We start from the raw sequence: 288,358 nt of genomic DNA, 5'->3' as shown, positions 1-288,358 counted from the left end.
GGAAGATATGGGCATTCATATTTCCAATGGCCCTCCTTTTTGCAATAGTGACACGCACCAATTCGCTGTCCTTGGGGTGGTGGACGACAGGGACCTTGATTTGGCTCCCCCCCCACTTCCCTGTACCTTGCTTAGGGTGGCCACCTCGGAATCCCTGCATGTTTTGAATCTGGAGAGCTGTTAACTTACGGTAGTTTCAGTATCATCCTTTTTCTTTTCTAGCTGGCGATGGTAGTGCTGTGCAGCCCTAGGATTTCATGCAGACTCTTTCCTTCCCAATCTACAATCCCAACTTTTAATTGGTCACCCAATTTTGGGATTAGACCTTGTACAAAAGCAGCTACCACTGCTTGTTTGGCATCACTTTCTGCATTGTTTATGCCAGAATGTCTTTCAAAAACTTGTTTGAGATCCCGCCATATAATCAGCAGGGTTTTCCCCTTTACTTTGTTTGCAAGCATTGATTTTTGTCCAGTCCGTTCGTCTTGGGCATATGATGAGAACTGCCTTTAACAGATTGTCTCTATGTGTAATTAAGCTATCATGATTGAGATTTTGACCATCCTCGGGCCATTCAGCCTCTTTATAAAGGCATTCTAGTATCTCCCGGGGCAGCATTTCTCTTAAGAGTTGTTCTACGTCTGCCCAGGTGAGGTCGTAACAGCGAATAACCGTTCTCAATTTGTCCTGGAATTTAACCGGATCTTCCCTTATCTTTGGAAATTTATCAATCAGGTTATATAAATCCCTAGGAGACCAATGTGCATGTACGGTCACCATGGTTCCCTGACCATGATCATCCACCCCTGGGAGTTGCTGCAGGGGATGTATTGGGGTCATCTCAGGGGAGATTTGTCAGGTTCCTTGGTTCCCTTTAAGGACCATCTTCAATCTAGTGCGGGTTGCTGGGGGTGAATTTGTAACCTTGGGGGATTTCATGAGTTCTTTTAAAATTTCGAAGTGGGCAGACAAAGATCGGATTGGTTCTTCTTCTGGGACTGGATTCCCCATTAGGTCAGCTATTAGATGATCGGCTTTAGTCAAGTCGACAATTTGAGCGTCTTGGGAAGCCAAAGACGAAGGAGAAGAAGTCAAGGGCCCCAGTGAGGGTGAGGTTAATTGTGGTGAGTGGGATTCCTGGGAGGTGGAATCATCTCTATATACCGGGGGCTCTTTGAACAATGGGCCTCCTTCCAACCTTCCCTACTCCAGCCTGGTGGGGTTGCACCAGTGCCTGATTGGGCGGCGGAGGGGCAGGCCACTGTCTGCATTCTACAAATAAATCAATAAGATTGTCAGATGGAGCTGAGGGGATACTCCTAAGAGGTTGAACCTCTTATTGTGGCCTTGAAGGGTAGAGGGATGTGTGCTGGTCAGCAGAGTTTTGGGCAAGGATTAATTTTTCCTGTGTTTCCTTCAGTTTGATTTAAGTTTCTCTTGGGAGTCCCTAAGATTCCTCATACAAGATTCATGGCGCTGTTTTTCTGTTTCCTCACACCAATCAAAGGATGCATTGAATTGGTTTTGTGGCACAACGTTGGCAATAAGTGTGCCTCTGAGGTGCACAATCTTTTCAAGGTCAAAACTACCATCTAAAGCAGGGGTCAGCAACCTTTCAGAAGTGGTGTGCCGAGTCTTCATTTATTCACTCTAATTTAAGGTTTCGCGTGCCGGTAATACATTTTAACGTTTTTTAGAAGGTCTCTCTCTACAAGTCTATATATAACATAACAAACTAGTGTTGTATTGTAAAATAAACAAGGTTTTCAAAATGTTTAAGAAGCTTCATTTAAAATTAAATTAAAATGTTGATCTTACGCCACCGGCCCGCTCAGCCTACTGCTGGTCTGGGGTTCTGTTCACCTAGGCCGGCAATGGGCTGAGTGGGGCCTGCGGCTGGGACCCCAGCTGGGAAGGGTCTGGCAGCCAGAACCCCAGACCGGCAGTGGGCTGTGCGGGGCCGGCAGCAGGGACCCCAGACCGGCTGTGGGTTGAGCGGCTCAGCCCACTGCTGCTCAGGTGTTCCATCCTCTGCCTCCTGCCAGCCGGGATCCCGGGTGCCGGACTCGCTCAGCCCGCTGCTGGTCTGGGGTCCCGGCCCTGCCCACATACAGTGGGTACCTACCTTCTCCCTGGTTCTGGCCCATTCTCTTCCTCTCTCTGCACTGAGCTGAGGGTGGGAGTGCACTGAGCACAGGGCTGGGGGTGAAGGATCTGACCAGGAGCTAGAATGAAGGAGGGGGCTCAGGGTTGGGGCAGGAGGTTTGGGTGTGGGGGCACTTACCTGGGCAGCTCCCATTTGGTGTGAGGGGTGCAGGTGGGAATGTGACTCCCGTTTGGTGCTCAGGGTGAGGGTGGGGTGGGGATGTGCGGGGTGCATGGGATATGGGGGGACTGGGGATGTGGAGGGTGCAAGAGTCAGGGCAGAGGGCTGGGGACATGTGAGGGGGTGCAGGTGTCAGGGTAGGGGGGCTGAGTATGTGTGGGGGTGCCAGAGTCAGGGATGGGGTCCTGGGGGGGCTGAAGAAGTCAACAGAGGGCTGGGTGGTACAGGGCTCAGGGCACGGGCCGGGGGGTGGGTGCAGGGTTCAGGGCAGAGGACTGTGTGTGTGTGGGGGGGGGTCAGGGCTCAGGGCTGGGTGACTGCCCCCCCTAAAACCTCCAACCCCCCACTGCTCCTTGTCCCGACTACCCCCTCCTGGGACCCCACCCCCTATCTAAGCCTCCCTGCCCCATGTCCCCTGACTGCCCCCCTAAGACCCTACCCCCTACCTGTCCCCTGACTGCCCCAACTCTTATCCACACCCCTGCACCCAGACAGACCCCCTGGACTCCCATGCCTATCTAACTGCTCCCTGCCCCCTGACAGGACCCCCAGAACTCTGGACCCATACAACACCCCCGCTCCCTGCCTGCCCCAACCCCTCTCCACACCCCTGCCTCCTGACAGCCCCCCCAGAACTCCCGACTCATCCAACCCCCAGCTCCTTGTCCCCTGACCACTCCCTCCAGAGACCCCCCCACATCCTAAGTGCTCCCCCAGGACCCTCCTTGCTCCCTGTCCCCTGACTGCCCTGACCCCTATCCACCCCCTGCCCCCTCAGAAACCCCAGGACTCCCATGCCCCATCCAATCCCCCCTGCTCCCTGACTGCCCCCTCCAGAGACCCCCAGCCCTAGCCACCCCTGGAACCCCACTTCCCCATCCAACCCACCCTGCTCCTTGTCCCTTGACTGCTCCCACCCCTTACCATGAGGCTTCCTGCTCATCTGGAGCCCTGCCACCGCTGCCGCACGCGCAGCCCAGCCCTGCCCCTCAGAGCAATGTGCGCACAACAGCAGGGCTCTGGATGAGTGGGGAGCGGTTTTCCCTCCCCACGGAGCCAAATGCTGCCCGCGGGAGCACACAGCCGCAGCCCTGGCCCCCAGAGCCCTGCGTGCGCGGCGGGAGGGCTCCAGGGGAAAGGCGGGGGTGCGGCCGGCCGCTTGCTGCACTCAGCCGGCGTTCCGGCACGGGACCGCGGACCCCGCGGCTTGCCGCGTTGGCAGGATTTTTAATGGCACACGGAGTCCCAGCAGGCAGCTGCATGCCATTAAAAATTGGCTCGCATGCCATCTTTGGCACTCGTGCCATAGGTTGCCGACCCCTGGCCTAAAGCAAACTGTAATTTAGGATCATCTCTCGTATGCCAATTGCATTTTTTCAAAATTTACAAGTGAGAGGACCATACTTTGAACACATATAAGCTGCAGGTGTGCCTGTCGGCAGGACAGGGATTCCTTTTGTCTCCCCGGCCCCCATTTTTAACAGATCACTTTCGCTCGGGTCTTTCACACAGGGAAGATTTTGTTTAGGGCATCCATGACTATCTACACCCTTGTCCAGTAAAGAGCGTTGGCTAGTCTCAGCGAGAACAGCACCACTTACTCTGTTGCTTCCGGTAGCACGTTTGGACCTGTCAGTGGCTCGTCAGACCGCCTTTTACTGGTAGAGGAGGGGAAGGGAAAGAGGTTACGGAATTGGGAATCTCCCTCAATCTTGGTTCTGGAGCAGATAATGTGTCTTACTCCAGTCTGGAGGATCGACTAGAACTCAGGGACCATCTGAGGATGGGGAAAAGGATAGGGTCACACAATCCTAGACCCAGGCAGGCCCCTCGACCAGGCATGCCATTCAGAGGAAGCCTTATCCTGGTCAGGGCCTTTTACTGACCCAATAAGGTGAGGTCACAGGGCTTGCATTCAAGGCATCTCTGGTCATAAGCCACCAGGCTTCACAAAAGGCTCTGGATGTCTTCCTGTGATCCTTACTCACACTGATCTACCGACCTTCACTTTCACACTGGCACACAAATCAGTACAGAGGCCTATTTAGCCACACTTAGGGCTCTTCCTGGGGAACAGAACAGAACAGAACAGAAAGGCATCAGGCGTGTCTGGCAACAAAATGTTCAGATCCAGTGTACAACTCACCCAAACCCAGAGCCTATGGCAGTCCTCCACCAGAACCCAATATAGAGATTTTAAAAGGATCTTTTACCTTTCAGATGGGCCTAGGTACAGTGGGGAATGGTCCACGGTCCTCCGGTCTAGGGGTCTGCTGTGGATCCCGGACGAGCCCCCAAATTGTTGTGGAAAATTGACCACACAATTGATTTTGGATCAGATCAGCCTGAGGCTCCTTTGTTGATTACAAGTGCGCAGGGGGTGACAGCTATCGGAAACTGTGCCCCCGAGTTGAGAAACACACAAGCTTTTAAAGCTTAAAACCACAAACAAATTACACGTACATTTTGTGTCATTTACCTTATTTGGACTACATTGCAAAATTTGATACAGGTCAAAAGCAAAAATGAACAATCATTTCCCTTATTTGGCCTTTCCTGTTATGGTTATTCCCAATCTAGTTCTCTTGCGGTTTGACTTTTCTAATGCTTCCATTGCGGTTATATATTTCATAAGCTTGGCTATTGCAAATTATTGTGTTTGGGGATTTTCCATTTCACCTCCTCATGCCCCCAATGCACAGAAAGCCATTGTTCTCCTTTCTGGGGACTTTCCATTCCACTTCAACTTCTTATGCCCTTTATACACAGAAACAAGCTCAGCTAATACTCCAGGCCGACTAGCTTGACCAAAGTTCCAAAGCCCCTCTTTAGATTTTCCTCTACATGACACACTGTACCTTAAAATAGCACCCTGTAACCCCAATACTCATCATTTGTAGCTGGTTGTGGTATTTCATACACAGCATGCCTTGTAAGGTATCATATGAGAGGTCATGATCTGCTGACACCCATTGTTCTGTCAAAATATGTATATCGGTAGTGTATAGGAAGTTATAAGATTTTGCATGTTGTTATTGAAATATGTTGTGAGGCTGGGAGGCACCTACAGCTAGCTCTCCAGTGGCAACAAAAGAGAGGACCCACACCCAGGCGAGCGTTAAATGATCATCACCAGCCATTCACTAGCAGGGAAACTGTAAACAAGGGATTTACAATTCAATAATGGGGCGAGGCTTCTCTGCTTAGGGCTCCTATAAAGGTAGCCAGCCAGTCAGGCAGCAGCATAGACAGCTGCAGCGGCACAGGAGCCAGCAAACAGAGCTGTAAACAAGGGAGTTTCAGTGGGAGTTTACAGGGGAAACTTAGAGACCTAGGCAGAGGAACTGACAGGCTAGTGAAGGGAGTGGGTGGTGTTCTGCTGGTGTTCTGGTGCCTGTTGGGGGTTTGTTTTGGTTTGTGTTTCCTGGACTAACAGGTTTTAGGTGGGAAGGCTATGACCGATACAATGAGGATGACTGGCTGTGGAAGCTGCGCATGTACATGATCCTGGAGGGGGTACCTGAAAAGAGTTTCGTCTGCATGAAGTGCAGACTGATATTGCTGATGGAAGAAAAGATCCGAGGACTGGAGATGCAGGTGGAAACTCTGGTAGAGTTTAGAAGGGGGTCCGAGCAGATGATGGAGCAAAGACATGAGCAGGCTGAAGGGATAAGCTCAGACTTGCAGATGGAAGCAGGACCAAAGAATTCTGAGGAGAGACTGCTGGGTGAAGTAAGTGGACGGTGGAAGCATGTGACTAAGAGAACCAGGCAGAGGAAAAGACGAGCCAGTGAAGGAGAAATAGAGCTCAGGAACAGGTTTGCAGAGTTGGAAAATGAAGAAGGGGCACAGCAGGTGGTTGCTGAAGGTGAGAGGGCAAGGAAGAAGAGAAGAGCAGCTAGTCCTATAGGAAGAGGGGAAGAGTCAATGGAGACAACACCAAATATGAGCCCCAGGAGGATACAGGATGGGTTGCGGAGGATTGCAAGGGACAATAGAAATCAAGAGGACTTGCAGCCAGAGGGAACAGGGGATAGACCGGAGAATTGCACTGTCATCAGGAAAAGGCAGGTCTACATGACTGGGGACTCCTTACTGAGAAGAATAGACAGGCCTGTAACTAGAGCTGATCCGGAGAACAGAAGGGTGTGCTGTCTGCCGGGTGCTAAGATATAGGATGTGGACCTGAGGCTGAAATGGATCCTAACGGGAGCGGGAAAGAATCCGCTGATTGTCCTTTATGTGGGAACAAATGATATAGCTAGATTCTCACTGGAACGTATCAAGGGAGACTATGCCAGGCTGGGGAAGACGCTTAAGGAAATTGAGGCTCAGGTGATCTTCAGTGGGATTCTGTCTGTTCCTAGAGAAGAGCAACAAGGTGTAACAAGATTATGGCAATCAACAGATGGCTCAGGCAGTGGTGCTATAAGGAGGGCTTTGGGATGTATGGCCACTTGGAAGCATTCATGGACAGAGGACTGTTCTCTCGAGATGGACTTCACCTGAGTAAGGAGGGAAATAGACTTCTAGGAGGGAGGCTGGCACAACTGATTAGGAGAGCTTTAAACTAGGAATTTGTGGGAGATGTCCAGGTAATCTCAACGCCTGAATTTAACATTGAGAGGTAAGAAAATAAAGTAAGAAGATACAGCCGTGGCTTCTATGGGTCATCTCGATTATCACTTCAAAGGCTTTTTTTCCTCCTGCTGATGATACCTCATCTCAATTGATTGGCCTCTTAGAGTTGGTATGAGTACTTCCCCTTTTCATGTTTTCTGTAGGTATAAATATCTTCTGTCTATGTGTTCCATTCTATGCATCCGAAGAAGTGAGCTGTAGCCCACGAAAGCTTATGCTGAAATAAATTTGTTAGTCTCTAAGGTGCCACAAGTACTCCTGTTCTTTTTATAAGGAGGAAGGGTATTGTAGATACCAGTCTAATAGGTGATACTGGTGGTAGAATGTCTGTGTCTAATCGGGTAAAGAATGTCAGTGAAGCCAAATGGCAAAAATTAAGATGTTTGTACACTAATGTGAGAAGCCTAGGTAACAAAATGGAAGAACTAGAGCTACTGGTGCAGGAAGTGAAACTGGATATTATAGGGATAACAGAAACATGGTGGAATAGTAGTCATGGCTGGAGTACAGGTATTGAAGGCTATGTGCGGTTTAGGAAAGACAGAACTAAAGGCAAAGGTGGTGGAGTAGCATTGTATATCAATGATGAGGTTAACTGTAAAGAAATAAGAAGTGATGGAAAGGGGAAAACAGAGTCTGTCAGGGCAAAAATCACATTGGGAAAGAAAACTACTAGATCCTCCCCTGAGATAGTCTGTAGCACACCCCAAGCACTGCCAGGATCTGATTTGGACATGGATAGAGACCTCTTTAATGTTTTTAATGAAGTAAACACTAATGGGAATTGTGTGATCATGGGAGACTTTAACTTCCCAGGTACAGACTGGAGGACAAGTTCTAGTAATAATAATAGGGCTCAGATTTTTCTGGATGCGATAGCTGATGGATTTCTTCACCAAGTAGTTGAAGAACCAACAAGAGGGGATGCCATTTTAGATTTGGTTTTGGTGAGTAGTGAGGATCTCATAGAAGACAACCTTGGTTCGAGTGATCATGAGCTAATTCAGTTCAAACTAGATGGAAGGATAAACAAAAATGTACAGACTCCATCATCAGTATCTTCTAATACTCCTTTTTGACCCAAGTGGTTAACAGTATATAATATTTCTCTAATTCTGGGAGATGAATGAGGGGAAGTCACATGTAATTTGGTGTGGACTTTCCCCTTTAGACTAGCCACACACAACGCATCACCGCCTTGAACTTGGCTTCTTGGGCCACCAAAATACCCATCACCCCTGCCCAGAGAGGTGGTCCTGGCAGATTGGACTCCGTGTAGTTCTGGAAACAAGCAGCACCTCTAGGAGCAATGACTCCTGGTGTGGAGAGGAGAGTTCCCTTACAAAAAGAGCACAAGAGACAAAACTGATGCAGAGCCACTCAGAAGTGATAAGATAAAGGATTTAATGGAATGAATGGAGAGGTCCTCAAAGTCCATGTTGGAGAAGAGCCTCTGTGACCCTTTGACAGTCTCCACTCCAGGGCTGAGTCTCTCCTGTCCCACCCACTGGAGTGTTGGGGACTCTCAGCTGTTTGAATCAGCTCCTGTGTGTGCTCCCCAGGAGATGATTGAGGTGCATTGCTGACTCCACACTGTCCTTGGAGACCCTTCTATGGCAGCCCCTGCTGATCCCATCAAATCCTCCAGCGGAAGAGAGATCAGCTCACAAGTCCTGCTCCCCTCGGCAAGTGGAGAATCCTTGAGTCATCTGACAGCTGGAAGGAGTGTATCAAACAATCCAGGGGGCCACAGTGGCCCTAACAATGGGACTCTAGCTCTGTCAGCATCAGGAGGCTGGGTCTAGTGGAAGGAAGGGGCTGCCCTGCACCCAGACTGAAAGGTAAGTCCTCATCTGGGCAGACCAACTGGCGGAATCTCTGAAAGACAAAGTCGGATGTTGAACAAGGGTGTACGGGTGGATCCGGCTCAACCACAGCCTCATCCCCCAAACTGCACCCCCAGCAAACAGCCCCTTTCTAAGTAGCCTTCCAGCAAAGGCAGCATGGAGGGGAGAGGCAGGGAGGAATTTGGTAATCACGTCTGGATCTCAGGCTGAATGATTCCCAGCTCATGACATGTAGGCCCTCCCCGTACTGGGACGGCAGCCCCTTAAGTCCAGGGATGCCCTAGAATAGCCCCAGTTCCCACATCCAGATATGACAGTTTGAATAGCAGCTGGGAATCCCCAGGACTTGTGTGGGACCCAGGGAAAATTCCCTTCCATGTCCCTGACCAGCGCTGTGATGCTGCCAAAACAAAGTCAGCCTCCCATGTACTGACCCCAGCTTTTACACCTGAGCCATCCAGCACATGTTTCAAATGCAGACCAACCCCACAATGCTTGAGAACAGCAGCACCCAGTCATTGCTTCCTCATAGTCAAGGCTGTACACATCCAAAGGCCACTCCTAGGGTGGGCAAAACAGCACTAACCCAGCCCCTGTGGGCATCAACAGGTGCTCTGCCGATGGAAATGTCAGCAAAAAGCAGAGGCTTTTCTCCACAGACAGGAAGACAGAGGTTATGGACCATCCCCATGCACTGCTCTAGGGGGCAAAAGTTGGTGAAGAAAGCTCAGAGATCCCCAAGTGCAGAAGGTCTCTAAAGCCAGCTTAGAGGAGCCTCATGGTAAGCAGAGGACATTCTGGAGGGAGGTGCATGGTCACATCATGTTGTGTTCTGGCCCAGGAGGAAACAGTTCAAGAGTGGCCCTGAGGCTGCTCTAACTTACACCAAATGCTGTATAGGCACCTGGCTGCCTCACAACACAGGCAGTGTAAAGGTGGCTTCAAGCCTTCACTGATGCCCCACCACTCTCCATTCCAACAAAGAGATGGTGGGGACTCAGCAGGGGACCTAGAGGTCCCAGCATGCAGCCTAGCCTGCCTCATACACTGGCATCCATAGTCCCCACAGGCCAGACCTCCACACTTGAGACGAGGGCAGCCCACAGGCTATCCGTAGACCCCAGTGGACTGTGTTTGGCGTGGGGCCTGCACTTGGTCTCCTATCAGCACTTCCCACAAAGCTGTTTTCCTATGACGTTTGACAAGTGATGGAGAGCCAATAACTGCAAGGCACAGGAAGGCAGCTAGTTCTGTGTAGCCCTCCAGCCAGCTTGAATTCAATAAAGCCACTAATTCTTTACAGTAATAGACTGAGCTCCAGTAACTTAATTCTACGCTCCTGTTATTAACCCACAACACACCAATCACACCTCAAGAGGTGAAGAGTTCTGTGGCACCTTATAGACTAACAAACGTATTGGAGCATGAGGCTGTCATTTTAATATGCTCCCTCCCCCCATATCAGCCCCTTTGTGGCCCAGACCGCCTCCTGAAGCAGCAGCCTCACCTCTCTCAGGGAGCCCTTGATCATTGAGAGTTTGTAGACAATCCAGAGAGGGATGCAGACCATAGATGAGAGAGCCAGCAGCCAGCCCAGGGTGTCTCCCCACCACGGGTACACGTACTTCTTGTAGGTCAGAGGGGTATATTTAATCAGAGAAAACAGGAAGGTCACCTGGGGAGGTGGAAGAAGTCAAGAAGAGAGGAAGGGGGGAAGCAATGCCATTAGTCAACATAATCTCCCTTCTGACTTCACACCCACAGCAGGACTTCCTTGGGACAGACAGCCCAAGGGGCAACAATCAGAGCATCCATCAGACCCACTTGGGTGCTGCTGCCCCTTCAATTAGTGTTTGTTATCTCAGCCAAGAGCTCATCCTAGCAGCAGTCCCAGGCAATCTGTTCCCTCCCCCAGTTATTCCATCCCCACTCATGGATGTCCATGGTGATCAGATAGACCACACAGCAGCAGCTGGGTTAGAACCTGTGGCTTGCAAACCACAGGCCACTTGAGCTAAAGTGGGAGTCTGCTCGCTAGGTGTATGTCTGCACAGCCAGCAGAAACCTGCTGCAGAGGGTCTCACAGCCTGGGTCTACAGATTCAGGCTCATTCTATAGCACTCGAAATAGTTGTGCAGACATTCAGTATCGGACTGGAGCTCAGGTTCTGAAGCAGAGCCTGAGCTCCACCCCAAATGTCTACACAGCTTTTTTTAGTGGCTTAGCATGAGCCTGAGTCTGCAGACCCTGTCTCTGAAACTTGCTGCCGTGGATTTCTGCTGGCCGTGTAGATGTACCATAGCTGTCAGTAGCAGTAGGATTCTTGCCTTCTACGGATCAGGTGCTGGAGGACAACGTGATGGCCACACTGAGCCAGTGAGCCATTACAAGCTTGCCTGCTCCATGGGAAAGTGCTTACTACCTACTCAATATATCCCCAACACAGGGGTCCCAGAGCGATCCATTTCCCCCACTCCCACAACAATCCAACCAGCCCCACTCCTCTCTCAGGTCCCCAGACCAATGGCCTCCAAGCTCTCACCATGCAGACAGCTGGCATGATGAAGAGCCAGCAGTATTTGATAATAGGCCATGGCCTGTAACATTGAAGACATGATTGGTTACCACAGAAACGATCAGCACCTGAGAAAGACAAGGAACAAGACCCTGTTAACAAAAGGGAACAAGAGTAATGGTCTGCATGGCCCAGAGAGGATACTGACCGACAGGAAGACCCATGTGGAGAGGAGGGACCTCAGAAATGGGGTATTATGGGTAATACAGATAAGCGCAAACAGGGGAAATTTGTTAGGGTCATGGACTTCCTTGCTGGCATGAGGCAGCTTCTCCAGCCAGCTCCCCCAGGGCTCTGCTGTCAGGAAGCTCCCACCATCTAAGTCCCTGGGCATTGAAGTGAAGGCACGTTGTGCTACTGTCTGTAAAGGGTTCCAATGTACCAGGTTTACTAAGGGGATCTGTGGCCTGGTGCTCTTGGGAATAACAGAGACCAGCCCCAGTGAGGGGACAAGAGTCCACTCAGGGATTCGGAGTCAGTGAAAGCTGCTGGCCACCAGGCGCATACTCACCATACACCCAGCCGATACAAAGCGTCTCAAAGATGACAACGAAGAGCAGGCACATGCTGCTGGCAGCATAGTAATCGAAGAGCTGGAAGATGTACATCCCACCAGGGTGGGGCCAAGCAGGGAGAAGAGAGTGAGAAGAAATCTAACTAAGGGACAGGTCAAGCTGTTCAGCTGGAGAATGAACCAACTCAGGTCTTTGGCACCTTCCGGCCCCACCATCTCCTGACAGAGCCCAATGACAAGCATTCCCCTTATAAGCCCAACCTGGCCAAACCTGATCTGCACTGGGGACCTCTGTGGAAATCCTGTTTTCCCCAGATCCCATCCCTGCTCTCTCTGCAGCCTCTCGTTTGCAGGAGAGGATAAATCACTGTCCAGGAGTTCAGAGTTATTTTTAGGATAGTGTGGAAAAAAAAATAAGCCTGGTAGTGGGAAATGGGAAAAAGAGACCCACAGGTCAATATCTCTAATGTTCAAAACAATCAGCTCAGACTCCAAATTTGCACCCAGATATAACTGAGTGCAATTTTGCAGGCACAAATCATTAAGGGCCCAAATTTTAGCTGGCTTAGTTGCCTAATTCTACAGGTGCTGCTACAACACAGGCCCGCAATTAATTCCAGGCACAAAATTGCAAGTGCAAAATCAGAGGCAGCTTTTCAAAAATCAGGCCCAAAGGAACACCGAAGGAGCCAGAGAGAAAGAGAGAAACCCACACACAGGAGTCACCCCCTCCCACTGCCAAAAGGGAACCTGGGCCCAATTCTGATCTCACACCAGTTTTTACACCAGCAGAATTCTATTCACTTCCATGGGGCTAATCCCAGTTTACACAAATAGACGTGAGGTCAGAACCAGGCCCAGCAGCTTACTGTGCACATAGTGCTCATGAGGGTCCCATCAAGGAAGGAAGAAAGGGATAAAGATGCTCCAATAGCCTTCAAATGAGACAGCGGTAGGGCTTGGTTTGCATGAAACTCTGAAACGTCCTGACCTTCAAAACACTCTCTCACAGGCCAGCACAGAGCAATGATCCACGAGAGTTTAGGACAGGCAATGAAAGCTGCACTATCCAGTTGAAAGAATTTTTAGCAAGGCAGAATGTAAAACCCTGCACTGGAACTGGGCCACATCACTGCAGAGCAGCTCTTGTAAAAGACACCCCAGAATCCTTACTGACCACTCAGGTCAGGAGTCCCCTTTAAACCCCACCCCAAAGCTGCCAACTCCAGCAGCACCGTGCCCACTAGTCCCATGCTGAGATTCAGTACTGAAGTAAGAGGGCAGAGCACCACCTACTGAATCAGTAACACCACTGTTTGCAGCACCTGGGGTGCGCCTTAGAGGTCTCCCATATGAGCACTGACCCAACACTAGGATTACCATATCTGAAGTTTCAAAAAAGAGGACACCAGGAGTGGGGGGTGTAGCCCCGCCCCCTAGCCACTCCTTCCCACTTCCTGCCCTGACTGCCCCCCACAGAATCCCCAACCCATCCACCCTCCCCCGCTTCTTGTTCTCTGATCACCCCTCCTGGGATTCCTGCCCCCCAGAACTCTACCCCCTATCTAAGCCTCCTTCTCCTTGTCCCCGACTGCCCCCTTCTGAGACCCCCCCATCCTAACTGCCCCCATAGGATCCTGCTCCCTACCTGTCCCCTGACCTCAGTGACTTGAGTTACATGCCCAGCCACAGCACTTGTCCTCAAGAGTTTGGGAGTCACATTTTAAAATTACTGCTACACTCCCATAAACCAAAAATAGTCATTCTCCATCATTGTAATAAAAACCTTGATAAATGTTCATAGAAAAGGGGATCTTTCAGTAAATAAAAGCAGAATAGAAGTAACTTCTAAAAAGTTCTCTGAAATCTTTGTCAATAGAGAAAGCTCTAAGAAGATCTCCAAAAGCTAAGCACTTTAAGTGTTTTTATTTTCTTCTGGATTCATATTCACCTCCCTGCCAGATCAAAGAACTTCAATTGTCAAATATAAATATTGGTCATTTTCAGACTTGCACTTAATTCTTCTCCTAATGCATGACTTGCAGTGAGTTTTTATGAGGAAGTTTTAAAGGCCAGGTCTTATATTCACCACAGTTTGTATCACTGTTGAATAATAGCTGACTGTGTCTCCAAATATAATACATATGTAGGCAATGAGTCAGATTTAATAGTCTTTATTGGATTCTGATATTTATTGCAAAATTGAACTAAGTGCTTTGATGAAGCAGTTTTTACAAGCACTAGTATGAATTGAAGCTAGCAGTTACATTAATTTAATCTCTGTTCTCTGGATATGATGAAAAGCTTGGCAAGAATTTAGACAGTAGCCATTGCAAATGTTACAGAACACCATTGTGGGTGAGGGATTATATAGCTACTGCAAGTGGCTGTAAACAAAAGAAATGATGGTTTAACAGTTAGCCAGTGAGAAACCATAGTATTTCCATTATTATACAAACAGGTCTTAAAGTCATTGCCTTTCTTCCTGATGTGTTAAAAGCAATTACATTGGTTAATAAAATTCAAAGACAAGTTTTGTTTTTCCCATTCACAAAGTGTAACGGACAGATCCTCTTTAGAATGCTGGGTGATATAGTCTTACCATTATCTCTCCAGCTATTTTTCTAAGTAAAACAAGTTACATATTTAATGCTGTCTGAAACAGAGAGAAAGATTAACATGAATAAATAATATAGGCTTTAGAAACAGAACTATAAACTGGAAAAAATGAGGCAAAAATGGAAAGGAATTGTAGAGGAGAGGATTTTGCTAAGGGAACAACAGCTACTATTTAGAACATGCAGACAGGCAATTCACTGCCCCCCAGGATCCCATGCCCCTTCTCCAACTCTCCGACCCCCTTACCTGCAGCTAAGAGCAGCGTGTCAGGCTCTGCGCCTCACGGAGAACCCAGCCCCCCAGCGCTGCCGGCGATCTGAGGCTGGGGGAGGGGAGCGGGGAGGCTTTGGCTGCCACTGCCAGCGCCACTACCCCGGTGCTGCCGGTGATCTGAGGCTGCAGGGGAGGGGAGGAGTTGGGGAGGGGCTTTGGCTGCCGGAGAGGCCCCAATCAGCAGCTCAGTCTGGCTTGGCCCCGCTGTCAGCCGCTTTTCGGTCTTTAAATAGCGGTCCATGGGGAAATCCCGGACATTTACAAATTCCCCCCGATAAGCCAGACGTGTCTGGGTAAACCCGGACGATATATAACTAAGTTCACCCCCCAATAAACATCAAATTGTTTGCACACTTTCTTTTTGGGTTGCTTGTCTCTCTTCATGAGAAGGAGAAGGGAGGAAAGAAATAAGCCCGCTAACAACCCCCTTGATATCATGATGGCATTTTAGGGAGTAGATAGAGGATAAGGCACATACAGCATCATAGGACACCACGTAACACCATGCCAGGATGTGTTGGGATGGAGCATGTCCACATTATAAAGGATGTCTCCTCCACCAGTACAAGGGAATCTTATATCTATGGCTCTGTATAAATGACTGCTAATAATAATAACGCTGTGTTAGTGGCTGAAGGACGGCAGCTCCAATAGCACAGCACCCCTCATGCCTGTCCAGATTGCTGAGGGGTATCCAGTAGCCACTAATATTCTGTATTCCTGGTTGGTGCATCCATTGTACAGCACTTAGCACTATTTATTCATTAAAGGTGCTTTATGCTGTATTAATTGATAATCATCTGGAATTTGAATCCATAGCCAAAATACAGCTGGTTTTATGCTGTGACAGCCTTGCGGTTCATTAGAAGGTGCGTGGTGGACTTTAGTATAGAAAAGGGGCTGAAGAACACAACGAAAAAGGAGAAGTTATTGTACTATAGAAAATACCACCTCTGGTCAGCAGGAAACTAGGGCCTGGGACATTCCTTTCTGGCAGTATGGATTGGGATCATAAATTACAAAGACAGTCACTGCACCTTGTCCTTATGGAGTTTAAAACAGAGCCTCGATCAGCTGGGCTAGGGGGCAGTGCCATGAAAGGGCTCCTCTGTTAGATCCTTCCCACGATGACTGAAACCAACAGTGGAGTTGGGGACACACAAGCGGCATCAGAGGAGGTCAAAGGGCAGTGGCAGGAGCAGCTACAGAGCAGGATGAAGAGGTTCTGCCCTCTGCCTAGACAGCAGCATCGGAGACTCTCCCCTTCAGTGAGGTCTTTGCTTTTAATCTATTGTTCTGAACAGTCACCTCTTGTGTGGGCTGAGTCATCTGCTGAAAACGCTGTGCAGGAACAAAGAAAGATTACAGGAAGGACACAGGTAACCAGGGGAAAACGAGGAGACCCGTTCACCACCACCACCTCCACACGTGGCATGTGGCTGAAGCTGAAGGTCATAACCCTTCTTTCCAAATTGAAGAGACATCCCTAGTTACAGCAAGAGGGCTACCAAGGGGATAGTGAACACTGAAGGTGATTAGGACAATTGCTCCAGATACCACACACCTCCATCTGGCAATGTAATTACTTCCCCTTTGCTCCTCTAGTATACACAGTTCTCTCTTCTGAATGACAGAAATCACCATTACAAAGTAAGCCAGTAGTTACCGCACAGTTGTAGCAGCACCTAGATGCTAAAGCTAGTCAAAAAAATTTTTTCAATGACCAAAAATGTCAAGGTTCTTCCCATTTCACAGGATTCAAAATGGACCCACTTCTCATTTTCTATTCAATTTTTCATGAACTTCTCATTAAAAATGTTATCCAATGGTTACAGAATGCCAAGGAATTTACAGTTTATGGCTCTGATCCTGCATGGCCCTTTATGCCAGCATGTGTTCCCAATTATATTAACCTGACAGGATCAAAGTCTAAATAAAACTGAGGTCCATTGGTAGAGCCGTGACCGGAAGACAGCCAGGGAGATGGAATGTGGGAGGGTACAGTCCCTCAGGCAGGGGGGCACTCACTGTCTGAGCAGTATGGGTTGAAGCCTAGGGTTGAATGGACATGGAGGCTAAATTCCAGGAGGGAAAGTGGTGCTTTAAATTATGGAACATGAGGCAGAGGGGAAGGGGGCCTGAAGTGAATGGACATCACTGAGCTGGAGAAGAGGGAAGAGTCCCCGTACTCAGACATATCTGAAGTGTTTCTTGCTGGGTGAGGCCCCTGAACTGTTTAGTGAGGCTCTCCTGCCATTCATGTGCTTTTTTCTTACATTCATGCTCAGTAGGATTAAAATGGTTTATAATCTTTCCTGTCTGTCAAAACCCCTTTATTCTGTGCTGACATCTAATTTCCCTCCAGCCTCATCTCTGTTACAAGCTAATCCTCTCTCTCTCTCTCTCACACACACACACACACTATATCCCTACTGCCACATGCTAGTGCAATGGATCCTGGAGGCCGGGGGTCTGGGTGTGTGTGTTGGCTGCCTCCAAAAAAAGTGACATTCCACTGAACTGGCAGAACGGTCAGTGCACTCGGGGATATCGAGTCTGATAGAGTGAGCAAACGGAGGGGAAGGTAAATAGAAGCCAATCACGCTATTATTTCTAATTCCCATTGACTGACATTGTCAGTATGCACCAGATGCTCAGAGAGCTCCTGGAGCAACAGAATATAACCACACTCCATGGGCCTGCAAGACAGGGATTCAGTGGAAACATGGATAATCACGTGGGCACCAGGTGGGATCTCAGATTACAGATGGATTCAGAGGCACAACTACAAGGATTCAGCTCACTTAGGGGCAGATTGCGATATCCTTAATAATTGGTATAGTACAAGTTGCCCTGCTGAAGTCAGCGGAACTACTTGAGGATTTCGATGCTACTCTGTGAGTCAGGACATCACAATCTGGCCCTCCCAGCCTGCTCCTGCTCCCAGTGAAGTCAGGAGAATACTGTCCCCAGCTTCAATGGGAATAGAATTGGAACCAAACACAGGAAGGAACTGATGCCCCAATTAGGAGACAAGAAGGGATTTCCCCCCATGGCACATTACCAGTGAGTGGCGGGGAGGGGTGGTGAGTGTTCATACCATCCTATGGAGCTCTGAGCAAGGATCACCTGTAAGGATCAGAGATGGGTCTGAGTGGGGATTGTTCGCTTTAATTCTCAACATGATTTGCAGCCTATTGCTATCAGTAGAGAGAAGGGTAATGCCCTGTGACTGCCTTTGACTGAATCTCTTCTTCTGGCCCAAAAGAAAGTGACATTATGACATTATGGTCTATACTGGTGCAGCGCTGGGGCCTCTCTCTGTCCTTCTTTCATTTTTAAAGTGAATTGAATGCTGGTGAAAGATTGGAGACTGACAGGCCTTTTTATCCATGAGACAGCCAGTTCCAGTGCAAACCTCCCTCACCAGTAGACCCTGACTCTGAGCTAGTTCAGGCTTCATGCTCATTCAGAACATGGCATCTTTGCTGAGACTGCCTGATAGTGACATTCATAGCTAGAACTGGGCAGGAACTGGAATTTCCATCTTTTCAAACATTTGCTTTCATTCCAAATCGGAACAAAAAAGAATTTAGACATTTCCCATGAAACAAGATGTATGAAAAGATTTCGTTCCAGGACAGTCAAAAACCATTTCCTTTTGATTTTGACTTTAAAAAAAAAACAAAAAAAAAAGAAAAAAAAAAGAAAAAAAATTATAATATAAAATAAAATTCAAAATGAAAAGTCAAAATGAAAAAATCAAAATGTTCCATTTCTGAAATGGCCCAGACAAAATGTTCTGACCTTCGCAAAACGCATAATTTCAATTTCTTTTTTTCAAAACAAAGTTTTGTCAGAATCAACATGTCCCCTTGGAAAGTTGTGTTTCTGACAGAACAGCATTTTCCAATGGGAAAACATTCTGGTGGACAGGGGAGGCTCTAGGAATCTGGCCGCCCCAAGCAGGGCGGCACCTCGCAGGGGGCGTGCTGCCGGTCGCCGGTCCCGCTGCTCCGGGGGACCTCTTGCAGACGTGCCTGTGGAGCTTCCGCACTCATGCCTGCAGGAGGTCCACCCAAGCCGCGGGACCAACGGACCCTCCGCAGTCATGCCCGCGGGAGGTCCGCTGGTCCCTCGACTCCGCTGGACCTCCCGCAGGCATGACTGCAGAAGTCCGCCGGAGCCGCCTGCCACCCTGCCGGCAAAATGCCGCCCCAAGCGCGCGCTTGGGTCTGGAGCCGGCCCTGCTGGTGGAAGATTTTCAAACATCTCTCTGTGTAACAGTAATATGCTGATGTGGACAGCAGTCTGCTAGGAATGGGACCAAGAGTCCCTTGACTTGTTTCACATAAGACACCAAACAGGAATGAGATGGTAACAATTTTTGGTCATTACTGACCTGTGCAGGATGGTAGCCAAGAGGTAAAGGCACATATCTCCTTACCCCAGTCCCCTAAGGCATTCATTTGCCTCAGTGAGGAAGGGTTTTCTATTGGCTTACATGGAATGTGTCATGCAGGAGGTAGTAGAACGCATAAGAAGCAGATCAGAAGAGTGCAGAGGGTATTGGGGGATAAGGAGGGAGTATCTGGGAAGTCTTGGCTTACAAAGACCACAGGAATCAATGCCATGACACAGGGGCTGCATGAAGTTTATAGTGGGTTGCTGGTGGGAAATTCCCTCTGGACAGATAATTGAGCAGAGGCAGAAGTTGGAAAGTTGCTTTTACCTGCCTGATGGTCCCCTCGGAGGTGAAGAAGTAATACAGCATGTAGCCCGGAATCAGCACCATGGAAGACAGAGCCATGAGCCAGCCGATGCCCTGTCCCCATGGGGGATAGACATATTTCCCCAGAGTCAGAGGGGTCATTTCAACCACACTGAAGAAGAAAACACCCTGAAGAAACAGGATCAGCAGTCACAGCATAGTATAGCACAAGCAGAAATATTCACTGACTTTGTCCTTTTGAGAGTTCCCTAAATTCTCACTATGAGTTATAGTCTATAATCACGAACCATTCCCAAGCCCTCCCCTCCCCCCAGCCAGGTCTCATCATCATTCCCATCCCCAGCCCCCAAGCCAGGGCTCCGCCCAATTCCCCCCCAGCCCCCCCCCCCCCCCAGACCCAGACCACCCCCCACAGCCCCCCCAGCAGACAGCAGGCAGAGAGAGAAATGTTCTCCCCATGGTCAGTGCCCCTAAACTCCCTTGCCCCAGTCAGGGTACTTACACCCCTCCCTACTTCACCTCTGCTGCACACCACACTCCCAAACCATTTTCTAAACAGCGTCCCCTTAGCTGATTCTCAGGAGCTAGGAACGCCCCACACCCAGCATTCCTGCGGCAATCCCAATAGCACCTCCTGCTGGGAGAGGAAGGGTTGGAGGGTGGGTGGAGGAGCTGAAAGATCATCAGTGCCAATTCTATTATTTCTGAGAGTGCCTCCTGCTGGGAGAGGCTTGGGAGTGGCTGAGGCTGGAGCTACAGTGGCTGAAAGTTTTCTCCACAGCCAGAGGCGGCTCTAGCAATTTCGCCGCCCCAAACAGGGTGGCACGCTGCGGGAGGCGCTCTGGCGGTCGCCGGTCCCGCGGCTCTGGTGGACCTCCTGCAGACTTGCCTGCGGAGGGTCCGCTGGTCCCGCGGTTCCGGTGGACCTCCCGCAGGCATGCCTGCGGGAGGTCCACCGGAGCCATCTGCTGCCCTACCGGCGACAGGCAGAGCGCCTCCCGCGGCATGCCGCCCCAAGCACGCGCTTGGCACGCTGGGGTCTGGAGCCGGCCCTGTCCACAGCCAATAATGATTTTTAAAGTCATAAATCACCAGTTCAGCTTCTGAAATATCAAACACAGGAGCAACCTATTACTAACTGCATGTTCTAGGCCAAGCTCCCCGCTCTCTTCTGAGACTCAGTTGCAGGGATTCAGGTGGGAGAATAAAAGAGGCTCCACATATTTCTTTTCCTGCCAGTTGCTTTGACTTTTCTTAGGACCAATTTGAGTTTAATACCAGATCTGGATTTGGATCGGAGTTACCTAGATTAAAATTTTAGTGTTTCCCCCACCCACAGAATGTTCCCAGTGAGGTGACCCTTCTAGATGAACCTCCCCAAAGAGAGTTGCTTTGTTCTCACCACACAAACAAGGGGAGTGAAGAAAGCCCAGCAGAGCTTCCACCAGCTGCAAGGTTGGTAGCCAATCATCTCTTCAATGTTCCTGTAAAATCTGTTCACACCTACAGTGAGAAATGTGTATTAACAGCAGCAATGATATCTCAGCACCATTCTCATAACCTCTCTCCAGTGACCCAACACACACCAGGAGAAGGCGGACATGTGAGATCAGAGAGGAGAGCAGACATTTAAGGTGAGCGTGGAGAAGTGTAACGCTCACTCCCCAGATAAAACGTAGACGCCATTGATACAAACTCTGAACTGGGATCTTAACAGATACCTGGATCATTTTATGACCACTAAAACATCTACAGCTTCCCAAGCTAACACAGTGATAGTAATCAACTAGGAAAGGTCTAGATCATAAGCTAGACTAGGTCATAAATTGACCTTGGAGGGGTCAAGAAGGAATTCCCCGATACCCCAGCACTGCACAATTGGATGGGCAAGTTACTGAAGGGGGGGACTCTGGTCTCCCTTTGAAGCATCAGGCATCGGACACTGCCAGGATACCAGGGCAGATGGCTCAGCAGTCAGATTTGGCCTAACAAATTCTATATTCATATCATACCCTCGAGAAATCCAAATCTAGAGGCTTGTGCATATTTCCATTTGTATGGGAATCTCTGCAAACGTGTGCCCAGCTGAGTGGCTGTCCGAGGAAGCAAGATGAGTGTCTCCCCGGGGTTTTTCAAAAGCTTTCAGCTTTGGCCCAACACTATAGTCAATTGTCAATCTCCCACCGACTTCAATGGCTAGTGTTGAGGGCTTTTGAAAATGGCACCTTCTGTGCCTAGAGATAAGCAGCAAAGGAACAAGGTGAGTTGCATTTACCATAACACCAGGAAATTGAGATGGTCTCAAAGAAGACGAGGAAGAGAAGACACATGCCGCTGGCTGAATAATAATCAAACAGCTTGAAGACATAAATGCCACCCTGAGGAGACAAAGGCAAGGGGAGGTGGTCTGGTTATGGAGTACAGCCTGGGTGGGGAGCTGAGGATTAATATCATCAATACTTTCATCTAATCATTTTGCCTTTGTATGTTAATTTCCTTGGCCCATGGAAGCCAAGAAAGATGCATCATTTTGTTATAATCTAATTCCTGCCATTTTAACAGACGTACTCTGGAATGTGGTCAAGGAGTGAGTGTTGAGGCCTGGCTGAGGGTGGGGAGAGAAGCAGGACTCTCGAGTGGCTGCCTTCCCCCTCTAGTGTGAGGAGAAGCCGCTTTGTAAAATGAATCCATTCTGTCCCTCCTGCTGCACTTCAGATGTCTCTGCAGACGTTCCATCTTCTGTGACTCATCCAGCATGAAGTCACAAAGTGAGAAACCCAAACCCTGGCCTCCATGTCACTGAGCCAGATCCCAAAGTCTGCACACAGAGCCTGGGCCTCACTGCCATACACCCAGTATAAGGATCTCTGCATTAGGTCACTCACTAGGGCATGTAAACATGGAGCCTGGGCCTTAGTGTCACTGCCTCAGAGCCCCTCCAGACCTGCTCTCTTTTGGTTTATCTCAATCTTCTGCATAGAGAATGTGTCACCCTCCAGGGCATAGGCCCATCCTGGAAGCGACAGGAGTCCCAGCTAGACTGACCACAAGGATGATGGTAACTTACTGAGATTTAATGTGGAGACTGCAGCTTGCTGGACAGATGACTGTGCTGGGCAAAGCCAAGACCAGCAGTGGCCCTAGTGCCTTTCACGGACAATGGCCGTTCCCCCCAGGCGTCCTCTGCTTCTGTTATACAAGGAGGTGGATGGAAGAGCACCAGGAATAGGTGCTGGAGTGAGCACAGGGAGAGGTACCTGGGTGATGTTGGAGAATCCGACAATGTAGGAGATAAGACAGACCACAGCAATGAAGAGCTTCTTCCTGGCCCTGAGGAGATAGGGATACTCATCTGTCAGGGCTGTGACAAACCCCTCCACGATGCAGAACTGCAGGAGGAAAGACACACACATACATAAATTCATCACCACCTTCTGCACTCCCTTGAAACACTCCTCCTCCTCTTTCCCCCACTCCCCCAGCGCGGTGGAGAACGCACCACCTCTCAGCCTGGATTTGTGTCACTTCTTCTATCTCTGTGTCCAACTGACCACTGCTTCCCTGCTGCCTGGAGGCGGTGGATGACCTCACCTACACCTCATTTCCTGTAAGAGCTCCAGCATGTAGTCACGATGCTGAAGGGCCACCACGCTGAAGCCGTGTGTGTGTGTGTGTGTGTGTGTGTGTGTGTGTGTGTGTGTGAAAATCCATTCCTTCCACTTGACTGCAGGAGTTACCACAGGTAGCTGGATGATGATTGCTGTTGTGGAGAAGGAAAGGGGCTGGTGTGAAAGTGATGGGGTGGGTGGCTGAGAGGGAGGACTGAATATGCCAAGTCATGGGGAGAAGGTAGGGGAAATAGAGACGGGCCTGGGTATTGGAGACCATTAAGTGGGGGAAGATATGGGTGTGGAAAGCTGTGGGCAAGAGGGTAAACGGCAAGGGAACTGGAAGTCACTTCAGATTAAGAGTGGTGTATGGGAGGAGAGGGAAGTGGGCACAGGAAGTCACTGAAGCAGACGTGCCTGGGGAAGTCCTAGGGGAGTTGTGTGAGGAGTAGTGGAGGGGGAGAGGAAGGTTGAAGCAGTAAATACCGAAGGGATAGACACCTCTCCATGTCCTAACTAGACCACATGGAACACACAGGAAGAGGTGGCCAAATTGTGCGATGCTCCTAGTGCAATCCACGTAACATGGTATCTTGTTTCATGATGATTACTGACACATAGTGGATTTAAATTCCAGAGCAGAAGCATGGTCTAGCAGCTTGTGCACCTGGCTAGGGGCTTGGAGGCCCCAAGGTCTAATCCTGACACTCATGTGCTACGTGACCTTGGACAAGTCATTAAGGCGAAAGGTTTCAAACCTGGATGCGTAAAGTTAGACACCCAAATAGAACATTTAGGCACCTAAATAAAAGTGGCCTGATTTATAGCCGTGCTGAGCTCCTGCAGTTCCCACTGGCGTCAGCTGGAGTTGCGAGTGCTCCGTACCTCTGAAGAGCAGGCCATTGTGGTGTTTCCTCTTTGATATTGCTTAGGTTGCTGGAGTGCTGAGTCCACTGCCTATCGTGCTTGCCAATAGTGTCCTATTATTTCCTTGTCCTCACCCCTCCCCTCCCATCGGGCTGGCTGTCTCCATCTCTTATCTCTTGCTGTATGCCCAGAGTATAAGATCTTTGGGGCAGGGACAGTCTTTTGTTTTGTGTTTGTGCAGCACCTAGCACAATGGGAGTCTGAGGTCCGCAACTGGGGCTCCCAGGCGCTAGCATAATACAAATAATAAATAATAATTGTTATTACTCTGTGTACTCCCTTCCTTCTTTCTCTTTACAGTGGCTTTGGTGTGTTTTCTGAAATGTTTCCCTTTCCTCAGTATATTGTCATGTCTCTTCATTGTTCCTGTCACTTTTCTATTATAGGCATCTGCCCCGCCCCCACCCCAAACCTGAGTTGGTGATCCTGTTATTTCCTGTTTCTTATTCCCATTCCTGATTCTCCCCCCTCTTGCCGGGATCTGGTCATTCCATCAATGGTGGGGCAGGAGACTCAGTAGAATATTGAGTCACTGGCAGGCTGGCACCTCACATCGATTAGCAGACAAGAGAGTTTTCCGACAGCCCCAGGGGCATTCATCCCCCACCACAGGATACAAAAAACTCGCACTGGCTTCCGGGAGAGCTCCTTGTATCATGCAGGAGAAGACGACGGCCTAAAGGGAGTTTAACTGCAGAAAAACAGCTGTTCAGCAGACAGGCTTGTGGGTGGGTGTTTCTGCTCTGCAGGACTCTGATTCCATCAGCAAGAAATGCTCATGAATAAGCTGTAAGAGATGGCATCACATGGGACACACGCGGGCTTGGAATCACAAGGCGCAACTAACTCCCCTGGTGGAGCAAACGCCTGACCTGGAAACTGGTAGTTAAAAGGAATCATTAGTATATTATGCAAGAGGGTCTAGATGCATGAGAACTAAACCCACAAGTGAAAACGGGTGCATGTGTCTGGGTGTATCAATGTATGCCACTGCGGCTGTGAATAAGAATTTGTGATGTCCCTCATGGCGCAAAGAGACAGGATTTAGTGGTAGTAAATACACAAAGGATTCTTTACTGATGCTACTGGACAGACAGACCCTGTTATTCCCCTTAACTCTCCAGCAACCTGTGCTGCCTAGTGTCATGAAAATCAATTCTCCTTAAGCCCAGGTGTGACCAGGCTGAGTCCCGACTCTGTCCTCCCCAGAGCACACAGATCCGGAGTTAGGCCCAAATTCAGCAATGTGCTTAAACACATTCTTCACTTTAAGCACATTCTTAAGGGCTTTGTTGAACCAGGATGGACTTAAGCGCATGTTGAAAGTTAAACATGTGCCTAGTGCTTCACTGAAATGGGCCCTGAGGCACCATTTTTAAAGGTATTTAGGTGTTGCACCACTTAGCATTGCAATGCCTAGCTGATTTCGGAGTCTAAATCCCCCTTAAGAGTTGATAGGATTTAGGGTTCTAAGTGCCTAAACCCCTTTGGAAAATGAGATTTAGGCTCCTAAATCAGTTAGGTGTTCAACACTGAGCACAGCAATACCTTACTGACCAAAGACCCACACACACCTTCAGGGGGTTTGGTTTTATTGGTAGCTCATAAACAAACATAAACCTCAGTCTTAGCTTCCCTCCCAAGCTTGGGTGTCCCTCCAGGACCAACTCTGCCCACTCTCCAGGGAACCACTCCCACCTCCCTTCTAGCCCAGGTGCAATAACGAGCTGCACCTGCTACAATGAGCCAGCAGAACTTCAGCAGCCTTCTGAAGGGTTCTAGCACCAGTTAAGGGTGTGGTTTTACACCAGAGCCTTATAGGGTGACTAGACAGCAAATGTGAAAAATCGGGACAGAGGTTGGGGGGGGAATAGGAGCCTATATAAGAAAAAGACCCCAAAATTGGGATTGTCCCTATAAAATCAGGACATCTGGTCACCCTAGAGCCTTACCACCTTGCTACCCCTGGCCTGGACTAAGCAGTCATGGACTGGGCTGCTGACCATCCTGTGTAGAATATGTTCCTGTGCACAACCAAGGCTTTCTGAGAACATGTGGGGCTAACTGTCAAAAATGGCAGCCTGAAGTACTGGTGCAATTGCACACTTGCATTTGTGTGCTCAGTTATTGCAACACATGCAAATCAGGAGCCTGTGTGTACTAATGACTAGCCAGGCACCTACCTACCTATTTGCATGCACAGTTGTTACTGCATGAGCAAATGTAGGCATATTTTTTGCATGCAGAATCCGGCATCGTGGGTTCCACGCTCTATGTGTAAATCATACACTGAATGAGGAAATCTCCAGTACGCAGTGTGATGGGGCAAGGCCAGATGGCTACAGTAAAGTAGTGAGGAACAGGTATGTTAGCCCCAGGCTAAACAAATCCCTGGTACTGTGGTAACCAAATGGCAGTTGCTCCAGGTTAATCAAGGCACCTGGGTCAATTAAGATCTTTCTAGAAGGCAGTGGAGATAGCGACATTGACTGGGACACCTGAAGCCAATAAAGGGCTGGCTGGAACTAGTTAAAAGCCTCCCAGTTAGTCAGTGAGGGGCGTGTGTGAGGAGCTGAGAGGGTGTGGGTGTGCTGCTGGAGGACTAAGGAGTACAAGCATTATCAGACACCAGGAGGAAGGTCCTGTGGTGAGGATAAAGAAGGTGTTTGGAGGAGGCCATGGGGAAGTAGCCCAGGGAGTTGTAGCTGTCATGCAGCTGTTACAGGAGGCACTATAGACAGCTGCAATACACAGGGCCCTGGGCTGGAACCCGGAGTAGAGGGTGGGCCCGGGTTCCCCCCAAACCTCCCAGCTCCTGATCAGACACAGGAGGAGTTGACCCAGACTGTGGGTTCCACCAGAGGGGAAGATCACTGAGGTGAGCAAATCTGCCAATAAGCGCAGGACCCACCAAGGTAGAGGAGGAACTTTGTTACAGCAGATAGAAACCCTCAACATCTATTTATCTGTGTTTCTAAATGCTTGTTTTGCTTTTGATGCCTCGTGCACCCCCTCCCCCAGGAACTGACAGCTCCCTAAGAGCTCCATGCCCTGTGAGACTGACAGTCATATGGGACTCTAAGACTTTCAGGTGATATTTGAGAAGCAAAGGCATCAATAATTCCACACAGTGCTTAGGCGATTTATTGTCCTATATCGAACTATTTACGAGAGCCGAGTGAATGATCCACAGAGAATAGTTCTTCCAGTGAACTTAGCTACTTTGGGAACATTTACGCATTATTTGAGATTGTTTGCCAAATAATATCTGCAATAAGTCCCGGTCTGAGGTTTTCGGTGGGAGCATTCAGCATGTGAAAATCCAGCTGGGTTGATTAGATTTGATTGGACATTAGGTGTGACAGTTCGGGTTGTCAAGGCTCCTTCCCCACTCTGAACTTTAGGGTACAGATGTGGGGACCTGCATGAACACCTCTAAGATTAACTACCAGCTTAGATCTGGTCTCGCTGCCACCATCCCAGATTTCTGAGTTCTCTGGAAAACTCTGTCTTCCCCCCCAAAAACCTTCCCCTCCCTGGGTAGCCTTGAGAGACTCCTCCACCAATTCCCTGGTGAGTCCAGATCCAATTCCCTTGGATCTAAAAAAACAGGGAAAAAATCAATCAGGTTCTTAAAAAGAAGGCTTTGAAAGAAAGAAAGAAAAAGAAAGAAAGGTAAAAATCATCTTTGTAAAATCAGGATGGAAAATAACTTTACAGGGTAATCCGATTCATAGAGCCCAGAGGAACCCGCTCTAGCCTTAGGTTCACAGTTACAGCAAACAGAGGTAAAATACTCTCAGCAAAAAAAAGAACATTTACAAGTTGAGAAAACAAAGTTAAACCTAACATGCCTTGCCTGGCTGTTACTTACAAGTTTGAAATATGAGAGACTTGTTCAGAAAGATTTGGAGAGCATGGATTGATGTCCTGTCCCTCTTAGTCCCAAGAGTGAACCACCCCCAAAACAAAGAGTACAAACAAAAGCCTTCCCCCCACCAAGATTTGAAAGTATCTTGTCCCCTTATTGGTAGTTTGCGTCAGGTGTCAGCCAGGTTTCCTGAGCTTCTTAACCCTTTACAGGTAAAAGGATTTTGGTGTCTCTGGCCATGAGGGATTTTATAGTATTGTACACAGGAGGGCTGTTCCCTTCCCTTTATAGTTATCACAGAGGGATATGTCCACATCCATTTATGAATTTCATGTGGTTTTATGAATGCTATATGCAATTGCAACCAGTTTGTAATTGTAGATCAGATCATCCATTTTGAGGTGGAGAAGCTATGTAGGGGTGAGGGGAGGGAGGGAGGAAGGAAGATGTGACAGAGCAATCAAGGGCCATCAACAATGAGCAAATTTCCCCTGCTCAAACAATAGGGTTTCTGTCAGCAGGGCCTTTGGCTCTGAAAGGAAATCTGTCTGGGGAGAGACACCCCTCCCCCATCTAATCTAGTCTTTTTGACAGGGTAGCTGCTTTTGAAGCCAAGGAAGCCATTTCATCGCCAGGAACAGAAGACAAGCTGGAGTGAGTGGAGGAGGGAAGGACTTTACCTCCCCTAAGGTTTTGAACCAAACCCAGGACCAGGGGCAGCTCCAGGCACCAGCACGCCAAGCGCGTGACTGGGGCGGCAAGCCACTGGGGGTGATCTGCCGGTCACCGCGAGGGTGGCAGGCAGGTTGCCTTTGGCGGCATGCCTGCGGAGGGTCCGCTGGTCCCACGGCTTCGGTGGACCTCCTGCAGGCATGCCGCCGAATCCACAGGACCGGGGACTTCCCGCAGGCAAACTGCCGAAGGCAGCCTGCCTGCCGTGCTTGGGGCGGCAAAATACCTAGAACCGCCCCTGCCCAGGACTCACAAATAAAACTCTCTTGCGCTTTTTAAGAGTAAGGGGTGTGTGTTTATGTTTAAGAAATCCCTTTGCTAAGCCCGTGTTTTCCTTGTTTTACTGACGCATTGCCCTGAAGGGGTTAACTAGAAACCAGAGCTCCCACCACCAGGTGGGCTCTACAGGGAACTTCTCTAAGTCTTGGGCTACACTTAAAATTTTGATCAGCATAGCTACAGTGCTCAGGGGTGTGAAAAAGCCACACCTCTGAGCACCATAGCTAAGCCAACCTAACCCCCGATATAGACGCAACAAGGTTGACAGAAGAATTCTTTCATCAACCTAGCTACTGCTGCTCGGGGAGGTGGATTAACTACAGCAACAGAAACCCCTTCCATCACTGTAGGAAGCACCTGCTCTATGGCTATTATGTCACTACCTGGACCCAGGGGCTAGAAGCATGTAGGATTCAGCAGTCAGATCCCATCACAACAGGCTGGTGTCCCTCCAGAGAGTGGGACTAGACCAGGCCACGGCACAAGGTTTCCTATAAGGTGTGGGTTTTCTCCTGCACTGCCCCATATGCACAGAATGCTCTCCCGGAATTAACTGGGAAGGGCACTACCATCTTCCCCTTCCAAACCCACTGCTTCTGTAAGCCTTCCAGGAATCAGCCAGTGTCTGGTGATTTGGACGTGTCACTCGGGAATAGCTGATATTTCCTTTGATAAAGTAAGCTAACTTGCCTGTGTCTGTACTACACCCAGTACAACAGGCCAGGAGCTACTGCAGTACAAAGAAATCCTGGTGCCTGTGTTCTCTGTCTCTGAGTGGAATCTCTTGGAATCAGGTCTCCCAGGTGAATACTCACAATTACTATTGCCAAATTCGTCTTTTATAAATATTCTCTAGTATTTGCTTAAAATTTCCCTTGTACGTGAACATTCCTGCCAGCAAACTCGTTCAGCAGAAATGAACACTTGCAGACCACAGACAAATAAGGGGCACCAGAGAGGCAGCATGAGCCAGTGGACGGGGAACTGGCCCAGGGCTGAGGAGACCTGGCATTTTTTCCCAGCTCTGCCACTCACCTGCTGGGTGACCCTGGGCAACACTTCACCTCCCTGTGCCTCCATTTCCCCTCACACCTTTTTTCTGTTTTGTCTATTTGAATCGTAAGATCTTCAGAGCAGGGACTGTCTCCTATTATCTATTTGTACCTGCCTCGCACAAGGAGGGCCTGATCTTAGTTGAGTTCTCTAGATGCTACCTTAATGCCAATAACAATGAAAAACAAAGCAGGAGGGGATTCAAGTCTTTATCCAGGTGAACATTCATAAATTTGAGGTATCCACCGATCTCTGCTGTTTATCCAGAAATGTTTTTTTCAGGCACCTGAGCCTGCCTAATGCTGCATTCCCACCTCAGCTCAGTGTGCTCTCTATGGGCTGAGGAGTACACAACCCCTCCACAGACCCATTATCAAAAGTTATGCAAGTTATCATGTGCAAAATACATAAGTACCATCCAGTCCCTTCTGTTTTGTGTGTGTGTGGGTTGGGATCTTCTGGTACACCCTGATATTGCCCCCTCCAGTGTCCTCACAGGATATTCTTCTAGAGCCACAACTCGCGTTCCTCTGGCAGGAAAGAGGTCTGGCTGTAGCTCCTCTGGAGCCTCGCTGCCAGTACTAGCCAGAGCACCAGCCAGACACTGTGCCTGCTCCCTCCGTGACATTGCCAGCCGCTTTTACCCAGGGCGCTTGAGAAACTGAGAACACTTTCACTGCCACTAGAGTTGTCTCTTTTTACTAGCGATGGGGCTGAGGTGAAACACCCCCCAAATTCTGGAAGAGTTCAGAGCGAAAGCCTAGCTCTCTACGTTCAGCATGTGAAACTCCAGCTGGGTTGATTAGATTTGATTGGGCATTAGGTGTGACAGTTTGGGGAATATGTCTGTGTCCATTTATGAATTTCATGTAGTTTTATGAATGCTACAACCAGTTTGTAATTGTAGATCAGATCATCCATTTTGCAGGGGTGAGGGGAGGGAGGGAGGAAGGAAGATGTGACAGAGCAGTCAAGGGCCATCAAAACTGAGCAAATTTCCCCTGCTCAAACAATAGGGTTTCTGTCAGCAGGGCCTTTGGCTCTGAATGGAAATCTGTCTGGGGAGAGGGAGAGCTGGATTCCCACCCCTCCCCCATCTAATCTAGTCTTTTTGACAAGGTAGCTGCTTTCTAAGCCAAGGAAGCCATATCATGACCAGGAACACCTCTGAGCACCATAGCTAAGCCGACTTAACCTCCGATGTAGACAGGACAAGGTTGACAGAAGAATTCTTTCATCAGCCTAACTACTGCTGCTCGGGGAGGTGGATTAACTACAGCAACAGAAAACCCCCTTCCATCGCCATAGGAAGCATCTGCTCTATGGCTATTACGTCACATATAAAAGGCCGCTTGGACTGCCAAAGGAAAAAAAAAAAAAAAACAACCAAAAAAAAAAAAAAAACAAGCCGCCTGGACTGTGCCGCCCCAAGAATGGACTGAAATCCGCCCCTTAGCATGTGCTACCCCAAGCACGTGCTTCCTCTGCTGGTGCCTGGAGCCAGCCCTGCTGAATGGAGGCCCCAGGCAGTGCACATAACAAAATTCATTCTGCACGTGGATGGAAAAAATCAGATGGAACACTGTACAGGACTGACAGAGGGGGATAGACAACTGTCATCCGGGGTGGTTCTCATCTAACCACAACTTTGCTTCTTACCCCACTTTCCCCGGCGTGTTGTCTCACCTGGCTGTCAAGGCCTAACATCATTAACATGGAGAAGAAGAGAATCGACCAGAGAGGGGACATGGGCAGCTGCGTGACAACCTGTGGGTAGGCGAGGAAAGCCAGTCCTGGACCTACCAGAATGAAAATATATTGAAAAGTTCATGTTTCTAAAGCGCTTTAACAATGAGGCATGTCGGCGTTCAAAACGACTATTAAACCGAGAGATGGCAACAGCAAAAACTTGCCAATATTTTATTATGGGCTCCACGAAAATCTGCCCCCTTGCCCTGTGCTGCACAAAGGAGAGGTGAGGGACTTGAGAATCCATTCATCTTTTCCCTCATTTAAACAATAATACCATTTTGTTACCATAATCAGTGATGCAGGAACAGACTGGGAGATCAAACTTTTTCTGGTAATGCGTATACTGTGTTACCGAGAATTAGGGCTGGTCAAACATTTTCCAAGAGGATTTTTTTCAGTCCCAAAATGCCATTTAGTCAAAATTGAAACTTTTGGGGGGAACATGTTGATTGCAATAAAATTTTGTTTGGGGGAAAAAATTGAAAAAAAAAAGACCCTCTTTGATAAAGTTGAAATTGGAATTCAGAACAAAAATGTCAGAATTTCCCACAAAAAGGAAACCTTGAGTTTCAGCCAGCTCTTGTGAGAATACTGATCGGATCAGAGCTTAACTACTCCATGGGAAAATTCTAACAAAGGGCTACGCCCATAAAGAGCCTCCTTAAGTGCAGCAATCCTGAGCAATAGACAATCCAGGCGTAGAACAACAAGAAACCTCAGAATTTCCTGTGTTGGGAACCTGAGTGGAAAGAGCACCTGAGTCTGTCAGGAATAGGCTTCCCAAATTCCTCTGGGACCCAGGCCATTCCTCACATCTGTTCAGCTTGTCTCATTCCCAATCTCCTGAGCCATCCAGTCCTACAACTCTGTACCATCTCAGGAAATTGAATTACACACTTGTGCCCCAGTCAGGAAGGCTCCGTGAGAACACCACGCTGACTGACAAAATGCTATTCACTATGATCACATTCTGAACATTTGGAACCTGTTTTCTTTTTGGGGGTCATTTTCACTCACTTCATGGGCCAGATCTTCAGTTGTGAAAACTGGCATTGCTGCATTGAAGGCAGTGGGGGCTCTGGTCTCGTAAGTTTAATAGAATTAGTTGTGCACAATATATAAAAATTCTCCTCTAAAACTGGCCTTATTCTCCTCTCATTTACACCACTGTAACTCCATTGAGCTTCAATGGCATTACAAAGCGTATGAGTTTGCAGTGTTGTTAGGGCAGGGGGAGAAACAGAGGCTAGAGAGGTGAACTGACTTGTCCAAGGTGACATAATAGGACAGTAGCAGAGCTGGAAATAAAACCCAGCTTTCCTGACCCCCATGCCAGTGCCCCACCCACTGGATCACACTGCTAGTCTGAACACTACACATGCAATGTCTGCTTACCTGAAGATGCCAGCTCAGCAATTGACTTCTTGGTGATATGACCCATGAAGCCAACAATGGAGAAAATCACAAATCCTGCAAATATGCTGGTGGTGGAATTTATACAGCAGACGATGATTGAGTCTCTGGAAAAGCAAACACAGATGTGAGAGAATCTTCTGCATTTCTAGTCCAGTCAGCGAATCAGAACAGGTTCAGAGTTAGCAGATGAGGTGAGGGTGAAAATGAGGCCTGAGTGTAACACTGACAGACCCCAGTCGTCGGGGGCGGAATCGCACCTGGGACCTCTGGAGCCTCTACCGCATGAGCTAAAAGCCAACTGGCTGTTAGCTAAGGCTGTAGAGCAGAATCATTTTATCTCTTTCTCTAAGCGATCTCAGTGCCACTAGATGGGACTGAACACCACACCCAGAAGGTGTGTGGGTTACATGAGGAGGCATGTTACCATGCTGTGGACAGGTGACAGTGAGAGGTGAAGGTCAGAGGTGGGGTGGGTAACTTGGTGATATCCTGCGGCCAGAAGACATTCAGATATGAGGATGAGTGGTGAGGCCTGGGTTGCATGCTGGTGAATTAGAGACCGTACAGCATCAGGTACTATGGGCCAGATTGTGAACCCCTTACACTGGTGAGTAGTTACTCGCAGGAGTAGTCTCGGTGACTGCAATGGGAATATCCCTGTGACTAAACGCTTGCCAATGTCACACAGGGGTTCACAGTTTGCCTCTGTGTGTCTTTCTGATTGTAGAAGTATTTGAAGAATACTGACTTGTATACATTGTTATGGAAGGAGTTATAGCTTCCCAGGGCAATCAGAGATCCCAACCCCAGTCCATAGGAGAAAAAGATCTGTGTGGCTGCATCCATCCAGACCTGCAAGGGAAGAACAAGCCATGACTCAGTATTCCGTAGCACTGTCGGAACATTCTGCATAATCCAATCTGTCCATCTAGCTTTCTAGATCTTCTTTGAATGACAGCTTATCGTGTCTAAAGCATGTAGCAAGGGAAGTGTGACAAGTGGAACAGTCAAAATGTTGATTTTGATGAAGTTTTAGGTAAGAGACTACACCAGGGGTGGGCAAACTTTTCGGTCTGAGGGCTGAATCGGGGTTCCAAAACTGTATTGAGGGCTGGGTAGGGAAGGTTGTGCCTCCGCAAACAGGCTGGACCCTATCTCCTATCTGCCCCTCCCACTTCCCGCCCCTGACTGCTCCCCTCAGAACCTCTGACCCATCCAACATCCCACCCCACACTCCTTGTCTCCTGATCACCCCCTTCCAGGACCACCACCAACCGGGATCACCTCATCCAACCCCCCTGTTTCCTGTCCCCTGACTGCCCCCCCGGAACCCCTAGGCACTACTGACTAGAGAACCTCAAATGATTTCAAATTTGGGTTCCTTTCACATAAACACCTAAAAAGTTGGCTGCTTATCCAACCTAACCAGAGCTTCTGAGGCCAGCAAGGCAGGACTGGAATCGCACAAGAACAGGCTTTCCCACTTGATTTCCAGTACTTCCTGCTTCTAGAAATGCCGGGAGAATGGCTTTTCTCCCCATATTTCAGCACTTCCAGAGTCAGCCTGAACTCAGGAGCACAGAGACAGGTGGAGATGAACAGTAATGGAAGAAAGTTGTTAAGGGCGAGATTGTGCTTTAAGACACTAGCCTGTGTTGTGTGGGGGTGGGCGTCCCAAGTGGAGACATGTTACCTCATGGAAGTGTAACCCACCCACCTCCTGGCACTGAACACTTAGGCCTTGGCTACACTTGAGAGTTACAGTGCAATAAAGCCGCCCACAGCGCTGTAACTCACTCCCTGTCCACACTGGCAAGGCACATACAGTGCTGTATCTCCGTGGCTACAGCGCTGCTTGTACTCCACCTCCCTGAGAGGAATAAAGAGTATTGCACGCTGCAGCGCCAGTGTAAACGGGGAGTAAGCTTAGTATGCAGTGACTGACCTCCGGAAACTTCCTCTAATCCTTTTAAGTGAAGGTTTCACTCTTTGTTTTGTTGTGAACTCCGGGCTCCCGGAGATGCTTATCAAATAAACAAACACAGATCCTGTTTGCTGTGAATGAGTAGAGGCGGAGGGGCTCCCATTGGAACGCCCACAGCTAGTGTTTGCTTGAAGAGAGAAGCGGTGAGCGCGGGGGACGAAGGGGGGTCCGTTTCAGCGAGCGGCTGCTTATCTGGTTTGTGAGGAAAAAAACAAACAGCTGTTGTTTGCTTTCAGTGAGTGAGAGGGGGTGGGGGATGGGGTTGGAACTTGCAAGGCAGCTGCTGACAGTGTCGGCTCCAAAAATCCACTCTCTTTCCCCCACACTCCCTGTAACACTCCACCCTACCCCTTTTGAAAAGCATGTTGCAGCCACTTGAACGCTGGGATAGCTGCCCATAATGCATCGCTCCCAATGCCAATGCAGATGCTGCAAATGTGGCCACGACAGTGCGCTGGTAGCTGTCAGTGTGGACAGACTGCAGAGCTTTCCCTACTCAGCTGTACAAAGACAGGTTTAACTCCCAGTGCTGTATAGCTGCAAGTGTAGCCAAGCCCTTAGAGAGAGAGAGAGATTAATGAGGTTGCTTTACAGCCTTAGCTAAGAGGCAGTTGGCTTTTAGCTCATGCAGTAGAGGCTCATGCACTAAGCTCTAGAGGCCCCAGGTTAAATCCTGCCCACCGACAACCAGGGTCTGTCAGTGTTACAGAAACATAATTCCTCTTGCACTTGGGCAGGGGGCGGGGGGCGCACATGCTGCACCTCCATATGGAAGGATGAGACGAGCACACCCCTCCAAAGCAAGCCAGCGATACAGGTAAGGGGAGGAGGTGGGGGGGGGGGTACAGCCTTTGCTTCTCCTTGCTCTTTTTGGGGTTGCTAATGTCCCAGAGGGTTCTAGCCGAGAACAGTCCCTGTGCTTGGGAGATGCACAATAATAATACCTAGCTCTTGTACAGCGCTTTTCATCAGCCACAAGAAGGGGAGATCTCCTTGTGCCTTCCCCAGCTTCCAGACACACCAAGAGCCAGCTGCAACCTGGCTCGAAATGAACATCCCAGAATCTTTACAATACTTTGGTTCAGGGTTTGGTTCCAGAAATGGGCAGAGACTGGGGGTGGGGCTGAGATTGTATCTTAATTATTCTGAACCATTTTCTCCACCTCACAATGCAAGGGGAAGGAAGAAGTCTGCTGAAGATCTGTACTTAGAGCAGGAGTGCCTACACTCATGTTTTATCACAAGTCTCACCATAGCTGGTGTGTTTTCTTAAAGCCCCAGCCCCAGGAGTCAGCTGATCACATGAGAATCTCAGCTTTCATTGTTTAACAGTTGTAGTTTCTAGCCTGCAGAGTTGCAGAGAAAAACTGGAAAATGTGGCCCCTGTGTAACTTAAAGGCCCCAAACTCAGTGGGCTAATAAAAAGACCACAGAAGGTGTTTTTGTTAGATATATGACATGATGTTTAAACCAATCCTGTAATTTTTTGTGGGGAGTCTTACTCATGGGTTGGCAATACTGTTACAGTGCAGTGGTTCCTATAAAGAGGGACCATTGGGAGCTCTAGACAATCAGGACTATTCAGTTGTCATCACTTGTGCATGACGAGCGACCTCACAGACCTCTAAGAAATTGTTACACTATAACAGAGAGAAACTTGCCTTCTCAAGCATCTCTACTGCACTGGGCTTCCCATTGAGCCAGGCAAACAGTATATGGCTATCCTTGCCATTTAAACACTTCCCACCTAATATAACGGCTATGTCTAATGCTGAACTCGTACCTACATCTAGCACTGCAGGTATGGGCAATATAGGGTTCCATTGTCTCCTCTACGTAGGACTGCACTATCCAACCCAAATAGCTACCCCTAGACTAATCAGTGTAATGGAGCATCCTCATGTCAGAGGGGCATGTCTGCAGTTGGTGTAAATCAGCATCGCTCCATTGATAATACTACAGGATTTCCATGGAGCGCCACTGATCAACACCAGTTGTGGATCTGGCCCAGTTTTGTCTCTGACTGTGAAGACTGTGGCTACTGGGATTCTAAGACTCTAAGATTGGGAGGTTTTTTTGGTAATGAGAGAAACTTGAAATGTTCAAAGTGCCAAGGAACTTGAATACAGCTGTATAAATGCTTTAAACATTGCAGGACCCACCTCAGACTTAGAGAGTTTGCTGAAGTCTGGTGTGATATAAAAGAGAATTCCCTCCTTGGCTCCCGGTAGAGTGACACCACGGAAGAAAAGAATAATTAATATGAAGTAAGGGTAGGTGGCTGAGAAATATACAACCTGAGAGAGACAAAGGGAGATGTTAGTTGTGTAGTGAGGCACTTGCAGTCAGAGCTACAGCAGTGACTTGATTCTCCTAGCTTCAGTGGGTTTGCTCCTGATTTGCACTGGTGTAAGTGAGAAGTGAACTGGGCTCTAAGGGCAGGTCTACACTACAGGGTTAAGTCGACGTAAGTTACACAACTCCGGCTATGTGAATAATGTAGCTAGAGTTGACATAGCTTAGGTCGACTTATTGTGGTATCTGCACCATGCTGGGTTGACAGGAGAAACTCTCCAATCGACTTTCCTTATGCTTCTTGTTCTGGAGGAGTACCGGAGTCGATGGGAGAGCGATCTGTGGTCGATTTAGCGAGTCTTCACTAGACCCACTAACTCAACCCCCGGTGAATCGATCACCGCAGTGTCGCTCCACGGTAAGCATAGACATGCCCTAAGTGTGTTAGTTCTTCCCGCCAAGACTGATAATTTGGGAAGGACATGGCCTCCATGAAGTTTACACTGAGGGCTAATGGCTCTTTTGTAAGAAACTGGTTGAGACTTTTCTTGCATATTCTGTGTTATGTTTCTCTTCAAATAATATTTCTGAATATTGGGGGTTTCTTCTAATAACGACAAGAGGCTTTACTGATCACATAAATTTGAGCCTGCACCGAAAGCAGTGGAATTGCACAAGTGATGAGTTTGGGCCAAAGAAGTCAGAGATGTAACCAATTTAAGTAACTTAGCCCTTATTTTCTAGTGATTTGCCTTGTCTTTCTTTATTTAAATGATTCAAGTAATGTTAGTTTGCCTGAAGGTGCTTCCCCCACGTTTCTTGGGAGACTAATTCACAACCTAAGAAAGTTTACTGTGAAGAATTTTTTTCTAACATTCAGTCTAGATTACTCTTTTCTTAATGTCATCCCATTACTCCAAGTTACATCCTACATAATATATTCCAGTAGCACCATTTTACCAAACTAAGCAATTTCTCAGGTGTTTCTTTTTTCTGGTACTGCTCTGTAATGTTATACACTAGGAAATAGCAATATGTTTCTGTTTCGAGGGTCAGCCTCAAAACTCAAAGTCTGAGGTGAAAAGAGACCAGTGATTCTGGATGCTCAATTTCTGATCCCCTAAAATGACCTGAGTTTGAGAGCGGGTGCTCAAGGAGAGGTAAAGGCCCCTTTATGGTGTTTCAAGTTGGGCTTTGAATGTCATTTTTTAAAAGCTTGGCTTAAATCTTTCCAAAAGTCTGAAAGTTCAATACTCAGTCTGGAGATGTTATGGTTCTATGCTTAGAATACCGCAACTCCTGTGGCAATTTTTACCACTGTGAAAGATAAACAATTTAATGGCACACACTCCAATTCTTCCTTGCAACACAGTAAACCCTAATTACAGGCACTCAAAATTAAATCTGGAGGACATTTCACCATGAGAGATGAGTACAGTAATAAAAGCCAACACTGTATTGCTTGATTATTACAAAGTACCTTTCCAGTCCACTCTACTCCTTTCCAGATAGAGAAATAGACCAGAACCCACGCTAAAGCGAGAGTGCCTGCTAGGGGCCAGCGGATGTTACCTGGCTCCCCCAGGCCACCAGAGATCTGGTGCATGTTCCTCCTGCAGACAAAAGACATGGAATTAGAAAAAGGTACAATCTACAGAGACTGAATGGTTTGAGATTCCAGACACAGGCAGAAGGAACGAAGGATGGGGGTGAGCCCAGATGCGGGCAGAGGGCACAAAAGGTGGGTCTGAGTCCAAACATTGGCAAAAGACATGAAGGTCAGAAAGAAAATGAGATACAGTGTGAGGGACTGAAGGAAGAAGGATGGATGATGGGATGTGTTTTGACCCTCATTGCTCTGTCTGAATGTTTAACTGCACATGAACTGGACATTTAGCAGGAATGCCCCCTCTGGAGACAGAGAGCACCCATTCAGCACGGTCTGAGGAACGATTTCATGCCGCCAACAGAGACTTTCAAAGCTACTCTCAAATGGATGAGCAAGAAGCCCCCCAAAATTGATGAGATGGTCCCTGCAGTGGTGAAACCTGACTTAGGCTGCAGACATACTCCCAGAACTCGGTCACAGCGCTGGTCAGGTTGGTGGTATCATTGAGGGAGTAGTTGGAAAAGCATCTCTCTGTGTTCCAGGCATTGCCACAGCTTTGCCATGGCAGATCCTAATGGGAAGAGGAAGGAGAGGATACAATTAGGGAAGCATGGCTCAGTTCTGTTCTCGAAATGCTCTCTTCTGTCAGTCACTTATCCCTGATGCATTGCACTGTTATGATTTAGAACATACTTGTTTGTTAAGCTGCTCCTGGCTCCATTTGATTTAGAAAGTCATATTGTAACAACAGGATATTCTGTGGGTTGTGGTGAGGGAATGTGAGGACTTCCTCGAGGGTAGGGGATGTTCAGGGGGTGTGGAAACATGAGTCGGGTTGGGGGGCAGGGTGGGAATGTCAGAATGTTCTGGGGGGCTGTGTAAACAGAAGGGTGGGTGGAGAAACTAGAATGTGAGGCCAGGTGAGCAGCGGGACCGTTGGAACATGAAGATATCTGAGGTGTGGGCGGGGGACATGGAAACACAGGGATAGGTAGCTGAAGACCTGAGGGCATGGCAAAGGGGAGTTGCAGAAGTGCAAGGATGTACCAAGTAAGGGGTGGGACTGTGAAGCCACATTGGTGTGGGGAATGTGGGTGACTGTAGGAATGTGAAAATGGATTGGGTGGTAGAAGGGACCTATAGAATATGAGGACTTCAGGGACATCAGGACATGTTGGGGGGATTGTGGCGAACATGTAGACATAGCGGGTGGGAGAGCTCAAGGATGTGATGGGGAACTGTGGGGAACATGAAAAGTGGAGATCCCAAGGTCATGTTGTGGATCACAAGGACATTGGGAATATGAGGATGTACTGGGCAGACAACTGTAGGGAAAGGAGGACTGTGCCATAGCCCATGTGTAACATGAGGGCGTGCTGGGGACCTGGGAAGAACACTAGGATGTACCTGAGGAACTGTGAGGAATGTGAATAGGCTCTGTGATGTACTGTAGGGAAGACAAGGATGTTCTGGGGGTGAATAGCCAGAAGCACCCGAGTGGGACTGTGGGGAATGCCAGGATGCACGGATGTCTGTGCTTTGGGAACATGAGGGTGCACCAGTGGGGAATGTAGAGGGAATGACAGAGAATACCTGGGGAACTGTGAAGAATGTAAGGTTTTGCTTGGAAAGGCAAGGATGTGCTGGATGGACTGCAGAGAATGTGAAGATGTGATGGAGAGGGCTCTGTAGGCATCTCAAAGATATGATGGAAGGAGGGCTGTTGGGCATATGAGCCTGTGCCAATATAAGGTAAAGACCAGGTAAAATATTGATGCCCGACCACCACAAAAGATCAAAGTTTACGTGAAAGATTAAACCTTATTTATAAACTTAATACTATTAAAATAATATTACATCAATGGCTTCAGAGAAACATCCATACTTTGTCCAATGTTATTACCTTCATCTGAAGGCTTTTCTGGAATGATTTATCTAGCTTTCTATTGAAATTATCTACCCAAAATATAACAGCCTATGCCACTAAATGTACAATGGGCCTGATCCCAAGGCCATTGTAGTCAACAGCAGTCTTTCCAAGGTCTTCATAGGTTTTAGCTCAGGCCCTGTATAAGGAAAAGCAGAATTCTGAGCCCATACAAAGCATCCAGCATTCAGTCACAGGGACTGATTCTTTGATCCAAATGGTTGAGACAGGCCTACAGGATCCCAAAGTAATTTTGCACATAGTTCCTAGTGCAGCATATGGGCAGGTATATGGTCTGGAATGATTTTGATGCATCTGAATACTGGCACAAAACTTCTTGTAAAATTATCTTACTTTCAGAAGGATGTTTTGCTCTATTGAAAAGTGATTTATTCACATTTTGCTCTACATGACTCCTGGATAAGGAACAGTAGGTTCGCTGCAATTTAAAAAGAAGTATCTTTTTTGGAAAGTGGATAAATACATATATATTAAAATGAAGTATGTGCACGCACGCACACACGCACACGCACAGACACACACGCACTTTATCTTCTTGATAGAATTAGTCGATGGAAATGGTAATTAGTTAGTGATGTTTGGTGCCCAGATGTTTGGGAACCCATCTTGAGACACTTGAAAGGGTTCTGAATGTCAGAGGCCAGGAGCTCAGGAGCCAGACTTGCTAGTCACTTTCCAGAGTATTAATGAAAGTATTCCTTGAAATAATATCAGGCTATGATTAGGGCAATACCAAAACCTTAATACAATGACATTAATTGCTTAAATATTAAGTATTTAAAATTGCTTGTCACTAGTTAATAGCTATTAATTAAACCAGGCACTCTCGTGTTGCTTTTCATCATTAGATCTCAAAAGTTCATTGGTTGCGGGATAGCATATTTATAGTAACTGTAGCTTTTTGTTAGCCTCACTTGCAACTAATGATTTGATTTATTGAACAAAAAATAAACATATGGCTGGAGTTTGAAATATTATTTGTACCTAGATTTATACGATTAAAACACCAATCTGTATTGCACTTGAAAAGTCAGGATTAAGGCCCAATTCAGCAAAGCACTTCTGTGTGTGCTCACGTCCCTCCCTACTCAGCAACACACTTAAACACCCACTTAGGTCCCATTACAAATACTGGCTGATTTAGCATGTACTTTACTGACTTGATGTGTTAGCATGTCTACACTGCAATGAAAAACCCACAGCACTGAGTCTCAGAGCCTGGGTCAATTGAGTCAGGTCCCTGACGCTCAGTTGAGTCAGGTTCATGTGTGGCTAAAAATAGCAGTGTAGATATTTAGGCTCGGGCTGGAACCTGGACTCTGAGACCCCAGAAGGCAGGAGGGTCTCAGGGCCCAAGCTCCAGCCTGAGTCAGAACATCTACAGTGCAATTTTATAGCCCCACAGCCAGAGCCCTGGGAGCCTGAGGCAACTGACCATATTCATCCCTGGTCTATTCACTTCAGTGGGGTGATCCCAGGGAGGAATATCTCTGGGTAGGACTATGATTAAGGAGTTTCTGTTGTGGCAGGGGTGGGGGATTGCATGGTATTTATGTAGAACTGATTAATGAAATTGTTTTTAATTGTTCACTTTATTAATGTAACTTCATAAGTAAAGTTTTATGAATGAAACAACATTCATTCATAAAACCGGTTAGCCCATGAACTGGCTAATTGACAATGAAGATGCTTTTTAGGAGCCATAGCTGTTCAGTCATCTGCCTTTTAAGTTTCACTATCAATCCAATTCCTGCTTAAATCACTGAGACTTGCACTGTTTCAGTATTGTAACTTCTGTTCACCATTTGCCATATTGTAATCCAAACCCCATTTAAAAACTCTTACTCCATTTTGTAAAAGCTTGCTCCAACCTTCATTTTTGCAAACCCTGCTGTAATCTTATTCATTTAGTTTAGATGTGTGAATGAGGTATGGATGGATAATGGAATCAATCTCCAGCCCCAGCATGTCCTGATGAAATAGAATTCAAATACCAATGGCTGAAGATGCAGATAAGAGCCTTAGCAAAGTAAAAAGAGTCCACCCTAAAAAGAAAAGGTACAATAGAAGGAAGATCAAAGCCAGGTCCAAGGCTGAAAGTCACGCCTGCAATTGACGAGTGATCAGTCACCAAACCCAGAGGCAGCATGACACAGCAAGACCCATAGACTTTGAATTCAAACTAAAACCTACAAAAAGGATGAGTGAGGGTAACATTCTGCTGCCAACATGGAAGGGCATCAGTGCATGCCCAGCAGAGACCCAGCTAGTCCTTGTGCTCAGCTTTCCTGGCCAGTTAGCCGCCACAAGCTACGAACCCAAGCCACTACCTCAAGCTACATTCAGGACTGGTAACTATCAAGCAGCTGCAGAACATCTGATGGGTGTGTGTGTGTGTAAGGATTAAGATATTAGTTATTGGTAATAAATCAAATTGTTATCATAATAAATGTGGCATCTTTGTCTTGCCCCCTGAAAAGATCCTGTGTAGTTTTGTCTGTATAACATTTATTTATTTTTGTCCCACTTTATCTTACTCTAGACGTGGGCCTGAGCTGCAAAATTCAGACAGGGGTCTGATTTAACACCCCCTTGACCCAAATTTTGGGAATGCTCCAGTCTGAGATTTTGATTCAGACCCATCTCCACTTAATTTAAAGAAAACTGATGGCGTAGCTCTGATAACTGTGAGCTCCTTGAATCAAAATCACAGATCTTCTACATTGAGGCACATAATGATCAGCTTTATTGGTCATGTCTGTACTGCCTGGGTGCGTAGGCAGCACTGACTGAACTCCCAAAGTCCTGCTCCAAGGTGTAATGGGCTCAGGATGAAAGCTGGGATGCATCCTCTGGCTGAAGACTCTTCTTTTGTGGTTGTAAGGCAGGGGGCCATATCTGGATGGGCAAATTGTATGCAGGGCCATGAATATAGGGCTGGGGCAGGGGGCTGGTGTGCGGGAGGTAGTCCAGGGTGTGGGAGGGGGTGTGGTATGCAGGAAGGGGCTCAGGGCAAGGGGTTGGGGTTCAGGAGGAGTGCAGAAGGGGGCTCAGGGCAGAGGATTGGGGTGCAGGAGGGGTTCGGAGTGCAGGATCCAGCCCAACGCCGCTTACCTCAAGCGGCTCCAGGATGATATCGGCACAGAGCAGGGCTAAGGCAGGCTTCCAGCCTGCCCTGGCCCTGTGCCACTCCCGGAAGTGGCCAGCGTGTCCGGCAGTGGCTCCTGGGGGTGGGGCAGGTGGCTCCACCACATGCTGCCCTTGCCTGTGGGTACCACCCCCAAAGCTCCCATTGGCCGCGGTTCCCTGTTCCCAGCCAATGGGAGCTGCGAGAGGCGGTGCCTGCAGGCGAGGGCAGTGCTCAGAGCCCTCTACTCCTCCCCTCCCACAGGGGCTGCAGAGTCGTGTTTCCGGCCACTTCTGGTGTGGGGCCAGAGCAGGCAGGGAGCCTGCCTTAGCCCTGCTGGCAATCCCATGGGCCGGACTGAAACCCTGAGGGGCCGGATGCGGCCCGCAGGCCATAGTTTGCCCTCCCGTGTTATAAAGTCTTGTTCAGGAACATGTAGGGGATCTACCTGGACCACAACAACTGACACTTGTACACATTCCTAGTGTGGGGTTAAGAGAGAACAACAAATACTGCAGGTGTTCAGAAGGCACTGGAGACTACACACAAGAACATTTTGACAAACGGCTTCACAGATGCTGGAAAACTTAATCAAATAAAAACTGAAGCTGGACTGAACAATGGTTCATGTACAACATTTTAGCAGGCGGGTCTAAACGAAATAGAATCTCACAGGACCCATGGAATTATGTCTATGGATTGCTAAGGGAGCTCTTCTCAGCCTTTAGATTGATAAGAATGGTTCAGTTGTGAAGAAATGTACTTTGGACTCGAGGCTCCATTCGGATCTTGTATACACTGGCACAAGGCCCCGATTCAGGAAAGCATCCCGTTGCAGTCAATGGGACTTGAGCCTATGCTAGAAGTCATTTGCTTAAATGCAGTCCTGTTTAGGAGGTAGATGTAAGCACGTGCTTAAGTGCTTTTCCACTGGAATCAATGGAGTGGGAGCAGTGTAACTGGAGTCTAATTAAGTTCACTACCAAGCCCATGGTAATGAGACAATCTCATGAAGAAGCCATTTTAGAACACGTCGCTATTACCGTGATTGGCACTTTCTGACTATGATAGACAGAAAGAAGAATGTGAAAGGCTGTGGGGCAGAGGGACAGATTTCTAAGATTTATAAAGGGAACATATCCCCTAAAAGAACACAGCACACAGTAATGCAGATCAGTTGATGTCATCATAGGATGTCTCAGCAACAGATCCAGAAGCAAAGTTAAGTGAGCCCCTTTGCACAATCTGTAAACTGTATATTGTGTATTTCATGGCACAAACAGCAAGGAATGTTAAATTCCACATTTCACGAGAGAAACAGGAACTGCCAAAATTACACAGAGCCAATTAAGGTTTATAGAAATGGCTGAAACTCACCGCAGTGAAAGAGTTGAAGAGATAGTACAGTGCCCAGGCAATGATGACAATGTGATAGATATTCAGCCAGAACGAGAGAACCACAGCAGCCAGGCCCACTCCTAGGAGAGAAGAAACAGAGCGTGCTCAACACAAGCCATCCAAAGTCTGTGGAGTTGTATTGAGCAGATGGATACAAGCCTCCTGTGATGAAGTGGGGTTGGCAAGCCGAGAAGTGACTGCACAGAGGAGAGGCGAAGGTTTGTACACCTAGGAAATGTGAATCATCTCACAGAGATCAGTAAGTGACAGCGCACGGTGCTTCAAGTTCACTGATCAGCCAATGAAGGCTGGTGCGGATGTTATGCCTCTCTCCCATGTTTCAAAGATTGAATGGTGGTGTCCTTCAGTATCCTGCTAGCAGAGTTGTATGTGTGGAGCTCTATGAAAATCAAAGAGGGGGAACCAGCTGTGTCTCTGCCTGCTCCTGTACTTGAATTAGTCTCTCTTAATAAAAAAGACGGTTACTCACCTGTAGTAACTGTTGTTCTTCGAGATGTGTTGCTCCTATCCATTCCAGTTAGGTGTGTGCGCCGCGCGTGCACGGCATCTCGGAACTTTTTTACCCTAGCAACACCGGCGGGCCGGCTGGCGCCCCCTGGAGTGGCGCCGCCATGGCGCGTGTTATATACCCCAGCCGGCCCGTCCGCTCCTCAGTTCCTTCTTGCCGGCTACTCCGACAGTGGGGAAGGAGGGCGGGTCTGGAATGGATAGGAGCAACACATCTCGAAGAACAACAGTTACTACAGGTGAGTAACCATCTTTTCTTCTTCGAGTGATTGCTCCTATGCATTCCAGTTAGGTGATTCCCAAGCCTTACCTAGGCGGTGGGGTCGGAGTGAGACGTGGCAGAGTGTAATACCGCGGAGCCGAAGGCTGCGTCGTCTCGAGACTGTTGCACCAACGTGTAGTGGGAGGCGAAGGTGTGGACCGAAGACCAGGTGGCCGCTCGACAGATGTCCTGGATTGGAACGTGGGCCAGGAAGGCGGCCGACGAGGCGTGCGCCCTCGTCGAGTGTGCAGTGACGCGGCCTGGTGGTACGCGAGCCAGCTCATAGCAGGTCCGGATACACGCAGTGACCCAGGAGGAAATCCGCTGGGAGGATATCGGCTCTCCCTTCATGCGGTCAGCAACCACTACGAACAGCTGGGGCGAACGCCGGAAGGGCTTAGTCCGCTCGATGTAGAAAGCGAGCGCTCTGCGGATGTCGAGGGTATGCAGCTGCTGTTCCCGAGGCGAGGCATGTGGCTTCGGGAAGAACACCGGGAGGAAGATCTCCTGGTTGAGATGGAAAGCTGACACTACCTTCGGGAGGAATGCCGGATGAGGGCGAAGCTGCACCTTGTCCCCATGGAAGACAGTGTATGGCGGGTTAACCGTCAGAGCGCGAAGCTCAGAAACTCGTCTCGCTGATGTAATGGCGACGAGGAAGGCCGTCTTCCAAGAGAGGTAGAGCAGGGAGCACGTGGCTAAGGGCTCGAACGGGGGACCCATCAGCTTGGCCAACACGAGGTTCAAATCCCAGGTCGGGGCGGGGCGCCGCACCGGCGGATACAAGCGGTCCAGGCCCTTGAGGAAGCGGGAAACCATCTGGTTCGAGAAGATGGACCGACCTTCCACGGAAGGACGAAAGGTGGACACCGCTGCCAGGTGAACTCTCAAGGAGGAGACCGCAAGACCTTGCTCCTTAAGGTGCCAGAGGTAGTCCAGGATGGTAGGGACCGGGACCAGGAACGGATTAAGACCTCGATGATCACACCAGAGTGCAAATCTCTTCCACTTCGCTAGGTAAGTGGAGCGAGTGGAAGGCTTTCTGCTCTCAAGCAGGACTTGCTGAACTGCTGCAGAACAGCCTCTCTCCGCGTGGGTCAACCACTCAGGTACCAAGCTGTAAGATGGAGGGACTGCAGGTTCGGATGGTGGAGTCTGCCGAAGTCCTGGGTGATAAGGTCCGGCCACAACGGAAGGGGGATGGGCTCCCGAACGGAGAGCTCGAGCAGCAGGGTGTACCAGTGCTGCCTCGGCCAGGCCGGCGCTACGAGTATGATCTGGGCTCTGTCCCTCCGAAGCTTCAGGAGCACTCGGTGCAAGAGCGGGAACGGAGGGAAGGCGTAGAGGAGGCGATCCGTCCAGGGATGAAGGAAGGCATCCGACAGGGAGCCTGGCGAGCGACCCTGGTATGAGCAAAACAGGTGGCACTTCCTGTTCTCCCTGGAAGCGAATAGGTCTACTTGGGGAAACCCCCACCTCCGGAAGATTGTGTGGACGACATCTGGACGGAGGGACCACTCGTGGGAGAGGAACGACCTGCTGAGATGGTCGGCCAGCGTGTTCTGCACCCCTGGAAGAAAGGATGCTTCCAGGTGAATTGAGTGGGTCACGCAGTAGTCCCATAGGAGCATCGCTTCCTTGCAGAGGAGGGAGGATCGGGCTCCGCCCTGTTTGTTCACGTAGAACATTGCTGTTGTATTGTCCGTGAACACTGTTACACAGCGGCCTTGCAGTCGGGTGCAGAAGGTATGGCAGGCCAGGCGGATCACTCGCAGCTCGCGGACATTGATGTGCAGGGCGAGCTCCTGGGGTGACCACAGGCCCTGCGTGTGGAGGTCGCCCAGGTGAGCCCCCCAACCGAGTGCTGAGGCATCCGTGGTCAGAGTGGCGGACGGGCGAGGAGGGTGGAACGGGACTCCCGCACACACGACGTCCGGGTCGAGCCACCAGTTGAGGGACTCGAGGGTCGTCCTGGTGACCGTGACCACCATGTCGATGGGGTCTCGATGTGGTCGGTACACCGACGCGAGCCACGACTGGAACGGACGGAGGTGGAGCCGCGTGTACGCGGTGACATACGTCCACGAAGCCATGTGGCCCAGGAGGCGGAGGCAGGAGCGCACCATCGTGGTCGGGAAGGTGACGAGGTCCCGGATGATGGAGACCATCATTTGGTGACGAGCGCGAGGGAGACAGGCCCTGGCCACCGTGGAGTCAAGGACCGCTCCGATGAACTCCACTCGCTGCGCCGGAATCAAAGTGGACTTCTCGACGTTGATGAGAAGACCGAGCCGCTGAAAAAGAGACAGGATTTCTGTCATCTGGTCCATCACAAGTTGTCGGGACTGACCTCGAACCAGCCAGTCGTCGAGATACGGGTAGACGTGTATCTGACGACGTCTGAGGGCTGCGGCAAGTACCGCCATGCATTTGGTAAATACCCTCGGGGCGGTGGAGAGTCCGAACGGCAACACGGCGAACTGGTAGTGGGTGTTGTTGACCACAAACCGGAGGTAACGACGATGGGGAGGATAGATTGCGACATGGAAGTACACGTCCTTCATGTCGAGGGCGGCAAACCAGTCTCCCGGATCCAGAGAGGGAATGATGGTCCCCAAGGTGACCATGCGAAACTTGGGCTTGAGCAGGTACTTGTTCAGCTCGCGAAGGTCCAGGATAGGACGTAGCCCGCCTTTCGCTTTGGGGATGAGAAAATAACGGGAGTAAAATCCCCTGCCCCGCCTGTCTGGAGGCACTGCTTCTATGGCACCCACGCTCAACAGAGTCTGAACCTCTTGTAAGAGGACTTGCTCGTGAGAGGGGTCCCTGAAGAGGGACAGGGAAGGTGGGGGCGAAACAAATTGCAGGCGGTATCCCGACTGGACCGTTTGAAGCACCCAGTTGTCTGTTGTTAATTGGGACCACGCAGAAAAGAAATGGGAAAGGCGGTTGTAAAATAACTGGGAAGGATCCGGTAGGGAGAGTGATGGGCCGTCCTCGAGCGTCCCATCAAAAGGCCTGCTTGGCCCCCTGAGGGGCCTTGGAAGCGGCCTGGCCCTGGTTGCGGCGGTTGCCGGAGGGGCGACGGCGATCTTGGGCCGGTCGCCGGCTATTGTAAGGCCGATACCGAGACTGATAGGCCGGTCGGGAGGGCTGTGGACGGAAAGACCTGCGCTGCATCGCCGGCGTAGGCATGCCTAGAGTACGTATCGCAATACGGCCGTCCTTCAAAGTCTGAATGCGAGAATCCGTCTTTTCAGAGAAAAGACCCTTTGTGTCGAAGGGCAGGTCCTGTAGTGTGTATTGGACCTCCGGCGGCAGGGTGGAAGACTGCAGCCAGGCGATACGCCGCATCGTCACACCGGAGGCCAAGGTCCTAGCACCTGAATCCGCAGCGTCGAGGGCGGCCGTGATGGAGGATCTAGACGACCTCCTCCCCTCCTCCAACATCGCCGCGAACTCCTGGCGGGAGGCTGCTGGCAGGAGCTCCGTAAATTTCGCCAGGGACGTCAAGATATCGAAGACGTACCTGGCGAGGAGGACCATCTGATTGCCTATCCGCATTTGCAGGCCTCCAGCAGAATAGACCTTTCGGCCTAGCAGGTCCATACGCCGTGCGTCCTTTGATTTGGGTGCAGGGGCCGGTTGGCCGTGCCGCTCCCTATCATTAACCGACTGGACTACCAGGGAGTCCGGGGTCGGATGCGAGTACAGATATTCATAGCCCGTGGGCGGGACAGAGTACTTGCGTTCAACCCCACGGGCTGTAGGAGGTACGGACGCAGGCGTCTGCCAGATAGTGGTGGCATTTTTTTGCACTGTCCGCACAAAAGGCAGCGCAACTCGCACCGGCACGTCTGCCCCAACGACATTTGTGATGGGGTCCTCGTCCTCCTGCACTTCCTCTATCGGCAGGGCCATAGCCGTCGCCACGCGGCGAAGGAGGTCTTGGTGAGCCTTTAAGTCGATGGGTGGAGGCTCCTTCGTCGACGCTCCGGCCACCGCTTCATCAGGCGAGGACAAGGAGGACAAGCCCTGGATGACCGCCTCCGAAGAGGGGTCCGCTGTGCGCTCGTCGGGGGGGGGGGCGGGCTGCGCGTGCCTCTGGGTCTCCGACGGTATAGCATCCGCAGCCGGTGGCGAAGGGGCCGGCCGGGTGATTGTCGCCTCTGGAACCCTGCGCTCGGACGCGGGAGGCCTTGGTGGGAAGGGCAGCCCCTGAGCCTCATACTGGGCCCATGGAACCCAGAAGCCCCACGGCTGTCCCGCTTGAGGATGGCCCTGTGGGGTGGGAGGTAGGAGTCTGTAGCCCTCCGTCCCAGAAGCGACCGACGCGGGCCGGGATGGCCATGGAGGTGCCGAGGCGCTGACGGAGTGCGCTGTGGAGTGAGGCAGTCCGTCCCTGGATGGTAGCGAAGAGCGATGCTGGTCCGCTCGGTACCGGGAAGGCGACCGGGAGTGACATCCGTCACGGTGCCGGGAGCTCGACCGGGACTGAGACCTCCGGTGCCGGGAGCGGTGGCGGGACGGCGACCTCTGGCGGTGCCGACGCGATGGCGACCTGGACCTCATGCGGCGCCGGGAGTACGACCGGTACCGCGATGACGAGCGGTACCGGGACTGCGACCGACGTTTCGACGGCGATCGGTACCGCGATGGCGAGGGGTGCCGAGATCGCGAGCGATGGGACGGAGACCTGCCGTAGGACTGGGAACGAGACCGGGACTGGGTGCTTCGTCCATGTCGCCTGTCCAGGGACGGTGGCCAGGTCATTCTGGCCGGCTTTCCCGCCAACACGACAGCCCGCACCGGCGGTGCCGGGGGCCGGAGGCCTGGTGCCTCTATGAGCTGAATCAGCTCTCACGCGGAGGAGAATGTCTCCGGCGTTGACGGCAGCCGGGGCTCCACCATGGACGGTACCGGGGAGCGTGGCGGCGCCGGACTCGACGGGCCTTGTGGCGCCGGAGTCAAAGGTCCGGTGCACGGTTTGTGCACGGTCACCGCGGGGGCCGCAGGTTGCGCAACCGCTTTCGCCGAGTCCTCAGCGCGAACCTGTGCCAGTGCCTTCGCCAGCCTCTGCTTCTTCGAAGGCGAAAGCGAGCGGTGCCGAGACTTTGTAGCCGCTTTCTGAATCGGCGGCGCCACGGAGCTGGAGCGGCTCGGTGCCGCCGGTGCGCTCTGCACCGAGGCAGTTCGCGGTGCCGGCGTGGACGGTGCCGGCGGCTGAAGCGACGCCTCCATCAAGAGCTGCTTCAAGCGGATATCCCGCTCCTTTCGAGTCCGCGGTTTAAAAGTAGAACAGAGCGAACACTTATCTGTTCTATGCCCTTCGCCCAGGCAACGGAGGCAGGCGTCGTGCGGGTCTCCGACGGGCATAGGCCTCTGGCACGCTGCGCAGGGCTTAAAGCCCGGTGCCTTGGGCATGAGCCCGCACCGGGTGAGGCAAAAAGGGGAAAAACCCCCCTTTTTACCTTATCTATTTACACTAACTATCTAACTAAGTAACTGTTAAACTAATCACTAAACTAACTATATACAAACAAGAAGCGAAAGCTAGGGTCGTGGAGAACGAAGAGCACTCCACAGTTCCAACTGGCCGTCACGGGCGGTAAGAAGGAACTGAGGAGCGGACGGGCCGGCTGGGGTATATAACACGCGCCATGGCGGCGCCACTCCAGGGGGCGCCAGCCGGCCCGCCGGTGTTGCTAGGGTAAAAAAGTTCCGAGATGCCGTGCACGCGCGGCGCGCACACCTAACTGGAATGCATAGGAGCAATCACTCGAAGAAGAAACACTTATTCTAATTCATCTCTAGCCTCTTGTAGGTTGTTACTATGAACACAACAACAACAGGTTTACTCCCAACTGGGGGAGAGCCAACCTTCTAGTGTACAGTAAACAGGGTTCTGCTGGTACAGAGCAGCACTGTCCTCCCCACCAACTTACTGCATCTCATGTTAAGTACAATCCTGCTGGGCCAGGTGGCTCCATTCAGTCGTTTGCCTCCATCAAGGCAGTGTTGTCTACCTGAGTGTTTTGTCACTATCAAAGATCATTCAAACAGAGAGCTGGAGTGTTACTGATGCCTAGACACCATGGTGAAGGGGACCTTAAAAACACCATAGATCAGCTATAACAGTCTCCAGGGACTCACCACCATTTCCCCAAGGGCTTATGTCCCAGTCCCTGAGGTGTTGCTTCCCATTCCAGTAAATGGTTTCAGCTCTAAAGCTAGATATATGGCATCAGCATCATGGACTTACAGCACAGTACCTTTGAACATGGGCGCTAATTTCCAGACCCCCAATCCGCCAACAGAGGTATACTGGCCGAGAGCTGTCTCCAGCAGGAAGACAGGAATCCCAGCAAACAGCAGCGTCAGAAAATAGGGAATCAAGAAAGCCCCTGGAACAACAAACAGCTGTTAGCAGCACATTCTGCAAGGTCTCATCACCACAAGACTTTTCGGGGCCCTGGCCACCTTTTCTCCCCAAGAAATGTAAAGCTCAGCTCACAGTTACTGCACAAATCCCTGGGCTCACATTGCAGTCCCAATGCTCTGTTCCAGCTCCAGTTCTCAAGCAACAATGCCATCCCCAGCTTTGATCCCTCTGTTCGATAGTGAACAAGGTTTGTTCCATGGTGGCTGTTTAATTACTATTTGGACTGTATCTTTCTCTATCACTTCTTCCTTCTCACATCCCCATCACCCTTTGCCCCATCACCCATGTGCTGATCTGACTTATCAGTCTAGATATTTATACCACACTCATCAACGTGATATCTGAGACCAAGGCAAGAAAACAGAAACAGGAACTGGTAGTTCATGGGCAATTTGTTCTCTCTCTCCCCACCAGCCCAACAGCAGACAGGAGTCTTTGGCATTAGCCATTAGTTCACTTGTTAGCTATTGTGTTATTGTCACAGAAAAGCTAGGGCAAACCAGCTGGGTCTTGCAGCTGGACCTGCTGGCAGCGAGATTTGAGGTCAGTTGGATTTCTTGAGGAAGGCAGTTCTGCGGCTACAGGATGGTTGTTGAGAAAGCTCAGACTCCAGCTTTTGCATGTCTAACACAGGTTGTAGAGAGGTCCATTGCCCTTAGGATGGATGCTGTCACAGAGGGTCCTGATTGTGGAGAGAGTGGTGGTTGCTCAGCTACCTCAGACCCAACCCCCTGAGCTCTGAAGATTTGCACCATGACTTTGAATGGGAACTCTGTTTAATGAGGAGGGAGTGACATGACTGGAGCACTGCAGTGATACACTCCCGCCTCCCAGGGTCACTCAGCAGAGGGCTGCTGCATTCTCGATTAGCTGGGTCCCCCCCACTCCCTCAGAATTTGCATCTTCAGTCTCAGGTATAGGGGTTTGCAATAATCAAGCCTGGACAACCTGAAATAATGGATCACTGTGGCTGGGTCCATCTCTGACACTATTGGGCTCCATCAAACCACTAGGGATGGCTCTGCAGAGACACATGACATCAGTCAGGATTGCTGACTCAGTGGGTAAACAGCTGAGGCCCAATGGGAACTGGATAGACAGCTGAGCACCACAGGGGGAATTTGGCTTCAAGCCCCTTTACATGCGTCTAGGGCAGTGATTCAGGAACATAAGTTGGCAGCAACTGAGTTATGAAGAAACAGCCATGCTGAGGTGCCGTGACTTGTCTGAGATCATGCACCCACAGTGTGGCAGAGCCAGCAATAAAAGCCACCTCTCCCATCACTCAGCACTGCCCCATAAAACGATTATTCCTTATGAATTGACATAAGAAAACAGGAACAGAAGGGAGAGACACCTGGGCCACCTCACCTGGTCGCCAACAGTATTCGGTGCCTGATACTTCAGAGGAAGCTGGAAAAGCTCATAGCGCACCTAATTGTGTTAGGTGAGCTATTAGGAAGAACTTTCTAACAATAAGGGTAGTTAAGCACTGGAATAGACTTGCAGGGGAGGTTGTGGAATCCCCATCTTTGGAGTTTTTTTAGAAACAGGTTAGACAAAGACCTGTCAGGGATGGTCTAGATTTACTTGGTCCTGCCTTGGTGCAAGGGGTTGCACTAGACCATTGGTTCTCAACCAGAGGTCCAGGGCCACAGACACGTTTCAGGGGGTCTGCCAAGCATGGCCGGTGGTAGGCTTCTTAGGGCCCAGGGCAGAAAGCCAAAGCCCTGCTGTGCAGAACTGCAGCCAGGGGCCCTGAGCCCCATCACCCGGGGCTGAAGCCAAAGCCTGAGCAACTCAGCTTTGTAGTGTGGGGCCCTGGGCAACTGCCCCGCTTGCTATCCCTTGACGCCAGCCCTGGCTTTTATATGCAGAAAAAGAGTTGTGGCACAGCTGGGCCATGGAGTTTTGATAGCATGTTGGGAGAGGCCTCAAAAACAAAAAGGTTGAGAACTAGATGACCTCTTGAGGTCCCTTCCAGCCCTACATTTCTATGATTCGATAATGTGCTGTGGTGGAATTTCATGGGCAGAGTATTGTCTAGTGGTTAGTGTAGGGGACAGGAAGTCAGGACACCTGTGATCAGTTGGACGGGTCTCTTTTCCCAACATGCAAACTAGATGAAACACAAAGGCAATGTCAGACATGGGACAACAGTACAGTAAGGAAGGGGTGGGAGAGAGAGCTCATGAGAAGGACAAGCAGGTCAGAGAGGAAGTGAGTTTTTAGGAGGAATTTAAAGGAGAGGGAAAAGAAGACTGGTGGCCTAGGAGGGGAAGATTTTTCAAGCACAGGGGGCAGCATGACTGGAGGGGGGCGGGAACCAAGACTGGGAAAAGATGGCGTGGGGGAAGTGAAGAGGGTGGGGAAGGAAGTAGGAGGAAATGAGAGCCTAGTGACAGCAGGAGCTGAGATTATTGGCAGTGTTGGAGGTGAGGAGTAGTTTGAGCTGGACATGGTAAGGGATGGAAAGCCAGTGAGACAAATGGGGAAAGTGAGTGACATGGATGAAGCAGTGAGAGAGGAAGGTGACGTTAGCAGCAGAGCTTTGACAAAATGGTGGGGAGGGAGGAGAGGACTACAGAAAATCAAGGCCATCTGGGTACTTCTATGACCACCATCACTGGAGTATCTGAGTGCCTCAATCACTGGTGGATTTTATCCCCATGAGCCAGGCTAGTACAAACAGCCTCAGTTTCTAGAGACAGAATGGCGCACAGGATAGATTATGTGACTTGCCAAAGGCACAGGAGTCTGTGCCTGAGCGGGGAATTCAATCCAGTTCATAGAATCATAGAATTTGAGATCAGAAGGGACAATTATGATCATCTAGTCTGACCTCCTGCAAGATGCAGGCCACATAAGCCGATCCACCCACTCCTTAAGCAAGCGACCCCTGCCCCATGCTTCGGAGGAAGGCGAAAAACCTCCAGGGCCACTGCCAATCTACCCTGGAGGAAAATTCCTTCCCGACCCCAAATATGGCGGTCAGCTGAACCCCGAGCATGCGGGCAAGACTCTCCAGCCATACCCTCTGGAAAAAGGCTAACAATATCCTATCATTGACCCATTGTACTAATTACCAGTGTGGCACTTAATTGACCTATTGACGAAGCCCGTTATCCTATCATACCATCTCCTCCATAAACTTATCTAGCTTAATCTTAAAGTCATGGAGGTCCTTCGCCCACACTGTTTCCTTCGGTAGGCTGTTCCAGAATTGCACTCCTCTGATGGTTAGAAACCTTCGTCTAATTTCAAGCCTAAATTTCCTGACTGACAATTTATATCCGTTTGTCCTCGTGTCCACATTAGCACTGAGCTGAAATAATTCCTCTCCTTCCCTGGTGTTTATCCCTCTGATATATTTAAAGAGTGTAATCATATCTCCTCTTATCCTTCTTTTGGTTAAGGAAAACAAACCGAGCTCCTCAAGTCTCCTTTCATACGACAGGCTTTCCATTCCTCGGATCATTCTAGTAGCCCTTCTTTGTACCCGTTCCAGTTTGAATTCATCCTTCTTAAACATGGGAGACCAAAACTGCACACAATACTCCAAATGAGGTCTCACCAACGCCTTATATAACGGGACTAGCACCTCCTTATCCCTATTAGAAATACCTCGCCTAATGCATCCCAAGACCGCATTAGCTTTTTTAACGGCCACATCACATTGCCTACTCATAGTCATCCTACGATCAACCAGGACTCCTAGGTCCTTCTTCTCCTCCGTTACTTCCAACTGGTGCGTCCCCAGCTTATAACTAAAGTTCTTGTTAGTCATCCCTAAATGCATAACCTTACACTTCTCACTATTGAATTTCATCCTGTTACTAATACTCCAGTTTACAAGGTCATCCAAATCTCCCTGGAGGATATCCCTATCCTTTTCCGAATTTGCAATACCTCCCAACTTGGTGTCATCCGCAAACTTTATCAGCCCACTCCTACTCTTGGTTCCCAGGTCAGCGATAAATAGATTGAATAAAATCGGACCCAAAACCGAACCTTGAGGAACTCCACTGGTAACCCCCCTCCAACCCGACAGTTCCCCCTTCAATACGACCCTCTGCAGTCTCCCCTTTAACCAGCTCCTTATCCACCTCTGGATTTTCATTTCGATCCCCATCTTTTCCAATTTAACCAGTAATTCTTCATGCGGTACCGTATCAAACGCCTTACTGAAATCCAGATATATTAGATCCACTGCATTTCCCTTGTCTAAAAAATCTGTTACTTTCTCAAAGAAGGAGATCAGGTTGGTTTGGCACGATCTACCTTTTGTAAATCCATGCTGTAATTTGTCCCAGTTGCCATCGGCCTCATGCTCCGTAACCACTCTCTCCTTTAAAATTTTTTCCATGTTTTTGCATACTACAGATGTTAAACTAACAGGCCTGTAGTTACCCGGGTCACTTTTTTTCCCCTTCTTGAATATAGGAACTACATTAGCTAATCTCCAGTCAAACGGTACAATCCCTGAGTTTAGAGATTTATTAAAAATCATCGCTAACGGGCTTGCAATTTCACTCGCCAATTCCCTTAATATTCTAGGATGAAGATTATCCGGGCCCCCCGATTTACTTCCGTTTAGCTGTTCAAGTTTGGCTTCTACCTCAGATACCGTAATGTCTACCTCCATATCTTCATTCCCATCAGTCCCTCTACCACTATTCCTTAGCCCTTCATTAGCCTCATTAAAGACCGAGGCAAAATATTCGTTCAGATATTGTGCCATTCCAAGATTATCCCTAATCTCCACTCCGTTTAAAGTTTTAAGCAGTCCCACTTCTTCTTTCTTGGTTTTCTTCCTATTTATATGGCTAAAAAACCTTTTGCTATTGGTTTTAATCCCCTTCGCAAGGTCCATCTCCACCCGGCTCTTTGCCTTTCTCACTGCTTCCCTACACCCCCTGACCTCAATAAGGTAGGTTTCTTTGCTAATCCCTCCCATTTTCCACTCCTTGTACGCTTTCTGTTTTTTCTTAATGACCCCTCTAAGATGCTTGCTCATCCAGCTCGGTCTAAAACTGCTACCTACGAGCCGTTTTCCCTTTCTCGGGATACATGCCTCTGACAACTCCTGCAACTTACGCCTGAAGTAACCCCAGGCGTCATCTGCCTTTAGATCCCTAAATATGTTAGTCCAGTCCACTTCCCTAACTAGTCGCCTTAATTTAGTAAAGTTAGCCCTTTTGAAATCGTATACCTTAGTCTCAGATGCAATATTGATTATCCTCCCATTTATTTTGAAACGAATTAGCTCATGATCACTCGAGCCAAGGTTGTCCCCTACAACTATTTCCTCAACAAGGTCCTCGTTACTCACCAAAACCAGATCTAAAATGGCATCCCCCCTCGTCGGTTCAGCAACTACTTGATGAAGGAATTCATCAGCTATCACGTCTAGGAAAAGCTGAGCCCTATTATTATTACTAGCATTTGTTTCCCAATCTATATCCGGGAAGTTAAAGTCCCCCATGATCAAACAGTTCCTATTAGTATTTACCTCCTTAAAAACATTAAAGAGCTCTCTATCCATCTCCAGGCTAGATCCCGGCGGTCTATAGCACACCCCAATCACTATCCCAGGGGAGGCTCTAGTAGTTTTCTTCCCCAATGTGACCATTGCCCAAACAGACTCCGTATTATCCATTGCATTGCTAGTTATTTCGTTACATTTCACCTCATTATTGATATACAATGCTACTCCCCCACCTTTACCTTTGCATCGGTCTTTCCTAAACAGCACATACCCTTCCATACCTGTACTCCAGTCATGGCTACCGTTCCACCATGTTTCGGTTATTCCTACGATATCTGGTTTCAATTCTCGGACCAGGAGCTCCAGTTCCTCCATTTTGTTACCTAAGCTTCTCGCATTGGTGAACAAACATCCTAATTTTTGCTGTTTGGCTCCTCTCACCCAACTTGGTAGGGACACAGTACTACCAGTATGACCTGTCGATCTAGTATCCGTCCCCCCCTTCTTCCTTACACCTAACCGTCCTCCTCTGGCTATATCTGTTGTTATCCTGTTGTTCTCACTCCCAATGTATAAATTTGGCGTGGAGAGCATCAGGACCTCTCCCAACCGTCTCCCCCCAGTGACTAGTTTAAAGCTCTTTTAAATCAGATGAGCCAGTCTACTTCCTTCCCTACTTAGGTGGAGCCCATCCCGTGAGAACAGTTGTCTGTCCCCAAAAGCCTCCCAGTGCCCATACATCCCAAAGCCCTCCTTGTAACACCACTCCCTCAGCCAACTATTAATCATCATGATTCTGTCACCCCTTTGGCGCCCTTCCCTAGGGACAGGTAGGATCCCACTGAAGATCACCTGAGCCTCAATTTCCTTGAGCGTCTTACCCAACCTGGCATAGTCTCCCTTGATCCTCTCTAGCGAGAATCTAGCCGTGTCATTCGTTCCTACATGAAGGATGATCAAAGGGTTCTTACCTGCTCCTCTTAGGATCCTTTTCAACCTCAGGTCCACATCCCGTATTTTAGCGCCCGGTAGACCGCACACCCTTCTGTTCTCCGGATCGGCCCTGGTCACAGGCCTGTCCAACCTTCTCAGTATGGAATCCCCAATCACGTAGACCTGCCTTTGCCTGGGGACAGTGCAGTCCTCTAACCTATCCTCCGTCCCCCCTGGTTGCAAGCTCCTTCCATTCCTATCATCCCTTGTGGTTCCCCTTAAGCCATCCTGTATCCTCCCTGGGCCCAAACTTGGTGCTGCCTCCATAGACTCCTCTCCTCTTTCTATCGGGCTGGCCGCTCTTCTCTTTTTCCTTGGCCTCCCACCGTCAGGTACCATCTGCTTTACCTCTTCCTCATTCTCCAGGCCTTCGAACCTGTTCCTTAGCTCTATTTCCCCCTCACTGGCTCTCCTTTTTCTCGGTCTGCTTCTCACGGTCACATGCTTCCACCGTCCATCTTCCTCATCCGGCGGTCCCCCCTCGTTGGCCTTAGCCCCTGCTTCCCCCTGTGCCCTTGGGCATTCCCCTTTGGTCACTGCTTGCCATTGCTCCATCAGCTGCTCGAACCCCCTTCTATGCTCTACCAGGGTTTCTACCTGCAGCTCTAGGCCCTGGATCTTTTCCTCCAGCAGCTCTATTAGGCGGCACTTCATGCATACATAGTACTGTTCTGGGTCCCCCGCTAGGACAATGTACATACTGCAGCTGCTGCATGCTCTCATCCTTGGTGTATCATCCGCTGCTTGGCTCATGGCTGCGGCTGTCTCGGCCTCGCTCGGCGCTCTTACCTGGGGAACACGGGAGACACGGCGCCACCCCCTTCCGCCTCCCCCTGTAAACTCCCACGCAAACTCCCCTGTTTGCCACCCTGTTTGCTGGCTCCTGTGCTGCTGCCTGGCTGGGCGGCCGCTTTTATAGGCCCCTCCTCAGCCTAGCTCCGCCCCCTACTCAGGGCTCCACTGCCCGCTCAGCAGTCTGCCCCGACAGCCCTCTACAGATAGATACAAGCACTACAAAGACAGATGCAAATCCACAAAGACAGATGCAAATCCAAATACCTGCTCCTCCAATGGGAACTCTCCCACGCAAACTCCCCTGTTCGCCGCCCTGTTTGCTGGCTCCTGTGCAATCAAGTTCCCTTGATTCCTAGTCCAGTGCCCTGCTTCCAAGAGACCATCACTCTCACACACTTTAAGAGCTCACCAAGGTGAGGCCAAGGGATTTAGCCAAGGGGGCAGTAAGGAAAAGAGGGATTTTAGTGGAATTGAAGAGTAAGAAGTGATAGCACTTAGCAAGACACTGGATACATGAAGAGAAGGGCTCTATTTCCAGCTGTGCCACAGAATTCCTTGGTGACCATTGTTAAGTCACTTAACCTCTCTGTACCTCAGTTTCTTCACCTGTAAAGTGGGGATAGTAATACTAACTTCTCTCACAGCTGTGTTGTGCGGCTTAATTCATTCATGCCCCTACAATCCATCTGTGGGTGAAAGGCACTGCTGTATGGAAATGCAAAGCATTACTATGATTTCTTCCTGATCTCAACTGGCAATTGGCTTATGCTGCCTCAGTATATCTGATGCGGTGAATCGTGTGTACACTGAGGGCAGGACGGGAGGGAAAAGAATCAGTCAGTGTGCAGACAAATTTCAAAGCACTAACTACACCCTGGGGTGGAGGCTGATGTAAAGGAAAACATGGGTTTAGCATTCTATGCTCACCTCCTCCATTCTTGCCACAGAGATACGGAAACCGCCAGACATTGCCCAGCCCAATGGCGTAGCCCACGCAGGACAGCAGGAAGTCAAATTTGCCCTTCCAAGAACCTCTGTCTGGGAGCTCCTTCATCTTCTTGGTGCTCCCATCTCCTTGGGCGATTAGCGCAAATTCCTCAATGGCTGCCTGCTTCACCTCGGAGGGCGAATTTAGCTCCACAGACGTGTTGTCAATCTTCCCCATCGCTGCTCACAGTTACTGCATGGGTTGGAGGGGCGGGAATGACACTCTCAGTCCCAGCTGATCTCAGATTAAATGGGACCAGTGGGTTGGACAAAGCTCCTGCTGGTACTTCTGAGGAGAAAGTAGAGGGAGAAGTTGTTCTTTGCCTGAAACAGTGGGATAGAGACATAGGACTATGAGCCACATCCTCCTGAACGCTTGTGGACTGACTCGTTGTACAGCCTTCAGCAAGTCATGCAAACTTCTCCGCACCTGTTCCCCAGCTGCCCCATATCACAAACCCAACAGCAAAGAGCTCATCTGGAAAGGTGCAGGGCCGGGGGGCAGAAGGGAAGTGCAGAAGGTGCTGGGGGCCAGGCAGAGGGTGAGGGTTGGGGATGGGGTGTGCAGGGGGCAGGGCTGGGGGTGCAGGCTAGGATGGTGCAGAGGGCTGGGCGGGGGAAGACCAGATCCTGCTGTAGTTGAGCTGAGCAGCTCCAGGGGAAAAGTTGCAGGGGGCTGGAAGGTTCTGGCCCCAGGGGCTGGAGGAGGCCAGGGGAGAGTTGCAGGGGGCAGATGGGGAGTGAGTTCCTGCTGCAAACTTCTAAGAAGGTAGGAGGGGGACAGCAGAATGAAGTTTTGCTTAGGGCAGCAGATTGGCTTGAGTGGCCTCTGGGGATAAGGGGCTGTGTGTAAGAGAAGCAGGAGACACAGGACACAGAGAAAGAGACAGAGAGAAGCAGAAACAAAGCCAAGCAGACACTGCCTGCAAGCACAGGGTGTGGCCCCTGGGAGAAGCCAAGAGAGAGGTTTTGGGCCAGGGTGCTGACTGAACGAGGCTTGGCCCTGTAAGAAAGGACACTGTCTCCTCTTTGCCTCTTCCTGTGCTCATGGAAACAGGACTTTGTAAATAAACAGGACTGCATCAAAGAAATACCTGACTATCACCAATTTCTACTGCTAACTGGAACAACCTGCAACACGCTGCTTTTGGCTAACTGCTCAGATCAAAGGGGGTCACAACATGAAGATGGCTTCCTGTGCCATGGCATACCCTCCTGCATTTTGTTGTGACGTTTGAGTCTCTTTTGTTGCGCAATATTGGTGTGCTAATGTATCTAATCATTTTCTACTGGTAATCTCTCCAGATGAAATTCACCCCTGTGCTGAGGGCCAGCATGGGCCTCTGCACCACTTAAGTCCCTTTGAAGTCCTCAACATAAGGCAGAAGAGCCTGATTCAAAGCCCACTGAAGATTCCCATTGACCTGAGGCCCTAAGTAGAGGACATAAGCCATGCACTGGCCTTGTGTTGGCACCCTGCACAAGGTAAATTTAACCCTCCACTAAGGGGAGCTTGTATTATACTCAACAGAACCATCCTTACAATCCTCCAGAGAGATTTGTTGGGGCAACAAAATTTGCAAGGTAGGGAAGCAAAACCTTGGATGCCACCAAGTGGCCATCTGGGGAGCACCACAGGGTATCAGAGTGCAAAGAGCACTCGTCTCGTCTCCATTTCTCCTTTTCCTGCTCTGAAGTTGATTTCTGCATAAGGGCCAGATCGTGAGGAGAATCAGGCATGGAGGCAGATGGCACTGGTGCAAAAAGACATATAGCAGCCAATGGAGCCAGAGAGCTGGAAAGGGCCACCTGTCTGGCAGTAGCATCTGCCGAGGCATTTCCTCACGTAACATCATCATAAGGTTTCTGGTGAGCAACGCATTTAATAATGGCAATGGCAGAGGGAAGTTGAAGAGCAGAAAGAAGGGCATCAACAAAAGGCCTGTGACGGGTTCATTCATTCATTCATGCCCAACAGATCTCCATAGTCTTCCTATCAACCTGAAGGTTCCACTGCAGTGCCTGTCTGGTGATGTTGGTTGGCTGCCCCCACCTTCTCCTTCTAATTTCTTCCACTGCTGGGAGTTGATGGGTCCTCTCCAAGAGGTGGATGTTACTGATGGTGTCTGGCCAGCGGATCTGGAGAATCCTTCTGAGGCAGCTATTAATGAAGGTCTGGATCTTCCTGGTGGTTGTTTTGGTTGTCCTCCAGGTTTCAGCTCCATACAGTAAGACTGATTTCACGTTGGAGTTGAACAGTCCAGATGTTCTTGAGCTGTAAGAAGGCTGCTCTTGCCTTACCAATCCTTACTTTGATGTCTGCGTCTGTGCCACCCTGCTGGTCGATGATGCTACCTAGGTAGGTGAAGGACTGCACTTCTTCCAGGGGGCTTCCATTCAGTGTGACTGGGTCGTTGCTGATGGAATTGATCCTAAGGATCTTGGTCTTGTCCTTGTGGATGTTGAGGCCAACCTGTGATTGCATCTGCTGTTAGTGGATGTTTTCATAATCCAATCGATGAGTGGTGACAACAAGCATCCTTGTCTGACTCGGTTCGCACCTGGAAACTGTTTTGTGACTGCCCTCCATGGATCACTCTACAGTGTATGCCGTCGTATGAATTCTTGATCAGGTTGACCACCTTTGCTGGGATGCCATAGTGCCTCGATCCACGCAGTCAACAAAGTAAACCTGCCTGTTCATCTCGTAGCTGTGGATCGACGGCATCCTTCATTCTCTCTAAGAGGACTCGGTTGAAGACCTTCCTGGCACCGACAGGAGTGTGATTCCTCTATAGTTGGCACAGTTGCTGAGGTCTCCTTTCTTGGGGATTTTGATGAGATATCCCTCTTTCCAGTCAGCCGGAATCACTTCTTCTTCCCATATTTTCTCAAAGACAGCATTTCCACTGAGGCATCCAGGTCTGCTTTCAGGGCCTCTGCTGGGATATCGTCAGGTCCAGCCGCCTTCCTGTTCTTCATCATGGTGATGGCTTTCTGATCTCTCTGGTTGGTTTATCGCAATTGATTGGGAGGTCCTCGTTGGCTGGGTCGATGTCTGGTGGATTTGGTGGTGCTGGTCTGTTCAGGAGTTCCTCAAAGTGCTCCGCCCATCTGTTCATCTGTAGTTCTATTCCTGTTATAGACTTTCCCTGCTTGTCTTTCTGAACTTTCCAGACAGTCGCGTATCATACAGCTGTTTCATGTTACGCTGTATGCTGCCTGCTCTGCTTCTGCTGCCAGTCCATCCACATAATCTCTCTTGTCTTTCCTAATATTCCTCTTCACTGCTCTGTGCATACTCTTTTGAGCTTTGGCCTTTGCTGCTCTAGTCCTGCTGTTGTTGACTGCTGCCTTCTTCTTCTTTCTGTCTTCTATCTTTGTCAAGGACTCTGCTGTGATCCACTCTTTCTGCTGGTGTTTCTTAATTCCAAGCACTTCCTGGCATGCTGACCTAAGTGTGTCTCTCACTTTCTGCCATCTGTTGAGTACACTGTCTTCCTCTTCCTCAGACAGATCCTGTAGTACTGAAAACTTATTCTTCAGCGTCAATCCAAAATCTTCCTTGGTCTTATGGTCCTTCAGAAGGTTGACGTTGTCAGTTCTTCTTCAGCTTCAGCTTCAATCTGGCCACCACTAAGTGATGGTCTCTTCTAACTCTAACGTCCTGCAAGGATCTTCTGAACTTCTTGCTAATGCAGACATGGTCGATCTGGTTTTCTGTCATGCCTGCTTCCTGTGTTATCAGGTCCAATGTTGGCATTAAAGTCTCCCATAAGGATGGTAATGTCTTTGTCTGGGAGAGTCTCTAATATTTTCTGGAGTCTGTTGTAAAAGTAGTCTTTGTCCTCCTCTTCACTGTCATTGGTTGGAGCGTAGCACTGAACAACATTCATCTTAATCCTCTTCATTTTAGTTCTGAAGGATGCTGTGATGATCCTGGGACCATGTGCCTCCCAACCAATCAGTGCTCTCTGTGCCTGCTTGGACAACATGAAGCCTACTCCTGTGTGTGGTGTTCTTCATGTCCTGAATACAGCAACAGCTCTCCTGTCAACAGTCGTCTCTGTCCAGCTTGCGTCCATCTTGTCTCGCTAATGCCTAGTAGGGTCAGGTTGTTGCTCCTCATCTCTGCTGCAACCTCCATGTGCCGATGGTAATCCTCCTGGCTGCAAGAAGGGTGATCTTCACCACCCAGCGTCATGCATCTTCGAGTTGAAGACCCTTCTTTTCCAGGCTAAAAGTCTCTGTTAACTCTATTTTTGGCGTTTCTGTAGCAAGCTGATTTTTACAGGGTGGAGTTCCTGACTTGGGACAGGCAGATGGCCCCAAAGGACCTCTCTGGTGGAGTTCCTGTGACGGGTTGGATCACAGAAACCCCCTGGGAGCTGCCACCTGATGTGCCAAGACTACTTCTATCCCTGTTTTCCCTGCCAGCTCAGGACTCCAGCATCCTGTCTTGCTAAGCCAGACACTTCTGCCTGCTCCAACAAAGACCCAGAGTCTGAATTACTTGCCCCAAAGTTGTAGGTTTACCTGAAAGCAGCTCAAAGAAGTGTGTTTGTCTTTAGCACTCAGATGCCCAACTCCCAATGGGGTCTAAACCCAAATAAATCCATTTTACCCTGTATAAAGCTTATGCAAGGTAAACTCATAAATTGTTCGCCCTCTATAACACTGACAGAGAGATATGCACAGTGGTTTGCTCACCCAAGTATTAATACATACTCTGAGTTAATGAATAAGTAAAAAGTGATTTTATTAAATACAGAAAGTAGGTTTTAAATGGTTCCAAGTAGTAACAGACAGAACAAAATAAGTCACCAAGCAAAATAAAAATAAAATGCGCAAATCTATGTCTAATCAAACTGAATACAGATAATCTCACCCTCAGAGATGCTTCAGTAAGTTTTTTCCTCAGACTGGACACCTTCCAAGCCCGGGCACAATTCTTTCCCCTGGTACAGCTCTTGTTCCAGCTCAGGTGGTAGCTAGGGGATTCTTCACGATGGGTCTTCTCTCTCCCACTTTGTTCTGTTCCATCCCTTTATAGATCTTTCGCATAAGGCAGGAGCCCTTTGTTCCTCTGGGTTTCCACCCCCACCCCCACTGGAAAAACACCAGGTTAAAGATGGATTCCAGTTCAGGTGACATGATCACATGTCACTGCAAGACTTCATTACCCTCTTGCCAGCACACACAAATAGAGGAAGACTTACAGGTAAAAAACAGCCATTCACAGACAATGGTCCTAGTTAATGGGAGTCATCAAGATTCCAAACCACCATTAATGGCCCACACTTTACATAATTACAATAGGCCCTCAGAGTTATATTTCATATTTCTAGTTTCAGATACAAGAGTGGTACATTTATACAAATAGGATGATCACACTCAGTAGATTATAAGCTTTGTAATGATACCTTACAAGAGATCTTTTGCATGAAGCATATTTCTGTTATATTATATTCACTTATTATTACATTTTTATAAAACCATATAGACTGCACAATGTCACAGGGCCCATTACTGATTTTTGCCCCCCTGAGGTAAGAAATCCTTGGTATTTCCACAGCTGCCCATAATCATGAACCACTCAGAAGGCATATCGGGAATCGGTGTAGATGGTAACAGACTTATTCTCTGCTAAGGAACAGGCGCGAGTAAGGGCAACAAGCTCTTCAACTTGGGCCGAGTGTGCCTCCAGAAGGGAATGGGCCTCTACAGGGTCATGTTGGGAACAAACAGCATAGCCGGCTACAAGTTGGCCAGCAGGATTTCTAAGACAGGATCCATCTACATAAAATAACAAATCAGGGTTACTGAGCGGGATGTCCTGTAAATCAATTCTAGGAGTGGAGAGTTCGTCCATTACAGTTAGACAATTATGAGGTTCTCCATCAGCTGCAATGGGTAGCAGGGAAGCGGGGTTGAGGACAGGGCATTGAGTGAGAGTTATATCTGAGGCGTTTAAAAGAAATATTTCATACGTAGTGAGTCTAGAGTTAGAGAGATGTTGAGTATTACCCTTCAAGAGGAGAGCAGTCATGGCATTTTGAACCGCAACACAGAGGGGGTTTCCCAAAACTAGAGTAGCAGAAGTTTCAGTGGGGTGGTGGCAGCAGCCACTGACTGAAGGCAATGAGGGAGGCCAGCGGCTACAGGGTTGAAGGGTGAGCTATACTATGCAATAGGTCGCTGTGCATTTCTATGACTCTGAGTGAGGACCTCTAAGGCCACCCGCTTCTTTTCATGGCAGAAAAGGGTAAAAGGCTTTTTGTAGTCAGGTAGACCCAGGGCTGGTGATCTGGCAAGGGCTTGTTTAATCTGGACAAAAGCCTCGTCAGCTTTTGAGGTCCATGACAGGGGTTCTGGGACCTTGTCAAGGGTCATTGCTTGCAGTGGTCGAACGATTGCTGCATACCCAGGGATCCATTGCCGACAATAGCTGGCCATGCCCCAAAAGCCACACAGTTTTTTCATGGTTGGTTTGAGTACCTGGAGAATGTCTTCAACTTGTGAAGAGGACAAGTGAAGAGAGGGAAGAGCATCTTTCCAAGAAGACTGGCTAACCTAGTGAGGAGGGCTTTAAACTAGGTTCACCGGGGGAAGGAGTCCAAAGCCCCGAGGTAAGTGGGGAAGTGGGATATCGGGAGAAAGCACAAGTAGGTGAGTGCAAGAGGGGAGGGCTCCTGCCCCATACTGGGACACCAGGACGATCAGTAAGTTATCTTACATGCCTATACACAAATGCAAGAAGCCTGGGGAACAAGCAGGGAGAACTAGAAATCCTGGCACAGTCAAGGAATTATGATGTAATTGGAATAACAGAGACTCGATGGGATAACTCACATGACTGGAGTACTATCATGGATGGATATAAACTGTTCAGGAAGGATAGGCAGGGCAGAAAAGGTGGGGGAGTTGTGTTGTATGTAAGAGATTAGTATGACTGCTCAGAGCTCCAGTATGAAACTGCAGAAAAACCTGAGTGTCTCTGGATTAAATTTAGAAGTATGAACAAGAAGGGTAATGTCATGGTGGGAGTCTGGTACAGACCACCAGACCAGAGGGATGAGGTGGACGAGGCTTTCTTCCAGCAACTAACAGAAGTTGCTAGATCACAGGCCCTGGTTCTCATGGGTGACTTTAATCACCCTGATATCTGCTGGGAGAGCAATACAGCAGTGCACAGACAATCCAGGAAGTTTCTGGAAAGTGTAGGGGACAATTTCCTGGTGCAAGTGCTGGAGGAACCAACTAGGGGTAAAGCTCTTCTTGACCTGCTGCTCACAAACAGGGAAGAAATAGTAGAGGAAGCAATAGTGAATGGGAACCTGGGAGGCAGTGACCATGAGATGGTCAAGTTCAGGATCCTGACACAAGGAAGAAAGGAGAGCAGTAGAACAGAGACCCTGGACTTCAGAAAAGCAGACTGACTCCCTCAGGGAACTGATGGGCAAGGTCCCCTGGGAGAATAATATGACGGGGAAAGGAGTCGAGGAAAGCTGGCTGTATTTTAAAGAATCCTTATTGAGGTTGCAGGAACAAACCATCCCGATGTGTAGGAAGAAAAGTAAATATGGCAGGCGACCAGCTTGGCTTAACAGTGAAATCCTTGCTCGTCTTAAACACAAAAAAACAGCTTACAAGAAGTGGAAGATTGGACAAATAACCAGGGAGGAGTATAAAAGTATTGCTCAGGCATGCAGGAGTGAAATTAGGAAGGCTAAATCACACTTGGAGTTGCAGCTAGCCGGAGATGTTAGGAGTAACAAGAAGGGTTTCTTCAGGTATGTTAGCAACAAGAAGAAAGTCAAGGAAAGTGTGGGCCCCTTGCTGAATGAGGGAGGGAAGCTAGTGACAGAGGATGTGGAGAAAGCTAGTGTACTCAATGCTTTTTTTGCCTCTGTCTTCACAGACAAGGTCAGCTCCCAGACAGCTGCACTCTGCAGCACGGTATGGGGAGGAGGTGACCAGCTCTCTGTGGAGAAAGAAGTAGTTCGGGACTATTTAGAAAAGCTGGACGAGCACAGGTCCATGGAGCCGGATGCACTGCATCCGAGGGTGCTAAAGGAGTTGGCGGATGTGATTGCAGAGCCATTGGCCATTATCTTTGAAAAATCATGGCCATTGGGGGAGGTCCCGGATGACTGGAAAAAAGCTAATGTAGTGCCCATCTTTAAAAAAGGGAAGAAGGAAGATCCAGGGAACTACAGGCCAGTCAGTCTCACCTCAGTCCCTGGAAAAATCATGGAACAGGTGCTCAAGGAATCAATTCTGAACCACTTAAAGGAGATGGAAGTGATCAGGTACAGTCAGCATGGATTCACCAAGGGCAAGTCATGCCTGACTAACCTAATTGCCTTCTATGATGAGATAACCGGCTCTGTGGATGAGGGGAAAGCAGTGGATGTGCTATTTCTGGACTTTAGCAAAGCTTTTGATACAGTCTCCCACAGTATTCTTGCCAGCAAGTTAAAGAAGTATGGGCTGGATGAATGGACGGTAAGGTGGATAGAAAACTGGCTAGATGGTCGGGCTCAACGGGTAGTGATCAATGGTTCCATGTCTAGTAGGCAGCTGGTATCAAGTGGAGTGCCCCAAGGGTCGGTGCTGGGGCCGGTTTTGTTCAATATCTTCATTAACGATCTGGAGGATGGTGTGGACTGCACCCTTAGCAAGTTTGCAGATGACACTAAACTGGGAGGAGTGGTTGATACGCTGGAGGGTAGGGCTAGGATACAGAGGGACCTAGACAAATTTAGAGGATTGGGCCAAAAGAAATATGATGAGGTTCAACAAGGACAAGTGCAGAGTCCTGCACTTAGGACGGAAGAATCCCATGCACTGCTACAGACTAGGGACCGAATGGCTGGGCAGCAGTTCTGCAGAAAAGTACCTAGGGGTTACGGTGGACGAAAAGCTGAATATGAGTCAACAGTGTGCCCTTGTTGCCAAGAAGGCTAATGGCATTTTGGGTGGTATAAGTAGGGGCATTTCCAGCAGATCGAGGGACGTGATCATTCCCCTCTATTCAGCACTGGTGAGGCCTCATTTGGAGTACTGTGTCTAGTTTTGGGCCCCACACTACAAGAACGATGTGGATAAACTGGAGAGAGTCCAGCGGAGGGCAACAAAAATGATTAGGGGGCTGGAGCACATGACTTATGAGGAGAGGGTGAGGGAACTGAGATTGTTTAGCCTGCAGAAGAGAAGAATGAGGGGGGATTTGATAGCTGCTTTCAACTACCTGAAAGGGGGTTCCAAAGAGGATGGATCTAGACTGTTCTCAGTGGTAGAAGATGACAGAACAAGGAGTAATGGTCTCAAGTTGCAGAGGGGGAGGTTTAGGTTGGACATTAGGAAAAACTTTTTCACTAGTAGGGTGGTGAATAACTGGAATGGGTTACCTAGGGAGGTGGTGGAATCTCCTTCCTTAGAGGTTTTTAAGGTCAGGCTTGACAAAGCCCTGGCTGGGATGATTTAGTTGGGTTTGGTCCTGCTTTGAGCAGGGGGTTGGACTGGATGACCTCCTGAGGTCCCTTCCAACCCTGAGATTCTAGGATTCTATGACTCTTTCCAGCTGAAATATCATGTCCCAAATTATGGACTCTGGGTAGACAGCGCTTCAATTTAGATTTGGAGACTTTATATCCCTTTTGAGCTAAAGCCTACAGCAACACAAGGGAATCGGTTTTAGAGGCCTCCAAGGAATTAGATGCTAATAACAGATCATCTACATACTGGATCAGAGTAAACCCCATTGGGAATTTAACATCGTCAAAATCCTTTTTGAGAATTTGAAAAAACAAGGTGGGTGACTCAGTATAACCCTGGGGCAATCTGGTCCAAGTATATTGAAGCCCTTGGTAAGCAAACACAAACAAATACTGACTATCTTTATGAATAGGGATGGAAAAGAAAGCCGAACAAAGATCAATAACCATAAAATATTCAGCAGAAGGGGGAACACAGGAAAGAATAGCTGCGGGGGTAGGAACAACAGGGAAGGTAGGGAGGACAGCAGCATTCACAACGCGAAGATCCTGGACAAAATGCCAAGTTTGCTTGCCCGGCTCTTACTGGTAATATAGGAGACTTACATTCACCGACTATGGGTACAATAACTCCTTGCTCTATTAAGGAGATAATTACATGGCAAATTCCTTCTTCAGCTTCTTTTGACAGGGGGTATTGCAGTACTCGGGGAAGGGGTTTTGCTGGGTTTAGACGAATCTTAACCGGCCGGGCAGACCCAATGCACCAATCTGATTGGCATGATCGGCCCACAATGAAGGGGGAACCTGAGCCAGCAGTTCCTGTTGTATCAACTGAGCCATCAACTGAGCCAGCAGCTCCTGTTGCAACGAGGAAGGGCTGGGGTCGGTTCCCTCCTTTGGAGCGGGCTCCTGCAAAACTGCCAGGACCTCTTTGTGGGCAGGGTCAGGCACGTTCAGATACACACCCTCAGGGGTGCAGTATATTGAACATTTTAGTTTATACAGCAAATCCTTTCCTACAGGGCCACCCAGAGGATTCCGGGGTCTTTGGCGGCGGGGGGCCCCGCTTTGGCGGTAAGTCGGCGGCGGGGGGTCCTTCTGTTCCGGGACCTGCCGCCAAAGTGCCCCAAAGACCCATGGCGGGGACCCCCCGCCACCGAATTACCGCCGAAGCGGGACCCGCTGCCGAAGTGCAGCCCCCACCACGGGTCTTCGGGGCACTTCGGTGGCGGGTCCCAGAACGGAAGGACCCCCCCGCTGCTGAATTACCTCCGAAGAGCCAGCTGCACTCCGGCAGCGGGTCCCGCTTCAGTGGTAATTCAGAAGCGGGGGGTCCTTCTGCTCCGGAGAGGAAGGACCCCTGGCTAGCGAAGACCGGGAGCGAAGAAGCTCTGGGGGCCCGGGCCCAGCAAGAGTTTTCCGGGGCTCCCGGAGCGAGTGAAGGACCCCACTCCAGGGGCCCCAAAAAACTCTTGTGGGGGCCCCATGTGGGGCCTGGGGCAAATTGCCCCACTTGCTCCCCCCCGGGCAGCCCTGCTTTCCTAAGAGGTTAACTGGAGAACAAGGGCTCAGAAGGAATGCATGATAGTCAGAAAGAGGACCAATAGAAATGGTAGAGGTGAAGAGACGGGAAGGGGAATAGGGGTATTGCCCACCCCTACTGCATTTACAATTTCAGAGGTTACCAGGAGGGACGGGAACTCGCTAGTGCGGAGAGTGGACCATGAAGCACCGGTATCTATTAAACAGGAGGTGGGGTGCCATTGATTATACAAGGGCATTAGGACCCGTTTGATCTAAAGGAATAAGCGGGGCAATGATGTTACCAGTCTCCTGGATCTCCTAGTAGTCCTGTGACAGCAAGGGGGCTGTAACTTGGCAGTTAGGGGATTGTACTTGTGCTGAGGCTGGGTATGTAGATTGGCCAGGGCGATATGGGCATTCATATTTCCAATGGCCCTCCTTTTTGCAATAGTGACACGCACCAATTCGCTGTCCTTGGGGTGGTGGACGACAGGGACCTTGATTTGGCTCCCCCCCATTTCCCTGTACCTTGCTTAGGGTGGCCACCTCAGAATCCCTGCATGTTTTGAATCTGGAGAGCTGTTAACTTAGTTTCAGTATCATCCTTTTTCTTTTCTAGCTGGCGATGGTAGTGCTGTGCAGCCCTAGGATTTCATCCAGACTCTTTCCTTCCCAATCTACGATCCCAACTTTTAATTGGTCACCCAATTTTGGGATTAGACTTTGTACAAAAGCAGCTACCACTGCTTGTTTGGCATCACTTTCTGCATTGTTTATGCCAGAATGTCTTTCAAAAACTTGTTTGAGATCCCGCATATTTTCCCCTTTACTTTGTTTGCAAGCATTGATTTTTGTCCAGTCCATTCGTCTTGGGCATATGATGAGAACTGCCTTTAACAGATTGTCTCTATGTGTAATTAAGCTATCATGATTGAGATTTTGACCATCCTCGGGCCATTCAGCCTCTTTATAAAGGCGTTCTAGTGTCTCCCAGGGCAGCATTGCTCTTAAGAGTTGATCTACGTCTGCCCAGGTGGGGTCATAACAGCAAATAACCGTTCTCAATTGGTCCTGGAATTTAACCGGATCTTCCCTTATCTTTGGAAATTTATCAATCAGGTTATATAAATCCCTAGGAGACCATGGTGCATTTATGGTCACCATGGTTCCCTGACCATGATCATCCACCCCTGGGAATTGCTGCAGGGGATGTATTGGGGTCATCTCAGGGGAGATTTGTCAGGTTCCTTGGTTCCCTTTAAGGACCATCTTCAATCTAGTGCGGGTTGCTGGGGGTGAATTTGTAACCTTGGGGGATTTCATGAGTTCTTTTAAAATTTTGAATTGGGCAGACAAAGATCGGATTGGTTCTTCTTCTGGGACTGGATTCCCCATTAGGTCAGCTATTAGATGATCGGCTTGTTTAGTGAAGTCGACAATTTGAGCCTCTTGGGAAGCCAAAGATGATGGAGAAGAAGTCAAGGGCCCCAGTGAGGGTGAGGTTAATTCTGGTGACTGGGATTCCTGGGAGCTGGAATCATCTCTATATACCGGGGGCTCTTTGAACAATGGGCCTCCTTCCAACCTCCCCTACTCCAGCCTGGTGGGGTTGCACCAGTGCCTGATTGGGCAGCGGAGGGGCAGGCCACTGTCTGCATTCTACAAATAAATCAATAAGCTTGTCAGATGGAGCTGAGGGGGTACTCCTAAGAGGTTGAACCTCTTATTGCAGCCTTGAAGGGTAGAGGGATGTGCGCTGGTCAGCAGTGTTTTGGGCAAGGATTAATTTTTCCTGTGTTTCCTTCAGTTTGATTTAAGTTTCTCTTGGGAGCCCTCAAGATTCCTCATACAAGATTCATGGCGCTGTTTTTCTGTTTCCTCACACCAATCAAAGGATGCATTGAATTGGTTTTGTGGCACAACGTTGGCAATAAGTGTGCCTCTGAGGTGCACAATCTTTTCAAGGTCAAAACTACCGTCTAAAGCAGGGGTCGGCAACCTTTCAGAAGTGGTGTGCCAAGTCTTCATTTATTCACTCTAATTTAAGGTTTTGCGTGCCGCTAATACATTTTAACGTTTTTTAGAAGGTCTCTCTCTACAAGTCTATATATAATATAACAAACTAGTGTTGTATTGTAAAATAAACAAGGTTTTCAAAATGTTTAAGAAGCTTCATTTAAAATTAAATTAAAATGTTGATCTTACGCCACCGGCCCGCTCAGCCTACTGCTGGTCTGGGGTTCTGTTCACCTAGGCCGGGAATGGGCTGAGTGGGGCCTGCGGCTGGGACCCCAGCTGGGAAGGGTCTGGCAGCCAGAACCCCAGACCGGCAGTGGGCTGTACGGGGCCAGCAGCAGGGACCCCAGACCGGCTGTGGGTTGAGCGGCTCAACCCACTGCTGCTCAGGGGTTCCAACCTCTGGCTCCTGCCAGCTGGGATCCCAGGTGCCGGACCCGCTCAGCCCGCTGCTGGTCTGGGATCCTGGCCCTGCCCACATACAGTGGGTACCTACCTTCTTCCTGGTTCTGGCCCATTCTCTTCCTCTCTCTGCCCTGAGCTGAGGGTGGGAGTGCACTGAGCACAGGGCTGGGGGTGAAGGATCTGACCAGGAGCTAGAATGAAGGAGGGGGCTCAGAGTTGGGGCAGGAGGTTTGGGTGTGGGGGCACTTACCTGGGCAGCTCCCATTTGGTGTGAGGGGTGCAGGTGGGAATGTGACTCCCGTTTGGTGCTCAGGGTGGGGTGGGGTGCGGATGTGCGGGGTCCATGGGATATGGGGGGACTGGGGATGTGGAGGGTGCAAGAGTCAGGGCAGAGGGCTGGGGGCATGTGAGGGGGTGCAGGTATCAGGGTAGGGGGGCTGAGTATGTGTGGGGGTGCCAGAGTCAGGGCTGGTGTCATGGGGGGGCTGAAGAAGTCAGAGGGCTGGGTGGTACAGGGCTCAGGCTGGGGGGGTGGGGGTGGGGGTGGGGGTGGGTGCAGGGCTCAGGGCAGAGGACTGTGTGGGGGGAGGGTCAGGGCTCAGGGCAGAGGGCTGGGTGACTGCCCCCCCTAAAACTCCCAACCCCCCACTGCTCCTTGTCCCAACTACCCCCTCCTGGGACCTCACCCCCTATCTAAGCCTCCCTGCCCCATGTCCCCTGACTGCCCCCCTAAGACCCTACCCCCTACCTGTCCCCTGACTGCCCCAACCCTTATCCACACCCCTGCACCCAGACAGACCCCTTGGACTCCCATGCCTGTCTAACCGCTCCCTGCCCCCTGACAGGACCCCCAGAACTCTGGACCCATAAAACCCTGCCTGCCCCAACCCCTCTCCACGCCCCTGCCTCCTGACAGCTCCCCCCAGAACTCCCAACTCATCCAACCCCCCCAGCTCCTTGTCCCCTGATCACTCCCTCCAGAGACCCCCTCCCGACCCTAACTGCTCCCCCAGGACCCTCCTTGCTCCCTGTCCCCTGACTGCCCTGACCCCTATCCACCCCCTGCCCCCTCACAAACCCCGGGACTCCCATGCCCCATCCAATCCCCCCTGCTCCCTGACTGCCCCCTCCAGAGACTCCCAGCCCTAGCCACCCCTGGGACCCCACCTCCCCATCCAACCCACCCTGCTCTTTGTCCCTTGACTGCCCCCACCCCTTACCATGAGGCTTCCTGCTCATCTGGAGCCCTGCTGCCGCCGCGCACGCAGCCCAGCCCTGCCCCTCAGAGCAATGTGCGCGCAACAGCAGGGCTCTGGATGAGCGGGGAGCGGTTTTCCCTCCCCACGGAGCCAAATGCTGCCCCGCGGGAGCACACAGCCACAGCCCTGGCCCCCAGAGCCCTGTGCGCGCGGCGGGAGGGCTCCAGGGGAAAGGCGGGGGAGGGGCCGGCGACTTACTGCACTCAGCCGGCGTTCCGGCCCAGGACCGCGGACCCCGCGGCTTGCCGTGTCGGCAGGATTTTTAATGGCACGCGGAGTCCCAGCAGGCAGCCGCGTGCCATTAAAAATTGGCTCGCATGCCATCTTTGGCACCCGTGCCATAGCTTGCCGACCCCTGGTCTAAAGGAAACTGTAATTTAGGATCATCTCTCGTATGCCAATTGCATTTTTTCAAAATTTACAAGTGAGAGGACCATACTTTGAACACATAAGCTGCAGGTGTGCCTGTCGGCAGGACAGGGATTCCTTTTGTCTCCCCGGTCCCCATTTTTAACAGATCACTTTCGCTCGGGTCTTTCACACAGGGAAGATTGTTTAGGGCATCCATGACTATTTACACCCTTGTCCAGCAAAGAGCATCGGCTAGTCTCAGAGAGAACAGCGCCACTTTCTCTGTTGCTTCCGGTAGCACGTTTGGACCTGTCAGTGGCTCGTCAGACCGCCTTTTACTGGCAGAGGAGGGGAAGGGAAAGGGAAAGAGGTTACAGAATTAGGAATCTCCCTCAATCTTGGTTCTGGAGCAGATAATGTGTCTCCTCCAGACTGGAGGATCGAACAGAACTCAGGGACCATCTGAGGATGGGGAAAAGGATAGGGTCACACAATCTTAGACCCAGGCAGGCCCCTCGAACAGGCATGCCATTCAGAGGAAGCCTTATCCTGGTCAGGGCCTTTTACTGACCCAATAAGGTGAGGTCACAGGGCTTGCATTCAAGGCATCTCTAGTCATAAGCCACCAGGCTTCACAGAAGGCTTTGGATGTCTTCCTGTGATCCTTAATCACACTGATCTACCGACCTTCACTTTCACACTGGCACACAAATCAGTACAGAGGCCTATTTAGCCACACTTAGGGCTCTTCCTGGGGAACAGAACAGAAGGGCATCAGGCGTGTCTGGCAACAAAATGTTCAGATCCAGTGTACAACTCACCCAAACCCAGAGCCTATGGCAGTCCTCCACCAGAACCCAATATAGAGATTTTAAAAGGATCTTTTACCTTTCAGATGGGCCTGGGTACGGAGGGGAATGGTCCACGGTCCTCCGGTCTAGGGGTCTGCTGTGGATCCCAGACGAGCCCCCAAATTGTTGTGGAAAATTGACCACACAATTGATTTTGGATCAGATCAGCCTGAGGCTCCTTTATTGATTACAAGTGCGCAGGGGGTGACAGCTATCGGAAACTGTGCCCCCGAGTTGAGAAACACACAAGCTTTTAAAGCTTAAAACCACAAACAAATTACATGTACATTTTGTGTCAGTTACCTTATTTGGACTACATTGCAAAATTTGATATAGGTCAAAAGCAAAAATGAACAATCATTTCCCTTATTTGGCCTTTCCTGTTATCCCAATCTAGTTCTCTTGCGGTTTGACTTTTCTAATGCTTCCATTGCGGTTATATATTTCATAAGCTTGGCTATTGCAAATTATTGTGTTTGGGGATTTTCCATTTCACCTCCTCATGCCCCCGATGCACAGAAAGCCATTGTTCTCCTTTCTGGGGACTTTCCATTCCACTTCACCTTCTTATGCCCTTTATACACAGAAACAAGCTCAGCTAATACTCCAGGCCGACTAGCTTGACCAAAGTTCCAAAGCCCCTCTTTAGATTTTCCTCTACATGACACACTGTACCTTAAAATAGCACCCTGTAACCCCAATACTCATTTGTAGCTGGTTGTGATATTTCATACACAGCATGCCTTGTAAGGTATCATATGAGAGGTCATGATCTGCTGAAACTCATTGTTCTGTCAAAATATGTATAGCGGTAGTGTGTAGGAAGTTAAGATTTTGCATGTTGTTATTGAAATATGTTGTGAGGCTGGGAGGCACCTACAGCTAGCTCTCCAGTGGCAACAAAAGAGAGGACCCACACCCAGGTGAGCGTTAAATGATCATCACCAGCCATTCACCAGCAGGGAAACTGTAAACAAGGGATTTACAATTCAATAAGGGGGCGAGGCTTCTCCACTTAGGGGTCCTATAAAGGTAGCCAGCCAGCCAGCGGCATAGACAGCTGCAGCGGCACAGGAGCCAGCAAACAGAGCTGTAAATGAGGAGTTTCAGTGGGAGTTTACAGGGGAAACTTAGAGACCTAGACAGAGGAACTGACAGGCTAGTGAAGGGAGTGGGTGGTGTTCTGCTGGTGTTCTGGTGCCTGTTGGGGGTTTGTTTTGGTTTGTGTTTCCTGGACTAACAGGTTTTAGGTGGGAAGGCTATGACCGATACAATGAGGATGACTGGATGTGGAAGCTGCACATGTACATGATCCTGGAGGGGGTACCTGAAAAGAGTTTCGTCTGCATGAAGTGCAGACTGATATTGCTGATGGAAGAAAAGATCCGAGGACTGGAGATGCAGGTGGAAACTCTGGTAGAGTTTAGAAGGGGGTCCGAGCAGATGATGGAGCAAAGATATGAGCAGGCTGAAGGGATAAGCTCAGACTTGCAGATGGAAGCAGGACCAAAGAACTCTGAGGAGAGACTGCTGGGTGAGGAAAGTGGACAGTGGAAGCATGTGACTAAGAGAACCAGGCAGAGGAAAAGACGGGCCAGTGAAGGAGAAAGAGGTCTGGAACAGGTTTGCAGAGTTGGAAAATGAAGAAGGGGCACAGCAGGTGGTCGCTGAAGATAAGAGGGCAAAGAAGAAGAGAAGAGCAGCTAGTCCTATAGGAAGAGGGGAAGAGTCAATGGAGACAACACCAAATATGAGCCCCAGCAGGATATGGGATGGGTTGCGGAGGATTGCAAGGGACAATAGAAATCGAGAGGACTTGCGGCCAGAGGGAACAGGGGATAGACCGGAGAATTGCACTGTCATCAGGAAAAGGCAGGTCTACATGATTGGGGACTCCTTACTGAGAAGAATAGACAAGCCTGTAACTAGAGCTGATCCGGAGAACAGAAGGGTGTGCTGTCTGCCGGGTGCTAAGATATAGGATCCGTTTCAGCCTCAGGTCCACATCCTAACGGGAGCGGGAAAGAATCCGCTGATTGTCCTTTATGTGGGAACAAATGATATGGCTAGATTCTCACTGGAACATATCAAGGGAGACTATGCCAGGCTGGAGAAGATGCTTAAGGAAATTGAGGCTCAGGTGATCTTCAGTGGGATTCTGCCTTTTCCTAGAGAAGGGCAACAAAGGTGTAACAAGATTATGGCGATGAACAGAGGGCTCAGGCAGTGGTGCTATAAGGAGGGCTTTGGGATGTACGGCCACTTGGAAGCATTCATGGACAGAGGACTCTTCTCTCAAGATGGACTTCACCTGAGTAAGGAGGGAAATAGACTTCTAGGATGGAGGCTGGCACAACTGATTAGGAGAGCTTTAAACTAGGAATTTGTGGGAGATGGTTGGGAGATGTCCAGGTAATCTCGACACCAGAATTTAACATTGAGAGGTAAGAAAATAAAGTAAGAGAAGATACAGCTGTGGCTTCTATGGGTCATCTCGATCATCACTTCAAAAGGTTTTTTTTTCTCCTGCTGATGATACCTCATCTCAATTGATTGGCCTCTTAGAGTTGGTATGAGTACTTCCCCTTTTCATGTATAAATATCTTCTGTCTATGTGTTCCATTCTATGCATCCGAAGAAGTGAGCTGTAGCCCACAAAAGCTTATGCTGAAATAAATTTGTTAGTCTCCAAGGTGCCACAAGTACTCCTGTTCTTTTTATAAGGAGGAAGGGTATTGTAGATACCAGTCTAATAGGTGATACTGGTGGTAGAATGTCTGTGCCTAATCGGGTAAAGAATGTCAGTGAAGCCAAATGGCAAAAATTAAGATTTTGTACACTAATGTGAGGAGCCTAGGTAACAAAATGGAGGAACTAGAACTACTGGTGCAGGAAGTGAAACCAGATATTATAGGGATAACAGAAACATGGTGGAATAGTAGTCATGGCTGGAGTACAGGTATTGAAGGCTATGTGCGGTTTAGGAAAGACAGAACTAAAGGCAAAGGTGGTGGAGTAGCATTGTATATCAATGATGAGGTTAACTGTAAAGAAATAAGAAGTGATGGAATGGGTAAGACAGAGTCTGTCAGGGCAAAAATCACATTGGGAAAGAAAACTACTAGATCCTCCCCTGAGATAGTGCTTGGGGTGTGCTACAGACTGCCGGGATCTGATTTGGACATGGATAGAGACCTCTTTAATGTTTTTAATGAAGTAAACACTAATGGGAATTGTGTGATCATGGGAGACTAACTTCCCAGATACAGACTGGAGGACAAGTTCTAGTAACAATAATAGGACTCAGATTTTTCTGGATGCGATAGCTGATGGATTTCTTCACCAAGTAGTTGAAGAACCAACAAGAGGGGATGCCAATTTAGATTTGGTTTTGGTGAAAAGTGAGGACCTCAAAGAAATAGTTTAGGGGACAACCTTGGTTTGAGTGATCATGAGCTAATTCAGTTCAAACTAGATGGAAGGATAAACAAAACTGTACAAGCAGCAAAGAATCCTGTGGCACCTTATAGACTAACAGATGTTTTGCAGCATGAGCTTTGCAGCATGCTTGCATCCGAAGAAGTGGGTATTCACCCACGAAAGCTCATGCTGCAAAACATCTGTTAGTCTATAAGGTGCCACAGGATTCTTTGCTGCTTCTACAGAACCAGACTAACATGACTACCCCTCTGATACAAAACTGTACAGACGCCATCATCAGTATCTTCTAATACTCCTTTTTGACCCAAGTGGTTAACAGCATCTCTCTAATTCTGGGAGATGAATGAGGGGAAGTCGCATGTAATTTGGTGTGGACTTTCCCCTTTAGAATAGCCACACACAACGCATCACCGCCTTAAACTTGGCTTCTTGGGCCACCAAAATACCCATCACCCCTGCCCAGAGTGGTGGTCCTGGCAGATTGGACTCCGTGTAGTTCTGGAAACAAGCAGCACCTCTAGGAGCAATGACTCCTGGTGTGGAGGGGAGAGTTCCCTTTCAAAAAGAGCACAAGAGACAAAACTGATGCAGAGCCACTCAGAAGTGATAAGGTAAAGGATTTAATGGAATGAATGGAGAGGGCCTCAAAGTTCATGTTGGAGAAGAGCCTCTGGGACCCTTTGACAGTCTCCACTCCAGGGCTGAGTCTCTCCTGCCCCACCCACTGGAGCATTGGGGACTCTCAGCTGTTTGAATCAGCTCCTGTGTGTGCTCCCCAGGAGACGATTAAGGTGCATTGCTGACTCCACACTGTCCCTGGAGACCCTTCTATGGCAGCCCCTACTGATTCCATCAAATCCTCCAGCGGAAGAGAGATCAGCTCACAAGTCCTGCTCCCCTCGCCAAGTGGAGAATCCTTGAGTCATCTGACAGCTGGAAGGAGTGTATCAAACAATCCAGGGGGCCACAGTGGCCCTAACAATGGGACCCTAGCTTTGTCAGCATCAGGAGGTGCTCTGCCGATGGAAATGTCAGCAAAAAGCAGAGGCTTTTCTCCACAGACAGGGAGATAGAGGTTATGGACCATCCCCATGCACTGCTCTAGGGGGGAAAAGTTGGTGAAGAAAGCTCAGGGATCCCCAAATGCAGAAGGTCTCTAAAGCCAGCTTAGAGGAGCCTCATGGCAAGCAGAGGACATTCTGGAGGGAAGTGCATGGTCACATCATGTTGTGTTCTGGCCCAGGAGAAAACAGTTGAAGAGTGGCCCTGAGGCTGCTCTAACTTACACCAAATGCTGTGTAGGCACCAGGCTGGCTCACAAAACAGGCAGTGTAAAGGTGGCTTCAAGCCTCCACTGATGCCCCACCACTCTCCATTCCAACAATGAGATGGTGGGGACTCAGCAGGGGACCTAGAGGTCCCAGCATGCAGCCTAGCCTGCCTCATACACTGGGATCCATAGTCCCCACAGGCCAGACCTCCACACTTGAGACGAGGGCAGCCCACAGGCTATCCGTAGACCCCAGTGGACTGCGTTTGCCCTGGGGCCTGCACTTGGTCTCCTATCAGGACTTCCCACAATGCTGTTTTCCTATGACGTTTGACAAGTGATGGAGTCAATAACTGCGAGGCACAGGAAGGCAGCTAGTTCTGTGTAGCCCTCCAGCCAGCTTGAATTCAATAAAGTCACTAATTCTTTACAGTAATAGACTGAGCTCCAGTAACTTAATTCTACACTTCTGTTATTAACCCACAAGACACCAATCACACCTCAAGAGGTGAAGAGTTCTGTGGCACCTTATAGACTAACAAACATATTGGAGCATGAGGCTGTCATTTTAATATGCTCCCTCCCCCCATATCAGTCCCTTTGTGGCCCAGACCCCACTCCCGAAGCAGCAGCCTCACCTCTCTCAGGGAGCCCTTGATCATGGAGAGTTTGTAGACAATCCAGAGAGGGATGCAGGCCATAGATGAGAAAGCCAGCAGCCAGCCCAGGGTGTCTCCCCACCAGGGGTACACGTACTTCTTGTTGTAGGTCAGAGAGGTATATTTAATCAGAGAAAACAGGAAGGTCGCCTGGGGAGGTGGAAGAAGCCAAGAAGAGAGGAAGGGGGGAAGCAATGCCATTAGCCAACATGATCTCCCTTCTGACTTCACACCTGCAGCAGGACTTCCTTGGGACAGACAGCCCCTGAGGGGCAACAATCAGAGCATCCGTCAGACCCACTTGGGTGCTGCTGCCCCTTCAATTAGTGTTTGTTATCTCAGCCAAGAGCTCATCCTAGCAGCAGTCCCAGGCAATCTGTTCCCTCCCCCAGTTATTCCATCCCCACTCATGGATGTCCATGGTGATCAGATAGACCACACAGCAGCAGCTGGGTTAGAACCTGTGGCTTGCAAACCACAGGCCACTTGAGCTAAAGTGGGAGTCTGCTCGCTAGGTGTATGTCTACACAGCCAGCAGAAACCTGCTGCAGAGGGTCTCACAGCCTGGGTCTACAGATTCATGCTCATTCTATAGCACTAGAAATAGTTGTGCAGACATTCAGGGCTAGTCTACACTTACCGCATCGACCCAGCAGGTGAGTTCGACTTCTCAGAGTTTGAACTATCGCGTCTAATCTAGATGCGATAGTTCGAACTCCCCGCGCACTCCGGTCGACTCCGGTACTCCACCACTGCAAACGGCGGTGGCGGAGTCGACCTTGGAGCCGCGGACTTTGATTCCACGGCGTCTGGACAGGTGAGTAGTTTGAACTAGGGTACTTTGAATTCAGCTACGCTATTCACGTAGCTGAATTTGCGTACCCTAGTTCGACCCCCCTTCTTAGTGTGGACCTACCCTTAGTATTGGACTGGAGCTCAGGTTCTGAAGCAGAGCCTGAGCTCCACCCCAAATGTCTACACAGCTTTTTTTAGTGGCATAGCATGAGCCTGAGTCTGCAGACCCTGTCTCTGAGACTTGTTGCCGTGGATTTCTGCTGGCATGTAGATGTACCGTAGCTGTCAGTAGCAGTAGGATTCTTGCCTTCTACGGATCAGGTGCTGGAGGACAACGTCATGGCCACACTGAGCCAGTGAGCTATTACAAGCTTGCCCGCTCCATGGGAAAGTGCTTACTACCTACTCAATATGTCCCCAACACAGGGGTCTCAGAGTGATCCATTTCCCCCACAACAATCCAACCAGCCCCACTCCTCTCTCAGGCCCCCAGACCAATGGCCTCCAAGCTCTCACCATGCAGACAGCTGGCATGATGAAGAGCCAGCAGTATTTGATAATAGGCCATGCCCTGTAACATTGAAGACATGATTGGTTACCACAGAAACAATCAGCACCTGAGAAAGACAAGGAACGAGACCCTGTTAATAAAAAGGAACAAGAGTAATGGTCTGCATGGCCCAGAGAGGATACTGACCGACAGGAAGACCCATGTGGAGAGGAGGGAGCTCAGAAATAGGGTATTATGGGTAATACAGATAAGCGCAAACAGGGGAAATTTGTTAGGGTCATGGACTTCCTTGCTGGCATGAGGCAGCTTCTCCAGGGCTCTGCTGCCAGGAAGCTCCCACCATCTAAGTCCCTGGGCATTGAAGTGAAGGCATGTTGTGCTACTGTCTGTAAAGGGTTCCATTGTACCAGGTTTACTAAGGGGTTCTGTGGCCTGGTGCTCTTGGGGAGAGCAGAGACACCAGCCCCAGTGAGGGGACAAGAGTCCACTCAGGGATTCAGAGTCAGTGAAAGCTGCTGGCCACCAGGCCCATACTCACCATACATCCAGCTGATACAAAGCGTCTCAAAGATGGCAACGAAGAGCAGGCACATGCCACTGGCAGCGTAGTAATCGAAGAGCTGGAAGATGTACATCCCACCCTGGGAGGGGCCAAGCAGGGAGAAGAGAGTGAGAAGAAATCTAACTAAGGGACAGGTCAAGCTGTTTAGCTGAAGAAAGAACCAACTCAGGTCTTTGGCACCTTCCGGCCCCACCATCTCCTGACAGAGCCTGATGACAAGCATTTCCCTTATAAGCCCAACCTGGCCAAAACCCGATCTGCACTGGGGACCTCTGTGGAAATCCTGTTTTCCCCAGATCTCATCCCTGCTCTCTCTGCAGCCTCTTGTTTGCAGGAGAGGATAAGTCACTATCCAGGAGTTCAGAGTTATTTTTAGGATAGTGTGAAAAAAAAAATAAGCCTGGTAGTGGGAAATGGGAAAAGAGACCCACAGGTCAATATCTCTAATGTTCAAAAAAATCAACTCAGACTCCAAATTTGCACCCAGATATAACTGAGTGCAATTTTGCAGGCACAAATCATTGAGGGCCCAAATTTTAGCTGGCTTAGTTGCTAATTCTACAGGTGCTGCTACAACACAGGCCTGCAATTAATTCCAGGCACAAAATTGCAAGTGCCAAACCAGAGGCAGCTTTTCAAAAATCAGGCCCAAAGGAACACCAAAAGGAGCCAGAGAGATAGAAACCCACACACAGGAGTCACCCCCTCCCACTGCCAAAGGGGAACTTGGGCCCAATTCTGATCTCACACCAGTTTTTACACCAGCAGAATTCTATTCACTTCCATGGTGCTAATCCCAGTTTACACAAATAGACATGAGGTCAGAACCAGGCCCAGCAGCTTACTGTGCACATAGTGCTCATGAGGGTCCCATCAAGGAAGGAAGAAAGGGATAAAGATGCTCCAATAGCCTTCAAATGAGACAGGGGTAGGGCTTGGTTTGCATGAAACTCTGAAAAGGCCTGACCTTCAAAACACTCTCTCACAGAGCAATGATCCATGAGAGTTTAGGACAGGCAATGAAAGCTGCACTATCCAGTTGAAAGAGTTTTTAGCGAGGCAGAATGTAAAACCCTGCACTGGAACTGGGCCACATCACTGCAGAGCAGCTCTTATAAAAGACACCCCAGAATCCTTACTGACCACTCAGGTCAGGACTCCCCTTTAAACCCCACCCCAAAGCTGCCAACTCCAGCAGCACCATGCCCACTAGTCCCATGCTGAGATTCAATACTGAAGTAAGAGGTGTGGCAAAGTACCTGCTTCTCCTCAGCAGGCTCAGTCCTTTTTAGCCTTGGAGACACCAGCTTGGGCAAAGCAAATCCTTCCAGGTAACATAGGGTCTGGTTGATCCTTCCCTCAGTCAGTCCCTTGTGCTGGTTTTCTCCCCTTCTGGGGACGGAGTGCAGCCTTCCTTACTAGAAGGCTTCAGAGCCTTATACCTGCTCCTAACTTGCTGACTGCTCACCCCCCCACTTACATCCCAGGGAGGGTTTTAAAAGGTCTCCAGCAGTTGGGGCCAGCTGAACCTAATTAGTTCCCTGGTAACTCCTTTTCCAGCTGAACCATATTTCCCCCTGGTTCTCTCTCCTCAGTGGCTAGGGAGAGGCCTTTTAGCCCGCTGGGACTAATTACTAGCCCTCCCTTTGTAGCCATTTGTTCTGGGTTTGCCACAGAGGGCAGAGCACCACCTACTGAATCAGTAACACCACTGTTTGCAGCACCTAGGGTGCGGCTTAGAGGTCTCCCATCTGAGCACTGACCCAACACTAGGGTTACCATATCTGAAGTTTCAAAAAAGAGGACACGGGGCTAGCCCTGCCCACTAGCCACTCCCTCCCACTTCCTGCTCTGACTGCCCCCCACAGGACACCCAACCCACCCACTCCCCCCACTCCTTGTCCTCTGATCACCCCTCCTGGGACTCCTGCCCCTAACCTCCCTCTGGGACTCTACCCCCTATCTAAGCCATCCTTCTCCTTGTCCCTGACTGCCCCCTCCTGAGACCCCCCCAACTGGCCCCCTAGGATCCCGCTCCCTACCTGTCCCCTGACCTCAGTGACTTGAGTTACATGCCCAGCCACAGCACTTGTCCTCAAGAGTTTGGGAGTCACATTTTAAAATTACTGCTACACTCCCATAAACCAAAAATAGTCATTCTCCATCATTGTAATAAAAACCTTGATAAATGTTCATAGAAAAGGGGATCTTTCAGTAAATAAAAGCAGAATAAAAGTAACTTCAAAAAGTTCTCTGAAACCTTTGTCAATAGAGAAAGCTCTAAGAAGATCTCCAAAAGCTAAGCACTTTAAGTGTTTTTATTTTCTTCTGGACTCATATTCACCTCCCTGCCAGATCAAAGAACTTCAATTGTCAAATATAAATATTGGTCATTTTCAGACTTGCACTTAATTCTTCTCCTAATGCATGACTTGCAGTGAGCTTTTATGAGGAAGTTTTAAAGGCCAGGTCTTATTTTCACCACAGTTTGTATCACTGTTGAATAATAGCTGACTGTGTCTCCAAATATAATACGTATGTAGGCAATGAGTCAGATTTAATAGTCTTTATTGGATTCTGATATTTATTGCAAAATTGAACTAAGTGCTTTGATGAAGCAGTTTTTACAAGCACTAGTATGAATTGAAGCTAGCAGTTACATTAATTTAATCTCTGTTCTCTGGATATGATGAAAAGCTTGGCAAGAATTTAGACAGTAGCCATTGCAAATGTTACAGAACACCATTGTGGGTGAGGGATTATATAGCTACTGCAAGTGGCTGTAAACAAAAGAAATGATGGTTTAACAATTAGCCAGTGAGAAACCATAGTATTTCCATTATTATACAAACAGGTCTTAAAGTCATTGCCTTTCTTCCTGATGTGTTAAAAGCAATTACATTGGTTAATAAAATTCAAAGACAAGTTTTGTTTTTCCCATTCACAAAGTGTAACAGACAGATCCTCTTTAGAATGCTGGGTGATATAGTCTTACCATTATCTCTCCAGCTATTTTTCTAAGTAAAACAAGTTACATATTTAATGCTGTCTGAAACAGAGAGACAGATTAACATGAATAGATAATATAGGCTTTAAAAACAGAACTACAAACTGGAAAAAATGAGGCAAAAATGGAAAGGAATTGTAGAGGAGAGGTTTTTGCTAAGGGAACAACAGCTACTATTTAGAACATACAGACAGGCAATTCACTGCCCCCCGGGATCCCATGCCCCTTCTCCAACTCTCCGACCCCCTTACCTGCAGCTTAGAGCAGCGTGTCAGGCTCTGTGCCCCACGGAGAACCCAGCCCCCCAGCGCTGCCGGCGATCTGAGGCTGGGAGAGGGGACCGGGGGTGGGGGGGCCTTTGGCTGCCGCTGCCAGCCCCACTACCCCGGTGCTGCCGGTGATCTGAGGCTGCAGGGGAGGGGAGGAGTTGGGGAGGGGCTTTGGCTGCCGGAGAGGCCCCAATCAACAGCTCAGTCTGGCCTGGCCCCGCTGTCAGCCGCTTTTTGGTCTTTAAATAGCGGACCAGGGGGAAATCAAATTCCCCCCGAAAAGCCAGACGTGTCTGGGTAAACCTGGACGTATGGTAACCCTAAGTTCACCCCAATAAACATCAAATTGTTTGCACCTTCGGACTTTGGGTATTGTTGCTCTCTGTTCATGCGAGAAGGACCAGGGAAGTAAGAGGGTGAAGGAATAAGCCCGCTAACAACCCCCTTGATATCATGATGGCATTTTAGGGAGTAGATAGAGGATAAGGCACATACAGCATCATAGGACACCACGTAATACCATGCCAGGATGTGTTGGGATGGAACATGTCCACATTATAAAAGGATGTCTCCTCCACCAGTAAAAGGGAATCTTATATCTCTGGCTCTGTATAAATGACTGCTGCTAATAATAATAATAATAATAATTAATAACGCTGTGTTAGTGGCTGAAGGACAGCAGCTCCAACAGCTCAGCACCCCTCATGCCTGTCCAGATTGCTGAGGGCTATCCAGTAGCCACTAATATTCTGTATTCCTGGTTGGTGCATCCATGGTACAGCATTTAGGACTATTTATTCATTAAAGGTGCTTTATGCTGTATTAATTGATAATCATCTGGAATTTGAATCCATAGCCAAAATACTGCTGGTTTTATGCTGTGACAGCCTTGCGGTTCATTAGAAGGTGCGTGGTGGACTTTAGTATAGAAGAGGGGCTGAAGAACACAATGAAGAAGGAGACGTTATTATACTATAGAAAATACCACCTCTGGTCAGCAGGAAACTAGGGCCTGGGACATTCTTTTCTGGCAGTATGGATTGGGATCATAAATTACAGAGACAGTCACTGCACATTGTCCTTATGGAGTTTAAAACAGAGCCTCGATCAGCTGGGCTAGGGGGCAGTGCCATGAAAGGGCTCCTCTGTTAGATCCTTCCCACGATGACTGAAACCAACAGTGGAGTTGGGGACACACAAGCAGTGTCAGAGGAGGTCAAAGGGCAGTGGCAGGAGCAGCTACAGAGCAGGATGAAGAGGTTCTGCCCTCTGCCTAGACAGCAGCATCAGAGACTCTCCCCTTCAGTGAGGTCTTCGCTTTTAGTCCATTGTTCTGAACATTCACCTCTTGCGTGGGCTGAGTCATCTGCTGAAAACGCTGTCCAGGAACAAAGAATGATTACAGGAAGAACACAGGTAAAAAGGGAAAAATGAGGAGACCCGTTCACCACCACCACCTCCACATGTGGCTGAAGCTGAAGGTCATAACCCTTCTTTCCAAATTGAAGAGACATCACTAGTTACAGCAAGAGGGCTACCAAGGGGATAGTGAACACTGAAGGTGATTAGGACAATTGCTCCAGATACCACACACCTCCATCTGGCAATGTAATCACTTCCCCTTTGCTCCTCTAGTATACACAGTTCTCTCTTCTGAATGACAGAAATCACCATTACAAAGTAAGCCAGTAGTTACTGCACAGTTGTAGCAGCACCTAGATGCTAAAGCTAGTCAAAAAATGTTTTTGAATGACCAAAAATGTCAAGGTTCTTCCCATTTCACAGGATTCAAAATGGACCCACTTCTCATTTTCTATTCAATTTTTCATGAACTTCTCATTAAAAATGTTATCCAATGGTTACAGAATGCCAAGGAATTTACAGTTTATGGCTCTGATCCTGCATGGGCCTTTATGCCAGCATGTGTTCCCAATTATATTAACCTGACAGGATCAAAGTCTAAATAAAACTGAGGTCCATTGGTAGAGCCGTGTCCGGAAGACAGCCAGGGAGATGGAATGTGGGAGGGTACAGTCCCTCAGGCAGGGGGGCACTCACTGTCTGAGCAGTATGGGTTGAAGCCTAGGCTTGAATGGACATGGAGGCTAAATTCCAGGAGGGAAAGTGGTGCTTTAAATTATGGAACATGAGGCAGAGGGGAAGGGGGCCTGAAGTGAATGGACATCACTGAGCTGGAGAAGAGGGAAGAGTCCCCGTACTCAGACATATCTGAAGTGTTTCTTGCTGGGTGAAGCCCCTGAACTGTTTAGTGCGGCTCTCCTGCCAATCATGTGCTTTTTCCTTACATTCATGCTCAGTAGGATTAAAATGGTTTATAATCTTTCCTGTCTGTCAAAACCCCTTTATTCTGCGCTGACATCTAATTTCCCTCCAGCCTCACCTCTGTTACAAGCTAATCCTCTCTCTCTCTCTCTCTCTCTCTCTCTCTCTCACAAACACACACACTCTCTCTATATCCCTACTGCCACATGCTAGTCCAATGGATCCTGGAGGCCGGGGTCTGGGTGTGTGTGTTGGCTGCCTCCAAAAAAAGTGACATTCCACTGAACTGGCAGAACGGTCAGTGCACTCAGGGATATCGAGTCTGATAGAGTGAGCAAAGGGAGGGGAAGGTAAATAGAAGTCAGTCACACTGTTGTTATTTCTAATTCCCATTGACTGACATTGTCAGTATGCACCAGATGCTCAGAGAGCTCCTGGAGCAACAGAATACAACCACACTCCATGGGCCTGCAAGACAGGGATTCAGTGGAAACGTGGATAATCACGTGGGCACCAGGTGGGATCTCAGATTACAGATGGATTCAGAGGCACAACTACAAGGATTTAGCTCACTTGGGGCAGATTGCGATATCCTTAATAATTGGTATAGTGCAAGTTGCCCTGCTGAAGTCAGCGGAGGATTTCGATGCTACTCTGTGAGTCAGGACATCACAATCTGGCCCTCCCAGCCTGCTCCGGCTCCCAGTGAAGTCAGGAGAATACTGTCCCCAGCTTCAATGGGAATAGAATTGGAACGAAACACAGGGAGGAACTGATCCCCCAATTAGGAGACAAGAAGGGATTTCTCCCCATGGCACATTACCAGTGAGTGGCGGGGAGGGGTGGTGAGTGTTCATACCATCCTATGGCGCTCTGAGCAAGGATCACTGTAAGGATCAGAGATGGGTCTGAGTGGGGATTGTTCGCTTTAATTCTCAACACGATTTGCAGCCTACTGCTATCAGTAGAGAGAAGGGTAATGCCCTTTGACTGCCTTTGACTGAATCTCTTCTTCTGGCCCAAAAGAAAATGACATTATCGTAGGGTCTATATTGGTGCAGTGCTGGGGCCTCTCTCTGTCCTTCCTTCATTTTTAAACTGAATTGAATGCTGGTGAAAGATTGGAGACTGGCAGGCCTTTTTATCCATGAGACAGCCAGTTCCAGTGCAAACCTCCCTCACCAATAGACCCTGGCTCTGAGCTAGTTCAAGCTTCATGCTTATTCAGAACGCGGCATCTTTACTGAGATTGCCCGATAGTGACATTCATAGCTAGAACTGGGCAGGAACTGGAATTTCCACCATTTCAAACATTTGCTTTCATTCCAAGTCAGAACAAAAAAGAATTTAGACATTTCCCATGAAACAAGATGTATGAAAAGGTTTCGTTCCAGGACAGTCAAAAACCATTTCCTTTTGATTTTGACTTTAAAAAAAATATATAATATCAAATAAATTTCAAAATGAAAAGTCAAAATGAAAAAATCAAAATGTTCCATTTCTGAAATGGTCCAGATAGAATGTTCTGACCTTTGCAAAACACATTGTTTCAATTTCTTTTTTCAAAACAAAGTTTTGTCAGAATCAACATGTCCCCTTGGAAAGTTGTATTTCTGACAGAACAGCATTTTCCAATGGGAAAACATTCTGATGGACAGGGAGGGCTCGGAAATCTGCCCGCCAGCAAGCAGCACGCCGCGCGGCGTGCTGCTGCTGCTGCTGGTCCCGCGCTCCGGGGGACCTCTTGACTGCCTGCCTGTGGAGCTTCTTGCAGTCATGCCTGCGGGTCCACCGGAGCGCGAGACGAGACCCCCCTCCGGCCAGTCCCTGCGGGGAGTCCCGCTCGTCCCGACCGACCCCGCTGGCATGACTGCAGAGCATGACTGCAGCCGCCTGCCGCCCGCACTGCCTGCGCCGCCGCCGCCGCCCCAGCGCCTGGGCGCGGGCTGGGGGTCCCTGCTGATGGAAGATTTTCAGACATCTCTCTATGTAACAGTAATATGCTGATGTGGACAGCGGTCTGCTAGGAATGGGACCAAGAGTCTCTTGACTTGTTTCACATAAGACACCAAACAGGAATGAGAAGGTAACAATTTTTGGTCACTACTGACCTGTGCGGGATTGTAGCCAAGAGGTAAAGGCACATATCTCCTTACCCCAATCCCCTAAGGCATTCATTTGCCTCAGTGAGGAAGGGCTTTCTATTGGCTTACATGGAATGTGTCATGCAGGAGGTAGTAGAAAGCATAAGGAGCAGATCAGAAGAGCGCAGAGGGTATTGGAGGATGAGGAGGGAGTATTTGGGAAGTCTTGGCTTACAAAGACCACAGGAATCAATGCCATGACACAGGGGCTGCATGAAGTTTATAGTGGGTTGCTGGTGGGAAATTCCCTCTGGACAGATAATTGAGCAGAGGCAGAAGTTGGAAAGTTGCTTTTACCTGCCTGATGGTCCCCTCGGAGGTGAAGAAGTAGTACAGCATATAGCCCGGAATCAGCACCATGGAAGACAGAGCCATGAGCCAGCCGATGCCCTGCCCCCATGGGGGATAGACATATTTCCCCAGAGTCAGAGGGGTCATTTCAACCACACTGAAGAAGAAAACACCCTGAAGAAACAGGATCAGCAGTCACAGCATAGTATAGCACAAGCAGAAATATTCACTGACTTTGTCCTTTTGAGAGTTCCCTAAATTCTCACTATGAGTTATAGTCAATAATCACGCACCATTCCCAACAGCCCTCCCTCCCACACAGCCAGGTCTCTATCACCATTCCCAACAGCTCCCCCACCAAGCCAGGGCTCCCGCACCATTCCCAAGAGCTGCCCCCCAGAGCCAGGGATCCCAGACCAGTCCCAACAGCAGCCCCCCACCAGCAGGGCTCCCAGACCAGTCCCAACAGCTCCCCCCACAGCCGACAGGCTGAGCATGCATGGTAATGTTCTCCCCATGGTCAGTGCCCCTAAACTCCCCTGCCCCAGCCAGGGCACTTACACCCCTCCCTGCTTGGGCTTCTGCTGCACACCACACTCCCAAACCATTTCCTAAACAGCGTCCTCTTAGCTGATTCTCAGGAGCTAGGAACGCCCCACACCCAGCATTCCTGCGGCAATCCCAATAGCACCTCCTGCTGGGAGAGGAAGGGTTGGAGGATGGGCGGAGGAGCTGAGAGATCATCAATGCCAATTCTATTATATCTGAGAGCGCCTCCTGCTGAGAGAGGCTTGGGAGAGGCTGAGGCTGGAGCTGGAGTGGCTGAAAGTTTTCTCCACAGCCAGAGGCGGCTCTAGCAACTTCACCCCCCAAGCAGGGTGGCACGCTGCGGGGGGGGCTGGCGCGTCGCGGTCGTCGGCTCTGGTGGACCTCCTGCAGACATGCCTTCAGAGGTCGCCCTGGTCGCGGTTCCGTGGACCTCCCCATGCCATGCATGCATGCCCCACACCGAGGTCCACCCCCATCTACTCCCGCCAGCCCCCCGCGGCCGCCGCATGCCCCGCCACACGCGCAGCACGCTGGGGGCTGGGAGCAGGCCTGTCCACAGCCAATAATGATTTTTAAAGTTATAAATCACCAATTCAGCTTCTGGAATATCAAACACAGGAGCAACCTATTACTAACTGCATGTTCTAGGCCAAGCTCCCCCCTCTCTTCTGAGAGTCAGTTGCAGGGATTCAGGTGGGAGAATAAAAGAGGCTCCACATATTTCTTTTCCTGCCAGTTGCTTTGACTCTTCTTAGGACCAACTTGAGTTTAATGCCAGATCTGGATTTAGATCAGAGTTACCTAGATTAAAATTTTAGTGTTTCCCCGACCCACAGAATGATCCCAGTGAGGTGGCTCTTCTAGATGAAGCTCCCCAAAGAAAGTTGCTTTGTTCTCACCACGCAAACGAGGGGAGTGAAGAAGGCCCAGCAGAGCTTCCACCAGCTGCAAGGTTGGTAGCCAATCATCTCTTCAATGTTCCTGTAAAATCTGTTCACACCTACAGTGAGAAATGTGTGTTAACAGCAGCAATGATATCTCAGTACCATTCTCATCACATCTCTCCAGTGACCCAACACACAACAGGAGAAGGAGGAGATCAGATGTGAGATCAGAGAGGAGAGCAGACATTTAAGGTGAGTGTGGAGAAGTGTAACGCTCACTCCCCAGATAAAACGTAGAGGCCATTGATACAAACTCTGAACTGGGATCTTAACAGGTACCTGGATAATTTTATGACCACTAAAAACATCTACAGCTTCCCAAGCTAACACAGTGATATTAATCAACTAGCAAGCTCGTAAGCTAGACTAGGTGATAGATTGACCTTGGAGGGGTCAAGAAGGAATTCCCCGACACCCCAGCACTGCACAATTGGATGGGAAGTTACTGAATGGGGGGACTCTGGTCTCCCTCTGAGGCATCAGGCATCGGACTCTGCCAGGATACCAGGGCAGATGGCTCAACAGTCAGATTTGGCCTAACAAATCATACCCTCAAGAAATCCAAATCTAGAGGCCTGTGCATATTTCCATTTGTATGGGAATCTCTGCAAACGTGTGCTCAGCTGTGTGGCTGTCTGAGGAAGCACGATGAGTGTCTCCTTGGGGTTTTTCAAAAGCTTTCAGCTTTAGCCCAAAACTATAGTCAATTGCCAATCTCCCACTGACTTCAATGGCTAGTGTTGAGGGCTTTTGAAAATGGCACCTTCTGTGCCTAGAGATAAGCAGCAAAGGAACAAGGTGAGTTGCATTTACCATAACACCAGGAAATTGAGATGGTCTCAAAGAAGACGAGGAAGAGAAGACACATGCCGCTGGCTGAATAATAATCAAACAGCTTGAAGACATAAATGCCACCCTGAGGAGACAAAGGCAAGGGGAGGTGGTCTGGTTATGGAGTACAGCCTGGGTGGGGAGCTGAGGATTAATATCATCAATACTTTCATCTAATCATTTTGCCTTTGTATGTTAATTTCCTTGGCCCATGGAAGCCAAGAAAGATGCATCATTTTGTTATAATCTAATTCCTGCCATGTTAACAGACGTACTCTGGAATGTGGTCAAGGAGTGAGTGTTGAGGCCTGGCTGAAGGTGCGGAGAGAAGCAGGACTCTCGAGTGGCTGCCTTCCCTCTCTAGTGTGAGGAGAAGCCGCTTTGTAAAATGAATCCATTCGGTCCCTCCTGCTGCACTTCAGATGTCTCTGCAGACGTTCCATGTTCTGTGACTTATCCAGCATGAAGTCACAAAGTGAGAAACCCAAACCCTGGCCTCCATGTCACTGAGCTTGGTCCCAAAGTCTGCACACGGATCCTGGGCCTCACTGTCATACACCCAATATAAGGAACTCTGCATTGGGTCACTCACTAGGGCATGTAAACATGGAGCCTGGGACTTAGTGTCACTGCCTCAGAGCCCCTCCAGACCTGCTCTCTTTTGGTTTATCTAAATCTTCTGCATAGAGAATGTGTCACCCTCCAGGGCATAGGCCCATCCTGGAAGCGACAGGAGTCCCAGCTAGACTGACCACAAGGATGATGGTAACTTACTGAGATTTAATGTGGAGACTGCAGCTTGCTGGACAGATGACTGTGCTGGGCAAAGCCCAGACCAGCAGTGGCCCTAGTGCGTTTCATGGACAATGGCCCTTCCCCCAGGCTTCCTCTGCTGCTGTTATACAAGGAGGTGGATGGAAGAGCACCAGGAACAGGTGCTGGAGTGAGCACAGGGAGAGGTACCTGGGTGATGTTGGAGAATCCGACAATGTAGGAGATAAGACAGACCACAGCAATGAAGAGCTTCTTCCTGGCCCTGAGGAGATAGGGATACTCATCTGTCAGGGCTGTGACAAACCCCTCCACGATGCAGAACTGCAGGAGGAAAGACACACACACACATAAATTCATCACCACCTTCTGCATTCCCTTGAAACACTCCTCCTCCTCCTTCCTCCACTCCTCTGGCGTGGTGCCATCTCCCTCCCCTCTGGAGAACGCACCACCTCTCAGCCTGGATTTGTGTCACTTCTTCTATCTCTGTGTCCAACTGACCACTGCTTCCCTGCTGCCTGGAGGCGGTGGATGACCTCACCTACACCTCATTTCCTGTAAGGGCTCCAGCATGTAGTGACGGTGCTGAAAGGCCACCACGCTGAAGCCTGGGTGTGTGTGTGTGTGGGTGAACAAGGCCTTATAAGAAGGCCAGGAAGCCAGAAGGGCAAAACAGTCTCTCTCTGCCTGAAGGAAGCTGTGTGTGTGTGTGTGTGTGTGTGTGTGTGTGTGTGTGTGTGTGTGTGTGTGTGTGTGTGTGTGTGAGAGAATCCATTCCTTCCACTTGACTGCAGGAGTTACCACAGGTAGCTGGATGATGATTGCTGTTGTGGAGAAGGAAAGGGGCTGGTGTAGAAATGAAGGGGCGGGTGGCTGAGAGGGAGGACTGGATATGCCAAGTCATGGGGAGAAGGTAGGGGGAATAGAGAAGGGCATGGGTATGGGAGACCATCAAGTGGGGGAAGACATGGGTGTGAAAAGCTGTGGGCAAGAGGGTAAATGGAAGGGAACTGGAAGTCACTTCAGATTAAGAGTGGTGTATGGGAGGAGAGGGAAGTGGGCACAGGAAGTCACTGGAGCAGATCTGCCTGGAGAAGTCCTAGGGGAGTTGTGTGAGGAGTAGTGGAGGGGGAGAGGAAGGCTGAAGCAGTAAATACTGATGGGATACACACCTCTCCATGTCCTAACTAGACCACATGGAACACACAGGAAGAGGTGGCCAAATTGTGCGATGCTCCTAGTGCAATCCACGTAACATGGTATCTTGTTTCATGATGATTACTGACACATAGTGGATTTAAATTCCAGAGCAGAAGCATGGTCTAGCAGCTAATGCACCTGGCTAGGGGCTTAGAGGCCCCAAGGTCTAATCCTGACACTGATGTGCTACGTGACCTTGGACAAGCCATTAAGGCAAAAGGTTTCAAACCTGGATTCCTAAAGTTAGACACCCAAATAGAACATTTAGGCACCTAAATAAAAATGGCCTGATTTATAGCCGTGCTGAGCTCCTGCAGTTCCCACTGACCTCAGCTGGAGTTGCGAGTGCTCTGTACCTCTGAAGAGCAGGCCATTGTGGTGTTTCCTCTTTGATATTGCTTAGGTTGCTGGCATGCTGAGTCCATTGCCTATCGTGCTGCCCAATAGTGTCTCGTTGTTTCCTTGTCCTCACCCCTCCCCTCCCATCGGGCTGGCTGCCTCCATCTGCTATATCTTGCTGTATGCCCAGAGTATAAGATCTTTGAGGCAGGGAAAGTCTTTTATTTTGTGTTTGTGCAGCACCTAGCACAATGGGAGTCTGAGGTCCGTGACTGAGGCTCCCAGGCGCTAGCATAATACAAATAATAAATAATAATTATTACTCTGTACTCCCTTCCTTCTTTCTCTTTACAGTGGCTTTGGTGTGTTTTCTGAAATGTTTCCCTTTCCTCAGTATATTGTCACATCTCTTCATTGTTCCTGTCACTTTTCTATTATAGGCATCTGCCCCTCCCCTTCCAAACCTGAGTTGGTGATCCTGTTATTTCCTGTTTCTTATTTCCATTCCTGATTCTCCCCCCTCTTGCCGGGATCTGGTCATTCCATCAATGGTGGGGCAGGAGACTCAGTAGAATATTGAGTCACTGGCAGGCTGGCACCACATCAGTTAGCAGACAAGAGAGTTTTCCAACAGCCCCAGGGGCATTCATCCCCCACCACAGGATACAAAGAACTCGCACTGGCTTCCGGGAGAGCTCCTTGTATCGTGCAGGAGAAGACAACGGCCCAAAGGGAGTTTAACTACAGAAAAACAGCTGTGCGGCCTACAGGATTGTGGGTGGGTGTTTCTGCTCTGCAGGACTCTGATTCCATTAGCAAGAAATGCTCATGAATAAGCTGTAAGAGATGGCATCACATGGGACACACGCGTGCTTGGAATCACAAGGAGCAACTAACTCCCCTGGTGGAGCAAACACCTGACCTGGAAACTGATAGTTAAAAGGAATCATTAGCATATTATGCAAGAGGGTCTAGATGCATGAGAACTAAACCCACAAGTGAAAACAGGTGCATGTGTCTGGGCGTATCAATGTATGCCACTGCGGCTGCGAATAAGAATTTGTGATGTCCCTCATGGCGCAAAGAGACCGGACTTAGTGGTAGTAAATACACAAAGGATTCTTTACTGATGCTACTGGACAGACAGACCCTGTTATTCCCCTTGACACTAGGCAGCACAGGTTGCGGGAGAGTCATGAAAAGCTATTCTCCTTAAGCCCAGGTGTGACCAGGCTGAGTCCAGACTCTGTCCTCCCCAGAGCACACAGATCTGGAGTTAGGCCCCAATTCAGCAAAGTGCTTAAACACATTCTTCACTTTAGTCACATGCTTAAGGGCTTTGTTGAACCAGGATGGACTTAGGCACATGTTTAACTTTCAACATGTGCTTAAGTGCTTCACTGAAATGGGCCCTGAGGCACCATTTTTTAAAGGTATTTAGGTGTTGCACCGCTTAGCATTGCAATGCCTAGCTGATTTCGGAGTCTAAATCCCCCTTAAGAGTCGATAGGATTTAGGGTTCTAAGTGCCTAAACCATTTTGGAAAATGAGATTTAGGCTCCTAAATTAGTTAGGTGTTCAACACTGAGCGCAGTAACACCCTACTGACCAAAGACCCCCACACACACCCCTTCGGGGGGGTTGGTTTTATTGGTAGCTCATAAACAAACATAAACCTCAGTCTTAGCTTCCTTCCCAAGCTTGGGTGTCCCTCCAGGACCAACTCTGCCCTCTCTCCAGGGAACCACTCCCACCTCCCTTCTAGCCCAGGTGCAATAACGAGCTGCACCTGCTACAATGAGCCAGCAGAACTTCAGCAGCCTTCTGAAGGGTTCTAGCACCTGTTAAGGGTGTGGTTTGACACGAGAAACTTATAGGGTGACTAGACAGCAAATGTGAAAAATCGGGACAGGGATTGGGGGGGAATAGGAGCCTATATAAGAAAAAGACCCTAAAATTGGGATTGTCCCTATAAAATTAGGACATCTGTTCACCCTAGAGCCTTACCACCTTGCTACCCCTGGCCTGGACTAAGCAGTCATGGACTGGGCTGCTGACCATCCTGTGTAGAATATGTTCCTGTGCACAACCAAGGCTTTCTGAGAACATGTGGGGCTAACTGTCAAAAATGGCAGCCTCAAGTACTTGTGCAATTGCACACTTGCATTTGTGTGCTCCGTTATTGCAACACATGCAAATCAGGAGCCTATGTGTACTAATGACTAGCCAGGCACCTACCTAACTATTTGCATGTACAGTTGTTACTGCATGAGCAAATATAGGCATATTTTTTGCATGCAGAATCCGGCATCGTGGGTTCCACGCTCTATGTGTAAATCATACACTGAATGAGGAAATCTCCAGTACGCAGATAGAAACCCTCAACATCTATGTATCTGTTTTTCTAAATGCTTGTTTTGCTTTTGATTCTTCGTGCACCCCCTCTCCCAGGCACTGACAGCCCCCTAAGAGCTCCCCCTATGAGACTGACAGTCATACAGGACTCTAAGACTTTCAGGTGATATTTGAGAAGCAAAAGCATCAATAATTCCACACAGTGCTTAGGAGACTTATTGTCATGTATCAAACTATTTACGAGAGCCGAGTGAATGATCCACAGAGAATCATTCTTTCAGTGAACTTAGCTTCTTTGGGAACATTTACTCATTATTTGAAATTGTTTGCCAAATAATATCTGCAATAAGTCCTGGTCTGAGCTGTTCGGTGGGAGCATTCAGCATGTGAAACTCCAGCTGGGTTGATTAGATTTGATTGGACATTAGGTGTGACAGTTTGGGGAATATGTCCACACCCATTTATGAATTTCATGTGGTTTTATGAACGCTATCTGTAATTGCAACCAGTCTAATTGTAGCTCAGATCATCCATTTTGCAGCATTTTGTAATGGAGAAGCTATGTAGGGGTGAGGGGAGGGAGGAAGGAAGATGTGACAGAGCAATCAAGGGCCATCAACATTGAGCAAATTTCCCCTGCTCAAACAATAGGGTTTCTGTCAGCAGGGCCTTTGGTTCTGAATGGAAATCTGTCTGGGGAGAGGGAGAGCTGGATTCCCACCCCTCCCACATCTAATCTAATCTTTTTGACAAGGTAGCTGCTTTTGAAGCCAAGGAAGCCATTTCATCGCCAGGAACAGAAGACAAAGTGGAGTGAGTGGAGGAAGGAAGGACTTTACCTCTCCTAAGGTCTTGAACAAAACCCAGGACTCACAAATAAAACTCTCTTGTGCTTTTTAAGAGTAAGGGGTGTGTGTTTGTTTAAGAAATCCCTTGGCTAAGCCCGTGTTTTCCTTGTTTTACTGACACATTGCCCTGAAAGGGTTAACTAGAAACCAGAGCTCCCACCACCAGGTGGGCTCTGCAGGGAGCTTGTCTAAGTCTTGGTCTACACTTAAAAGTTTGATCAGCATAGCTACAGTGCTCAGGGGTGTGAAAAATCCACACCTCTGAGCACCATAGCTAAACCAACCTAACCTCCGATGTAGACAGGACAAGGTTGACAGAAGAATTCTTTCATCAACCTAACTACTGCTGCTCAGGGAGGTGGATTAACTACAGCAACAGAAAAACCCCTTCCATCGCCGTAGGAAGCACCTGCTCTATGGCTATTATGTCACATAGAAAAGGCCTCTTGGACTGCCAAAGCAAAAAAAAAAAAAAAAAAGCCGCACGGATTGTGCGGCCCCAAGAATGGACGGAATTCCGCCCCTTAGAATGTGCTGCCCCAGGCACGTGCTTCCTCTGCTGGTGCCTGGAGCAAGCCCTGCTGACTGGAGGCCCCAGGCAGTGCACATAACAAAATTCATTCTGCACATGGATGGAAAAAATTAGATGGAACACTGTACAGGACTGACAGAGGAGGACAGACAACTGTCATCCGGGGTGGTTCTCATCTAACCACAACTTTGCTTCTTACCCCACTTTCCCCGGCGTGTTGTCTCACCTGGGTGTCAACGCCTAACATCATTAACATGGAGAAGAAGAGAATTGACCAGAGAGGGGACATTGGCAGCTGCGTGACAACCTGTGGGTAGGTGAGGAAAGCCAGTCCTGGACCTACCAGAATGAAAATATATTGAAAAGTTCATGTTTCTAAAGTGCTTTAACAATGAGGCATGTCGGAGTTCAGTACGACTATTAAACCGAGAGATGGCAACAGCAAAATATTGCCAATATTTTAATATTGGTTCCACGAAAATCTGCTCCCTTGGCCTGTGCTGCACAAAGGAGGGGTGAGGGACTTGAGAATCCATTCATCTTTTCCCCCATTTAAACAATAATGCCATTTTGTTACCATAATCAGTGATGCAGGAACAGACTGGGAGATCAAACATTTTCCTGGAAATGCGTATACTGTGTTACTGAGAATTAGGGTTGGTCAAACATTTTCCAAGAGGATTTTTTTCAGTCCCAAAATGCCATTTAGTCAAAATTGAAACTTTCTGGGGGAACATGTTGATTGCAATGAAATTTAGTTTGTGGGAGGAAAATTGAAGAAAAAAAAAGGCCCTCTTTGATAAGGTTGAAAATGGAATTCAGAACAAAAATGTCAGAATTTCCCACAAAAAAGGAAACCTTGAGTTTCAGCCAGCTCTTGTGAGAATACTGATCGGATCAGAGCTTAGCTACTCCATGGGAAAAGTCTAACAAAGGGCTACGCCCATAAAGAGCCTCCTTAAGTGTAGCAATCCTGAGCAATAGACAATACAGGTGTAGAACAACAACAAACCTCAGAATTTCCTGTGTTGGGAACCCGAGTGGAAAGAGCACCTGAGTCTATCAAGAATAGGCTTCCCAAATTCTTCTGGGACCTCACATCTGTTCAGTTTGGCAAAGAATTTGCCAAATGGCTCATTCCCAGTCTCCTGAGCCATCCAGTCCTACAATTCTGTACCATCTCAGGAAATTGAATTACACACATGTGCCTGTCGGGAAGGCTCCGTGAGAACACCACGCTGATTGACAAAATGCTATTCACTATGATCACATCCTGAACATTTGGAACCTGTTTTCTTTTTTGGGGATCATTTTCACTCACTTCATGGAACAGATTTTCAGTTGTGAAAACTGGCATTGCTGCATTGAAGGCAGTGGGGGCTCTGGTCTCTTAAGTTTAATAGAATTAGTTGTGCACAATATATAAAAATTCTCCTCTAAAACTGGCCTTATTGTTCTCTCATTTATACCACTGTAACTCCATTGAGCTTCAATGGCATTACAAAGCGTATGAGTTTGCAGTGTTGTTAGGGCAGGGAGAGAAACAGAGGCTAGAGAGGTGAACTGACTTGTCCAAGGTGACATAACAGTAGCAGAGCTGGAAATAAAACCAAGTTTCCTGACTCCCATGCCAGTGCCCCACCCACTGGATCACACTGCTAGTCTGAACACTACACATGCAGTGTCTGCTTACCTGAAGATGCCAGCTCAGCGATTGACTTCTTGGTGATGTGACCCATGAAGCCAACAACGGAGAAAATGACAAATCCTGCAAATATGCTGGTGGTGGAATTTATACAGCAGACGATGATTGAGTCTCTGGAAAAGCAAACACAGATGTGAGAAAACCTTCTGCATTTCTGGCCCAGTCAGCAAATCAGAACAGGTTCGGAGTTAGCAGATGAGGTGAGGGTGAAAATGAGGCCTGAGTGTAACACCGACAGACCCCGGTCGTCGGTGGGCAGAACCGCACCTGGGATCTCTGGAGCCTCTACCGCATGAGCTAAAAGCCAACTGGCTGTTAGCTAAGGCTGTAGAGCAGAATCATTTTATCTCTTTCTCTAAGTGGTCTCAGTGCCACTAGATGGGACTGAACACCACACCCAGGAGGTGTGTGGGTTACATGAGGAGGCATGTTACCATGCTGTGGACAGGTGACAGTGAGAGGTGAAGGTCAGAGGTGGGGTGGGTAACTTGGTGATGTCCTGTGGCCAGAAGACATTCAGATATGAGGATGAGTGGTGAGGCCTGGGTTGCATGCTGGTGAATTACAGACCGTACAGCATCAGGTACTATGGGCCAGATTGTGAACCCCTTACACTGGTGAGTAGTTACTCGCAGGAGTAGTCTCGGTGACTGCAATGGGAATACCCCTGTGACTAAACGCTTGCCAATGTCACACAGGGGTTCACAGTTTGCCTCTGTGTGTCTTTCTGATTGTAGAGGTATTTGAAGAATACTGACTTGTATACATTGTTATGGAAGGAGTTATAGCTTCCCAGGGCAATCAGAGATCCCAACCCCAGTCCATAGGAGAAAAAGATCTGTGCGACTGCATCCATCCAGACCTGCAAAGGAAGAACAAGCCATGACTCAGTATTCCGTAGCACTGTCGGAACATTCTGCATAATCCAATCTGTCCATCTAGCTTTCTAGATCTTCTTTGAACGACAGCTTATCGTGTCTAAAGCATGTAGCAGGGGAAGTATGGCAAGTGGGACTCCCATATAAAATGTTGATTTTGATGAAGTCTTAGGTAAGAGACTACACCAGAGGTAGGCAAACTTTTTGGCCTGAGTTGGAATCGGGGTTCCAAAACTGTATGGAGGGCCGGGTAGGGAAGGTTGTGCCTCAGGGGGCAGGGGCCAGCCTGTTTCCGATCTGCCCCTCCCACTTCCCGCCCCTGACTGCTCCCCTCAGAACCTCTGACCCATCCAACCCCCCCCACACACTCCTTGTCTCCTGATCGCCCCCTCCCAGGACCACCACCAACCAGCCCCCCCTGGGTCACCCCAATCCAACCCACCCTGCTCCATGTACCCTGACTGCCCCAACCCCTAGCCACATCCCCACCCCCTGACAGCCCCCAGGACACCCAGCCCCTTATCCAACCCCCCCACTCCCCACCCCCTTACCAGGCTGCTCAGAGCACCAGGACTGGTGTAGTGTATTAAATTAAAGTTTCTTACAATCTACACATATCACTAACTCCTACAAATAGCACATTTCTACATGTAGCAATTTCACACACATCATATTGCAAGAAACTGCTACCTGTAGGCATTTACTACATCAGGTAGTAGTTTGATACACAAGATTGTAAGAAACTGCTATTGTATCAGTAACTACTATCAGTAGCACATTCCTATGGGGAGCAACTTAATACATTACACCTACAACCACACCCCACCCCTGGCCAGAGCCAGCCACACGGCCATGCAGTCTCACAGCTGTGCTGCCCAGCAGGAGCTCGCATCTCTGCCGCCTAGAGAGCTCAAGGGCCGGGCAGGAAGGTCCCACGGGCCGGATTTGGCCTGCGGGCCGTAGTTTGCCCACCTCTGGACTACACTGACATACTCCAGAGATGAATGTCAATGGCCTTATCAACAGTCCTACAATTCCCTTCAGGCTGTGCAGTATTGACTCCTATGCTGCAGCGAGACTCCCAGGTTGCTTGCACAGCAACTAACAGGAATAAAAATCAGTGCTGGAGATGGGCCCTGATTAGCATGTTCCCCCTACCTTTCGTCTCGCTCTCAGCACTAAACTCTGATCTAAACTCTGCAACTCAGGCTCTGCTCTTGTCTGGCACAACTGGTGAGAGAACCTCAAATGATTTCAAATGTGGGTTCCTTTCACATAAACACCTAAAAAGTTGGCTGCTTATCCAACCTAACCAGAGCTTCTGGGGCCAGCAAGGCAGGATTGGAAATCTCATGAGAACAGGCTTTCCCACTTGATTTCCAGTACTTCCTGCTTCCAGAAATGCCAGGAGAACAGCTTTTCTCCCCATACTTCAGCACTTCCAGAGTCAGCCTGAACTCAGAAGCACAGAGACAGGTGGAGATGAAGAGTAACGGAAGAAAATTGTTAAGGGCCAGATTGCACTTTAAGACACTAGCCTGTGTTGTGTGGGGGTGGGCGTCCCAAGTGGAGACATGTTACCTCATGGAAGTGTAACCCACCCACCTCCTGGCACTGAGAACACTTAGAGAGAGACAGATTAATGAGGTTGCTCTACAGTCTTAGGTAAGAGGCTTTTAGCTCATGCGGTAGAGGCTCATGCACTAAGCTCCAGAGGCCCCAGGTTCAATCCTGCCCACCAACAACCAGGGTCTGCCAGTGTTACAGAAACATAATTCCTCTTGCACTCGGGGGTGTGTATGCACATGCTGCACCTCCATATGGGAGGATGAGATGAACACACCTCTCCAAAGCAAGCCAGCAATACAGGTTAGGGGAGGAGGTGGGGGGTACAGCCTTTGCTTCTCCTTGCTCTTTTTGGGGTTGCTAATATCCCAGAGGGTTCTAGCAGAGAACAGTCCCTGTGCTTGGGAGATGCACAATAATACCTAGTTCTTATACAGCACTTTTCATCAGCCACAAGAAGGGGAGATCTCCTTGAGCCTTCCCCATCATCCAGACACACCAAGAGCCAGCTGCAACCTGGCTCTAAATGAACATCCCAGAATCTTTACAATACTTTGGTTCAGGTTTTGGTTCCAGAAATGGTCAGAGTCAGGGGTGGGGCTGAGATTGTGTCTTAATTATTCTGAACCATTTTCTCCACCTCACAATGCAAGGGGAAGGGAAGGGGTCTGCTGAAGATCTGTACTTAGAGCAGGAGTGCCAACACTCATGTTTTATCACAAGTCTCACCATAGCTGGTGTGTTTTCTTAAAGCCCCAGCCCCAGGCGTCAGCTGATTACATGAGAATCTCAGCTTTCATTGTTTAACAGTTGTAGTTTCTAGCCTGCAGAGTTGCAGAGAAAAGCTGGAAAATGTGGCCCCTGTGTAACTTAAAGGCCCCAAACTCAGTGGGCTAATAAAAAGACCACAGAAAGTGTTTTTGTGAGATATATGGCATGATGTTTAAACCAATCCTGTAATTTTTTGTGGGGAGCCTTACTCATGGGTTGGCAATACTGTTACAGTGCAGTGGTTCCTACAAAGAGGGACCATTGGGAGCTCTATTCAGTTGTCATCACTTGTGCATGACGAGCGACCTCACAGACCTCTAAGAAATTGTTACTCTATAACAGAGAGAAACTTGCCTTCTCAAGCATCTCTACTGCACTGGGCTTCCCATTGAGCCAGGCAAACAGTATATGGCTTTCACTTGCCATTTAAACACTTCCACCTAAAATAACAGCTATGTCTAATGCTGAACTCGTACCTACATCTAGCACTGCAGGTATGGGCAATATAGGGTTCCATTGCCTCCTCTACATAGGACTGCACTATCTAACCCAAATAGCTACCCCTAGACTAATCAGTGTAATGGAGCATCCGCATGTCAGAGGGGCACGTCGGCAGTTGGTGTAAATCAGCATCGCTCCATTGATAATACTACAGGATTTCCATGGAGCGCCACTGATCAACACCAGTTGTGGATCTGGCCCAGTTTTGTCTCTGACCGTGAAGACTGTGGCTACTAGGATTCTAAGACTCTAAGATTGGGAGGCTTTTTGGTTATGAGAGAAACCTGAAATGTTCAAAGTGCCAAGGAACTTGAATACAGCAGTGTAAAAGCTTTAAACATTGCAGGACCCACCTCAGACTTAGAGAGTTTGCTGAAGTCTGGTGTGATATAAAAGAGAATTCCCTCCTTGGCTCCCGGTAGAGTGACTCCACGGAAGAAAAAGATAATTAACATGAAGTAAGGGAAGGTGGCTGAGAAATACACAACCTGAGAGAGACAAAGGGAGATGTTAGTTGTGTAGTGAGGCACTCGCAGTCAGAGCTACAGCAGTGACTTGATTCTCCTAGCTTCAGTGGGTTTACACCTGATCTGCACTGGTGTAAGTGAGAAGTGAACTGGGCTCTAAGGGCAGGTCTACACTACAGAGTTAAGTCCACCTAAGTTATGCAACTCTGGCTACATGAAGAATGTAGCTGGAGTTGACATAGCTTAGGTCGACTTATTGTGGTATCTACACCGTGCTGGGTTGACAGGAGAAACTCTCCAATCAACTTTCCTTATGCTTCTTGTTCTGGTGCAGTACCGAAGTCGATGGGAGAGCGATCTGTGGTCGATGTAACGAGTCTTCACTAGACCCACTAACTCAACCCCCGGTGGATCGATCACCACAGTGTCGCTCCACGGTAAGGATAGACATGCCCTAAGTGTGTTAGTTCTTCCTGCCAAGACTGATAATTAAGGAAGGGCATGGCCTCCATGAAGTTTACACTGAGGGCTAATGGCTCTTTTGTAAGAAACTGGTTGAGACTTTTCTTGCCTATTCTGTGTTGTGTTTCTCTTCAAGTAATATTTCTGAATATTGGGGTTTTCTTCTACTAATAACAAGAGGCTTTACTGATCACATAAATTGGAGCCTGCACCGAAAGCAGTGGAATTGCACAAGTGATGAATTTGGGCCAAAGAAGTCAGAGATGTAACCAATTTAAGTAATCTAGCCCTTATTTTCTAGCGATTTGCCTTGCCTTTCTTTATTTAAATGATTCAAGTAATGTTAGTTTACCTGAAGATGCTTCACCCACTTTTCTTGGGAGACTAATTCACAACCTAAGAAAGTTTACTGTAAAGAATTTTTTTCTGACATTCAATCTAGATTACTCTTTTCTTAATGTCATCCCATTACTCCAAGTTACATCCTACATAATATATCCCAGTAGCACCATTTTACCAAACTAAGCAATTTCTCAGGTGTTTCTTTTTTCTGGTGCTGGTCTGTAATGTTATACACTAGGAAATAGCAATATGTTTCTGTTTCAAGGGTCATCCTCAAAACTCAAAGTCTGAGGTGAAAAGAGACCAGTGATTCTGGATGCTCAATTTCTGATCCCCAAAAATGACCTGAGTTTCAGAGAGCGGGTGCTCAGGGAGGGGCAAAGGCCCCTTTAGGGTGTTTCAAGTTGGGCTTTGAATGTCATTTTTTAAAAGCTTGGCTTAAATCTTTCCAAAAGTCTGAAAGTTCAATACTCAGTCCGGAGATGTTATGGTTCAGAAGTATTCTCTATGCTTAGAATACCGCAACTCCTGAGGCAATTTTTACCACTGTGAAAGGTAAAGAATTTAATGGCAAACACTCCAATTCTTCCTTGCAACACAGTAAACCCTAATTACAGGCACTCAAAATTAAATCTGGAGGACATTTCCCCATGAGAGATGAGTACAGTAATAAAAGCCAATACTGTATTGCTTGATTATTACAAAGTACCTTTCCAGTCCACTCTACTCCTTTCCAGATGGAGAAATAGATCAGAACCCACGCTAAAGCAAGAGTGCCTGCTAGGGGCCAGCGGATGTCACCTGGCTCCCCCAGGCCACCAGAGATCTGGTGCATGTTCCTCCTGCAGACAAAAGACATGGAATTAGAAAAAGGTACAATCTACAGAGACTGAATGATTTGAGATTCCAGACATAGGCAGAAGGAACGAAGGATGGGGTGAGCTCAGATGCGGGCAGAGGGCACAAAAGGCGGGTGTGAGCCCAAACATTGGCAAAAGACATGAAGGTCAGAAAGAAAATGAGATATAGTGTGAGGGACTGAAGGAAGAAGGATGGATGATGGGATGTGCTTTGACCCTCATTGCTCTGTCTGGATGTTTAACTGCACATGAACTGGACATTTAGCAGGAATGCCCCCTCTGGAGACAGACAGCACCCATTCAGCGTGGTCTGATAAACAATTTCATGCCACCAACAGAGACTTTCAAAGCTACTCTCAAATGGATGAGCAAGAAGCCCCCATGAATTGATGAGATGGTCCCTGCAGTGGTGAAACCTGACTTAGGCTGCAGACGTACTCCCAGAACTCGGTCACAGCGCTGGTCAGGTTGGTGGTATCATTGAGGGAGTAGTTGGAAAAGCATCTCTCTGTGTTCCAGGCATTGCCACAGCTTTGCCATGGCAGATCCTAATGGGAAGAGGAAGGGGAGGATACAATTAGGGAAGCATGGCTCAGTTCTGTTCTCGAAATGCTCTCTTCTGTCAGTCACGTATCCCCGATGCATTGCCCTGTTATGATTTAGAACATACTTGTTTGTTAAGCTGCTCCCGGCTCCATTTGAATTAAAAAGTCACATTCTAACAACAGGATATTCTGTGGGTTGTGATGAGGGAATGTGAGGACTTCCTCGAGGGTAGGGGGTGTTCAGGAGGTGTGGAAACATGAGGCGGGTTGGGGGGCAGGGTAGGAATGTCAGAATGTTTGGGGGGCTGTGTAAACAGAAGAATGGGTGGAGAAACTAAAATGTGAGGCCGGGTGAGCAGGGTGACTTTTGGAACATGAAGATATCTGAGGTGTGTGGGGGGAACATGGAAACACAGGGATAGGTAGCTGAAGCCATGAGGGCATGGCAAAGGGGAGTTGCAGAAGTGCAAGGATGTACCAAGTAGGGGGTGGGACTGTGAAGCCATATTGGTGTGGGGAATGTGGGTGACTGTAGGAAAGTGAAAATGCATTGGGTGGTAGAAGGGACCTATAGAATATGAGGACTGCAGGGAGCATCAGGACATGCTGGGGGGATTGTGGGGAACATGTAGACATAGGGGGTGGGAGAGCTCAAGGATGTGATGGGGAACTGTGGGGAACATGAGGAGTGGAGATCCCAAGGTCATGTTGTGTATCACAAGGACATTGGGAATATGAGGATGTACTGGGCAGACAACTGTAGGGAAAGGAGGACTGTGCCAGAGCCCATGTGTAACATGAGGGCGTGCTGGGGACCTGGGAAGAACACTAGGATGTACCTGAGGAACTGTGAGGAATGTGAATAGGATCTGTGATGTACTGTAGGGAAGACAAGGATGTCCTGGGGGTGAATAGCCAGAAGCACCCGAGTGGGACTGTGGGGAATGCCAGGATGCACAGATGTCTGTACATTGGGAACATGAGGGTGCACCAGTGGGAGTGTAGAGGGAATGCCAGGGCATAACTGGGGAACTGTGAAGAATGTGAGGTTGTGCTTGGAAAGGCAAGGATGTGCTGGATGGACTGCAGAGAATGTGAAGATGTGATGGAGAGGGCTCTGTAGGCATCTGAAAGATATGATGGAAGGAGGGCTGTTGGGCATATGAGCCTGTGCCAATATAAGGTACAATATTTATGCCCGACCACCACAAAAAATCAAAGTTTACATGAAAGATTAAACCTTATTTATAAACTTAATACTATTAAAATAATATTACATCAATGGCTTCAGAGAAACATCCATACTTTGTCCAATTTTATTAACTTCGTCTGAAGGTTTTTCTGGAATGATTTATCTAGCTTTTTATTGAAATTATCTACTCAAAATATAGCAGCCTATGCCACTAAATGTACAATGGGCCTGATCCCAAGGCCACTATAGTCAACAGCAGTCTTTCCAAGGTCTTCATAGGCTTTAGCTCAGGCCCTGTATAAAGAAAAGCAGAATTCTGAGCCCATACAAAGCATCCAGCATTCAGTCACAGGGACTGATTCTTTGATCCGAACGGTTGAGACAGGCCTACAGGATCCCAAAGTAATTTTGCACATAGTTTCTAGTGCAGCATATGGCAGGTATATGGTCTGGAATGTTTGTGATGCATCTGAATACTAGCACAAAACTTCTTGTAAAATTATCTTACTTTCAGAAGGAGGTTTTGCTCTATTGAAAACTGATTTATTCACATTTTGCTCTACATGACTCCTGGATAAGGAACAGTAGGTTCGCTGCAATTTAAAAAGAAGTATCCTTTTTGGAAAGTGGATAAATACATATATATTAAAATGAAGTATGTGTGCGCGCACACACACACATTCACGCACTTTATCTTCTTGATAGAATTAGTCGATGGAAATGGTAATTAGTTAGTGATGTTTGGTGCCCAGATGTTTGGGAACCCATCTTGAGACACTTGAAAGGGTTCTGAATGTCAGAGGCCAGGAGCTCAGGAGCCAGACTTGCTAGTCACTTTCCAGAGTATTAATGAAAGTATTCCTTGAAATAATATCAGGCTATGATTAGGGCAATATCAAAACCTTAATACAATGACATTAATTGCTTAAATATTAAGTTTTTAAAATTGCTTGTCACTAATTAATAGCTATTAATTAAACCAGGCACTCTCGTGTTGCTTTTCATCATTAGATCTCAAAAGTTCATTGGTTGAAGGATAGCATATTTATAGTAACTGTAGCTTTTTGTTAGCCTCACTTGCAACTAATGGTTTGATTTATTGAACAAAAAATAAACATATGGCTGGAGTTTGAAATATTATTTGTCCCTATATTTATACGATTAAAACACCAATCTGTATTGCACTTGAAAAGTCAGGATTAAGGCCCAATTCAGCAAAGCACTTCTGTGTGTGCTCACATCCCTCCCTACTCAGCAACACACTTAAACACCCACTTAGGTCCCATTACAAATACTGGCTGATTTAGCATGTACTTTACTGACTTGATGTGTTAGCATGTCTACACTGCAATGAAAAACCCACAGCACTGAGTCTCAGAGCCTGGGTCAATTGAGTCAGGTCCCTGACACTCAGTTGAGTCAGGTTCATGTGTGGCTAAAAATAGCAGTGTAGATATTTGGGCTCGGGCTGGAACTTGGACTTTGAGACCCCAGAAACAGGAGGGTCTCAGGGCCCAAGCTCCAGCCTGAGTCAGAACATCTACAGCTCAATTTTATAGCCACACAGCCAGAGCCCTGGGAGACTGAGGCAACTGACCATATTCATCCCCGGTCTATTCACTTCAGTGGGGAGATCCCAGGGAGGAATATCTCTGGGTAGGACTATGATAAGGAGTTTCTGTTGTGGCAGAGGTGGGGGATTGCATGGTATTTATGTAGAACTGATTAATGAAATTGTTTTTAATTGTTCACTTTATTAATGTAACTTCATAAGTAAAGTTTTATGAATGAAACAACATTCATTCATAAAACCGGTTAGCCCACGAACTGGCTAATTGACAATGAAGATGCTTGTTAGGAGCCATAGCTGTTCAGTCAGCTGCCTTTGTAAGTTTCACTATCAATCCAATTCGTGCTTAAATCACTGAGACTTGCACTGTTTCAGTATTGTAACTTCTGTTCACCGTTTGCCATAATGTAATGCAAACCCCATTTTAAAACTCTTACTCCATTTTGTAAAAGCTTGCTCCAACCTTCATTTTTGTAAACCCTGCTGTAATCTTATTTTTTGCAAACCCTGCTGTAATCTTATTAGTTTAGTTTAGATGTGTGAATGAGGTATGGATGGATAATGGAATCAGCCTCCAGCCCCAGCGTGTCCTGATGAAATAGAGTTCAAACACCAATGGCTGAAGATGCAGACAAGAGCCCTAACAAAGTAAAAGGAGTCCATCCTAAAAAGAAAAGGTACAATAGAAGGAAGATCAAAGCCAGGTCCAAGGCTGAAAGTCACATCTGCAATTGACGGGTGATCAATCACCAAACCCAGAGGCAGCATGACACAGCAAGACCCATAGACTTTGAATTCAAACTAAAGCCTACAAAAAGGATGGGTGAGGGTAACATTCTGCTACCAACATGGAAGGGCATCAGTGCATGCCCAACAGAGACCCAGCTAGTCCTTGTGCCCAGCTTTCCTGGCCAGTTAGCCGCCACAAGCTACGAACCCAAGCTACATTCAGGACTGGTAACTATCAAGCAGCTGCAGAACATCTGATGGATGGATGGATGGTGTGTGTGTGTGTGTGTGTGTGTGTGTTAAGATATTAGTTACTGGTAATAAATCAAATTATCGTAATAAATGTGGCATCTTTGTCTTGCCCCCTGAAAAGATCTTGTGTAGTTTTGTTTGTATAACATTTATTTATTTTTGTCCCACTTTATCTTACTCTAGACGTGGGCCTGAGCTGCAAAATTCAGACAGGGATCTGATTTAACACCCCCCTGACCCAAATTTTGGGGATGCTCCAGTCTGAGATTTTGATTCAGACCCATCTCCACTTAATTTAAAGAAAACTGGTGGCGTAGCTCTGATAACTGTGAGCTCCTTGAATCAAAATCACAGATCTTCTACATTGAGGCACATAATGATCAGCTTTATTGGTCATGTCTGTACTGCCTGGGTGCGTAGGCAGCACTGACTGAACTCCCAAAGTCCTGCTCCAAGGTGTAATGGGCTCAGGATGAAAGCTGGGATGTATCCTCTGGGTGCAGACTCTTCTTTTGTGGTTGTAAGGCAGGGGGCCATATCTGGATGGGCAAATTGTATGCAGGGCTATGAATATAGGGCTGGGACAGGGGTTAAAAGGGAGGGAGTGCAGGGTGTGGGAGGGGGTGTGGTATGCAGGAAGGGGCTCAGGGCAAGGGGTTGGGGTTCAGGAGGAGTGCAGAAGGGGGCTCAGGGCAGGGGATTGGGGTGCAGGAGGGGTTCAGAGTGCAGGATCCAGCCCAACGCCGCTTCCCTCAAGCGGCTCCAGGATGATATCGGCACAGAGCAGGGCTAAGGCAGGCTTCCAGTCTGCCCTGGCCTTGTGCCACTCCCGGAAGTGGCCAGCGTGTCCGGCAGTGGCTCCTGGGGGTGGGGCAGGTGGCTCCACCACACGCTGCCCTTGCCTGTGGGTACCACCCCCAAAGCTCCCATTGGCCGCGGTTCCCTGTTCCCAGCCAATTGGAGCTGAGAGAGGCGGTGCCTGCAGGCGAGGGCAGTGCTCGGAGCCCTCTACTCCTCCCCTCCCACAGGTGCTGCAGAGTCGTGTTTCCGGCCACTTCCGGTGTGGGGCCAGAGCAGGCAGGGAGCCTGCCTTAGCCCCGCTGGCAATCCCATGGGTCGGACTGAAACCCTGAGGGGCCGGATGCGGCCCGCAGGCCATAGTTTGCCCTCCCGTGTTATAAAGTCTTGTTCAGGAACATGTAGGGGATCTACCTGGACCATAACAACTGACACTTGTACACATTCCTAGTGTGGGGTTAAGAGAGAATAACAAATACTGCAGGTGTTCAGAAGGCACTGGAGACTACACACAAGAACATTTTGACAAATGGCTTCACAGATGCTGGAAAACTTAATCAAATAAAAACTGAAGCTGGACTGAACAATGGTTCATGTACAACAATTTAGCAGGTGGGTCTAAACAAAATAGAATCTCACAGGACCCATGGAATTATGTCTATGGGTTGCTAAGGGAGCTCTTCTCAGCCTTTAGATTGATAAGAATGGTTCAGTTGTGAAGAAATGTACTTCGGACTCGAGGCTCCATTCGGATCTTGTATACACTGGCACAAGGCCCCGATTCAGGAAAGCATCCCGTTGCAGTCAATGGGACTTAAGCCTATGCTAGAAGTCATTTGCTTAAATGCAGTCCTATTTAGGGGGTAGATGTAAGCACGTGCTTACGTGCTTTTCCACTGGAATCAATGGAGTGGGAGCAGTGTAATTGGAGTCTAAGTTCACTACCAAGCCCATGGTAATGAGACAATCTCATGAAGAAGCCATTTTAGAACACGTCGCTATTACCGTGACTGGCACTTTCTGACTATGACAGACAGAAAGAAGAATGTGAAAGGCTGTGGGGCAGAGGGACAGATTTCTAAGATTTATAAAGAGAACATATCCCCTAAAAGAACACAGCACACAGTAATGCAGATCAGTTGATGTCATCATAGTATGTCTCAGCAACAGATCCAGAAGCAACATTAAGCGAGCCCCTTTGCACAATCTGTAAACTGTATATTGTGTATTTCATGGCACAAACAGCAAGGAATGTTAAATTCCACATTTCACGAGAGAAACAGGAACAGCCAAAATTACACAGAGCCAATTAAGTTTATAGAAATGGCTGAAACTCACCGCAGTGAAAGAGTTGAAGAGATAGTACAGTGCCCAGGCAATGATGACAATGTAATAGACATTACCCCAGAATGAGAGAACCACAGCAGCCAGGCCCACTCCTAGGAGAGAAGAAACAGAGCATGCTCAGCACAAGCCATCCAAAGTCTATGGAGTTGTACTGAGCAGATGGATACAAGCCTCCTCGGATGAAGTGGGGTTGGCAAGCCGAGAAGTGACTGCACAGAGGAGAGGCGAAGGTTTGTACACCTAGGAAACGTGAATCATCTCACAGAGATCAGTTAGTGACAGCGCACGGTGCCTCAAGTTCACTGATCAGCCAATGAAGGCTGGTGCGGATGTTATGCCTCTCTCCCATGTTTCAAAGATTGAATGGTGGTGTCCTTCAGTATCCTGCTAGCAGAGTTGTACGTGTGGAGCTCTATGAAAATCAAAGAGGAGGAACCAGCTGTATCTCTGCCTGCTCCTGTACTTGAATTAGTCTCTCTTAATAAAAACACTTATTCTAATTCATCTCTAGCCTCTCGTAGGTTGTTACTGTGTGAACACAACAACAACAGGTTTACTCCCAACTGGGGGAGAGCCAGCCTTCTAGTGTACAGTAAACAGGGTTCTGCTGGTACAGAGCAGCACTGTCCTCCCCACCAACTTACTGCATCTCATGTTAAGTACAATCCTGCTGGGCCAGGTGGCTCCGTTCAGTCGTTTGCCTCCATCAAGGCAGTGTTTTCTACCTGAGTGTTTTGTCACTATCAAAGGTCATTCAAACAGAGAGCTGGAGTGTTACTGATGCCTAGACACCAGGGTGAAGGGGACCTTAACACCATAGATCAGCCAGGGACTCACCACCATTTCCCCAAGGGCTTATGTCCCAGTCCCTGAGGTTTTGCTTCCCATTCCAGTAAATGGTTTCAGCTCTAAAGTTAGATATATGGCATCAGCATCATGGACTTACAGTACAGTACCTTTGAACATGGGCGCTAATTTCCAGACCCCCAATGCGCCAACAGCGGTATACTGGCCGAGAGCTGTCTCCAGCAGGAAGACAGGAATCCCAGCAAACACCAGCATCAGAAAATAGGGAATCAAGAAAGCCCCTGGAAGAACAAACAGCTGTTAGCAGCACATTCTGCAAGGTCTCATCACCACAAGACTTTTTGGGGCCCTGGCCACCTTTTCTCCCCAAGAAATGTAAAGCTCAGCTCAGTTACTGCACAAATCCCTGGGCTCACATTGCAGTCCCAATGCTCTGTTCCAGCTCCAGTTCTCAAGCTCAGATGCCACCCCAGCTCTGATCCCCCTGTTTGATAGTGAGCAAGGTTTGTTCCATGGTGGCTGTTTAATTACTATTTGGATTGTATCTTTCTCTATCACTTCTTCCTTCTCACATTCCCATCACCCTTTGCCCCATCACCCATGTGCTGATCTGACTTATCAGTCTAGATATTTATACCACACTCATCAACGTGATATCTGAGACCAAGGCAAGAAAACAGAAACAGGAACTGGTAGTTCATGGGCAATTTGTTCTCTCTCTCCCCACCAGCCCAACAGCAGACAGGAGTCTTTGGCATTAGCCATTAGTTCATTTGTTAGCTATTGTGTTATTGTCACAGAAAAGCTAGGCAAACCAGCTGGGTCTTGCAGCTGGACCCGCTGGCAGCGAGATTTGAGGTCAGTTGGATTTCTTGAGGAAGGCAGTTCTGCGGCTACAGGACGGCTGTTGAGAAAGCTCAGACTCCAGCTTTCGCAGGGTTAACACAGGTTGTAGAGAGTCCATTGCCCTTAGGATGGATGCTGTCACAGAGGGTCCTGATTGTGGAAAGAGTGGTGGTTGCTCAGCTACCTCAGACCCAACGCTCTGAGCTCTGAAGATTTGCACCATGACTTTGAATGGGAACTCTGTTTAACGAGGAGGGAGTGACATGACTGAAGCACTGCAGTGATACACTTCCGCCTCCCAGGGTCACTCAGCAGAGGGCTGCTGCATTCTCGATTAGCTGGGTTTCCCTGCCCCAGAATTTGAATCTTCAGTCTCAGGTATAGGGGTTTGCAATAATCAAGCCTGGACAACCTGAAATCATGGATCATTGTGCTGGGTCCATCTCTGACACTATTGGGCTCCATCAAACCACTAGGGATGGCTCTGCAGAGACACATGACATCAGTCAGGACTGCTGACTCAGTGGGTAAACAGCTGAGGCCCAATGGGAGCTGGACAGACAGCTGAGCCCCACAGGGGGAAGTTGGCTTCAAGCCCCTTTACATGCGTCTAGGGCAGTGATTCAGGAACATAAGTTGGCAGCAGGTGGTAGGGGGTGTGACTGGTCTGGCACCCCAGCACCCCTGTGGCCTGCGCCGCCTAGCGGCGAGTCCAACAACCTCCTCCTCGGAGTAGCACAGCCTAGTGGCCAGAGTCCAGGTAGCACAGCCTCAGGGTAGCACAGGGCCAGAGTCCATAACCACCCCCACCGAGCCCGACCCAGGCGGTACTGCAGCTTTAAGGGTCTCCGGGCGCGGTCCAGGCTCATGGGCTCGCTCTGCAGGAGCTGATGGTCTCCAGACTGAGCAGACCTGCAGGCTTATACCGGTCTGCCAGTTGGAGCATGCCCAGCAGAGCTTCCTGGGCGTGGCTTCCTCTGCTAGCAAAGGGGGCTGTACCAGTGAGGGGACACGGTCAGTGTGCTGCGGGCAAGCAGCTTGACGGCCGTGAGCTTGAACTCCCAGCTCGCAAAAAGTGCTGGTTTATATTCAACAACATCTTGACTTAAAAAAACCTCTCCAACGCTGTCATAGAAACGTGCCAATCACCACCCCCTACAGCATTCTAGCTAGTGATGGATGCCTGCAAGCCAGAAATCAGAGTCAAGCCTTCTAAGAACTTTGGGAAAGGTCAGATCCAATCTCTGAGGCTATTAGTATTTAGTCATATTGTGGTAGATCCTAGAATGGACAAACCATGATCAGGGCCCTGCATCATTGGCCACGCTATTATAACATTCTGGGAGGAAAGTTACACCCTGGGCAGAAATGATTTGGAGAAATGTTGGTAGAACTAAAAATGAACACACTGAATTTTGAGTGCAAAAACAGGGGTGGGACTCAGGAGATCTGGGTTCCGTACCAGTGTGATCTGGGGCAAGTCAGTCAGTCTCTAGGGGATGAAAATAATCTTTCCTTACTCTCTTCGCCTTGTTTGCCTTCTCTATTTAGATTTAGCTCTTTGGAACAGGGTCTGGGTTTGTACCGCACCTGGCACAATGCAGCCCCAATCTTGGTTGGAGCCTCTAGGCACTAATGTGATACAAACCAATACTACTAATAATTAGTAAAGAAAATGGCCACCAATGCCCACTGATTAATTACCAGGATATAAAAGCACCAATATGTTTTTGTTTGTAGCCTTATCAAGGTCAAATGCCAGTTATAAGCAGTTAAAGAAACATTCACTATCAGTCTAAATTTCTCATCAGACAATTGTTAGGACCTACTGAGCTACATTCAGTGCTAAGGGTATGTCTGCCTGGGATGAATCTCACCCTCACTGTATCCCTGATTACAATACAGATTAAATCAACTGGGGTTGATCCAATGTGACAGCAGTAAGTGAAACGACAATATTGTCATTCCATTCAATTTGTCTTTGCGTAATGGAAGCAGCCCACACAACTTTGCTTTCAACATTGCACGTGCTGATATATAATTGGAGTTCCACCCACTGTCTGCTCAGCCGTGGAGGTGCCTCAGCCTCGGCATGGGAGGCGTTGCCTACCTGGTTCTGAGTCAGAAGCTGACTGATCCTTCCTCTCTGCTTTCAATTGGCTCTGAGCAGTGCTTTGTGTCCCTCTTTGCCTGCTTATTTTCAGATGTCAGCAGCCTCCACTGCTGCTCACTGTGGCAGGCTGCAGAAACAGTTGCTTGTTGGCAGCCAGACTGGAAGAGGACCAGAGGAGTGACTGATGCAGACAGCAATGGAACAGCCTGCATGGACCAGCAGCATGGGGCCTTGAAACTACGCAGACAGCGCACAACTTTACATTTCCTGAGAGCAACATTTCTTATGGCAACTGGCAAATTTGCTAGGCTCATCCAGCATTTTCTGAACATCCTGCTGGATTGCTCTGCATCCCTGCCCCTGCTGTGTTAGAGATCATATAGTGCTGGATTTGTAACACTAACAATAGCACTTGGCACTTCCCTCCTCGAGGCTCAGCATGTTTTGCAGAGAGGAATTATTTTAGCCTCATAACACCCCTGAGATATCTATTATTATCTCCAATTGAGTTATGAAGAAACAGCCATGCTGAGGTGCCGTGACTTGTCTGAGATCATGCATCCACAGAGTGGCAGAGCCAGCAATAAAAGCCACCTCTCCCATCACTCAGCACTGCCCCATAAAACCATTATTCCTTATGAATTGACATAAGAAAACAGGAACAGAAGGGAGAGACACCAGGGCCACCTCACCTGGTCGCCAACAGTAGTCGGTACCTGATACTTCAGAGGAAGCTGGAAAAGCTCATAGCGCACCTAATTGTGTTAGGTTAGCTATTAGGAAGAACTTTCTAACAATAAGGGTAGTTAAGCACTGGAATAGACTTGCAGGGGAGGTTGTGGAATCCCCATCTTTGGAGTTTTTTTAGAAACAGGTTAGACAAAGACCTGTCAGGGATGGTCTAGGTTTACTTGGTCCTGCCTTGGTGCAAGGGGTTGCACTAGACCATTGGTTCTCAACCAGAGGTCCAGGGCCACAGACAGGTTTCAGGGGGTCTGCCAAGCATGGCCGGTGGTAGGCTTCTTAGGGCCCAGGGCAGAAAGCCAAAGCCCCGCTGCGTAGAACTGCAGCCAGGGGCCCCGAGCCCCATCACCCGGGGCTGAAGCCAAAGCCTGAGTAACTCAGCTTTGTGGTATGGGATCCTGGGCAATTGCCCCACTTGCTATCCCTTGACGCCAGCCCCGGCTTTTATATGCAGAAAAAGAGTTGTGGCACAGCTGGGCCATGGAGTTTTGATAGCATGTTGGGAGAGGCCTCAGAAAGAAAAAGGTTGAGAACTAGATGACCTCTTGAGGTCCCTTCCAGCCCTACATTTCTATGATTCGATAATGTGCTGTGGTGGAATTTCATGGGCAGAGTATTGTCTAGTGGTTAGTGTAGGGGACAGGGAGTCAGGACACCTGTGATCAGTTGGACGGGTCTCTTTTCCCAACATGCAAACTAGATGAAACACAAAGGCAATGTCAGACATGGGACAACAGTACAGTAAGGAAGGGGTGGGAGAGAGAGCTCATGAGAAGGACAAGCAGGTCAGAGAGGAAGTGAGTTTTTAGGAGGAATTTAAAGGAGCGGGAAAAGAAGACTGGTGGCCTAGGAGGGGAAGATTTTTCAAGCACAGGGGGCAGCATGACTGGAGGGGGGCGGGAACCAAGACTGGGAAAAGATGGAGTAGGGGAAGTAAAGAGGGTGGTTAAGGAAGTAGGAGGAAATGTGAACCTAGTGACAGCTGGAGTTGAGATTATTGGCAGTGTTGGAGATGAGGAGTAGTTTGAGCTGGACATGGTAAGGGATGGAAAGCCAGTGAGACAAGTGGAGAAAGTGAGTGACATGGATGAAGCAGTGAGAGAGGAAGGTGACGTTAGCAGCAGAGCTTTGACAAAAATGGTGGGGAGGGAGGAGAGGACTACAGAAAATCGAGGCCATCTGGGTACTTCTATGACCACCATCACTGGAGTATCTTAGTGCCTCAATCACTGGTGGATTTTATCCCCATGAGCCAGGCTAGTACAAACAGCCTCCGTTTCTAGAGACAGAATGGAGCACAGGATAGATTATATGACTTGCCAAAGGCACAGGAGTCTGTGGCTGAGCGGGGGAATTCAATCCAGTTCCCTTGATTCCTAGTCCAGTGCCCTGCTTCCATGAGACCATCACGCTCACACACTTTAAGAGCTCACCAAGGTGAGGCCAAGGGATTTAGCCAAGGGGGCAGTAAGGAAAAGAGGGATTTTAGTGGAATTGAAGAGTAAGAGGTGATAGCACTTAGCAAGACACTGGATACATGAAGAGAAGGGCTCTATTTCCAGCTGTGCCACAGAATTCCTCGGTGACCATTGTTAAGTCACTTAACTTCTCTGTACCTCAGTTTCTTCACCTGTAAAGTGGGGATAGTAATACTAACTTCTCTCACAGCTGTGTTGTGCGGCTTAATTCATTCATGGCCCTACGATCCATCTGTGGGTGAAAGGCACTGCTGTATGGAAATGCAAAGCATTACTATGATTTCTTCCTGATGTCAACTGGCTTATGCTGCCTCAGTATATCTGATGTGGTGAATCGTGGGTACACTGAGGGCAGGACGGGAGGGAAAAGAATCAGTCAGTGTGCAGACAAATTTCAAAGCACTAACTACACCCTGGGGTGGAGGTTGATGTAAAGGAAAACATGTGTTTAGCATTCTATGCTCACCTCCTCCATTCTTGCCACAGAGATATGGAAACCGCCAGACATTGCCCAGCCCAACGGCGAAGCCCACGCAGGACAGCAGGAAGTCAAATTTGCCCTTCCAAGAACCTCTGTCTGGGAGCTCCTTCATCTTCTTGGTGCTCCCATCTCCTTGGGCGATTGGCTCAAATTCCTCAATGGCTGCCTGCTTCACCTCGGAGGGCGAATTTAGCTCCACAGACGTGTTGTCAATCTTCCCCATCGCTGCTCACAGTTACTGCATGGGTTGGAGGGGCGGGAATGACACTCTCAGTCCCAGCTGATCTCAGATTAAATGGGACCAGCGGGTTGGACAAAGCTCCTGCTGGTACTTCTGAGGAGAAAGTAGAGGGAGAAGTTGTTCTTTGTCCGAAACAGTGGGATAGAGACATAGGACTATGAGCCACATCCTCCTGAACGCTTGTGGACTGACTCGTTGTACAGCCTTCAGCAAGTCATGCAAACTTCTCCGCACCTGTTCCCCAGCTGCCCCATATCACCAGGGCCGGCTCCAGGCACCAGCATGCCAAGTGCGTGCTTGGGGCGGCATGCTGCAGGGGGCGCTCTGCCAGTTGCTGGGAGGGCGGCAGGCGGCTCTGGTGGACCTCCCGCAGGGACGCCTGTGGGAGGTCCACCGGAGCCGCGGGACCAGCAAGCGGCAGAGCGCCCCCTGCGGCGTGCCGCCGTGCTTGGGGCGGCAAAATTGCTAGAGCCGGCCCTGCATATCACAAACCCAACAGCAAAGAGCTCATCTGGAAAGGTGCAGGGCCAGGGGGGCAGGTGGGAAGTGCAGAGGGTGCTGGGGGCCAGGCAGAGGGTGAGGGTTGGGGATGGGGTGTGCAGGGGGTGCAGGCTAGGAAGGTGCAGAGGGCTGGGCAGGGGAAGACCAGGTCCTGCTGTAGTTGAGCTGAGCAGCTCCAGGGGAAAAGTTGCAGGGGGCTGGTAAGTTCTGGCCCCAGGGGCTGGAGGAGGCCAAGGGAGAGTTGCAGGGGGCAGATGGGGAGCGAGTTCCTGCTGCAAACTTCTAAGAAGGTAGGAGGGGGACAGCACAATGAAGTTTTGCTTAGGGCGGCAGATTGGCTTGAGTGGCCTCTGGGGATAAGGGGCTGTGTGTAAGAGAAGCAGGAGACACAAGACACAGAGAAAGAGACAGAGAGAAGCAGAAAGAAAGCCAAGCAGACACTGCCTGCAAGCACAGGGTGTGGCCCCCGGGAGAAGCCAAGAGAGAGGTTTTGGGTCAGGGTGTTGACTGAACGAGGCTTGGCCCTGTAAGAAAGGACACTGTCTCCTCTTTGCCTCTTCCTGTGCTCATGGAAATAGGACTTTGTAAATAAACAGGACTGCATTGAAGAAATACCTGACTATCACCAATTTCTACTGCTAACTGGAACAACCTGCAACACGCTGCTTTTGGCTAACTGCTCAGATCAAAGGAGGTCACAACATGAAGATGGCTTCCTGTGCCATGGCATACCCTCCTGCATTTTGTTGTGACGTTTGAGTCTCTTTTGTTGCGCAGTATTGGTGTGCTAATGTATCTAATCATTTTCTACTGGTAATCTCTCCAGATGAAATTCACCCCTGTGCTGAGGGCCAGCATGGGCCTCTGCACCACTCAAGTCCCTTTGAAGCCCTCAACATAAGGCAGAAGAGCCTGATTCAAAGCCCACTGAAGATTCCCATTGACCTGAGGCCCTAAGTAGAGGACATAAGCCATGCACTGGCCTTGTGTTGGCACCCTGCACAAGGTAAATTTAACCCTCCACTAAGGGGAGCTTGTATTATACTCAACAGAACCATCCTTACAATCCTCCAGAGAGATTTGTTGGGGCAACAAAATTTGCAAATTCAAAAAATAATAGAGCAAGTATTAGAATACAAAATAATGCAGTGAAGAGACAGCAGTGTCTAGTGGCTAAGGCTGGCCTGGGACAAGTCATTTAACCTCTCAGTCTCAGTTTATAGAGATAATAATACACATTTGCCTCACTGTGAGTATTCATTAGCGAATGATTCCAAAGTGCTTTGAACATAATGTAACTATCACAAACATGCTAAGTGGTATTATCGGGTCCTAGCAACTACAGTGATTGGCATCCTATTAAATACAATAGATAGATTTTCTTCTGCCATATAATCTGACAAGGAAGGTAGAAAAAGTATGGTGATGAGAAAAGGGAATGGGAGAGACGAGAAAATAACTGTAATTCTTATACTATAAACGAGGATCCACAAAAGCTTCTGCTTCCCACCCACCCTACACAGAATAGAGACTCAACCCACTTTCCTGCACGCTACAAGGCCAATTTTGATAAATGTAACTCCTTTCTCCAACAAATTGTTAACTATCACTTCAGAACTAGGGCTTGGCTGATACTTGAGACACAAGAAATGAGACCGTTTTCAATAGCCCATGACACAAATGCCAGAATAGCCCATTTCCTGACATTTGAAATGAAAGCTTGAATGATCAGATCATCTCTCTGTCCTACTCAATCTGCTAACCCGATCCAAACCAGCAACCCACCCAATCCTGGTATTTAAATTACTCATTTTGTAGAGCAAAAAGATTGTAGAAAATGTGTCAAGAAATAAAAGGGAATAAAGGACTATTTACAAAACACAGAAGAGGCAGCACCAAAACCCATATGGGTAGACTCAGTGGTGGACTCTCCGTACAATTACCTTTGCCTGGAGACATAACAAATTAGAGTAACCAAGGATCTGCCAAAGCCATTTTGACTCTTTTGCTCAGAGACAGAAGCTTATGTAGGCTGATGTCTAAAAAAATAACATCAATGAGCAGGGGATGTCTGTGTCGGGGATGGGAGAGCAGGGACGATTTTAGGTGAGATGCAGGTATTCAGACTGTAACATGAGCTAGGCCTGGGGGAGGGGAGGTGACACCTCTGGCTGGGGCTAGACAAAAGGGAAGGGTGGAGTGAAGTCAGTCTTCGGTTGGGAGCTGGGAGGTGGGTTTTCAGGGGATCCTAGGCTGGGATCCAAGCACCCTGAACCCCCCAGATAGGCCAGATTGAGGGGTCCTGGCTCTGAACACAAGCTGGGCTGTATCCTGTGATCCTGCTGTTCAATAAACCTTCTGTTTTACTGGCTGGCTGAGAGTCACTGGGAGCCCAGGAAGAGGGGTGCAGGGCCGGACTCCCCCACACTCCGTGACACAAGGATCTGCCAAAGCCATTTTGACTCTTTTGCTCAGAGACAGAAGCTTATGTAGGCTGATGTCTAAAAAAATAACATCAATTCTCCCTTTGCTCCTTTCCCAAGCTTCTACAGTCAGACGATATGTCACACTTTCTATATTTAGGGTGGGGATGGAGAGGAATTGGACTGTACTGGAGCTTTCTTCTTTGCTTGCAGTGAGGAAATTGTTTTATCTCCACCTGGAGGTGGCTAAACTTTTGAACCCTGCCAAAACTGATTTTTAGGAAACTCAACCCAATCAAGAGGCCAAGGAGAGGAACAATCAGTGAGGCATCACAGCGACCCTCGGACTACTGCTATAGACACTCACATCATAGTGGCCTCACGTACCCCACTGTTTTCACACATCACTAGTGTTGTAGGATGATTGCGCGACAGAAACTGAAGGTGGAAGAAAATGGGCATCAGTGGCGGAAAAATGCAGTCTGTTGGGAAAGGCCACATGGGCTGAAATGCGAGTAGCTTGCAGGTGACACCCAGCTGTACATCAGATGTGAACAGTACCTGCTCCCAGCTTTCTCAGTGGCTAGCCAAAATCAGCAGCTGGTTACAACCGAACCGAACCTAGGCAGAGCTGAGGTGGTGCTGCTTAGAAGAGAGGAGCACTTTGAACAATGATTACTCCATAAAATCCATCACTTTTGAAGGCATCTGCCCTCAGACGCTTGTGCAGGTCTGCAGCCTTAGGGATTTTTCAGGCTCCTTGATACCCAAATAGCCTTGGCAGCAAAAACCACCCACTTCCATATGTGACTGGCCAGGAGATTGTACCCCTTCCTATCAGACACCGCCCAGGCCAGAGTGACCCATGCATTAGTTACTTCCCACTTTGATTTCTGCAGTCCTGTCTAGGAATGTAACCGCACACCATGCAAAAGGTCTGACTGGTACAAAATGCAACAGCCCTTCTACCTCAGGAACACAGGTCTTCATAAAGACCAACTCCTGGGCTCCAGGCCCTACATTGGCTCCCTGGTGAGAGCAGAGTACTTTTCAGCTTCTCTGTCATGTCATGTTAATTGTCCTGTAAATTGCCTAGCACACTTTGGGGCACTGTAAACCCCATGGAATCATAATTAATGAGAGCAGAGCTACAAGCAGGAGTTAGGCTGTGCTCTGCAGAACCTTGAAAACAAGGCCAGAGAGCTTAAATGTGTAAGCGGGGGAATGGTCCCGCTATTGTGGGGAACTTTCCTGGCTTCTGTGCTACCCCGGTGAAGTGGGCTAGCGAAAGGATCTGAGTCCTCGCTCCCACTTCCTTTACCCAGAGGCCTCCCTGCCCTTGAGGACTCTCCTGTTTGGCAGAGTTCTCGTAGCCCCAACAAGACTGGGCCCAGGATTCCTGGGGGGCTCAACCCCCAACCCTGCTGTGGCCACCTAGGACAGGGGCTAAGGCAGGGGTCGGCGACCTTTATTATCAAAAGAGCCATTTTGCCCCCTCTTCCATTAAAGAAAAATAGTCTGCAGCCGCAAAACATAACACTGCTTATAAACTTTCAAAAGTTGTAATCTTTTTTTAATTTTACCTGTTACAACAACAGAATACAACAAACAGAAGTGCAATGTGCATGTGTAGGCCTACTTTGAAATAAATTAAACACTGAACTATGCAGGCCTTTTTGAGTCCTTCCCGTATTTGTGTAAAATTAAAATAAAATGTAGCCCACTTTAATATAAAAAAACATATAGTTGCAGCTTAGCAGTTTTAAAAAAGTAAACATAAAATTAGGAACGTTTTTTGACAAGTCCATTTCAGTGTGCTCTCATCCTCTTCGGGTTTCATTCCATTTGTGCTCTTTAGCGAGAGTGGCCTTCTGATGGGCGACTTCTTCGAGATCCGCTGTCAGGCTTTTGAACTTGGACACCCATAAGTCTTTATCCGCTATGTCGGCCAGTTCAATTTCAAGATCGGGCTGACTTATCCCTGTGAATGCGGATATGTTCAGCAGGGATGGGTCGATGTCCAGCGGTGTGACAGGGAAGGACAGAGTGTTTTTTTCCTTTCTGAACTTGCTGAATCTTTCTCCAAATGCAGCTTGCATTGCCATAATTGCACGGTGTAAATAATCACAATTTATGTGCTTGTTCTCTTCTTTGAACTCTCTCAGGGAGGGGAAGTGAGAGAGCGTACCTCTCTGTACATCTCTGGCAAACACTGTCATCTTGCGCTCAGACGCCAGAACATGCTCCAGCAACTGCAGGGCCGTGCTTCCCTTTCCCTGGAGATTTTTATTCAGCGTGTTTAAGTGACTTGTCATATCCACCATGAAATAAAACTTTTCCAGCCAATTGAGGTCTCCCAGTTCGGGATAGCGGAGGCCTTTGCTTTCCAAGAAGGTTTTCACATGTTCCAGACAGGCAGCGAAGCGTTTCAGCACGTCTCCCCTTGACAGCCACCGAACTCTGTTGTGCAGCAGGAGATCCAAATATGCGCTTTCGACTTCATCTAACCATGAACAAAACTGTCGGTGGTTTAACCCGTTTGCAATTATTTTGTTCACTATCTTAATAACGAGGTTCATCACTTCCACACATTCAGGGGGGAATGTTTGAGCGCACAGTGCTTCTTGGTGCAAGATGCAGTGAAACATCATCAGCTCTCGATCCAGCGACTTTTGAAGTAAATTCACAAAGCCCTTCTGTGCTCCTCTCATACTGGGTGCACCATCAGTAGACACTGACACCAGGTGAGTGGTGTTTATTCCTTTGGCTTTTAGACAACTCAAAACAGCCTCACAAATGTCCTGTCCCCGCGTTTGGCCCTTTAGCGGTATGAGTTCAATCAGTTCTTCCCATCAGAGTTCACATATCTGCATAACAGTGCTGTCTGCCCAATATCGTTTACATCACTTGACTCATCACAGGCAATTGAATATGCTTGAGCTGAATTGATGTAATCAATTTGCTTACTGGTGATGTTTGTTGCCATTTTAATGGTCCTGTCCTTGCCGGTCTTTGCAGAGAGAGGCATTTCTTTAATTTTCTGAATAATTTCCTGTTTGTTTTTGAATTCGGAGAATAGATGCTCTGATATTTTTATGAACGATTCTTTCATGTATTCTCCGTCTGTGAACGGCTTCCCCCTCCTTACGATTTCATGAGCTGCCACAAAACTAGCAGCTGTAGTTGAGTTTGGAGAGTTGATCCGCTTCTTGAAAGTATGTTTGCTCTGCTCAACTTTCCATAGTAGTTCCAAAATCGCTCTCTTTTGCCCATCTTCAGTTGGGTACTTTTCAGAAAATGCTGAGTGCTTGTTTTGAAAATGTCTTTCAACGTTACATTTTTTGTTGTTTGCTAATTTCTCGCCACATATCAAGCACACAGGTAAGCCAGCGTCGTTGGCAGTGAAGGCAAAAGGAATCTGTCCATGCAGAATTAAATTCTCTATTTTCTTCTGAGATTTTTCTTTTTTGGGATGTATTCATGGTTAGCTTACCGCGGGGGTCGCACACTCAAGAAGCCGCCTGCAGGTAAAGGCGAGGGCTATAGATGTGGATGTGACGCATATTTTAATTGACAAATTATAAAACTTTTTAAAAATTCGATGTTAAAGTATCACCTCGAACTCCAAGATAACTGTGCAACAAAATAAACAAAAATAAAATAATATATAAATAAAAATTAAATTAATAAATAACCGTTATTCTTTTTTTCTTTCTTTTTTTTTCTTTTGTCAAGGCCGAAAGGAGCCACAACAAGGAGGCTGAAGAGCCGCATGCGGCTCCGGAGCCGCGGGTTGCAGACCCCTGGGCTAAGGTGTCCCCACTCCGGGGTACCCTCTCTGCACTGGGCACCTCCCTGACCCACTGATTATTCCATACAATTTAAAGCAAATACAAGTTGTTTACTTAACAATCAATTTAAAGAAAAGAATAAGAATAAATGGGAACGGTTACAGGGAAACACATCACCCTGCTCTGCGGCAGGGAACATTACAAACAATGTCTCTGGACATCAAGGCACTTTGCAGTCTGTTCGTTGTAGGCACCAGGCCTCCTTCTCAGGCCCTGGCTGTGCTGCAGGGATGCTGTGGGTGGGACACTTGAAATGGTGGTGACCACACACCTCCGGGCTTTGGGTGGTGGGATCCTTCTTCCCAGTGCCAGCCCCCCAGTCAAATTAAGATCCCCCTCCCAGCCTGGCCTGCATGGACCCTTGGCTGGAGCGTCTTTCTGCGCTGGGCCCTTTTACCAAGGTTCCCCCCCTTGGCTGGCCCCAGTTGCTCACCACACTCTGGCTCTCTGGCTGCAGCTCTGCTCCCAGCACAGGTTCTGCTCTCCCTGGGCTGTGCCTCTGGCTGTCTGGCTGCAGCTCCGCTCCCAGCACAGGATCCGCTCTCTCTGGGCTGTGCCTCTGGCTCTCTGGCTGCAGCTCCGCTCCCAGCACAGGATCTGCTCTCCCTGGGCTGTGCCTCTGGCTCTCTGGCTGCAGCTCCGCTCCCAGCACAGGATCCGCTCTCTCTGGGCTATGCCTCTGGCTCTCTGGCTGCAGCTCCGCTCCCAGCACAGGATCTGCTCTCCCTGGGCTGTGCCTCTGGCTCTCTGGCTGCAGCTCCGCTCCCAGCACAGGATCTGCTCTCCCTGGGCTGTGCCTCTGGCTCTCTGGCTGCAGCTCCCCTCCCAGCACAGGATCTGCTCTCCCTGGGCTGTGCCTCTGGCTCTCTGGCTGCAGCTCCACTCCCAGCACAGGATCTGCTCTCTCTGCGCTGTGCCTCTGGCTCTCTGGCTGCAGCTCTGCTCCCAGCACAGGATCTGCTCTCCCTGAGCTGTGCCTCTGGCTGCAGCTCTGTTCCCAGCTCAGCTTGGGCCCCTACTTCCTCCTTAGCTCGGCCCCACTCTGTCTGACTCCGGCACATTCCTGCTCACACACGGAGGACGGGACCCACACTGGCCTTCTGTCTTCCTGATTAGCCGGCCTGCCCTGTCAATCAGGCTGACCTGGAGCATTGGCCTCTTGCCATTGTTCCTGGGGACTGTCAATCTCAGGGTCCTGATTTGCCATCAATCCCTCCCCTTTTAGTGCTGGGAGCTAGCAGCCAAAACACCCCCACTGAATGTTAGTAAGGGGGCAACAGTCCCCTTACAAATGTGATGCAGTGGTGGGTTTCTGCATGAAGCCTGCTTTGCACACATTGTAAACTCAAGCTAAGATTTTTCAAAAGCACTTGGCAAAAGTTAGGGTCCTAAATCTATGGCAGCTAAATAAGTGACCTGAATTTCAAAAGTGCTAAGCACTGAGCCATTAGGGGCCTACCTTTTGGTACCTGCTGGGGCATGATCCAGTGCCCACAGTCCCATGCACTCCAATGAGTGGTGGATCAAGCCTCTGTTTCTGAAAGCCTTAATTTTGGGAGAATTCCACTTAAAATCCCCCTGAAAATGCACAACCTCTGCTTCAAATGTGGCAAGCTGAAATTGAGATCAGCAGTGACCTTTTGTGTTTTCACATCCTTCAACATGAAATATTAACCAACTCCTCAAATTTCACAGAAAAACAAAATTTCAGGGGTACGAAATTGCCTGAAACGAAACAGCAAAAATACTCCCAGCAATGTTTGTGAAAGATATTTTCACACCCCTCCCCATTTGGCAGAGCTCTGCTAACCACACAAATGAATGTCACAGGTAGAGTCACAATTAATTTAATTACATGGCCCAGGCTGTTGTTCAGTCAGTTAGCCTGCTCCTTCCATCCACACTATTTTAATGACAGACAAGCAGCCCTGCTCCTCCCCCATGCAGTTACTTCTTGTTTAGAACTGTGAACAGCTGATCAGGCCACAACAGTCTGTGCTGATTTTCTGCTCTTTGCAGAAGCAGCATATGTTTGAGTCGTTTGCATCTGTGATCATTAATGCTACTGGCACCCCTAGCAGAGCAGTGAGGCTGCAAATAGGGCTGCTCAAAAATTTCCCCTCAAAATGTTTTTTCAAAGGAAAGCTGGGTTTTCACAATAAAATTTTCAGAGAAAGTGCCCTCTTGCCTTGGAAATTTTGGGGCTTTTTGTTGAGAAACTAGAAACTGGATTGTTTGTTTGTTTCCAGCAGTTTTCAGGTGGAAATTACTGTGTTTCAGGGGGTGATTGCTTTGATGGAAAAGCAAAAATTTCCTCTCAATTTTTTTTTGACAAAAACAATGGGGGGGAATCTATTAGTCACAATTTTCTGCCAGAATTGCCCCTCCCCTTCCCCCAACCAGCTCAAGCCTGCAACATAGCCAACAAGAAGGAGAGAGAGGAAGGTTCTGACCCCGGCCATTGTCCTGATCTCCTTAGAGTCAAAGAGAGGACCTTCCTGATGTTGAAAGGAGGGGAGCAGTGGAAATATTCCTCATTTCTCTCACAGCAGGAACCAATAGGATTTTCCTGCCAACAGCACCAATTTGGCCCGGCCTGGCCCAGGTTTTACAAACTCCTCACTTGTAGGGGTGACCCTAGCCAATGCCATGGGAGCTGCTGGCTTCCACATCCTGAGGTTTGGGTTTTTTCTCATGCTGGCCTCCCAGAACTGGGTGGTTCTGGGCACAGCAGAAAGGAAACTGATGGTTGACTGCTCCCCTCTCACTACCCCCCTAGGCTGTCTCTGGGAAAGTCTCTGCCCTGGGTGCTGGTGGCGCACTGGATTGGCCACGCTGGAAGGTGTAGAGGGGCCATGCTGCTGACTGACTCAGAGTATCTTCTGGTGTTCCCTAGGTGCACTTGCTGGAGCAGCACCCCTGCAACCCATAGAGAGGGTGCCAGCTGCTCCTCATTCCATGCTGGTCAGTGCCAGGGAAGGAATTGAGACCAAAGCCTGAGTCTCACCTTACCTCTCCCTCAATTCCTTAAAGGCAGTTAGTGCTCACAGGTGGTGCTAGTAGGAATCAGGTGTTGTGCTCCTTAGTGGGGCCCTGGGTGACCCTTTCACAAGGGTGCAAAGACAGAGAAGTTCCTTGCATTCCGCTGGAGCTCCCAGCCCTGCCCCCTTACTACACGTCTCTGAGCAGGCAGGAGTTCAGGCCCCGCCGGAGGCACACAGCTGCAGCGCTGTCCAGGGACGCTCCTAGATGTGCACGCTGAGGCTCCGGGAGAGGGGGTAAGCGGCTGGGCTGGGGGTTGGATAAGGGGCAGGGAGTCCCGGGGACTGAAGAGTCCTTTTACCTCTGTACTATAGTTACACTATTGAGGTTTGCACCAATGTAGCTAATGCCCAGTCAGTGTTTCCATCACAGTCAAGGTGTCAATGAGGGTGTTAATAGAATTTCTCTGCCTTGAAATCTGGTATGAAAAGATATAGGGACTAGATAGCCATGGAAGTTGCTAGACTTGCTTTTTCATCTCTTGAGACCCAGGACCAGCTGTTGCGCAGGAGTGCATTCTTAGGGGATTATTAATGTTGCAACAGAACCTAGAAACCTCAGGTAAGATCAGGGCCCCATGATGCTAGGCACTGTACAGACACCCTGCCCCACAACACTTTTTATTTGAATGGCCAAGACCAACAAAGAAAGATTTATTTCCATTTTAGAGATGGGGAACTGAGGCCTGGGCTATAAAATGACTTGCCTTAGGTGAGACAGAAAGTCTGTGACAGCCAGAATTGAGCACACATCACGCAAACTCCAAACCAGCACCTTAACCACAAACCCATGCTTTCTTTCTGGGGGCTCTCTGTTAATATTCCAAATCCAAAACGAAGCTGAGGTGCTTTTCCCTGCCACTGCAGACATTTACTTCCTCTCTGCATGTGATAAAGCATTGCTGCCAGAGATGACTCAACTCTGGGGCTCATAAAATACTTCTCAAGATCAAATACTTTGCTTGTGGAATGGAGCAGATTGGAGCAAGCATTTGGAGTTTAAACACAGCAGCCCACCCAGTCCTAGGACCTAGAGCTGGTCAGAAATATTCCAGTGAAACATTTGTTGAAATACAAGTGTTTTGTGAAATTGGTTTGGTTTCAGATAAACCTGCCTGGTTTTCTGCCAGGTCACCTGCTTGGCTTCTAACAACCCACCTGCCAGACTGGCTCAGAATCCAGGGCTCCACCCTCCCTTTTGAAATCCTCTGCAAAATAGAATTTCCTTCTCCACACAGCTCAACCAGGGACTGGAGGGGTTGGATAAGGGGCAGGGAGTCCCGGGGACAGGGAGGGGGCAGAGGTTCGGGGGGGGGGGGTCAGGGGATGGGGAAGGGGGGGTTGGATCGTGGGCATTTGGGGGTCTGTCAGGACTCGGCAGCGGGGTGGATAGGGGTTAGAGCAGTCAGGGGACAGGGAGCAGGGGGAGTTGGTGGGGTCTCGGGGGGGGGCGGTCAGGGGACAAGGAGCAGGATGGGTTGGGATTCTGGGGGGGGCAGTGGGGGGGCAGGAAGTGGATTGGGGTCGGATGGGGGCAGGGCCAGACTGTTTGGGGGGGCACAGCTTTCCCTACCCTAAAGCTCGTTCAGCAGTTTGAGGCTTGCAGACAACTATTTAACACCAAGAGCCAAGCTGTTATCTTTTCCCTTTTCCCTACATTTAATTTCAGTGCCATAGGGAGATTTTTGTTAGGGAAGGGTAGCTTCATTTAAAATTAGCCACTTTGGATTAACAGTGCTAGAGCCAAAAGAGCCATGGGGGAGGGATCACATGAGAAGAGCAATATCTACACCACTTATCTCCTTCCCAACCCTACCAAGGGAGACCCCCCACCCTGCATTCCCCAAGGCTCCAGAGGGGTTAATTCAGTGGTTCTCAAACTTTTGTACTGGTGACCCCTTTCACATAGCAAACCTCTGAGTGCAACTCCCTCCCCCCCTTATAAATTAAAAACACTTTTTAATATATTTAACACCATTATAAATGCTGGAGGCAAAGCAGGGTTTGAGGTGGAGGCTGACAGCTTGCGACCCCCAGTAATAACCTCATGACCCCCAGTTTGAGAACCCCTGGGTTAATTTAATTTTAGCACCCTGTGTCCATTCACAGGCATGTGCTATTTTGAGCATTTCAGTTTTCACAGCATAGGCTCATCCCAGATTCTGGAACAAGCTCAAATGCTCAGTTCGTGGAGTATGTACATAGGCTATACTAAAGACAAACCCACAGTAACCGTCTCCAGTTTGTGAGGGACCCCATGGAGCCAGTCTCTAGGAAACAGATAAATTAATGGAGGTTAAGTCCAGGATGGGTAAGGAATAGTGTCCCTAGCTTCTGTTTGTCAGAGGATGGAGATGGATGGCAGGAGAGAGATCACTTGATCATTACCTGTTAGGTTCACTCCCTCTGGGGTACTTGGCATTGGCCACTGTCGGTAGACAGGATACTGGGCTGGATGGACCTTTGGTCTGACCCAGTATGGCCGTTCTTATGTTCTAACCTGAATGAACCCAAAGTTATGGAGATGGATATGAGTCAAGGAAGCCAGCAGAGTATCAGAAACCTGGAAAAATCTCTGATTGGATGAGCTCAGGCGTTTGGTCACAAGCTGAGGTGGTTCAAAAGTTTTGGATTTTTTTTAAGCAGAATTTTTGTATTGTTTCTTTAAACAATCAAACACAGCAAGTGGCAAATATTTGGCCACACACTTCTGAAACCCCAAATCATGTTCAGATTTTGGCAGACTAATTTCAGCTTTTCAATTTAAAAAAAACCACAACAAATTTTGAAGGAAAGCAGACATTGTCCGTGATTTTTTTCTGCTTTTTAAAGTTTTTTTAGTTTTTGATCCAAAAAAAGTTTTGACAGAAAATATTTGTCCAACCCTTTTAATGAGCTTTAGTGCCTTTTAGCACTAGCTGATGCTGAGAACCAGTGATACCTTGTAAAGGTGACTTGAAAAGAAGGTTTTTTTTAAAACTGGGTTTGTGCTGAGTTACGGAAGGTTTTTAAACGTTAATTTTTCCCAGGGGCCCACAGGGGCCCCCATGAGAATACAGTATTCTATAGTATTGCAACTTTTTTTTTATGGAAGGGGCCCCCAAAATTGCTTTGCCCCAGGTCCCCTGAATCCTCTGGGCAGCCCTGGCTCTACAAGACGTGCCAATAGTCGCTATGTTGGTTTGGGATGGGACATACCTACCCCTTAATTAGATTGGAACTTGATAAGATTAAAGGAAAAAAATACTACACATAATGCACTGGAGATTTCTCCTCTGTACTCCAACCAGGACTTTGAAACAACCAACAAGGAGTCTGTGTTCCCTACCGTTGAAGGAATCCATCTCAAGTTTTAGAGTGAGCCCAGTGCAGGCTGGCTCTGAACTGTGGGCATTTAGGTAGTACAATGTGGATACAAGCAGAGCAGAAAAGGGGAATAGTTCTTCTCTCACAATGGGATAACTCCGCTGGAATTATTCCTAGTTTGTACTGGTATTGGGGAGATCAGAATTTGGCCCCACTAGACTGGGACTCAAGACACCTGGGTTCTAGTCCCGGCTCTGCTGAGTGACTTTGAGCAAGTCACATCCCTCCCTGTACCTCGATTATAAGGCTAACCCCATTTGTAAAGTGCTTGGGGACTGTAATGGTGCCTCGCTCTCCTGGTCAGAGGGAGGCCACTCAGGCTCGTCCTGTCAGATCAGGGCCAGAGTCTGTCAGACCAGCAAGAGCCTCCCAATAGGGCTGTGCAATTAACAGTCCCTACCAGGCTTTAGCTTGGGCTTAAGTAGCTCAAGTAGGCAGCCCTGAAACAAAGTCTCTAAGGGGCTGGCTTTAGCCTGAGTGGAGCTCAGACAGCCAGCAAACAATCAGCCTTAAAGGTGAGTGGTAAAGGAGCTCCGGTCCGGGGCTAGAGCCTCCTTGCACCATGTAGGGGGTCAGACACCCGGGGTGGGGTGGCAGGGGGACACGGGCCCACCCTACTCCCACCACATCCCAGCCCAGGGCCCTGGCAGGGACAGGATTGGCTGCCCCATGTCGGCAGGGATCCAGCCGCAACACGCCGACTGAGCCACGCCGGGCTCCACCGCCGGCTGCTCTGTGGCTGCCCTGAGCTACTTCCTGCCTCCCTGGGGTTTGGTACCTGCAGCCTCCAGGCCTCTTCCGGCTTCAGGGTAAACCGCAGCAGGTACTCCGGGTCAGTCGTCGTCCACGTCTGGAGATCGGGGACAGCCAGGCAAATGTTCCTTTCGGGGCCTCTGGAGAACAGGCCAAGCGTCCTCCTCCGGAGCAGGTTCTCCCCCAACTGAGCTGTAGGGCTGGCCTTTTATACTTCCGGCCCTGCCCCGGTCCTTCTGGCAAGGGGGGCAGGGTGATCTAGGCCCCGCCCTCCAAGGGGCGTGTAATGGTGCCTCGCTCTCCTGCTCAGAGGGAGGCCACTCAGCCTCACTACAGGGATGTACGACTGAAAAGCTTGATGTAAGAGCTAAGTGTTGTTGTTATCTTTGAATCTCATCACTTATACACCTTGCTGTTGAGTCTCAGTGTCTTGATTTAAGGAGATCCCTAGTCTCCTGGGAGGTGATACTGTGTTAGGTAGGCAAGGTTTACTTCCATGGGCAAAACCAGGTGGGAAGAGAAGTGGCCAATGGTGGCAGTTCACAGTGCGTGCAAATAGCATGTTTGGTGGGAAGCCTGTACCCAGCCCCTAGTCCTCCAGCTCTCAAATCAAAAATTAACATAAAGCCAGTTCTGCAGCGAGGCTTCAGGCTCACCGACTTCATGAATACTCCAGTCCTTGGGACAGTTCATTGCAGTGCCTCTGGGTCTTCAGATCCCGCCTCAAGACACAGCTCTGATATGACCCCTACAACAATGAAACCAGATAGTCAGTGGTGGCTGTCGTGAGGGGCAGATGGGAATCGCCTCCATTGACTTTATCTAGTTATAATAATGTCCAGAAAGCAAATGTATCCAGGCATATATATAAACTGTATATATTTATTGGCCCCCTCTCTCCTGACCCATGTCACTTGCCCCAGCTCCGCACACTTCCCCAAGAACTCCCTCCTCCTCCCCGAGCACCTCCCACCTGCTGCTCACTCCTTTCTGCCCCATCCTGCCTTAAGGGAAGTGAGGGGAGGAGGGGGCAGAGAGGAGCGAGTAGCAGGGCGGCCCTGCTCAACACCTAATGGGTGGGGCAGCCACTGAAGAGCTAATGGGGGCGCAGGGCCAGCTTCTGAACAGCTGATTGTTCAGAATCATTTTCTGTGGGTGCTTGAGCCCCTGAGCACCCACAGAATCCACATCTATATGCGGTAGCAAAGTCAATGGAAGTCTTCCCTCAACCTAGCAGTGTCTAAACTGGGGGTTAGGTCACCTTAACTGCATCTCTCAGCAGGGGGATTTTTCACACCTGAGTGACATAGCTAAAGCAACCTTAGGTTTAAGTGTAAACCAGGCTTCAGCTTCTTATGCCTCCTTGCCTCTGCTCTCCTGAGCTGTGCTGTGCAGTCGTTGGCAGTCAACAGGAATCTGGCTCAGCCCTACTAATACTTAGTGCTTATTTTCTCCATAGATCTTAAAGCACTTCACAAAGGTAGACAAGCATCATTAATACCAGTTTATAGACAGGAACATTTAGGCACAGAGACAGTCTTGCCTGAAGTCACACAGTAAGCTACTGTCAGGGTCCTAATTTCCACTGGACCCTGCTGCCCTCTGCTCTTTTCAGAGACTCTCGGAGTCTGGGTTCCTTCCTATCCGTACCACAGGACATCTCCTATAAGCTTCACCTATGTACTTGGCCTCAGGGGTTAATACAGCACATGGCCAGGTTCTGCCCTCTCATTTTCAGTCACTCACAAATTCCCAGCCACACTGCAAGGCCCCACACAGAGCTTTCAAACAAAAGCCTGTCAAAAAGATCAGCAGCCAGCAATTTTATCTTCAGTCACCCACTACTCTCAACACACAACTGATGCTATTTGCCCTGGCAGCTCCTCTGAGCCCTGGGGAACAATTCTCCCAGGAAATTATCTGTGTCAAAGAGTGGGAGCTCTTAAGCACCTTCACACCACTGCCAGCAGCACAAACAGAGCGGAGCAAAGTGAAAGGCAAGGAAAGAAAAGAGAGGCCAGTAACAAAAGAGAGACAGAGACTTAAGAACACGTGGGCCAGAGAAGCTTCCAACCTGGATCAAGGCTAAATGTGACCCGCAAAAGAAAAAAGATAGGGCTGGTGCCCTTTGATTGCTCTGTTTGTGATGTATAAAGGAAGTCTGAAAGATTTTTACTCAATTAAAGTTTTTTCCCTGCTTGTTTTTTACATCAGAAATTCAGGGCTTGTCTACTGTATTTATCCTGACGGACTCTAGCGGTGACTGGAGAACCAGTGAGTTAATTACATCAGAGACGCTGTGCAAGTGAAATTTCATCAGCTGAAAGAAGGTCAGACTGTTTAAAACTCGGTGGGTTTTTTGGTGTTTTTTTGTTTGTTTCTTTTTCGTTAACACCAATTTAACTCGTGTGCCTGAGAAGCACTTGGGAGAAGAGAGATTTTTGCTGAAGAGTCAATATCTTTCCTCTTTAGGTAAAGACTGAGAATGTTCCTAATCCATATCTGAGACCTTTAAGACTTCTCCAGCAAAACTAGAGAAGAAAACTAGACTTGACATTCCTGATATTTCTAGATGCGGGGGAGAGGGGAGACCATTTTTCCCCTTCTTTGCACAACTCTATCTTTTTTTTCTTTGAATGAAAGCCCCATCCCCATCCTTTGGCATGATACTTCTGGATATGAGGTGAGTTCTTCTACCCTTACTCATTGCTGTTGACAATATGGGTGGGACAGTCTGAAAGGAGGAAAACAGACATTGATACATGATCATTACTGCAAAATAACAACTTGCAGCCTAAGGACTCTATTAACTGTTGATGGAGGAGGAAAACTTGGATGTCAGGAGGACTGAGACAGTGTCCTTTTGCTAACGGGAGCATAACCTGGCAAAGTTGCATAGGAGGATGGCACTAAAGTAAGGATGTCCCAAGCTATTGGTACAATGTAGTTAGTGACTGAGAGGCTACTTGCCCAGTTTGCCATAAGAGCACTGTCAGATGTGTTGGTTTCATGCTGACCGAGGAAGGACCCATGTTGCATTTCAAAAACAGCAAAGCCAAATAGCTGCAGCCAGCAAAGTGTGAGATTTAATTATCAATGCCTGCCCTCCATGAGCTGCCAGAAAGATTTGTAACTGTCACTTGGTTAATCCCAAGTAAGAGCTGGCAGCTGCAGGCCACCCGAGTGTGAGAATTTAACTTATGCCAAGAAGGCTGTTTCTTAATGCAGCAGCCCCAAGAGCGTGTATGTCTGGGATACAGTGAGGTTTTAGCATCCCCATGGAGAATACTGCACTTGAGCATCCTACTACCTAGAGTACAGGAAGCCTGCAGATATGCTTTCTGTTTAACCCCTGGATATCCTCCACCTCCCCCCGCCATCCGTCCCTAGTGCCTGTCACAGCTGTGCATGACTTGGGATACCGGAATATTGGGTATCGCTAATTGTACTACTGTGATGGCTGCCATCTTGGCTGAATCACCGGGGATTGAATCAGGTGCCTCCAGAGCTAAAAGCACAAACTGCTAAAGGTTCACTAGTAGAGGCTATAACAGACTCACATCCTCTGTGGAATGGGCACAGAGGAGGACCTGTAACACACACTCACCAGTGGATTACATTACTCACAATCTTGTGTTAAACCAGATTAGTTAACACAGTTCAAACTCCTAGTGTAGACACTCTTATTCTGCTTTAAGACTATTTCAGGGATGGTCTACACACCATCTGTGCATTGATTTATAGCAGTGCAATCCCTAGCATGGGTGCAGTTATATCAATATAAAGAAGTTCCTATCAGAATGGCTTGTTGTGGTAAATTTAGTTAAAGATTTGGAACATCTGTTTATCGATATTAACTTTAACTAACTCTTTTTTTTAAAGAAGTCTCCCTCTGAAACACCTTGGTGGGATAGGTTTTTGTTCAATCAAGATGCCCCAGAGATACCCAGCATCCCATTGCAAACCATGCTGTCTGTAATGCCATGGACCGATGGAAACTGTGATACCTTTAGTGGGATACAATAGAGGTTGTGCCAACTGAACTGTATCACTTTTAATTCATGTAAAAACTGTCTGTAAACCAGCCTGAAATTCAGTTTAGCTTAAATCTGATCCTGATCATCCTAAATTAAACTGAAATTAGCCTGGTTTAAACCAAAATAAGAGTGACCACACACCCTTCTGCAGCCGCTTAACTAGACCTCTTTAAAATTACACTTAGGGCTTGACTACACTTGCAAGATAGAGAGTGTTAAAGCAGCTCCTGGCGCCTTAACTTCTGACACGTCCACACTGGCAAGGCATGTAGAGCGACCGGACTCTGCAGCTGGAGTGCTCCTGGTAATCCACCTCCACGAGAAGCATAATGCTTGCTGCGCCCCGGCTGAAATGCCCGGGCATCAGTGTGAACGAGGTGTTGCATTACTGCACTGTGATTGGCCTCCGGAAATGTCCCATAATCCCCTGAAGTCAAGTGGCCACTCTTGTCATTGTTTTGGAATTGGCTGTAGGAATGCGGATATCCCCTTTCAAAGCTCCACTTCTGACAGCCGGCATGCTTATCTGTGCCAGAACAAAGCAAACCATTACTGTGGAATGCTGTTGCTGTGAGTGTGTTTGAGAGAGAGAGAGATGTGGGGGAGGGGGGGTCTGCTGCTGTCTGAATTTACAAGACAGCATGCTGACATACTCTCAGCCCTCCAAAACACACTGTCTCCCCCCCGCCACATACACACAACACATTCCTTGTCACACTCCACCCTCCCCCATTTGAAAAGCATGTTGCAGCCACTTGCACACTGGGATGGCTACCACAATGCACTTCTCTCTGTGGCATTGCAAGAGCTGCTGATGTGGCCATGCCAGTGTGCTTGAATCTGACAGTGTAAACACACAGGAGTGTTTTCCCTGCTGCAGTCTCCAAAGGCTGGTTTAACTCCCAGCGCTCTACATCTGCAAGTGTACCCATGCCCTTAATGTTAACCCAGTGTAACGCTCTGGTTAGATTAAACCCTTATGCCTTGTTGTAGCGAGGCGGTCTGGCTCCCCGCCGCCCCGGAGGAGGACGAGCTTCCCTGGACACCAAAGTGGGCGGAGCCAGAAAACCCTGCACCCACCCCTCAGAGGTCAAGGTGCAGGACAGGAAGTATAAAAGCCCAGCGCTCACTTGAAGCTCAAGCACCGGAGAGACCAGACGCCTGTGGTGTAGCTCCCAGTGAAGAGACCATGGCGGTCAGTGGCTGAACCAAGGACTGGCCCGACCCCAGAGACGCTGCCAAGCCTACCACTTGCCCCTTACCCTGAAGAACTGCCAGGCCTACTGTGTGACAGTTACCCCAAGGAGCTGCCAAACCAACCACTCGCCAGCTACCCCGAGGAGCCTGTGGTCTGTGACCCCATGGAGGACGCCGTCCGGACCCAGGTACCTCTAGAGGGGGAGGTAGGAAGTAGCCTGGGGGCAGCCGACCCAAGTCTGGCTGCAGCATTGCCAGAGCCTATGTCAGTGTGTTGCAGCCAGGATCCCCACTGACGCAGCAGCGGGTCTTCTGCCGCTGCTAGGGCCCCGGGCTGGTACACAGTGGAGTGGGTGGGCCTGCGTCCCCCCTGCCACCCACTGCACGGGTGGCAGTCTCCCCTTCTCCCCACCTGGCTCAGAGCCAGAAGCCTGGGGTTTGTTCTTCAACCTGTTTGCTCAGCCCCTGCCTGAGGGCCTGAGCTACTGACTGTTTGTCCCCCCCCGACCCAGGACCTGGGCCTGCAAATATTGAACCTGTTTGCTCAGCCCCTGCCTGAGGGCCTGAGGTGCTCACTGTTTGTCACCTGCCCTGACTCAGTGCCTGGGCCTGCAAATATTGAACCTGTTTGCTCAGCCCCTGCCTGAGGGCCTGAGGTGCTGACTGTTTGTTTGTTGCCTGCCCTGATCTAGGGCCAGGGCTTGGTACTATTGAACTGGTTGCTCAGCCCTGGCCTGAGGGCCAGAGCTGCTCACTGTTTGCGGCCCAGCCAAGCTAATTCCCCGACACACCGGACCCAAGTAGCAAGGTGGCCTGGCTCCCCACGGCCCAGGAGCGGGACGAGCCCCGGCCAAACCACCCTACACTTGTCTACACTTAAAAGTTTTGCCATCGCAGCTATGCCAGGATGGGGTGTGATTTTTGTTACCAATGTAACTATGCTGATAAAAGCTCTAGCGAAGATGCTGTTTTACTGGTATATCATCAAGGTTGGAAGGGACCTCAGGAGGTCATCTAATCCAACCTCTGCTCAAAGCAGGACCAATTCCCAACTAAATCCCCCAATTGCCCCTTCAAGGATTGAACTCACAACGCTGGGTCTAGCAGGCCAATGATTAAACCACTGAGCTATCATAGTTATATTGGTATAATTCAGGGGTTCTCAATCTGTGGGTCAGGACCCCTCAGGGGGTCACAAGGTTATTAGAGAGGGTCACGAGCTGTCAGCCTCCACCCCAAACCTTACTTTGCCTCCAGCATTTATAATGGTGTTAAATAGATAAAGTATTTTTAATTAATAAGGGAGGCTGCACTCAGAGGCTTGCTATGCAAAAGGGGTCACCAGTACCGAAGTTTCAGAACCACTGGTATAACTTGTGTTGGTTCCCTGGGTATAACCACACTGGCAAAACCCTCCTAGTGTAGAGAAGGCCTGAATGCGAAACACTGGCTGTTGGAATCTAACCTCGCGAGCACTTGGGTGTGGGAAAAGAGGATGGGAGATGGGGGGCGGGGGAAAGAATAGCAGATTTGAGGAGGAAACATGAGGAGGACAATGGCCATGCAATGTGGAGAGGAGAGACATTACAGGAGGAATAATAATCCATCTGAGCTTCCACAGTGATGATGGTGGTATCAGAACCTGAAGAACACAGCAAAAGAGATAAAAATGTAACACATTGGACACATGATGCCTGTCAATCACAGATCAGACACACTGCCTCCTCCTCAGGGAAGAGCGACAAGGAAGTCCCAACCTTTTGGCGTAAAGGAGGAAAAATAGTGGGGCGTGACCCTCATTTTTAATTTTTTGAACCTTACTTTTTGTTATTGGGTGAGCACTCTCCCACTGGCACACATTTCTGGCTGTTTTTACACCAAGTGACTGTGGCAAAAAGTGTAGTTCCCCAGAAAAAGTATATCCTTGAAAGAGTGATATTACTTCTGCTACTACTACTACTATTGCCTTTGAGAGGCTGGTAGCTTCAGCTAAAGGTTTCCTAAGGGCGTGGCCTTTTGGAGCTGGCCCTTAGTCAAGTTGTGAGTGAGCAAGTGAGAACAGAAGAAAACCAGAGCTACCTCAGAACCTGGGAAGGGCAAAGACCCGAATCTGCTTTCAAATCTACATTTGATTGGACAGTGCCAGGCAGATGCATCTTACCAGTTTATTGCTTGGACACTGCAGTGGTTGGATGGAGGGAGGGAGGGATAGATAGATTGTTTGTGTCTGTGCATGAGAGAAAGACAAACTTTGTGTGAGAGAGAAAAAATGTGTCCTGCTACTGTTTGCTCATGTGACACACTGGCAGGAAATGAGCTCCTGGTTTCATTAATAGGGTTTCATCCCGGGGGGAGGGGAGTTGCTGCTGTCAATAGAATTGAATAGTTTGAAATTGTTTTATAGTCGTTCGATGGGCCGTATGTCAGCCCGTTGGCAGGACTCTTGCCAGCATGACCTGAAAGTGCTGCTGACAAGTCTGCCCAGGATAAATGTGGCACAAACAGCTTCCCGCTCCTCCAAACGGAGGGAGACTTCAGAAAGTTTTGCCAAGGTTATAAACCACCTCTATTTATAGCTCTGAGCCAGTCTCACATACTAGAATCCCAGCAGTGATGTATTTATTCAACAGGATTCTGTCAGTACACGTACATCAGATTGGCACAATTAAAAAATTTAAAATACAAGGGCATAATCCTCTTTCAGGCTATCTGACTTACACACACACCAGCAAAAGCTAAAACTCACCACAGAGGTGGATACACAGAATTCTGAATACACATAACTAAATAGATATTAACTCTACATGCTTAATAACCGTCAGTGAAAGAGAGAGGAACAAAAATCCTGGGGAAAAGCAAGAGACAATTCTGTTACAAACACCACACGCTGTTTATAGCTCAGCATCCATGTCTGGAAGCTGAAGCTAGATGAATTCAGGCTAGAGTTAATGTCCTAATTTTTAACAGTGAAGGCAATTAACCATCGGAACAACTTACTGAGAGTGGTGGATTCTCCATCGCTGACCATTTTTAAAGCCAGTTTGGATGTGTTTCTATAAGACATGTCATAATTCATTGGCTCTCAATCATTCCAAACTACTGTACCCCTTTCAGGAGTCTGATTTGTCTTGCTTACCCCCAAATTTCACCTCACTTAAAAACTACTTGCTTGCAAAATCAGACATAAAAATACAAGAATCACAGCACACTATTACTGAAAAATTGCTTACGTTCTCATTTTTACCATATTATAAAATGGAATATAAATATTGTACTTACATTTCAGTGTACAGTACGTAGAGCGGTACAAACAAGTCATTGTGTATATGAAGTTTTAGTTTGTACTGACTTCGCCAGTGCTTTTTATGTAGCCTGTTGTACACCTAGGTAAATATCTATGAGTTGATGTACCCCATGGCAGACCTCTGCTCTAGTTCAACCACAGCTATTGGACTTGAAGCAGGAATTAATTCAGGGACATCCTGTGGCCTGTGTTATCCAGGGGATCAGACAAAACAATCACAATGGTCCCTTCTGGCCTTGAAAATCTGTGAACAGGAGCCCCACTAGTGGAGGCTGCCCAGGTGCTGTGCTGAATGAGCTCATCACTTAGCCACACTCCCTTCCTGGGCAGCATCACTCTCTGTTTTTGGTCTGCTCTGGAGTCTTATGCCCCAACCCACAATTGAAAGGGAGGTTGCAATCAGAATGCCCTGCCCCACGCCCCTGGAGACTTTGCATCAGATTTAAACACTGAAGATGCTCAGAGGTGCCTAATGGAACTTTTAAAAGTACCTTACGTGATTTTGAAAATCTTTAGGCACCTAAATACCTTTTTAATATCCGGCCCTTTCTGCCACCATACAGGCTCCCTAGGCCTCAGCATATAGCAGTGAAAGCCTGCCTCAACAGGGTTGCCACCTCTTGTGATTTTGTTGTGTCTCATGATATTTGGAGTTATTACTGATGCCCCAGCTGTATGAATCAAGAGACAGCATGAAATCTCAGCTTCCATTTAAAAAAATAGAGTGAGACTCTAACCCTCCTGGTTGCAGAGAAAAGCTTGAAAACGTTCAGAGGTTGCACCCCAAAGACTCTCAAACCAGAAACAAAGAAAAAGAATCCCAATGTGTTGTTTTTTTTTAAATCATGCTTTTGGGGGGAGGAATACATGACTTTTGTAATGGCAATGCTGTAAATGCAGGTTCAATTTAGTTCCCAGCCTATCAATCACCCATGTGTGAAAAGGCCCAGTGCCTATTAAAAGGGTCATTTTTGCAGACCCCTACTGAGTAGGCTTTGGAGGTTGTCAGCACAGAAATATTAGAAGTAACCATTTTAAAATAGTTTCCCCCCATCTATGAAATCTTCTTACTTTCTGATCTGCTAAAGGTATCCCAGCATCCATCATTCCGTGACATTACAAATAATGGTTTGTAATGGGATTTCTAGGGATATCTGTAATGACCCGAAAACTATGACACGCACCGTGTTTTCAGAGGGAGACTTGTATTTTTAAAAATATAATAATAGGTTTGTTAAAGTGTATTTGTGTGTTGAAAGACCAGGGGTACTTTTGGCACCTTAGCGACTAACAAATGTATTTGAGCATAAGCTTTCATGGGCTACAGCCCACTTCATCGGATGCATAGACTGGAACATACATCAAGAAGATATTTATACATACAGAGAACATGAAAAGGTGGGAGTAGCCATGCCAACTGTAAGAGGCCATTCAATTGAGATGAGCTATCATCAGCAGGAGGAAAAAAAAACTTTTGAAGTGATAATCGAGATGACTCATAGAAGGTATGAGGATACTTAACATGGGGAAATAGATTCAATTAGTGTAATTGCCCAACCATTCCCAGTCTCTGTTCAAACCTAAGGCCTGGTCTACACTAGCCTGTTATTTAGGAATTAGCCGAGTTATTTAAAAAAAAAAAAAGATTCCGTCCACATGACCAAATGGGTTTTTTCGATGTAAAGGGCTCTTTAATTCGATTTCTGTACTGCACCTCGGCAAGTGGAGTAGCGCTTAAACTGAGATCACAATCGTGGGTTAAAGGTATTGTGGACAGAAATCGACATTATTGGCCTCCAGGAGCTATCCCAGGATGCTCTCTTGTGACTGCTCTGGTCAACACTCTCAACTCCAGTGCACTAGCCAGGTGGGCAGGAAAAGCCCCAGGAACTTTTGAATTTCATTTCCTGTTTGGTCACCAGCAGGACAGGTGACCATCAGCACAGTCCACCATCACAGGAGATCACGCAGTCCCGGATTCGCAGACAAGCGCCAGCATGGTCTGAACGGGAGGTACTGGATCTCATCACATGCTGGGAAGATGAGTGTGTTATGGCAGAACTACATTCCAAAAAAAGGAATGCCAATACCTACGCTAAAGTCTCCAGGGCCATGACAGAAAGAGGATACTCCAGGGACACAGAGCAGTGTCATACAAAAATCAAGGAGCTCAGGCAAGTGTACCAAAAAGCCAGGGAGGCAAACAGGCACTCTGGGTCATAGCCCCATACATTCCACTTTTACTGTGAACTCCATGCAATTATGGGGGGTGATGCCACCACTACCCCACCACTGTCCATGGACACCTGTAAGGGGGGAGTTGCATGGAGCGAGAAGGAAGAGACATTGGAGGATGAAGAGGAGGACAGTGCACAGGCGGCAAGGGGGGAATCCATTTCCCCCCCTAGTCAGGAACTAATCTTAACTCTGGATCCAATAGCCTCCCCTCACTCCCAAGGAGGGCTCCTGTTCCATGACCCTGGAGAAGGTACTTCTGGTGAGTGAGAGCCTGATCGGAGCCACGCAGTGAGGGGAAGGGGGAGAAAGGGGGAACCCAGCCACACAGGGTTGTTCGCGTTTACAGTAAATGGCTCATCCCTGCTCTGAGCCTGATCGGAGCCACGCGGGGGGGGGGGGGGTGTGGTGGTTGTTGTGTGCAGTGATCATCCCAGAGAGCCTGCAGGCCCTCCTTTTATATGGCAAACCCACCAGGCATTGCTTGCTGTGGGAAAGGGGGCCCAGCAGTTTGAAAGCATCAAAATGAATGTAGAAGAAGCAGAACCCCACAATGTATTTTTTAAAATACTACCCTCCCTTTTCTCTTCCTGCAGGTGCAAATGTTTCAACGCAGTCCCTATCTACTCTGTCCCAGAGGCTGGTCCAGATTAGAAGGCGGAAAAAACGAACTCGGGAGGACATGTTCGCTGAGCTCATGGAGTCGTCCCACACTGATAGGGCCCAGCTGAACGCGTGGAGGCAAACAATTGCGGACTCCCGTAAAGCATTACAGGAACACAAAGAGAGGAAGGAGGCATGTGATGAGAGCAGGCAGGACGCTATGGTCAAGCTCATGGGGGAGGAAACTGACATGCTCCATTGTATGGTGGATCTAATGCGGGAAAGGCAGCAAGACCACAGACTTCCACTGCAGCCCCTGTATAATCAAACTCCCTCCTCCCCAAGTTCCATAGCCTCCTCACCCAGATGCCCAAGAACATGATGGGGGAGGCTATGGGGACCCACACACTCAACCCTAGAGGATCACCCAAGCACCAGAAACCTGGGATATGCGAACTTTTGATTTGGTTTCTGGACTTGTCCTTCCCTCCTCCACCCCCTTAACACCCCTTCCCACAGTCTACCTTATAATTGCTCTCAATGCATTGTGCATCAAATAATAAAGAATAGTTTTTAAACAATTTTGACTTCATAGAATCATAGAACTTAAGATCAGAAGGGACCATTATGATCATCTAGTCTGACCTCCCGCAGGATGCAGGCCACAAAAGCTGACCCACCCACTCCTGAAATAATTCTCTCCCTTGACTCAGCTGTTGAAGTCCCCAAATCCTGATTTAAAGACTTAAAGTAGCAGATAATCCTCCAGCAAGCGACCCCTGCCCCATGCTGCGGAGGAAGGCGAAAAACCTCCAGGGCCCCTGCCAATCTACCCTGGAGGAAAATTCCTTCCTGACCCCAAATATGGCGATCAGCTGAACCCCGAGCATGCGGGCAAGACTCTCCAGCCTGACACTCGGGGAAAAAAACTTTTAATATCCCAACATTGACCCTCGGTACTAATTACCAGTGGCGGCACGTTATTGACCTATTGACTAAATCGCGTTATCCTATCAAACCATTCCCTCCATAAACTTATCAAGCTTAACCATAAAGCCAGAGAGGTCCTTTGCCCCCACTGTTTCCCTCGGTAGGCTGTTCCAGAATTTCACTCCCCTGATGGTTAGAAACCTTCGTCTAATTTCAAGCCTAAACTTCCTGACTGCCAATTTATATCCATTTGTTCTCGTGTCCACATTAGTACTGAGCTGAAATAATTCCTCTCCCTCCCTGGTATTTATCCCTCTGATATATTTAAAGAGAGCAATCATATCTCCTCTCAACTTCTTTTGGTTAAGGAAAACAAACCGAGCTCCTCAAGTCTCTTTTCATACGACAGGCTTTCCATTCCTCGGATCATTCTAGTGGCCCTTCTTTGTACCCGTTCCAGTTTGAATTCATCCTTCTTAAACATGGGAGACCAAAACTGCACACAATACTCCAAATGAGGTCTCACCAACGTCTTATATAACGGGACTAGCACCTCCTTATCTCTACTAGAAATACCTCGCCTAATGCATCCCAAGACCGCATTAGCTTTTTTTTACCCACATCACATTGCCGACTCATAGTCATCCTGCGATCAACCAGGACTCCGAGGTCCTTCTCCTCTTCCGTTACTTCCAACTGGTGTGTCCCCAGCTTATAACTAAAATTCTTGTTAGTCATCCCTAAATGCATAACCTTACACTTCTCACTATTGAATTTCATCCTATTACTAATACACCAGTTTACAAGGTCATCCAAATCTCCCTGGAGGATATCCGGATCCTTCTCCAAATTGGCAATACCTCCCAACTTCGTGTCATCCGCAAACTTTATCAGCCCACTCCTACTTTTGGTTCCGAGGTCAGTGATAAATAGATTGAATAAGATCGGACCCAAAACCGAACCTTGAGGAACTCCACTGGTAACCTCCCTCCAACCCGACAGATCACCTTTCAATACGACCCGCTGCAGTCTCCCCTTTAACCAGTTCCTTATCCACCTCTGGATTTTCATTTCAATCCCCATCTTTTCCAATTTTTAACCAGTAATTCTTCATGTGGTACCATATCAAACCCCTTACTTATATTAGATCCACCGCATTTACCTTGACTTTATTTCCTTTCATATATATAGGGTGTGGGTAACTTCAAGAGAAAAACACAACTGTCACACCGTACCCTGGCCAGTCATGAAACTGGCTTTCAAAGCTTCTCTGATGCGCAGCGTGCCCTGTTGCGCTCTTCTAATTGCCCTGTTGTCTGGCAGTGTGAAACTGGCAGCCAGGCGAGTTGCCTCAACCTCCCACCCTGCCATAAAAGTCTCCCCCCTTACTCTCACAGATATTGTGGAGCACACAACAAGCAGCAATTACAATTGGAATATTGGTTGTGCTGAGATCTAACCGAGTCAGTAAACTGCGCCAGCGCGCTTTCAAACATCCAAAAGGGCATTCTACCACCATTCTGCACTTGCTTAGCCTATACTTGAACTGCTCTTTACTACTGTCCAGGGTTCCTGTGTTGGGCTTCATGAGACATGGCATTAAGGGGTAGGCTGGGTCCCCGAGGATAACAATAGGCATCTCAATATCCCCAACAGTAATTTTCTGGTTTGGGAAGTAAGTCCCTTCCTGCAGCTGTTCAAACAGACCAGAGCTCCTGAAGATGCGAGTGTCATGCACCTTTCCCGGCCATCCCATGTTGATGTCGCTGAAATGTCCCTTGTGATCCACCAGTGCTTGCAGCATCATGGAAAAGTACCCCTTTGCAGTCTATGTACTGACCGTCACGGTGGGTCAGGGCCAAGATGAGGATATGCGTTCCGTCTATCGCCCCACTGCAGTTAGGGAACCCCAGATCATTAAAGCCGTCCACAGTGGTCTGTACATTTCCCAAAGTCACTACCCTTGATAGCAGCTGCTCAATGATTGTGTTGGCTACTTTGCGAACAGGGGCTGCTAACAGGGAGTGTCGCAAGGGAGTTTGGAAGGGGAGTGGAGGTCCCTTACTGGTTCTATCTGTTTCCCTTTATTCCCCATAAAACCTATAAACCAAACTACATTCAAAACTTCTTGCTTTAAAGAACCCTTTCATTAACTAGGAGACAATGCAGGCAGAAGCCCAGCTGCAGAGTGGGGGCTATCCAGTTTATTGCACTGAGTGTTGCATGTATGATTACCTGCCCTGTGGGTGGGTGGCGTATGTGTGCATTCAGTGCAAGGAGCTCCTGGCCCTCAGAGACCATGTACGGGCTTTGGAGGCCAGGGTGGCGGAACTGGAGGAGCTGAGAGAGGCAGAGAGGTATGTTGATGAGGCTTTCCGGGACACTGTAGAATTGTCCCACCTCCGCTCAGACCGCTCCTGTGCTGTTGAGGAGGAAGAACGGCCCAGGGAAGCAGAGCAGTCAACGGGAGCAGAGGGAAACCTTCCCATACTTGGGACCCTCCTTCCAGATGGTGCTGGCGTTGCCTTTCACACTGAGGTTACCGCTCCGGGGAGGGAACTCCAGTTGCTAGGAAAAGGCAGGTGTTAGTAATGGGAGATTCGATCATTAGAAATGTAGATAGCTGGGTTTGTGATGACTGGGAGAACCGTATGGTGCCTTGCCTGCCTGGTGCGAAGGTTGCGGATCTCTCGAGCCATCTAGACAGACTTATGTGTAGTGCTGGGGAGGAGCCAGTGATTGTGGTACATGTAGGTACCAATGACATAGGAAAGGGTAGGAGAGATGTCCTGCAGGCCAAATTTAGGCTGGTAGGGAAGAGACTGAAATCCAGGACCTCTATGCTGGCATTCTCAGAAATGCTCCCAGTTCCACGCGCAGGGCCAGGTAGGCAGGCAGAGCTTCAGAGTCTCAATGCATGGATGAGACGATGGTGTAGAGAGGAGGGGGTTACATTCATTAGGAACTAGGGAAACTTTTGGGATGCAGGGAGCCTATACAGGAGAGATGGGCTCCACCTAAACCAAAGTGGAACCAGACTGCTGGCACTAAGCATTAAAAAGGTTGTAAAGCAGTTTTTAAACTAGGAGATGGGGGAAAGCCAACTGCTACGGAGGAGCATGTGGATCAGACAGAGACTTCTCTTAGGTGAGAGTCTAATGATAGAGAATCTCCAGGTTATAGTCAGGAGCAGAGGACGGAAGGGGAGAATGTAAGGGCCAGATCAGATGATAAACATTCACATAAAAAAGATTGACACATCAGAAAAGGGCAGACAAATAAAGAGTGACAAGTTTTTAAAGTGCTTGTACACAAATGCTAGAAGTCTAAATAATAAGATGGGTGACCTAGAGTGCCTTGTGATAAAGGAGGATATTGATATAATAGGCATCACAGAAACCTGGTGGACTGAGAGCAATCAACGGGACACAATCATTCCAGGGTACAAAATATATCGGAAGGACAGAACAGGTCATGCGGTGGAGGCGGGGGGGAAGTGGCACTATATGTGAAAGAAAATGGAGACTCAAATGAAGTAAAAATCTTAAGTGAATCCACATGTTCCATAAAATCTCTATGGATAGTAATTTCGTGCTCTAATAAGAATATAACATTAGGGATCTATTATCGACCACCTGACCAGGACAGTGATAGTGATGATGAAATGCTAAGGGAAATTAGAGAGGCTATCAAAATTAAGAACTCAATAATAGTGGGGGATTTAAATTATCCCCATATTGATTGGGAACATGTCACCTCGGGATGAAATGCAGAGACAAAATTTCTCGATACTTTAAATGACTGCTTCTTGGAGCAGCTGGTATGGGAACCCACAAGGGGAGAGGCAACTCTAGATTTAGTCGTGAGTGGAGCGCAGGAGCTGGTCCAAGAGGTAACTATAACAGGACTGCTTGGAAATAGTGACCATAATACAATAGCATTCAACATCCCTGTGGTGGGAAGAACATCTCAACAACCCAACACTGTGGCATTTAATATCAAAAGGAGGAACAATGCAAAATGAGGGGGTTAGTTAAACAGAAGTTAAAAAGTACAGTGACTCAAGTGAAATCCCTGCAAGCTGCATGGGCACTTTTTAAAGACACCACAATAGAGGCCCAACTTAAATGTATACCCCAAATTAAGAAACAGTAAAAGAACTAAAAAAGAGCCACCGTGACTTAACAAAAGAAGCAGTGAGAGATAATAAGTCTTCCTTTAAAAAGTGGAAGTCAAATCCTAGTGAGGTAAATAGAAAGGAGCATAAACACTGCCAAATGAAGTGCAAAAGTGTAATAAGAAAAGCCAAAGAGGAGTTTGAAGAACAGTTAGTAAAAAACGCCAAAGGTAATAACAAAATGTTTTTTAAGTACATCAGAAGCAGGAAGCCTGCTAAACAACCAGTGGGGCCCCTTGACGATCGAAATACAAAAGGAGCGCTTAAAGACGATAAAGTCATTGCGGAGAAACTAAATGAATTCTTTGCTTGAGTCTTCACGGCTGAGGATGTTAGGGAGAATCCCAAACCTGAGCTGGCTTTTGTAGGTGACAAATCTGAGGAACTGTCACAGACTGAAGTGTCACTAGAGAAAGTTTTGGAATTAATTGATAAACTTAACATTAACAAGTCACCGGGACCAGATGGCATTCACCCAAGAGTTCTGAAAGAACTCAAATGTGAAGTTGCGGAACTATTAACTAGGGTTTGTAACCTGACCTTTAAATCGGCTTCTGTACCCAGTGACTGGAAGATAGCTAATGTAACACCAATATTTAAAAAGGGCTCTAGAGGTGTCCCGGCAATTACAGCCGGTTAGTCTAATGTCAGTACCGGGCAAATTAGTCGAAACAATCGTTAAAAATAAAATTGTCAGACACATAGAAAAACAAACTGTTGAGCAATAGTCAACATGGTTTCTGTAAAGGGAAATCGTGTCTTACTAATCTATTAGAGTTCTTTGAAGGGGTCAACAAACATGTGGACAAGGGGGATCCAGTGGACATAGTGTACTTAGATTTCCAGAAAGCCTTTGACAAGGTCCCTCACCAAAGGCTGTTATGTAAATTAAGCTGTCATGGGATAAAAGGGAAGGTCCTTTCATGGATTGAGAACTGGTTAAAAGACAGGGAACAAAGGATAGGAATTAACGCTAAATTCTCAGAATGGAGAGGGGTAACTAGTGGTGTTCCCTAAGGGTCAGTCCTCGGACCAATCCTATTCAACTTATTCATAAATGATCTGGAGAAAAGGGTAAAACAGTGAGGTGGCAAAGTTTGCAGATGATACTAAACTGCTCAAGATAGTTAAGACCAAAGCAGACTGACGAACTTCAAAAAGATCTCACAAAACTAAGTGATTGGGCAACAAAATGGCAAATGAAATTTAATGTGGATGTGTGTAAAGTAATGCACATTGGAAAAAATAACCCCAACTATACATACAATATGATGGGGGCTAATTTAGCTACACCAACTCAGGAAAAAGATCTTGGAATCATCATCGTGTATTGTTCTCTGAAGATGTCCATGCAGTGTGCGGAGGCGGTAAAAAAAAGCAAACAGGACGTTAGGAATCATTAAAAAGAGGATAGAGAATAAGACTGAAAATATATTATTGCCCTTGTATAAATCGATGGTATGCCCACATCTCGAATACTGCGAACAGATGTGGTCTCCTCATCTCAAAAAAGATATACTGGCAGTAGAAAAAGGTTCAGAAAAGGGCAACTAAAATGATTAGTGGTTTGGAACGGGTCCCATATGAGGAGAGATTAAAAAGGCTAGGACTCTTCAGCTTGGAAAACAGGAGACTAAGGGGGGATATGATAGAGGTATATAAAATCATGAGTGATGTTGAGAAAGTGGATAAGGAAAAGTTATTTACTTATTCCCATAAAACAAGAACTAGGGGTCACCAAATGAAATGAATAGGCAGCAGGTTTAAAACAAATAAAAGGAAGTTCTTCATGCAGCGCACAATCAACTTGTAGAACTCCTTACCTGAGGAGGTTGTGAAGGCTAGGCCTATAGCAGCATTTAAAAGAGAACCTCCATGAATTTATCCAGTTAAGTCCATTAATGGCTATTAGCCAGGATGGGTAAGGAATGGTGTCCCTAGCCTCTGTTTGTCAGAGGATGGAGATGGATGGCAGGAGAGAGATCACTTGATCATTGCCTGTTAGGTCCACTCCCTCTGGGGCACCTGGCATTGGCCACTGTCGGTAGACAGGATACTGGGCTAGATGGACCTTTGGTCTGACCTGGTATGGCTGTTCTTATGTACTTGCAGCACAGCAGCCCCTACAGTAGATTTGCACACTCCAAACTGATTCCCGACTGACCGGTAGCTGTCGGGCGTTGCAAGCTTCCACAGTGCTATAGCCACTTGCTTCTCAACGGTCAAGGCTGCTCTTATTCTGGTGTCTCTGCGCTTCAGGGCAAGGGACAGCAAGTCACAGAGTTCCATGAAAGTGGCCCTACACATACGAAAGTTTCGCAGCCACTGGGAATCATCCCAGACCTGCAACACTATGCGATCCCACCAGTCTGTGCATGTTTCCCAGGCCCAGAATCGGCATTCCACGGCATGAACCTGGCCCAATGCCATCATGATCTCCCAATCGCCACATGCCATGCTTCTAGGAATGTCTATGTCCATGTCCTCATCAGTATAGTAATCGCACTGTCGTCGCTTCCTTGTCCAGTTTTGCAGGTACTGAACATACTGCTGGATAATGCGTGAGGTATTTACAATGGTCAAAACTGCAGCAGAGATCTGAGTGGGCTCCATGTTTGCCGCGCAATGGCGCCTGCACGGGTAATCCTTGAAAAAGGATGCAAAATGAGCTGGTCAGTTCAAGATGGCCGATAAAAGGCGGTAAATTGTTGTCTTCTGTAGCTTCCACAGGAGCCCAGGACAGCTTCCGCTGCTTTCTCCAGATTGTCTGTGACACTCTGTTCTCAATGGCCGAGAACCAGGAGGGAATTGTTGCCTTCTGTAGCTTCAACGGGAGCCCAGGACCAACAACATGGAAAAAGCGGCGAGAGCAGAGTTTGTGGCAGAATCGTGAGCAGAGTTTGTGGCGGAAGCTGGTATTGATTAATTGCCAAAATTAGGCTAAGATCAATTGCCAAATTATCAGCAGGTAAGTATGCCCAGTGGTCTGGGATGGGATCTGAGTTACTACAGAGAATTCTTTCCTGGGTGCTGGCTGGTAAGTCTTGCCCACATGCTCAGGATTTAACTGATCGCCATATTTGGGGTCGGGAAGGAATTTTCCTCCAGGGCAGATTGGCAGAGGCCCTGGAGGTTTTTCGCCTTCCTCTGCAGCATGGGGCACGGGTCACTTGCTGGAGGATTCTCTGTAGCTTGAGGTCTTCAAACCACAATTTGAGGACTTCAATAACTCAGACATAGGTTAGGGGTTTGTTATTGAAGTGGATGGGTAAGATTGTGTGGCCTGCATTGTGCAGGAGGTCAGACTAGATGATCATAATGGTCCCTTCTGACTTTAAAGTCTATGAGTCTGTGCGGCTCTGTTCACAATGGCTGAGAAATGGTGGGGAATTGTTGCCTTCTGTAGCTTCCACGGGATCCCAGCACACACAATCTGGAGAAAGCAGCGGAAGCTGTGCAGCTCTGTTGACGATGGCCGAGAAATGGTGTGAAATGGTTAGATGAAAGAGTAGATAGAAAGAGGAGAGGACATTGGAAGTGGATTCAACATACCAGGAGACAGGCGGTGCACCGTGCTATACCGTCTGCTGACAGCATGGTGTCTACCATAGCTTTCACGGAGGGAGGAGCGAGTCATGGCACACACCCAGAAGCACCCGCAAGAATGTAGAAAACCATGATATATAAATCAATTTGATTTCAATCAAATCCACCCTGCTAAGAATTAATTAACAAAAGTAAAGAATAGAGTTATATATGGTTAAAAGATCATATACTCACCAATGTTTGGGAAGTCTTTGAATGAGGTTTGTAGCAGTGAAGGAATAGTCTGCTGGTTTGCAAAAGTCCCGCTGGTAACTTCCAAAAGATTGGAAGGTCCTCAGTCCGTAGTTCAAAACACTCCTTTCAGTTGTCAATCCAGTCCAGAGAACTGTAGCAGGAAAGAGGCAAAATGGAGATGTCTCAGGTGTCTTTTATATTCTCTGCCATGTGCATGGAAATTTACCTATACCAAACAAAGCCCATAGCCCCTGTGTATGGAAAGTTACTGACAAAGAGGGAGTCTGAAGTCACATGTCTGCATCAAATGCCCCAATATGTTTTGTTAAATCACAGGGGTGGCCACTGGCTCCTTGTTGTCTGAGACATCTGGAGAGTTAATTCTTCTTAGTGGCCTATCAAGCTTGACTAGTCCATTCACAATGGACTGGAGAGACTGGATATAAATTACCCTGTGGGTGTCACCCCAAGAACAAACATCTGCGATACAAATACATCACCAATAGTCAGAACGTCAGATACTGTGATGATACATGGATTTAACCAGGATAATCATACTTGACAGACTAACTTTTCCATTGATACCTTAAACGATGTACTTTGTATAAGATTTGTTGCAATGATATAATAATGGGATCAATAATATTATAAATGGTCACCCATCTTTTATACAATGTCACAATAGTCCCATGGTTATAGCTGCCTATTGTGTCCTGCATAATATCTGTGAGGCAAAGTGGGGAAAGTTGCTGCCTGTGGGAAGGTGAGAAGGCTGACTCTGAACAGCCAGGCACGAGGGCCATTACAAGAGCCCAACATGAAGCTATGCAACTAAGGGAGGCTTTCAATGAGCACTTTAAGGTCATTCACAGCAGTGTTCTCTGGTCTGAATATTAGGGTGCTGTTAGGAACGGTCTGGTGGTTGCTGTACTTTTATAAATAGGACTGGGTATGTTAGTGATCCTATGAATTGCGTCAAGTATCAGGGGATAGCGGTGTTAGTCTGTATCCACAAAAACAACAAGGAGTCCGGTGGCACCTTAAAGACTAACATTTATTTGGGCATAAGCTTGTGTGGGTAAAAAACCTCACTACTTCAGATGCACCTTCAGATGAATTGTGTGGTGCTTTCTGTACATTTACAAGCACTCTTTGCTTCCTCAAAGGAAATCTGCGCAACACCCTCAAAAGGCTAGCCTGGAAATTAAATTCATAACTTTGTTAGACACTTAAAACCATGGACTCAACAGGGACACCGGTTTTATGGCTCATTACAACAATTTGTAACACACTTCACTGCTTGCTAACCTTTAATTGCCTACTTCAAATCCCTTATGCATAACAATGTAACCCTCAATTGCCTACTTCTTTTCAAGTGGCCTCCTACAACTTGCGTTACCCCTTTTACTTAACACTCTGTTCCAACTTGTATTTAGCTCAGGTACTCTAATTTCCTTCCTCAGACCTGAAGAACACCTCTGTGTAGCTTGAATGCTTGTATTTTCCATCAACAGATGATGGTCCAATGAAAAATATTACCTCATCTACCTTATGTCTCCAATAGCTGTGTTTTGTTAACTTGTGGATGAGCTGGGTGCCATCATTAAGTGTAAAGACTGTAAGGGGAAATGCATGTACATCCCCTCCCCCAAATTATCTTCCCTGTTCTCAGGCTCATTCGTGTTTACCTGGCAGGACTGTCTTCTGTGAAGCAGTCTTGAACAGGTCCTGGCTCACAGGAGTTCCTCACTAAGGGCTTGGCTACACTTGCAAGTTGCAGTGCTGGTGGAGGCTTTCCAGCGCTGCAATTAGTAACCGTCCACACCTGCAAGGCACATCCAGCGCTGCAACTCCCTGGCTGCAGCGCTGGCTGTACACCTGGTCAGGTTGGGGTGTAGCAATTGCAGCGCTGGTGATCCAGCGCTGCTCATCAAGTGTGGACACACACCAGTGCTTTTATTGGCCTCCAGGGAATAAGGAGATATCCCAGAATGCTTTTAACTAAATTACTCTCTTGGTTTTGTTATGCAGCCTCTCGTCGTTTTGTTGTGAACTCCGATCGGAGCTCCGTTGAACTGCTTATCTAAAAAAACAAACACTGATCATAGCAAACAGGAGCTATCTGTACCTGGCTGTGAACGATCAAATGAGAGGCAGGGAGTGAATGTTTGCTTGACAGAGAAACAGCGTTGGATGCAGGCTGTTTGCAATTAAGACTAAGGGCTCACAAACATTTTGTGATTTTTCAATTCAGGAAGCTAACACACAGTGTTGGCTCCAAAAATCCATTCTTTCTCTCTTCCCTGCTCCCTGTCACAGTACACCACCCTCCACCCCCCTCTTTTGAAAAGCACGTTGTTGCCACTTGAATGCTGGGATAGCTGCCCATAATGCAGCACTCCCAACAGCGCTGCAAATGTGGCCACACACCAGCGCTGGTAGCTGTGAGTGTGGCCACACACCAGCGCTGCTCCTACAGAGCTGGATGACCAGTGCTGCAAACTACCAGCGCTGCAAACCGTAAGTGTAGCCATACCCTAAGTCTCTCCGCTCCTTCTCCTCACTTGTCATGGCCAGGGTCTCTAGCTCAGGCTCCTCCGAGGTATTCACAGTGGCCTATGGGTTTCTGGTGGAGTCTATTCCAAGTACAATAGGCAGTTCAATTAAAAAAAAAGTAGCAGATCTGCAGGGCACCACCAGATCTATTAGAGGCCTCCCTGGCCTTTTGGTTTTCCTGGCGAAGTTCCTTTGTTCTCATGCAGCACTGATGCTGATCCCTGTCATACACCTTCACCCCCTGTGCTATCTGCTTCTAGATGTCCATGGCGCTATGGCTGTGCTTGCAAATCCTCTTCTTCCTTCAGGCCCAGGAGATCCACTATCTCTTGTCTACTCCAGGCAGGATTGCGTCTAGTGTCTGCAGCCAGCATGGTTGGCTGTACCATTGACACATCCCGGGGGAGCTGCTAGGTGTGTTCACCAAAGTGGGCAAGCAGGAAAAGGCATTTCAAAAACACAGTGGGGCATTGTGGGACGGTTGCTGGGGGACAGTTAGGGTTGACACAGATCACGCAGTGTTTGCACTTGCACTGCATTGACCTCAGCAGGTCAACCATGGCTGCATGCTGTTGGCGGAGGTGGTTTTACTGCATCAACAACAGGAAGCATTTACATCGACCAGAGACAAATTTGAGCAGACACACATGTACAAAGAGGTCAGTGCAAGACAACTTACATCAACCCGTCTTTGTAATACAGACAGGCCTGGAACATGGAAAGGAGAGGTAGCCTCAGAGGAGACTAACGAGCATAACTGGCACCTTCAACAAAGCATGGGAGTTAGGATTTTTGGACATTTCACTGCGAGAGCTAAAACTTTGTGCCAGCCACTAATAAAGCGTGAGCTTGTGAACAGGACCAAACTCAATCTACTCAGAAGCTCGCTGACCCATTGCAGCCAGTGGCACTGAGGGGTGCACCACGCTCTCACGTACTGCAATATGTCTTCTCTGTAGCATCTGGTGCTGGTCACCAGCAGAGACTGGCTCATGGAATAGATGGACCACTGTTCTGCTCCAGCCTGGCAATTTCTCTCTTCCTAAAAGGTGGTAGCCCTCCTGCCCCCTGCATGGGATGCAACCAAGCCCTGTAGTGGAAACTACTGTAGTTCTGAGAGTCTGCAGGAGGGGAAAGTACAGTGACTGCATTTCATAAGCGCGCTCACAGCTGCTACAGCAGTGGTCACCAATGCTATTAACTGGTCAATCCTGGAGCCTCTGACAGTCAATCGCAATCTCCGACCACTAAAGTCCAGCAGTGCAGCTGGGCTAAGGCAGCCCCAGATTCATGCCGCTCCAGGAAGTGGTCAGCATGTCCCTGCGGCCCCTGGGAGGGCAGAGGTCTCCGCATGCTGCTCCTGCCTGCAAGCACCACCCCCACAGCTCCCATTGGCTGGGAAGGGGGAACTGTGGCCAATGGGAGCTGTGGGGATGGTTCTTGCAGGCAGGAGTAACGCACTGAGCCCCATGCCCCCATCCCAGGGGCCGCAGGGGCGTGCTGGCCACTTCCAGGAGCGGTGTGGGGCCAGGGCAAGCAGGGACCCTGCCTTAGCCCCACTGCACCCCCAACCGGGAGCCACCCAAGGTAAGTGACACCCGGCGGGAGCCTGCACTCCTCCTGCACCCCAACCCCCAGCCCCTCCCGGAGCCATCACCCCAAACCCCCTCTTGCACCCCAACCCCCTGCCCCAGCCCTGAGCCCCCTCCCAGACACCGCCTCCTGTACCCCCTCCTTCATCCCCAAACTCTGCCCCAGCCCGGAGCTCCCTCCTACACCCAAACTCCCTCCCAGAGCTTGCACCCCTCAGCCCCTCCTGCACTCCAACCCCAGGCTCAGCCCAGAGCCCCTCCCACACTCCAATCCCCTCGGCCCCAGCCCTGATCCTGCACCCCCTCCCAAACTCCAACCCCTTGGAGCGATGGAATTGAGTGAGCTGGACGGGCCCTTGGGGAAGATACTGGGTTGCACTTAAATTTAAAAAGTGATCCTGTGCATAAAAAGGTTGGAGACCACTGTTCTACAGCATGTCACAAGGGAGGGTAACACTGAACAGCTCATGGCTGACTTTGCAGGGGAACTGCATCCATTTCTCTGGGGAAAATTCCTTTCCTTTCTACATGACTCTCCATGCTTAGGCTTGACAAACCAGAACAGACAGCTCCAAAAATAAATGTCCTCCTTTGCAGAAAAGGCTCACAGGTAGGGGAGACAGAATAGTGCCAGTACTCCAAAGCAATTGAGGGGTTAGGATCGATTTTTTTTTTTTAAATCTGTCCTGCTGCCCCCTTCTCTCCAAGGTGAATTCTGCTTCCTTGACAACTGGCACTATGGCAAATGAAGCATAAAATGACAGCAAAATTCAGTAGGAAACCAGTAACAGGAATTAGTAAAAGGTCACCCCTCCTTCCAGTGCCCAGGACAACAAACTGCAGTTTTCTTCATAGGCTGAGGAGAGAAGTCTCATCTATAGGTTGTGTCCTATGACCAGTGAAGAGTGGCTAATAAAAAACTAACTTAAAACTCAACCAATCAGTCATTTCACCTGATTAAACTTAACCCCTCGAATTGTCACTCAGAGGTTTCACCAACTACAGGTATTGAGCCCAGGCCTAGGGACTGAACGGAGAGGGGTGGAGAGCTATCAGCAGAGCATCCAGCTGGATTACTGAACAGGAGCACCAGTAGCTGGAGATTAAACCCTCCCACTCACCTTCTTATTTGTACAGACAAGAACAGTCTGACGAAACACCTTTATTTTTAAGAGTATTGTTCAGTACAAAGTCTTCCAAAGTATACACACGTCTATGAAAAACAAGTAAAAATATTGCACATGGGGGCATATTCTGTGCATACAAGTGCTGTAAACCAACTTTTAAGGAGGGAACTTACTGCTAACACGCCCCCCCCCCCTCCAAAATTTGAGGCCCTTTCCCCAGCACTTCTGGAGTAACTGGATGGAAATGAGGAGTAGCCAGCCTCCTGACAGGTGGATTCCTACCAAACAGCCTGCTCTGTCACTGGGTTCCTCTCTTCCCATGGTCCCCTCTGACAGCAGAGCATGGTAATCTGTGCTGATGGACCCAGAACTCCCTACATTCAGCAGAGGACATGTCAAATGTATAGCAGGGCCCACTTCTCCCTCTGCTGCCCCTGCCAATGGATTCTTGCCTTCTGCTGCAGAATACCCTGCTAGCTGGGTCCTTAGACTTACAGGCTCCATCTTTACAGCAGGAAGAAAGGGGTGTTAACTCAAGTTAGCTAACAGGTGATAACTAGCCTAGTGAACATAATAGCCTAGAGAACGCAAACCAGTTTGCAGTTTTCACAAGAGTCAGCAGGTCTAGGTAAAGACTATGGGGGAGGTTAGTTTTTAACTTAACCTGCTAGCTCATGGGAATACGACAGACGTCTTTGTCCACACTAGGATTTTAACTTGAGTGAACTAAGTCAAGGTAAGAACACACCTTGTTCTTGTGGTGAAGACAAGATCCCAGCTGTAACCTCATAACAGATCTCCCAGGAACAGATGAGTGTGCGAGTGTCACAGACTCAGAGATTGTGCCCACTCTTGGCCCCGTGCGGTCCGTGAGGGGTTCCCCTTTCATGGAGACAGTCCTTTTCCTGGGGGTCCACTCTCTCTCGGGGTTAGGCCCCTCCACCTCCTGGAGCCGCACGTCTGTCTCTCGACATGGGCCCTCTCAGAGAGTCCACTCGCTCTGGACCCCCAGGGCCACCACCCCCTGAAGGGGTTGATGCAACCCTATTCTCTAGACCAGAGCGACTCTCAGCCAGCATAAAACAGGTGGGTTTACTGAGCATTGAACACAACACAGGAAACTCTCAGGGCCTCAGGCCTGGCCTCCCTCAGCACAGCACATCCCAGTCTCCCCTGCATCCCGGTGGGCTCTGCCTGCTCCCTCTCTCCAGCCCAGAGCCCCCTGCTTCCCAGCTGGGCATCTGAGATCACCGGCCCCAAACCCCACCTCTGTCCATTGTCTTCTCTCCAGGTAAACAGGGTCATAAACAGGGTTGCCTGGGCCTCCTCTCCTCTCAGCCCCGCAACCGACTGGCTAGGTCACTGGGGTCCTCTCTTCACAGCCTATTGTCCTCCCACTGGCCAGAACCTGCTGAGACCCTTGAGCTGGGTCTCTGGGTCGTCAGGTCACCAGTCGCTGGGGTATCCGTCCTCCAGGCCATCAGCTGGGGTCCCAAGTTCCCTCTCCGGTCCTCTGTAACAAACTCCCTCTCCATGCAACCCACTGGAAAACCACAAAAACACCAACCAACAAGAAAATCCCCCACTTCATCACATCTCTGCCCCCTTCGAGGCTGAATGGAGCAGGGTCACAGACAGTGACCTGGGGAAGTTCAGGGCCCCCACCCCATGATAAAGCATCGGCTAGAACATTGACACTCCTCCTTACATGGACCATAACCCTAGAGAAGGTGGCTCCATCTCAGCAACTTGGCATTAGCCCCTTTCATTTGATGTAGCCACGTCAGAGGTGAATGGTCAGTGTACACAGTGAAGCGCTGCTCAAATAGATACGGATGCAGTTTTTTAAGGGCCCACACCATGGCCAGGCATTCCTTCTCTATGGCTGCATAGTGTTGCTCCCAGGCAGCAGCTTCTTGCTCATGTACACAATGGGGTGTCTCTCCTCCTTAGTATCAGTTTGCATCAGCACCGCACCCAGCCCTGTGTCTGACGCGTCGGTGAACACCAGGAAGGGTTTTGTTAAAATCCGGGTTTACCAGCACCGGGCCTTGGATAAGTGCCCCCTTCAGTGCACAGAGAGTCCTCTGGCACGGCTCGGTCCAGACCACCTTGTCCGGCTTTCCCTTCCAACAAAGCTCCGTGGGGGGAGCTGCTAGGGAGCTAAAGTGGGGCCAAACCTCTGGTAGTACCCTGCCATCCCAATGAAAGCCTGGACCTGCTTCTTAGTCTGGGGAGCGGGCCAATCCTTGATTACCTCCACTTTGGCCGGCTCCGGCTTCAGGTGGCCGCCCTCCACCTTGTTGCCCAGGTATGAAACCTCTGCCATCCCCACCTTGCACTTTTCAACTTTTATGGTCAGTCCTGCATCTTGGAGGCAACCCAGAACCCTCTTCACCTGGGACACATGTTCTTACCAGGTCTGGCTAAAGACACAGATATCATCAATGTACGCCGAGCAAAGTCCTCCATCCCCCTTAGCAATTGATCCACCAGGCACTGGAAGGTGGCCCGTGCCCTCTTGAGGCTGAAAAGCAGGACCAGAAACTGGAAGAGCCCTATTGGGGTGGTGAGGGCAGACTTCGCCCTGGCCTCCGGGTCCAAAGGCACCTGCCAGTAGCCTTTGGTAAGATCCATGGTAGTGAGACACTGGGCGCCCCCCAACTTACCTAGGATCTCATTGATCCTAGGCATGGGTAGGCATCAGACATGGTGATGCCATTGAGCTTCTGATGATCTGGTTCTGTGTGGACTGACAGGTGAGGCCCAAGGGCTGGATCACTCCTAAATCCAGCATGTCCCTGACCTCTCTCTCCAGGTCCTGGGCTGTTTTCCCAGTGACCCTGAATGGGGAACACCTGATGGGAGAGTTGGCTCCCATCTCCACCCAGTGGACAGCCAGATTAGTGAGCCCAGGCCGGTTGGAGAACAGCTGCCGGTATGAATGCAGCACTTCTCTGATCTCTGCTTGCTGGGCAGGGGTTAGCTGGTCTGAGAGGGGAATTGATTCCAGGGAGGGGCCAGCCCCAGCCTCAGGGAGGAGTCCCACAAGGGGATCCTCTCCCTTCTCCTCCCACTGCCCACACACAGCCAGCACCAGCTTCTCCCTGTCCCAGTACGGTTTCATCATGTTGACATGTGTGAAAGTAGAATGAATTATATTGTAAAAGTAAGAAGGGATTAAAGAAATGCTGTATGTACCTTTAAGCAGAAATAAAAAATGTTGAAATACAGGTGTCAGGGAAAGAAACATTAAGACATAAACAATGAGTCCACTTAAGCTAATGGTGAAACATTAACAGAAGATCAGTAATCGTTAGTAAGGAAATAAGATATGCATGTCTGGCCCAGGTAAACTTATCAGATTCTGCTTCCTTTGTTGTTATCTTGTTACGTTCACACCTTTTTATCTGTATAAATAAGATAGTTTGTGTCTTGCTCACGTTATCTGGGTGTTATTAGCAGAGCACTGTGCTAATAAAACAGAGCTGTCTGACAAACTGAGTCCTGAGTCTAACTTTGACACATGATACACCCAGTGGCTGTGTGCCTGGTTGGACAGTTCCACTATATAGTTCACCTCATTTATCTGTCTGATGACTTTGAAGGGGCTGTCCCCGGCAGCTTGCAGCTTGTTCTTCCTCACGGGGATGAGGAGCATCACCTGGTCTCCAGTAGCATATGAGCAGGCACGTGCTGAGCAGTCGTATCAGACATTCTGCTTCCTCTGGGCCCTTGCTAGGTTTCCTCTGGCCAAGCCTATGAGCTCCAGGAGCTTTTCCCGGAAAGTCAGTACATTCTCCACCATTGAGTCTCCATCAGGAGAGGCCTTCCCTTCCCACTCGGCCCTCATCAAGTCCAGGGGTCCCCTCACTCTTCTCCCATACAGCAACTCGAAAGGGGAAAACCCTGTGGACTCCTGGGGCGCTTCCCTGTAGGCAAACAGCAGGTGGGGTAAATACTCGTCCCAATCCTGCGGGTGCTGGTCCAAAAAAGGTTCTCAGCATCATCTTTAGGGTCCCATTGAACCTCTCCACCAGCCCATTGGACTAAGGGTGGTACGCCGAGGCCCAGGTGTGTCAGACCCCACACTTCTCCCACAAGAACTGGAGAAGGGTTGACATGAAGTTAGACCACTGGTCTGTAAAGACCTCCTTGAGGAACCCCACTCTGCTGAAGATGGTCAGCAGTGCATCTGCCATGGTGTCTGCCTCAACAGAGGACAAGGCCACTGCCTTGGGCCAGCGAGTAGCAAAATCTACCACCACCAGAATGGGGTATCCATCCTCCAGGCCATCAGCTGGGGTCCCAAGTTCCCTCTCCGGTCCTCTGTAACAACAAACTGCCTCTCCATGCAACCCACTGGAAAACCACAAAAAAACCCAAGAAAATCCCCCACTTCATCACAGCAAGGATTCCAGCCGAGGGAAGTTTTTCCAATCCTATAAAAGCCCATCTCCTTTTCTGATTCAGTACCCACCTCTACTAATGCAGGGGGTGGGGCAGGGGAAATGGGGTGTTAACTCCTTCTAGCACTGCCACAAAGTAGAGCTGGTCACAAAACAAAAACAAACCAACAAAACATCTACAAACACTTTTGAAAATTTCACTAACATTCTGGTTTAGAAGTTGGGTGTGTTTGTGGGGTTGGTTTGGTTTATAGAAGAACTGGTTTTGTTTATTTCTTGAAAATGTTGGTGAATTTTTTAAGCAAAAATTTGTGGGGTTTGGCTTTTCAGTTTCTCTCTCTTAACCCCCCTTTTCACCTCCTTTCCTCCCTGTAACAGGTCCTCTGCCCACCCCTCTTCCTGGGGCCCACTGGCTGCCCCAATAAAACACAGAGAGGCTTCTCCTTCTGCAGCACCCATGGATTTATTTATACATGTTCTCCCACCACCAGTGATATACTATATACAGAGCAGGCCTTACCGTCTCCTCTTCTGCACAGAGTCTGCCGTCTGCCTGGAGACTGACCTTCCCCTAGCCATTCCCCCTCTCTTCTGGCTGCCAGCCAGCCTTTATAGCCCTTGAACCTTCAGGCCCACAGGTGCAGCCAGTTCTAGAGGCCAGGCACCAGACTTCTCCCCAGCCCCAATCTATTTCCCCGATTGGGGCTGGCTGAGCAGGGGCTAATTGGGTGCCTTTGCATCAACACTCTGCTACACTCCCTCTTTTCCATTTTGCCACTGGAAGGGGAGGAGGGGAAAAGAAACAAAGGGTGAAAAAGCAAGAAAAGAGGAAAAGGAAAAACTGAACACTTTTTGGTTTTAATTAAAAAAATCAAAATTTTATTTAAACACAAGAGAGATCATTTTCACGATTTTCATTTCACCTTCTAACTTCTTAAACTGGAGCTGCCTGAATGTAAAAGTGATGCACCAAGGTCCGCCTACTGGTGAGTAGAGGCGAATCATTTCCTCATAGGTGATATTTTTGTTAATACAACCCCACACTTATGCCAACAAGTCTCAGATCAGAATCTGACCCTTGGCCTCTGTGCAAAGATTATCATTTATCAAGTGTTTCCACAGCCCCCTCACCATCAGATCTGAGCACCTCCCAAACATGAATGAATTTATCCTCCCAACGTATCAGAGGTTGTAAGTATTATTATCCCTAGTATTTTACAAAATGAAGCACAGAAACTTCAAGTGACTTGCCCCTGGACAGAGAAGGAGTCTGTCACAGCCTGGAAGTGAACTCCAATAGCCTGAGTCTCACTCCAGTGCCTGAGCTACAAAACCAACCTTCTCCTTCTGCCACTTGAATTACTGGAGAGAGATTAAAATACACACTCCCCCTCTACTACTGTACCACACTCTTTTGAGTGAGGATGCGAGAAAAACTGCTGAAGCCTAAAACTTGGAATTAAAAAACAAAATTGACCTAGGCATAATCCTGGGAGCACTTGTGCTCCTCTTGGGGCGGGGCTGGGAGAGAGGTTGTAGTGGAAATAACGATAGAGCAGTTATAAGCAATTGAAAAATTCACGTCTGAGCATGCTCAGTGGGCATCTGCTCAAATTTTAGCAGTCTTATAAAGCTCTGCTGCCTTTACATTGCACATTTGCACAGACTTCCAGGCTGGCCACAGCTGCTGCACTCAGGCTGTTGCTAGGGCAATCTGTATGAGGAACATTGTCTGAGGCAACGTTTGTCTTATTGAAACTCATACAGCAACCCTCCAAGTAAAAGCCACATCAGTATTAACACAAGGGAAGGAGAAAATAATGAACACAGGAAACAATTCATCTCATAATTTTCAGGCCATTCCACAACTTTGCTGCCTTCTGCCCATTCTAAAGTTTCTTTTAAAAAAAAACCCTGTTTTCTTTGCGATGGCTGTACTTTTGCAGTGAACCAGATGCGATACTGGGCTGCTATCCACCCGGACTCGCCAAAAAGTGTCTCCAACCAAATTTCCACATCTTTCAACCATTCACCTCCATGAAGTGTGAATGTTGACACTTAATTGGGGCCATTTAAATATTACTTGCACCAGCAATCTCTTTCTTTCTTTCTTTTTTAAAGGAAAGGAAACTAAACACAAAAAACTGTGCTAATTCAACAATAAGGCTGCACAGTGACGTTCACAAGAAGAGCAAAAGCTAAGGCCCCAACAGCAATCTAAATGCTACTGCACTGCACACAAGAGGCATGGATTTTCCACTCACATGCCTCAGTGTTAGTGTTTTACGCCCACTCAGCACAGGTGTCAGTGACCACACAGGTTATGTCTACATTGTTGCTGGGAGTGAACTGCCCAGACAGACCTCACGCTAGTGGGACTCAAGGTAGAGCATTAAAAATAGCAGTGTGGATGTTGCTGCATGGGCAGAGACTCAGGCTAGCCAGCCCAGCTTGGACAGGAATGAAACAGAATCCAAGCTGGGCTGGCTAGCCTGAGCCTCTGCCAGCACAGCAATGTCCACACTGCTATTTTTACTGCACTAGCTTCAGCCCCACCGGCACCAAGTCTCTCCCCATGGGCTGTGAGCCTCGCTCCCAGCTGTAGTGTAGACATACCCACAAAGTGCAGTGTAATGGAGAACCAGTCCCACAGTGTGTAGTATTTGCTCCTCCTCTTTTTCTGGTTCAGTGTGTGCTTCAGTTCAATAGGCTGCTATTATGTCACACAGTCTATGTACCAATATACGTGCCACGGAGCTGAGGTAATATGGCTGATGGGCCCTTAAAATCACAGGAAAAGCTGAAGTTAAAACTGTGCAGCCTTGATATACATCGATGTAGTTTTTGGCATTTCAGTTTATAGCTGTTCCATTTGAATTCAGTCATGGAGGAGGGATAGCTCAGTAGTTTGAGTATTGGCTTGCTAAACCCAGGGTTATAAGCTCAATCCCTGAAGGGGCCACCTAGGGATCTGGGGCAAAATCAGTACTTGGTCCTGCTAGTGAAGGCAGGGGGCTGGACTCAATGACCTTTCAAGGTCCCTTCCAGTCCTAGGAGATAGATATCTCCAATTACTATTATAGTCTCCATAGGAGACTGTCATGTGAAACTCCATCTAATGCCTTATTCAAGTTGAAATACCTCCAGTCTCCTCAGGGCCAGCCTGAGGCATATGTGGCTGCATAGGGCACCCAAAAATTTGAGGCATCACCGGGACAGCAGGTAAGAGTGGGTCGGTTCCCACACACCCAGCGCACGCTGCAGTCTCCTTAGGCAGAGGCCATATTCACAGAGCCGAATGTGCCGGCGCAGCGCATTCTGTGTAAGAGAGAGTGTACAGGGCAGGGAACTGTGACTCTCCACCGCCATGAGGCAGGCCAGGCCGCTCGGTATCCTTTGCTGCCTCGTCCCTCCCACCCAGGCTGCGAGCCCGGCTACTGCAGCATCTGCTGCATATGAAGCTTGGTGTGTGTCAGCAATGGGGAGGGGGTGTGGTTCTGGGGGTCCGTGGGCCGGGGTGGTGGCTGTGCCCCAAGTCAGGCATAGGGGCACCAGTTTAATAATACTGCGTAGGACCTCATAAATCCTAAGGACGGCCCTGTCCCTGCATTTCCTTTGGGCATTATCCTGTCAAAGAAAGAGATTAAGATACTTTGGCATTACTTTTTTTCTGATTAACTCATCTTGGCTATTCGTTGCCTTACTATTTATCATGTAATTGCCTGGAGGTGCTCAGGTTTTGAGCCTGATCGCACTGTGTGCAGTCATTTACACCAGGGCAAAGTGGTGTAAAAAGCTGCCATTCTGATGTGGTATCACTTGCCCTGGTGTAAATGACACCACAAAGTGCAGGGTAGCAGGGAAACAGGCCTATCGACATCTCTGTTGATTCTTCTAGCCAGCTGCAGGCAATGCAGTTAAGCTTTCTCGTGTGTAATTCCTGGAGCCTCTTTTGGCCCCTATGTGCTATGTTTACTCTTGACCAGTATTGTGGGACCTCCCCTGCACTCCAGGCTCGCCCCAAAAGAACCGCCAGCTCTCTGCTAGCCTCATGCTCTTTAGGATGAATTTCACTGGCCCATGTTGATTTGAATTAGCGCAAGTTACCCAGATATCCGTCAGCCTGTTCCATCCTGAGTCTGTCCTGTGGTCTCTCCCTTTCTTCATTAACTATGATTATGTTAAGTATCTTGTCACTCACTCTTTGAGTGACAGCTGAAGCCAAATAGCTACTCAGCACTGCAGCCTCTTTAGTATGTAGGTGACCTACCTGTGCACTTTCCTTTGTCAGCCTCCTTCTTTTTATGTACTTATAACCCAGTTAACTTGTTCCTTTTGCTCACACCCCCTCATTTTGTGTCTTTGCCTTCCTGACTTTACTTCTGAACCTCTCTACTCTTTGCAATTCCCTTTCCCCATTACTTTATATCTACTGTTCCTTTTGTCAGTGTCAGGGCTCTAAATGCCTCTGGTGAAGTCACACTGCTCTTTCCCAGGTGCAGAAGGAGAGAGCTGTCCCAGCGGTGTCAAAAGAACTGCCATCCCAAGTCTGTATAGTTACCTGATAAACTTGGGGAGGGAGAAGGATGTCCCAGAGTCACTGACTAGGATGGCTCTGCCTCAGGTGAGCAGGGCAGAAATGAAGAGTGCATTGTCCCAGGTGTGAAGAGAAGCCACCTCAGCAATGAGAGGGGGAATCACTCTAGAATGCAAAGGCGAAATCCTTTCCCATATGCTTTACAAGTGGGTTTCCTTCTCTGTGATTATGAGCACTTCCTTGGTTGATGGGGATGAGATCCTGTATTCTGCTTTGGGGCTCTCTAATGGTTCAGACACGCTAGCCCGGTGCTTCTTTGGCTGAGGCAAGTCCTCCGCTGGGGAAGTGAGTTGCTTTAGCCTCTGCAGAAAGACAGGCAGATGGAGGGAATCTCTGTTAATTAAACTGGTAAACAAACTGACACCCAATAGCAATCCACAGTAATTGCTGTGGGCAAAGGCATTTCAGAGAGCTAATCCTCTCCACTTTCCATTCCTCTCCTCTCTCTCTCTCTCTCTCTCACACACACACACACACTTTACTTTTCTGATCTTTAGCCAGTTCTCATCCATGATTATTCAACCTCCAGGCTTACAATGTTGCTATTTGTTTACATTTTGGGACATGTATCACAAGGTGCACTAGAGATGTATTTTATGGGAGGAGGGATGGTCTTCTGTTTAAGGCACAGGAGTGGGAATCAGTACACAAGGGTTCTATTCCTGGTTCTGCCTCACATCTCCAGTGGCCTCAGACAAGCCCCTTGTGACTTAATTTGTCTGTGGTGCTGAGTAGTCACAGCTTCTGCTGCCTTCAATGGGAGTTGTGGCTCCTCTGAACTCATCCGATTCAGAGGGCTGATAATAAAGAAGTGCTGCTCAGTCACAGATCCAGTCCACGTCAATAGAAAAATCAGCATCTTCAGCTCTTTGTACCCATGTCATCAACTGTAAAACAGGGTTACTAATATTGTCCTCCTTACAGGGGTCCTGGGAGGCTTTCATTAGAGGCTGTGTCATGCTTTGTGATCATTGGATGGAAAACGCTAGGTAATATTATTATCCCACTGCACACACCTACTCACAGAGCAGTCTCACAGAGAGAGATGCTTTTAGCTACAGATTTTCCCTCCTCCATATTTCTAGCATTCATCTCACACCCTATACCCTCCTGAGACCCTGCACTCCCTGAGACTACCACAAAGAAGTGGTTTTCAGACTCATTGAGCATCAAAACACTTCTCTAACAGACATTGATATTCATAGCTACATGTGTCTTTCTACGCAGACTGTCTGGCTCAGCACACACCACTCATCTGATCACATGATTACAGACTGTATCACAAACAGGGCTGAGCAATTAACTCATTTATATAACTAATTTTGACACTCTCGCTCTCTGTTTGTGAATTGCCTGCCAACAGATTGTTGTTTTCTCTAATTTATTCAAAAATATTCATCCAGTAATTTCTGGCATAGTTCTTGGCCTGTAGCTTGTTTGTGATTCCATGTTTGGAATTTGAGCTGTTTTTAACTGGACACATAAGGTAACAATGTTTGTGTTTCCTGATTGGCCCAGTGGAACTCTGGGAGTCAGCTTGCTGGTGTGAATAGTCACAATTACCAATTAGAAATGTGCTTTCCATGAATATACTGCAATATTCACTTTAAATACAGCATGCTGTTCCTTGGAGCTTTGCTGCCAGTACATGCATTGCTTAAAATATTCATAGGCAGTGAATGAAAGAGGGGCACAAGCACAGTCAGGGAAACTCCGTTTCAAAATCAGAACAAATATTCATTGAGGATTTTTCTTTTTTGTGTGTGTGGGCGGGGGGTGGTGGACAGACCCCTTCCTGCATTTCCAATCCATGTCCTTGGAAGCTTCTTTATAAGGAGGCAGTTAAAAAGTCCATGGAAGTTATATCTGACATTATATAAAGTGAGAGGTAAACACAAAAATCCCTTATCTGTACTTGACTAAATCAGTCACTTGAGCTCACTATAAATTAGCACTAACACATCATAATAAAATATTTGGCACCTACAGGAACTTTTTGGCTGTAGATCTCAAAAGGCTTACCAAAGGTGGATAAGTATCATTCCCATTTTACAGCTGGGAAAGTTAAGTCACAAAGGCCCTCATCTACCATTAATAGCAGACAGTTTAACCTCTTTCAGCTGTGTAAGCTGGTTGTGTTGTAGACTAGGTAGCTGAAGTCTTGCCTACACACAAGTTTTACCACTTTAATTATATCGGTCTTGTTAATGCAATAACCACCCCTCCAGTGTGAGGACAGCTATAGTTTCCCCAGGGACTGCACCTTGATGTGGTGCATATGCTTGTGTGCTCCAGGTACCCTGAGAGCTATGTTGGCAGCTGTAGAACTCCTGGTAGGGTCATCCAAGACAGAAGGTCAAAGGGTAGGAGCCAAACTAAAGGCAGTCCACTGGTCTCACAAAAATGCTATGTTACAGAAACATCCCGGAGACAAGATGAATCTGTCACAGATTTGCAAATACAAATATCAACTGTGGAGAACCATAATGTGCTGGATGTAAGACAAAATAGTACTGATCAACCAGCAAATCCATTTGATATTCTGATGCTGGAGAATCAAATCCGCAAGGAAGTTGTTAATCTGAAATGGGGTATCTTCACGCTAAAACTAAGACAAGAATTGGGAGTTGGAATGGTAGATCACTTCAGAACACAGACAGACTGACACAAGTTATCAGAGAAATGAAAATCTCTGGCCCAAGTATACTTGGAGTGATTGAGATGAGGTGGACTGGACCCATCTAATTATCATTGGAAGGCATGGTTGAAGAGAAGATGATAAACATTGGGAAGGTTAAATTTAGCAAGGAAGCTACTACAGCACTGAAGGAATGGGTATCTGCACATTCAAGAATACTGACCGCTCGCTTTATGACAAACCAAGCAAAAGTCACACTTGTTCAGTGTTATGCACCTAACAAATGATTGTGATGAACAAGGCAAAGATTGTTTCTCTGAAAGGTTGCAGAGCGTCTTTGGCAAGATCAATAAATATGATATTGTTATCTCTATGGGAGATCTAAATACATAGGTTGGCGATGATAATACTGGATCTGAGCACATTATGGGCAGAAATGGCATATTAGAACAGACTGACAATGGAAAATGTTTTTATAATTCTGTGTCCTATGCAGTCTATGCATTTTCACACAAGGAAAGACAAACTGACGTGGAGATGAAATGATGGCTTCACCCAGAAACAGCTTGATCATGTTGCCTTTAGCAGGTGCTAGAGAAGATCACAGCTGAACACCAGGCTGTATAGGAGTGCTAGTATCAGAAGTGACCACCATCTTGTTTTTGGACAATCAAAATAAAACTAAAAAAAACCAACCAACAACACTAGATACTAGAAAGTTAGAAGATCCAACAATGAAGGCACACTTCAAGATCCAATTTAGCAATAGATTTGAAGAGTTAAAGACACAGATGGATGCCAGAAAAACAATGGGAGTTTTTCAAAGAAGCAAGTGAGGATGCATCCAGGACTACCATGTGGGATGAGACTATCTAAGAAAGAAGAATGGCTCCAACCTAATACATGGAAGCTAGCTGAATAGAGGAAAAAATTAAAGAAGAGAAAGCAAGAAGAATGAGACAGCAGTAAAAGAACTATTCTGCAACAAGAATGTGCGGACAGAGACAAGGAAGGTAAAAGATTAGCCAGAAGAGATCTTAGAGAATGGATGGAAAATAAAGCAAGAGACACCGTGGAGGCACATAGGAGAGAGGATTCTAAAAAGCTTTCTCTACTATCTAAACAATTGACATCACAATGCTCTAACCTTTGTAGAATTGTGTAGAAAAGCTCAAGATTGTACGATTTCAACCACAAAGGATGGACAGAGTGCCCATTGGATGGTACATTTCCAGGCTGTGCTAAACCAGCCAGAACCATTAACACATACTGAGAAATGTGAAGACATAGTGGTCTTATCTATACCACTACAAGTAATCACCTCGGAGGAAGGAACTAAGGCTATAAACCAGCTGAAGCGTGCTAAAGCACCAGGCTAGGATAAAACAAATGCTGAAATGTTAAATGCTGGGGAGGAAGTGCTGGTGAATTATATGTGCAGGCAGTTGGAGTGGTCTGGAGAAGGGACACCTGTCCAAAGATTGGAGAAGAGGTGTTATCTGCAAAATCCCTGAAAAGGTAAAACAGCTTATTTGTGATAACTAGAGAAGGGTGATACTCCTAGCTGTACCTGGGAAAGTGTCTTGTATTATCATTTTGAATAGGATGAAAACTGCTATTGATAAAGTATTCAGGGAAGAACAGGCTGGATTTCAATCTGGTAGGTCATGTTCGGAACAGATTTTCAGCTTGAGAAGACTCACTGAGGGCAGGTCTACACTAAGGGCGGGGGTCGAACTAGGGTACGCAAGTTCAGCTACGTGAATAGCGTAGCTGAATTCGAAGTACCCTAGTTCGAACTACTCACCCGTGCAGACGCCGTGGAATCGAAGTCCGCGGCTCCAAGGTCGACTCCGCCACCGCCGTTTGCAGTGGTGGAGTACCGGAGTCGACCGCGGCGCTTCCGGAGTTCGAACTATCGCGTCCAGATTAGACGCGATAGTTCGAACTCCGAGAAGTCGAACTCACCGCGTCGACCTGGCCGGTAAGTGTAGACTAGCCCTGAGAAAGGCTTAGAATACCTGAAGAATATAGTTTTAACATCCTTGATTTTATTGAAGTATTTGATAGCATGCACAGAGATGCCCTCTGGAAGATCTTGAGACACTATGAAGTTCCAGCAAAGACTGTTAATTTGATAAAAGCTTTGTATGGCGAGGTTGCATCAGGACCAAAAGTAGAGTCACAGAATGGTTTAAGAGTGTTACTGGCATAAGGCAAGGTTGCATATTTTCTTCATTTGTCTTCTATATTGTCACAGACTTTGTGATGATAAGATTGACAGCTACTGACGAGAACACTGGTATTGTTTAGGCAAGAAATAGGCTGCAAGACTAAGATTTTGCAGACAACATAGTCATGCTGGATACTGTGGAAGCAGGGAAAGAATTAACAAGGATTTGAAGGGAATTTTAATGCATGTCAGACAGTTAGCAAGAGTTAGGCTAGCTGTGACCCTAATGACGTGAGATTTGTAGAAGCAAGGATAGTGTGAGTGTAGCCGGGTGGATCCCCTGCTCCTGCCTGAGGGGTTTAAAAGTGGCCTGGCAGGGCTTGAGAGCTGTGGCTCTAAAGGCTGGGCTGATTGGGGAAGTGGCTGCAGCTGGGGGCCACGCCCCAAACAGAGCAACAGGGCCTTATAAGAAGGCAGGGAAGCCAGAAGCCAGACAGTCTCTCTCGGGCTATAGAGAGAGATGGGCCTGGCTGCTTAGGCGCTTGAGACTGGATACCTGAGTGAAGCAGGGCTGGGGAAGGCTGAGGAGCTGGGGAAGCTCCAGCCTAGAAAGCCCCAGGCTGCAGCCTAGCAGAGGGCCAACAGGTACTGGGGGTTGCAGAGGGCAGCCCAGGGGTAGGCCAAGGCAGCAGGTCCAAACCCCTTTGCCTGTGATGAGTAGGCTGATACTGTAGTCTGCCCTAGAGTGTGGGGCTAGACAATGACTGTCAGTAGCCAATACTGAGGCAAGGTGGGGATAGAGGGTGAGGGTTCCCTGAGGAGGGGAGACCCTAAGAGATAGGGGTTACTGCCAGGGGGCAGCACCCCATGTAAAAGGGCACCGGGTCCAGGGAGGGACACGGGGCCAGAAGACAGGTGGATAACCAGCCTGCAGAGGGTGCTCCGAACGCTGGAACAGAGCTAATTCCCGGAGTCACCAGCAGGAGGCGCCGCAGGGGTGAGTCCGACCCATTACACGTGGTGGAGAATGCGGGCATAGCGGTCCGCCCCTGATACAAGGGGCCAGGGCAAGGACTATGGGACTATTGCCTGGACTTTGAGACGGTGGAGAAAATGAAGAACAGAGACTATTACTGGAGAGCCTGTGTGGCCCGGCTCGCCGAGCAGCAAGCACGGCTGCTTCAGCTGCTGCTGGGGCGGGCACATGGACCTCAACAGAGGTCAGCGCCGAGGCCTAAAGACTGTTTCGCCTGTGAGCGACGGGGACACCTGTGAAGGGTGTGCCCCTACTGGGTTGGGGCAGAGAGGCCTCACCCAGACAAGACTCGAGTGCCCCCTGTGAAGTTAACAGGGGGCCTCCAAACTTGTTGGGCTTGTGGGGAGCAGGGACACCTGAAGAGGGAGTGCCCTCATGGAGCTCCCAAGGCCCGGGCCAGCCCAGAAGGAAGGGCTAGGGCCCAAACAAGTAAGACTAGGGCCGTGGCAGGGGGAAGGTGCCAAGGGTGCTTCCACTGCCACACCAAGGGCCACCTAAAGAGACATTGCCCCCTGAGGCAGAAAGGGGGAGTGCCTGAAACCAAGGCTCGGTCTGGGACTAGCCGCCAGGAAGGGGTAGTCCGGACTGAGGCCCCTAGAGAGAAGGGGGCTGGGGCAGAGAGGCCCCACCTAAATCAGGGAACCCACATAAGGGCCGGGAGGGCCGAGGTGGAGACCCAAATGGAAGTGGGGACCCACGTAGGACTAGGGAGGTCTACAGTGGGGACCCAAACAATTGAGGAAGCAAGCAGGCTGCTCCAAACACTGGAGAGCCTGCAGCAGAAGAGGGAATGTCCTCAGGGGACTCACAGGGCCCAGACTAGCCCTGAGGTGGTCAGGGATAGGCACTGGAGGTGCTGCTTCTGCCACAAGGGGCACAAGAAGCCTAGTCCCCAGAGAAGTTATGGGTGGCCGGAGGACCAGGCCAGGTCCAAGATTGCCCCAAAGGAGGGGGTTGTGACGGCCAAGACCCAAAAGAGGGGCCTGGCAGGGGCAGAGAGGCCCCAGACAAACTGGGGATCCCATGGAGGAGCTGAAAAGGCTACCATGGGAACCCAAACCCTGGAGGAAGGAAGCAGGCTGCTCCAAACACTGGAGAGCCTGCGGCAAGAAAGGGATTCTCTGCGGGCCCAGCTGAGGAGAAAGCTGGGCTGGTAGAGCACCCCACCTGCCCCCCGGTGGAGGGGTTCTTGAGGTGGGGGAGTGTAGCAGGGTGGATCCCCTGCTCCTGCCTGAGGGGTTTAAAAGTGGCCTGGCAGGGCTTGAGAGCTGTGGCTCTAAAGGCTGGGCTGATTGGGGAAGTGGCTGCAGCTGGGGGCCACGCCCCAAACAGAGCAACAGGGCCTTATAAGAAGGCAGGGAAGCCAGAAGCCAGACAGTCTCTCTCGGGCTATAGAGAGAGATGGGCCTGGCTGCTTAGGAGCTTGAGACTGGATACCTGAGTGAAGCAGGGCTGGGGAAGGCTGAGGAGCTGGGGAAGCTCCAGCCTAGAAAGCCCCAGGCTGCAGCCTAGCAGAGGGCCAACAGGTACTGGGGGTTGCAGAGGGCAGCCCAGGGGTAGGCCAAGGCAGCAGGTCCAAACCCCTTTGCCTGTGATGAGTAGGCTGATACTGTAGTCTGCCCTAGAGTGTGGGGCTAGACAATGACTGTCAGTAGCCAATACTGAGGCAAGGTGGGGATAGAGGGTGAGGGTTCCCTGAGGAGGGGAGACCCTAAGAGATAGGGGTTACTGCCAGGGGGCAGCACCCCATGTAAAAGGGCACCGGGTCCAGGGAGGGACATGGGGTCAGAAGACAGGTGGATCACCAGCCTGCAGAGGGTGCTCCGAACGCTGGAACAGAGCTAATTCCCGGAGTCACCAGCAGGAGGTGCCGCAGGGGTGAGTCCGACCCGTTACAGTGAGACATAGGGAAAGAACTGTGTACAAAGTTATTACGACCTTGTAACTGATAACCAAATATGCAGGCTTGCTTTTTCTTAGGAGTGAGACAAACAAGATAGCAGAATGGCTTATGTATAAACAAAATGTAGTTGTTGCTCTCTATTGTCTGTATTATTGCTAGTTATTGTCTGTAACAAAAGTATAAAGGCTTGCTGTAATTGTTTACCAGTTGAGAGACCTGTCCAGGACTGGGGCGACTCTGTGTCTTATGGCACTCTCTCCCTCCATTGTAATTACTGGAGAAATAATAAAGTATTTGATTTTGCTGCACCCAAACGAAAAAGCGAGAACTGAGTTTTTCTCCGACAATACCAACCGGGATGGAATGAAAGGACTCTTTATGAAACTAAAAGCAGAAGCAGCCAAAGTGGGACTTTGTATCTGTATACCGAAGACCAAAATCATGGAGATAGGAGAGAATGCTATCAACACGGGCAGATGTGTGATGGATGGAGAAGAGTACAAAAGAGTTAATGACTTAATCTATTTTGGAAGTACAATATCTGCTAATGGCCATCTCACTAAAGATGTGAAGGCAAGAATCGGCAAAGCCAGTGGATCATTTTCCCATGTGTCAAACATCTGGAAGAGTAAGACACATCTACACACAAAAATGAGATTGTACAGTTCTATTGTGCGCCCAGGAACATGGCAGATGGCAGAAGTACACAAGACTATGCTGAAAGCACTCCACAAGCATTGCTTAAAAAGAATTTAAGGAACTCACTAGAAAGATCATGTAATCAATGTGGAAGTGTTGCATCACATGGGTCAGCAGACTGAGGACTCAGTGATTCATAGATGCCAAGGGCAGAAGAGACTATTGTAATCATCTAATCTGACTTCCCGTATAACACAGGCCATAGAACTTATATTTTAGAAAAACATCCAATCTTGAATTAAAAATTGTCAATGATGGAGAATCCACCAGGACCTTTGTGATCAGACAGAGACTGCTACGGTGGTTTGGCCATACCATCAGGTAACCCCGTGGCATAAGCACAAGGTATGTCTTAAATTGGATTCTTCCGGGGGGAAAAGAAGGCATGGAGGACAATGAATGACTTATTGCAGGATGACTGAAAATGATGTTGCCATCATGGAGACTACAAACATCTTGCTCTGGACAGACAGCAGTGGGGAAAATGAGTTGCCTCATGCCCAACTAGGCTCAGGAGATTCTACAGCTAAAAGCTAAGAACAGTTCCACTAGTATAAAAGTGCTTATACCAGTCTATCTTATTCCAGTGTGGGAAGAGGATTAAGGTATGCCCACAAAAGGCACCTTTATACCAATATAACTGCATCCACATTAAGGGTTGTACCAGTATAACCAATCCAATTAAAAACAACAATCCTAGCCAAAATAGCAATACTGCTGCAAAATCAGTGTAGACCAGACCCAGGTGTTAAGGGCCTTTTCAACTGCATAAAGCTGGTCCAGCTGATAAAAGCACCCTTTCCCCTGTGCAGAGAGGGCCAGTAAAGCCAAGTCACTTGCCTAAGAGCACAGATTTAGTCAATACTAGAAGGGAGGTCTCCTGACTCCCAGTGCTGTTTCCAATCCAGGAGGCTGCATTCCTCGACTGTCTTCTCTGCCTTCCTCCCTTCCCCATTCGCTCAAGGCTTTTCTCCCACTCTCCTCTGAATGGGGCTTTGCCTTGTAACTCATTAGGCACCTGAGGTGGGCAGTAATCAGCACTGCCACACAGCCTGTCACTTCTAATTAAGTTAGAGTTCCTAGCCAGGAAATAAGAGACTCATGGGCACGGATTCACCTTCCCTGAGGTGACTGAGCTGGAAAGGACGTTGTGAGCCCAGTTTTTTCCCTGATGCAATAGTACTGCAGGGTTCTCCTCTCCACTCATCTCATGGAGCGAGATTTGAATAACTCCCCCCAGCTCCCCAGAGTTACATTCCACCCTCCCCAATTCATTTCCATTTCCATCAGCCTGAGCTGTCACTCAAACTGGGACAAACGGGGAGAGATTGTGCTTCCCCAGGTCTTCACAAGGAAGTAACCCAGGGTGTGTGGATTTTGGAATAGGGAGTGGCCACCTCCATGGCCCCATTCCCCCCACCACACACACACACACACACAGAGACATCTTAGAACCTTGCATAAGGCTCTCCACAGGTTCAGGATCCCTGTGATGGAAGAAGAGAGGACTGGGCAGGGGAAAGGCAGCTTTGTATAGACTGGGAGAAAGTCATATGTCCTGCCCGTACTGACCCTGGTGAGATTGCTTAGCCCAGGGCAGGGTTAGGTAATACACCTTGTGTAGAGTTATCTGGGGCAGCCCTGGCCAGGGGAGACACTGGTAAGGAGTAAGGGGGAGATCATAGGTAAAGAGCCACTGTCTGATCCAGGACTTGCACTTGGCACAACTCAGGAGGGTGCTCTATGCACCTTCACTCCCCCTGATCCTGGGGGCAGCTGATCTCCAGTGGAAATTAAGCCCAGAAGCCTGTGTCCTCAGGAGGCCTTTCTGGGAGCCAGGCATTGACGGAGTATAGCATTGCCTCAGTCAAACTCCCTTTTCCATTAACACTCTCTGCACCAGCGAGTGGGAGGGGTAGAGATAGATGCTGCTATGACAGCTCTGTGCCACATTGGGGGAATCCTCCACTAGCCAGTTAAGTCAGCATTACGGTTGCCTTGCATCATCATAGTCAGGCATATCGGTTGCACATAGAACTGCAGATCTGGCCCGCTCCAGGAAGGCCGAGGTGCTTGTTGGTCACCTGGGAGCTGATCAAATTCACGAGCACCTTCCCAGTGTAGCGACAGCCACTGCAGGTCATTCTGCAGTAGGCAAATGCCAGGCCACCCAGACGGAATGATCAGGGGAGGACTTAGCCAAGGAGGAGGTCCTCATTGAGATGTCCTCCTCTGAGCCCCATCCTGTGAGGAGACGATCCTGACCACTGTTTTGTGTATCACCCATTGACCATGGACCCATAACTCCTTATACAGGCATATCTTCCAATGAAGTCACTGGGAGTTTTGCCTGAGTAAGGGCTTCAGGATTTGGGCTCCTATAAACTGGCAGCCACTAAATGAAAGTACCTTTGTCCCACAAAACATCAATACTTCACCTTCAGCCACAGCTTCAAATGACCCTGCTGCTTCCCCATTTTCTCCAGCATCCAGTCCAAAATGTTCCTCTTTCTTTTTAAAACTCTCCATGGATTTGTTCCAGCCAAATGCACCAGTCTGGTTTTTCTCTGCACTCCTTCCAAATCCCTCCGTTCATCTACACTGGCCTCTTCCCTATCCTTTCATGGTCTCAAATGATATTGGCAAGAGAGTCTTCTCTTACACAGCTCCTTCCATTCTCATCACATCACAACACTCAGCTAGAGAATCAAAGGGCTGACAGGAAAAGGGATGCATTGGAAAGAACTGACAGATATGGTCACGTGCCTATAGAGGAAAGGTAGATGATAGGAGACATTTCTACTTGGTCACACCATTGATTCACTATATTCTTTTTGAAGCAGTTCCAAACAGTTTGGGCCAGACTCTCCATTTCCCTGAATCTCGGGTCATCATTTTATACTAGTACAAATTGCTTCCATTCTAACTTAAGAACATAAGAACGGCCATACTGGGTCAGACCAAAGGTCCATCTAGCCCAGTATCCTGTCTACCGACAGTGGCCAATGCCAGGTGCCCCAGAGGGAGTGAACCTAACAGGTAATGATCAAGTGATCTCTCTCCTGCCATCCATCTCCACCCTCTGACAAACAGAGGCTAGGGACACCATTCCTTACCCATCCTGGCTAATAGCCATTAATGGACTTAACCTCCATGAATGTATCCAGTTCTCTTTTTTAAACGCTGTTATAGTCCTAGCCTTCACAACCTCCTCAGGTAAGGAGTTCCACAAGTTGACTGTGCGCTGCATGAACTTCCTTTTATTTGTTTTAAACCTGCTGCCTATTAATTTCATTTGGTGACCCCTAGTTCTTGTATTATGGGAATAAGTAAATAACTTTTCCTAATCCACTTTCTCCACATCACTCATGATTTTATATACCTCTATCATATCTCCCTTAGTCTCCTCTTTTCCAAGCTGAAGAGTCCTAGCCTCTTTAATCTCTCCTCATATGGGACCCTCTCCAAACCCCTAATCATTTTAGTTGCCCTTCTCTGAACCTTTTCTAGTATATCTTTTTTGAGATGAGGAGACCACATCTGTACGCAGTATTCAAGATGTGGGCGTACCATGAATTTATATATGGGCAATAATATATTCTACTTCTTATTCTCTATCCCCTTTTTAATGATTCCTAATATCCTGTTTGCTTTTTTGACCGCTTCTGCACACTGCGTGGACATCTTCAGAGAACTATCCACAATGACTCCAAGATCTTTTTTCTGATTTGTTGTAGCTAAATTAGCCCCCATCATATTGTATGTATAGTTGGGGTTATTTTTTCCAATGTGAATTACTTTACATTTATTCACATTAAATTTCATTTGCCATTTTGTTGCCCAATCACTTAGTTTTGTGAGATCTTTTTGAAGTTCGTCACAGTCTGCTTTGGTCTTAACTATCTTGAGCAGTTTAGTATCATCTGCAAACTTTGCCACCTCACTGTTTACCCCTTTCTCCAGATCATTTATATAATAAGTTGAATAGGATTGGTCCTAGGACTGACCCTTGGGGAACACCACTAGTTACCCCTCTCCATTCTGAGAATTTACCATTAATTTACCTTTTGTTCCTTGTCTTTTAACCAGTTCTCAATCCATGAAAGGACCTTCCCTTTTATCCCATGACAACTTAATTTACGTAAGAGCCTTTGGTGAGGGACCTTGTCAAAGGCTTTCTGGAAATCTAAGTACACTATGTCCACCAGATCCCCCTTGTCCACATGTTTGTTGACCCCTTCAAAGAACTCTAATAGATTAGACACGATTTCCCTTTACAGAAACCATGTTGACTTTTGCCCAACAATTTATGTTCTTCTAGGTGTCTGACAATTTTATTCTTTACTATTGTTTCGACTAATTTGCCCAGTACTGACGTTAGACTTACTGGTCTGTAATTGCCGGGATCACCTCTAGAGCCCTTTTTAAATATTGGGATTATATTAGCTATCTTCCAGTCATTGGGTACAGAGGCCGATTTAAAGGACAGGTTACAAACCCTAGTTAATAGTTCCGCAACTTCACATTTGAGTTCTTTCAGAACTCTTGGATGACTGCCATCCAGTCCCGGTGACTTGTTAATGTTAAATTTATCAATTAATTCCAAAACTTTCTCTAGTGACACTTCAATGTGTGACAGTTCCTCAGATTTGTCACCTACAAAAGCCGGCTCAGGTTTGGGAATCTCCTAACATCCTCAGCCGTGAAGACTGAAGCAAAGAATCCATTTAGTTTCTCCGCAATGACTTTATCATCTTTAAGCGCTCCTTTTGTATCTCGATCATCGAGGGGCCCCACTGGTTGTTTAGCAGGCTTCCTGATTCTGATGTACTTAAAAAACATTTTGTTATTACTTTTGGAGTTTTTGGCTAGCCATTCTTCAAACTCCTCTTTGACTTTTCTTATTACATTTTTACATTTAATTTGGCAGTGTTTATGCTCCTTTCTATTTTCCTCACTAGGATTTGACTTCCACTTTTTAAAGGAAGTCTTTTTATCTCTCACTGCTTCTTTTACATGGTTATTAAGCCATGGTGGCTCTTTTTTAGTTCTTTTACTGTGTTTCTTAATTTGGGGTATACATTTAAGTTGGGCCTCTATTATGGTGTCTTTAAAAAGCGCCCATGCAGCTTGCAGAGATTTCACTTTAGTCACTGTACATTTTAATTTCTGTTTAACTAACCCCCTCATTTTGTGAGTAGTTCCCCTTTTTGAAATTAAATGCCACAGTGTTGGGTCGTTGAGATGTTCTTCCCACCACAGGGATGTTAAATGCTATTATACTAGAGTCACTATTTCCAAGCGGTCCTGTTATAGTTACCTCTTGGACCAGCTCCTGTGCTCCACTCATGACTAAATCTAGAGTTGCCTCTCCCCTTGTGGGTTCCCGTACCAGCTGCTCCAAGAAGCAGTCATTTAAAGTATCGAGAATTTTTGTCTCGGCATTTCGTCCCAAGGTGACGTGTTCCCAGTCAATATGGGGATGATTGAAATCCCCCACTATTGAGTTCTTAATTTTGATAGCCTTTCTAATTTCCCTTAGCATTTCATCATCACTATCACTGTACTGGTCAGGTGGTCGATAATAGATCCCTAATGTTATATTCTTATTAGAGCATGAAATTACTATCCATAGAGATTTTATGGAACATGTAGATTCACTTAAGATTTTTACTTCATTTGATTCTCCATTATTTTCACATATAGTGCCACTCCCCCGCCCCCCCCCCCCATGACCTGTTCTGTCCTTCCAATATATTTTGTACCTCGGAATGATTGTGTCCCATTGATTGTCCTCAGTCCACCAGGTTTCTGTGATGCCTATTATAGCAATATCCTCCTTTATCACAAGGCACTCTAGTTCACCCATCTTATTATTTAGACTTCTAGCATTTGTGTACAAGCATTTTAAAAACTTGTCACTCTTTATTTGTCTGCCCTTTTCTGATGTGTCAGAATCTTTTTTATGTGAATGTTTCTCATCTGATCTGGCCCTTACGTTATCCTCTTCCATCTTCCGCTCCTGACTATAACTCAGAGAATCTCTATCATCAGATTCTCCTCTAAGAGAAGTCTCTGTCCAATCCACATGCTCCTCTGCAGCAGTTGGCTTTCCCCCATCTCCTAGTTTAAAACTGCTCTACAGCCTTTTTAATGTTAAGTGCCAGCAGTCTGGTTCCACTTTGGTTTAGGTGGAGCCCATCCTTCCTGTATAGGCTTCCCCTATCCCAAAAGTTTCCCTAGTTCCTAATGAATCTAAACCCCTCCTCTCTACACCATCATCTCATCCATGCATTGAGACTCTGAAGCTCTGCCTACCTACCTGGCTCTGCACATGGATCTGGGAGCATTTCTGAGAATGCCACCATAGAGGTCCTGGATTCAGTCTCTTCCCTAGCAGCCTAAATTTGGCCTCCAGGACGTCTCTCCTACCCTTCCCTATGTCATTGGTACCTATATGTACCACGACCACTGGCTCCTCCCCAGCACTACACGTAAGTCTATCCAAGTGCCTCAAGAGATCCGCAACCTTCGCACCAGGCAGGCTCTTACATAAATTAAGTTGTCATCGGATAAAAGGGAACACAATCCATGAAACCCAGCTATCTATGTTTCTAATGATCGAATCTCCCACTACTAACACCTACCTTTTCCTAGTGACTGGAGTTCCCTCCCCCGGAGGGATAACCTCGGAGTGAGAGGAGACCCCAACATCATTTGGAAGGAGGGTCCCAAGTATGGGAAGGTTTCCCTCTGCTCCCGTTCACTGCTCTGCTTCCCTGGACCTTTCATCCTCCTCAACAGCACAGGGGCTGTCTGACCGGAGGTGGAACAATTCTACAGTGTCCCAGAAAGCCTCGTCAACATACCTCTCTGCCTCCCTTAGCTCCTCCAGTTCTGCCACCCTGGCCTCCAAAGCCTACACACGGTCTCTGAGGGCCAGGAGCTCCTTGCACCAAATGCACATATATGCCACCTGCTCACAGGGCATGTAATCATACATGCTGCACTCAGCGCAATAAACTGGATAGCCCCCACTCTGCTGCTGGGCTTCTGCCTGCATGGTCTCCTAGTTAATTAAAGGGTTTTGTTTAAAATCAAGAAGTTTTGAATGTAGTTTAGGTTATAGTTTTAAGAAAAACAGCAAGGGGCCCTTGCCCCCTTCCCACTCCCCTTCCAAACTCCCTTGCGAAACTCCCTGTTAGCAACCCCTGGTTGCTTGCGCACTGCTTTATGAAGCCCTGGCCTGCTTGTTAGCCCCACCCACTGTCTAAGGCTCAGCCAATTAACAGAGTCTTCTAGCTTTCAAACCTTCCTTTGAAGCTCACAGCTTCCCACTGCCAGCCACAGCACACGGTCCTTCAAACAAACAGATGGACAAACACAAGCTCTGCACACAGCGAGTAACCCCCAAACACAAACAAACACACACTACAGACAGTCACTTACCCCAAGGGTGCTGTATTTGCTCCTCTTTCACCTGGAGAACTCCCTTGCGAAACTCCCTGTTAGCAGCCCCTGGTCGCTTGCCCACTTTACACAGATGTAACCAACGAACATGGTGCCAGGCCTCAGTGAACCAGGCCCTCCTCTATGTCTATCCCTTTAAAGAAATGCTACGCATTGAATTGTTTGAATGATATTCACAATCGTGAAAACTGCTGTACTGACAGTGCCATAGATCAAGGACAGAACGGGCAGCATAAGGACTATCTTCATCCCCACTGTCCCACTCATGTGTCTCAAATGTGATCCACAGTGACCACCTCTGGGAGCAGGAGGGTACTTTATTCCCCACACCTCTATTCCTCTGTGGCCTCTCTTCTAAGCCTCTCAACAAGAGGTTCAATTAGGACCAGTTGCCGAGATGGTTTTGTTCTAGTACAGTAGAACCTCAGCGTTACGGACGTCAGAGTTATGAACTGACCAGTCAACCACACACCTCATTTGGAACAGGAAGTATGCAACCAGGCAGCAGCAGAGACAAAAAAAACCAAAACCCAAATACAGTGCAGTTTTGTGCTAAATGTAAACTACTAAAAAAATAAAGGTAAAGCAGCATTCTTCTTCTGCATAGCAAACTTTCAAAGCTGTATTAAGTCAATGTTCAATTCTAATCTTTTGAAAGAACCACTATAATGTTTTGTTCAGAGTTATGAACGTCTCAGAGTTACAAAGAACCTCCATTCCCAAGGGTTCATAACTCTGAGGTTCTATTGTACTGGATGGAGACCATCTATTCATTTCACACAAGCCAATGGGACGCACTCACACAGTCTTTAGTCACTGATGACCTGGGCTGGATTTGAATCTGTGACCTAGAAGTTCTAGACCTTCTTTTACCTTCTTTAGTGATCCCCTGGTTTTCAGCAGGATGAAAATGACGTAGAGTGGAATGCAGATCATGGAAGAGAGAGCCATCAACCAGCCCAGAGCGTAGCCCCACAGAGGGTACACGTACCAGTTGTTGTATTTGAGGGGGGTGTACTTGATCAGTGAAAATAGGAAGGTCGCCTGAGGAATGAAGAACATAAAAGTCAGAATAGCAGGTGGGTAAATGGTGAGTCAAAAACAGGTGGTGAGAGACGGTTCCTGACAAGGGATGTATAAGCAGTAGAAGATTTGTGATCTCCTTACCTAGTTATATCCTTGGTCCTAAGTGTTTGGGAGTTGGAAATATTGTGATGGGTATGTACACTGCTGTTACTTACCAGCCTTAACTGAGTTTTGAAACATTTTTTGGTTTTGGAATTTTCCCTCCCCCATGTGCTGTTTTCCATTCACCAACCCCTCCCCTCCCCTGAACCTTTGGGATGTGAGTCTCAGTGCTCTTCTACCTCCTATCCCCCCAGCTTTCCAGCCCCTACCCAAATCCTTACCTCGCCTTGCCCTCTCCAACATGGATCCTCTAAATCTCCAGGAAATTCCCTCTCTCTCCAATGTATGTGTAGGAGGAAGGTCCTTATCTGTAAGCTCTCTGTAGTCAGGGTGCGGAAACTCTGGAGCAGCCAATCAGGGGCTGCAGTTTGGGCACCTTCTCTGGTGACTCCTGGCTTAGTCATGCCTCTGACAGGACTGACTTTTCAGCTCTGAGAACAGCCCTGGGGCACCCAAGGCCCTCTCTGAAAATACTCATTGAAAGATGAGCTCTCATCCAGCACCCAGCCCTATAGAGCACTCAAACCACTGAGCTCTCAGCAACTCATGCATGACCAAGCAGCAGCTCTGAAAACTCCCTGATTGTTTTCAACTCCCATTGGAGCCCTCAGGTGGCAGCTCCAAAAGCTATTTGTGCCTATCCAAGCTGTTGAAGATTTTGGCCATAGTGCTTGATCCTGATTCCATTGAGGTCAATGGCAAACAAATGTCATGACGTTCACGGGAGCAGGATTAGGCCCATACCATCTGCTGAAATCAATGGAAACGGAACTGGGCACGAGACAAAAATAGTTAATATCTTTCCTTAATTATAAACTGTTTTCTTCAAACATAGTCGGTGGGTGCATTTTCAAGGTGACTTGACTTTACGGAAAGCAACGGGCAGGAACAAGATGTTTTTGAACTAGTGGGAGTCACAGAAATGTAGACAGAAGAGAACATTTCAGAACAAGGTAATTCTTTAATGGGCTGAAATTCAAAAATGATTTGATCAATTCCCTTCAGGCTTTGCAGATACATTCTCCTTTGACTGCAGAATAAATATGCCAATTTTCAGGCTAAATGAAATTTCCAGACCTAAGACAAAGCTTTACAATGGAAATTGATTCCAGTTTCAACTACCGAGAAGCTACTGCTCCTCCACAGCAATTCTGTGAAACACTAGTGCCCCTCTCAAATTCTCTTCTTCACTAAGATTCTAGGATCCCTGTACAAACATGCCTCACCATAGTTTGTACCTACCAGGCAAACACCAGGGGTGACAACCTGCCAGCACATCTTAACCAGTGGCCATGGCCGATAACCAATCATGTCCTCGATGTTGTCATAGAAACGGTCTGCACCTTGACCACCAGAGGAAGGGACAGAGAAAAAGAGAGGTAAGGGGGGGTGAGAATTTTTGTTCTTCAGAAATTACTCATGCCAAGTCCAGGTTCAGTTATGCTTTACTAAAATGAAAGCTCTAATTCCATACAGCAGGGATGTATTTGGTCCTCTAGGTGCTCAGAATTTCTGGAATTTAGGCTGCTTATTTAGATGCCTAAATACGGAGATAGGTGCAGGGGCATTATTTGCTATGGGGCAAGAGGGGCAGTTGTCCCTTGCTAGACCTTGGTTTTCACCCTCACCCATGCTCCATTATGTCTTCCACTTTTTGCTCTCCCCTTCTCTCCCCCCCCGCCTTGAGATGTGGTCATCATGAAAGCAAATTTTGCCCACCTGAATTTTTCTGAAATGCCCCCTATGGCTAGGTGTCTCACTTTAGGCATCCACTCTTAACAATTTGGGCCTAAAAGAACTCCCTAACCTAGCTGACCGCCCCCCCCCCCGCATAAACCTGTGGGTATACATAGGCTTTGTAATGTGCCCCGTAGGTCAACAAGAGACAGTTCTGTTACATTAACTGTGTGGCTGTGGGTGGAGGGGCTCTCTGAAGAATATTCAGCCCTAGTAACCAGACGGATACACCTGGAGCTTTCAGCTTAATTGTCCTAGATGGTATCTAGGTCTGGTCCAATATTTTCCCTCTAAATGGTTTTTTTAAGGCAAATTGGGTTTTTGACAAAGCAAAATTTTCCATGAAGTGTCAACTTTCCATAGAAAATTTTGACCTTTTTTGTTTAAAATCTGAAAACTTGGAAATCAAAACTTTTTGCTGAAATAAAAAAATAAATCAATTTGCAAATGTTGACATGGTTCTTAATGGGAGTTGAAGTGGATGGCTCATGCCCTCATTCTCTGTGGCTGGGTTCCCCAGATGTATTACATCTTCCATGGTGCACCACATCCATGTGATTCCCATGATGCACTGCAGTGGCTCAGTAAAGAGGGGTCATTGCAGCATATCAAGGGATATATAGTCTGGCCAGGGAGCCCACTGTCCACCCCTAGAGGAATTTGGACATAAGGCACCAGAAAACTCCCATGAGGCAGCTTTTCTGACTTTGGCCAGAAATATTCAGTGTGGTGGGTTTCTTTTTTCTCCTGAAAAGTTGAAATTTTCCATACGGGGGAAAAAGCGTTTTTTGGACCAGCTTTACTGATATCACTTTCCAGGTTCAAACAGGCCCATGGAATAGTCTGGGTGACATTGCACAATCTTTCCACAGGAACACATTGTGATGTTAAATACAGCATGGGCAAATTCATCCCTGGTGTAAATCTGCTGAAGTCAATAGAGTATCATGAACATAACATAAGAACAGCCATACTGGGTCAGACCAAAGGTCCATCTAGCCCAGTATCCTGTCTTCTGACAGTGACCAATGCCATGTGACTCAGAGGGAATGAACAGAACAGGTAATCATCAAGTGGATCCTTCCCATCACCCATTCCCAGCTTCTGGCAAACAGAGGCTAGGGACGCCATCCCTGCACATCCTGGCTAATAGCCATTGATAGACCTATCCTCCATGAATTTATCTAGTTCTTTTTTGAACTCTGTTATAGTCTTGGCCTTCACACCATCTTCTGACAAAGAGTTCCACATGCTGTCCATTGTGTAAAGAAAAACTTTCATCTTGGATTTCTCTACAGGATCAAGTGGAAGGGAAATCCTGGATGACTGTGGAAAGAGCTCTTTTTCAAAAGAAAATAAACCAAACAATAGCAAGGAGAACACAGAAGACACCTCTGCACAGGAATCCATATTCTACAAATTATATTTAGTAGTAGTATTAATGTTTCCTTTTCCAAATGTGTTCCAGATAAACACCATTTTCTGTGGTTCCAGCACACCCATTGCAAGCAGTGGATGATGTAGTGGAACACGGTGGGACCTGACATGAAGGGATTCAGCATGCCCTTGAACACGAGGTTTGCATGATCTACCTTTCACAAGCAAATGACAAAGTAATCAGGCTGAAGAAATTATCACTTCACCCAGTCACCATTGCTTTCTAGCTAAGAAGAAGCTGGAGGCACCGCATATGTTGCCCTTTCTCCCCAGTACAGATTTGGAAGGATTATATACATTACGGGAGGGAATGCCCTAAAGATCTCCCCAGAGCGATCTTTGCCGGAAGGAACAGACGTATCTGCTTTTATCCTGCGCATCCTAAGAGTTGCCATACTGAAACAAAGCAATAGTCCATGAACCCTAATATCGCCTCTGCAAGTGACCCGCGTTGGATGTTTTAGAAGACATAAAAACCCCATTGACAGTTCCACTAATTTTGCAAACATATACCCAGAGAGAAAGTTTCTTTCTGAACCCAGCTGGTGATCTGTTTATGCCCTGAAGCATCAGGATGCAGAGCCTTTATAATGTTTTATCTAGCCTATAAGAACCACAGATGCTGTTCAAGTTCAAATGTGTCTAATCCATTTTTTAAGTTATTACATTTTGGTTTTCTCAAGACTATCCAGCAATGGTGAGTTCCTCAGGTTAATTATACAGTGCATGACGGAAAAAAAGATTTCCTTCAATCCATTTTAAATTTGTTGCTCTCGGTCTCCTCTTGTTCTTGTATTATGAGAAAAGATTAAAAGGTGCAATTGGTCTACTTATACAGTAACTACCATCCTCAGTTCGATTGCCCTTCTTTCTCTAATTTGAGATGAACTCACCAAAGCTGAAAGCAGAATTCAACTATAGCATAATCATCATTTGCAGTCCCATAGAACCTTTCATTTGAGGATCTCAAAGCGCTTTACAAAAGTAGATATTATTGTCCCTATTCTACCGAGGAGCAAGCTGAGGCACAGAGAGGCCAAATAATTTGTCCAAGATCTACTCAGCTAAGCAATAGGAAAGCCCAGAATGGAAACCACGGCCCACATCCTTAGCTGGTGCACACTGGCATAGCTCCAGTTGAGGATCTGACCCAAGTTCTTCAGACTCTCAGTTCTTTGAGCTATCCACTAAACAGCAGTGTTGTCTGTTTTATTCTCTTTTCTTAACGCAGCCTCAATTGCATCTTTAACTAGCACCACACACTGAGCAGACATCTTCACTGACATGACCATAGCGATGCCTAGATCTCTTTCCTGAGAGGATGAAACAAATTCAGAAGCCATCAGTGCATGTGTTTATTTTAAATTATTCCTCCCAACATGCATTTCTTTGCACTTGTCTACACTGGAACTCATCAGCCATGGTGTTGGCTCATTTCAAAAGTGGCTCAAAAACTCATTTCAGTTCAGGACGGGATAAAGGGGAGCAGGGGAGTAGAAGTGTGAGCTACTGGGACTTGAGAATCTGCAGATTAAATTATAAGCAATCTGCACAGGAGGCAGAGACATAGCTCTGAAATGTCACATGCAAATGTAGAGCAAGAGTAGATCATAGTGGCCGGGAAAGCTGCTAAAGTGAATGCTTGCCTCAGATAACCAGTCCCTGTTATACCAAAGCAGAAGGAAGATCTGAGGAGAAGACTCCAGGATGGACAAGAAGCTGCTGGGGAAGCTGAACAACATCACGAAGAGTAAAAGGCCTCTCTGTTTGAAAAGATCAGGTTGACACTTAACCTTCCATGGAACAGAAACATGGGCTCTAAGGAAAGTGATGAAGAACGAAGCAGAGAGATGGTGCGTGGTGCATGTGTGAGTGGGAAGAAACCAAGGGCCGGCTTACTGACCATGAAAGTGCTATAGTCATGGGCAAGAGTGAGCTGTGTCATGGGGTGGGAGAACTGGAAACCAGCACAAGGCACGGGCAAAGAGAATTCATCAGAGGTGAGCAAATGGAAAGACACTGGCAGTCTCCAATGCAAACCTTATGTGGCAATATTTAGACCAGGATAAAGTCTTCAGAAGCCTTCACCTTGCCTGCAATAGAGGGAGACTGATGAGGAGGCATTAAAGACATGAGTTTACAAAGCATAACCAGAAAGAAGCTAAAATAGGGCAGTCTGGGAAAGAGGCAGCAGAGCCCTGTAAGCAACCCATCCATTGGATAGCAGGGAAAGCACAAGTACCTGTTCAGCAGGCTGAAGCTGCAGAAGGGAAGGGAAAGCAGAAGAGTGAGTGGAGGCATGAGAGGGGAAGGAAAGGGCACCAGCCGGGGATCATGTTATGAAAGAGAAAAGGCAACGGCAAAGATTAGTTGTCCAGGAATCCACGCTGAAGATGGGAGGAGGGCCAAAAAAATGTGTAATTCATTCTTGTGTTAATTACATTGCTGTAGCACCCAATCAGGATCAGGGCCCCATTCTGCTGGGTGTTGCACAAACACACAGGAAGACACAGAGTCCCTGCCCTGCGAGTTTACAATTGCAATGACAGCAGAGCTCCTGAAACACAGCACCCCAGTGAGGCGGGAAGAGCTCTGACGCCTCTCGATGGGCTTGGTGCAGCTGGGGCTAGGGCACAGAACTGCCCCCTGGAGCTCCTCAGTCCTAGACTGTGCAAACACAGGGCCTGTTCCTGGCATAAATTAGACAAGTCTGGTGGATTCTCTACTAAACACTGACTGCTAATGGTCCCAAGCGGGTGTCGTGGCAGCCAGGAGTCACTGGGGCTATGCTCCCTTCCTCCGGCCTTAGCTCCTGCACAGACTACGGGGAGAGGGGTTGGCATAAAGCCACTACAGTAACTACCCCCTCCTGAGGTTCTCCTATCCAGGTGGAATCCTCCAGTGGCTGGCTACACTGCTTGCTACAGTGCTGCCTCTGCTTCCCTTTGGAAGGTTCTCTCCACAATCATAGGAGCTAGAAACCTCTTCACCTCCCCACGCACCCCTCCAAAAGAGCTTAGTTCCTGCAGGAATTGATTATGGGCTTATCTTCATTGCAAAGTTTCACTCAAGTTATAACTCGAGTGTTGCCGCTAATCTGAGTCCCATCCACACACACAAACCCTTAACTCAACTGTGGTGGTGCTTTTAACTCCAGTGGGCTAGGCCATCAGGGGTTACAAGCTAAAACTCAAGGGAGCCCAACTCTGCAGTGTGAATGCAGGCTAGCTCCACTCGAGTGCCACTAGTTCTCAGTTGTCTTCCACAATTCCTCCCATGTGCCTAGACAGGACAGACGTTCTCCTACAGTTCCCTGGAAAAGAATTCCGAGTGGATCAGCTTGCTGAAGTGCTAAGAACTCTGGGATATGTTCCCAGAAGTCTTAGCCACACACACAAGTGAGTGCAGCACCAAGGTGGTTTCAGAAACTCAAGTGTTATATCTCAACTGTGCTGTTCTCACTCCAGTGAGGCTAACTCAAGAGGAGTAACTTGAGTGCAGATAACTTAAGTTGACTTTGCAGTGAAGGCTTATTCTGCGTCACCCAACAATACTGTATGGCATGCTGCCAATGCTGGTCAAACTGGCCCCGTCCACTGGACTAGAGTAAGGAGTTAGCAACTTCTGCCATGGGTGGGAGAAGCCCTGTTTCTGAACCCTGGCAAGGAACCAGCTGGGAGGAGCCTGCTCCAGTGAGATGAGACTCCATAATAGACACCCTAAAAGTCCTCACGAGGGATAGAACAAGCACTGGCCTTGAACTCCCTGTAAAGGGATCGACCAGAGGAAGCTCCGGTATCAGGCACCCCAGGAAGAGGATCCAGCTGTGGAGAAAGTCCCAGTAAAGTGCAGGCCTGATTCCCCACTGCCCTCGATCTTGTATATTATTTACCCCTCTGCAAAGTGAGCGCAAAGCCAGCATCAAATGTTACCACTCCCTGAAAGGAGAATGAAGCCTTAAAGGTCTGTCTACACTGCACTGGGGAGATGTGACTGCAGTACGTGTAGGCAAACCCAAGCTAGCTCTGATCTAGCCAGCTTGCTTAAAATAGTAGTGAAGCCACAGCAGCACAGGCTAGCTGCCTACATAGGGACTCTGGCTACGTACATGGGCAACTAGCCTGTGCAGCCGCAGCTTCACGGCTCTTTTTAGCAGGCTAGCTTGGATGTGACTGCATGTGCTGCAATCACACCTCCCCTCCCAAATGCAGCGTGAACAAAACCTCTGTGTATAATAGTGCCCTGCACTGCCTGGCTCACAGAGAGGAGACGGGACCTACTGCCAGTGCGAACTAAAGGTGCATTGTTTTAGCTCGAGTGGCAGGAATCAGTATGGAAGTGAAGGATTCAATCATCATAACAAATCAATTGCCTATAGTTGAGAACATAACAAAAATAGCCCATTGCACTCAGACCTACTGGAGAGCTACTGTACATAAGACCACTTGTATTTTGTTTGTTTATCAAAAAGTGCTTAGAGATCAGACATTTCCAGGCCTGGGGTCTAGTGCTGAGCACCCACGTCTCTCCTTGAGTTTAGTGAGAGCTGCAGGCATTCAGCACCTCTTAGAATCATATCTGACTAGAAGCACAGGATTGATCAGACCAAGTGGGTGGATCATTAAGGCCAGTATCTGATGGTCAGTGCTAGTGCTCCAGAGAAAGGGATAACCCATGCAGTTAGCCAGAGGAGCAATGCTCCATGACGGTGGTGAGGGGGATTCCTTGTTCTTCCTAAATGTTTATATGCAGGAAGGAGCCCAGAGCAGTCGTAGCTGGACACACATTACAGAAATTAGTGAAAGAGTCCCATAAAGGGAGCTACTCTCTTCTCTCCCTCTTACTAAAAAGGGAACAGATCCTGGGGCCCAATCCCTGTGTGACTCTGTATCTCCACCAGGAGATGGTCTGTTTGAGGGATGCATCCTAAAGGTGAAGCTCCCCAGGTGATCTTGTGGAAGAAAACCCAGGCTGTGTTTAAATTCTAGGGGGAGGATTCCATTCATTCTATGGCAATGAGATTTCATTCCCCCTCATGCAGGGCTTCTCGAACACTGCCAGGGTGTGGACCACATTTACAGACAGAGGGCCTCTTGAGCATCACGCCTCCCCATTCACAATTGCACAGGCCACATCCCTTCGCAACTGTGATCATATAACATCCTGGTGACAACCTCACCGATTGCTCCTGTAGAAAAGTATTACTAGCAATGAAGTCAGTGCACTCTTAGCAGTCTGTAATGGGACATAGCAGCTGGGAATGAAGAAGAAAGCCAGACCTGTTGGGAGCCACTATCCTGCTGAGTGTTAGCATGCATGCTTATTCATAGAATCATAGATATGTGAGGCGGGAAGGGACCTCAAGAGGTCATCGAGTCCAGCCCCTGCTCAGAGGCAGGACCAAGTGAACCTAGACCATCCCTGATATGTGTTTGTCTAACCTGTTCTTAAAAACCTCCAGTGATGGGGATTCCAGGGATTCCTGTTCCAGTGCTTAACTACTATTTATAGTTAGAAAGTTTTTCCTCATATCTAACCTAAATCTCCCTTATTTTACATTAACCAATTACGTCTTGTCCAACCTTCAGTGGACCTGGAGAACAATTGATCCGACTTCTTTAGAACAGCCCTTAATATATTTGAAGACTGTTCTCAGACTCCCCCCAGCTTCTTTTCTTAAGCCTAAACATGCCAAGTTTTATTTTGTTTTTTTAACATTTCCTCATAGGTCAGGCCAGGACAATACATGTTGTGATTGTAATGGCTTTACTCTAATTTGCACTTGCTGGCTTCATTTCTAAGAGTGTTGAAATGGAGTCAGTAGAAAAAAATGGGGGAGTTAGTTAAAAAAAGAGTGACTAATGCGGGTTAATGGGTTTTCCCCTGCCTATGGGTTGGCAGCACTGATTCTCTGGCTTACACTGCAAAGTATTACAGCAGTGGCACTAACACAAACACTCATTCCAAGCTTCCCTATTGCCAGCAATTATGATGCCATCCACCAACTAGGTAGCTTCCTCCTGCCTGTCAGCAAGGCATTGTTACAAGGATTTCAGATTTCCGGTGCACAGCTTTAGTCCTGTAAACAGATCAGGCTGTGTCAAACCCACTGATGGCATTTGCCAAAGGGGAAGCACTAATGTAATTTTTTCCCAGCTCTGAAAACCGAGCATAGAATAAATTGATAAGTTTTCAGAGCTCTGGATTTGAAGGCTGATGCCCCAATAACATGCTGCAGGGAGCATTCTCCAAACAACAGTGTACACACCAGGATTAACTGTTCCAGACGAGAGCTCACATACAGTCCTCTCGCTGCATCACAGCTCAGATTGAAACCATGAGGACTGTTTTAGATAACCAGAGCACATACGAGGTAAAGTCATGCCCTAAGGCAGTATTTTGGGTGGTCCTGCAATGAATCCATGCTCTGTTTTTTGCATTTGTATAAATCTCTCTCACACAGACACATGCACACACAGAGGGAGCAGACACAAGCTTTTGGGGTCCAATCTTGCTCCTCTTGAGTCATTGGCAGTTTTGCTATTGATTTCACTGGGCACTAGATCAGACCTTTAATTTCATTTGTAACTGTGGCCAGACACTATGCAACTGAGTGTTATGCATGCTAATTCACAGTGTGTATGTATATGGAATTTCAGATTAAATAACTTGTCAGGATTAAATTAACAAAAAGACGGAGGGAGATCACATGACAGGTCAGCCATAAAATGGCAGCCACTGCCACTCCTACGTGGAGAATCCTCTTCTGCTCTAAATGAGCATAGTCTGTGTCAGCCAGAAACAGCTAGAGGTCCACTGGCAGAACAGCACAGTGCGTGGGAGACAGAACCTCTGCCTGAATGAGCAGGAAGACGAATTCACTTCTCTTCCTGGGAAAATCCCTTTCAAAGCAGAGATAAGAATCATTCCTACACAGTGTATGGGGACTGAGGAATCCCATGGGTGAACAGATTCAATCAGATGCATGAGGCTTTTCCCTGAGACTGACACGGCTATTCCCATTCCTCCCATAGCAGCCTGGGTCCTTGTGTTCTACTTACCATACACCCAGCCAACACAGATGACTTCAAAGATGGCCAGGAACAGTAGGCACGTACCGCTGGCAGCATAATAATCAAACAGCTGGAAGACGTACATTCCACCCTGTGTCAAGCAGAAAAAGGGGAGATATGGAGGGCTCAGCAAAAGGGTATGTGCAAGAGAAAATGGATTGGCTGGAATTTGGACAAATACAAAAACAAGGCTGAGGGAGATAGGAACTGCACACAGAGCAAAGGGGCATAGGAGGAGGGATCTCTCTCTAGGCCTGTCCGCACTAGGAAATTATACTAGGTACCACCTTGCACTAAAATGATCGTCAGGCATGGGGCCAGGATGATGTTTCACAATCATTTCATAGCATGATTTCAGTGTCCACAGAGAACAGGGATTAGGGTTTTTTTAAATGCTGCTATAGACCATTCTCCCTGGCAAGTTTCTAGCACTGTTTCTGAATGTGGTCCCTGGCTATGTTGAGCTTTGGGAATGAGCCGCAAAGTTTAGATCCAGGTGTGAACTACCCTGAAGTTCAGTATGTTTAGATGCCGGGTTTCTAGTTCAAGCCCATCTCTACATGTTGCAAGGGTCCCAAGCATAGTTGGAAGCCCTGTGGGGGCAACGGCCTTTGGCTCTCTGTTGTGCAATGACAGTACAATGGACTGAGCATTTGTTCTACTCTCCGGAGAGCTATTTGTACAATCTGACTCTCTCTTGTGTTCTCACAACTTGTCTTGACAAGAAAATTGCACCTCCAAGAAAATAGCACCTCCAAGAAAAGAAAAAGGTGGAGCAGACACATTGGAAAATTATTCAACCCCTTGAATGGCCACTGAGACAGAAGAAAAGCTTTCCTATTAATCCCACCAAACACTGAGCCGGCTTTGTGCAGTGTTTAGATTATCCCACAGCGATGAGCAATGTGTAAAAGCCCCAGGGAAGTTAAGATAGATCCTGAAGTCCTGATGCAGTTTTCACCCAGTCCTTACTCAGGCAAAACTCCTATTGCCTTCTGCAGGAATTCTCTCAAGTAAAATCTGAGCAAGGACCTCTGACTTTTCAGATGACTGCAGGAATGCCAACTAAGAGAGGTTAAGGGTTGTATCAGATAGCAAGATCCTGCTGTCTCCGGAGTGTGGGGAGCAGCTATCAATGACTTCTTTCCTCTAAATCAGTGGTTCTCAACCAGGGGTACACGTACCTCTGGGGATACTCCGAGGTTTTCCAGGGGGTACATCAACTCATCTCGATATTTGCCTAGTTTTACAACAGGCTAAATAAATAGCACTAGTGAAGTCAGTACAAACTAAAATGTCTTACAGACAATTACTTGTTTATACTGCTCTATATACTATATACTGAAAAGTAAGTATAGTATTTATATTCCAACTGATTTATAAGTATAGTATTTATATTCCAACTGATTTATTTTATAATTATATGGTAAGAATAAGAACATAAGCCATTTTTCAGTAACAGTGTGCTGTGACACTTGTGTATTTTTATGTCTGATTTTGTAAGCAAGCAGTTTTTAAGTGAGGTGAAACTTGGGGGTACGCAAGACAAATCAGACTCCTGAAAAAGGTACAGTAGTCTGGAAAGGTTGAGAGCCACTGCTCTAACTTAGTCTAGGACCTGCTATCAACAACCTTCATACCCCCGGTCCTGTTTTCCACGAATGATAGCCAGCCAACTGTGCCTTCCCTTGGAAGGCCTCCACCATGGCAAAGACTGGCAGCATTCTCATCTCACTTGTAACTCCTCTACTTTTGACCTGAGAGCCATCAGGACTGGAGTTTGAATATAAAGTTCCTTTCAGGTGGCCCTTCCCTGGTGCTAGGTTCAAGGGTAGGCAACCTATGGCGCATGTGCCAAAGGCGGCACGCAAGCTGATTTTCAGTGGCACTCACACTGCCCGGGTCCTGGCCACCGGCCTGGGGGGGCTCTGCATTTTAATTTAATTTTAAATGAAGCTTCTTAAACATTTTAAATACCTTATTTACTTTACATACAACAATAGTTTAGCTGTATATTATAGAAAGAGACCTTCTAAAAATGTTAAATTGTTTTACTGGCATGCAAAACCTTAAGTTAGAGTGAATAAATGAAGACTTGGCACACCATTTCTGAAAGGTTGCTGACCCCTGTGCTAGGTTCTCTCTGAGACATACCCCAGAGGAAGGCTCAGCTATACAGTATGACAACATCTCACCTGGCACTATATAAGAAAGAAGAACTACTGGTTCTGATATCCACCAGCTAATAAACTAAGCTAAAGAGAGAGAGAATAACTAACAGTGTGAAATACAAACTTGCTGCAGATAATACTGCTCCAAACAAGTCCATATCCCTCTCCCCCACCATGTACTTCCCTTCTTACCTCAGTGACTAGCATCAGCCCAAGCAGGTAGCATATGACTGCAATGGCCAGGATCAGCAGCTCCCGGTGCCCTTTCCTCTGGAGAACTTTTGGGTACATGTCAACAATGGCCGTCACCAGGCTCTCAACACAGACGAACTGCAGAAGAATTCATGTCAAGAAACCAACAACCTAATGTCTCTCTTTCCCTACCCATCCTCTTTCCCACTTCCATTCTTCCACTCAGTTAGTCCCCTCTTTTTCCTACACCTGAAGCATGAACTGCTTGCAAACAAGGAGGTGTAGCTGCATCTGAGTCCCAAAGGAAGTGGAGTTACCACTGGTGAAACATCAGGAATTGAGCACCCCGGAGGAGTGACTGGAACCACATCTGGAACTAAGTGAGATTATCCCAAGCCTTGCACCTGGAGTAGGGAGGATGTTCAGGTACAACAGAAATGACACATGGAACATGGAGACAATAAGGGAATTGCACCTCACCACAAAGGATTATCAAGAAATAAATTGTGTGTCACAAGGAACCACTGTGGTATAAAAGAAGTTACTGCCAGGAAGCAGCTACTCTGGAGCCAGGAGACAGTGAGGGTCACAGGTCACACCTGGAATCAAGAACACTTGTAGTACAGTCAGAGCTGCCATCAAACTACAGTTATAGATGGGGCTTGTCACAATACAAAAGGAGCCCTAGTGAACTTAGAAGAGATTGACACAAAATGTGTAGTAAAGTGCCTAGTTCATGAGAGATGACTGCTAGCCCCTAAGGGCAGGCTTGGTGGCAAGGACAAAGAAGCGTGGCTGCTGATTGTCACTGGATTGTCAGAGACTTATGCTGGAAGGTACAGGTGCTGCAGGTCACTGGTAAGGAGTAACACCTAACACCACTTGACTGCTGGGATGTACTGGCCAGCTCTAAGTATTAACATTCTGAACTAGTACCATGGATGTGTGACAGGTGTTCCAGGTGGCTGAGAGACACATTACCATTTCCCACCCATGAGCTATGATCAACATGAGGCTCTCAAACATGTGACAGACACCTTGGAGTTCGAGGGAAAGAGGAGGGTTATTTACTGTACCTGGCTGTCCAGTCCCAGGAAGATCAGCATAAGGAAGAATAGGCAGGACCAGAGCTGAGACACAGGCATCATCGTTACAGCCTTTGGATACGCAATGAATGCTAGGCCCGGACCTGCCAATCAGAGAGCTGAGTAAGGATGAGGTTTCCCCAACAACATGACCCAGCAACACAGAGACCAGTTTGATGTGCCGTTTAAAAAACTTAGCCTGCCAAGACCTCGCTTCCCCAGAATGTATCGTGCAATGGTCACTGACATACAGGATAATAACTGCTGACATGGGCTGAATGGCTGGTTTTGGAAAGAAGAATCAGGGATTTCAAAACAACGGGGAATGCAGCTCTGCTTCTGGACAGTGGCACTAAGTACATCAGGATAGCAGAGAATAAAGCAGTGGTTCTGGACAACAGGGCCTCTGAGTCCACAGAAAAGGCAGAGGCTGTTCTGGGCAACTGGAATGGGAAAACTAGCAATTACAGAGGATGTAGGATTGGTTCAAGGTAGCAGCACTGCTAACCTGATGGGCTGGCTTCATATTCAAAGGTGTCAATTCCTAAAAAGTCCACCTATGCTTTAAGTTTTCCTTTTGGCCCTGCCACATTTAGAAAGCACCTACCTGACTCAGCCACTTCTGAAATGGGCACGCCCTGTTCTTGTGCCATGAAGCCCAGCACAGAGAAGATAGCAAAGCCGGCCACAAAGCTGGTGGCACTATTCAGGAAACACAGCATGAAGCAGTCCCTGTTGGGGCAGAACCAAAGAGAGAGAGACATGGCATTGTTTTCCTCTGCAAATTTACCACTCTGGGCAATTGCTTTTGTGCTCAGCTTTCTGAATGGGACACGAATCCAAGTACTTGCTTACACTAACACTAGCCTGAGACTCCTCCAGAGGCCAGCAGCCCAAAACAGAACTCGGCAGCCTACAGCCTTGACCCCTGGCACTACAAGAACTACATGATTATACTTGGCAATAAAAATGACAGGGGACTGCAGCCATATATTGTAAGCAGGATGCCCCAGTGAAGTCACTAGGGACTTGGCACAACAAGGGGCAACAGGAATCATCATATGAGGGTAGAGCAATGGAATAAATATTGAGAGAAAAAGGATCCTTAAACAACAAGGGCCCTGATCCAAAGCCCTCTGAAACCAATAGAAAGACTCCCATTGACGTGAACGGGCTGGAGATCAGGCCTGAGAGGAAAAGGGAACTAGAAGCAATAAGCACTGGATGAAAAAGAACCTGTCACGCCAGACAAACCTTTCTATTGCTCGTTTGGATTGAATTAAAACACACACTGGGTGCATTAAAGGGGCTGACATTTTAATAAGGCATTTGATGCCATGGGGCAGATTCTCCTCTTCTTTAGACCACTGTGAATCTGGCTAATTCCCTCAAGATCAGACCCAGGTAACTGAACTGAATTTGGCCACATGCATTACTAAATCTTATTTCCATATCAGGGAACATTTACAATACCCACATCAACTCAACAATGGCACCTCCAGGAGTCCCGTGCCCCCTCTCCCTGCCCCGGTGGCAAAGTGCCACCAGCAGAGCCACCAAAGGCATTTCTTGTAGCCCCTGGGTTTTCCTGGGTAGTCTCCTATCCAGTTGCTGAGCCCTGCTTAGCTTGTAAGAGCTGCCAAGAGCATAGGATGAAATGATGTGGGCCCCACGTGTGATTTCGAAGCAGTGAGTGCCACAGCTCCAACTACATTCTGCTCGCCTGCCTACATGGCCTTCAGCCGGATGTGAGAGGGAGAGAGAGGCACAGGCTGCTCCTACCTGTAACAGTTGTTATTGTACTTGTTGTAGCTGCCCAAAGCTGTCAGACACCCCTGGCAGATAGCATAAGAGAAGAAGATCTGAGTGCCTGCATCCATCCACACCTAGAACAGAAAAGGACAGTGATTTCCAGCCACGGCTAAGGAAATAAATGGTAAAGCCCTGTCAGGGTACACACACTTTGGGGCAGCAGCCTGTCAGACATGGAGAAATCTACATCAGGCAGAGAAGGGAAGAATCCATACAGGGTGTGACATGTCTCTGGATTGATTGTCCCAACTTGGGGGACTGGAGTGAAGATTCCACCATGAAAAGGGAGGGTGCATGGCAATGTGGCATGGTATAAAGACTGTACCAGCACAAATTGGAGATCACGTAGCCTCTTGGTACTGAAAAAACCATGAGTATCTCACAAAGCCATCCCAAACAAGTGCCAATAAAACCTCTATATGACACCACACTGCCTCATATTCCCTACACATGAGGATGGAGGGAGATCAGGACAACGGGAGCAGCCAGGAGATGTTGGGTTCATAGTATCTCATCACCACCATGGTTTTCATTAACTCAGCCCGGCACCCATTGAGAGCAGCAGAGTTCGTTGTTTATTTCAGCCTTCAGCCGCTGGCTCCTCCTCCACTGTATTGATAGCACTTTCTCTCACACAGTGTGATGCTAGTATACAGAGCCACAAAAGATGGGCTACAGTGCTCAGAATCTTCCACACAGCCAGGGAAGGATATTAGTAGCAAGTTAACAGCCAGGAAGGAACACCTTGTCCACTATCCTTGCTGTCACCTAAACGGTGCCCAGCAGGCTTCCAAGTGGCTGCAAATTGGCAGGCCTTCAAATACATGCAGCCAGCCACTGCTGTTTGAATTAACTGAGATCCCTAATGGATCCAGACTTACAGATTCACCCAGGAACCTTCCCCGACTTGTCTCTCTCCCCCGCCCCCATTATAATCAACATCCAACCTTCTCCACAGCAAACTGGACTCAAATTCTGCAGCAAGGTGTCTGGCTCCTGCAGCTCTCCCACATGGCAGACCAGAAATTCCATATCAACTTCATTTAGATTAGAAAATGGAGGTTTTTAATGAACTAATTGAACACGAATAAAACACAGCCCGTGTTGTTTATTTACATATTAAATTTCCATTTAACTTAAGCTGTCTCCATGTTTTCAACATGTCACCGATTTTTGTGTTGACAAGACATAACTGCATCTGAAAGTCATCAGGGGAAGCTGGAGGTGTTAGCAGCTGGGTAGGGAGCAGTTGAGCCTTTTGCCATCCAGGAAGATGTGGGAGACAGTTTGAGATTGTGGGAAAAGCACATTAGCTACAATAATCAGCCGTGAAATAATTAACGTTTAAATACTCTCCATTAGGTCTCAGAATTAACACCCCATTGGGATGCATGGAACAATAGTTTGGAGATCTGCAAAGTCAGGGAACTAACACTGAATGCAAGTTACAGAGTTTCAAGCTCCGCCCCATTCCCCCCTCCCCCACAGTGTCAAGCTTCCGCCCCCCTATACGGATAAGGGCTAGAAAAATAATGTTTTTTAAATTAAAGCTGAGATTCTGGAGCACAATTCTTCAAGAAGGTGCTGATTTCACAGCAAATGCCAGAAATGCCGACTCTCAGAATAAAGGGGCTCCTGTTTATAAAAACTGACCATGTGTAGCTCCAATAGTTACCTACACACCTACTGCAGTTTGTCTTATACTAGGAAGCTCGTCTCCCTGAGGAAGCTCCAGCCTCTTCCAAGAAAAGCTCAAGCTGGGCCAGAGAGCATGAAGAGAAAGTTTTTTTCTCCTTTTGTTCATCATCATTTCACTCAAGGCTCAACAAAACCTTCTGTCATACACTGAATATTTAATAGATGCTTCTGCATTTGCCAAGCCCCTAAATGGCAATGACCTAACGCATCCATATGTTTAAAATACACTGACAAAAAGGCTATATTTGTGCTGGGCTGAGATTCCCCCATCAACCCTTTTAAAGAGGCCTCAGTATGTTGTCAGTCTCTTAGGGGAGGGAAGTCCAACCTGATCTAGATAAGTCAATTAAGGCCTGATCCTGCAAGGTGCTGAACCCCTGCTTTTCCTGTCACCACTTTGTTGGAATCTCTCCACTCCTCACAGTATCAGGCTGTATTCACTCACCTGTGGGTCTGCAAGCCTGGAAATGTCAGGCTTCAGGTAGAACATGATCCCCTCAGCAGCACCAGGCAGGGTGACCCCTCGAATCAGCAAGACAAAAAGCATCAAGTAGGGAAATGTGGCAGTGAAGTAAACAACCTGGAAGCAGAGAGAAAGATAAAAAGGGAATGTTGTCACCCTATAGATTATACATCCAAAGCAAATCCCCTAACTCTATTATTAACAACACCTGAGTCTTTAAATCCCCAAAGCCGCTGCTTTCTCTGAATTCTAATGAAAGGTCATGAAAATATTTCTATTCATGGCCAAGAGTTCCAAAAGTGAGCAGTGAATCTGAGGGGGGCAAGGCAGAAATTTGAGACATTCGGCAGAGGCCTGATTTTCAAAGAGTGATTGCTCATCACACTGAAAAATTCAGCCTCTTTAAGGCATCTCAACTTGAATCTGAGAGCCCCCAAAATCTTGATGTATTTTTGAAAGCCTTGACCACAGTTTTTGTGTGGGAAATGAAACACATGGGTTTAGGGAACGGTTTGAGCAGAATGAATCATTCGCCAAGCCCCTTTTTCTGTTTATGGAATTGAATATCAGTGAGCAAGCTGCAATTTCCCTAAACGTATTCATTATTCAGATTCACTCAAATAATATCCTTTTGAATTTTTGTTCACATTATGGATTGATGGCAAATATTCCAACGTCAAGCTGTATTATTTGACTGTGATTGGTCAAATAAGTCAGATGGTGCTGTTTCTGTTCCCTGATTGGAGGAGCACACAAGCACTGCTGGCACTGAAATTTGTCTCTGAAATTCACTTTCTGTGAACATTTATGCTAGTAAACCAAATTTATTCCAAGTATGAGGAAAGTAAACACAAAAGGAACACAAATATGGCCAAAGTGAACTGGTTATTAAAAACTACTCATTCAGATGTTTCATATGAATTATTCTCCTAGCTCTAGTATCTGGTACCGGGACTTTAAGTATTGACTATTAAAAATTAACTTTCAGTCAAGAGTTGACTTCCTGTTGACTACAAAGTTCTGTAGATGATCTCTGAATATAATCTTACACCACTGCAAATATTAAACTAATGTATGTTCTTCTTAAGAGATTTTGTGAACTCTCTACTGCTTGTTCATAATATGTCAAAGCACAACTTTTTCTGGCGGTAAGAAACAGAGCAGAACAGTTAAATTACTTGACAACATCCCATCAGATTAGTAGATTTTAAGGCAGAAAGGACCATTCTGATCATCTAATCTGACCTCATGCATAGCACAGGCCATAGACTTTCACACAGCAATTTCTGCATTAAGCCCATAACTTCTGACTGACCTAGAACATTTATTGTAGAAAAACATCTAGGCTTGATTTAAAGACTTGGAATGATGGAGAATCCACCACATTCCTAGATAAATTGCTCCAATGGTTAATTACTCTCACTGTTAAACATTTGCACCTTATTTCTTGTCTGAGTTGGTCAAACTTCAGCTGCCAACCGTGAGCTCTTGTTATGACTTTGCTAGATTAAGGAGGCATCTACTGTCAGAAATATTCTGCCCTCGTAAATACTTATGACTGATCAAGTCACCTCTTAACATTCTCTTTGTTAAGATAAATAGATTGAACTTCTTTTAGTCTCTCACTGTCAGTAGATATGGTTGGAAAAATGTTGATCAAACTATTTTTGCCCATCAAAATATGTGGATTTGTCAAAACCAAAACTTTTCATGGAAAAGGGTCGGTTTCCACAAATCGGTACTCAAAATGTTTTGTATATAAAGTTTCAAAATTGCCAACATGACAAATTCTGGCTTATCAGTTCAAAACAATTTTAGGTTTAGAAAACTAAACTAATGGAAGTAAAGAAAAGTTGAAAACTTGTAACAGAAATGAAGCATTGCAAAATTCTTGAAACTAGACATTTCAATTGACCCAAATTGATTTTTTTTTTATTTTTATTTTCAGTTTGTGAAAAATTTTAATATTTTGAGCTTTTGTCCTGATTCAGGATGGGAAAAGTTTTTTTGAAATCCCAAAAGTTTTCACAGGACAGGAAAACTGTTTCCAAGTTGGCTTTAACTGTAAGACATTTTCCAGGCATCAGATTATTCTTGTAGCTCTTCTGAATCCTTCCAATTTTTCAATATCATTTTAAACTATCTTTTTTAATCCGCATGTTTACAGTTCAGTATTTGATTGTTTTCTGAAGTGCAAAGAGAGAAGAGTGGGGAGGAGACATGGATTTTAATGGTGTCCCCTGTGTCTCCACACATATGCAGCAAGCAGGATAGAGCAACTCAGTACATTTCCATTAAAGGCAAAGAGTCTTGCAGGCTCCACACATTCTCATCTGAGAGTTGAGCCAAGAAGCACAGTGATAAAAAGGTTGTAAATATGGGAGATGAAGACAGCCCTGTGGACTCAGCAGCTCATTGACACAGAACTAAAGAGATGCATCTATTGTGAAGGATGCGTCCCAATACCTGTACCAGGAAAAGGTGAGAGTGATGGGAGCTTCATGGATGGAGAGAGAGCAAATCGTGGGAAACATCTTTTATGGAAGAAGGGGATTGAAGAAACTGGCCACTCACCCCTCAGCAATTGTCACAGGTCCTCTAGAAATGTGCAAGACTAACCCTGAGTTGTATTACCCACCCTCACTGCTGCTCAGGGGGTTATACTCCAGCCCTGCACCACTGAAACCTGAGTGGCTTCTTTAAGCCTCCCATGTGAAATATCTTATGCTCATCCAATCCAGGAATAGAAACAGTAACATGTGACTTATGCAATCACAACCAGCCAGCCCAGCTCACATTCAGTATTGAGTGTGGAATGCTCACAGCAGCACCCTGTTTGTGAGCAATCCATTGGATTAAAGAAAAAAAAAAGACAGAAAAACCCCAAACTGAGCAATTACAATAATGAGGAAGTGGGAGGTAACCGCGATGAACCCCCTAAGGAGATTATTTCTAGTGGAATATTCACTCAGCTCTGGTGTTTAATTATTATTGGTGACTGGAGATTTGACACTAAAACAGGCCAATGTTCCAAAGCCACCAGACCACTTGGGGACTGTGCATCAGGAACTGGATGATTGTCTGTTGCTATTGGTGAAGCAGCGTCTTTCACAAGGTTTCCCCATTACAGTGGACCATGCTGGTCTAGGACTTCACCATTTCTTCTAAGAACTTTCCCTTGTCTCCCCTCTGATTGATTTGCTTTGCTCTTCTCATAATGGACTAAATTCAGACCCAGTGTAAGCAGCTGTGACTTCAATACAGTTGCACCCACCCATGCCAATCCAAGTACGGCCCTATGTCTTGTGTGTTCCCTGCCTCCTTTCTTCTTCTACTCTCTCTGTATCATGAAGAAGACTAAGAAGGTGGAAAAAGAGATATAATGGCAGCTTGGAGGAGGTTTAGGGGTTAAGGGGACAGAGTTTGCTCTTACTTTGCCTGTGGACTTGACTCCTTTCCAGATGCAGAAGTAGCAGATGACCCAGGCGAACAGGAGGCAGAGAGCCAGCTCCCAGCGCACAGTGCCCAGATTGTGAATACCATCTGTGAGTCCCAGGACTCGCTTCCTGACAGTGCAGGAGGTGAGAGAGATTAACATCTCAGACTTGACTCTTCCAGCAGCCCCCCGCCCAGAGTTTTCATACACATCCCATAGCACAACTGCTCAATCTCCCCCATCACTCCTGCTTCCAGTCACCCTAGCCCTGGCAGCAATACTGTGTTCTTGGTCACCATAATGCCTTAGGTGTCTCTGGGATCCTCTCGCAGCCTGGCCCCTGCACTTCCACCTCATCCTTTAATCAGCCTGGGCTCTCCAATTCTCCTAAAGCCCTCAATAGCCCCACTGCAGCACCCAACCATTCACAGCACAGTCACTCCCAATCTCACATCACTGCCATCCCTTTGGCTACCTCGCAGGCCACACTCCATCAGCAGCCTCCCCTGCAGCCCCCCGGTAGCATCAATGGCTCCTAATCACCTGCTGGCTACTTTGTTTCCTCCAACCACCCCATGTTCTATGGCTCTCTCCAGGAATTCTTATGGCTATGGCCCTCATTCATCCCTACAGGTTCCCCTCAGCACCCAGGCTCCCTAAGGCTAGGTCTACACGATGAGCGGGGGATGGGGGGTGATTCCCACTTCACCCAGCCATACTCGCCCCCACCCTCACCTGAGTTGGCACACTGACAATAGCAGTGTAGCCATGGTAGCATGGGCAGGGGTGGCTTGTGCTAGCAGCCCCCACTATGTACCCATGGAGTTCAGGAGGGTTTGTACTCAGAGCATCCAGCACGGTTCTGTCTCTGCCCATGCTACCATGGCTACACTGCTATTTCTACTCTTTTAAGCACGTTAGCTCAGATGTGAGCTGGCATCAGTATATCTACAAGAGCTGGGACCACACACCCCCATTCATAGTGTAGACATAGTGTAACAGGGACCATGTGAGCCTGCAGCCTCTCACTACCCTAATATCTATGACAACTCTATGTCCTCCCGGCCAAACCTCCCCCCAGAACTCTAGGGGCTCCCTTGTAGCCGGCAATGTTGTACTGAAATCACAATGGTTTTTGTAGCTATTGATGGATGGGCCCAGGGCACGGGAGCCTGACACAGTTCTTCCTCTGACTCATCCTGTGGCATTCTACAAGTCACTTCACCAATGGGGAAGCTGAGACACAGCAAAGAAAAACCCCGCAGCTGGCCCGCGCCACCTGAGTCAGGCTCGTGGGGGGTGGGCTGTGGGGCTGTTTCACTGCAATGTAGATTCCTGAGCTCGAGCTGGAGCCCAGAATCAGGGACCCTCCCACCCGGAAGGGTTCTAGAACCCAGGCTCCAGCCCAAGCCTGGACGTCTACACAGCAATGAAACAGCCCCGCAAGCTCGAGTCTCCTGGCACAGGCCAGCCATGAGTCTCTAGTTGCTGTGTAGACATACCCAGGCAGGCTAAGTGGGATAATGGATACTGATCACCTTTGCAAAGCACTTTGAAAGCGATGGATGAAAATGTGCTATTGTGATTGAGCCCCTGATTCCCACTTGCTTCCTGTCACTTCCCTAGATTAGGTGGGGGCACGGTTGTGAGTGCGAGTCCTTAGAATTACAACTCCCATATTGTTCACGCCCCCTGAGGGCCGGTGCTGGATGATTCCCTACAGTGTATTCTGCAGCATTTCTCCTGTCAGCACTCCTGTTTGCCTTCTGGGTGTTTTCATGGGATGTGTAGGTGCCCAGCAGTAAAGAATCACAGAAAAAGTTGCTTTCCTCTAACACTGAACAAGGAACTCAATTAGAATAAGGGGAAAAGCTACTTTGTCTCTTCCTGCTTCCTGCAGAGCATCTTTGCAGAATCTCTTCCAGCCCCCTCCCACCTGGCCTCCTGCTCTAGATAGATCATCACACTTGGTGTGTGTACATGCGTGCCCACTAGGTGTCTGTCAGGGTGGCCCTGCCAACATGTGTTCAGGCCCTGTGTATTCACAACCTGCAGGTGCTGAGTGCATCTGTCATGTCAGAAAGGATGTGTCCGTGTGCGTACATGCATGTGTTCTCGGTAAGGGTCAATGTCTGACCTCTGGGGCTGTGGTGCACGGGGTGAGACAGCGTGTGTCTTGTGAGTGCCCACGTGCCCCATGGATTTCTGTCAGTCAGTGTGCCCAGTCAGTATGCAAGTTTGCATGTGCAGGGAGTGTGCTCATGTGCCCCATGATGTGCGATGTGCCATAGGTCTGGGCTCCGAGATGTGGCCTTACAGAGACTCCATTTGGAGTATTCACACTGCTGACACTGCTTGAGGAAAGAAGAGTCTGAAACCGGGGTACGTACTCCCAGAACTCAGTAACGGGGGAGGTGGCATTAGCAGGCGCTGTCCAGTTCTCCATGTTAGAGTGATTCAGAAAGTCCACGCAGCGATCTACAGAGGAGGAAGCAAGTCGGTGAGCCTGGAGAATTCTCGTGCTTCTCAGCCTTTGTGCTCCCTCCCGCCTCCTCCCTGTTCACTCCAGCTGCAAACAAACACTTCACGCTGCCCTGTAAAACATCACTCTCCCCCCACCCCTGCCAGAATCCTAGTCCAGGAACAGTCAAAGGGATGGGGGAAGTGGAGGCTCCTTACTGAATAGAACCCAGGTGGCTGTGGAATGCAGGGTACTGTGGGACAGTGATTATGGTTACCCAGGCTGGGAAGTTACTTAATGTTAAGAGAGAGCTCAGAGAGGAATTTCCCTGGCTTCCCCACAAATAAAGCTCTGCTTGTGCAGCTGCGAGACTCGGATCCCCCTTTGGGCAAGGCAGTGACCCCTGTCAGGGGTATGGCAAGGGAAGGACTGAGAGTCGACTGAACATGGAAAAGGGAACTTCCATAGATCCACAGATTCCACAGCCAGAAGGGACCACTGTAACCATCCAGTCTGGCCTCTTGGATGACACAGGCCATAGACCTTCCCCAAAAGAATCCCCAGAGCAAATCTTTCAGAAAAACATCCAACCTTGATTTGAGACTAAGAGTTTTGCCAGGAAAGCTTATTTTACTCAGGGAACAAGGGGTGGAATAAGCGATACTGGACAAAGCACAATTTTGCCATTATAAGCTGCAACCACATGAGACGTGCTTTGCCTGTACAGTACACTGGTGCAGTTATACCGACCGTGCACTGCTAGCAGAGACCTGGCCTGAGTAAGCCAAAGACTGACTGAACAAACAGTTCTCTGCTGTGACGGAGGCTGGCCCAGATGCTTGAGAGTCTGAGGTGCAGTGAGTGGTTTGTGCTGTACCCCGTTACACTAGATAAGGGCAGTGCCAGCTCCAGTGAAAAGCTCCTTCCATGGCTTAGAGTGGGGTGAGGACTCCAGACTAAAGCTGGTCTGAAAATGGGCTTTTTTTGCTGCTGAAAATTTTGAATTTCCCATGAAAAACTGAAAACAAAAACATTTTGATTCAGAAATGCTGCCATAGGAGTTGTAGTTTGGATGCCACATGCTTCCGCTATGAGCTAAGATCCCTGGTCAGACTGCCTAACCCATGATGCACCATGGTCTCTCCTCATGGTGGCAGGAGGCTGTTGCATCCTGGCCATGGTGCATCATGGGAGAAGTAGTCTAGCTGGGGAGCCCAGTCCATAGAGAAGAATGGGCACATCAGCAGGGCTGAATTTCCCACATAAGGCAAACAGTGCAAAAAAATGTGTTTAGTCAAATACCCAATTTTCTGTTAAAAAGCAGTTTTGATTGAAAGTTTTCAAACCCAGATCCTCTTTCCAGAAGCAGACTAGCTGAAGCTGTACCTGAGTTCCAAGGATTATTACAGGTGGCCCAGGGAAGCACAGCAGTAAAGGAGCTGAACAGGTAGAAGATAGCCCAGGACAGGATGACAATGTAGTAGATATTCAGATAGGATTCGATTACTTGTGAGGCGTATCCAATTCCTAAGAGGGAAAGGGACAGGGGTTAGGAAATGGCCCCAGGCTAGCCCCAAATAGATCAGACTTTAGCTTCAAATAGTGCCATAGGCCATCCCACTGGAGTTGCAGGTGGGGCAGATTAATGAGCAATTTGATTCACCAAAGAATCCTGTAAGACTCGGGTTAAGGGTGGGCGATCCAGATGTGGTTCATCATGTTGGAGAAATCAGAAATAAAAAGGGTTTTCACTGCTAATTACATCCCATGCCCAAAGAATGGGACCAGAGCAAAAGCATAGGGTCAGGAGGGTGGTAGAATCTCCATCCTTATTGTTTTTTAAGGCCCAGCTTGACAAAGCCCTGGCTGGGATGATTTAGTTGGGGACTGGTCCTGCTTTGAGAAAGGGTTGGACTAGATGACCTCCTGAGCTGTCTTCCAACCCTAATCTTCTATGATTCTAGGAGGTAGCTTCTAATCCTGGCTCTGCCAATATCAGCAAATGCCACTCTGAGCAATTCATTTAATCTTTCTGTGCCTCAGTTTCCCCCACTGTAAAATGGAGATCATAAAACTTCAGGATAGTTGTGAGATTAATTCTCTGCAGTTTTAAAGTAGAGCTCTCCAGAAAACAAGAATTCCATTTCACCAAAAAAAGTCCAGGTTTTATCATTTGTTTTTGTTCTGCTTCAGAACAAGAAATAGACATTTTGAAATTTTTCACACAAAAAAACACGAGACCCAGAAATTCCATCGTGGACCCGAGAAACCCATTCATTGACTCACCTTCAAAGAGAGGGCAGATCTTCCGCCAGGCAGTGACCCCTCCCTGGCTGGTGTACTGTCCTAGCGCTGTCTCCAGGAAGAACACTGGGATCCCACAGGTGAAGAGGAAGATGAGGTAGGGGATAAAGAAGGCACCTGCAGAGAGAGAGCGAGAGTGGGTAGCAAATGGAGGAATCTTTACTACTCAATATTATCATAATCACCCATTACCAGGCACACTAAGAAGTGAGATGCACCATCAAGGCTCAGGTAAACACCTTTGAATGTAAATGCCTATCTGAACTAAATGGACCTGGTGGGCCTGCAAAACTGTGCAGATCTTGCAAGAGAAAAGCCTCTCGGCTTTCTTCTTTTTGTCCTGGAAATACCCCATCACCCCTGTCCTCATGCTATTTCAGCACTGCCGTGTCTGGTCCTGGCCAGAACCTGGAAGAGGAGAATGGCAAGAAGACTAAAAAAGCCACAGAAAACAAACGTTGACTATATTTTTCAGCCTTTAAAACTGGTTTGAGCAAAGGTTTGGGAAGATAAGAGGAAATCTTATTGTATCCAAACTGGGTCCTACTTACCCAGCAGTCACAGCACAGCTCTCTCCAGTTGATTCAAAAACTGCTGCCAGGATCTCGTTTAGTCTCCAGCCTTTCCTTCGCCCATCTCCTAATTTGCCTTTCCAAAGAGAGCAGCTGGACTCCACACTTCAGAACCCACCCATCCCAGTCTAATGGCAGACATACGGCAAGCAAATGCCATTCTCCCCCTGGTTGAAACAACAGCCCTCAGGGCCTCATCAGACACAAGGAACAAATGATAAGTGAATATATTCCCATCCTTTGCCCCAGTCCTCTGATAAAATCACAGATGTTTGGAATAAAGATTTGGGCTCCTTCTCTCAAAAGCAAATCTGGTTCTTCTTAGATCTGTTTCTCCCTTGCCAGAATCAGTCATGCAGACCCACATTCCTTCCCATGACGGATAATTAACAATTGGGTCTAAATAAAGAACATTTCTCTTTGTTCTTATGCCAATAAAGCCGCGCACAAGCAACCAGGGAGCTTTGCGAACAGGGGCTGCTAACAGGGAGTTTCGCAAGGGAGTTTAGAAGGGGAGTGGGAAGGGAGTGGATATAATAGACATCACAGAATCTTGGTGGACTGAGAGCAATCAATGGGACACAATCATTCCGGGGTACAAAATATATCGGAAGGACAGAACAGGCCGTGCAGGGGGAGGGGTGGCACTATATGTGAAAGAAAGTGTAGCTTCAAATGAAGTAAAAATCTTAAGTGAAACCACATGTTCCATAGAGTTTCTATGGATAGAAATTTCATGATCTAGTAAAAATATAACATTAGGGATCTATTATCAACCACCTGACCAGGACAGTAATAGTGATGATGAAATGCTAAGGGAAATTAGAGAGGCTATCAAAATTAAGAACCCAATAATAGTGGGGGATTTCAATTATCCCCATATTGACTGGGAACATTTCACTTCAGGACAAAATGCAGAGATAAAATTTCTCGATACTTTAAATGACTGCTTCATGGAGCAGCTGGTACGGGAACCCACAAGGGGAGAGGCAACTCTAGATTTAATCCTGAGTGGAGCGCAGGAGCTGGTCCAAGAGGTAACTATAGCAGGACCGCTTGGAAATAGTGACCATAATACAATAGCATTCAACATCCCTGTGGTGGGAAGAACACCTCAACTGCCCAACACTGTGGCATTTAATTTCAAAAGGGGGAACTATACAAAAATGAGGGGGTTAGTTAGACAAAAGTTAAAAGCTACAGTGACTAAAGTGAAATCCCTGCAAGTTGCATGGGCCCTTTTTAAAGACACCATAATAGAGGCCCAACCTCAATGTATACCCCAAATTAAGAAAAACAGTAAAAGAACTAAAAAAGAGCCACCGTGGCTTAACAACCATGTAAAAGAAGCAGTGAGAGATAAAAAGACTTCCTTTAAAAAGTGGAAGTCAAATCCTAGTGAGGCAAATGGAAAGGAGCACAAACACTGCCAACCTAAGTGCAAGAGTGTAATAAGAAAAACCAAAGAGGAGTTTGAAGAACAGCTAGCCAAAAACTCCAAAGGTAATAACAAAATGTTTTTTAAGTACATCAGAAGCAGGAAGCCTGCTAAACAACCAGTGGGGCCCCTTGATGATCAAAATACAAAAGGAGCGCTTAAAGATGATAAAGTCATTGCGGAGAAACTAAATGGATTCTTTGCTTCAGTCTTCACGGCTGAGGATGTTAGGGAGATTCCCAAACCTGAGCTGGCTTTTGTAGGTGACAAATCTCAGGAACTGTCACAGACTGAAGTGTCACTAGAGGAGGTTTTGGAATTAATTGATAAACTCAACATTAACAAGTCACCGGGACCAGATGGCATTCACCCAAGAGTTCTGAAAGAACTCAAATGTGAAGTTGCGGAACTATTAACTAAGGTTTGTAACCTGTCCTTTAAATCGGCTTCGGTACCCAATGACTGGAAGTTAGCTAATGTAACGCCAATATTTAAAAAGGGCTCTAGAAGTGATCCTGGCAATTACAGACCTGTAAGTCTAACGTCGGTACCGGGCAAATTAGTTGAAACAATAGTAAAAAAAAAAATTGTCAGACACATAGAAAAACATAAACTGTTGAGCAATAGTCAACATGGTTTCTGTAAAGGGAAATGGTGTCTTACTAATCTATTAGAGTTCTTTGAAGGGGTCAACAAACATGTGGACAAGGGGGATCCGGTGGACATAGTGTACTTAGATTTCCAGAAAGCTTTTGACAAGGTCCCTTTCATGGGATAAAAGGGAAGGTCCTTTCATGGATCGAGAACTGGTTAAAGGACAGGGAACAAAGGGTAGGAATTAATGGTAAATTCTCAGAATGGAGAGGGGTAACTAGTGGTGTTCCCCAAGGGTCAGTCCTAGGACCAATCCTATTCAATTTATTATATAAATGATCTGGAGAAAGGGGTAAACAGTGAGGTGGCAAAGTTTGCAGATGATACTAAACTACTCAAGATAGTTAAGACCAAAGCAGATTGTGAAGAACTTCAAAAAGATCTCTCAAAACTAAGTGATTGGGCAACAAAATGGCAAATGAAATTTAATGTGGATAAATGTAAAGTAATGCACATTGGAAAAAATAACCCCAACTATACATACAACATGATGGGGGCTAATTTAGCTACAACGAGTCAGAAAAAAGATCTTGGCATCATCGTGGATAGTTCTCTAAAGATGTCCACGCAGTGTGCAGAGGCGGTCAAAAAAGCAAACAGGATGTTAGGAATCATTAAAAAGGGGATAGAGAATAAGACTGAGAATATATTATTGCCCTTATATAAATCCATGGTACGCCCACATCTCGAATACTATGTACAGATGTGGTCTCCTCACCTCAAAAAAGATATTCTAGCACTAGAAAAGGTTCAGAAAAGGGCAACTAAAATGATTAGGGGTTTAGAGAGGGTTCCATATGAGGAAAGATTGAAGAGGCTAGGACTCTTCAGCTTGGAAAAGAGAAGACTAAGGGGGGATATGATAGAGGTATATAAAATCATGAGTGATGTTGAGAAAGTGGATAAAGAAAAGTTATTTACTTATTCCCATAATACAAGAACTAGGGGTCACCAAATGAAATTAATAGGCAGCAGGTTTAAAACAAATAAAAGGAAGTTCTTCTTCACACAGCGCACAGTTAACTTGTGGAACTCCTTACCTGAGGAGGTTGTGAAGGCTAGGACTATAACAATGTTTAAAAGGGGATTGGATAAATTCATGGTGGCTAAGTCCATAAATGGCTATTAGCCAGGATGGGTAAGAATGGTGTCCCTAGCCTCTGTTTGTCAGAGGATGGAGATGGATGGCAAGAGAGAGATCACTTGATCATTGCCTGTTAGGTTCACTCACTCTGGGGCACCTGGCATTGGCCACTGTCGGTAGACAGATACTGGGCTAGATGGACCTTTGGTCTGACCCGGTACGGCCTTTCTTATGTTCTTATGTTCTTAATAATGTTAAAATAAAAAGAGCAACATCAAAATATTCCCTAAACACGGATGTATTATAGTTGCAGGGGACGTAGGGCCAGCAGACCCTTCACATCTAAACAGGATCAGTCCAAGTTCATGAAGTAGAAAACATAGATCCTGTATGTATTCAGCTAAAGGTAGCTGCTCCTTTCATGGCCACATAAAAGATCTGCAGTCAGAGTTCTTCGGAGACAACAGTATTATCCAGTACTTGATTAGATGAATCCTTCGGGACATCCCATACCCTGTTTTCTGATTCTGATCGTCCTAGTGGCTGATCAGTTTAATCAATAATCATTTCTAAGAGTGCCACCTTACATTTATAAAGTTTCTTTCCATTTTGAAGTTCCCAAAGTGCTAGCCAGGATACCAGGGTTAACATCTATTTTTCCAAAAAATGACATGGAAGCTTTCATGACTGTACAAGTGGTCAGCCAACCCCCCCCCCCCACACACACACACACAGTTCTGAGCCATTGTTTCTCAGTGGGAAGGGTGTTTTGTACTAAAACATGAAAACCACTTTCTGCAGCATCTTGAATTTTCTGTGGTAGTCTCCCAGCCAAGTTTTGCCCAGACCTAACTGTGGTCAGTTTGAGAGATCTAACAAGATCACAGCCTGATATGTTACAGCTACATTAGAAATAACCATTGAGGCAAATAATTTAGTAATTTTTAATGCAACAGAATGTATGCAAGTAGCCTTTTCAGTTACACTGGTCAGGATAGAGACTGCAAGGATTATAAATCTTAATACTTCTGCTTCACCTGGCAGAAGAGACCCAAATGCAAGGTCACTGTGACCTGGCCTTTACTGAATGGAAAGTCAAAGGGGGAGTGGTATATATGACTGTAAACATTATCTCAGGACCTGCCCGTGGAATGAGAGAAAAGGTGTGTTCTTAATACCTTACAGGACTATATTATTTTAGTTTTCCTTAATAAACCAAAGTCCAACCATTTTTATAAACAAACTCGTGATGTTCAGTTATCTCCCCCTCAATCAAGTCACTAGAAAATCTCATTTTTAGGCATGTAAAAGATCTTACTGCAGTTTTACTGGAATAAGGAATTAACAAAGTCTCACAATAAGCAGCAGTAAAGGGGGATGGACTCTCTCTGTGGGAATAGGTTTCAGAGTGGTAAAAATAATAAATAATAATTGGAGATACACCAATCTCTTAGAACTTGAAGGGACCTTGAGTCCAGCCCCCTGCCTTCACTAGCAGGACCAATTTTTGCCCCAGATGGCCCCCTCAAGACTTGAACTCACAGCTGTGGGTTTAGCAGGCCAATACTCAAACCACTAAGCTATCCCTCCCCCCAATGGGTACTGTATTAGTCTGCATCAGCAAAAAGAACAAGGAGTACTTTTAGCACCTTAGAGACTAACAAATTTATTTGAGCATAAGCTCATCCAATGAAATGGGTTTTAGCCCACAAAAGCTTATGCTCAAATAAATTTGTTAGTCTCTAAGGTGCCACAAGTACTCCTCGATCTTTTTTCTGTGGGAATGTTTCACCTGGCCAGGGGTTAGCTACTTATAGATCTATTACTGGGGAAGAGGTAGAGATAGCGGTGTCCTTTCCTTTCTCATCCTCCCAGGCACACCCTCCTGAAGCTCCTCAAATTCATCTTTACCCCCAGGACTAGTGCCTTGCCCTTTAGCTTTGAAAATTCAGTAACCTTACTCAGCTTTAGAATTCATTGGGGACAACACACCTCTGTTTGGATAAGTGTTTTTCCTGATCCCCGATTACCAGAAATACCAAAGTACTGGGACAAAGGCTACAAACAAGGGCCAGTCAGGCCTAAAGGGTAAGTTTAGTGGGGATGGGAGCATCACCTGGGTCACAAAGCATATAGGATAGGGGGCAGTTGTCCAGGTGCCCTTGAGGAGGAGCCCAAGCCCTGAAGGAGATCATAGAATCATAGAATATCAGGGATGGAAGGGGCCTCAGGTGGTCATCTAGTCCAAACCCCTGCTCAAAGCAGGACCAATTCCCAACTAAATCATCCCAGCCAGGGCTTTCTTAAGCCTGACCTTAAAAATCTCTAAGGAAGGAGATCCCACCACCTCCCTAGGTAACCCATTCCAGTGCTTCACCACCCTCCTAGTGAAAAAGTTTTTCCTACTATCCAACCTAAACCTCCCCCACTGCAACTTGAGACCATTACTCCTTGTTCTGTCATCTGCTACCACTGAGAACAGTCTAGATTCATTCTTTTTGGAACCCCCTTTCAGGTAGTTGAAAGCAGCTATCAGATCCCCCCTCATTCTTCTCTTCTGCAGACTATACAATCTCAGTTCCCTCAGCCTCTCCTCATAAGTCATGTGCTCCAGCCCCCTAATCATTTTTGTTGCCCTCTGCTGGACTCTTTCCAATTTTTCCACATCCTTCTTGTAGTGTGGGGCCCAAAACTGGACATAGTACTCCAGATGAGGCCTCACCAATGTCGAATAGAGGGGAATGATCACGTCCCTCGATCTGCGGGCAATGCCCCTACATACACAGCCCAAAATTCTATTAGCCTTCTTGGCAACAAGGGTACACTGTTGACTCATATCCAGCTTCTCGTTCACTGTAACCCCTAGGTCCTTTTCTGCAGAACTGCTACTAGACATTCAGTCCCTAGTCTGTAGCAGTGCATGAGATTCTTCTGCCCTAAGTGCAGGACTCTGCACTTGTCCTTGTTAATAACAGCAACAAAGTGTTTTCTCCTGCCAGAAGATCAGCTGTGATCAGAGAGAGCTTGGGAATAGCTGGGAGGAGGGGGAATGCATGGGGGCTGGGGAGGAAGGGTCCCAGGGACTGTTGGGTGGGGGAACTGACAGGGTGGGTTCCCTGGTGGAGGGAGCCCCCAAAGGTTCTGATAATTCAGCTGTGTTTTAGATAAGCATCTCACCTGTTGGCTGCCTCTACAAATGTCAAACCTAGAGATTCATCCATTATTAAAACGGGGAGCCTACTGAAAGCTGGATTGCTCCTCTCCATCTGGCAGAGCTACTCTGAGCATCCACCTGTGGAGTGAGATTTGTCTCCCACAGCTCAGCTTAGCTTACCTCACTGTGTGATTGCTTCACTGGAGTTACGGGGGGTAGGCGTGGTCTCTATGTATGGGCGTGTATATATGAACAGATGGAAGTGCCTGCTCTGGTGTTCATATTCCTGGGCCAACATCTCACGCAGCCTGGGCTTTATGGACTTACCACCTCCATTTTTGTAACAGAGATAAGGGAATCTCCAGACATTGCCCAGGCCGATGATCTCCCCAGCCATGGAGAGCATAAACTCCATTTTATTACTCCACTGGCCTCTTGGCTCCATTTCCGGCTTCTCCTTTTTGAGCAGCACCATGCCGCCATTGGAATCAGCCTCCACAGGTGCTTTACTCTCCATGACCCAACGCAGCAGGGAAAACTGTGAGGGAAAACAGAGCACAGACTGTAAAAAGCTGTTACAGGACACACAGGGGTAGTATATCCCTCAATAGTATTCATCACCATGCGTTTTTGACAGGTTTCCATGCCCCATTTGGGACTTTTGTCCCACCTTCCCACCCCATTTCCGTTGACGCCAAAGTTTTGGCAGTCGGCCATTTTGAAATAGTTGTGTGTGTGTGTGTGTTTGAATAGGGGAAGTGTTGTGTGTGTTTGTGCTTGGATACATTGAGAGAAAAAGGTTGAAAGACTAGTGTGAGAGAGTTTAAAGAAGAAAAAAGAAAGTTTGGGTAAGGTTTAGAGAAAAAAAGGAAATTTGGAAGAAGAGAGGTAAGTTATTCAAGAAAAGAGAGATGATGGTGAAGGCCTAGTTTGGTATGCTATTAAAGAATTGAAAATTTTGAGATAAATATAAAAGGTGTATTAACTATCAGGGTGGATTAAGAAAAAAGTTAAATAACATTGAAAACTAGGTTTAAAAAGGAAATTTACTAAGGCAAAGCCTGTTTAGTAAGCACCTGGTAAAAACTATAAAGAGTGGCTAAGAAAAACACAATTAAACTATTTACTATCAGGGTAGGTTAAAAAAAGAGCCTTTAACACAAAAACAATAAAAATAGGTTTTAAAAGGGAATTTACTAAGGCAAAGCCTGTTTAATAAGCACCTGGTAAAAAAAAGTGAATAAAAAAAGCATTCAATACCAGTGTAGGTTAAAAAAAGCATTTAAAAACATTAAAAACTAGGTTTAAAAAGAAAATGTACTAGGGGAAAGCCTGTTTAGTAAGCACATGGTAAACACTATCAAGGTGGCTAAGAAAAACACACAGGGCTAAAAAAAGGAAATTTACAAAGGCAGAGCCCGTTTAGTAAGCACATGGTAAAAAAAAGTGACTAAAAAAGCATTCAATACCAGTGTAGGTATAAAAAAAAAAGAGGTCAGAGAGAAAAAGAGAGAAAGAACAGGGCAAGAAAAGGGACAAGAAAGCCCCCTTTGCAAAGGGCAAAGATAGAGCGCACATGGTTGAATCAGAGAGAGACAGAATCTTTACTTTTCCTGTCTTTCTGTAGAATGAGGCAACTACTCAGTTCAGAAACTTTCAGACTTGTTATCAGCGCCTTTGGATCGGACCAATCAGAGTTTGTTCTACAGCAGCGTCATATAATTCATTTTCCTGAACCAATCCTATAGTCCCAAGATTTTAAACAAGCGCCAACTCCCTTCTCTCCCCCTCCCCTCCCTTGTAAATGTCTTATTCTTATCTAAAGAAACAGACCCCCAGCATTTTTTTTGCCATGTAGTCCTTTTACATAGGGTTTTTTATAAAAGTTAAAACCATAAGCTTTTAGTAACAGAAAATTTTTAAAAGTTTTCCCCAAGGTTTTATACTAACGGGGGTTATTTTTTTAGTAAAAACAATGTGAAGCTGCAGCAAAGCTCCTGTTAGCAAAACAGCATCTGTGAGTCAGTGGATCATAGAGAAGGAGTTTGCTTCTTCACCTACTTTTTAACAAACACAAGTAAAAGTTTTGCAAAGGTATAATTACTTGAAAAGACAAACCTATCAGAAGATACATCCCTGTTGCATGTGTTTCAATAAAATATCATGCAGAAGCACCCCAGGTTTAAAGCCACAGGTTTTTAGTGACAGTTTATATTTTCCTTATTTTGTAAAACACTGGATCAGAGAGAAGAAGTTTGTTGTCCGTCCCCGACGCCTCCTTTTTATTTATTTATTTTTTTAAACAAACAGAGGTGAAAGTTTTGGAAAGGAATAAACACTTGAAAAGACAAGCCTATCTGAAGACACATTCCTTTGGTATAGGTGTTTTAATAACATGTGAGTTTGCAGAAACAGTCCAGGGTTAAAAACAGAAAGCCTGTTTATAAAAGTAACGTATAGTCATAACGTTTTTCCCTATGTTTTAGACTAATGTTGTTATTTTTAGTAAGCCCAATATGAAACAACAGGCTTTTTCAGCAAAGCCATTGTTAGCAAAAACAGCCTCTCTGATTAGAGATATGAAGGCCCTAAGCCTGCTTTTAAAACAAAATTATGCCAAAAACTTGTACTAAAAAGAATAGTAACTTTAACTGTAAATAGGCTTACTATATAAAATAAAAACTTTTTACAATAAAAGTTTAAAAAAGCTAAAGTATGTAGCCAGAGGCCCTTCACTTTTTTTTTTTTTTTCAGGAAAAGGCCCCCTGCTCTGTTCTTATCTAAACAACCCGGACCCTGTACCAAAGCTGACCAACACATACTCTAAACAATTTTAAAATGTGTTATCTAAAAACCCCTCTTTTTAACTTATTAAATAAACAAACCTACCTGAAGACACATTCCTTTTGCATATGGTTTAATAAAATAGAGCAGGCAGAAGCACCCCAGACCTAAACCCACAAAACCCTTGCTAAGGGCTTGGCTACACTCGAAACTCCAAAGCGCTGCCGCGGGAGCGCTCCCGCGGCAGCGCTTAGGAGTACGAGTGTAGTCGCGGCGCCAGCGCTGGGAGAGAGCTCTTCCAAGAGGATTAGTTTACAGCTAACTTGCTGTGCTCGGGGGTGGGGCGGGGGTTCACACCCCTGAGCGAGAAAGTTGCAGCGCTGTAAAGCACCAGTGTAGCCAAGGCCTAAGAAAAAGTTTTCCCCCAAGGTTTTTAGTGAGAACCATTTGAAACAGCTTTTTGAAGGTACTGGATTAGAAAAGAAGACGACCCCTTTGAAAAACAGGCTACCTGAAGACACTTTTTTTATTTAGCCCCATTGACATAAGTGTTTCAATAAAATGTAAGTATGCAGAAACAACCCAGGGTTAAAAACACAGAAAACCTGTTTATAAAAGTAATGTATAATGATAAAAAAGTTTTTCCCTAGGTTTTAGGCTCGCATTGGTCATTTTTTTTTAGTAAGGACACTTTGAAACAGTAGGCTTTTGCAGCAAAGCAGCTGTCAGCAAAAACAGCCTCTGTAAACCAGTAGATTAGAGATAAGAAGGCTGCTTCTTTGCCTGCTTTTTAACAAATACAAGTAAAAGTTATATTAAGTTTTGTAAAAGAATAAACACTTTAAAAGACACGCCTATATGAAGACAGAGCCCTTTATTTAACATTTTTACAAGCGTTTCAATTACAAAAAAAATGAGCATGCAGAAAACAGCCCCGAGTGAAAAAAAACGGTTACTTACCTTTGTAACTGTTGTTCTTCGAGATGTGTTGCTCATATCCATTCCAGTTAGGTGTGCGTGCACCGCGTGCACGTTCGTCGGAAGATTTTTACCCTAGCAACCCCAGTGGGTCGGCTGAGCACCCCCTGGACTGGCGCCATAATGGCACCGCATATATACCTCAGCCGACCCACCCGACCCTCAGTTCCTTCTTGCCGGCTACTCCGACAGTGGGGAAGGAGGGTGGGTGTGGAATGGATATGAGCAACACATCTCGAAGAACAACAGTTACAAAGGTAAGTAACCGTTTTTTCTTCTTCGAGTGATTGCTCATATCCATTCCAGTTAGGTGATTCCCAAGCCTTACCTAGGCGGTGGGGTCGGAGTGAGACGTGGCGGAATGCAGGACCGCCGAGCCAAGGCTGCGTCATCTCTTGACTGTTGGACCAGAGCATAGTGAGAGGCGAAAGTATGAATCGATGACCAGGTCGCCGCTCGGCATATTTCTTGGATTGGTACTTGTGCCAGAAAGGCAGCGGAGGACGCCTGGGCTCTGGTAGAGTGGGCGGTGAGATGGCCCAAGGGGACATTAGCCAAGTTATAACAGGTGCGTATGCACTCTGTGAGCCACGAGGAGATTCGCTGCGATGAGACAGGAAGACCTCGCATCCGGTCAGCAATTGCCACAAACAGCTGCGGGGATTTGCAGAACGGCCTCGTCCGATCAATATAGAAAGCTAACACCCTGCGGACGTCAAGGGAATGAAGTCGTTGCTCTCTCGAGGAAGCATGAGGTTTCGGAAAGAAAACTGAAAGGAAGATGTCCTGGTTATTGTGGAATGCGGACACCACCTTCGGGAGAAATGCAGGATGAGGACGTAGCTGCACCTTGTCCTTATGAAAAACGGTGTACGGTGGGTCCACCATGAGCGCTTTGAGCTCGGAGACCTGCCTGGCTGATGTGATAGCCACTAGAAAAACCATCTTCCAGGACAGGTAGAGTAAAGAACAGGTGGCCAGTGGCTCAAACAGTGGGGACATGAGCTTGCTGAGGATGAGATTGAGGTCCCAGGTGGGAATCGGGTGGCGCACTTGGGGGTAGAGACGATCAAGGCCCTTTCTGAAACGAGTAGTCAGCAGGTGAGAGAACACCGTATACCCTCCCTCACTGGGGTGGAAAGCAGAGATAGCCGCTAAGTGCACCTTGATGGAGGACAGTGCAAGCCCTTGCTGTTTTAGTGACCAGAGATAGTCAAGGACCATTGGAAGCGGAAGCTCTGAAGGAATAGCGTCGCGCGCTTGAGCCCAGCAAGCGAAGCGCTTCCACTTGGCCACGTAGGTAGAGCGAGTGGAAGGCTTTCTGCTGCTCAATGAAACGTGCTGCACGGGAGCAGAGCAGCGCAATTCCGACTGGTCTAGCCACTCAGGAGCCACGCCGTGAGGTGGAGGGCCAGCAGGTCTGGGTGATGGAGAGTGCCGTGATCTTGTGTTATAAGATCCAGGTGAAGCAGTAGAGGAATTGGGCTGGCTACCGACAGACGGAGCAGCGTGGTGAACCAGTGTTGCCTGGGCCACGCTGGCGCAATTAAGATGAGACGTGCCTTGTCCCATTGGAGCTTCAGCAGGACCTTGTGTATGAGGGGAAACGGGGGAAAGGCGTAGAACAGATGACGAGTCCGTGGAAGGAGAAATGCGTCCGACAGAGAGCCCGGTGCCAGGCCTTGAAAGGAGCAAAATTCCTGGCATTTGCGGTTCGATCGGGATGCAAACAGGTCTACATGGGGAAATCCCCACTGTTGGAAAATGGCATGAGCGATGTCTGCTCTCAGCGACCACTCGTGGCAGAGAAAGGACCTGCTCAGGCGATCCGCAATGGTGTTCTTGACACCGGGAAGGTACGATGCCACTAGATGGATCGAGTGGGCTATGCAGAATTCCCACAGTAGCATCGCCTCGTGGCAGAGGGGGGGAGAGCGGGTCCCGCCTTGCTTGTTGATATAGTTCATGGTCGTTGTGTTGTCTGTAAATACTGAGACACAACGGCCGTGGAGGCGAGTTCGGAACGCCTGGCATGCCAGGCGCACTGCCCGGAGCTCCCTGACATTGATGTGCATATTCAACTCCTGCACTGACCAAAGGCCTTGAGTACGAAGAGTGTCGAGATGGGCTCCCCATCCGAGGGACGAAGTGTCCGTTGTCAGGGAAAGGGAAGGCTGAGGAGCCTGGAATGGTACCCCCGCGCATATGCTAGAAGGGGTCAGCCACCAATCCAGAGATTGAAGGACACCCGCTGGAATGGTGAGTAGGGTATCCAGAGGGTCCCTGTGAAGACGGTATCTGGAGTGGAGCCACAGCTGAAATGGGCGGATGCAGAGCCTGGCAAACGGAGTGACGTGCGTGCAAGCCGCCATGTGACCGAGAAGTCGGAGACAAGCACGGGCCGAGGTCATACGAGAGGCCTGAAGGGCGCGGATTAGCTGCGTAAGGGCCTGGAACCGTAGCTGCGGAAGGTAGGCCTTGGCTAGAGATGAGTCCAGGGACGCGCCAATAAAATCCAACCTCTGAGCTGGTACCAGGGTGGATTTCTCTATGTTGAGAACTAGGCCCAGGAGCGTGAATAAGTCTTTGATTACTGTGACCTGCCACTGGACTGTGTCCTGCGAGTCCCCTCTGATGAGCCAGTCGTCCAGGTATGGGAAAACGCAGATGCCACGCCGACGGAGGCGGGCGGCGACAACGGCCATGCACTTCGTGAACACCCTTGGGGCCGTAGAGAGGCCGAAGGGGAGGACCGCAAACTGGAAGTGAAGGTGTGCGATTGTAAATCGGAGGAAGCGTCTGTGCGGTGGAAAGATGGCGATATGGAAATAAGCGTCCTTCATATCGAGGGCGGCATACCAGTCTCCCTGTTCCAGAGTGGGGATAATGGTCCCGAGGGATACCATGCAGAACTTCAACTTCAGCATGTATGAGTTGAGGTCTCGCAGGTCGAGGATGGGACAGAGGCCCCCTTTGGACTTGGGGATCAAAAAATAATGGGAATAAAACCCCTTGCCCCTCTCCGTCTCCGGAACATTCTCGACCGCTCCGATGGCTAGGAGCGAATGCACCTCTTGTAAGAGGAGTTGCTTGTGAGAGGGGTCCCTGAAGAGGGACTGGGAAGCAGGGTGGGAAGGAGGGGGTGAAACGAACTGCAGTTGGTAACCGCGTTCCACGGTGCGTAGGACCCAGGCATCGGTGGTTAGCCGGGCCCACGCTGGGAGGAAATAGGAAAGGCGGTTGGAAAAGGGCAGGGAGGGAGTTGAAGAGAGCTCTGGTATGCCATCCCCGGGCGCATCTTCAAAAGGATGGCTTAGGCCCTGGCGGTTTAGAGGGGGTTCTGCCCTGGGACGATTGGTTGCCAGGCCGCCGCCCATGTCCACTGCGACCTCGTTGCCGACCAGAGTCCTGCCTGTAGAGAGGCATATAGTAGGGCAGTTAAAGCTGGAATGGGAGCGACACCCTCTGGTAGCAGGTATGCATCCCCCCAGTACGGATATGACCCCCTGTTGTCCTTGATTTTTTAAGTTGGGAGAGTCCTTTTTTTCAGAGACCTTGGGAATCAAGGGGAAACTGTACTTCAGGTGGGAGTGTTGAACTCTGCAGCCACGATATCCGGTGCATGGTAACGCCCGAGGCTATAGTACGCGCCCCCGAGTCAGCTGCGTCCAAGGAGGCTTGCAACGAGGTGCGCGCAACTTTTTTACCCTCCTCTACGAAGGCCACAAACTCCTGACGGGAATCTTGAGGTAGGAGCTCTTTGTACTTTTCCACCTCAGCCCAAGTGTCATGTGCGTAGCAGCTTAGCAAGGCCTGCTGGTTAGCCACTCGGATCTGCAAGGCACCAGCGGAGTAGACCTTGCGGCCAAGCAAGTCCATTCGCCTAGCGTCCTTTGATTTAGGAGCGGGGCCTTGCTGGCCGTGACGCTCCTTATCGTTCACCGACTGCACCACTAGCGACGATGGGGACGGATGCACATACAAATATTCATATCCCTTGGAAGGGACCATGTACTTGCGCTCCACGCCCCTCGCTGTGGGCGCGATAGAGGACGGAGTCTGCCATAGGGTATTCGCAGTGGCTTGGATAGTCTTAATGAAGGGCAAGGCTATGCGGGTAGGGGCGTCCGCTGACAAGATGGTTACTATCGGATCGTCCACTTCCGATACCTCCTCCGCCTGCAAGTCCATTCGCAGAGCTACCCTGCGGAGGAGCTCTTGGTGTGCCCGTAAGTCAATAGGTGGGGGACCTGCGGACGATGACCCCGCCACTGCCTCGTCCGGAGAAGAGGAGGAGGAAGAAATCCTGGGCAGGATGGTGTCCCAGTCCAAGTCTGGGGCCTGGGGAGGCTCCTGCTCTAGGGGGTCTTGGGCTGGCTGATTGCCTTCCTCCGCACACAATGGGACCTCCGTGTCATCCGGTGGGGGGGTTATTGTGGCCTCCAGGGCGCATGCCTCATTTGTCACGGTGCGCACGGTAGGCAGAGGAGTGCCTTGGGCTTGGTGGTAGGCCCAAGGGGTCCAGTAACCCCAGTGATGAGGGTACTGGTCCGCTTGATGGGACTGGTGAAAAACGCCCGCCGGGACCTGAGGGTCATACTCATCGACATAATAACTCTCGGCGTGTGAAGAGGCCGAGGCGTGTGAGGAGGGCCAGGGTGGAGCGGATAACCCTTGCGCCGAGGTGCTGACGGATCGTAGTTCCCGCCTTTGCGGAGACCGGTGCCGTGAAGCATCTCGATAGCGAGAACGGGAGCGAGACTGGGACCTGCGACCGGCCCGGTGCCGGGAGGTCGACCGGGATCTCCATGTTAGGTGCCGGGAGCGGCTTCGCGAATAGCGGTGGCCGTATCGGTGCCGAGATGTTGAGCGGTGCCGGGAATGACGAGTTGGGGAGCGTGAGTATGACCGGTGCCGCGAGTATGACCGGTGCCGCGTAGTGGAGCGGTGCCGGGACTGCGAGCGGCGTTGCGATCGGCGCCTAGATGGAGAGCCGCGTCGAGAGCGAGAGCGCTGGTGACAGCGGGAACGGGATCGGTGCTGGTCAGGCTCGGTGCCGACAGGAGGCTTGAGAATGGACGGCTTGCCCATGGAACGGGGCGCCCGCACCGGCGGTGCCGGGGGCGGTGGCACAGCTGAGTCTGTGAGAGCAATGAGGTCCCGGCCGCCTCGAAGGTCTCCGGAGTGGACGTCAGTGGCATCTCTACCGCGGCCGGAGCCGGGGAGGCCACAGGTGCCGGGCTCAATGGCCTCTGAGGGGCCGGAGTCGCCGGTGCCGGCAGAAGCATCTGCGGCGGAGGGACCGGTGCCGCGGCAGGTTTCGGTGCCGGGCGGTCCGGGCAGGGCGCACTCTTTTGCTTCGGCGCAGGTGTTGGTGCCGAAGAAGCAGCGGCCTTTACCTTCCTCGCCTTTGGCGAGAGCGAGCGTCTTTGGGCCGGCTTCGGTGCCGATGGCGCTTTCGGTGGCACAGCAGAGTGTCCCGGTGCCGTGGCGGTGCTGCGAGAGTCCAGAGGGACAGCGGGCGGTGCCGCGGCCGGAGGGGTTAAGGCTGCCTCCATTAGGAGCTGTTTAAGCCTAATGTCTCTTTCCCTCTTTGTGCGAGGCTTGAAAGCCTTGCAAATTGGGCACTTAGTAAATAAGTGCGACTCTCCTAAGCACTTCAAACAGGAGCTATGAGGATCTCCTGTAGGCATAGACCTGCGGCAGGCCAAGCACGGCTTGAAACCCGGGGAACCGGGCATACGCTCCGGTCCCGGGTGTGGGTGGGGCTAACCCCCGAACCCGCTAACTATCTAACACTAAACTGATTTAAACTATGAAAAACAAGAAAACCTAAGTTAAGATATTAACTATGTACAAACTTTACAGAGAAAAACTATGAGGAAGCTAGGGAAGCGGAGGTCAGACAAGCTGCACTCCACTGTTCCAACGACCGACACGGGCAGTAAGAAGGAACTGAGGGTCGGGTGGGTTGGCTGAGGTATATATGCGGTGCCGTTATGGCGACACTCCAGGGGGCGCTCAGCCGACCCACTGGGGTTGCTAGGGTAAAAATCTTCCGACGAACGTGCACGCGGCGCGCGCACACCTAACTGGAATGGATATGAGCAATCACTCGAAGAAGAACCACAGAACCTTAGTAACAGCTAGTTTATGTGCCCCTTATTCTGTAATCCAGTGGATTAGAGAGAAGTTTATTTTCCTCTCCACTTTTTAACAAATTCCTATGAAAGTTATAGTAAGCTTTTATTTTCCTAGGACTTTTAGATTTAAGTATGAATTTTTTGTTGCATTATCAGAATGTTTTTGTTTTTAAATGTTTGCAACCCGTGTGCTGAGACACAGATACAAGCTCCTGTGTTTGTTTTGGGTCCATAGATTTTATTAAAATAATACAACACAGGCTGGAGCTGGAGCTTTCTCTACATTTTAAAAACAGATAAGACTAATTAGACTAGCCAGTGCTCCATGCACTATAGTCTGTTTAAGCAAGGCTCTAGGGGTCACTCCTTCAGTTTGCTTGGTTTTTTTACACAGACTGCTTTCCTAACTTTTTAAATGCTGTTAAAGTTTTAAAAAATTGTGAGATTGCATTGAAAGATACTTTATGAAAGTTAAAACAAGTATTTTATTCCATTTACTGATTGTAAAAGACAAAAACCACAGCTTTGTGACTGCATGAAGTTTAGAGATAGCCTATCTGAAGAATACCCTCAGCCCTTGACTCCCCCTCCATACTTTTAACACTTGCTAAACATGCAGTGTTTTATTATATAAAGGTTTTTAACATGAAAATACAGAATAGTCTGAGATGTAATTTAACATGCCCTTTCTAAGGGATATTCTGTATGCAGTGAAACCTATTTGAAGTATTATGGTTTTTTTAAAGTTTATTATGAAAAAGCAGTATTGACTGAGCTGTAACAAAACAAGGCCCCTCTTAGGGATATGTTGTAGAAGTTTAGTGAACTAAAAAGGCTTAAGATACTAGCCTGTCCTTTTAAAAATAGTATTTTTAAAGTATCAAAACAACAACTGGGTAAGAATATGAAAACTGGCAATTGAGGGAAGTTTACATATGTGTTTTAATCAAAAAAACAAGACTGCTTTTTAAAGTTTGGATTTATACAAAAAACACAAGAAAAAATAGCTTATGTAAAAAAAGTTAGCTGTTGGGGTTTTTTTAACCAGAGATATGGAGCCTTCCTCCCCCTCTACTCCCCCCACCACTTTTTTTTCTTCTTTTTTAATTTTATTTATTTATTTATTTAAACCAAGGACAAACAAATTTTTTAAAAAAGCCAGAGCCACCGAGATTAGGCCCCGGGGGTAAGAAAGCTGTCCTGAGTTTTAGGGGGCATGTTGATATCTCTTTTAGTGAAACGGTTTTGCAGGCAGCCTGTCTGAGTTAGTTGTTGTGCTTTAGCATGGGCAAACATTTATTATTCAGAAGGACTTTCCCACTTTATGAGGTATTATCGCCCTCATTTTATGGCCTATCAGAAATATTAACAAAAACAAGCTTAAAGATACGTTGTAGCAAGGTCTGAAAAGTAATAATTACTATCTTGTCTAGAGAATATGTTTTGTTTTGTTTTTATAAAACACTTCTATGCAAACTGTAACCCTAGATGATGTACAGCATTAAATATGAAACAGTAGACGAGAGACCTGAGACATTGTTGAAATGAGAGGGGTCATGATTAAGTCCTAATGCAGAGGGCCTTGGGGTGGAAAATGAAAAGGTGCAGCCGAAGCAGAAGATGGTATGATTTAAGAGGGGTCCTGAGACTGCTTTGCAGCGGTCCATAGGGAGCCTATAACCCTCATGCACAAACACCAGGGCTGGGTGAGGTGGGTGGGCCTTTGCTGGAGGATCAGGCCGTTCATATACCTTTTGTTGTTGTTGACAAACTGTAACCTACTGGCGCGTATACTACGGGGGCAACCTACTGCCCTTTTGACAAACCCCACACCCCTTGAACTCCATAAAAATGCGCTTTACACAGTTATTTTTAACTGACATTTTATTTTACAACACACCCCATTTTGTTCCCCAAACACACTCTGTTAGTGTTTTTTCTTAGCAAGATTTTGTAATTTGCTGAACGAAGAAGATGTTCAACATTTTGCATTAAACATTTATCTGTCGGTTTGATGATTTCATCTAAAACGCTATTTGGGTCCTCAGCCTCTGTCACTTTGTCCACCAATTCTGCCCCTAGAGCTAAATGTTCCTGGGTTAAACAGAAGCACTGCAGCACATATCCCAGCATGATGATGATATTTAACACACTCTCCATACACAATTCATGTCCCAGGGAAGATACTGGCACAAGCATGTCCCAGTGGGCCTTGCTGAGTCACAGAGTTGAGTAATCCCCATTGTGTGGTGCTTGCACAACTGTATCTTATTGAATTGTAAATCCCTTGTTTACCGTTCCCCTGCTGGTGAATGGCTGGTGATGATCATTTAACAATCACCTGGGTGTGGGTCCCCTCTTTTGTTGCCACTGGAAAGTATCATGCGCCCTCCCTCCCTAAGTAAGGAGGAGATCGTTTGATTCCAGGAGCTGGAGTCTCAAACAAATCATGGCCCAGTGGTCTGGCCTCGTGTTTCTCCACTGCGCTGTTCCTGCGGGTACAGGCATTGTTAGCTATCCCTGTCTCCCTGCTCCCATGACCTGTCTCAAACACTGTTTGCCACAATGGTGTGTTTGTTTCTTAAGGTCCCCTAGCAGCGACCGTATAATGTCTCTTCATGAGAAGCTTGACTAGCGGTGCTGGCCAGGCCCTTCGAGGTGCAGACCTGTTTAAATAGAGGCGCTCCTCCTTACTTAGGGAGGGAGGGCGCATGATACTCTTAGCCAATAGTTTAGGGCTGGCTGCCGTTGTAAGCAGAAACCCAAACGAATCAAACACAGGTCTGTATGGAGACGAGGCACAGGTACGTTGTATGTAAGAACATTCAAAGCGATGGTTTGGCAGGGACCAATGCTCGGTTGGCTAGAGCCTTTTGGATCAAGCCTGCACAGAGACATATTTCAGTTGCTGTTGTTTGTTGTTTTTAAAAGCTGCATGCGGAAGGGGTCTCTTGATACACGGTGTAAAAGGTTTTAAAATCATGTTATGAAAAAGTACAAAGATGCCTTACACACATTGCTTACTGTCAATTCTTCAGCAGCTGAGCGATGGTCCTTCAGAGGACTTGGAGGTTTTGGACACCAACAGCTCCGAAGGACTGAGCGGTTTGGGCCCAATCTGTTTTTGCCCCGACACAAAACCAGATGCTCCACAGAATGCCGAAACAGCAGGGGACGCTTATTCTATAGGCCTGTACTATCTAAAGTTGAGGGAGAAATTCAGTATTAAGCCGGAGCGAGTTCATAACCGTAAAACCGGGATGTGTGCACTTGTGTGAGCGGCTGTGCACGGAATCATCAAGCACTGACTGAGAGAGAAACAAAATGAGGATTGTCCTGGGTGCGCCATAGATGCCCCCAATCAGAGGCATCATGCCTGCATGTACTGGTCTTTAAATGATGTGAATTGTAAAATTAAAGAAATCAGCAGTAGTTTGTGTATGGCAAGTGTGTTAAATATCATCATCATGCTGGGATACGCGCTGCAGTGCCTCTGTTTAATCCAGGAACATTTAGCTCTAGGGGCAGAATTGGTGGACAAAGTGACAGAGGCCGAGGACCCAAATAGCGTTTTAGATGAAATCATCAAACCGACAGATAAATGTTTAATGCAAAATGTTGAACATCTTCTTCGTTCAGCAAATTACAAAAACTTGCTGAGAAAAAACACTAACAGTTAGAGTGTGTTTGGGGAACAAAACAGGTTGTGTTGTAAAATAAAATGTCAATTAAAAATAACTGTGTAAAGCACATTTTTATGGAGTTCAAGGGGTGTGGGGTTTGTCAAAAGGGCAGTAGGTTGCCCCCGTAGTATACGTGCAGTTAGGTTACAGTTTGTCAACAACAACAAAAGGTATATGAACGGCCTGATCCTCTAACAAAGGCCCACCCACCTCACCCAGCCCTGGTGTTTGTGCATGAGGGTTATAGGCTCCCTATGGACCGTTGCAAAGCAGCCCCAGAACCCCTCTTAAGTCATACCATCTTCCGCTTCGGCTGCACCTTTTCATTTTCCACCCCAAGGCCCTCTGCATTAGGACTTAATCATGACCCCTCTCATTTCAACAATGTCTCAGGTCTCTCATCTACTGTTTCATAGTTTGCATAAAAGTGTTTTATAAAAACAAAACAAAATATATTCTCTAGGGGCTTAGACAAGAAAATGATCAACAAAATTGTAATTATTGCTTTGCAGACCTTGCTAAAAAGTATCTTTAAGCTTGTTTTTGTTAATATTTCTTATAGGCTGTAAGATGGGGGCGATAATACCTCATAAAGTGGGAAAGAGCTTCTGAATAATAAACACTTGCCCATGCTAAAGCATAACAACTAACACAGACAGGCTGCCTGCAAAACTGTTTCACTAAAAGAGTTATTAACATGCCCCCTAAAACTCAGGACAGCTTTCTTACCCCCATGGCCTGATCTCTGTGGCTCTGGCTTTTTTTTAAATTTGTTTGTCTTTGGTTTACATTTAAATTTAAAAAAAAACATTAAAAAAGAAGAAAAAAAAGTGGGGGGGAGGAAGGCTCCATATCTCTGGTAAAAAAAAAAGGCTAACTTTTTTTACATAAGCTATTTTTTCTTGTGTTTTTTGTATAAATCCAAACTTTAAAAAGCAGTCTTGTTTTTTTGATTAAAACACATATGTAAACTTCCCTCAATTGCCAGTTTTCATATTCTTACCCAGTTGTTGTTTTGATACTTCAAAAATACTATTTTCAAAAGGACAGGCTTGTATCTTAAGCCTTTTTAGTTCACTAAACTTCTACAAAATATCCCTAAGAGGGGCCTTGTTTTGTTACAGCTCAGTCAATACTGCTTTTTCATAATAAACTTTTGTTATCTACAGAAACCCCTAAATTGTCTCAGGTTGTTGACTGCTGAAGCACAAGTGCACTTCCCTATGGCTCAGTGGAGTGGGGAACCTGTCAGACCCCCACACTGTCACCGTCAGCCAGATCTCCTACCAACATGTCGTTCTGAATTCTAGCCACTTCTGAGAGCTTTCTCCTGACAGGCTTCCCTAAGCTTCCCAAGAGGGCAAAGTGTCTTTCACTGCCACCTCATCTGCAGCAGATAGGCCACCCAGCTAATGATTTCATTGCAATGCTTCTGCACAAGAGCAAGGAAGGAGAGAGGAAGTTTAGATGCCTCTCGTTTGATCTGTCACAGTCTTTACTACGCTCCAATTTCCTGTACCCCAGTGCACATCATCACGCAGGATGATGCTTTTGTCTGTGCATACTGGAGATGTTGTTCGATGCTGGGAGCAGGCGGCTTAACTTCATTTATTCGAGATGGACCTGAAGCAAAACCACAGAGTCAGCCTCCTTTTATCCATATCTCTTTGTATTATGGAAGCCCCTAGGGGACTCTGGTTAAATGAGGGCCCCGTTATGCTAGATGCTGCACATACACCATAGAAAGAGAGAGTCCCTACATGGACAAGGCCATGGGTGGGAGAAAAGAAGGCTTATCTCCATTCTACAGATAGTGGAGAGATTCAGTCACTTGCTAAAAGTCACACAAGAAATCTGTGGTAGAGCCAGGACTGGAACTCAGATCTCCTAAGTCACGGCTCAGTACCTTAACCTGGCAGAGAGTCAAACTGGTATTTATTTTGGTTTGGTTCAGGTTCAGGTCCAATTGTATTCTTTGTGTTCGGGTTCAGTTTTGGTTCCAGCCACTCAAAAAAAAAATTAAACACCAGTTCAGATCAAATTTCAATCTTAGTGAGGTAAATTTAAAAAAGAGTTGAAACTTAAAATTGAAACTATTTTTATTTTTTGGTTTTGTGTTGTCAAATAAACACATTTCTTTATGAACAATTTGTTTGCGTGAACTAAAATAACATCTAATATTTGCTGCATAATATTGGACCTCTGCAGTGACAGGATACATTTGAGTTTGGGGCATGGGCTTTAGCTCAGGCAGAGCAACTGGAGGGAGGGGCTTCCCCAGGGGTTGAGGATGGGAGGGAGGAGCCCTGCCTAAGCGGGAGAAGGGTTGGGGTGCCAATACCTTTGCCTGTTAACTTCTGTTATTGTTATTGTTAACTTCTGGGACAAGGTAACATTCCACCTCTTCTTTCCCCAGGGGGAATCTCAGAGACGATTCATGGTTGGGCAGGCTGCTCCTAAGCTTCTTTCTCCCTCCCTACTCTTGTGGGCTGGCATCTTTGTATTCTCATCTCATTCTACTGGCACCGGCCTTGCTGTAGCAATCACAAGCCTATTTGTTATTGTGTTGTCTCGTTTGAAAATAAGATCACAGTAGTTTAAATGCACTGGGCTTAAAAAATGCCGGACCTTTATTTTAACCAGTCACCCAATTTTTTTCCAGTTCAGTTTACGGTGACCAGATGTCCTGATATTATTGGGACCGTTCCGATATTAGGAGCTTTGTCTTATATAGGACCCTATTGTCCCCCGATAGGACCCTGTTGTGACACACTGTACCTTAAATTGAACCCTGTAACCCCAGTACTCATCATTTGTAGCTGGTTGTGGTATTTCATACACAGCATGCCTTGTAAAGTATCATATGAGAGGTCATGATCTGCTGAAACTCATTGTTCTGTCAAAATATGTATATTGGTAGTGTGTAGGAAGTATAAGATTTTGCATGTTGTTATTGAAATATGTTGTGAGGCTGGGAGGCACCTACAGCTAGCTCCCCAGTGGCAACAAAAGAGGGGACCCACACCCAGGCGAGCGTTAAATGATCATCACCAGCCATTCACCAGCAGGGGAACTGTAAACAAGAGATTTACAGTTCAATAAGACACAGTCCTGCAAACACCACACAATGGGGATTACTCAACTCTGTAACTCAGCAAGGCCCACCAGGACATGCCCGTGCCAGTATCTTCCCTGGGACATGAATTGAGAATATAAAATACTGGATGGTGGCATCATACAATCTCCTCTCTCCTCCCCGACCTGCACTGAAGGGAACAGGAACACTGGAACGACAAAGACTTTGAATTGGGGAGATTGGTCTCAGGCTGAGCAGAGAATTCAGACTGTGTATTAAGAACTATAACCTGCCTGCAATATCCAGTGGGGCAAGAAAAACTGCTTGATTCAAAACTTACTGAGTCTGATAACATTTAGGATGTGGAATGCATGTTTATTTTTATTTCTTAGGTAACCATTTCTGACCTTTGTGCCTACCACTTATCACTTAAAACCTATCTTTCTGTAGTTGTTAAACTTACTTTAATGTTTATCTTAACCAGGGAGTTTGTCTGAAGAGCTTGGGGAATCTGCTCAGATTACAGGCTGAGGCATGTCCACCATCCTTTGAAGGAACGGCGAACTAATTAATGAGCTTGCACTGGGGCGGGGGAGATTTTTTGGTTTTTCCCTGGGTCTGGTTCGTGAATGGCATAGAGAGCATTCATGCAATTTAGCTGGGTGCATCCCTGCATGTTGTTGACTAAGTGATCACAGTGCCTGGAGGGGTTTGCTGCTTGTCACTAGCAAAGCATTGTGAGAGACAGCCCAGGCTGGAGAGTTAAGGGGGCACAGTGATCCCACAGTCCCAAGCTGCCCCCTGGGGGTCCCTTCACACCTACCCCCCCCCCCAGCTCCCATCCCAATTTTTCACACTTGTTATCTGGTCACCCTAGTTCAGTAGATAGGACAAAGTTATGGGTCAGGTTCAGTTCCAGTTCAAACAAAAATTGTGGTTCAAAGTGGTTCTCTAGTTTCAGTTACTTCTTGTCCCTCTCCCAGTGGCACTGGAACATTTTTAATAGTTGGGGTGCAAAAAGCCAGCCCCCTTACCCCTGTCTGCGCATTGCCCCCCAGAGCTGGGGCTGGGAGCAGGGCTGTCTCTACAGGAGCAGGGGAAACGGACAGGGATAAGGGGGCTGAGTCTGGGGCCAGCAGCCGAGACCCCAGGCGCAGGGCCAGCAGCTGGGACCTCCTGGCTTGGGGCCATAACCCTGTGTGGGGGGCCAGGAGCGGAGCCCAGGCGTGGGGCTGGGAGCCAGGACCCCACATGCGGGGCAGGGAGCAGAGCCCCACATAAAACCTGGGGGTGCTGCAGCACCGCCATACCCATAGCTCCTGCCCCTATGCCCATTCCCTGACCACAAACTACCCTGAATCTCAGAGACATCAGGCCATGGAGCTGGACTTTGCAGATGGCCCTTCTCTCTATAATAGGCCAAACCAAACTGCAGTGACTCTGAGGTAGTGTATACAATAGCAAGCATGGGATAAACAGCTAGGCAGACAGATGGCAAGAAATGCTGTCTACTAACAGCAAGCCGCGGTGCCTTTGTAGCCTAATTTTCCTACAAAAAAGATGAGATTAAAAATATACCCGTTATGTCAGATGGCATCCAGGCTCTCTTCTTGGGTCCCCAAGTAACTGGCAGGGCTGCAAGTGACACAGATGCTCAAGGTTTTGTGGCTTACTCAGTTAGTAACAGCTTCTCTCTCTCTTTCACCAGTCACACTATCACGCAGCACAACAGTTATGCAGCCTTTGGTCAGTTCACCACCTTTGCTTTGGCTGTTGCTTCTAAGAAAAAAATCTCTGCACAACCCACAGACGTGAGGCCCTATTTCATTCCTTTCCCTCGTGCTTTCAGGTCAGAGGAGATCCTGGATGGTGTCTTGTTTCCTTTTAACACTGTCCACTCTCAGGGACCAGCAGCAGCCTCGCCACGTCATTTTCAGACACAAAGCGTAATGCATTCAGCATCTCCTAAGAGGCTAGTTTTTCCCATCTCCACCTGTTTTGCTCTCTCAAATACAGAGGTGCAAGTAGAAATCGTGTCTTCCTGGTACGCTGCACTCCTGGGAGGGACACAAAGGGGTGGCGCGTTACCTCCCCAAGTGACCCCTCCCTGCCCTGCCCCCAGCCCGGGGCCCCCACGGTCTCCCTGTCTGTCCCCTTCCCATGATCCACATCCGTCTCACATTAGCTGGGGTGGGGGGGCTCTGTCCTCCTCCCACTGCGCTGGAGGATTCAGGAGATGCAGCTGCATGGAAGAGCTGGGGGCGCTACAGCCGCACCAGAGGAGCTGCCGGTGTGGGTCCTGGCAGTCCCATATTCTGCTTCTTTTGCAGTTGTGATTCCCAGGAGATCAGGGCTCTCCGGAACTGCAGCAGGGAAAGGAGCAGAATATGGAGCCTCCAGGCAGCCCCACACTGGCAGCTCCTCTGGCACAGCTGCTGTACCACCCTCAGCCTCAACCCGCCCCGCTCGCCCTGTCCTCTGGCAGTGCTGCTGTACAGACCTCAGGCAGGAGGACTCAGGAGATGCAGCTGCGTGGAAGGGCTGGGGCTGGGCAGCTGGTGGCGGGCTCCTCCTGTGTCTTTCTGCTACACCGTACCAGCTATGTATATCTTACTGGTACAGCGTACCGGACCATACCACCGTACTTGCACCACTGCTCAAATACCTCAAACTGGAGTAAAAGTCACTTGATAGGAGCATTCTGCAGTCTATGGACATAAAGATGCTCCCAGTCGGTACTTCTCAGAGACCATCATTCTCAGTCTCTTTCCTTCTTCAGAAAGCACCTTCACCAGTAAAGTTTTCCTCCGATTGACATTAAAAAGATTCTATGCTCTGTAAAAATATCCTGGCTCTGTGTTACAGCCACATCTTCTGTTCTGTTCCTGATTCTCTGACCACGCTCGCTGATGCCTTTTATTGCAGCTTTCCAAACTCAACGCTCCTGTCTGGTGCCTTTATCTGCATCTGCAGGCAGCTTGTCTGTGTGCAACAACCAGTTTGTCAGCTTCCAGGCCACGTGGGTGGTTTCCTATCTGGCTGCTTTCACACATAACACTGCACAAAAGAACTGCAGCTGGGTGGGTCATCATGGGGCCTGAAACACTGTTTGCAGGTGGCCACTTTTCATGGGAGGGACTTAATGTGAGAGAAGAGGTCAAGCCTCATTGGGGCCTCAGGGCGGAGCGGAGGTGGAGCATGGGCAGGGCCTCGGGGGGAGGAAGTCGAGCAAGGGCGGGGCCTTGGGCAAAGTGGGGGGCAGAGCCACAGTCCAGCTGCCAGTGCCCCCCCCCACTTCTAGAGACCTTCCAGCGCTCACACCCAGCCAGACACATGCCACCGATGAATAGAAGCTTCTATAGTGAGCAAGCTCTACGTGTCCTTTAGGGCTGACCCAGGCTGAGCACTGGGGCTCTTTTGCTTATCCTTAGCACTTCTTGCCCCTCACTGTCCAAGCAGCATAATAACATAGTTCCTCCCTGTTATTGGTTTTTATCCCTGCCCCCTTCTGCCGCAAGTTGCAAATTTAGCTGATGGGTAGAATTCACTTGCATGTCTTCTCTTCACTGGGGGTGCAGGGTCGGGGAAGAGCCAGCAGCAATATTTTTTGTCTCATGTTCCATAATGGTTTGCCTGGCATCAGCGGGACTTTGTCCGGCAGGACATCGCCCGTCTGTTGGAGACTAGTAGTTCACACTAGTTAATGCTTCTCTCCTGGCTGCTGATTTATGCAGTGACAAAGGCTTACAATGCAAATGTTCAATTATCACCTTACGATATGGGATAGAGATGTTAGATGTGAGATTGATGCCTGCAGGAACTTACAAGCATTCAATGCAGCCTAACACAAAGCACATCATTATTAATCTAATACCAATTTGACCAATAGTAATACCCAGGGTAGCCAGACTGGTTCCAGCTATGGATTTGTCAGTGTGCCACTGAGGCCTGGGGTCCTTAGCATAAGCTGGCACCTGATTGGCCAGCATCACAAGGGCAACAACAACGGGGAGAGATACCAGGGGAAGGAAATCCATAGAAGGAAATATTAAAAACCAGGATTATTTAGTGCTGGCCGACACACAGATTTTGCACCACTAGTACTGTGTTGGTTCAGATAAAGGTATAGTTAAAGTGGTACAAAAGTGCCTTTACTGGTACTGTTTATGCCCAGGGCTGCCTGAGTGGGGCAAGTGAGGCAATTTGCCCCAGGCCCCGGGCCTCGCAGGGGCCCCCACAAGAATTGCAACTTTTTTTTATGGAAGAGGCCTCCGAAATTGCTTTGCCCCGGGCCCCTTGAATCCTCTGGGCAGCCCTGTTTATGCCTGTAAATTTACAGGAAAGCTATAGCAATGGAAATGTCTTTGTACCCATATAACTACATCCACATTAGGGGGTTGTACTGCTTTAACTATATCTGGTCCTAAAGCAATGTATTACGAGGAGTACCAAACTGTGTGCAGACCAACTCCCAGTGTAGAAAGGAGAATGGCAAAGAGGATGAGGATGCAGGGGGGTGAGATCAAAATCTGACTCTGCATCTGATAACACAGTAACTAGGATTTTAATTACAAAGATTATTGATCCTCACGCTTCAGGGAACAAGCACCCTGCTGAGTTCAGAAAGGAACTTCTCCTGCCCGGCCCCGTTTGCTTCATTATTGCACACTGGTCAGGCAAGGTTCACATTGTATCTACTGTACAGAGAGAGAGCCAGATTCCGCTCTCACATAGACCAGAGTATATCAGGAGGAACTGGTGAAGTCACCAGCGTTACCCTGGTGTAAGCAAGAGCAGAATCAGCTCCCTCTGCCTTTGTATTAAAGAAAGTAACTGCTTTAATCCAAGTAAGTTAAAGAAACAATTACTGCTCAACTCCCAGGCTTGTCCTTCCTGCTACCAGAGAACAAAGAGCTCCCAGCACATTGCGAAGTAACAGGGAGCTGCACCTCACAGAAACACCATGGCTCACATTCTTCCAGGTACACGCCACACACAAATACCCCTGACCAACATAAGTTTCGCTGACATAAGCGCCTGTGTGCACAGCACTATGTTAGTGGGAGATGCTTTCCCACCAACATAGCTACCATCGCTCGTTAGGTGGTTTTAGTATGTCAATGGAAGAGCTCTCTCCCGTCGGCATAGAGCGGCCACATGAGCGATCTTACAGCTGCACAGCTGTATCAGTACAGCTGTACCACTTGCAACCACTGTAAGCTTGCTAGTGTAGACATGGAGACTTCAAGAGAGACAAGAAGGTGAATAGCAAGAACCTTATCTCCAGACTTGGAATAAATATATACTTGTGACTCACCAGCCAGTCAATCCCAGACCCCATCTCAAATATACCAGGATGGGAGAGGAAGGCCAATGAGTGACACAGGGAAGAGGACTCCTGCCTGGAACCACATCAACTTGGCTGCTTTCCGTTGATCCAGGCCAGCATCTAACACGGGGCTGCACAGATAGGTGCTGGAACTAGGGGTACTGGGGGTGCTGCCGCACCCCCTGGCTTGAAGTGGTGTTCATCATATACAGTGTTTACAGTTCTATGCAATGGCTCTCAGCATTCCCCACTATACACATTGTTGAAAGGGTTCTTAAAGCCTGGCTGAGGATTAGAGGAACTATCCTGCCAAGACAGAGATGGGCCCAAACCAAAAATTCCCAGATCCCAACACCTCTGCATTTTGGAGTATCGGAAATCTGGATCTGAATTTTGCTGCAGGGGCCGATCTCCACTTCCAAAGTCTCACATGTGAGGCCACTGCTTTGGGGGCAGATTCAGAGCCTCAGAGGTCACTGGTGGCCAAAGGAGCCCAGTGCCTCCAGTTCTCTAAAATGAGACCACTGACTCCTAAGGTCCTTTACCAAGGTTCAGGGGAGACCTAGTCTCTAAGATAGGGTCACAGGGATAGCACCTTGGTGTGGGGGAGCCGGCCTCTGAATCTGAGCCAAAAGGTGTGCTTGATAGGTGGTGTCAGAGCCTCCGGTTCCGTACTGTTCTAGACACATTTCTACCAAACCCTCCCAAACTTGCCTGTGCTTTATGGAGTCTAATCTCTCCTGAAGTCACAGAGCAGGATACACATGGTCAGAGCCAGCCCTACGTCCTGCAAGGCCCTGGGCAAAGATTGCTAGGGGCAGTGTGGGGAAGGAAGAATTAGGCAAGATTTTCATAAGCCAGAGATAGGGTTTGCCAGCTCGAGGGAGAATTGGGTCCCTGTCATATCCCTTTACACCTAGCAAATGTATCAGCCTATGCAAGTGCACACTTGGCAGCCACCGAGGGTCAGCTCTGCTGTCTACAGCTGGCACGGTGCTTTAGGGGCCTTCTGCAGGACTCCTGGCACCTCAGACAGTGTCCCTAGACAGTCCGGGCAATACATCCAGCAGTATAAAGTGCGCACTGTCTGCTGTCTCCAGGAAGTCATTAACCTCATCCCTCTGACCACAGTGAGTGCACTGACCCTGAACTCCTGGTCACGTGCAGCGCTGTCAGGAGCTGCCTTCCCTGCTGACAGACAGTCCCATTCTGTTGGCAGGTAGGACAGACATACTGCGAGAACAGAGCAGCCGTACTCTCACTCTCCGTGGATCCCACGATAGGAACAGAAGAGGGTGCTACAGGCTACGACAGAGAAGCACTGGCATTGATGTGTGTGGCCCAGGACTGGAATATCAAGGGATCAGACAGTCGCAGTTGGCGGAGCTACGTAGGGGAAGCCAGCATGGCACTCATCGAAGTTGTGCTCAGCACTGCCAAGGTTACAGCTTGATTCGCTTTCACAAAGCACTGAATGTCCCTTCCCAAGTACAGACGCACACAAACCAACAGTGGCTTTCAATTGCAAGCTTTCCCCCAGAGCATCTCTTTAGCCTGCACCCAGCCATCAGGTTTGGACTGTGTCCCTGCCAGTTCAGGGAAATCTGGTGGTTACATCCAAGGTTATGCTAAAGTCCACAGCTTACTCATCCACTGTCAGCAGCTGCTGACTGGAGAATTGGAGCAAAGATATTTCCAGTGGGATTGGCGGTGACCATCCAAGACTACACTGAAAGCTCTGCTCATTCAAAGGAAATATGGAATATCTTTCATGATCTTTTAATATGACCTGTTGCATGTACACTCATCCAACAGGCCTGTGCGAACATAGTAAGCCATATGAATGTTCATGTGTGCGTAGATGTGTACTTGCAGACAGACTGGCACACAGGCACAGACACACAGACCAGTGCCCTCCAGAATCACACCACCTATAAATGGGAGCAACTCCTATGAAGACCAGCTGAGGATCTGGCCCACAAATATGCCTGTTGGTGCATAGGCGTGTTACTTGACCACTCTCACCAGTTGGCAAAGACAAAACTCCTTCTTCCTAAAGACATCTTAGCACCACCCATTTTCTCTCGCTCTCAGCAAGGGATTCACAATTAGAGCTTGGCACATTTTTTCAGGTGAAGAGTTTTTCTGATGAACACTATTCAGTCAACCTGGAACTATTCATGAATCTAATACAAATTTGCTGAATAGTTTCAGCCAGAGAGAAATTTCCAGGCTAGATTCACAAAACAGCCAGAGGAGCCAGAGGTTGGGGACTTTACAGCTTTTAGGCCAGTGCACTCAGCAGGGATGTGGGAGACCTAGGTCTGAATTCCTGCTCTGGAGCAGGGACTTAAACCCAGGTGTCCCCAAAGCTCTGGAACAGGGATTTGAACCCAGCTCTGCCCTAACCAGCAGACTCTTGGCTCTTCTGAGGTGGGTCTCTCTCTCTATCTCACCTGTTGAAATTGTTGTGCTTTGTATAAAATACTTGAATTGTCATTGGGCCGGCGAGCGAGACACAATGAGAATAGCTCTATAGACTGGAGATTAGGGCACTCCCCTGGAATGTGGGAGATCCAACTTCAAGTCCCTGTGCCAATGAACATTCAGTTACACTGATGGACACATCAGCGTGGACAGTGCTATTTCAGTGGGAGAGATTCTCCCACCCACATACCTAATGCCACTTGGTGGGGGTGGTTTAATTATGCTAAGCGGAGAGCTCTCCTCCATCAGCATAGAGCAGCTACACGGGAGACCTTACAGCAGAACACCGGCATCGGTACAGCTGTGCCACAGGAAGGTCTCTAGTGTAGACATGGTCTAAAAGTTACAGGGGAGCCACCCCCTTCGTTCAACCTAGCACAGACTTCTTCAACTGACTGATATTTTCCACAGTGTTCAGATCCGGGTCAACCAAAACCCATATTTTTTCCAGTACCAGCAAACCAAAACAAAGTGCAGTTCTTCACACTACCCTATTGACAGCGCTTCCCCCGCCCCTCCGCAGAATCCTTGGATCAGGACATTCCCCAGCAAACACACACCCCAGGAGACCAGTAAAGTTCTTCTCACAGAGCTGCAGCCTGCAGGCGCCCAAGTACACGTCAGGACACTGTTCTCCCCGGGGAGATGGTGTTTGAAGAGAAGGAATTTCTATACTTTGCTTACACCAAATGAAATTCCTGCAGCCTGTCCCACTGAGTCCTCCCTCCCACTCCCCATACACCCTCTCTACCCATCCCTGCTTTACAACCCCGTCACTGCCTGCTCCCCTTAGTGCGTGTCCTTCTCATAGCCCATAACTGTCTCTGCCCATCCCTTTTGCTACCTGGCCCATGCACTCCCTAACCCTAATGGTACTTGTTGCCTGTCCCTCTCACAGCCCTGTGCTTTCCACCCCACTAGCAATCCCTCGGTGCCCATTCCCTTTGCTATCCATCTACCTCTCTGCCAATCTCTCTAGCAGCCCTTGCTGCCACGTCCCCTCACTACCCATTTCCCTCTCTGGTGTCCCTACCTTCTCGCCTCACAATTTCCATTGGAAATCAATAAGGAAAGTTCCTTTCAGTTGGTCCCTCAAAATGAATTCCTTTACTTTCTTCAGGCCCCTCTTCCTAGCCTAACAGCAGTGGGGGCTTCTCCCTCTCACAGACTCCTTTGCCCGCCCATCAAAATACTCCATGCACCCCTGGACTCCAGCAAGCAGTTCTGTTGAAATGTTCAGGATGCCTCCAGGGTCACTGCCTAAGCGATAGTCAGGGGCTGTGGAGTTCCCTATGGCCCCAGCACAGGCAGCATGACGTACAGACTCAGACGGACACATGGACAGAACGATTACCCAGCTCACCTGATTCCAGCTCAAGTGTCCACAGGCAGTGCAATACTGTCCCGCTGAGTCACTGGGTGGCCAACCGGCAACTCATTATATGCAAGAAGAGGCAAGTCAAGGTGCCTATAACTCTGGGAGAAACGGAATTGGGAAAAAGATCCCTCCCTCTCTCCTTCTTCTCCCCTCCCTCTCTCCCCCGTCCATCAGATCTCCCTGTTAAATTATTATCAAGTTCACTTGTGGGTGGAGTGGGAGAGAGGGGGAGTGTGTGTGAGCAATGGAAATTTCTCCTCACCTCCCTTCCAATTCTTCCTATTACTGTAATAGGAAGCACCGGCAGAGAGAGAACACGGGAAATAGAGGCCATGCCAGGCAGAACTAAGGCCAGAAGTTTGCAGGCAGCAGTTACAACATTCAGTGGAACTAATCCAAGTCCCTTTACGCTCACTGGAATGAAGCAAGCTCTCCTCTCACACATAGTTTGATAAAGCCTAATCAGACTGCTTCACATTCCCAGCTCTTTAAACTGTGGAATCCCCTTACAGTGCCCTCCTGGAATGAATCGCCTCAAACTCCACCAGGAATGATTATGCTAAACCTGTTTCAGTGCTGGAGCTCAGCACATAATAACAAGAGTGAAGAATCCAGCTGTCTACCTGCAAAATGCAATGGAGGAACTGGGAGCTGTACAAGGGGGATATATATTTATTCTACTGCACTCAGGGCAACATATTGAAATGTCTGTGTTTCTACCATGCACACATACGTACACCCAGTCTGAGTTCACGGCTTGTGTAATACTGTTGTTGTTGGCCAGGATCAGCATGCCCCACGCCTTTATTTTGGCACATGCCCAGTCGGTTGTTTTCACGTGATGCCATGTCTTATTTAAAGGAACACTCCCCATGTGTGTTTCATAAATGCTCTGATTTCCTCTTTAGAGCAACTTCTCTGTATCTATATTTGTATCTCGCTCTGTAGTGATTTCGGCAGAGATACTCACATGATCAGTAGCAGGACCTAGGGTGCCAGTGCCTCCAGTTTTCTCATTAGCATTCAGTATCTTCCCCTCTCTTTGGCCCCCATCCTGCAGACACAGACCCATGTGCTAAAGCTAAGTGTTTGCAGGATCGGGGCCTATACATTCGCACAGGGATCTAGCACATTTCCTGATCCATTTATCTGGGTTGGACACTACTGGGTGCTGAGCGCCCTCAATTGCCATCAGCGGTAGCCCATCAGGTGGAAGTTGAGGGCACTTGGGGAGCAGAAGGAAGCACCCAGCCACTGGCTGTGCTGGGCCTTCTGAGAGACTCTATAGGTTCTTTTATATCATTTCCCAATAAAATCCAACTAGACTCTAAAAGGGAGCTGGCAAGATCATATCTACAAATACTCAATGACTCCTGGTGGAGGCGAGGAGCCCAGAGAAGTCTGGGCAGTGTTTAGATGGCCACCTGTGAATGGTAGTTCCATCGGCATAAGCAATAATACAGGAAGTCAGGATTGTGTTTTATAAAGCAGGGGGAAAGAACCGACATTCTGTTTTGGACTGGATTTTTCTCCATACAACCACTGACCCGTACGGCCAGAGCCTGATCCACTCTACCAGTCCTCTGGGCTGCCAGTGCCACATAAAGAGACTTTAAAGCTGCTCTAATCGGGCTGCTGGGAATTCCTCCAGCTTGGGGAAAAGCTGCGTGCTGCCCCTTCCCAGCCCCAGTGCTCGCAGTATATGGGACAGATCCAGGCTGGGACCAGAAGGCTGCTGTGTTCTGTTGATCTCTGGCTGGTAGAACAATCCCTTGGAGCTATTACAGCCAGTATAAAGTTAAAGAAGTTACACTGAGAACCAAACTGGCCTACAGCACCCTTGGGACTTGGGGGTTGCCACCTTTCTAATGGATAGTAACCAGACCACTGAGGCCCCGCCCCATGCCCTGCCTCTTCCCCCCAAGGTCCCACCTCTGCACCCCACCAGCTGCACAAGCAGCCTGGCCCCGGAGGCGACTGCTGCTGCTGCGCTGCCTCCTTCCCTCCGCTTAGGGTTGCCACAGATTAAAAAAGAACGGACATCTGGGCTTGTCAAATGGCACCCAAACACACAAGCCGAAATCCGGACTGTTCGGGTGAAAACCAGACAGGTGGCAACCCTAGCATGAAGGTGCCCCTGTGGCCAAACAAAGCATGGCCAGATCTAAAGATCAGAGGCCTTGTTCCAGGATTAAACCTGAGCATGCTAGCCACGGTCAAAGCACTTGGCTTTAATCAAGATATGGGCTGATGAAGCAGTAAAATGCTCATACACACACCCCCAAATTATCTTTCCCGTTCTCAGGCTCATTATGTTTACCTGGCAGGACTGTCTTTTGTGATGGAGTCTCGAACAGGTCCTGGCTCACAGCCTCGCTGGAGTTCCCCGCTAAGTCTCTCTGCTCCTTTTCCTCACTTGTCATGGCCAGGGTCTCTAGCTCAGGCTCCTCCGAGGTATCCACAGTGGCCTATGGGTTTCTGGTGGGTCTATTCCAAGTACGACAGGCAGTTCAATAAAAAAGTAGCATATCTGCAGGGCACCATCAGATCTATTAAAGGCCTCTCTGGCCTTTTGGTATTCCTGGCAAAGTTCCTTTGTTCTCATGCAGCACTGCTGCTGATCCCTGTCATGCACCTTCATCCCCTGTGCTATCTGCTTGTAGATGTCCATGGTGCTATGGCTGTGCTTGCACAGCCTCTTCTTCCTACAGGCCCAGGAGATCCACCATCTCTTGTCTACTCCAGGCAGGATTGCGTCTAGTGTCTCCAGCCAGCATGGTTGGCTGTACCATTGACACATCCCGGGGGAGCTGCTAGGTGTGTTCACCAAGGTGGGCAAGCAGGAAAAGGCATTTCAAAAACACATAGGGGACTTTCAGGTGGGGAGCATTGGAGTTTAAAATTGTGATCAGAATGGCCACTGCCACAGTGGGGCATTGTGGGATGGTTGCTGGGGGACAGTTAGGGTTGACACAGATCACACAGTGTTTACACTTGCACTGCATTGACCTCATGGCTGCATGCTGTTGGAGGAGGTGGTTGTACTGCATCACCATCAGGAAGCATTTACATCGACCAGAGACAAATTTGAGTATAGACACACATACAAAGAGGTCAATGCAAGACAAATTACATCGACCCATCTTTGTAATACAGACCAGGCCTGGGACACAGAAAGGAGAGGTAGTGTCAGAGGAGACCAACAAGAGCATAACTGGCACCTTCAACAAAGCATGGGAGTTAGGATTTTTGGACATTTCACTGCGAGAGCTAAAACTTTGTGCCAGCTACTAATAAAGCGTGAGCTAGTGAACACGACCAAACTCAATCTACTCAGTAGCTCTGTCATAATAGATAGTTAAGGGTTAACAAGCTCAGTACCCTGATGAACACCTGACCAGAGGACCAATCAGGGGACAAGATAATTTCAAATCTCTGTGTTCCTTGTTGGGTCTTTGTTCTCTTTTTGGATCTAAGAGAGGCCAGACATATTCTACAATTTCTCCAAGTTTCCTGAAGTATTTTCTTCTATTCAGTCTAGTGAGTATTAGAAAGGCGGACTAGTCTTATAATTTGATTTCTACATTTGCAATGGTGTGTTTGCTGAAGGAATATCTTTATTTCTGTTTGCTGTTACTTTGATTATTCTGAGGAGGGAGGGGAAGTCTCTCCAGTTTTTATAAGTTAGACCCTGTAAATTTTTCCATCCTGGTATTACAGAGATAGTGTACTTTCTTTCTTTCTTTTAATAAAATCTTTTCTTTTTAGAACTTGATTGATTTCTTCCCTTGTTTGGATTTTCAGGGGAAGGGGAGGGGGAAAAGTGAATCCCTCTTTGTTTTGATTCAAGGAATTTGAATCCAGGTATCTCTCCTAAGCACTAGGAGAGGGGAGGGGGGAAATGGGTTGTTTCCCTTTGTGTTGAGATTCAAGTTTGAATCTGTGCTCCCCAGGGAGAGTTTTGGGGGAACAGGGAGTGTGTCAGACACTTAAAACTTGACTGGTGGCAGCAAGAACCAGATCTAACTAGGATTTTAGTTTAGAGGAGTCCATGCAGGTCCCCATCTTGTGGATGCTAAAGTTCCAAGTGGGGAATAAACCTATGACAAGCTCGCTGACCCATTTCAGCCAGTGACACTGAGGGGTGCACCACGCTCTCATGTACTGCAATATGTCTTCTCTGTAGCATCTGGTGCTGGTCACCAGCAGAGACTGGCTCATGGAATAGATGGACCACTGTTCTGCTCCAGCCTGGCAATTTCTCTCTTCCTAAAAGATGGTAGCCCCTCTGCCCCCTGCATGGGATGCAACCAAGCCCTATAGTGGAAACTACTGTAGTTCTGAGAGTCTACAGGAGGGGAAAGTACAGTGACTGCATTTCATAAGCGCGCTCATAGATTCTACAGCAGTGGTCACCAATGCTATCAGCTGGTCGATCCTGGAGCCTCTGACAGTCGATCGCAATCTCCGACCACTAAAAGTCCGGCAGTGCAGCTGGGCTAAGGCAGCCCCGGCCCCATGCCGCTCCAGGAAGTGGTCAGCATGTCCCTGCGGCCCCTGGGAGGGCAGGGGTCTCCGCATGCTGCTCCTGCCTGCAAGCACCACCCCCACAGCTCCCATTGGCTGGGAAGGGGGAACTGTGGCCAATGGGAGCTGTGGGGGCGGTGCTTACAGGCAGGAGTAACGCACTGAGCCACATGCCCATATCCCAGGGGCCACAGGGGCGTGCTGGCCACTTCCAGGAGCGGTGTGGGGCCAGGGCAAGCAGGGACCCTGCCTTAGCCCCACTGCACCCCCAACCGGGAGCCACCCGAGGTAAGTGCCACCCGGCGGGAGCCCGCACTCCTCCTGCACCCCAACCCCCTGTCCCAGCCCTGATCCCCCTCTCAGACCCCACATCCCATACTCGCTCCTTCATCCCAACACTCTGCCCCAGCCAAGAGCCCCCTCCTACACCCAAACTCCCTCCCAGAGCTTGCACCCCTCAGCCACTCCTGCACTCCAACCCCAGGCTCAGCCCAGAGCCCCTCCCACATTTCAACCCCCTCATCCCCAGCCCTGAGCCTGCACCCCCTCCCAAACTCCAAGCCCTGGCCCCAGCCTGGTGAAAGTGAGTGAGGGAGACGAGCGAGCGATGGAGGTGGGGGAATTGAGTGAGTGGGACAGGCCCTCGGGGAAGGGGAGAGCCTTAGGGAAGGGGCAGGGTAGATCCTGGATTGCACTTAAATTCAAAAAGTGATCCTGTGCATAAAAAGGTTGGAGACCACTGTTCTACAGCATGTCACAAGGGAGGGTAACACTGAACAGTCCATGGCTGACTTTACAGGGGAACCGCATCCATTTCTCTGAGGGAATTCCTTTCCTTTCTACATGACTCTCCATGCTGAGGCTTGACAAACCAAAACAGACAGCTCCAAAAATAAATGTCCTCCTTTTCAGAAAAGGTTCACAGGTAGGGGATACAGAATAGTGCTGGTACTCCAAAGCAATTGAGGGGTTAGGATCTATTGTTTTGTTTTGTTTTTAAAGTGTTGCAAGAATATGTCCTGCTGCCCCCTTCTCTCCAAGGTGAATTCTGCTTCCTTGACAACTGGCACTATGGCAAATGAAGCATAAAATGACAGCAAAATTCATAAGAAAATAAGAACATAAGAATGGCCGTACCGGGTCAGACCAAAGGTCCATCTAGCCCAGTATCTGTCTACCGACAGTGGCCAATGCCAGGTGCCCCAGAGGGAGTGAACCTAAACAGGCAGTGATCAAGTGATCTCTCTCCTGCCATCCATCTCCATCCTCTGACGAACAGAGGCTAGGGACACCATTCTTACCCATCCTGGCTAATAGCCATTTATGGACTTAGCCACCATGAATTTATCCAGTCCCCTTTTAAACATTGTTATAGTCCTAGCCTTCACAACCTCCTCAGGTAAGGAGTTCCACAAGTTGACTATGCGCTGCATGAAGAAGAACTTCCTTTTATTTGTTTTAAACCTGCTGCCTATTAATTTCATTTGGTGACCCCTAGTTCTTGTATTATGGGAATAAGTAAATAACTTTTCCTTATCCACTTTCTCAACATCACTCATGATTTTATATACCTCTATCATATCCCCCCTTAGTCTTCTCTTTTCCAAGCTGAAGAGTCCTAGCCTCTTTAATCTTTCCTAATATGGGACCCTCTCCAAACCCCTAATCATTTTAGTTGCCCTTTTCTGAACCTTTTCTAGTGCTAGAATATCTTTTTTGAGGTGAGGAGAACACATCTGTACACAGTATTCAAGATGTGGGCATACCATGGATTTATATAAGGGCAATAATATATTCTCAGTCTTATTTTCTATCCCCTTTTTAATGATTCCTAACATCCTCTTTGCTTTTTTGACCGCCTCTGCACACTGCGTGGACATCTTCAGAGAACTATCCACAGTGACTCCAAGATCTTTTTCCTGACTCGTTGTAGCTAAATTAGCCCCCATCATGTTGTATGTATAGTTGGGGTTATTTTTTCCAATGTGCATTACTTTACATTTATCCACATTAAATTTAATTTGCCATTTTGTTGCCCACTTAGTTTTGTGAGATCTTTTTGAAGTTCTTCACAATCTGCTTTGGTCTTAACTATCTCGAGTAGTTTCGTATCATCTGCAAACTTTGCCACCTCACTGTTTACCCCTTTCTCCAGATCATTTATGAATAAATTGAATAGGATTGGTCGTACGACTGACCCTTGGGGAACACCACTAGTTACCCCTCTCCATTCTGAGAATTTACCGTTAATTCCTACCCTTTGTTCCCTGTCCTTTAACCAGTCCTCAGTCCATGAAAGGACCTTCCCTTTTATCCCATGATAGCTTAATTTATGTAAGAGCCTTTGGTGAGGGACCTTGTCAAAGGCTTTCTGGAAATCTAAGTACACTATGTCCACCGGATCCCCCTTGTCCACATGTTTGTTGACCCCTTCAAAGAACTCTAATAGATTAGTAAGACACGATTTCCCTTTACAAAAACCATGTTGACTATTGCTCAAGAGTTTATGTTTTTCTATGTGTCTGACAATTTTATTTTTAACTATTGTTTCAACTAATTTGCCCGGTACCGACGTTAGACTTACCAGTCTGTAATTGCTGGGATCACCCCTACAGCCCTTTTTAAATATTGGCGTTACATTAGCTAACTTCCAGTCATTGGGTACCGAAGCCGATTTAAAGGACAGGTTACAAACCTTAGTTAATAGTTCCCATAACTTCACATTTGAGTTCTTTCAGAACTCTTGGGTGAATGCCATCTGGTCCCGGTGACTTGTTAATGTTGAGTTTATCAATTAATTCCAAAACCTCCTCTAGTGACACTTCAATCTGTGACAGTTCCTCAGATTTGTCACCTACAAAAGCCAGCTCAGGTTTGGGAATCTCCCTAACATCCTCAGCCGTGAAGACTGAAGCAAAGAATCCATTTAGTTTCTCCGCAATGACTTTATCGTCTTTAAGCGCTCCTTTGTATTTTGATCGTCAAGGGCCCCACTGGTTGTTTAGCAGGCTTCCTGCTTCTGATGTACTTAAAAAACATTTTGTTATTACCTTTAGAGTTTTTGGCTAGTCGTTCTTCAAACTCCTCTTTGGCTTTTCTTATTACACTCTTGCACTTAAGTTGGCAGTGTTTGTGTTCCTTTCTATTTGCCTGGGGAAGTGGCTGCAGCTGGCCACGCCCCAAACAGAGCAAACAAAGCCAGACAGTCTCTCTCTGGCTTCAGAGAGATGGCCTGGCTGCTTAGGGCGGGAGGCTGAGGAGCCAGGAGCCTCGCCTAGATCCCGGCTGAGACTGCAGTCTGCCCCAGAGCGTGGGCTAGACAAATGACTGGCAGAGCCGCAAGGTAGGGATAGAGTGGGGTTCCTGAGAGAGAAAGGGAGACCCAGAGAGAGAAAGGGCTGCTGCTAGCACACCATGTAGAGTAGGCACCGGGTCCAGGGAGGGACAGGGGGGGGGAACAGACAAGTGGATCGAGGGTGCTCCAGGGCTGGACTGAGCTAACTTCACAGAGCAACCAGTAGGAGGCGCCGCAGGGGTGAGTCGACCCATTTACATTGCCTCACTAGGATTTGACTTCCACCTTTTAAAGGAAGTCTTTTTATCTCTCACTGCTTCTTTTACATGGTTGTTAAGCCACGGTGGCTCTTTTTTAGTTCTTTTACTGTTTTTCCTAATTTGGGGTATACATTGAAGTTGGGCCTCTATTATGGTGTCTTTAAAAAGGGCCCATGCAACTTGCAGAGATTTCACTTTAGTCACTGTACCTTTTAACTTTTGTTTAACTAACCCCCTCATTTTTGTTTAGTTCCCCCTTTTGAAATTAAATGCCACAGTGTTGGGCAGTTGAGGTGTTCTTCCCACCACAGGGATGTTGAATGCTATTGTATTATGGTCACTATTTCCAAGCGGTCCTACTATAGTTACCTCTTGGACCAGCTCCTGCGCTTCACTAAGGATTAAATCTAGAGTTGCCTCTCCCCTTGTGGGTTCCCGTACCAGCTGCTCTATGAAGCAGTCATTTAAAGTATCCAGAAATTTTATCTCTGCATTTTGTCCTGAAGTGAAATGTTCCCAGTCAATATGGGGATAATTGAAATCCCCCACTATTATTGGGTTCTTAATTTTGATAGCTTCTCTAATTTCCCTTAGCATTTCATCATCACTATTACTGTCCTGGTCAGGTGGTCGATAATAGATCCCTAATGTTATATTTTTACTAGAGCATGAATTTTCTATCCATAGAGATTCTATGGAACATGTGGATTCGCTTAAGATTTTTACTTCATTTGAATCTACACTTTCTTTCACATATAGTGCCACTCCTTCCCCTGCACGACCTGTTCTGTCCTTCCGATATATTTTGTACCCCGGAATGATTGTGTCCCATTGATTGCTCTCAGTCCACCAGGTTTCTGTGATGCCTATTATATCAATATCCTCCTTTATCACAAGGCACTCTAGTTCACCCATCTTATTATTTAGACTTCTGGCATTTGTGTACAAGCACTTTAAAAACTTGTCCCTATTTATTAGCCTGCCTTTTTCTGATGTGCCAGATTTTTTTTTCTGTGACTGTTTATCATCTGATCCGGCCCTTACATTATACTCTTCAGTCCTCTGCTCCTGACTATAACCTGGAGATTCTCTATCATCAGACTCTCCCCTAAGAAAAGTCTGTGTCCGATCCACACGCTCCTCTGCAGCAGTCGGCTTTCCCCCAAATTCAGGAGGAAACCAGTACCAGGTATTAGTAAAAGGTCACACCTCCTTCCAGTGCCCAGGACAACAAACTGCAGTTTTCTTCATAGGCTGAGGAGAGAAGTCTCATCTATAGGTTGTGTTCTATGGCCAGTGAAGAGTGGCTAATAAAAACTAACTTAAAACTCAACCAATCAGGCATTTCACCTGATTAACCTTAACCTCTCAGATCGTCACTCAAGGGTTTCACCAACTACGGGTATTGAGCCCAGGCCTCCTGGCTCTATCCTGGTGCCTGACCAGCTAGGGACTGAACTCAGCTCTCCACCCCTCTCCAGCCAGTTCTACCAGCAGGGCATCCAGCTGGGTTACCACTAGGAGCACCACTAGCTTTACAAAAACTAGACAAGCCATTTACAACACAAACTTTACTTCTCTACAAAAGAAAAAAGGCACTAAACTGTCTAAACTGCTACATGTCACAAGGAGCCACAACAGTAGCTCTCTTAACCCACCCAGCAATATTGTTAATCATTCCAGCTATTCTCTTAGCCCAGCAGAAGAATCTGTCCTATCTCAGGGTCTCTCCTTTTGTCCTTCCAGACCCATGAACATGATACAGTTCTGTGGTGACCTAGAATCCTACTTTTGCTGTCTCCGACTCAAAGAATACTTCCAACACACCTCTGAACAACATACTAACCCACAGAATCCTTCCTACCAACACTACAGTAAGAAGGATTCTGCATGGACTCCTCCTGAAGGTCGAAACAACAGACTGGATTTCTACATAGATTGCTTCCGTCAACATGCACGGGCTGAAATTGTGGAAAAGCAGCATCACTTGCCCCATAACCTAAGCTGTGCTGAACACAACACCATCAACAGCCTCAGGAACAACTCTGACTTCATAATCAAAGAGGCTGACAACGGAGGTGCTGTCATCATCATGAATAAGTTGGAATATGAACAAGAGGCTGCTAGGCAGCTCTCTAACTCCACATTCTACAGGCCATTATCCTCTGATCCCACTGATGATTACCAAAAGAAACTACACCATCTGCTCAAGAAACTCTCTGAGAAAGCACAGGAACAGATCTGTACAGACACATGCCTAGAACCCCGACCAGGGGTATTCTATTTGCTACCCATGATCCATAAACCTGGAAATCCTGGATGCCCCGTCATCTCAAGAATTGGCACCTTAACATCAGGATTGTCTGGCTATGTGGACTCTCTCCTCAGGCCCTACACTGCCATGACTCCCAGCTATCTTCGAGACACCACTGACTCCCTGAGGAAACTACAATCCATCAGTGATCTTCCAGAAAACACCATCCTGGCCACTATGGATGTGGAAGCCCTCTACACCAACATTTCACACAAAGATGGACTACAAGCCATCAGGAACAGTATCCCTGATAATATCATGGCTAACCCGGTGGCTGAACTTTGTGACTTTGTCCTCACCCACAACTATTTCACATTTGGGGACAATATATACCTCAAGTCAGTGGCACTGCTATGGGTACCCACATGGCCCCACACTATGCCAGCATCTTTATGGCTGACTTAGAACAATGCTTCCTTAGCTCTTGTCCCCTAACGCTCCTACTCTACTTGCGCTACATTGATGACATCTTCATCATCTGGACCCATGGAAAAGAAGCCCTCGAGGAATTCCACCATGATTTTAACAATTTCCATCCCACCACCAACCTCAGCCTGAACCAATCCACACAAGCGGGCAATTTCCTAGATACTACTATGCTAATAAGCGATGGTCACATAAACACCACCCTATACCGGAAACCCACTGACCGCTATACTTACCTACATGCCTCCAGCTTCCATCCAGGATACACCACACGATCCATTGTCTACAGCCAAACTCTAAGATACAATCGCATTTGCTCCAGTCCCTCAGACAGAGATAAACACCCACAAGATCTCTGTCAAGCATTCTTAAAACTACAATACCCACCTGTTGAAGTGAAAAAACAGATTGACAGAGCCAGAAGAGTACCCAGAAGCCACCTACTACAGGACAGGCCCAAAAAAGAAAATAACAGAACGCCACTAGCGCTAACCTTCAGCCCCCAACTAAAACCTCTCCAGCGCATCATCAAAGATCTACAACCTATCCTGAAAGATGATCCCTCACTCTCACAGATCTTGGGAGACAGATCAGTCCTTGCTTACAGACAGCCTCTCAACCTGAAGCAAATACTCACCAGCAACCGCACACGAAACAACACTGAACTTTAGGGTACAGATGTGGGGACCTGCATGGACACTTCTAAGCTTAATTACAAGTTTAGATCCGGTAACACTGCCACAAGCCAGAATTCCAGTGTCTGGCACACTCCCTGTCCCCCCAAAACTTTCCCCTCCCTGGATAGCCTTGAGGCTTTTCCACCAAGTCCCTGGTGATACCGATCCAACCCCTTGGATCTTAACACAAGGAGAAATTAACCATTCCCCCCTCCTTTCTCCCACCAACTCCTGGTGAGTCCAGATCCAATTCCCTGGGATCTTAAAACAAGAAAGAAAAAAATCAATCAGGTTCTTAAAAAGAGAACTTTTAATTAAAGAAAAAAAGGTAAAAATTATTTCTGTAAAATCAGGATGGAAAATACTTTACAGGGTTATCAGATTTATATAGCCCAGAGGCACCCCTCTAACCTTAGGTTCAAAGTTACAGCAAACAGAGGTAAAATCCTCCCAGCAAAAAGGAACATTTACAAGTTGAGAAAACAAAAATAAGACTATCACGCCTTGCCTGGCTATTACTTACAAGTTTGAAACATGAAAGACTGATTCAGAAAGATTTGGAGAGCCTGGATTGATGTCCGGTCCCTCTCAGTCCCGAGAACGAACAACCCCCAAACAAAGAGCACAAACAAAAGACTTCCCTCCACCAAGATTTGAAAGTATCTTGTCCCCTTATTGGTCCTCTGGTCAGGTGTCAGCCAGGTTTACTGAGCTTCTTAACCCTTTACAGGTAAAAGAGACATTAACCCTTAACTATCTGTTTATGACAGGAGACAAACCAGTCCTCGCTTACAGACAGCCTCTCAACCTGAAGCAAATACTCACCAGCAACCGCACACCAAACAACATAAACACTAACCCAGGAACCTACCTTTGCAACAAAGCCTGATGCCAGCTCTGTCCACATATCCAAATGACACCATCATAGGACCTAATCACATTAGCCACGCCATTAGGGGCTCGTTCACCTGCACATCTACCAACATGATATATGCCATCATGTGCCAGCAATGCCCCTCTGCCATGTACATTGGCCAAACCGGACAGTCTCTACGCAAAAGAGTAAATGGACACAAATCTGACATCAGGAATCATAACATTCAAAAACCAGTGGGAGAACACTTCAACCTCTCTAACCATTCAGTGACAGACTTGAAGGCGGCAATTTTGCAACAAAAAAACTTCAAAAACAGACTCCAAAGAGAGACTGTTGCAGGGCCGGCTCCAGACCCCAGCGCGCCAAGCATGCGCTTGGGGCGGCATTTTGCCGGGAGGGCGGCAGGTGGCTGCGGTGGACCTCCCGCAGGCATGCCTGCGGAGGGTCCGCTGGTCCAGCGGCTCCGGTGGACCTCCCGCAGACGTGCCTGTGGAGGGTCTGCTGGTCCCGCGGCTCCAGTGGACCTCCCACAGGGACCGGCGACCGCCAGCGTGCCCCCCGCGGCGTGCCGCCTTGCTTGCGACGGCAGAATTCCTAGAGCCACCCCTGGACTGCTGAACTTGAATTAATATGCAAATTAGATACAATTAACTTAGGTTTAAACAGAGACTGGGAATGGTTGGGTCATTACACTCATTGAATCTATTTACCCCTGTTCAGTTCTCCTCACACCTTCTATGGGTCATCTCGATTATCACTTCAAAGGTTTTTTTTCTCCTGCTGCTGATAGCTCATCTCAATTGATTGGCCTCTTAGTTGGTATGGGTACTTCCACCTTTTCATGTTCTCTATATGTATAAATATCTTCTGTCTGTGTGTTCCATTCTATGCATCCGAAGAACTGAGCTGTAGCCCATGAAAGCTTATGCTGAAATAAATTTGTTAGTCTCTAAGGTGCCACAAGTACTCTTGTTCTTTCTACTATCTGGAGATTAAACCCTCTGTAGCGAGGCGGTGGTGTCCCCCACAGCCCCGCTGAGGGACAAACCTCTCCCACGGTGGGCGGGGCCACCAGGTCCTGCGCCCACCCTTCAGAGGTCACGGCGCAGACCCGGAAGTATAAAAGCAAACCTGCAGAACTCAGTAGGGTGCCAGCCATCGCAGGGACCAGACGCTTGCAGGCGCGGTTTGCCAGAGCTCCCGCCTGGCCAGCCGAGCCTGCCCCGCTCCAACTACCCCGAGGAGGACTGGCAGGGACCGCCCCGCTCCAGCTACCCCAAGGAGGACTGGCCGGGACCGCCCTGCTCCAGCTACCCCGAGGAGGACTGGCCGGGACCAGCCCACTCCAGCTACCCCGAGGAGGACTGGCCGGGACTACCCTGCTTCAGCTACCCCAAGGAAGACTGACCACCCTGCTCCAGCTACCCCGAGGAGGAACCGAGCCTGCCCCTCACCAGCTACCCCGAGGACCCGCTGAGCCCGCCCTCGAACACTTACCCCGAGGGGCTGATGGTGGTCGAGACCGCTGGTGACGCCACGACGACACAGGTACTCGATAAGGGGGAGAGTGGAAGTAGCTCGGGGGCAGCCGATCCCAGTCTGGCTGCAACACTGCCAGAACCAATGTCAGTGTGTTGCGGCCTGGATCCCCACTAACAGCAGTGGGTCTCCGCCACTGCTAGGGCCCCAGGCTGGGACACAGTGGAGTGGGAGGGCCTGTGTCCCCCCCTGCCACCCAACTCCTGGGTGGCAGACTCCCCCTTTTCCCTGACCTGAAGAGGCCAAAACCTCATGTTGCTGCTCAGCCCTGCCTGAGGGCCTGAGCCCATTGACTCTGTGTTCGTTGCCCCGCCCTGACCTAAGGGCTGGGCTTAAAACTGTCGCTGCTCAGCCCTGCCTGAGGGCCTGAGCCCTATTGACTCCGGGTTTGTTGCCCCGCCCTATCCGAGGACCAAGCTGCAGGCTATTAGTAGCGAGGCTGTGGGTCCCCCACAGCCCCGCTGAGGGACAAACCGCAGCCGAGCCACGTCACACGTGGTACCAGAAGTGGGGAGCCTCTGCCCAGAATGTGGGCACGAGCCCTTGACCCCTGTGAGAAAGGGTCTGGGGGGGAGCGATCCCCCACCCGAGACATGGATCTGGTCCAGCTCTTCGCCTTTTTGACAAAAAGCCAGGAGCGACAGCAGGCGGCCCAGTTGCAGCAGCAGCAGGAGCAACACGCCGCCCAGCTCCAACAACAACAACAGCTGGTCGAGCAGCTGGGAGCCCAGCAGCAGCAGCTGATTCAGGACCTGACCACACAGAACGAAGACTTCCAGCGACAATGTTTACAGCAGTTCGCGACGGCGCTGTTGCAACCTGTAGACCCCCAGCCGGGAGGCCCGGAGGGGATCCCTCGGCTAAACCCGCCCGTAAGGCTGACCAAGATGGGGCCCCTAGATGACCCCGAGGCCTTCTTAGTGATGTTCGAAAGGGTGGCCCAGGTTGCCGGGTGGGCCCCTGACCAGTGGGCCACCCTCCTGGCCCCTTATTTGACGGGGACGGCACAAATCGTGTTCCGGGGGTTATCCACAGAGGAGGCCAGGGACTACACCCGGGTGAAAGTGGCGATTTTGGACGCTTTGGACGTCAGCCCCGAAACCTTTCGACAGTGGTTCCGGAGTCTCGCTTACAACGCAGGCGCCCAGCCCGGGTTGCTGGCGCAGGAGCTGAGAGACCTATGCAAAAGATGGCTACAACCGGACCAGCGGAACCCCGAAGAGCTCATGGAACAGATTATTTTGGAGCAGTTCCTCCATATCCTCCCGTCGCGGGGAAGGGCTTGGGTCCTCCGGCACCGGCACCCGACGGTAGCCGCTGCCATTGCCCTCATGGAGAAATTCCTTGCGGCTGAAAACCCGGTCGGGCCGGGTCTGCGGGAGCATCCTCTAGGGCTCGAGATCCCCAACCCCGAAAGACGAACGAGCACCCGTGCCGAACCGCGGACGTCCCCCCGGAGCCAGGAACCCCGGTCTAGGCGGCCCGACGGCCCACCTTGGCAAACTCCTGCAGGCCCTGGGCCTGGGGCTGGCCGCATCCTGCGGAGCCCCGCTACGAGCCCGAAAGGTGGTGCGACCCAACCTGGATGATCCGAAATCGGGCCCTGTTTCTCCTGCGGGAAGCAGGGGCACCTCCAGCAGGACTGTATGGAGATGGATTGCAGCTTTGGGCACGTCTGCACCAGAGAAAACCGGGCCCGGGTGCTGCAGGCTACCAAAGTCACCGTGCCTGTAATCGTTGGGGACTGCCAGACGCAGGCCCTGGTTGACTCGGGCTGCGGGCAGACACTCATCCGCCAAAGCCTCGGCTTCCCCGAAGACCCCCGCCTGGGAACTATCCGCCTACAGTGTATTCATGGCGACGTCCAACCATACGCTAGTGACCGAGTTTCCCTTACCGTGGATGGGAGTCACAAGAACCCTCATGGTCGGCCTGGCCCTACGACTCGCCTACCCCATAATCGTGGGGCGGGACTGGCCGGAGTTTCCAGGCGTTCTGCGGACCCACACACAGGGAAACCCTGAGGTCACCCCCGCCTTAGAAGGGGACTGCGCCGAGGACCCGCCAGAACAGGCTGAGGAGGCGGGGCCTAAAAGCCGAGACGGCGCGTCGGAGGACCTCCTATCGATGCCCACGGACAACCCCACGGTCGACACGGATTTCTGCTGGGACCAGAGGGAAGACCCCACCCTGGGCCGGGCATATGAGCGGCTCCCGGTGGTCGACAGCACCCTGATCGATCCAGCCCGGACTAAGAGCTGGCCCCACTTCGAGTTACGGCACGACCGTCTCTATCGGGTCGATTGAGACTCCCGCACCGGGGAGCTACAGACACAACTGTTGGTGCCTCGGTGCCACCAACAAGAAGTAATGAGGGTTGCTCACGACGTCCCCACAGCCAAGCACTTAGGCAAGGAAAAGACCCTCGCCCGAGTCCTGTCTCGGTTTTTCTGGCCCGGAGTGCACCAGGAGGTGCGGAACTACTGCAACTCCTGTCCGGAGTGCCAGCTGGCTGCACCCCCCCCATGGACAGCCCCGGCCCCCCTAATACCCATGCCCATTATCAAGACGCCGTTTGAGTGGGTGGTGATGGACTTGGTGGGACCCCTCCCAAGAAGCCGGGCAGGGTTCCTCTACATCCTGGTCATCGTGGACCATGCCACCCACTTCCCCGAAGCTGTCCCGCTCCGGAGCATCATGGCGAGGACCATTGCTGATGAACTGGTCAAAGTCTTTGCCCACATGGGCCTGCCCCGGGAAATCCTTACCGACCAGGGCACCAATTTTACCTCCCGGCTGCTGCGGCAAGTCTGTGAGCTCCTCGGGATAAGGCAGCTGCGCACCTCGGTGTACCACCCGCAGACCGACGGCCTGGTGGAGCGATTCAACCGCACCCTGAAAGACATGCTGCGCAAGTTCTCCCCGGAGGACCTGCGCCAATGGGACCAGTTGATCCTGCCGTTGCTCCTGGCCGTCCGGGAGATACCCCAAGCCTCCACCAAATTCTCCTCCTTCGAGTTGTTGTATGGCTGGCATCCGAGAGAGTTCCTGGACCTCATGAGGGAGACCTGGGAGCAGGCCCCCTCACCCACTCAGGGCCTTCTACAATATGTCCTCCAGCTTCAGGGCCGCCTCACCCGAGCCGGAACGCTCGCTCAAGAGAACTTGAAGGTGACGCAGGAAGCTCAGGCCCAGACCTATAACCGAGGGGTCCAGACTCGCGAGTACCAACCTGGAGACCGGGTGCTGCTTCTCTTGTCCTCCAACGAATCCAAGTTACTGGCCCAGTGGCAGGGGCCCTATGAGGTGGTTCGGAAGGTCGGGCCAGTCACCTATGAGATTAACCAGCCCGACCATCGGAGGAAGACCCAGAGGTACCATATTAACCTCTTGAAACCCTGGCGGGAATGAGAAGGCCTCCTGATCAACCCCTGCCCACCAGAGCCGGAACTAGGGCCTTGGGCTGCCCCGCCCAAGGACCCCACGACACCTCAGCTCGGGAAGTCGCTCACTGACGAGCAACGAAAACAGACCGGATGCCTCCTGCATGCATTCCATAAGATGTTCACCGCCCAGCCGGGCTACACGACCCTCGAGTTCCATACCATCCAGACTGAGCCGGGAGTGGTGATCCGAGGAGCAGGGAGGAGAAGTTCGGGCAATGCTAGAACTGGGCGTTATCTAACTGTCCCAGAGCGAGTGGCACAGCCCCGTAGTCCTGGTTCCCAAACCAGACGGCACCCAGCGCTTCTGCATCGACTTCCGCCACGTCAATTCTATTTTGAAGTTCGATGCGTACCCGAAGCCACGTGTAGACGAGCTGCTGGATCGGTTAGGTGAGGCCCGCTTCCTTATGACCCTGGATTTAAGCAAGGGATACTGGCAAATCCCCCTCGAGCCCGGATCACGGGAGAAGACTGCCTTCGCCACCACCTCGGGCCTCTACCAGTTCACTCAGATGCCCTTCGGTCTACATGGGGCCCCTGCAACGTTCCAGCGGCTCATGGATCGCCTCCTTCGTCTGCATTAAGAGTACACGGCCGCGTACCATGACAATGTTGTCATTTACAGCGACCGCTGGGAAAACCACCTGGAATGAGTGGCGGTGGTCCTGCAGTCCCTACAAGCCGCGGGGTTGACTGCCAATCCGAAGAAGTGCCGTATCAGGTGGCAGGAGATGACCTACCTGGGGTACGCTATTGGGAATGGACAGGTGAAACTGCTCGTGGGGAAGGTCCAAGCCCTAGCCGCATGTCCACCCCCCACGATGAAGCATCAGGTGCGCCAATTCCTAGGACTGGCGGGCTACTACCAGAGGTTCATCCCCAACTTCGCCTCCATCGCGGCCCCGTTAACAGGACTCCTGACTAAAGACTCTCCCCGACGGGTGGAGTGGACCTCAGAGGGTGACCATGCCTTCCAGGCTCTCAAAGAATGCCTCTGCCGCGAACCCGTCTTATACAGCCCGGACTTTTCCCGGGGTTTCGTCCTCCAGACAGACGCCTCCGAGGTGGTCCTGGGAGCGGTCCTGTCCCAGGAGGTGGATGGGGAGGAGCACCCTGTTATCTATCTTAGTCGGAAGTTGTTTCCGCGAGAACGGCACTACGCTGTGATCGAGAAGGAGGCCTTGGCGATGAAGTGGGCTTGTGATGCCCTGCGATATTACCTCCTGGGGGCCCCCTTCATACTTGTCACCGACCACGCTGCGCTTCGATGGTTGGCCCAAATGAAAAACAACAATATGTGGCTTACGCGATGGTACCTGGTGCTACAACCATATGCGTTTACCATCCGCCACAGGGCCAGTAAGGACCATGCTAACGCGGACTTCTTGTCCTGCCTGGGGGAAGTGGAGGGGGCTGACCCTGACGGACGGGAGTCTGTCTCGGGGGGGGGGGTGTAGCGAGGCGGTGGTGTCCCCCACAGCCCCGCTGAGGGACAAACCTCCCCAAACCCCGCAGTAGGCGGGGCCACCGGGTCCTGCGCCCACCCCTCAGAGGTCACGGCGCAAACCCGGAAGTATAAAAGCGAACCTGCAGAACTCAGTAGGGCGCCAGCCATTGCAGGGGCCAGACGCTTGCGGCCGCGATGCGCCGGAGCTCCCGCCTGGCCAGCCGAGCCTGCCCCGTGCTCGCTACCCGGAGGAAGACTGGCCGGGACCACCCCGCTCCAGCTACCCCGAGGAAGACTGTCCGGGGCCACCCTGATCCAACTACCCCGAGGAAGAACCGAGCCTGCCCCTCGCCAGCTACCCCGAGGACCCGCTGAGCCCGCCCTCGAACACTTACCCCGAGGAGCCGATGGTGGTCGAGACTGCTGGTGACACCACGACGACACAGGTACTCGATAAGGGGGAGAGTGGAAGTAGCCCCGGGGGCAACCAACCCCAGTCTGGCTGCAACACTGCCAGAACCAATGTCAGTGTGTTGCGGCCTGGATCCCCACTGACAGCAGTGGGTCTCCGCCGCTGCTAGGGCCCCGGGCTGGGACGCAGTGGAGTGGGAGGGCCTGCGTCCCCCCTGCCACCCAACTCCTGGGTGGTGGACTCCCCCTTTTCCCTGGCCTGAAGAGGCCGAAACCTCATTTTGCTGCTCAGCCCTGCCTGAGGGCCTGAGCATATTGACTCTGTGTTTGTTGCCCCTCCCTGACCTAATGGCTGGGCTTAAAACTGTTGCTGCACAGCCCTGCCTGAGGGCCTGAGCCCTATTGACTCTGTGTTTGTTGCCCCGCCCTAGCTGAGGACCAAGCTGCAGGCTATTAGTAGCGAGGCCGTGGGTCCCCCACAGCCCCGCTGAGAGACAAACCGCAGCCGAGCCGCGTCACACCCTCCCACTCACCTACCTATTTGCACAGACAACAAACACCCCTCCCCCCCCCAAACTCTGAAATTTGGGGCCCTTTCCCCAGCACTTCTGGAGTAACTGGATGGAAATGAGGAGTAGCCAGCCTCCTGACAGGTGGATTCCTACCAAACAGCCTGCTCTGTCACTGGGTTCCTCTCTTCGCATGGTCCCCTCTGACAGCAGAGCATGGTAATTTGTGCTGATGGACCCAGAACTCCCTACATTCAGCAGATGACATGTCAAATGTATAGAAGTGCCCACTTCTCCCTCTGCTGCCCCTGCCAATGGATTCTTGCCTTCTGCTGCAGAATACCCTGCTAGCTGGGTCCTTAGACTTACAGGTTCCATCTAAGGCCTGGTCTACACTACGAGTTTATTTTGAATTTAGCAGCATTAAACCGAATTAACGCTGCACCTGTCCACACAATGAAGCCCTTTATATCGATATAAAGGGCTCTTAATATCGATATCTGTACTCCTCCCCTACGAGGGGAGTAGCGCTGAAATCAGTATTGCCGTTTCAGATCAGGGTTAGTGTGGCCGCAATTCGACGGTATTGGCCTCCGGGAGCTATCCCACAGTGCACCATTGTGACCGCTCTGGGCAGCAATCTGAACTCGGATGCACTGGCCAGGTAGACAGGAAAAGCCCTGCGAACTTTTGAATTTCATTTCCTGTTTGCCCCACATGGAGAGCTGATCAGCACAGGTGACCATACAGAGCTCATCAGCACAGATAACCATGCAGTCTGAGAATTGAAAAAGAGCTCCAGCATGGACCATACGGGAGGTACTGGATCTGACTGCTGTATGGGGAGAGGATTCTGTGCTAGCCGAACTACGTTCCAAAAGACAAAATGCCAAACGTTTGAAAAAATCTCAAAGGGCATGATGGGGAGAGGCCACAATAGGGACTCACTACAGTGCCACGTGAAAGTTAAGGAGCTCAGACAAGCCTACCAGAAAACCAAAGAAGCAAATGGAAGGTCCGGGGCAGAGCCACAGACATGCCGCTTCTACGCTGAGCTGCATGCAATTCTAGGGGGGGGGGGCTGCCACCACTACCGCACCTCTGACCGTGGATTCCGAGGAGGGGGTAATCTCAGCCATGCGGATTCTGCGGACGGGGAAGATGAGGAGGAGGAGGACGACAACGAGCTTGCAGAGAGCACACAGCACTCCATTCTCCCCAACAGCCAGAATCTTTTTCTCAGCCTGACTGAAGTACCCTCCCAACCCTCCCAAGGCATTATCCCAGACCATGAAGCCATGGAAGGGACCTCTGGTGAGTGTACCTTTGTAAATAGAAAACATGGTTTAAAAGCAAGCTATTTTTTAATAATTAATTTGCCTGAGGACTTGGGTTGCATTCATGGCCAGTACAGCTACTGGAAAAGTCTGTTAACGTGTCTGGGGATGGAGCGGAAATCCTCCAGGGACATCTCCATGAAGCTCTCCTGGAGGTACTCCAAAAGCCTTTCCAGAAGGTTTCTGGGCAGTGCAGTCTTATTCTGTCCTCCATGGTAGGACACTTGACCACACCATGCTAGTAGCAAGTAATCTGGTATCATTGCATGACAAAGCCTGGCAGCGTATGGTCCCAGTGTTTGCTGGCATTCAAGCAACATCCGTTATTTATCTCGCTGTGTTATCCTCAGGAGAGTGATATCGTTCATGGTAACCTGGTTGAAATACGGGAAATTAATTAAGGGGACAGAGGTGGCTGTTCCTACTGGGCTCTTTGCCTGTGTCTGAAAAGAAATCTTTCCCTGCAGTTAGCCAAGTGGGGGTGGGAGGGGATTGGCACTTAGCTTTTTCACGTTTGGCTAGCAGGGATCTTCCCTGATACCAGCCATGCGGTGGCGGGGGAAACGATCATCCCAGATAATTGGATGGGGGGTAGTTTAGTTTCTGCTGCTGCACATTAACAGTAAAGGCGCAGCACTCAACAGGCTGTGCTTGGTATGTGGGAAAGGAGGGCGCTGGTTTTCTGAAGGCTGCAGAAGCTGAAAGACAATGGGTTACCATGGCCGCATGCAAGCCAAATTCTGTTGCCTGGCCCTGCGTCTGTGATCTCTAACACCAAAGGCACAGGCACTCAATATTAAGATGCAAAATGTGACCTTGTACTGAAATCACATGTGCTATGTAATGTAAATAGTGTGGTTCACCATGAAAGAATATAAGCATTGTTCTGTGAAGTGTATCTTTTTAAATACTTCTCTCCCATTTTTTCCCTCCCTCCTGCAGCTGCAAATTTTTCAAGCCTCCCTCCTCCGTCTTGAAGGCTATCTCAGATAAGGTGGCAGAAAAAAAGGACGTGAGACAAAATGTTCTCTGGAATCGACCCGCAATGAATGAGCTCATCTGAATGAGTGGAAGGATGTGGTATCAAAGTACAGGAAAGATGCCAGTGAACGTGAGGACAGGAGGGACGCTCAAGATGAGAGGTGGCGGCAGGAAGATCAGAGGTGGCGGCGGGTAGATCAACGGTGTCGGCAGGGAGATCAGTGGTGGTAGGATGCAACGCTGGGGCTGCTGCATGATCAAACTGACATGCTCCGGCGTCTAGTGGAGCTTCAAGAATGGCAGCAGGATCACAGAGTGCCGCTACAGCCCCTGTATAACTGCCCTCCCACTTCCCCAAGTTCCATAGCCTCCTCACCCAGACGTGTAAGAACGCGGGGGAGAGGGGGGAGGCTCCGTGCACCCACTCACTCCACCCCAGTGGACAGCCGAAGCAAAAGGCTGTCATTACTTTGAACTTCTGAAGTGGCCTTTTCCTTCCCTACTATCCTCCTCCCAAACCCAACCTGGGCTACCTTGTCAGTTCTCTGGCTCTTTTTATAATCAGTTAATAAAGACTACATTGATTTTTAAATGATAGTGACTTTATTTCCTTAGAAAGAAAGCTGTGATCAAAGGGGAGGGTGGGTTGCTTACAGGGAATGAATGATAGATTATTAGGGTTGGAAGAGACCTCAGGAGATTAAAGGACCCCCTGCTTGAAGCAGGACCAATCCCCAAATAGCCCCCCCTCAAGGATTGAACTTACAATTTTGGGTTTAGCAGGCCAATGCTCAAACCACTGAGCTATCCCTCCCAATCAATCAAGGAGACAGGTTTTCATCAAGGTGAAACAAACAGAACTTTCACACCGTAGCCTGGCCAGTCATGAAAATGGTTTTCAAAGCTTCTCTGATGCACAGCGCTTCCTGGTGTGCTCTTCTAATTGCCCTGGTGTCTGGCTGTGAGTAATCAGCAGTCAGGTGATTTGCCTCAGCCTCCCACCCCGCCATAAACGTCTCCCCCTTACTCTCACAGAGATTGTGGAGCACACAACAAGCAGCAATAACAATGGGTATATTGGTTTGGCTGGGGTCTGAGCAAGTCAGTAACGTGCGCCAGCGTCCCTTTAAACGTCCAAATGTACATTCTACCAATATTCTGCAATTGCTCAGCCTGTAGTTGACCAGCTCCTGACTACTGTCCAGGGTCCCTGTGTTGGGCTTCATGAGTCATGGCATTAAGGTGTAGGCTGGGTCCCCAAGGATAACTATAGGCATGTCAACATCCCCAACTGATATTCTCTGGTCTGGGAAGTAATTCCCTTACTGCAGCCGTTTAAACAGAGTAGTGTTCCTGAAGACGTGAGCGTCATGAACCCTTCCCGGCCATCCCACGTTGATGTTGGTGAAATGTCCCTTGTGATCCACCAGTGCTTGCAGCACCATTGAAAAGTACCCCTTGCGGTTTATGTACTGGCTGCCCTGGTGCTCCGGTGCCAAGATAGGGATATGGGTTCCAGCTATCGCCCCACCACAGTTAGGGAATCCCATTGCAGCAAAGCCATCTACTATGACCTGCACATTTCCCAGAGTCACTACCTTTGGTAGCAGCAGCTCAGTGATTGCTTTGGCTACTTGCATCACAGCAGCCCCCACTCCAAATTGATTCCCGACTGACTGGTAGCTGTCTGGCCTTGCAAGCTTCCACAGGGCTATTGCCACTCGCTTCTCAACTGTGAAGGCTGATCTCACCTTGGTATTTTGGCCCTTCAGGGCAGGGGAAAGGAAGTCACAGAGTTCTATGAAAGTGCCCTTATGCATACGAAAGTTTCTCAGCCACTGGGAATCGTCCCACACCTGCAACACTATGCTGTCCCACCAGTCTGTGTTTGTTTCCCGGGACCAAAATCAGCATTCAAGGCTGAAACCTGCTCCATTAACAACATGATCTCCAAAGCGCCAGCGCCCGCAGTTTGAGAGAATTCTGTGTCCATGTCCATGTCCTCATTACTCTCATTGCCGCGTTGCCATAGCCGCCTCCTCCTCTCCTGGTTTTGCAAGTCCTGGTTCAGCATAAACTGCACGAGAATGCGCGAGGTGTTTACAATATTCATGACTGCTGTCTTGAGCTGAGCAGGCTCCATGCTTGCTGTGGTATGGCATCTGCACAGTTCACCCAGGAAAAAAGGCGCGAAACAGTTGTCTGCCGTTGCTTTCACGGAGGGAAGGGTGAGGCTGTACCCAGAACCACCTGCGACAATGTTTTTTGCCCCATCAGGCATTGGGATCTCAACCCAGAATTCCAATGGGCGGGGGAGAAGTAGGAACTACGGGATAGCTATGGGATAGCTACCCACAGTGCAACACTCTGGAAATCGACGCTAGCCTCGGTACATGGACAAACACTGCCAAATTAATGTGCTTAGTGTGGCCGTGTGCACTCGACTTTATACAATCTGTTTCCGAAAATCAGTTTCTGTAAAATCGGAATAATCCCATAGTGTAGACATACCCTTTGCAGTAGGAAGAAAGGGGTGTTAACTCAAGTTAGCTAACAGGTGATAACTAGCACACAGTAATAGCCTAGTGAACGCAAGCCAGTTTGCAGTTTTCACATGAGTCAGCAGATCTAGTTAAAGACTATGCGGGAGGTTAGTTTTTAACTTAACCTGCTAGCTCATGGGAATACCACAGACTTCTTTGTCCACACTAAGGCCTGGTCTACACTAGGCGTTTAAACCGGTTTTAGGAGCGTTAAACCGATTTAACGCCAAACCCGTCCACACTGAGAGGCCCTTTATATCGGTATAAAGGGCTCTTTAAACCGGTTTCTGTACTCCTCCCTAACTAGAGGAGTAGCGCTAGTATCGGAATTACCATATCGGATTAGGGTTAGTGTGGCCGCAGATCGACGGTATTGGCCTCCGGGCGGTATCCCACAGTGCACCACTGACCGCTCTGGACAGCAATCTGAACTCGGATGCAGTGACCAGGTAGACAGGAAAAGCCCCGCAAACTTTTGAATATTTCCTGTTTGCCTAGTGTGGAGCTCAGATCAGCACGTGTGGCAATGCAGTTAAAAATCAAAATAAAGAAAGAGCTCCCGCATGGACCATGCGGATGTGATCGCTGTAAGGGCAGGCAAATCTGTTCTATCAGCGCTCCGTTACAGAAGACTAAATTCAAAATCATTTTTAAAAAATCTCCAGACAGACGCCATAGCAGGGGCTCAGCGCACTGCTGCGTGACAAGCGTAACGGAAAGCCAAAGAATCAAATGGACGCTCATGGACTGGAGGACTCAAGCTATCCCACAGTTCCTGCAGTCTCCGAAAAGTATTTGCATTCTTGGCTGAGCTCCAAATGCTTCTAGGGTCAAACACAGTGTCCGCGGTGGGTCAGGGCATAGCTCGGCAATTTACGCACCCCCCCCCCCACCTCCTGAAGTGCTTTCCCAGAGGAAGGAGTGACTGACGACATTTACCCAGAACCACCCGCGACAATGATTTTTGCCCCATCAGGCACTGGGATCTCAACCCGGAAATTCCAAGGGGCGGGGGAGGCTGCGGGAACTATGGGATAGCTACGGAATAGCTACCCACAGTGCAACGCTCCAGAAGTCGATGCTAGCCTTGGACCGTGGACGCACACCACCGATTTAATGTGTTTAGTATGGCCGCGCACACTCGATTTTATACAGTCTGTTTTACAAAACCGGTTTATGCAAATTCGGAATAGTCCCGTAGTGTAGACGTACCCTGAGATTTTACCTTGACTTAAAAAAACAGGAGTACTTGTGGCACCTTAAAGACTAACAAATTTATTTAAGCATGAGCTTTCGTGAGCTACAGCTCACTTTAATAAATTTGTTAGTCTTTAAGGTGCCACAAGTACTCCTGTTTTTTTTGCGGATACAGACTAACACGGCTGCTACTCTGAAACCTACCTTGACTTAGTTCACTCAAGTTAAGAACACACCTTTTTCTTGTGGTGAAGACAAGATCCCAGATGTAACCTCATAACAGATCTCCCATGAACAGATGAGTGTGCGAGTGTCACGGACTCACAGATTGTGCCCACTCTTGGCCCCATGCGGTCCGTGAGGGGTGCCCCTTTCAGTGAGACAGCCCGTTTCCTGGGGGTCCACTCTCTCTCGGGGTTAGGCCCCTCCACCTCCTGGAGCCGCACCTCTCTGAGCCTTACCACGTATGTCTCTCGACATGGGCCCTCTCAGAGAGTCCACTTGCTCTGGACCCCAGGGCCACCACCCCCTGAAGGGGTTGATGCAACCCTATTCTTTAGACCAGAGCGACTCTCAGGAAGCGTAAAACAGGAGGGTTTATTGAGCATTGAACACAGCACAGGAAACTCTCAGGGCCTCAGGCCTGGCCTCCCTCAGTACAGCACATCCCAGTCTCCCCTGCATGCCGGTGGGCCCTGCCTGCTCCCTCTCTTCAGCCCAGAGCCCCCTGCTTCTCAGCTGGGCATCTGAGATCACCGGCCCCAAGCCCCGCCTCTGTCCATTGTCTTCTCTCCAGGTAAACAGGGTCATAAACAGGGTCGCAGTTTTCACATGAGTCAACAAGTCTCAGATCAGAATCTGACCCTTAGCCTCTGTGCAAAGACTATCATTTATCAAGTGTTTCCACAGCCCCCTCACCATCAGATCTGAGCACCTCACAAACACGAATGAGTTTATCCTCCCAACGTATCAGAGAGGTTGTAAGTATTATTATCCCTAGTATTTTACAAAATGAAGCACAGAAACTTCAAGTGACTTGCCCCTGGACACAGAAGGAGTCTGTCACAGCTTGGAAGTGAACTCCAATAGCCTGAGTCTCACTCCAGTGCCTGAGCTATAAAACCAACCTTCTCCTTCTGCCACTTGAATTACTGGAGAGAGATTAAAATACACACTCCCCCTCTAATACTGTACCACACTCTTTCAAGCAAAGATGCGAGAAAAACTACTGAAGCCTAAAACTTGGAATTAAAAAACAAAAACGGCCTAGGCATAATCAGTGGTGGCTCTAGCCATTTCGCCGCCCCAAGCACGGCAGTACGCCGTGGGGGGCCCTCTGCAAGTCGCCAGTCCCGCGGCTCCGGTGGACCTCCCGCAGACGTGCCTGCGGAGGGTCCGCTGGTCCCGCGGCTCCGGTGGACCTGCCGCAGGAGCCGCGGGACCAGCGGACCCTCTGCAGGCACGTCTGCGGGAGGTCCACCGGAGCCGCGGGACTGGCAACCAGCAGAGTGCCCCCCGTGGCATGCCACCCCAAGCACGCGCTTGGTGTGCTGGGGTCTGGAGCCGCCCCTGGGCATAATCCTGCGAGCACTTGTGCTCCTCTTGGGGCGGGGCTGGGAGAGAGGTTGTAGTGGAAATAACAATAGAGCAGTTATAAGCAATTGAAAAGTTCACTTCTGAACATGCTCAGTAGGCATCTGCTCAAATTTTAGCAGTCTTATAAAGTTCTGCTGCCTTTACATTGCACATTTGCACAGACTTCCAGGCTGGCCACAGCTGCTGCACTCAGGCTGTTGCTAGGGCAATCTGTATGAGGAACATTGTCTGAGGCAACGTTTGTCTTATAGAAACTCATACAGCAACCCTCCAAGTAAAAGCCACATCAGTATTAACACAAGGGAAGGAGAAAATAATGAACACAGGAAACAATTCATCTCATAATTTTCAGGCCATTCCACAACTTTGCTGCCTTCTGCTCATTCTAAAGTTTCTTTTTTAAAACAAGACCTGTTTTCTTTGCGATGGCTGTACTTTTGCAATGAACCAGATGCGATGCTGGCCTGCTATCCACTTGGACTCGCCAAAAATTGTCTCCAACCAAATTTCCACATCCTTCAACCATTCACTTTCATAAAGGGGGGAAGGGATAGCTCAGTGGTTTGAGTGTTGTCCTGCTAAACCCAAGGCTATGAGTTCAACCGTTGCAGGGGCCACTTAGGAATCTGGGGCAAAATCAGTACTTGGTCCTGCTAATGAAGGCAGGGGGCTGGACTCAATGATCCTTTAGGGTCAGTTCTAGGAAATAGGTATATCTCCATTTTAGGGGAGGGGGGAAAAATTTAGAAGTGTGAATGTTGACACTTAACTGGGGCCATTTAAATATTACTTGCACCAGCAATCAATCTTTCTTTCTTTCTTTTAAAGGAAAGGAAACTAAACTCCTTAGGGTATGTCTACACTACAAGACTATTTCGAATCAACTTAATTCGAATTTGTGGAATCGACCTTATGAAGTCAAAGTTGTGTATCCACACTAAATACACTAGTTCGACTGTGTGAGTCCACAGTAACGGGGCCAGTGTCGACTTTGGAAGCGGTGCACTGTGGGAAGCTATCCCACAGTTCCCGCACTCCCCGCTGCCCATTGGAATTCTGGGATTTCCCCCCAATGCATGCTGGGGGGAAAAATGTGTCAAGGGTGGTTTTGGGTAACTGTCATCATTGAACCGTCAATCACACCCTCCCTCCCTCCCTCCCTGAAAGCGCCTGCGGGCAATCTGTTCGTGCACTTTTCTGCTCAGTGACAGCGCGGGCGCCACAGCACTTTGAACACGGATCCCGCTGCAGTTTTGGCCGTTGTCAACTCCTCGCACCTTATCGTCCACCTCTTCCACAGTCAGCTGCTGAGAAATAGGGCTACTTTTCAATGGTGCTGCGAGCACTGGTGGACCATGGGGGACGTTTTACCAACATCAACATCGGGTGGCCAGGCAAAGTTCATGACGTGCATGTTTTCAGGAACTGTGGTCTGTTTAGACGCCTGCAGGAAGGTAGTTTCTTCCCGGACCACAAAATAAGTCTTGGGGATGTGCAGATGCCTATAGTGATCGTCGGGGACCCAGCCTACCCGCTAATGCCCTGGCTCGTGAAGCTCTGTGCAGGCGCCTTGCACAGTGACAAGGAACTCTTCAAGTACCAGCGAGCAGTGAGCAGCGTGACCTGTGACTGTTTAGTTTCTTTACAGAGAAGCTGAACCTGCCCCTGTTTCTTTACCAAGTGACTGTTGACTAGCATCTGCAGTTACATACCCCGCCCACCCCGCTTTCCCAACTTCCAACACACGTTTAAAAATAAAAGACATGTTCCACTGTAACTTTACAAAGGTTTCTTTATTGATGACTTTGCATTACAGAGTTGAAACTGGGACACGGACTGTGCTGGGTAGGGTGTGCAGTGATGTAAAGACCGCCTGTAAACTCGAGGAATGACAGGCTCCTGCTCCCAGAGCGGTCTGCATTGCCGGACTGGATGTTTCAACGGAGCCTGCCATCCCTCCTTTTTGGGACTCTGTGTGCGGGGGCTATGTGGCCTTTTGGCGGGGGAGAACGGATACAGATTCCTCTGCTGCGTGGCTCTGTGGTCCAGGACAGGGACCGTTGCATGAGATCTGTAACCCCCCTCCCCCGCTACAAAGTCACGTACCCTCCCACCCACACAGAACCTGCAAACCACCTCCCATACCGACCAGGGTGCCTACTGACTGCAGTGTGTGTGTGACCTGCTGCTGATCCTGCCCCCATGTCTGTACCCTGGTAAAGGTGATTGTCCTGTCCAATTACCAACCCCCTTCCCCCCCTTCAAACACAGTCTCCTCTAAAAGAACATGACGGAAACAGTAATTAACAGAAAAGTATTTTTTATTATCAACTAGACAGTTAGGGGATGAAACTGGGATGGGGGCTTGGGTGAGGCGGGAAGGAAAGGACTTCTCAAAATTTAGGCTATGAGAGCTTTTCGGTACTTGAGCACTCTGCTGGGGTGCAGTGACAGTTTACACGGCCTCTAGCGCCCCTCCTTCTGGTTATTTTGGGTGAGGGGGGTATGGGACTTTGTGGCGGGGGAGGGCGGTTGCAGATACACGGCAGGGGGGCTTTGTCCTCCTGCCTGAGGTCCTGCAGAACATGCACAAGGTGCAGGAGCATGTCCGTTTGCTCCCTCATTAGTCCAAGCAGCGTTTGAGTCGCCTGCTTGTCTTCCTCACGCCACCTCTCCTCCCGTTCGCTGTGTGAGCGCTGGTACAGAGAGAGGGTCTCCCTCCACTGGCTCTGCTGGTCCGCGTCGTCTCGGGAGCACCCCATAAGTTCAGCAAACATCTCGTCCCGTGTCTTTTTCTTTCGCCGCCTAATCTTTGCCAGCCTCTGTGAGGGGGATGCTGTGGCAGGTCTGGAGACAGTCGAAGCTGTGTGATGGGAAAAAGGGAGTGAATTCCTTGCAAAGATAAATTTTTGCGAACAATGAACACAGTGTAGTCTGTCTCTGTGAATTCTGGGTTGAGATCCCAGTGCCTGATGGGGCAAAAACCATTTTCGCGGGTGGTTCTGGGTAAATGTCGTCAGTCATCCCTTCTTCCGGGAAAGCTACAGCAGACAATCATTTCAAGCCCGTTTTCCCTGGATTGCCCTGGCAGATGCCACAGCGTGGAAACCATGGAGCCTATTTTGCCTTTTGTGCCTGTCACCGTATGTGTACTAGATGCCGCTGACAGAGGCAGTCCAGCAGCGCTACACAGCAGCATGCTTTTGCTTTTGCATGACAGCAGAGATGGTTACTAGCCATACTGTACCATCTACCATACCATAAATTGGTAATAAGATGGTCATGGTTACCAGTCCTTTTGCACTGCACCATTTGCTGCTGTCATAAGTGCCCCTGGCTGCTCTTAGCCAGGGGCACAAAAGCCAAAATTGGGAATGACTCCCTGAGTCAATCCCTCCTTTTTGGTATCTAAAAATAGAATCAGTCCTGCCTAGACTATGGGCAAGTGTACTAGAGAACCACTGTATCAGAGAACCAGAGAGCACAGCTGCTCTGTATCAGATCCTGCATAGATTATGAGCTGTATGCTATTCACAGGGGGTGCTCCTGCAACAACCCCACCTGTTGATTCCATTCTTCCCCAGCCTTCCTGGGATACCATAGCATTGTCCCCCCACTTGTGTGATGAAGTAATAAAGAATGCAGGACTAAGACACAGTGACTTGTTAGTGAGAAATTAGTGGAAGGCAGCCTCCAGTTGCTATGATAGTCCAGATAGGACATTAAGGAGTGTGGAGGAGAGGAGCCCAGCATCCTGCTGCTAGTCCAGGGACAAATGAATCTTTTCTTTACACATGAAGGGTGGGGGCTGATGAAGCTCAGCCCCCTGTTGCTATGATGAGGACGGTTACCAGCCATACTGCACCATCTACCAGGAAAAATTAGGGCCAGGCGCCCTTGATCGACCTCACTGATGGTAGTACGCGTGGTTACCAGTCCTTTTGCACTGCCCCATGTGCCAATAGGCTGATGATGACGATGGATATCAGTCATATTGTACCGTCAGCCACCCATGGCGGGGGGGGAGTGAGGATGTCAGTGTTGAGTGCTGCAGCATCGCATCTATCTGCAGCATTCAGTAAAGATACGGTGACATGTAAAAGAGTCAACAGAGGATTGTTTTCCCTTTCACTTCTGGGGGCGGGGAGGGGTGCGTAAATTGCCAGGCTATGCCCTGACCCACCGCGGACACTGTGTTTGACCCTAGAAGCATTTGGAGCTCAGCCAAGAATGCAAATGCTTTTCGGAGACAGCAGGAACTGTGGGATACCTTGTGTCCTCAGTCCCCCCTCCCTCCATGAGCGTCCATTTGATTCTTTGGCTTTCCGTTACGCTCGTCATGCAGCAGCGTGCTGAGTCTCTGCTATGTCGTCTGTCCGGAGATTTTTGAAAAATACTTTGGACCAGGCGTAACATTACAGTAATTCCCCTAATTAGATGCAGGAGTCTCCGAGCGAGATCACCCTGAGGACGGTCACTGAAGGAGATAGAGAGCGCATGCTGCGTGAAAGCTAGCACAAACCAGGGCCCTATGCAGCCGTGCTCGGGGAGCCAATGCTCCCAGAGTACCTCATGAAAGCCTCGCGCGGAAAACTGTGCTGCCACGGAGCACCCAATAAGGCAGCTCTCCCCAGGAACCTCCTGCGGAGGCTTTTCGATTATCTCCAGGAGAGCTTCGTGGAGATCTCCCAGGAGGATTTCTGTTCTATCCCCATATATAGAGAGACCTCCTTTTCACATACTTCAGATTCCTGTTATATTAAGAATAAAAGTTTACACGGTTAAAGCACTTACCGACTGCTCCTCCCCCTGATTCAGGATCCGGGTTAATGGCCGGGGATGGTTGGTAGGGGATCTCCATGACGGTGATAAAGAGATCCTGGCTGTCGGGGAAACCAGCGTTGTAAGCGCTGTCGCCTGCCTCGTCCTCCACAAACCCTTCCTCATCTTCCCCGTCCGCGAACATCGCCGAGGAACTGGCCGTCGACACTGTCCCATCGTCAGAGTCCATGGTCACTGGTGGGGCAGTGGTGGCAGGCTCTGTAGCATCCGTTTGCCGCTTTGATTTTTTGGTAGCCTTGTCTGGGGTCCTTGATTTTCACGCGGCGCTGCGTTGCATCCCGGCTGTATCCTCTGTCTCTCATGGCTTTGGAGACCTTCTCATAGGTCTTTGCATTCCGTTTTTTGGAGCGCAGCTCCGAAAGCACAGACTCCTCGCCCCACACAGCGATCAGATCCAAGAGTTCCCGGTCAGTCTATGCTGGATCCCTCTTTCTATTCAGAGATTACATGAACTCCTCTGCTGGAGAGCTCTGCATCGCTGCCGGTGCTGCTGAGCTCGCCCCGATGTCCAACCACGAAATGAGATTCTAACTGTCCAGACAGGAAAAGGAATTCAAATTTTCCCGGTGCTTTTCCTGTATGGCTGATCAGAACATCTGAGCTCGGACTGCTGTCCAGAGCGTCAACAGAGTGGTACAGTGTGGGATAGCTCCCGGAGCTAGTAAGTTCGATTTGCATCCACACCTAGCCTAATTCGACATAGCCATGTCGAATTTAGCGCTACTCCCCTCGTCGGGGTGGAGTACCAAATTCGAACTAAAGAGCCCTCTAGGTCGAATTAAATGGCTTCCTGGTGTGGACGGGTGCGCGGTTAATTCGAGTTAACGCTGCTAAATTCGAATTAAAGTCCTAGTGTGGACCAGGCCTTAGGCAGGGGCCGTATTCACAGAGCCGAATGCACCAGTGCGGTGCATTCTGTGTGAGGGAGAGGGTACGGGGTGGGGAACTGTGACTCTCTGCCACCATGAGGCAGGCCGGGCCACTCGGTATCCTTTGCTGCCTTGTCCCTCCCCCCTCAGACTGTGAAAACCAGTAGGCTGGACACTAAGACCCAGTGGTGCCTCAAATTTTCAGGTGCCCTACCCAGCTGTCTATCCCTGAGGATGGCCCTGGGCGCCCCCAACCACTTGTTTCCCTAGGCGACTGCCTAGCTCACCTAGTGGTTGCACCGGCCCTGTCTCCAGTGGTTCTAGTTCCCAAACCAGATGGGGAGATATATTTTTGCGTGGACTACCATAAGCTAAATGCTGTAACTTGCCCAGATAATTAACCAGTGCCACGCACAGATGAGCTATTGGAGAAACTGGGACGTGCCCAGTTTCATCTCTACCTTAGACTTAACCAAGGGGTACTAGCAGGTACCGCTAGATGAATCCACCAAAGAAAGGTCAGCCTTCATCACCCATGTTGGTCTGTATGAATTTAATGTGCTCCCTTTCGGGCAGCAAAATGCACCCACCACCTTTCAAAAACTTGTAGATGGTCTCCCAGCGGGATCGGGAGAATATGCCATCACCTATCTTGACGATGTGGCCATCTTTTCTGATTCATGGGCAGAACACCTGGAGCACCTGGAAAAAGTCTTTGAGCACATAAGGCAGGCAGGACTAACTGTTAAGACTAAAAAGTGTCAAATAGGCCTAAACAGAGTGACTTACCTTGGACACCAGATGGGTCAAGGAACTATAAACCCCCTACAGGCCAAGGTGGATGCTATCCAAAAGTGGCCTGTCCCAAAGTCAAGGAAACAGGTCCAATCCTTCTTAGGTTTGGCTGGATATTATAGGAGATTTGTACCACACTACAGCCAAATCGCTGCTCCACTAACAGACCTAACCAAAAAGAAACAGCCAAATGCAGTTCAGTGGACTGAAAAGTGTCAGAAGGCCTTTAACCAGCTTAAAGCGACACTCATGTCTGACCCTGTGTTAAGGGCCCCAGACTTTGACAAACCATTCCTAGTAACCACAGATGCATCTGAGCGTGGTGTGGGAGCAGTTTTAATGCAGGAAGGACTGAATCAAGAATTCCATCCTGTCATGTTTCTCAGCAAGAAACTGTCTGAGAGGAAAAGCCACTGGTCGATCAGTGAAAGGGAATGCTATGCCATTGTGAACACGCTGGAAAAGCTACGCCCATACGTTTGGGGACGGTGTTTCCAACTACAAACCAACCATGCTGTGCTAAAGTGGCTTCATACCGCCAAGGGAAATAACAAAAAAACTTCTTCGGTGGAGTTTAGCTCTCCAAGATTTTGATTTGGAAATACAACACATTTCAGGAATGTCTAACAAAGTGGCTGATGCGCTCTCCTGGGAAAGTTTCCCAGAATCAACTGGTTAAATTGTTCTTAAAATGTGGAACATATTGTTAGTTTTTATATAATCAGTAGTATATCTAAAGGTGCATGTATTTTATTAACTCTGTTTTCTCCTAGAGCTCCAGGATGAAATCACAGCCAGTGTGGAACCGGCTGTCCAACACTATCTGTGATTTGGGGGGGCGTGTCATAACTATAAAGGGAAGGGTAACAACTCTCCTGTGTACAATACTATAAAATCCCTCCTGGTCAGAGGCACCAAAATCCTTTTACCTATAAAGTGTTAAGAAACTCAGGTGACCTGGCTGACACCTGACCCAAAGGACCAATAAGGGGACAAGACACTTTCAAATCTTGGGCGGGGCAGGCCTTTGGTTGTGTGCTCTTTGTTTTCACTCTTGGAACTAAGAGAGACTGGACATCAGTCCATGCTGTCCAAATCTTTCTGAACAAGTCTTTCATATTTCAATTTGTAAGTAACCGCCAGGCAAGGCATATTAGTTTATCTTTGTTTTTCTCAACTTGTGAATGTTCCTTTGCTAGAGGGAGGTATCCCTGTTTTCCTGTAACTTTGAAACTAAGGCTAGAGGGGGTTCCTCTGGGATCTTTGAATCTGATTATCCTGTAAAGTTATTTTCCATCCTGATTTTAGAGAGATGATTTTTACCTTTTCTTTTTAATAAAACCTTTCTTTTAAGAACCTGACTGATTTTTCTATTGTCTAAAGAGCCAGGGGTTTGGGTCATTGATCACTTTTGTAACCAATTGATTTAGGTTAGAGCGGAGGGATGGCTCAGTGGTTTGAGCATTAGTATGCTAAACCTAGGGTTGTAAGATCAATCCTTGAAGGGCTATTTGAGGATTTAGTTGGGGATTGGTCCTGCTTTGAGCAGGGGGTTGGATTAGATGATCTCCTGAGGTCCCTTCCAACCCTAATAATCTATGATTCTATATTATTCTCAAACCTCTCCAGGAAAAGGGGTGTAAGGGCTTGGGGGGATATTCTGGGGGAAGAGGAACTCCAAGTGGTCCTTTCCCTGTTCTTTGTTAAAGCACTTGGTGGTGGCAGAGTACCGGGTTTTAACCTAAACTGGTAGAAATAAGCTTAGGAGGCTTTCATGCAGGTCCCCGCATCTGTACTCTAGAGTTCAGAGTGCGGAAGGAACCCTGACAGGAGCATTTATGAAACACACACGGGGAGTGTTCCTTTAAATAAGACATGGCATGATGTGAAAATAACCGACTGGGCATGTGCCAGAATAAAGGCTTGGGGCATGCTGATCCTGGCCAACAATAGTATTACATAAGCCATGATTTCAGACCGGGTGTACATGTGTGTGCATGGTAGAAGCGCAGACATTTCAATATGTTGCCCTGAGTGCAGTAGAATAAATATATATCCCCCTAGCACAGCTCCCAGTTCCTCCATTGCATTTTGCAGGTAGACAGCTGGATTCTTCATTCTTGTTATTCTGTGCCGAGCTCCAGCACTGAAACAGGTTTAGCATATTCATTCCTGGTGGAGTTTGAGGCGATTCATTCCATGTCCCAGGGCACTGTAAGGGGATTCCACAGTTTAAAGAGCTGGGAATGTGAGGTGGTCTGGTTAGGCTTTATCAAACTGTGTGTGAGAGGAGAGCTTGCTTCGTTTCAGTGAGCATAAAGGAACTTGGATTCGTTCCACCAGGGGCGGCTCTAGGCATTTTGCCGCCCCAAGCATGGCAGGCAGTCTGCCTTCGGCAGCTTGCCTGTGGAGCGTCCGCTGGTCCCATGGCTTCGGAGGTCCCAAAGCAGCGGGACCAGCGGACCCTCCGCAGGCACGCCTGCGGGAGGTCCTCCAAAGCCACGGGACCAGCGGACCCTCCGCAGGCAAGCCGCCGAAGGCAGCCTGCCTGCCACCCTCACAGCAACCAGCAGAGCGCCCCCAGTGGGTTGCCGCTCCAAGCATGCACTTGGAATGCTGGGGCCTGGAGCTGTCCCTGAGTTCCACTGAATGTTGTAACTGCTGCCTGCAAACTTCTGGCCTTAGTTCTGCCTGGCATGGCCTCTATTTCCCGTGTTCTCTCTCTGCCAGTGCTTCCTATTACAGTTAAAGGTCTGGAGAGGGAAGTGTGGAAGAAATGAACTCCACTCTCAGGTTGGAAGCAACAAAATCAGAAACAGCTTTATCCAGGACACGCAATTGCAAGGGAAGAACACAGCTGACAGAGAGCATCTCTGCCTCAGTTTCTCCAAAGTATAAGCAAAATCACACAAGCATTTATACCTCTTTGTGACATGCATTAATTAAAAAAGTCTGCATTTTATTTAGACCATTTGCTATCTATTCCAGTATTTTCTCACTTTCTCTTCTCAAACATCGTTATCTCAAGGCTAGATCACACTGACTATTCTGCTGTTTTCCACTCGCTTCTGACGTGAGCCCTGCTTCTACAGATCTCGCGATATTAGACTAAGACTTGACAGAACAGTTGCTCTGTCTCTGACACTTAAATGGCTGCACTTAAACCCTCTCTTTCTTTCCCTGCTTCCACAGAGGTACTGGAAGGGAGATGCGGAGGAATTTGCATTGCTCACACACACTCCCCCTTTCTCCTACTCCACCCACAAGTGAACTTGATAATAATTTAACAAGGAGATCTGATGGAGGGGGAAGAGAGGAAGGGATCTTTTTCCCAACTCCCTTTCTCCCAGAGTTGTAGGCACCTTGACTTGCCTCTTCTTGCATATAATGAGTTGCCTGTTGGCCACCCAGTGACTCAATGGGACAGTACAGCGCTGCCTGTGGAGACTTGAGCTGGAATCAGGTGAGCTGGGTAATTGTTCTGTCCATGTGTCTGTCTGAGTCTGTACGTCATACTGCCTGTGCTGGCAGGGGTGGCTCTATGTATTTTGCCGCCCCAAGCACGGCAGTCATGCAGCTTTCGGCAGCATGCCAGCGGGAGGTCCGCTGGTAATGTGGATTGGGCGGCATGCCTGTGGGATGTCCACCAGTCCTGCCCCTTTGGTGTACCCGCCGCCGAATTGCCGCAGAAGCCGTAGGACTGGCGGACCTCCCGCAGGCATGCCACCAAAGGCAGCCTGACTGCAGCCCTCATGGCAACCAGCAGGCCGCCCCCCGCGGCTTGCCGCCCCAGGCACGTGCTTGGTGCACTGGTGCCTGGAGCTGCCCCTGTGTGCTGGGGCCATAGGGAACTCCATAGCCCCTGACTGTCGCTTAGGCAGTGACCCTGCGGGCATCCTGAACATTTCAACAGAACTGCTTGCTGGAGTCCAGGGGTGCATGGAGTATTTTGATGGGCAGGCAAAGGAGTCTGTGAGAGGGAGAAGCCCCCACTGCTATTAGGCTAGGAAGAGGGGCCTGAAGAAAGTAAAGGAATTCATTTTGAGGGACCAACTGAAGGGAACTTTCCTTATTGATTTCCAATGGAAATTCTGAGGTGAGAAGTTAGGGACACCAGAGAGGGAAATGGGTAGTGAGGGGACGTGGCAGCAAGGGCTGCTAGAGAGATTGGCAGAGAGGTAGATGGATAGCAAAGGGAATGGGCACCGAGGGATTGCTAGTGGGGTGGAAAGCACAGGGCTGTGAGAGGGACAGGCAACAGGTACCATTAGGGTTAGGGAGTGCATGGGCCAGGTAGCAAAAGGGATGGGCAGAGACAGTTATGGGCTGTGAGAAGGACACGCACTGAGGGGAGCAGGCAGTGACGGGGTTGTAAAGCAGGGATGGGTAGAGATGGTGTATGGGGAGTGGGAGGGAGGACTCAGTGGGACAGGCTGCAGGAATTTCATTTGGTGTAAGCAAAGTATAGAAATTCCTTCTCTTCAAACACCATCTCCCCGGGGAGAACAGTGTCCTGACGTGTACTTGGGCGCCTGCAGGCTGCTGCTCTGTGAGAAGAACTTTACTGGTCTCCTGGGGTGTGTGTTTGCTGGGGAATGTCCAGATCCAAGGATTCTGCGGAGGGGCAGGGGAAGCACTGTCAATAGGGTAGTGTGAAGAACTGCACTTTTTTTTGGTTTGCTGGTACTGGAGAAAATATGGGTTTTGGTTGACCCGGATCTGAACACTGTGGAAAATATCAGTGAGTTGAAGAAGTCTGTGCTAGGTTGAACGAAGGGGGTGGCCCCCCTGTAACTTTTAGGCCATGTCTACACTAGAGACCTTCTTGTGGCACAGTTGTACCGATGCCGGTGTTCTGCTGTAAGGTCTCCCGTGTAGCAACTCTATGCTGACGGAGGAGAGCTCTCCGCTTAGCATAATTAAACCACCCCCACCAAGTGGCATTAGGTATGTCTGTGGGAGAATCTCTCCCACTGAAATAGCACTGTCCACGCTGATGCTTCCGTCAGTGCAACTTATGTCAGTCAGGGGTGTGTCTTTTCACCCCCCTGACTGAATGTTCATTGGCACAGGGACTTGAAGTTGGATCTCCCACATTCCAGGGGAGTGCCCTAATCTCCAGTCTATAGAGCTATTCTCATTGTGTCTCGCTCGCCGGCCCAATGACAATTCAAGTATTTTATACAAAGCACAACAATTTCAACAGGTGAGATAGAGAGAGAGACCCACCTCAGAAGAGCCAAGAGTCTGCTGGTTAGGGCAGAGCTGGGTTCAAATCCCTGTTCCAGAGCTTTGGGGACACCTGGGTTTAAGTCCCTGCTCCAGAGCAGGAATTCAGACCTAGGTCTCCCACATCCCTGCTGAGTGCACTGGCCTAAAAGCTGTAAAGTCCCCAACCTCTGGCTCCTCTGACTGTTTTGTGAATCTAGCCTGGAAATTTTTCTCTGGCTGAAACTATTCAGCAAATTTGTATTAGATTCATGAATAGTTCCAGGTTGACTGAATAGCGTTCATCAGAAAAACTCTTCACCTGAAAAAATGTGCCAAGCTCTAATTGTGAATCCCTTGCTGAGAGCGAGAGAAAATGGGTGGTGCTAAGATGTCTTTAGGAAGAAGGAGTTTTGTCTGCGCACTGGTGAGAGTGGTCAAGTAACACGCCTATGCACCAACAGGCATATTTGTGGGCCAGATCCTCAGCTGGTCTTCATAGGAGTTGCTCCCATTTATAGGTGGTGTGATTCTGGAGGGCACTGGTCTGTGTGTCTGTGCCTGTGTGCCAGTCTGTCTGCAAGTACACATCTACGCACACATGAACATTCAGATGGCTTACTATGTTCGCACAGGCCTGTTGGATGAGTGTACATGCAACAGGTCATATTAAAAGATCATGAAAGATATTCCATATTTCCTTTGAATGAGCAGAGCTTTCAGTGTAGTCTTGGATGGTCACCGCCAATCCCACTGGAAATATCTTTGCTCCAATTCTCCAGTCAGCAGCTGCTGACAGTGGATGAGTAAGCCGTGGACTTTAGCATAACCTTGGATGTAACCACCAGATTTCCCTGAACTGGCAGGGACACAGTCCAAACCTGATGGCTGGGTGCAGGCTAAAGAGATGCTCTGGGGGAAAGCTTGCAATTGAAAGCCGCTGTTGGTTTGTGTGCGTCTGTACTTGGGAAGGGACATTCAGTGCTTTGTGAAACCGAATCGAGCTGTAACCTTGGCAGTGCTGAGCACAACTTCGACGAGTGCCATGCTGGCTTCCCCTACGTAGCTCCGCCAACTGCTACTGTCTGACCCCTTGATATTCCAGTCCTGGGCCACACACATCAGTGCCAGTGCTCCTCTGTCGTAGCCTGTAGCACCCTCTTCTGTTCCTATCGTGGGATCCACTGAGAGTGAGAACATGGCTGCTCTGTTCTCGCACTATGTCTGTCCTACCTGCCAACAGAATGGGACTGTCTGTCAGCAGGGAAGGCAGCTCCTGACAGCGCTGCACGTGACCAGGAATTCAGGGTCAGTGCACTCGCTGTGGTCAGAGGGATGAGGTTAATGACTTCCTGGAGAAAGCAGGCAGTGCGCACTTTGTACTGCTGGATGTATTGCCCGGACTGTCCAGGGACACTGCCTGAGGTGCCAGGAGTCCTGCAGAAGGCCCCTAGAGCACTGTGCCAGCTGTAGAGAGCAGAGCTGACCCTCGGTGGTTGCCAAGTGTGCACTTGCATAGGCTGATACATTTGCTAGGTGTAAAGGGATAAGACAGGGACCCAATTCTCCCTTGAGCTGGCAAACCCTTTCTCTGGCTTATGAAAATCTTGCCTAATTCTTCCTTCCCCACACTGCCCCTAGCAATCTTTGCCCAGGGCCTTGCAGGACGTAGGGCTGGCTCTGACCATGTGTATCCTGCTCTGTGACTTCAGGAGAGATTAGACTCCATAAAGCACAGGCAAGTTTGGGAGGGTTTGGTAGAAATGTGTCTAGAACAGTACGGAACCGGAGGCTCTGGCACCACCTATCAAGCACACCTTTTGGCCCAGATTCAGAGGCCGGCTCCCCCACACCAAGGTGCTATCCCTGTGACCCTATCTTAGAGACTAGGTCTCCCCTGAACCTTGGTAAAGAACCTTAGGAGTCTGTGGTCTCATTTCAGAGAACTGGAGGCACTGGCTCCTTTGGCCACCAGTGACCTCTGAGGCTCTGAGTCTGTCCCCAAAGCAGTGGCCTCACATGTGAGACTTTGGAAGTGGAGATCGGCCCCAGTGGCAAAATTCAGATCCAGATTTCCGATACTCCAAAATGCAGAGGTGTTGGGATCTGGGAATTTTTGGTTTGGGCCCATCTCTGTCTTGGCAGGATAGTTCCTCTAATCCCCAGCCAGGCTTTAAGAACCCTTTCAACAATGTGTATAGTGGGGAATGCTGAGAGCCATTGAATAGAACTGTAAACACTGTATATGATGAACATCACTTCAAGCCAGGGGGTGCGGCAGCACCCCCAGTACCCCTAGTTCCAGCACCTATTTGTGCAGCCCTGTGTTAGATGCTGGCCTGGATCAGTGGAAAGCAGCCAAGTTGATGTGGTTCCAGGCAGGAGTCCTCTCCCCTGTGTCACTCATTGGCCTTCCTCTTCCATCCTGGTATATTTGAGATGTGGTCTGGGATTGACTGGCTGGTGAGTCACAAGTATATATTTATTCCAAGTCTGGAGATAAGGTTCTTGCTATTCACCTTCTTGTCTCTCTTGAAGTCTCCATGTCTACACTAGCAAGCTTACAGTGGTACAGCTGTACTGATACAGCTGTGCTGCTGTAAGATCGCTCATGTGGCCGCTCTATGCCGACGGGAGAGAGCTCTCCCATTGACATACTAAAACCACCTAACGAGCGACGGTAGCTATGTTGGTGGGAAAGCATCTCCCACTAACATAGTGCTGTGCACACAGGCGCTTATGCCAGCGAAACTTATGTTGGTCAGGGGTATTTGTGTGTGGCGTGTACCTGGAAGAATGTGAGCCGTGGTGTTTCTGTGAGGTGCAGCTCCCTGTTACTTCACAATGTGCTGGGAGCTCTTTGTTCTCTGGTAGCAGGAAGGACAAGCCTGGGAGTTGAGCAGTAATTGTTTCTTTAACTTACTTGGATTAAAGCAGTTACTTTCTTTAATACAAAGGCAGAGGGAGCTGATTCTGCTCTTGCTTACACCAGTGTAATGCTGGTGACTTCATCAGTTCCTCCTGATATACTCTGGTCTATGTGAGAGCAGAATCTGGCTCTCTCTCTGTACAGTAGATACAATGTGAACCTTGCCTGACAAGTGTGCAATAATGAAGCAAACGGGGCCGGGCAGGAGAAGTTCCTTTCTGAACTCAGCAGGGTGCTTGTTCCCTGAAGCATGAGGATCAATAATCCTTGTAATTAAAATCCTAGTTACTGTGTTTGCAGATGCAGAGTCAGATTTTGATCTCACCCACACGTGTGTAAATCCAGAACCACTAAACTGATTTCAGTAGAGTTACTCTGGTTTAACACTGGTGACTATGAGAGCAGCATCTGGTCCACTGTTCAGCTTCTCATTCCTGTCACTGGCCTCCATGAATCTCACTGAGCAGACACCTTGAAAATACCCTGCAGCAGCAAGTATCACAAATCAATTATAAGAGGAGTAAAAAAAATATAATTTCCCCTTTTCAGTTTCAAATGAGCAGCTCTTTAATTTTGAGTGCTGTCTTGTAGGCCAGGGTAAATAGGGATGTTGAGCGCATACTCTTTTTTTCTCCCCACCCCCATACCTCTTTGTCACTCTCCTTTCAGCACTGGGAGTTGGTCTGCACACAGTTTGGTACTGCTCGTAATACATTGCTTTAGGACCAGATATAGTTAAAGCAGTAAAACCTCCTAATGTGGATGTAGTTATATGGGTACAAAGACACTTCCATTGCTAGAGCTTTCCTGTAAATTTACAGGCATAAACAGTACCGGTAGAGGCACTTCTGTACCGCTTTAACTATACCTCTTTCTTAACCAACACAGT

The 288,358-nt window shown here is 48.3% G+C and overlaps 3 protein-coding genes and 2 long non-coding RNA genes across 14 annotated transcripts; 2 read left to right on the top strand and 3 right to left on the bottom strand.

Moving 5' to 3' along the window:
• Nucleotides 1-8,413: 8,413 nt before the first annotated feature.
• Nucleotides 8,414-61,315, bottom strand: LOC120409388 (sodium- and chloride-dependent GABA transporter 1-like). The gene is made up of 15 exons (XM_039547415.1): nt 60,962-61,315; nt 52,589-52,720; nt 45,506-45,606; nt 39,515-39,624; nt 38,925-39,057; nt 37,312-37,446; nt 33,914-34,017; nt 33,145-33,269; nt 31,684-31,796; nt 22,785-22,916; nt 21,803-21,905; nt 20,973-21,030; nt 11,357-11,411; nt 10,322-10,489; nt 8,414-8,845 (listed from the first exon to the last, which is right to left on the bottom strand). Exons 1-15 carry the CDS (start codon nt 61,197-61,199, stop codon nt 8,726-8,728), a joined length of 1,827 nt encoding a protein of 608 aa, XP_039403349.1. The 5' UTR covers nt 61,200-61,315; the 3' UTR covers nt 8,414-8,725.
• Nucleotides 61,316-83,686: 22,371 nt separating this feature from the next.
• LOC120409384 (sodium- and chloride-dependent GABA transporter 1-like) lies at nt 83,687-135,334 on the bottom strand. Its single transcript, XM_039547399.1, has 17 exons — nt 135,190-135,334; nt 120,974-121,322; nt 115,476-115,607; nt 114,511-114,611; nt 108,525-108,634; nt 107,936-108,068; nt 106,309-106,443; nt 102,998-103,101; nt 102,228-102,352; nt 100,761-100,873; nt 95,450-95,581; nt 94,469-94,571; nt 93,611-93,711; nt 92,169-92,336; nt 88,519-88,822; nt 84,145-84,226; nt 83,687-83,712 (listed from the first exon to the last, which is right to left on the bottom strand). The coding sequence occupies exons 2-15, from the start codon at nt 121,209-121,211 to the stop codon at nt 88,718-88,720; spliced, it is 1,800 nt and encodes a 599-aa protein (XP_039403333.1). The 5' UTR covers nt 121,212-121,322; nt 135,190-135,334; the 3' UTR covers nt 83,687-83,712; nt 84,145-84,226; nt 88,519-88,717.
• Nucleotides 130,683-137,811, top strand: LOC120409400. Its single transcript, XR_005601287.1, has 3 exons — nt 130,683-131,282; nt 137,379-137,514; nt 137,637-137,811. It is a non-coding gene; the product is annotated as an uncharacterized LOC120409400 (long non-coding RNA).
• Nucleotides 137,812-167,653: 29,842 nt separating this feature from the next.
• On the bottom strand, nt 167,654-245,571 carry LOC120409357 (sodium- and chloride-dependent betaine transporter-like). Of its 8 annotated transcripts, XR_005601273.1 has the most exons (17): nt 238,916-239,268; nt 237,829-237,885; nt 219,914-220,124; nt 212,667-212,801; nt 211,767-211,907; nt 210,310-210,397; nt 207,917-208,049; nt 204,466-204,600; nt 202,293-202,396; nt 201,118-201,242; nt 200,502-200,614; nt 199,426-199,563; nt 197,051-197,153; nt 188,058-188,158; nt 186,501-186,671; nt 169,673-170,010; nt 167,654-168,738 (listed from the first exon to the last, which is right to left on the bottom strand). XR_005601273.1 is itself a non-coding variant. In XM_039547326.1 (16 exons), the coding sequence occupies exons 3-16, from the start codon at nt 220,101-220,103 to the stop codon at nt 169,849-169,851; spliced, it is 1,839 nt and encodes a 612-aa protein (XP_039403260.1). In that variant the 5' UTR covers nt 220,104-220,124; nt 237,829-237,885; nt 238,751-239,268; the 3' UTR covers nt 167,654-169,848. The 8 variants fall into 8 exon arrangements, 7 of the variants coding, with proteins under 7 accessions (XP_039403260.1, XP_039403249.1, XP_039403256.1 ...); XM_039547326.1 differs by having other exon boundaries at nt 167,654-170,010; nt 238,751-239,268; XM_039547315.1 differs by having other exon boundaries at nt 167,654-170,010.
• Nucleotides 173,366-212,704, top strand: LOC120409393. 3 transcript variants are annotated; one of them, XR_005601285.1, is made up of 5 exons: nt 173,366-173,864; nt 188,061-188,194; nt 190,021-190,129; nt 207,945-208,064; nt 212,574-212,704. It is a non-coding gene; the product is annotated as an uncharacterized LOC120409393 (long non-coding RNA). The 3 variants fall into 3 exon arrangements; XR_005601284.1 differs by lacking the exon at nt 173,366-173,864 and adding an exon at nt 187,430-187,768; XR_005601283.1 differs by lacking the exons at nt 188,061-188,194; nt 190,021-190,129 and having other exon boundaries at nt 173,368-173,864.
• Nucleotides 245,572-288,358: the final 42,787 nt, after the last annotated feature.

Source organism: Mauremys reevesii, linkage group 1, assembly GCF_016161935.1.
Source record: "Mauremys reevesii isolate NIE-2019 linkage group 1, ASM1616193v1, whole genome shotgun sequence".
In the NCBI taxonomy this organism is placed as follows: domain Eukaryota; kingdom Metazoa; phylum Chordata; order Testudines; family Geoemydidae; genus Mauremys; species Mauremys reevesii.
This window is presented reverse-complemented; position numbering and strand designations above follow the sequence as displayed.

Excerpts from the sequence above, each read along its gene's own strand:
- LOC120409388 (XM_039547415.1), bottom strand. The coding sequence starts at position 61,199 with ATGGGGAAGATTGACAACACGTCTGTGGAGCTAAATTCGCCCTCCGAG. Across the intron at positions 34,018-37,311 it reads GCAAACTCTCTAAGTCTGAG|GTCTGGATGGATGCAGCCAC; the intron begins GTGGGTCCTGCA and ends CTTCCCTTGCAG. Across the intron at positions 21,906-22,784 it reads GATTCTCCAACATCACCCAG|GGTGGCATTTATGTCTTCAA; the intron begins GTACCTCTCCCT and ends TTGTCTCCTCAG.
- LOC120409384 (XM_039547399.1), bottom strand. The coding sequence starts at position 121,211 with ATGGGGAAGATTGACAACACGTCTGTGGAGCTAAATTCGCCCTCCGAG. Across the intron at positions 115,608-120,973 it reads CTGTGGCAAGAATGGAGGAG|GGGCTTTCTTGATTCCCTAT; the intron begins GTGAGCATAGAA and ends TTGTTCTTCCAG. Across the intron at positions 108,635-114,510 it reads TCTTCAACTCTTTCACTGCG|GATCTGCCATGGCAAAGCTG; the intron begins GTGAGTTTCAGC and ends TCTTCCCATTAG.
- LOC120409357 (XM_039547322.1), bottom strand. The coding sequence starts at position 220,103 with ATGGAGAGTAAAGCACCTGTGGAGGCTGATTCCAATGGCGGCATGGTG. Across the intron at positions 208,050-210,309 it reads CCCGTTACTGAGTTCTGGGA|GAAGCGAGTCCTGGGACTCA; the intron begins GTACGTACCCCG and ends CTGCACTGTCAG. Across the intron at positions 201,243-202,292 it reads TACAATAACAACTGTTACAG|GGACTGCTTCATGCTGTGTT; the intron begins GTAGGAGCAGCC and ends CTGCCCCAACAG.